Source organism: Globicephala melas, chromosome 14 (assembly GCF_963455315.2).
Source record: "Globicephala melas chromosome 14, mGloMel1.2, whole genome shotgun sequence".
NCBI classification, from domain to species: domain Eukaryota; kingdom Metazoa; phylum Chordata; class Mammalia; order Artiodactyla; family Delphinidae; genus Globicephala; species Globicephala melas.
Window position 1 is genome coordinate 80,715,898 of NC_083327.1, and position 219,551 is coordinate 80,935,448.

At 45.2% G+C, this 219,551-nt stretch overlaps 7 protein-coding genes and 2 non-coding genes across 11 annotated transcripts; 5 read left to right on the forward strand and 4 right to left on the reverse strand.

The window, feature by feature from the left end:
• Positions 1–10,946: 10,946 nt before the first annotated feature.
• Positions 10,947–19,836, reverse strand: SOD2 (superoxide dismutase 2). Its single transcript, XM_030853021.3, has 5 exons — positions 19,679–19,836; positions 19,081–19,283; positions 15,690–15,806; positions 13,617–13,796; positions 10,947–11,882 (listed from the first exon to the last, which is right to left on the reverse strand). The coding sequence occupies exons 1-5, from the start codon at positions 19,699–19,701 to the stop codon at positions 11,737–11,739; spliced, it is 669 nt and encodes a 222-aa protein (XP_030708881.1). The 5' UTR covers positions 19,702–19,836; the 3' UTR covers positions 10,947–11,736.
• A 22,845-nt stretch (positions 19,837–42,681) lies between these two features.
• On the forward strand, positions 42,682–69,191 carry WTAP (WT1 associated protein). Of its 2 annotated transcripts, none has more exons than XM_030853016.3 (8): positions 42,682–42,986; positions 49,546–49,583; positions 52,950–53,005; positions 56,245–56,303; positions 57,339–57,466; positions 61,194–61,372; positions 66,340–66,494; positions 67,910–69,191. In XM_030853016.3, the coding sequence occupies exons 2-8, from the start codon at positions 49,554–49,556 to the stop codon at positions 68,491–68,493; spliced, it is 1,191 nt and encodes a 396-aa protein (XP_030708876.1). In that variant the 5' UTR covers positions 42,682–42,986; positions 49,546–49,553; the 3' UTR covers positions 68,494–69,191. The 2 variants fall into 2 exon arrangements, with proteins under 2 accessions (XP_030708876.1, XP_030708875.1); XM_030853015.2 differs by lacking the exon at positions 42,682–42,986 and adding an exon at positions 43,116–43,280.
• A 5,374-nt stretch (positions 69,192–74,565) lies between these two features.
• Positions 74,566–88,349, forward strand: ACAT2 (acetyl-CoA acetyltransferase 2). The gene is made up of 9 exons (XM_030853013.2): positions 74,566–74,704; positions 75,389–75,523; positions 78,545–78,726; positions 80,694–80,811; positions 84,726–84,869; positions 86,023–86,145; positions 86,694–86,848; positions 87,420–87,530; positions 87,947–88,349. The coding sequence occupies exons 1-9, from the start codon at positions 74,650–74,652 to the stop codon at positions 88,115–88,117; spliced, it is 1,194 nt and encodes a 397-aa protein (XP_030708873.1). The 5' UTR covers positions 74,566–74,649; the 3' UTR covers positions 88,118–88,349.
• Positions 88,255–98,991, reverse strand: TCP1 (t-complex 1). The gene is made up of 12 exons (XM_030853012.2): positions 98,743–98,991; positions 97,517–97,602; positions 97,178–97,306; positions 95,855–95,952; positions 95,359–95,469; positions 94,870–95,051; positions 94,345–94,471; positions 90,581–90,756; positions 90,086–90,209; positions 89,582–89,774; positions 89,273–89,436; positions 88,255–88,553 (listed from the first exon to the last, which is right to left on the reverse strand). The coding sequence occupies exons 1-12, from the start codon at positions 98,804–98,806 to the stop codon at positions 88,337–88,339; spliced, it is 1,671 nt and encodes a 556-aa protein (XP_030708872.2). The 5' UTR covers positions 98,807–98,991; the 3' UTR covers positions 88,255–88,336.
• Positions 89,887–90,018, reverse strand: LOC115851574 (small nucleolar RNA SNORA20). Its single transcript, XR_004038851.1, has one exon. It is a non-coding gene; the product is annotated as a small nucleolar RNA SNORA20 (small nucleolar RNA).
• Positions 95,550–95,687, reverse strand: LOC115851575 (small nucleolar RNA SNORA29). The gene has a single exon (XR_004038852.2). It is a non-coding gene; the product is annotated as a small nucleolar RNA SNORA29 (small nucleolar RNA).
• An 823-nt stretch (positions 98,992–99,814) lies between the features above and the next one.
• On the forward strand, positions 99,815–106,977 carry MRPL18 (mitochondrial ribosomal protein L18). 2 transcript variants are annotated; one of them, XM_030853018.2, is made up of 4 exons: positions 99,815–99,974; positions 100,501–100,687; positions 105,644–105,875; positions 106,392–106,977. In XM_030853018.2, the coding sequence occupies exons 1-4, from the start codon at positions 99,923–99,925 to the stop codon at positions 106,461–106,463; spliced, it is 543 nt and encodes a 180-aa protein (XP_030708878.1). In that variant the 5' UTR covers positions 99,815–99,922; the 3' UTR covers positions 106,464–106,977. The 2 variants fall into 2 exon arrangements, with proteins under 2 accessions (XP_030708878.1, XP_030708879.1); XM_030853019.3 differs by having other exon boundaries at positions 105,644–105,726.
• An 891-nt stretch (positions 106,978–107,868) lies between these two features.
• On the forward strand, positions 107,869–129,048 carry PNLDC1 (PARN like ribonuclease domain containing exonuclease 1). The gene is made up of 18 exons (XM_030853010.2): positions 107,869–109,100; positions 109,384–109,457; positions 111,439–111,478; positions 112,228–112,351; positions 112,534–112,622; positions 113,913–114,013; positions 115,769–115,845; positions 116,037–116,180; positions 116,744–116,813; positions 118,383–118,468; positions 119,712–119,767; positions 122,684–122,748; positions 123,183–123,236; positions 123,432–123,474; positions 125,459–125,558; positions 125,861–126,036; positions 126,140–126,238; positions 127,416–129,048. The coding sequence occupies exons 1-18, from the start codon at positions 108,565–108,567 to the stop codon at positions 127,477–127,479; spliced, it is 1,998 nt and encodes a 665-aa protein (XP_030708870.2). The 5' UTR covers positions 107,869–108,564; the 3' UTR covers positions 127,480–129,048.
• A 16,320-nt stretch (positions 129,049–145,368) lies between these two features.
• On the forward strand, positions 145,369–163,020 carry MAS1 (MAS1 proto-oncogene, G protein-coupled receptor). The gene is made up of 3 exons (XM_030852848.2): positions 145,369–145,539; positions 154,662–154,757; positions 161,572–163,020. The coding sequence occupies exon 3, from the start codon at positions 161,607–161,609 to the stop codon at positions 162,582–162,584; it is 978 nt and encodes a 325-aa protein (XP_030708708.1). The 5' UTR covers positions 145,369–145,539; positions 154,662–154,757; positions 161,572–161,606; the 3' UTR covers positions 162,585–163,020.
• The last annotated feature ends 56,531 nt before the right edge of the window (positions 163,021–219,551 follow it).

Here is a 219,551-nt window from a genome sequence, read left to right on the forward strand (position 1 = left end):
TTATGTCTGAGGATGCAAGATGATTTTATTTGCCATAATGTTTATTGATCACACGGTCAACGGGTAACAGAATTTACTGTTTGGTGAGCTTAGCAGAAATGGACTTAAGAGATAAAAAAGCCTTCTTTTTTGCGGTACGCGGGCCTCTCACTGTCGTGGCCTCTCCCACTGCGGAGCACAGGCTCTGGACGCGCAGGCTCAGCAGCCATGGCTCACGGGCCCAGCCGCTCCGCGGCATGTGGGATCTTCCCGGACCGGGGCACGAACCCGTGTCCCCTGCATCGGCGGGCGGACTCTCAACCACTGCGCCACCAGGGAAGCCACCAAAAAGGCATTTTTAAGCCAGTAAAGGTAAAAGGTAAATTGCATTGCAGATGGCAGAAGGAATATATATTTTGCAATATTTTGAGAAAAGGAGAGTGTTGGGCGACACTCAGGGAATTGGATTAACTCAGAGAATGATGTGGAACCTGCCAAGCGAAAGACAGGAGCAGGGAGCAGGCAGTGAGATGTTCACAAGGGGAGGCGTGACCCAGGTTCACTGATGCTGTCCATTGGAATGGCATTGGCTTCATAATTGTGTTGGCACTAAATGATATATTTATTTGATTTTATAGTTGTATAAGATCTGCAAAAAATGAGATTTCTATATAGGTTTATATTTTTACATATTCATATTAAATATAAAAAATTTTAATATAAAAAAACTTAACTGAGGGCTTCCCTGGTGGCGCAGTGGTTGAGAGTTTGCCTGCCGATGCAGGGGACACGGGTTCATGCCCCGGTCCAGGAAGATCCCACATGCCACGCAGCAGCTGGGCACGTGAGCCATGGCTGCTGAGCCTGCGCGTCTGGACTCTGTGCTCCGCAACAGGAGGGGCCAAAACAGTGAGAGGCCCATGTACCACAAAAAAAAAAAAAAAAAATTAACTGAGTCTCCTGAATTCTTTTATTTACACACAGAAAAATGGGTTTTCTTATCAAATCTTACCATTCCTCTGAAACCTTCTTATCTGCCTTTCCAACAGATTGGCAGAGCAGGGACATTTCAGACAATTGCTAAATCATGACCAAAGCTGGGACCCCTGGCCCACATTTGCTGGCAGAAAATACAGTCTTGCAATGTATTCTTAAATATATAGATTTTTATCCAACAATATAATTGCTTATGGCTCTCTGAACAAAGGTTTCATAATGTTTGGCTCCAGCATTACAGCAGTAAAGAAAATAAAAATTATCATACTGATTTAATGTATTCATTCATTCAAGCATTATTTATTAAGTATACAGGACAGTGTAGTGGGTTCTGGAGATGCAGTGCTGAATTTTAAAGCAGCACCATGGCCTCTGCCTTCATGGAGCTTATGGTCTAGTGGAGAAAATCATTCGTAACCACACAATCACGCAGCCTACAAAGTAATAACCAACTATGGTATGAGTTCTGAAGTCACCTACTGCTGCGAGGACGTTGCACAGATAACCAAGACAGGCCATCAACCTGATGTTCTACTGCCAAAAAGGGGCCTTTGCTCTGATCAGAAAGTTGATGTAGACTAGATTTCTGGCTGTCAACACAAAGAACACAACCTGAAAAGTCACACAAGTCACACTTTCCATAGTTGTTCTGAAGACCCACCAGTTGTCCAGGGACTTAGTTGACCTGATACTGCAACTTGAACAAAAGTTTCCCATTGAGGAGGAAGAGGAAAGAGAAGGAGAAAGAGAAAAGGGAGAAGGAAGGAAGGAAGGGAGAAAGAAAGAAAGAAAGAGGCTTCCCTGGTGGCACAGTGATTGGGAGTCTGCCTGCCAATGCAGGGGACACGGGTTCAAGCCCTGGTCCGGGAAGATCCCACATGCCACAGAGCAACTAAGCCCTTGCGCCACAACTACTGAGCCTGCGTTCTAGAGCCTGTGAGCCACAACTACTGAGCCCACATGCCACAACTAGTGAAGCCCAAATGCCTAGAGCCCGTGCTCCGCAACAAGAGAAGCCACCGCAATGACAAGCCCGCGCACCGCAACGAAGAGTAGCCCCCACTCGCCACAACTAGAGAAAGCCCGCGTGCAGCAATGAAGACACAAAACGCAGCCAAAAATATAAATAAATAAATTTATTTAAAAGAAAAAAGAAAGAAAGAGGGAGGGAGGGAAGGAGAGAGAAAGAAAGGAAGGAAGGGAGGAAGGAAGAGAGAAAGAAGGAGGGAGAGAGAGGGAGGGAGGGAGAAAGAAAAAGAAAGAGAGAGAGAAAGAGGGAAGGAAGGAAAGAAGAAAGAAGGAAGGAAGGGAGGGAGGGAGGAAGAAGGAAAGGAGGAGGAGAAAACTGTGCGATGCAATGAACAGCATCTTCCACACCCACACTCTCCATCGGCTCCCATCTCAGGAAGAGTGAAAGCCAGTATCCTTCCAGAGGCCACAGGCCTAAGTGAACTACTCCCTCAGCCCCCAGCCCCTCGCTCTCCAGCCACGCTGGTCTCCTGGCTATTCCTGGAAGCCACCAGGAGCCCACACGACCCCAAGGCTTTCAGCGAGTGATCTTCCCCTGGATATCCACTCCCCCCGCAAATCCCGACTGCAACACCACAGGGGACCTCTGTCTTTTAATGTTACCCCCACGTGGGCCAATGACGGCACACCAATGTGCAGTTAATAACTATGTTAAAATAGTTTTTGAAAATATATCGAGTACTTACTAGGGGTCAGGCACTGTGCTAAATGCTGCGCATGAATTATTTGTTTAATTGGTGCCGACACCCTGTCAAGGGTATTCTCACCCTGTGCTGCAGAAGGGGAAATGGAGACTTAGAGAGATCAGGTAACTTGCCAGCGGTCACACAGGCGGCAAGGGGAATGACCAGGATTAGAGCAAGGATTCAAATCAGGAACACCTGTCTCCGAAGGTCAAGCTCTCAACCACTGTCTTATACGGCTCGCCCATTTAGGAAACACCAAACGAATGCGGTGTGTGTGGATAGCACATCAGCGGGCCACCCAGTCCAAGAATGACTGCTAGGGGATCTAGCAAAACCTAGGGAACAGGTGCATTGCGTCACCTTTATCGTAATAATAACAAGGAGGAGGAAGCAGATGAGAATGACAGTGAGAGCACAAAACCTTCCACTTATGATTTCCATGGGAGGTACCGAGCATCATGCTTCAGACATACTCCTATAAATATTACTTCTTGGTTTTTATAAATATTGGTCAGCAGAGAGTTTGGGGTTTTACTCTGAGAACTATCTGAAGTGCAGATTACATATTACAAAGTACAGGCAGGTCCACACCCCTTCACTTTGTCAGTTGGCTTGTGGGGGGTAGGTTTAGAGAATAGACTACAATGTGCACAAGCAGAAGGCCGTTCACTCTACAAGGAGGCAGCCCTGGAGGCAGCAGGAGACATGGTCTTCCCCAGAGGGCAGTGCTAGGTCTACTTCAGCCTGCAGACTAATGGACCCTTAAAGTCAAGTCGTAGGCCGTGAACACCCGCGATAATTCTCACCAGGCAAGTGTCTTTAATGAATCTTACCAAACACTGTTTGTAGCCATTTTTTAAAATCTTAGTAAAGAGCTAGAAATGTCTTGAAACATTTTAACTTTCAAGAAGTTTAAAGCAATTGAGCTATGTAGAGTAGCTAGCAACAAGCCTTGAAAATGACAGTTTAGGGACTTCCCTGGTGACACAGTGGTTAAGACTCTGCGCTCCCGATGCAGGGGGCCTGGGTTCGATCCCTGGTCAGGGAACTAGATCCCACATGCATGCCACAACTAAGAGTTCGTGAGCTGCAACTAAGAAGCCTGCCTGCTGCAACTACGACCCAGCGCACCCAAAATGAATTAATTAATTAATTAATTAAATTTAAAATAAAATTTAAAAAAATAAAATGACAGTTTAGATTTTCAAAGAGACTATCTTATGTTCTCTGACAATAATTAGATGTCTATTAAGACAGCTCCTAGTTATTGATAATAAAACCATGCCATCAGCCTATGGGATAATGCTTTCTATTCCACTTTCCACAACTAAAAACATGTGACATCTAAGTTGAGAAAAATGTTAGACTAAAATATGAGAAGAAATATCTAAAGGAAAGAGCGGTTGAAGTTGACCATTGCTAGATGTCAAGCCCTGTCGTAGGCATTAGTGATACAAAATGAATAGAGACCGATTGCCACCCTGGATAAACCCCAAGCCTTGTGGAGAGAAGAGATCTAGAAGCAAATTGTTACAATATAGACCAGCGAGTACCAGGACCGAGAGAGGGGCAGATAGAGGGCAGGGGAATGACCAATTTGGCCTAAGGTGTCAAAAGAAGGCACCATTACACTAAATCTTAGAGAATAGTGGATTTTCCCAAGAGAAATAGATGGAGGGAACAAGTGAAATATTTAAAGAAAAAAGAACTGAGACATAGAACCTGCACAAATCTGATTACCTTCTCGTAGAAAGAAACTCCTTGGCAGGAAGTAGAGGGAGTCAAATCGAAAAGCAACATCATGGTTGACACCCATGCACGGTTGTCCTCAACTGCAGTTGGTGAAAATGTCTGAAAACTGAATATGGCATCCCGGTAACCTAAATAAATCAGAACAAAGGATTTGGGGAAAAAAAAAAAAAAAAGGAAAATGAAGTCTGAGCTCTTGCCTAAAGGGAATTATTTTGTTGTGAGTAAGAAAGAGAACTGCTAACTGATTGAAATCGGCATACCTTAAAAACTCGCTGCTGGCTAATTTAGAGGCTTCCTGTCTGGAGCCTCTACAAGACTCTGCATGTAGGCTAAATACTCTATCCATATGGATCAGATTCGCGAACAAAGAAAGGAGTGTTCTTCCCTGAATCACCATTTCCACAGGCTCTGTGATGCAGGGAACTTCTAACTACACCGTGGCAGCTTCTAAGGGAGGGAACATGATTACTCAATGCAGTGGTCATTCTGGACTGGGTCCGTCTGCCGTAGAGGGCATCACCGGAACAAAAAGTGAAACTTGAACGGTATCTGAGGGTTACGCGATAGTGACGCACAATTGCCAACGTTCTGACTTTGAAGGCCATCTAGAGCATGGAGGAGGTGCCCTTGTCTGCAGGAAACACAAAGTACTCGGCGGTGCTGGCGCCTCACAACAGCAACTAACTCAAAATATTCTGAAAAAGCTAAGGGCCTTGTACTATAATTGCAACTTTTAGGTAAATTTGAGATGGTTTCAAAATAAAAAGAATTTTAAAGTTTAAAACTTTAAAAAGTGAAAGATTATCTGTTCTCAAATGAACAAAACTAACAAGGTAATGGGCTCCTTTGGGGTGGGGAGGGGAACCCTTAATACTGTTCCAACCCACTCTGCTTTCCCATAAGTCCTGTTTATAGCAGAGCATGGAGGGGAGAAAAGCATAGAAATACTGCCACCTACTGGTGTAGAGCAAATATATTTAGGGTAAAAGAAAAAAAATCCTGAGGCTTCCTCTGGACAGGGGAAGAATAAAGCTTTTTATGGGGATTGACTTTTAAAGGCTGTTGGAGACCGAGGCAAACAGGCCCTTTAACCTTGAGGCCTGCGTTAGAATTAAACCTGAGACTCAGAGCAGATGACAGATGGCTCTCTGGGTTTCAGATGTGTCCTGGGCGAATGGGGAGTTTAAGAGGAAGGGATACATTCAAGGGGTACAATAGAGACACAAAATTTTTCACTCCCCATCCCAGCAAACTTGGAGAAGATGAATTTTCTAGGAAAAAGAAGAAATGGGGGAGCTTCCCTGGTGGCGCAGTGGTTGAGAGTCCGCCTGCCGATGCAAGGGACACGGGTTCGTGCCCGGGTCTGGGAAGATCCCACATGCCGCGGAGCAGCTGGGCCCGTGAGCCATGGCCGCTGCGCGTCTGGAGCCCGTGCTCCACAACGGGAGAGGCCACAACAGTGAGAGGCCAAAATTAGAAATTAAAGCCACACATCCTTTCCCATCTGATTTTTTTTTTTTTTTTTGGTTTGGTTTGTTTTTTTGGGGTAGGGGATGGGGGGAATCTCACTTTTGGCTTCTCCCAGGCATTCTCACAGAAAGGCTTAACCAAATAAAAATAGGCTTTTTAGGAAAAAATTGCTTTGTAAGCAGTTTTATGTTTTGGTACTGGGGAGGAAATGAAAGGGTGTAATTAAAACATGTAGATGGAGAAGTAAATAAAAACATTGGTGGAATTGCTTTAACAGATCTGGGTATTTCAGCTTTTTCCTAAATGAAGACACTTCCCCCGGCCCCGACTTAGAACGTACACATCAAGGTATTCTTTCAGAATATAACGCACTGTTGTGGAAAGCACACTAAAGCAGGTAGAGGACCCCAGAACAGGCCGCTAGAGTCCCAGGTACGAATCTGTCCCTGAGTCTGTATCCCCTCTGCCTTCCCTGCAGGGTGGCTGAATCAGACAAGATAAAAATTGAGAAGCCATGTAAAACAACTTCTATGATAGCTATACTTAACAGTGCTCACTTCATGCCAGACCCCGTAAAGTCACAGAAACCCGTTATGGTCAGCTGAGAAGCTGAGGCACACAGAGAGGTCAAACAGATTGCTCAGAATCCCGGAGCAGTAGAGAGACTGGCTGTTTCTTGTCCTTTCTGGGCACAGGAGCAGAGCTAAGCTCTCTTCCCAGCCTTCCTTGTGTTTAGGTGCACTGTGGTCACCAGTAAAACAGCAGACACACAGGCGCCACCTCCAGGCCTGGCCCATAAAACTTCATACACGTGACCCGCATGCTGGTTTGCACTCCACAGGCTCAATGACGGTGACATGAGCTCCTCCGACGGCACTTACTGGGACGGCAAAGCAGTAAAAGCTAAAGAGCCTGGACCCCCGAATCACTGCGAGGAGGACAGCTCCGGCGCCAACCAGAAACACATTGCACTTTCCTGAGTGAAAAAAATCTATTGTATGTGAGCCATTATATATTTGGAGTTTGTTGTCAAAGCAGCAGTTTGTTTGTTACCCAAATTAATTCAAATACTAGGACCTTGAAGTGGGTAGTCCCAGCCAAAAAAAAAAAAAAAATTCAGGGCTTCCCTGGTGGCACAGCGGTTGAGGGTCCGCCTGCCGATGCAGGGGACGTGGGTTCGTGCCCCGGTCCGGGAGGATCCCACGTGCAGCGAAGCGGCTGGGCCCATGAGCCACGGCCGCTGGGCCTGCGCGTCCAGAGCCTGTGCTCCGCAACGGGGGTTTGGGGGGCACGGCAGTGGGAGACCCGCGTACCGAAAAATAAATAAATAAATAAATTCAAACTATGTGGCATTGGCTTAGTGGCCAGTGAGAACATTGGTATCGGGAGCTGAAAAGTTGGAAAGCCGTGTTTCCCAGTGGCAGATCATGCGGTAAACCTGCTTCCCGCGGTAATGTGAAAGGCACAGCCACTGCAGCTCTAGAATGTTCGAGAAGAACCAGACTGACCCTGTGTGTTGGCTTTTATCTCCCCCTTTAGCAAGATGTCATTGGTGCCTTCAGGAAAGAACTGGCCGATCTGCAAGCAGAAATGAAAGGAAATACAGTTCAGAAATTTGGGTCCTGAAAGCCTGGGAAAGCTGACTACTTCTAAATCCCAAACAGTAAAAGATGTTAAGACTGAAAAAGGCTTTGAGCAAATGCTCAAGTCTCAGCCCCAAAGCAAAGATGAAGGACGTGGGCTTCCCCCACGAGCTTATTGTTTTAACTACCTTTAGCTCAAGGTAGCTGCTCTTACGCTGACGGGGTAAGGAAGCAAGGATAAAAATTACTCACATCTACGTGGATGGACCTAGAGTCTGTCATAGAGTGAAGAAAGTCAGAAAGAGAAAAACAAATACCGTATGCTAACACATATATATGAAATCTTAAAAAAAAAAAATGGTTCTGAAGAACCTAGGGGCAGGACAGGAATAAAGACACAGACGTAGAGAATGGACTTAAGGACACGGGTAGGGGGAAGGGTAAGCTGGGATGAAGCGAGAGAGTGGCATGGACTTATATATACACTACCAAACGTAAAACAGATAGCTAGTGGGAAGCAGCCACATTGCACAGGGAGATCAGCTCGGTGCTTTGTGACCACCTAGAGGGGGGATAGGGAGGGTGGGAGGGAGACACAAGAGGGAGGAGATATGGGGATATATGTATATGTATAGCTGATTCACTTTGTTATAAAGCAGAAACTAACACACCACTGTAAAGCAATTATACTCCAATAAAGATGTTAGAAAAAAACTTACTCACATCTAGGATATCTAGTAAAAAATTTTCATCGTGGATGTTTATTGTGGATATTGGCACATAAAACTGGCTGCAAATGGGTTAGAAACCCACAAAGTTTTTAAGGCCAATGTATTGCCAAAGAAACAATGGAATCAAACTAAAAAAGTTTTTCGCCGTTTGAGTTTTTAAATAACCTTCAGACCTCTCAAACTTGTACTGGTAGAAATCAGGCCTTGAAAGCTATGCATTCTCCAAGTAGAGGAAACTGCCCATCACCTCCCCTAGACGAACCATGGAGACCCTCCAAATTACAGTCTCCAGAAGGTGGAGCCACAGTCATGAGAACCACGTACAAAAGAATTCCTCCCAGAGGTAGAATTCGTAAGCCTTCTGGGTTTTTAGAGTAAAATTTCAACTACCTATTATTTATTATTCCTTTCCTACAGTAAAAATGATAAAGCATTGCAAGATTATAAATGTTTTTGACACACACACTTAATACAGACCTCCTTTGATGGTTAACAGATTCTTTTATTAATAATCAAAAAGTTTCACACTTACAATATGAAAATAAATGCTTCTTTAATGAATAATTAAGTGAAAACTCTCCAGGACCTCACAGGATTTTTAGTATGTACCATGCGTACCTTAGAACAGAGGGCATTAGCTTGCTGGGATCATTAGGGTGTGACTGAAAGAGAGAGACAGTAATTTATAAAACAGTTACCGAAGAGCTTTCCCAAACAGTAGTTCCCCTGAAATTAAAACAGGAAACAAAATTTGTATTTATACCTAGTTTTAGATATGACTGACAACACACATCAATCTTAATTTTATGATTTTGATGTTACTTTTTAAAGGCACTCCACAAAAATTCAAACCTCATTGTAGAATCATGAACCTGAGGTGTGTAATAAAATTGTAACTTCTCAATATCAAAGTTTAATTATTACACAACAGTTCGAGCAACAGATACTATTTCACAGACAGTATTTGTTCTGCATCCTGTTCCCCTGCAGCACCAATCATGCTACGATTTTTGAAGCACGTCTATGACTACAGCAGGCACTGCTGATTCAGTCAAAAAATCCTTCCTGGGTGAACAGTACTTGCTCTTTCCAGAAGAAACGGTTGTTTTACCTTTTCTGTTTCTTTTCTATTATGAAAAACAGGGCTAAACAGAATCTTATAGAGTCTCATTTTCTGCTGGATGATTAAAATCTCTACTCTGTATGTTATCTTAGTCTCTTAAAATCCAAAAGTGCAGTGGAGGATAGTATGCTTTCCCTTGTTCTCACATGATACAATCAAAGCAAAAATAGAGCCCCATAGAAATTTCAACATTGATTTTTTTTTTTATCTTAAAGCTTAATGAGAGTCCAAAAGCTTTATATAAGTCAGTAGTCTCTGCATATCTTTGTTAGTTCATGATCTAGAAGACTACTTGTATTCAAAAGCTCATCTTTCAAAAAGGTCCTATTTTCTCAATGGTCTGTTTACAGAGTTCACTGCCTTGTTTATAATATATAGGCATATATATATGTGTGTATAGGATATACGTAAGCAGCGGTCACACAGCTGCCTTGTTTATATACACAGGCACATATATGTGTGTATAGGGTGTATGTAAGTAGCAGTCACACAGCTCTCAGTTGTGCCCCATTAAAGCCATTTTACTGTGGTATAGAAAGGATGGCAATCATAGTCTCTGAAGTGTTTTCAATCCACAAGCACACACACATACACAGTTAACACTAGTCTCATCAACGCTGTCGACAATTCAGAAAGCCTAAATACTTTTCTAATTGAATTCTAAAAGAAATGTGCCTTGAATTTAAATTTTTTTTAAAACTTCAGTCTTTAATATTGAAACTGCTAAGTCACTCCATTTTTCCATGAAAAAAAAACAGGATAATAAAGTTAGGGGGAAATTTTTTTAAATGAAAAAATAAACTTGAGAAAACACCCTGTTACTAAAATAGGTTTAAGAAAAAAACCTACATAGAGAAAATATTCCAATAGAAGGTAAAACCTGTGTGGGGTATCAGAATAGCATTACCTGTAATCGTCAGATTAGAAACAAATGAAATCTTCAGTGACAGAACTGTAAAATATATTAGGAAATGTCCAGTTGATAAAAAAGGAGAGAAGATGATGAAGAACACGGAACACCCGACACTGTGAAGCCAAGTACAGAAAGGACCCTGCTGCACTGAACAGCTCCATTCGCAAAAACCCAACAGGAATGGAACTTGACTGCCCTGTCACTATATTAGGGATACGGTTTTCCCTTTATTGGAAAAACCAATAAAACAATATAAAGCTTCTATAGCGATTGTACATTTTCTAGAAGAAACAAAAAACATCAAAATGGATGAAATAACTCAAAAACCAATCTTTGAAAACAAATGTTCCTCACAGAGGCGTGCTCCTGACTGCATCCTGAAATCAACGTGTCTTTCATTACTTGGCAATGCAGGCCCTGACCCAGGTCTGGTTCTCTTGAGAGGGATGCTTCACGAGCAGGCCCAAAAGAAGAGGGGCAAGCGTCTGGCTGGCAGATGTGTGGCCCATCCCTATCATTGACTTTATTAACTAGGCCCTAATTTGTCCACTTTGAGCACTTAGACAACACACATTTCTATGTTTGAGGACAAAATTTCACAAAAGTCTTTTTCTGTCCACAGAAAAATTCAGAGGCACTACTATTTCCTTCTCATAATAAAGCAATTCGCAATTAGCAATCAAGTTATATATTTTTTTTTTTTTTTTTTTGCGTTACGCGGGCCTCTCACTGCTGTGACCTCTCCCGTTGCGGAGCACAGGCTCCAGACGCGCAGGCTCAGCGGCCATGGCTCACGGGCCCAGCCGCTCCGCGGCATGTGGGATCCTCCCAGACCGGGGCACGAACCCACGTCCCCTGCATCGGCAGGCGGACTCTCAACCACTGCGCCACCAGGGAAGCCCTATATATATTTTTAATGACGAAATGGTTAGTGTTAACCCTGCAGAACCTGTGATCATAAGTAACTAAAGACCCCTGGGTGACACCCACCCGAAGTAATACTGGACAGAGGATTACCTACAAAAAGAGCAATTTTCAATAGAAAACTGAATATTTCCCTTGGGAAATAGATTTAATATTTTATTATTAAACAAATGGGGCAAAAGACCAGATTTTCTGTAACTGCAATAGAACAGGATTAGAAAGGCTTCCTTAGACACCCCAACAGTATAGGGATGAAACATCCTTCATGGTTTTATGATGAAAATTATAATCTCCTAACTATTGTAGCTCTCTGAAGAAAATGTTCAATCAAAAGATTAAATTATACAAAGCATTTAACATTTTCAAACAGTTGCCTAATAACAAGCTTTTAAAAGAGATTATTCACAGCACTAAATTATGTTTATCAACTATTTGAATAAGCCACACTCAGAAACACTACAGTGGAGCAGCTTACTGGTATACGTGGTTCTCTGCACTACTACAAACATAGTCATAAAGAGCCTGATGCACTCAGGGTAAGGCTGACGTTTCACTTTTTGCAGGCCGTGTATCTCGCAGCTACATTCTCCCAGCTGATTACATTCCAAATGGCTTTCAGATAATCAGGCCTGACATTTTTATACTGAAGGTAATAAGCATGCTCCCACACATCAATTCCCAGCAGTGGAATAAGACCTATTGGAAAGAAGGGAAAGAAACAAAAGCTATGAATTTCACTCTACAACACTGCATCTTCTCGCTTTAAACTTTAATTCTCCTATGCACACAAAACTACCCTTTACAACATTCTCATCCATTTTTCAGTTTCTTATGTAAATAGGAAATTTGCATAAGAATAAATATCCTAGAAAAAGACTTTAAACTTTACTCTTTGGAAGAAAATGTGATAACTAGTAAAAATAATTAAAACAGACTTGGGAAAATCAACTAACCACAGTATTTTAACAGCTATTCTTAAACTATCAACAGATTTATCCAAGAGCCAATTCTCAGTGGTCCTCACTAGGGGTCTCAGGAAGGGTGTGTTCTCTTTGTGGGTGTGGCTGAGGACCTTCCAAAGGTGTTGAGCATTTGGGGGAGTCTACGGAAAACCTGCTCTGCTCCCCTGGGCTGATGTTAGTCACAGAGAATACAAAGCGTTTACGATTATACACGTGTATAGCTGAGTCACTCTGCTGTAGAGCAGAAATTAACACAACACTGTAAAGCAACTCTACTGCAAATAAATAAATAAATAAAAGAGCGTTTATGAGACATAATAAAAATTAAGTTAACAAGGAAAACTGAGTAAGGCTTAAGAAAAACATACATTATTTAGTTTCTGAAAAGTGTGTGAAGAAGTAGTTAAATCTATAAAACATTCATTTAAGAAACCTCTCCAACTGAAAGCGCTCCTCTAGGAAAACAAGCACCGACCAGCATGTCTAAATCAATTGTGAGGTGCATCACTAATAACTTATAATTAAGGGAACAAAATTTATACATGATTTTCCCCCTAGACAAATCACCATAACTTTCATTTATCTTTATTCCAATGGGCTTTCTTCAAGCAGGAGAGAAGAAGGTGTTGCTAGGACTGACCTGCCAATCACAGCCTCCTCGGTCAGGTACCTGACTCTTAGAGCACTCAGGGCTCACACACCTTTGGTTGCTTTTCCAAATTCTGTGGCATCTCACTTTCCCTAAAGAGCTGTTTAGATTCTGGCTAATCTGAACACATCCAGGTTAGTGAGTCACGTAAGCAAGTCTCCGGACATGTGTAGGGGTAGAAAACATGGCTGAGACCTACGGCTGATTGATGCTAAGGTATCACCTCACATCAAAGTTCCAGCAAACTGCTGGATCCTTATGACTATTTCCTAAAGAGCTTCTACTTCCATCTGGCTCAACATAAAAAAGGATTTGGTGAACCCAGCCTGCAGCTTCTAAGCCCAATCTTTTCCTACGCCAAAAAATCCTCAGGAAGGTAGATGTCTGGAAACCTGAGCTCTGGTCCCAGTTTGACCACAGGTGCTCAGCAGAGGAGTTGAGAGTCCAAGCTCTGAAGTCAGACTCAGACTATGTGTCTTTTCCTCCTTCATGTTGTTTATCTAATTTTAGTTTTTTATTCTAGTGCATATAATTATTATGTAGGCTGATACGAATTCTCTGTCAAATGAAGCAGAGTTTATGTTTAAAACATGTTTTGTTAACATATCTGTAAAACTACACGTGCTCATTTTATAAAATATCAAGGACTTGGAAAGATTTTTGCTCCCACAAGACTCTGGGTATCATCTACTAAGATCTGTCCAATTTAGTACATGCTCAGGGTAGGTTTAAACACTGCTAGTCTTCCGTATTTCACTGTAAATGCTTTATAGTGAACCATCTCTCCCGAATAAACGTGTAATAATTCTTAAGCCTAACCTGTTGTCCCTTGCAGGGGATCCTGGTTAGAACAAGCAGCAATCTGTAAGCGGCCCTGTTCCTTACTGAAACCGAGCCAGCCCCAGCCTGAGCCTTGGACACCAACAGATACGGCGGTCAACTTCTCCTTAAAGTTCTTGAAGGAACCAAAGTCATGTTTGATGGCTTCCAGCAACTCCCCTATTAAAAAAAAAAAAACCCCAAAACCACTCACAAATGAACAGATGGCAACAATTACAATAAAATCTTTTATTATATAAAATATATCCCAATATTCTTGTCATATGGCCCCAGACACAACTAGAAACACATGGAAAACACTACATGACCCAGTGAGCCTACAAAACAGTGTTATTCCTGTCCTGACACCAGGGTCATAACATCTCACAATTTTAATTTACATGTTTGTTGCTGAAACATGTTAGAGGGATTTCTTCACTCACAGTGCTGTTTCCATAAGGAAAGAAATAATATTTTTCATTAGCTTTCTTTTTTCCCATCAACAGAAGATTTTACTTTGACTTCTACCCTACCTACTCTATGTTTCAATTTGGGAATAAAATATTATGGGTGAGATTTGCTTCTTCTCCAAGGCAGCCTAGATCTTTCCTATCTCAATTATATCATTTTAAAAAGAGTGATGTTGGGGCTTCCCTGGTGGCGCAGTGGTTGAGAGTCTGCCTGCTAATGCAGGGGACACAGGTTCGAGCCCTGGTCTGGGAGGATCCCACATGCCACGGAGCAACTGGGCCCGTGAGCCACAACTACTGAGCCTGTGCGTCTGGAGCCTGTGCTCCGCAACAAGAGAGGCCGCGATAGTGAGAGGCCCGCGCACCGCGATGCAGAGTGGCCCCCGCTTGCCACTAGAAAAAGCCCTCGCACAGAAACGAAGACCCAACACAGCCAAAATAAATTAATGAATGAATAAACTCCTACCCTCAACATCTTAAAAAAAAAAAAGAGTGATTTGCCTATTAATGAACTAAGGGTGCACTTTAAGAGTTATCACCCTTTTTATTCTGCAGCAATACAGAATACAATTCGAGACTGAGCACATCAACTAAGTCAACTAGGCCCAAAATATCACTTCTCTTACTTTACTGGCTTAAAAGTAATCATCTGTTATAAGCACAAATGATGGAATAAAGTGGTACCAGATAACACAAAATGGCAGAGCACCAAAACCTGTTGGCTGAATACAGGTGTATCTGGTATTCTGGTAACTCACACCACCTCAAAAGTATTAAGTCACGGTCTGAAGACCTAACTCAGAAAAACTGAATTGTCCAGCTTCCCATACTTATTCCCCCATTCATCTTTACTTCCAAATGAAACTGCTTATTTCAAGTGCACAAGATGCCTTCTAGAACATGATTAAAAACAAAAAAAAGCCACAGAAACTTAAGGTACTTGCCAGAAGAGCAGAAACAAAGGAGGAGAGCTATATTTACACCCCACACCTTCGCTGGGGTGGGGAGGATAATTAAAGTTCTGGGTCTCTGCGTGCTCCACAGGAGGTCAAGTAAACAAGCAGTGGACAAGATCACCGGCTCCGTACTCCCTTGTTACCTGCAGTTGTCCCGGAAAACCTGATTTTCCGGGACAACTGACTTTTTATCAGTTAGAAAGAGTAGTAAACAACAGCAAAAGGCACTATTCTATAATAACACTTAATTTTTAAAACAGCCCTATTATTATCCCCATAGCATACAGATGAAGAAGGTAAGGTACAGAATGGCTAACGTCTTGTTCCAGGGCCTAGAGCTAGTAAGTGAAAGCTCACCTTTTCTAAAAACAAAGTTTCTCAGTCTTTCCCTAATGTACAGTACGTTTCAACAGAAAGGTGACACTGTATGTGATACTGTGCGTGTGTATAAAATCTGACGATATAATTCCCTGAATGTATTCTCCACTCTTGCACGTGTCCCTTTGAAAGTTACAACTTTGTCGTACTGCTTGCTGTGAAACACATGCCATTATGACACCTCAGGGAGAATTAAAGGTAACTTAAGAAAATCAAGTCAATCCTATCGTGCACAAGACGTAGCTAACGTTGCACCAATCTAAACCAACCTTTGGGTTCTCCACCACCGTTAGGGCTCAGATTTGTCCAGAAAATGCTATGATTGATGTGGCCTCCGCCGTTGAACTTTATTGCAGGCTGTAGAGCTACCTGAGCTGTAACATCACCTGAAAGGTTAAAATAAAAACACATTTTTTTAAATTCTTACTTTTTTGACCATTCTATACACTATTTTTTTTCTTTGTAAAATATTAGATAATTGGACCATTGTAACACCCCTATTGGTCCCAAAATTTCACAATTTCAAGACTCTACCCAAAAAAAAACCTTCCCCAAAATATTTGTCCCAGTGGATTTTCAGTTCAATTAATAATGTACCAAACAACTAGTGAGAAGCCAGCAGGGGTGACAAAGCTAGTAGAAAATTCACTCCTGGGCTTCAAAGAACTCGGGTTTCTTGGGTAGAAAAGATTTCAGTAAATGAAATAAAAAGACAGAAAATAGTGGAATGCTATAAAATAGATGGTTCCGTATACAGACCACATGGAAAATGCTCAACTCCCATTTTCTAGATAGACAACCATCCACCGGGAAATACTTCAACGTTACATTAACAGAAAACTCAACTTGTTCAAAACTGAACCCCTGATCTTCAACCCCAAACTTACTCATCCAAAGGCCTTCCCCACCTGAGTGAGTGCCAGCTGTTTTCTCAGGACATCTTTGATGACGCGGTCATTCTTCACGCTAGTCCTCTCACACCCCACATCAGCCCACCAGCACACCCACCAGCAAAGCCAGCTCTGGAAAACACCCAGAACTTCACCCCTTCTTCCTGCCCATGGTGCCACCAGCAGCACCTCCGCCCCGCACTTGTGCCCCTGTCTCTCACTGGTCCCCTGCTTCCACTCCTGTCGCTACAGTCTATTCTCAACACAGTGGCCAGAGGGCTCCTCTAGACCCCCACTGATCACGGCACAGTCTGGTCAAACCCCTCTGCAGGCTGCGCTTCTCAGAGTGAACCCCAAGTCCATACGATCGGTACAGAGGTGCACGTCATCCGACCCTCTGCACCTCCTCGCTGGCCCAGCTCCGGCCACCACGGCCTCCTGGCGCTTAGGCGACAGGCCTGACATGCTCCCCACTTAGGGCTTCCACTGACCACTGAGGCCTTTGCTGGAACACTTCCTGGAAACAGTCTCATGGTTCACTCCCCCATTTCTCCTTCAAGTCTCCACTGAAACGTCAACCTCATCAGAAGGCTTCTCTAACCACAATGTAAGATGGGCAATCCCCGCCCCACGTCCAGACCACTTCCCCTACTTTGTTTTTCTCGGTAGGACTTCAGCCCCGCACGCTCCACATTGACTTGTTCACGTGTCTCCGCTAGGAGGGAGGCTCCAGCGAGGACAGGACTTTTGTGCACTGCCGTGTCCCTGAGGGCCAACGGGCTGCCTCACGTGCAGCAGGCACTCGTGGATGCCGAACGGAGCTCCACAGAAAGAAAATTCTGACCTCTATACTTAAAAAGAATGTCATATTGGAAGCTGTTTTTACTACCTTGCTAAACATGGAGGCAAAACAAAATATTTTTCTTGATGCCTTCAAGAAGCTACAGACTAACGGAACTATTAGGAAAAATGGGAATTCCTTTATTCAGTTAAGTATTAAGTTCTTATGACTCACAAGATACCAAGAGGCAAAGTGAAGGGCACAGAGAACCACTGAGATCTCTGCCCTTGGGCGGCTTACATAATAGCAATACAAGTTCCCTATTTCTGTTGTTGGGACACATGCCAAGAACACACGTAAGAAATGTCGCTTTCTAAAAAAAAAAAGAAATGTCGCTTTCTGAAACAATAAAACCTCCAGTTTTTAGCAATTCAGAAAGGCGGAGAGGACCAATGATATCTGAATACACAGATAATCTCTGAGAGTTCTGTTTAAGATGTCAACTTTTGTTGTCGTTGTTATGTTTATAAAATAACTTTCTGACAGATCAGTGTTTCCCTTACTGATTTTTCTTGGAGAATCACCCTAAAAATAAATGTAGGCTTTATATTGTTTTTTAATAAGTCAACAATAACTAAATATTTCTAATGGGAAAGAAACATGTTTCTTGAGAACTAGTTTAATCACAATCTCTTAAAGTTTACTTAATCATTTTTCAAATTTTAATAGAAATTTTGGGGGGGTTAATATCTGCTTTTAAGAACACTTTTCTGAAGCTCAACATTTTCACTGGCTTCATGGCCAGTTTTCTCTGTTGAATACAATAAAAGTTAAGTACTTTTGTTTGAAAAGTATCTACATACTTAAATGCGGTAAGATTGATGATGTTATTTTCCTTACTTAAATGCGGTAAGATTGATGATGTTATTTTCCTTACTTAAATGCGGTAAGATTGATGATGTTATTTTTCCCAAATTTTCAAACATGAAAATTTAACTCCTTAATGATTTTTAAAATTATTTTTTAAATAAAAGAAAGCTCTACAGACATTCATTAACTTATAGGCAATACAGTACAATATAATATAGTAAAGCCTTTTTTCCATTGGCTTTCATTAAACAAGCAAAGCTTTGATTGCACAAGGACTGAAATTAAGCTGTTTTTAAAATATTGAAGAGAAGGGTTCACGGATGTCAGATGTTGTCATGCAGGAAACAGTTTCACAACTGGGAATTATCCCAGCCTCTCCCCATTACCACATTCTTCCCGCATTTGTTTTGTCCTAAATCACAGAACCTCTTCCCGTACTCAGAACCTTTTCCTTTACCGTACTTGCGGTCCCTCTGATGATCACAAGTAAATCTTGGAGAATGTGGTAACTTCCTCTTCTTTTTGTTTACCTATTACCTCACACACAGACTGAAATACTACATTTTTCCACTAGATGTCCCCACTCAACAAGATGTCAGTCTAAAATTCGCTCAACAAATTTCACAGGACTGAAATTCGATAAAAACATATTTAAGAAAAAAAATACACTTTTACCTGAGCAGTTTCAGCCATACATATAGCCTGGAAACACGCCTGTCAATTATTTCCCTCGTGCAAACCACTAACATTACTAACCTTAACAGATTCGAAGTGTAATGCTATTTTGTACAGAAAAGTTAAGACTCCCATACACGCCCCCAGATGAAAAACACAAAAAAAGTCCACGCACGACTGGTTTTGTCACCTGAGCTCCTTTAAAAAACAAATACCAACTCCGTATTATACTTTCACTTAATTCCAAAGATTAGCAAACAAATACAAGCCTGTCTCAGTTCCCCCGCGAAACGGCTCTTCTCCTTGTGAATTCTGCTCCCTAAGTCAACGCGCGAACACGTGCAGCGGTCCTACTGAAAGCAGGGGTGGGGCTTTACGCAGACCCGCCTCGCCTCCACGGTTCCCTGTAACCGGTTTCTCGAAGTACGGCCGCCCGTCACCCACCCTTCTCCAGCGCCTCCCGATATTTCTCCTCGGCGATGTTCAGGTTGTTCACGTAGGCCGCGTGGTGCTTGCTGTGATGCAGCTGCATGATCTGCGCGTTGATGTGGGGCTCCAGGGCGCCATAGTCGTACGGCAGGTCGGGGAGGCTATGCTTCCGCCGGGAGCCCAGAGCCCCCAGGCCCGGCACCAGCTTCCTGCTTCCGCTGGAAAGACAGCAAACACAGCCCGATCAGCTGACGCGAGCAGCAACCGTTAAGCCGCGTGCCCGGCTCCGCAGACCCGGCTAGAAGGACCCGCACCCCTGGGGGGCCTTCCAGTCGTTGGCCCCCTCGCTGTCCAGTCTTTGCCATTAAACTAACGCTGCGGTCCAGCGCCTCGGCGGCACCTGGACGCGCTCAGCGGACACCTGCCCTCAGGCCCGGCCTCTCGCCACGCCCTGCGACGCCGGGTCCCCGAAGGTGCCCTGGACCCCGCGGGGCCGGCGCGAGAAGTTAGGCAGAGCGGGAGGCGGTGGGGGACAGCGGCGGCCACCGCCCGCGCCTCTTCGCTCGTGGGGCCGGGGCCGCGTCCCCGCTGCGCACGCCGCCCGGCGCCTCACCTGCACGCCGCCCGGCACAACATGGTGGACGCAGCCCGCAGGCCTCTTGGAGCTCGAACCGCAAAGCCGCGCTGACAGCCGAGGACGGGCTTCAGCTGCGAGCTGCGCAGCAAGTACACCGCCGCCCCCCGCGGCCCCGCCCCCTGCGCCCGCCTCGACCCCGCCCCCTGCGCTCGCCGCTTCCAACTCGGGGGCACAGGGGGCGAAGGGCCCCGAGCCCGCGCTCTGGGCCCAGGGAACGCGAGGAAGGGAGACCCGGCACTTTCCCCAGCGGCCAGACGAACCGCGGTGCCTCCCTGCGCACTTCTGGGCGTATCGCCAAAGGAAAGGCCGCCGTCCCCACGCCGTGTGAGATGGTCCGGCCCCAGGCTCCGCCCCACGAAGGTACCTCCCAGCGCTGCCCGCAGGTGGAGACTCAGCTTGCGCCTGCGTGCGAGGGAATTGTTGGGAGCAGAGTCCTCGCAGCTTCCCTGCGGTTGCCGGGTCGCAGCCTCGGGGTCCGGTGACCGCCCCCACCCCCGGAAGGAAGACTCGTGTTTCCCTGAGAGGCCTCGGAGCGCCCCAGCGGGCCTGTGAGGTCCCCCAGGAAGGCGGGCCCTGGCGCTGGTATGGTTGTAGGGCCAGTGTCCCTCCAACCACTGCCCGGAGTGACCTTTCTTTCCCAGTGAACTGACCTTGGGATCTCCGCCAGGCCTGATAATAGTGTTACCGTGCGCTCACGACGTGTCAGGGACTGCGCTGCAGGGTTTACATACATTTATCTTTATTTCACCCCAGGAGAAGTATCATTTATTCCAGGTGACGGTTAATGAGCTCAAGGAGCTTGATGAGCACGTTGCCCTGGTCACACTGTTAATAAGTGAAAGAGTCAGGGTTAGAACCCAAAGTTCATACTTTCTTGATCACCAGGCCTTAGCAGTCAAGTCTTCAGTGCTTGTTGGGAGAATATAAAAGAAGTACAACAGAGGATTCTTTCCTGCAGTGTCCTATATCTAATGAGCTGTAAGTATCAAACGCTTTCTCAACAATTAACAAAACAATCCTGAATTGTGTAAATCCTCCCTGTAAAGAAGTTAGGAAAGCTTTACACTGTTACTGGCCTGAGTTGGGCCTTTACTGAATAGAATAAAATGAAAGGAAGCATATAATAGGTGCCGAATAGAGTTTCAGTTACTTTCCTCCACCCCTTTCACAACCCTCACCCCACCCCTGCCCCAAGGATGACTAAGCTTTGGGAGGACAAGGGAGACAGAAAGGGGAACCACGGAGCAGGGCTTCACAGAAAGGGCGGGGCTTCCTGACAGGTGAATGTAAGAGCATGTCACCAGATGCAGGAGGAAATTCAAGTTGGGACCAGCTGATGGATGTCCTTAAAACTCAAACATGTGATTGGTAACAGGAAACTGAAAAGCACTTTAGCTGAAGTGAAGCACATTGAAAGCAGTTTTTCAGGCGAGCAAGTCTGGCATTGATTTGAGGGGCAGGCTACTTAGAAAACTGTTGCATGAATCCTAGCATGAGGTTCTAAGAGCCGGTTTTAGGGTAATAGCTGTGGGAACTGGAAGGAAAGCATTCTGAAGGATGGGACAACAGAATTCAGTGACAGGTCAGTCACTAATAAAAGGGCTTGTTCCAGTGAGAACAAAATATCACTATTAGGACACTGAGCCCAGTCAGGCCGCATCGATGTACTTCTTGTTTGTACTAATGATGACACCTCGAGATTTAAATTGACCACGCTCCCCCCACATGCCCTTCTGAGCATGCAACAAAGACTGGGGTGTGGGGAGGTGACATTAGCAGTCAAGTAAAAGTGTCTCTAACATCATATCTCTCATCAGCTACACCTTCCAGAAGACGACCCCAATTGCAAGAGTAACCAGGATTGTGACCAAGGGTTTGGGGGTTACAGGAGGTATTGAGAAATTTCTTACACTCAGCAAACAGGCCTCTTTTTCTTTTGTAGTTGACCACTATAAGAAGTACTCATTCAGTTGGCCCAAGGTGTTAAATTACTGTTGACTGGAGTCTGTCCCAAATTCCTCTGGCCAGCTCAGGATGTCATCTGCCACATCTGGGCATCATAATCATGGATTTCCCTTCAATAAACTTCCCAAGACTACTTCACAGCCACCTTCAGACCCACCACAGTCTGGATCAACACATTGGCTGGAGGAGGAAAAATGTGGGTTGAGAGGAATTCATTCTGAGCCAGTTATTAATTGCATTCGTATTCTAATAACAGATCCAGCTGCAGTGTCTCAAACACAGAAGAGCGTATTCCCTCGTAAAAGAGATCTGGAGTAGGTAGTCCAGGGCTGGGATGAAAGTGCCGTGAAGTCATCAAGGAACCAGTTTCCTCTGTCCTCAATTTGCCTCATGATCCATTAAAGCTCCTAGAGCACCAGCCATCTCACCTTCTTTCCATGAAGAGGGAAGGACAAAAGGTGGGCCTCCCTTTTGTCCCTGTCTCCCTTTTAAGGATCCACTCTAGTAGATTCACCCAACAAATTCCAATCAGAATTTAGGTAGAAGGCTGCACCTAACTACAGAGGAGGCTGGAAAACATAGTCATTTAGCTGTGGACATTTCCAGTCTGAAAAAATGTGGAGGACTTCCCTGGTGGCACAGTGGTTAAGAATCCGCCTCACAATGCAGGGGACACGGGTTCAAGCCCAGGTCTGGGAAGATCCCACATGCTGTGGAGCAACTAAGCCCGTGCACCACAACTACTGAGCCTGCGCTCTAGAGCCCGCGAGCCACAACTACTGAAGACCGCGAGCCTAGAGCCCGTGCTCCGCCACAAAGAGAAGCCACCGCAATGAGAAGCCCGCGCACTGCAAGGAAGAGGAGCCCCCGCTTGCCGCAACTAGAGAAAGCCCGCGCGCAGCAACAAAGACCCAAAGCAGCCAAAAAATAATCAATTTTTTTAAAAAAAAGGAAAAAAAATGTGGAATTCCTTAAAGGGAAAATGAATAGTGGATTGGAAAATAGTCTCTGCCACATATCCTTCTACAAGACATATTTTCACATGCTTGGTTATGAGCTCTGACCATTCATGGAATGACTTTAGCTACACTCTCTCTTTTTTCTCTCTTTTCCTTTTCGTCCCTTGTATCACAAATCTTACGCAGGCAGGAATCTAAGTGAGAACTGCCGGACCAACTTCCCTTTGCGTAACTGGGATTGCTAATAGTACCAAGAGTAGTACTTAAATTGCCAAAATGAACTCAGTGATCTAGGCTAAAACAGAAATTGATGGTAGAGATATAGTATCATTAGCAAAGGTTTCAAAGTGAGCTTTTCCCCCACATCATCGGGCTAATTATAATTAGATTGCATCCTCAAAGAACACATTAACTACTAGAACGGAAAGGGGAAGCTTGGCTCAGAATGGAAGTGTTTTATTGAACAAGATGGGTGGTCAGTTGATGGTATCCACAAAGGGCGAAGGGAACTGATGTAATTGAGTAGATCCTTAGTGTGTGCTGGGTACCGGTTCTAATGCTCCACATCATCTCGTAATTCACACAGCATCTCTGTAGAGTGGCTTATTATTCCTCTTTTGCACAAAGATAGTGACTTGACCAAGGTCACACACAGAGCCAGTAGGTAGTAGAGCTGGGCTTCAAATGGACTGCTCTATTAACACTGACATCACTGTGCCTTTAAACAGCTGCCACACCCTCTGCCACATCCCTTGCACCCAATAAAGTTGAACTCAACCCTGTCTTGTTTGCAGCTCAGTGTTTGAAACTTCCCCATCCTATGCTGTTTCCCAGCTTATTCCTGTCTTCTCAACTCCTGATTCATCTCCGGCCTCATCTCTTGCAAATGATTCAGGTCCTAGCTCTTGGCCCTGAGGCTTGAACTGGTCCTCTGTTCTCCCTTGGGTCATTCGCCCCTTCAATCACATTTGCTTCTTAGCCTCAGGGAAGACCCTGCTTCCTGGAGCTTCCCTTGGCACCATCCCACCTGACTGACTTTCCCACCCTTGTCTATGGAGAGAATTAGACTGGCTGGCCATGAACCTGAGAAACCAGAACAGAATGGACGAAGGGTGAAAAGAAAGGTGGTCTCCTAGTTAGAGTCCAGGAAGTGCCTCCATAAGATCCCTCCATAAAAACGAGGCAATGTCCGCCCCTTCAGGGGAATGAACAACCCACCATCATCATCACTCCAGGCGTGTCAGTCAGGGTTCTCCAGAGAAACAGAACGGCTAGGTTGGGTGTATATATCAAGAGAAAGATGTATCATAAGGAATTGGCTCATGCAATTACGGAGGCTGGCACAACCGAAATCTGTAGTGAGGCCCAGCAGGCTGGAGACTCAGGAGAGCCAGTGGTGCAGCCAGTGTGAAGGCAATCTGATGGAGAATTCCCTCTCGCTTGAGGGAGGTCAGTTTTTGTTCTATCTAGGCCTTCAACTGATTGGATGAGGCCCACCCACATTTGAGAGGACAATCTACTTTACCCAGAAATTCACTGACTTAAATGCTAATCTCATCCAAAACATCCTCCAAGTTGACACCTTAAACTAACCATCACACCAGGTAAAACACAACATGGGCAAGGCATTCTGTGTAAGGGGTGGGGAGATTTGTTAGTCATTATACCACAGAATTCCAATTAATAGCCCAGGATTTATCATGGAGTGAGGTTGAATTCACGGGCACAGTTCTAAGAATAACTCTCAAGAGCTACCCAAGATGAACTGACACTGACCACTGAGGGCAATGACCAAGCACAAGGAGCTCAGGCCAGCTACGTCTTCTGGCCAGCATACGCCAGGGGCTGCATCCCCACCCTGAGGGATGCAGAGGAGGTATGCAGGATGCACGGCCTCACATACCACAGAGGTTCGTGCCAGCACTTGGTCCATCTCAGGCACGTCCCAGCACACTCCCCATCCTGGCCTGCATCACCTAACTCTGGTGCTGGCTTTCATCTGCACTGGCCCTTTGGTGGGTAATTGGATAAAATTGCGTACAATAAGCCTGCAGGTATTTTTAACCTTAAGATATTAATTTAGTTTAAGGAACTAGTCAGCTTTTCGTTGGCATAAGGTGCTCTGGCTGACTATGAAAGGAGGCTGATCAGTTACTCTTTCATTGCGTTTGAAGAGTAGCCTCTCAGTGACGCACAAACCAGCCGATCTCCTGCTCTCCACATTCGCCCCGAACACTCCGGTCCCCCTTGAGCAGGTATCTTAGTTTTATCCCAGGCCAGTTTAGAACTTAACTCAGCTCTCGCGGGCTGTATTGTGTCCCCACCCAGATGCATGTGTGGAAGTCCTAACCTCCAGTACCTTAGAATGTGGCCGTAGTTGGAGACAGAGCGTTTTTTTTTGTATCAGGCACTTTTAAATTTTTTTTAATTTATTTTTAATTTAATTTTTATTTTATATTGGAGTATAGTTGATGTACAATGTTGTTACTTTCAGGTGTACAGCAAAGTGATTCAGTTATACATATACATTTATCCATTCTTTTTCAGATTCTTTTCCCATATAGGTTATTACAGAATATTGAGTAGAGTTCCCTGTGCTACACAGTAGGTCCTTGTCGGTTATCTATTTTATATATAGTAGTGTGTTTATGTTAACCCCAAACTCCCAGTCTATCCCTCCCCGCCCCGCCATACTAAGCAAGTCAGACAGAGAAAGACAAATATCATATGACATCACTTATATGTGGAATCTAAAAAAAATGATACAAATGAACTTACAAAACAGAAACAGACTCCCAGGCTTAGAAAACAAACGTATGGAGACAGAGCCTTTAAAAAGGTAGTTAAGGTAAAACAAGACCACTGGGGTGAGCCCTAAACTAGTGTGACTGGTGTCCTTATAAAAAGGGGTGAGGACACAGACACACACAGGCCACGTGAAGACACAGCAAGCAGCAGGCCGTCTACAAGCCAAGGCGAGAGACCTAAGAAGAAACCAACTCTGCCAGCGCCTTGATCTCAGACTCCCAGCCTCCAGAATTGGGAGGAAATAAACCTCTGCTGTTTAAGCCACCCGGTCTGTGGTGTTTTGCTACGGCAACCCAAGCAAACTAATACAGCAGGTCAGTAGTTTCTGTAAGCCAATCTGGTTATCAAAATGTCAGCCATTGTGGAGTTTATCATCGCAATCACAGAGTCTCCTTCCCACCTGGGACTCCCGCTGGCCCTCCCCTCTCCTTCAGAGGCTGGCTGCACCCACCTGCAGGGAGAGGAAGGGGAGTCTGCACTCCGGAGGGATGGCCCTTCTCGGAGGGCTCCCACCTAGGTGTCACCTGGCCCCAGGTCCTAGCGACGCCAGCTCCAGCCACAAGGGGCCGAGGGAGAAGTGCGGTCTCTCTTGGCCTGACTCAACTGCATTTTAACGGTCCCCACATATGGCGAGTTTTCGTAAAGGAGACATGTCTGTTTCAGCCTCACCCCGACTGGCTCTCAGCCACAGACCCCCCCACCCCTGCCCAGGCTGTTGGCCCCCGGCCCCTGTTCCGGGTGAATGCTCCTTTGACCAGTCATGCAGCATCCAGGGCGGCCTGGTTCATGCTTCCTCACCACGCTCCCTTTAAGACCAGCTGGTGCCCACACCTTCAGAAACGTGGTGACGAAAAGTGGGCTCTGAGGACTTCCCTGGCGGTCCAGTGGTTAGGACTCCAGGCTTCCACTGCAGGGGGCACGGTTCAATCGCTGGTCGGGGAACTAAGATCCCACGTGCCAAGCGACGTGGCCAAAAAGGAGAAGTGGGCTCTGGTGTCCAAGCTCACCCTCAATAAACAAACTGCATTCACCCCCTGACCCCCTTTCTCCAAGGGCGTGAGGGGGGAGCAAAATTGGGAAGGATCAAGCCCGACACTGTTAAAGCCCGAGGCAGCTCTAATTTCTCCTCAGTCCCTCTTCTGTATTTCCTGATGGGAAAAGCGACCAAACCTGCCCAGCGCGCCCAGAACAAGAGCCTTTCCACCTCTGCGCCAGGCTTCGGGGATTTCATAATCTTGCTTTCGGTAGCAGCTGCCACTATTAATTGAGTTGGAGGGTAGTTGAGAATGGATTTCAACGAGTGCTTTAAACTTCACATTCTACTGTTGCTCATTAAACAACCTGCACAGACTGTCCTCTGGCTGCTGAGCTTGCCGTGAGCTCGGGGTAGAACAAGCCATTGCCCTCACCCTCGGGAGCTCCGTCATAGTCCTGCGGAGCCTGTCACCCAGGAAGGGTAGTGGTGTCTAGGGGTGCTGACAGGAAGGCCTGAGGCCACTCAAAGACTGGAGACTGGGGTCAAAGGCCAGAACCTAGAGAGCAGGGGGTTCAACCTCAACCTCAGCGCTGCTGACACTTTGAACCAGATAACCCTCCCGCTGTGAGGGCTGTCCTGTATATTGTAGGCTATTCACCTGCCACCCGGCCACTCCACACTAGATGCCGGTAGCCCTCACCCACCTCCACTCGTGACAATAAAAATGCCTCAAGCGTGGCCAAATGTTTCTTGGGTGCCAAGTCATCCCAGTTGAGAACCACTGTCCTAGAGGTAAAACTGTTAACAAAAACGTCAAACCAAGTGAGTTAGTCGGCAAAGAGATGCCAGATCATGGAAAGCAAGGTTGAGGAATAGAATGAGGGACCAAGAAGGGCTCAGAAGGAGATCAGAGAGGTCCAGGCGCCAGGTGGGTGATGCTCTGGGCACAGTTGGCCCGTTGCATGTGATGCTACCCCAGCCCTTCCATGTTCAAGTCTTCTCAGCCTCAATACAGTCCTGGCCTGAAGCTTGGTCTGATGAACTTACAATTAGTAGCAAGACAAATAACTTCTAAGGGAGATTAAAGAAGTTTTTAGTAACCGTTACTAAGAAAAACATAGTTGCAGAAAACCTATAAATTGGAACAAAGTTAGGCTAAACGATGCCAACAATCTGGGAAAGAATGTGTGTACCTGCAAAAAAACACAACCATACATCATCACCCACAAGTTTCTCAATCAAAAGGGTAAACACAGTTGTGAAAAATTACTAATGTCCTTTGGGAGGCATTATTTGAGCAGCTGTGAGCAAAACATTGGGGCATTGGGCAAAGTGGGAAAACAGGACAGTGAACCAGATTTTCTTTCTCTTTCCCTTTCCTTCTTTCTTCCCTTTCTCTTTCTCTTTCTCTCTCTCTTCCTTTCTTTCTGACATCAATGGTTCAGTGGAAGCGGGAGGGAAGCAAGGTCCTGGAGCAACACCCCACGGTGCTCGGCAGGACATGGAGGCAGCCTTCACCCCCAGAAGGGGAGATGACCAGTTGTAGCGGGAATTGACTTCAGGTGGACTCATTAGTTACCAGGGAAACCAGCAGAAGGGCAGGCCCCTCACCACCCCTTTGATAAGATAATCACCAGCGGGGGCCTGGGGCTAGTAGTAGGAAGGTCAGTCATGTGAGTAGGTGTAGGTGAAGCAGGCCCTGGTAGAGCAGGGGATGGACGAGAGCAAGAGAACCGCCATCCTGAGTGGCCTGGCCACACGCTCCACCCCTACGTGCCCTGCACGGCCCTTATGATCCCGGTCCACTCCTCTTCCGCGACATCCCTGGGGTCAGGTATGTAGGGGGCCCTGCAACCAGATACCACAATACAGTCCAGACAGCGGCAGCCAAGGAGTATCAAGGTAAGATACCTAGCATGCTCACAACAGTCATCTGCCAGGATGTGGGCAAGTTTGGGAGCCAAGCACTTACTGGGTCAACGGAAAGGGAGTCAATGGCAGCAGTATCCCGTCCAGCTATAAGGAAGGCAAGGCCACCCCTGGTTTTCACAAACCCAGAGCCACCTCCACGGGGAGGGGAAGGCCTGGCTTCAAAAGAAACATTCTGCTGCATGGCACAGCCAAAAATAGCACTAAATAAATAAAAGAAACATTCTGGTGGCCTAGCCAGGGGTCAGCAGTCACAGTACAGATCTGTCACCCCACGCTATGTTGAGTGCCATTAGGGGTGGACCCATTAGGTCTTTCCAGACAAGAAACCAGTTAATCCCACTAGCTGGACTTGTGTGTCCAGAAGCCAGCCTATTCCACTCCACATAGCGTATCCTCGGGGGGCTCACGGGCAGCCAGTGGTGCAGCAACATTTACCAGCGGGGGTCCTTCTGATGTACCGGCACGCGGGACGGGAAGATGGTGAGAGTCCTTCTCCCCCACTGTCTGTAACCACCACATAGTCAGTCACAGTAGCTGAGTCATGGAAGTCCAGAGGAGGATGACAATGCCAGCTGGCTGCAGACCCAGGAATCAGACTCATTTCGCAGTGTGGCGAGCCCAGCTAGGGATGAAATGGAAGACATCTAACTGGCACAACAAAACCAGATTTTTGGTTAGGTGAAGACCAACAGGTAAACAACCACACATAATAATAAAAAAATAACAACAGCAGCTATTGTTTACTGAGCACCTACTTACCAGAATCTTTACTAATTGGTTTTGTTTATGGTTTTTTTTTTTTGCCACACCACGTGGCATGTGGGATCTTACTTCCCTGACCAGGGATCGAACCCGTGCCCCCTGCATTGGTAGGTGGATTCTTAACCACTGCGCCACTAGGCAATTCCCCTAATTGATTTTGTTGAACTCTCATGAATAGTTTACCAATTGTTACGAATAAAGGAATTGAGATTCAGAGACATTAAGTAATTTTCCTAAAGTCACTGAACTGGAAACAATACAAGATTTAAACCTAGGTCTGTTTGACCGCAAGATCCATGCTTTTTCCACTATACCATGCTGGTTCAGGCAGAAGAAATACAGTAGAAGCTTTTTAATAGACAGTCTATTTCAACAACTTTCTAGATTAACAGACATTCTCCTGTTCGTCTGTAGAGCATTGGGACGGATGCCCATGGCCCACAAATGATCAGGCCAGAGCACTCACCACTGCCCCCAACAGTTTGAGCCACTTTACCAGGAATCAGGTGTATTTGCTCCCAAAACAGATTCACTTCTAGTCTTACTTATTTACTAGTTATTGAAATTATGTAATTTAATTAAGTACTCTGTAAACTGACAAAATGAGTGTGAAAAGAAAGGAAGTTATTTTAATGAAAACTAAATTGAATGCTTTACGAAGACAATAAAGGTGAGCCACTAAAAACAATCGCTGTTCAATTAGATGTGGGCAAAACAAGTATACAACATCGGGAAAATCATGAAACAGATAAAGGATCAGATTGCTGTTTAGGTGTCTAAGTTCCCACTCTACTTCAGAGAACTGAAAATGGAAATCACAGGCCACGCATCAATTCTGTCTCTTCATTCGAAAAGTATTGAATGAATATGCATTTGCTTGTTTAAATTAAAATGCATTGTTGGGACTTCCCTGGTGGTGCAGTGGTTAAGAATCCGCCTGCCAATGCAGGGGACACGGGTTTGAGCCCTGGTCCGGGAAGATCCCACATGCCGCAGAGCAACTAAGCCCGTGCGCCACAGTTACTGAGCCTCTGCTCTAGAGCCCGCGAGCCACAACTACTGAGCCCGTGCACCACAACTACTGAAGTCCGCATGCCTAGATCCCGTGCTCCGCAACAAGAGAAGCCACCGCAATGAGAAGCCCGTGCACCACAACGAAGAGTAGCCCCCGCTCACCGCAACTAGAGAAGGCCTGCGTGCAGCAACAAAGACCCAACGCAGCCAAAAATAAATAAATTAATAAATAAAATAATAATAAATAAAATACATTGTTTAAGGTAACTGTGTGACATTTTATTCTGACTCCAACATTTTTTTAAATTAATTAATTTATTTGGCTGTGTCGGGTCTTAGTTGCGGGACACGGGATATTCATTGCAGCACGCAGGCTTCTCTCTAGTCGTGGCGCGTGGGCTCCACAGCGCATGGGCTCGGTAGTTGCGGCACACGGGCTTAGTTGCCCCGCGGCATGTGGGATCTTAGCTCCCCAAACAGGGATCGAACGCGCATCCCCTGCACTGGAAGGCGGATTCTTAACCACTGGACCACCAGGGAAGTCCCCAGAAGTATAACTGATTTACAATATTGTGTTTGTTTCAGGTATACAGCAAAGTGATTCAGTTACATATGTAAATATATATATATACACACACACACACACACACACACATATAACTTTTTTAGATTCTTTTCCATTACAGGTTATTACAAGATATTGAGTATAGTTTCCTGTGCTATACAATAGGTCCTTGTTGTTTATCTATTTTATATATAGTAGTGTGTATCTGTTCATCCCAAACTCCTAATTTATCCTCCTCACCCTTTCCCTTTAGTAACCATAAGTTTTTTTTCTATGTCTGCGTGACTCCAACTTTTCTGATCACATGGAAGAAGATTTTCATCTATTCGTGCTAAATGAAGAACAAATATCTCTGTGATCACACTTTGGAAGCTGTGTTTAAAGGTCTGGTCTTTGGGACATAATGTCCATTTTGTTAAATTTTGAGTTTCCATTGGCCTGGTTTTCTTTTAGATTCAGCCTCAACTTTTCAAGTCCAAGGCAGAGATTTGGGTTTCTTTTCTTGTGTCCCTGGAACATGATGCAGTCCCTCGGTTTTCAGACTGAACTCCAAGTGAGAAATCCTCAGCATCAGGATGGTCTCCAAAACCAGGAGATAAAGAGTCCACTTTAAACAATGGCCAGGCAAGACAGTGGTGGTCAGGTCAGACACCCCCCCCCCCCACGAATCCCCCCACTCCACCACCACGAACAGTACCAGAACCTCCACATTCCCGCAGCTCGATCCCTGGAGAAGTCTGAAGCCACAATGCGCTTGCTAGAAAAGGAGAAACGCAAGAACAAGGAGGGAAACCTAACACCCACCGGCTTCCCACCTTTCTTTCACTGCGGGCTGCTGGCTTCCTACAGGCTTGTGCTGAAGGAGGCAAAGTCCCAACTTTAAATCAGAGTTTTATGACACAGGACTGGACATTTACAATAGTGCCTATGTTCTGACTTCAAGTGATTTTATGACTTTTTATTACCTAAGAATTTTTTTTTAAATGGTCATGGGGCCAGCATTTTGGTCCAGGGGCAAGGAAAAAAACAAGTCCACCAGGCCAATATAATGACACAGTTGGGGACAAAAAGAAAGTCACTTCATGACCACATACTATGAGTCACTGTTACTCAATGTGATGGTAACACATCAATGCTACATCTACCAGAAATCCTCCCATATTTCTGGCCTTTGAGTGGCCTCCAGATTTCCAGCACTAATCTGGAGGTTTTTTCCCCATAAGTCTGTCCCATGAGTCATTTTGGTGCAATTTTAGAGGAGGAACTTTGCTCATGCCAGCATCTTGCCTAAGAGTACCCATCCCCAATCAGCCCAGACGTGACCTTTGAATTTATAAAGGAGTGTGCAAAGTTATAACTTAGATGCTTCTAGACATTTAATGGCTTCCTGAGTTATTTTCAAACATTTCTTGAAATTTCTTTAGAAGACTTTTAGTAAGAGTAGCACTAGCTGTTACAGACAGACTCCCACTTCTCCAGGGCTTACATCACACAGGCCAGCATGCATGCTCCTGCCTTCCGCTCCACCGGCGGGCAGATGGCAAAGAGAATGAGAAAGGTGGTAATGGGCCCAGCCTGGAAGTGCTATACATCCCCTCTGCCCACACACCATTCTCTGCTCAGCCACGCACCGCATCTGACTGTAAGAGAAGCAGGACCATGTAGCTGACCTCCGTGCCAAGGAAGAGGAGGAAATGGGCTTGGTGGGTATTTAACAGGTGTCTGTCACACACACAAATACATATATTAAGGATTCTATAACTGGTAATTGTAATAAGTGTTAAGATGTCGATGAATATTCACAGGATACCAAGAAATATGATGATAATTCTATTAGTCACTTTCTAAAGACTTTAGAAATGCAATCAATGCACACTGTAGTTGAATGCCTAATAGCCAATTGTTATGATCAATGCTTGGTCAACAACAAACAGCGCCATCACAGAAGGAACCTTTGAAATTCAAGAATAAATCTGAAGTTTTATTCAAAATAAATTAAACTATTCTCTTATTAAAACATTCAGCAGTTGTTCAAATTTAAATTTAAAGTAATGTTAAATACTTCACATTATAATAATTTCTCAGCATGTCAGCTGCTAGATTACTGATGAGGTCATTGCTATACCTCATGACAACTGTCATTGTCAATTGAAGTATAAGTGTGTACTTATTACTGCAAGGGTTAAATACCATAATATTTAATGGTGATTGTGAAAGTTAATTTTAATCATGCATCTTATGTACAAAGATAATTATTAAGAACTTTTAAAAGGTTAAATACATTTGAAGATAGGTTGAAAGTTATAACAATATTAAGTAGGTAACTTTAAGAAGACTGTTGTATTCTTTTGAGTCAATAAATGTTTATAAGAATTTAAATAATGATATTTAATAAGGGAGATGTATTTAGCTCCTTTAAAGTTCTTGTATAATGAATATGCATTTATACAACTAACTGATAGAATTTCAGTGAACACAGAACATAGGAAGATTGTCACCCCATGCTATATCTAGGAACTCTCTAGAGTTTCAAATTAATCTGAACAACACGCCTTGATTATATGGCTGACGTCATTACTCCAGTTGAATATGGTGGTAACCTTACCTGTTACACAATCACTTCTCCAGCACGAGGTCAGGGATGGCCCAAATGACAGTGAAGATAGCACTTGACTCCAGTTTTTCAAAGGCCAAGGCTGAAGTCAAGTACGTAGTGGAGCTTAGAAAAATGCCTTGGTCAACGCCATACCGTGGTTTATCCTTTAAAAACTTATTAAATACTTACCTCATTTTAATGCCTTCTAGTAAGATTCCTTCCCACAACAAGCACATGTGTCTGCTCGCGTTGATCCTGTATGTATTACTCATTCCCTTTTTCCAATGTCTGAGGCCTGCAAACACTTCCTGGCCCTCACCTGTCCCTTCTTCTAGCAGCTTGGTCCCTTTCTCTGCATCGGGGCTTCTGCCTGTGGTCTTACTGGGAATGTAACTAGCAGGTACCACCACATGGCTCCCCCTCAGTCCTACATCACTGCTGAGCCCTGCTCCCAGAATGGGCCTCTGAAAACACTTGTTTGCCAAGACACATCTAACTTTTCCATGCCTTCTGCATGTGGCCTTGGACAGCCTGGTTTTCCTTATTAGGAAAGACTCTGGGGACACTGCAGCCCCTCTTACCTTGCCTCCAAACCTGCCGTCATTACCGTTTGGCTATTCCTCTGTCTGGGGCAGAAGCACTACTCAAACTTATTGGATTGCTTGGCTATATTCAGCATTTATTTCCCAGGACCAAAACCAAAATCCCCTTCCTCTGTATCTAAGGTTTCTTCTGCTGAGAGGGAGACTTATTGCAGTTCAAGGGTCTGCGGGCAGAAAATAAGGATGTCCCAAATACAGGACATTTTATCTAAGTATCAGTCTGATGAAATTAAACATATTCTAGGTCACACGCTTCGCCGTAGTTGGACCATTATTTTGCCAAAGGTTTCTATTTTTGCATATGTCCCTAAGGGAAGCCTGTTGTGTACATTTGAGTGGACTCTGAAATCAGCTTAACTTCATCCGAGTTGATTACCCCTCCTTATCTGTGCTGTTATTGAATCTCTGTGCCTCAGCTGTCCCATCTGTCAAACGGGACAAATACAAGCCTTTACTCCTCTAGATGTCTGGTTGTGAGGACTAATGAAACAACGTATGGAAACATCCAGCAAAATGTTGGCCATAGTTTCCCACCTCTCTTTCTGCCTATACCTTCCCCCGTATTTTTTTTCCTCTCCAGAAACCCAGCCACACCTTGGATTTCTCTGAGCCCCACACTGGGTGACACATCTCATACAGACTTTTCCCATCCCAAGAGGGATGAGCCCAGCTTTGAACTGCAACATTCTAGCACATTCCATCTGGGCTTCATCAGTCCCTTCTCCTGACTGCACACCCCCGCCTGCCTCCCCAGGTTGGGATCGGGTAGTGATTTAACAACCCACATTGACTTGGCTTTGACCGAGGGCTTGGAAGCACAGTATTTACGTTTACATTTTTTTGCTTTTGGTTCATCACTAGGTGGTGCTCTTTCCCAGAGTACTATAAAGCACTTTCTCTTTTGCAATTTGTTGAAAAGTTGTACCAAATGACTCTGATTCCAGTGCCAAGGTTGTGGGGCAATCCAGCCCTGGTGTCTTCTCCAATTAATCACATCCAGGCTCACTGGGGTTTAGATCAAGAGCCTTTGCAGGAGTAAATGATGGAGACAGTGGTTGCTGTCTAAAGGCTGTCTTGCTGGGCTGCCCCTTCCCTGGTCCTTTGGTTACAGGCGGCAGGCTTTTGTTGGGGCAGCATGTTTTGTCAGCACCTGTTGGTTTTTCCAGCTTAAGTTGTGCTTAGACAGAGTAACATGGAAAAGTCTGTCTACTCCGTTTCTCCAGAGGTGGAACTCTCCCGGAATTGTATTAGTGAAACCGAGTCTCCCTAAAACTGAGTTCCCCTGCTGAGTTCATGATTAATCTCTCTATCCCAAACTTTATTGCCTTGCTTGTCTCCTCTGACCTCAATTCCTTTCTTGTCTCCTCCAATCTCCATCCTGTGCTAACTGAACACTAACCAACCAGAGTCAGATGCCTGAGATTGCTGTATCGATAACGTTGTTAACGTACTAAAGTTGTAGTAGATCTTATCATTAACGTACAAACTCGGGTTGTTTCTCTGGGGCAAGTTGAGCTCACAGACCCCGGAGCCACGGACCACCTGGCCAGGGAATGGTAAACCGCAGACATCCTGGCTCCTAAAACCACGATTAGGAAATGTCACAAATCCACGGCCATACCACCCTGAATGCGCCCCATCACGTCTCGTCAGAAATGTCACAAAACGATGATTAATCCCAGTTTCTTTGTTCTTCCCCTTTAAAACATCCCTAACTCAAAGTCCAAGACAGAGTGGACCTGAGGCTTGTCTCCCACTCTCTTGCCTGATACCCTGCAAATAAGCCCTTACTTTGCTGCAAACACCCACTATGAGTTGGGCTTTCTGCACTGCGGCCACGTGAGCCCTTGCTCAGTTACATTAGAAAAGGGTTTGCTTCCTGTGTGCAAGATGGTTTTGATGGGCGGCAGGGAACCAACTAGGAGAAAAGATGAAGGCCTGGACTTGGCTGGCACCACCAGACACAGATGAGTGGGACAGAGGAAAATAGTTAGGAGGTTAATAAAGGCAGGAAAGAGCAATGAAAATAAGTCTGCAATTGTTCCTAACAGACACCTGTAGCAGGTGGTCAGCACGGTCAGTATTAGAACAACTGCCCAGAGTCCAGTGCACTTCTCTGGCAGAAGCACAGATCTGCAGTTTGTCTTGGGGAATCGGACATATGGTTTCCAGATGGACCGTCTCCTGAGCTAGTAGGTCTTTAATTTGTGGGGAACATACAGCTTTCCTTTTTAAAAATTAGAAGAGGTTTCACTGAGTGTTCGACCCAACAGAATTTACCTGTTGCTCCCATAGGTTAAACACAGTTTGTGAGCATCAGAGCAAGCAGAATAGTATTTTGAAAAGTTCTGAATATAAGGTTCTCCAAGCTCCTTATATTTTTAATGTACCTAAGTCTGTGTCTTGTAAAGTCTGATTTTCTGGAAGTGAATGATGGAATTGAAATGTCTGCTTTATCGCACTGCTGAACAATGAGGGCTGTAGTCATAAAGTAATGTCAAAGCAACAATAAAGCAAAATGCTGCAGGAAGGACAATTATTTTGATGCGTGGGTTCAGTAAAGGAAACACAATTCATATCTTAAGACTTTGAACAGTTAACTCTCTGCAGGTAAATTCCTTTATTTTATACATATATATATTCCTTAGAAAAACCTAGCTTTGTTGGTAATTTTCCATTTTCTTTAAATTGTTTATCATGTAAATATGCTTTTTCTCTGTGTAAGTCACGATGTGTTTGGCAATGGGTAACAGGAATCCTATGGACAGTGGTTTCAAATATAAGAACATTTCTATTTTACTTCATAAAAAGCCCAACAGCTGGCAGTCCCTGGGTTAGTTTGGAAGCTTACCAATGTCATCTAGGACCCAGGGACTTTCCACCCTCTACTCTGCATTCTTAGCTGGCTGGCTTCTGTTTTCCCACCTGGTATGGTCATGGTCATAAGATGGTTTCTACAGATGCAAGGATCACAGCCCCTCCCAGCCAGTTAAGAGACAAGAAGGGAGGGGAAAAAGCACTTTCTCCTCATGCGCATGTCTCTTGTCATGGAGGAAACTCTTTCTCAGAAGCCCCAGGAGATATCCGCTGGTCCTGGCCAGAACCAGTCAACTGGTCAATTCTGCCTGCGAGAAGACCGGACGCCACTATTTGGTAAAGACCACAATGCCCACAATTGACTAGGGTTCTCAGCAGGGGCATCCTGCCCCTCCAGAGGTACTGGATATATAGAGGGGGCACTTTTGGTTGTCACACAAAAAGAAAGGGGCTACTGGCATTTAGTGAGTTAGTCTAGGGATGTTAAATGTCCTAAGATGCACAGTATACTTTTACACACACAAAAAGATCTGTCTTACTAAAAATACCAATAGCATTCCTACTAAGAAACACTGGCTCATGGCATCCATAACTCATCTCACGGGCTGATGACTCAAACACAATGAGGGGACCAAGGGCAAGAAGCACGAGGCTCCCAGCAGTTGTGCCATGGTACCCTGGTGGAGGTTGGAAGGGGGATGGTGTTGCTTAGTCAATGCTGGCACACTGATTCCTCTTCAGAAAGCGCTGTTATTTACAAGGAATGGAGATCAAGACACGGAAGTCATCTCCAAGGGTCACCTTTATTTTTCCTAGTGAAAGGACTTCCTAGTAATTGGACAAGCCTGTTTCCAAGAACAGGTGAGTCTGAGTTCCCTACACCTCTAGTATCTCTGCTCCGTGCTACCACCAAGGATTCAGAATGATTGAAATCCAAATATATAGCTACTATTTGGGAGATAAAATCTCTTTGAAGACTGTACTTAATACAATAATGGCAGGTATCTAGTGAATATCTCTTGGGTATATGACAATTTTTTTTTTTTTTTGCGGTACGCGGGCCTCTCACTGTTGTGGCCTCTCCCGTTGCGGAGCACAGGCTCCGGACGCGCAGGCTCAGAGGCCATGGCCCACGGGCGCAGCCGCTCCGCGGCATCTGGGATCTTCCGGAACCGGGGCACGAACCCGTGTCCTCTGCATTGGCAGGCGGATTCTCAACCACTGCGCCATCAGGGAAGCCCATATGACAAATATATTGATTCAAAACAATACAAGGAAGCAAAGCCTGGAAAAGTGTTCAGCCTTATAGTCAAAGAGATAGGTACAATGAAACAGCATTTTAAAAATAGTACTAGTGGGACTTCCCTGGTGGCACAGTGGTTAAGAATCCACCTGCCAATGCAGGGGGACACGGGTTCAATCCCTGGTCCCACGTGCCACGGTACAACTAAGCCCGTGCACCACAACTACTGAGCCCACGTGCTGCAACTACTGATGCCCGCACACCAAGAGCCCGTGCTCCACAGCAAAAGCCACGGCAATGAGAAGCCTGTGCACTGTATCGAAGTAACCCCCGCTCGCCACAACTAGAGAAAGCCCACACACAGCAACGAAGACCCAACGCAGCCAAAAATAAATAAATTGATTAAATAATAAATAAACACATAAAAATTTTTTAAATATATAAAAAATAGTACTAGTAAAAATTATGATAGAAATCTAATCATATATAATTTTTTAGAGTACCTGTGGAGTTCTTTGTGGTCTGCAAAGACAAAGAAGACTAAACACCATTAGCTTTTTCTTTTTTAGTAAATTTATTTCTTATTTATTTTTATTTTTGGCTGTGTTGGGTCTTTGTTGCTGCGCACGGGCTTCCTCTAGTTGCGGCGAGCAGGGGCTACTCTTCGTTGCGGTGCGCGGGCTTCCCATTGTGGTGGCTTCTCCTGTTGTGGAGCACGGGCTCTAGAACGCGGGCTCAGTAGCTGTGGCACGCAGGCTCAGTAGTTGTGGCTCACGGACTCTAGAGCGCAGGCTCAGTAGTTGTGGTGCATGGGCTTAGCTGCCCCGAGGCATGTGGGATCTTCCCGGACCAGGGCTGGAACCCGTGTCCCCTGCACTGACAGGCGGATTCTTAACCAGGGTGCCCCCAGGGAAGTCCCACATAAAGGTTTTAAAGTCCATTAATAATCCTTGCCTGAATCAATTCTTTCTTTAGGACTTGCATAATAATTACCTTCTAATTATATCATTTATTCTATATTTACTTGCTGGCACCCTATTGGTTTTTTGTTCGTTTGTTTTTGTGTTACGCGGGCCTCTCACTGTTGCGGCCTCTCCCGTTGCGGAGCACAGGTTCCGGACGCGAACGCGCAGGCTCAGCCGCTCCGCGGCATGTGGGATCTTCCCGGACCAGGGCACGAACCCGCGTCCCCTGCATCGGCAGGCGGACTCTCAACCACTGCGCCACCAGGGAAGCCCGCTAGCACCCTATTGTAAAGAAGAGTTTTTCCTCAACCACCCAGAGTGAACCACAGTTTTCCTTTTTTAAGGAAGGCAGAGCAAACGATATTTTTCCTTTTAATAACTAATTTTCAGAGTAAGAAGCTGGTGTGATAGCCATTTCCAGTGATGGAAAAACAGTCCCCCTTCGTCTCTCATCAAGTGTAACTGGAGAGTCACAGATTTTTAACTATTCAGTATCTATAGTCAATTGTAGTCATTTGCTTTTTGATGCTAAAATTTGCCTTAAGTTTGGCCTGTGGGAGACCCTTCAAGCTGGTTCCTGTGTCTTTTAAAAATTTACTTCTGGGGACTTCCCTGGGGGTCCAGTGGTGAAGGCTCCACGCTTCCACTGCAGGGGGCGAGGGTTCGATCCCTGGTTGGGGAGCTAAGATCCCACATGCCACGGGGCATGGCCAAAATAAATAAATAAATAAAAATTTACTTCTGAAGACTGAATATACAAAAGGACATGGCCAGACCACAAAAGGAACAAGAATTCTGACCCACAACCTGCAGCAGCGTGCCCAGGAAACCAATCCCCTCAGCTGCTATAAGGAGCCCCGGAAGCCAGCCTGCTGTAAGTCACACTTGGAGGAAGTCAGATTGCTATCACAAGTAACAATCCAGGAAGATAAACAATGAGTATAACAATCAGCTCAAAACGGCCAGGACTTGATTAAAATCTGACTGCTTCTCTAATTTTTGTCCCCACTTCCAACTTGGAATCAACGAGAGAAAGCCGAATATGCAGCCCTATCCAACCGCATAGAATGCCTTGCTTTTTGTTAGCCACCTCCAGCTCCTCTGTGCCAACAGCCTCCAACAGGGCACAGCTGAAGCCCTTATTTTTTCCACTGTGAAGCCTTCCCACTCCTCTGCTTGCCTTTGAGTCTCTGCCAAAATGCAAGTGATCATGGTTGACTCTCTTCCTATAGCAAGCTCTGAAGAAATAGCCTTTGCTTTTCTCATTGTGTTGGTCTTCACGCGTTACTGAGGTTCATTTACATACACGAGGGTAAAAGTTATATGAGGTATAACAAATCTGAGGTATAATTTACATTAAACGCACTCATTAGTGGTACGGTTTGATGAATACTGACGAATGTATATACTGGGTAACCACCATTCTAATCATGATTTACAATATTTTTGTCAACCCAAAAAGTTCCCCCGTGTTCCTTTCCAACCGATTCCTGCTGTTTTCCACTCCTAGCCAAGCCCAGATTTGACTTCTATCCCTATAGATTAGTTTTGCCTATTCTCCTAAGTCCTGTTCACCTATCTTTATTAACCTAAGCACTACCTTTACATTCAGGCACAACAAAATGTCTGATTCATCTTGCACGTTTCCTGCTCAAGAACAGGAATCAGCCAATTCTCCAAGGAGCTCTGGTTCTATTTAGTGGAAATGGAATTTAGAATCCAAGGCATGGCAAATGTGCTTATTGTTACTGTAAGGCGACCAACCATCCTGTTTGCCTGGGACACTTTCAGTTTTAACACAAAGTGCAGCATCTGGGGAAATCCCTTCAGTCCCGGGGAAACTGGGACAATTGGTCATCATCCTAGTGCTTCTAGGACCTTTCGGTGCACAGAAGCAGTAAATATACTTTTTAAATCATATGCTCAAATTGATATATCCAATTTAAATGTAGTACAGGTTTTTTCTGAACTTCCTTGATCTTATATTTGTACCTCATTTTCTCTTACACTTAAAGTCTTGTACATTAAAAATGAAAATAGGGCTTCCCTGGTGGCTCAGTGGTTGAGAGGCCGACTGCCGATGCAGGGGACACGGGTTCGTGCCCCGGTCCGGGAAGATCCTACATGCCGCGGAGCGGCTGGGCCCGTGAGCCATGGCCGCTGAGCCTGCGCGTCCGGAGCCTGTGCTCTGCTCCGCAACGTGAGAGGCCACAACAGTGAGAGGCCCGCGTACCGCAAAAAAAAAAAAAAAAAAAAAGAAAATATTTGTATTATCCTACAATATACATACTTTCAAACCACAGCAACAAAATTACCATTAATTATAAACCACTGAGCGAAGCTGAAGATTCCTTTGCAGTTCTTTCTCAACCTTAGAATATATCTCACCACAGATAATTCTTAGAGTACTATGTCCAAAAGCCCTGGGGAATTAATTCCTTTCTCTGTGTAACAAGATAGTTGCATTACCAATGTGACTTACAGTTAAGTTTATTTTAATTTGCTATCAACTTTGGGTTTGTTTCCTCTTCAATGTACTTTTTGGCTATATAAAACTTCAAAAGTTCAAAGTCAGAGAAGTCTTGCTTTTATTTCTTTCGCCTCCACCTTTCCCCACCACTCTCTATAGGTAACCATTTTTATTGTTTCTAGGATATGCTTCCAATTTTCCACATAGCCTGGGACGCATTTCAAAGCAACATATAAACAGCATCCTCATTCTTTTTTTGGGGGGGGGGGTTGCATTGTATTTCATGTTATGGATGTACGGTGTCTAACCAGTTCCCTATTAATGGACATTTGAGTTATTTCATAACTTTTGCTATGACACTACAACAAGTAACCCTGCCTACATGTTGCTTCTATAAGTGAAGGTGTATTTTCAGAATAAGGTTAGGGTTAGAAGTGAAATTGCAAGACGTAAGAATAAGTGCATATATAATTTTGGTACTCCACAGGGCCTGAATCATTTTCCCATTCCCACCAGGAAATTTACGAGCACTGTTTCTCCACTGCCGTGTAATTTCAATGTGCATTTCCATTATAAGTGAGGACGAACAGACTTTTACGTTTCGGACCATTGCTGGTCTTTTGTGTGAAATGTCTGTTCATGTCCTTGCCCATTTTTCTCTTCGGATTTTGGTCTTTGACCATCTGGAGTATAGTTTAATCTCATCCCCATAAATCACCTCATTCCAGAACACCTCCTTTGGGGATAAACGGTTTTGGTAAAATTGGATAAGGGCAGCCCAATCAAAAGATTACCTGACCCCTGTAGGAAGTATGAGACTTGTTTCACGTCTACCAGGTAACACCATCGGTCTTACGCGACGGTCCGGATGACACACAGCCTTGCGTAAGGGCGTATATTCGAATTAAAAACCTTATATTATCGGTTCCATTAAAACCTCACAAGGTTCGCCTTCCCCTCGCTTCTGCGTTAGCAAGGTGCCCCTAGAGCAAAACCTCCACGTACTAGACAATAGCTCCCCGGTTTCACCTCGAGATTTCAAGGCGGGGACGAACCAAGCGTCCAGGAAGCAGCACTTCCTGACGGAAGAAAGATCATCGGTTTCCAAATTCTCAGAACTTCAAACAGCAAGGGCTCACGAAGCCTCAATTGCTCGCACTCCCCGCCCACGGCGTCGCTCCTAAGGTTGCACCTTGCCGACAGCGCGCGGAAGCATCACAGATGGGTGCTGTACGAAAGGACAGCCAATCACACGCCGCCTTCGCCCAGATTCCTCCGCCAGAGGCAGCGCCGCAGCCGCAGGTGGCCCGGCGAGCTTGTCCGCCCGGGGAGCGCGTCCACCCGGCGCCGCCAATCGCGACCCCCGCCGCCCTTCCCGTGATGCCCCGCGGCTGACCTGCGACCTCGCGGCTCACCACTCCCTGAGGCCCGCTTCCCTCCCCGCCCCCGCCGAGGTCGCAGCGCTTCAGCGGCCGCGGGGCGTGCCACCAGGCGCAGCTCCTCCTGTAGCGACTCGAGGCCCTCAGCGGGCGCCCTCCTTTCGCCTTTCCTCCCCGCGGCTGGGCCCGGCGGGCGGAAAGCTGTGGCCGCGTCCGTGAGACAACTGGTCGGTGAGTGGGCCGGGCGCTAACATGGCGGGGCGGAGAAGCGGGCGGGCGCCGGCGGCGTCGCGGGGCGGGGCGGCGGGAGGAGCGGGAAGGGGGTGGGGCGACGGGACCTCGCTTCCTCCCTCAGCGCCATTTTGTGGCAGCGAGACCTGCAAATAAAGGGGAGAGCCGGGGCTGTGGCGGGAGGAGGAGCGCGGGGGCCGGCGGCAGCGGGGTCGGGCGGCCTGGACAGCGAGCGGGTAGCGCGGGGTCAGCCTATGTGACTGGGCGGCGCCGGCGCGGCCTCCGTCAGGAGAGGTAGGTGCGGGCCGCTCGCTGGAGCGGCGGCGAGGATCTCGGGGTCCCCAGGGCTGAGGCGCGGCCGCCCGGCCCGGGAAGGGGCGGACGGAGCACAGGGGGCGACTCGGGGTTCCCGGGCCCGCCGGCCTCCCGTTAGCCGCGCCGCCTTTCCGCCTGCAGGGACACTTCCGCCACCCCGAGGCCATTTTACCTCCGTCCTCAGGGTCCCGGGGGCTAGGTGGGCGCTCCCGCGGGGCGGGCGACAATCGGAGGCCGCCTTCTCGGTGCGCGTCTAGTCCCCGCCCCGGTGTCGCCGGCTCCCACCTCGGCCGGAGCGCGAGGACTGGCGGCACGAATGAGTTCAGCAGGGGAAGGAAAGCAGCGTTCGTTGACCAAATCGCACGTCGCGCAGTAGCTTAATATTGCAGCTGCGTTGTCTTGTGGACTTCCATTTTTAAATGATGGCATGCGTTCTGAATTAAAAAGAGAAAGATTATTTATTGAATTAGAGGTTTTCGTGAAATTTTAGAGTCTCACCTCGGATCCCTGTAAGGCTGTTATTAATTTTTTAAACCATATTTCATGGGAGCACATAGGAAAAGTCCAAGTTTGTTTTCATGAAGTCAGTTGGATATTTGATCCTAGAGGACTGTGTTAAAATCCTTAATAACCGTGTTTATAAAGCAAGAAACGATTCTTTTGTCCGAGATTTAAAAAGATAAAGAAATACTTTCATGATCATGTTACAGTCCTGAGTTGTCCATGTAGTTTTCCTTCTCAGAATTTAGTTAATTCCATTGCTGAGGAGGATACGTGGAAGTCACGCGTCTGTCACCACAAGTCCTACCGGGTTTTTGTTTTGTTTTGTTTTTGAAGTATAGTCGATTTACAATGTTGTTAGTTTCAGGTGTACAACAAAGTGATTATCGACCGGGTTTTTTATTTAAAAACTTTGACCATTAAGACTTATGTGACAGATAAACATGTTGTAGACATTTAAAACCCCGTATAAAGCTACCGTGAAAATCTTTTCAAGATGCCTAAATGTTATATATGTACACATGACATTTAGTAGCATCTGATTAGGCAAGTTGGGGAAAGAAATTGCGGTGCATTAGAAATTGGGAAAGAAATTGGGGCTCGTGATAAAGAGGAGGTTCAATTTCAAGGGTTTTGGTGGCTGTATTCCTAGAGTGCGTTCAGATTTTACGTTATCTTAAGCAGATAGCTATAGCTAAGAGATCAGTATTTTCACTTCTCAGTGGCGGAACTTAGGCAAACTACCTAAATTTCTAACTCCCAAAGGACAAAAGTACTGATAAAAGTGTATCCCAGGCACTGCTATTTTTTACTTAGCTCATGTAATTTATAGAACTTCATAATATATAGCTTTCTTGATTGAATTTTGAGTATTTGTCAGAAATGGGTTGGTATAATACAGAAAATCCGTAGCAGCCTTGTGGCATGGAGATGAGAGTTGTAATAATTGTATTTGTACAGTACGTTACAGCTTTCAGAGTCCGTTACACTCTCGTATGTATGTATCGGTGTAATATAGAATTCCCTTGAAAATATTCTTTGTTTAGAGGTCTTGATCATTTTCATTCAATTGTACATTATCTTGCTCTTGAAAAAAATATTTTTCTTGCTCTTAAAAATTTTCTGTTGCTTTGCTTTTGCAAAGCAAGATGTAGATAGTACTTGGTTTTATTCTTGTTTTTATTACCTTCTATTTTTCTGCATCTAAGTATTTTCTATTACTAAGCTTACTAGAGCAAAACTTTTCAATATTCCTATAACAGTATATCCCATTAGATATTAAGGCGGTGTATCAGGCTAGATTCAGTGCTATAAATAAACATTCTCAACTCTTGAAAATGTAGTTGGTGGAATTTACTTTAATCTTTCCTAAATACACATTAAAATTCTCTTTTATGTTAATGTTAGTATTTTATTTGAAATATCTTTTGTTTGTATAGTATTTTTATGGCACTTAAAACACTGACATTTGTAGCACTTTGTGGGGCAGGCAAAACTGGTATCCACTTTTTGCTGATTTGGAGACTGCAATCTAGAGAAAGTGACTTGCTCAAGATCACATGACTGATACATAGTCAAGAAAAATTGGTCTTCCAGTTCCTAACAAGTACACTTCTACTACAGTGCCTAGGCTAATACAGTGTCAGATTATTAGTTTCTTACGTTTAGTTGTGATGAGTTTCAGCAAGGTAGGTGATTTCTTACTGAAGTGTTGGCTGGTACTTGTTTCTCTGTTAAGGGAGAACTGAGTTGCATAACTTGGGATCATAATGCTAAGAGCCAGAGAAGTACTGAGATCTGGGATGCTAGGCTCCTAGCCTACCAAAACCGAACTCTCCATCATAAGATGTTTCTCAGTGTAAAGGCATCAGGAGTAGATGGTGGTTCTGACGGTCTAAACTTAAGAGCTATATTACCTCTGAATTATCCACATGGATAACAAAACTTTACATAAAACATAAAACCATGTTTTAGCCAGTCCTCTTAAACTTGCTAAAAGGTAGCCAAATTGGTCAATTTTTGCTTTTTTTCTATTTTGCTTTTCTGCATTCTCTAGCTAATGCTAGAGAATTCTAGCATTCTAGAATTCTAGCATTCTCTAGCTAATGCTAATTCTCTAGCATTCTCTACCCCCCCCATTTTTTAATAAGTAGCTGTTTTAATCTGAGCTAATCACCTAATGATTCATAACCCTTTTCATCATCTGGAAAATGGAAACTAACTTCGACTGTAGAAGTTGTGGTTATTAAATAAGTGATTCATAGCACTGGGTATATATTCATTTTTTCCCTTCGAGACTCAGGGTTCAACTCCAAATGATATTTCAGTCATTCTGTTTTTCTGATATGAAAATAGCTTGTTCTAAGAACCTGGAATATCCATTGTCTTTATGAATGTAGAATTAACTTTAGATGGTATTGTGCTTGTCAGTTGTGCTAAAAAAAAAAATTGCCCTGGGGAGTAATAAATTTCACAGCACATGTGCAGTGGGAGAGTCAGAATTGAGAACCAGGTTCTATTTTGATTAAATAGTTGAATGTTGATGCTTTCAAATTTTAAGCCTGTTTCTAATTTGCCTTTTGTCACACTGTCCATTTAACTGTTGTGGCATATCATGAAATCTCAAGCAAAGATTGACTTTTCATCTGCTAAAGATAAGGGAGGAATTTCTTACTAAATGCTTATGCTTTGATTTCCCAAGTCACATATTCCATAACATGTGGAGTGACTTGTGATTGAGAGTCAACATGTGAAACGCAAACATATACAAAACCTGGATTTATCCCTGACTTACATTACAAATTTAAACATCTATTTTTATAAAGAAAATGTAGGTATTCTTTAAGCAGTGTTATTAGAATCTACCCAGCGTCAAGCTTTTTAAAAGGAGAGAGAACATAAGCCAGTGTTAAAAATGTAAATAACTTGCTGTTTAGAATTCTGAGAATTGGAGGTCACCAAGAATTCTGCAGTGGGGCTTAAAGACAAAAACAGGAGACTCCCCTGATGGTACAGTGGGTAGGACTCCGGGCTCCCTATGCAGGGGGCCAGGGTTCGATCCCTGGTCGGGGGAACTAGATCCCACATGCCACAACTAAGAAGCCCGCATGCTGCATATGGCATTATTACATTCTTTTTTATGGCTGAGAAATATTCAATTGTGTATATGTACCACATGCACAGTTTTGAGATGGGAAGCCTTTAGAAGGATTTAACCAGAAGACTGACATATAGGTACCCATTTATATACTATTTAAGTATGTTAAAAGTTCAAATGGCTCAAATTTTCTTGTACCATTTTAATACGTTATTAGTACGTTATTGATATTTACCTACTATTTAGCATTGGACAAATGGGAAGTTCAAAGAAAATGTTAAACTTGAGTTGTGGATTCCAAGAGGTTGCAGTCTAGTGGAGTGAATGCCCATTAAAACCATTTTAAAATATAAGTAGTCAGGCCTCTGGAGGTGAACATGGTGAGCGTTTGTTTCCAAGTTCTTGGATTCACTCTAGAGTCACGTTAGGATAATCAGTCACTAAGCAGCTGTCTATAACTTGCAACAGAGATTATAAACTGGGTGATAAGGGGGCTAAAGTAGGCAGGGGCCAATTCAGAGAAAAAATACCGATTTTTAAATCATAGAAATATGGTCAGGTCTTCATAGGTGTTGGTTGGTCATAGAGACTTGATCAACTCCATCAGCTCAGAAACTAATGATATATGCTCAGGTTTTTGTTTTACATCCAATGATAAGATTATCAAAGAGGGAAGAATTAAGGCAGTTAATTTATGATATGATCAATATATAATTTTTTTCCTTAAAATGTACTGATTTTTTCAACTCAGTGTACCTAATCTGAAAATCAGGGTTTAGTGACAGTATGATTAGAATATTTGAATTGGGATTGTATGTAATATAAAAAATGGTATTGAAAATCATCTCCTTTTGAGGAATCTCAGATATTCATCAAGAAGTCAAGTAGCTTTTAAAACTCAGTTTTACACTGTAAATTCTTTGATTAAGTTATTTTTATTGCGTATAATTGACATGTTATTTTCAGGTGTACAACATAGGGATTTGATGTTTGTATACATTGCAAAAGGATCACCACATAAATCTAGTTACCATCTGTCACCATACGTAGTTACAAAACTTTTTTTCTTGTGATGAAGATTTTGACTCTTTCAGCAGCTTTCAAATCTACGTAATACAGTATTATTACCTATAGTCACTGTGTTGTACATTATATCTCTGTGACTTATTTACTGGCTACTTATTTAATTGTTTGGAATTTGTAGTAAGTATGGGCAGGTAAAATAAACTAAAAAGAAAGTTTAAGATGTAAGGGAACATTTATGACTTTGCTGCTAGAAAGGATACCTAGGAATAACTTTAAATTAGCTTCTCTTTGTTAAATTTGAATATTAGGAAATAGCACAAGTCTTTTCAGTAAGCATAATAAAGTTAATGAGAGTATTTCTGTCATTAATCTTTTTCAACAGGATTAAGTGAATTTTATGTAAATTTATAAAAGAAGCTAATTTTGAGATACAAATTATTCTGTGACATGAAGTTAAATAATGTAGGGATATTTTTATTAAGGTGTAAATACCTTCATACCTGCATTGTGTAGTGATGAATTATCATGAGGATGATAGATTTGACCTTACTATAACAATGTTAATTCTGTAAAAGGAAAGGCTTAGCAACTGGTCTTACCCTTCCTCTGTCCTTTCAACAAGATGCCTGAGATACTGCCTGAGGCCAGTATCGGACTTCAGCACAAACCTATTACTTCTGCTGCCAGATTTGTCTTTCACAGGGCAATTGTAAGAATGCATTGAAAAATTGTATTTCTTTGGGACGTCCGTGGTGGTCCAGTGGTTGATTATATTTCTTTCAATCCTTTGTGGCAACATTACAAAGAATGATCAACTTTTTTATAAGAGAGTTTAAAAAAAAACCTAATAACAATAGTAATGTAAGATGTTAACAAAGGAGAAACTGGGTGTAGAGTATATGGGAACCCTGTAATATCTTTGCAGCCTTTCTGTAAATCTAAAACTAGTCTAAGAGGTATATAATTTTTTTCACAACTTTATCGGAGCATAAATGCTTTACAATGTTGTTAGTTTCTGCCGTGCAACAGAGTGAATCAGCTATATGTATACATTTTATCCCCATATCCCTTCCCTTTTGAGCATCCCTTCCACCCTCCCTCTTGAGCATCCCTTCCACCCTCCCTCTTGAGCATCCCTCTAGGTGGTCACAAAGCACTGAGCTGATCTCCCTGTGCTATGCAGCAGCTTCCCACTAGCCATCCATTTTACATTTGCTAGTGTATATATATCAGTGCTACTTTCTTACTTCATCCCAGCTTCCCCCCCACCCCACCCAGTGCCCTCAAGTCCGTTCTCTACGTCTGCGTCTTTATTCCTACCCTGCCACTAGGTTCATCAGCACCGCTTTTTTAAATTCCATATATATGCGTTAGCATACGGTATTTGTTTTTCTTTCTGACTTACTTCACTCTGTATGACAGATTCTAGGTCCATCCACTTCACTGCAAGTAACTCAATTTCGTTCCTAAAAGGTTTATTTTAATTTAAAAAAATAACCGAATGATTTGGTCATAACTGAGTTCAGTAATAAATTCGTTTGAAAAAGCCAGTCTTTTTTTCTTCCTACCTTAACTGGAAGAAAATCAATTGACTTTCCTCTCTTTATTCCTTTTTTCTAGGATTCAAGATGACCAACGAGGAACCTCTTCCTAAAAAGGTTTGTTTTTTCAGCAGTTTCTAAGCACTTCTTTTGACTAATAGAGTTGAAGGCACTATCCATATTGTTTGCTTTTGTTTACTCCCTTGCCTTATATTAATAGCATCATGGGTGTATAATGTGTGGGACGTTGTATCTAATATGTAATATATTTTAGAATATTTTCAGCCTTTGGAAAACTTTTGTAATAATGACATCCCCATGGTCAACTTGTAGCCTTTATCATATGAATATTCCCAGCTATATAACTACAAATAATGTCAAAATAAGAGATTATTTTACAAGATCCTATAAGTTACTTATTTTCTTTTTTTTCCTAACTTAAATCCCTTTGGTTGTAATGCAGAACCACTTCCATATTTTTCAAAACAGTTTACAGCTAGTTGGTTCTTAGATTCTACCATTTCCTCTGAAGTTTTATTTTCTAGTCTCATTTTCCCCATTTTTTCTTCAGTTTAGTCACTATGACACACACACAAAAGAGGTTACAAAAGAATAACAGTTTCTAAGGGGTATTTATAATTCAGTTGGGAAAGTAGGGGTATGTGCTTATTAACCAGTGAATATTTAAGTGGACAATTTAAATAGTAAATGTTACGGAAATTTCTGTCCTAAGTTTTGGGGTCAAGTGCTTTAACAGTCTTGAGAATTACTGGGTGCTTTCTGTTAGGCTTTTAATATATTCTGGTATAATGATTTTCCCTTTTCTGTTTTCTGATAGTAACATGTTACTGGTAAATGCTACAATTTGAAACATTTTTATAAAGAAAAATGTTTTAATATCTTATAAGGGAAATTAATAAGACTTAATTTTATATTAAAGTAGGAGAGGTGCCTCAGCTTTACAATCTTCTTTTGGTATAGAGAAAACATTTAATATTTCTCAATTTGCAAAACAATTTCATCTCATTAGAATATTATGCCCACTTTAAAGAACTTTTTATTTTGAAAAAATTACTGATTCATAGGAAGTTGTAAAGAAATGTACAGGGAGGGGGCTTCCCTGGTGGTGCAGTGGTTAAGAATCCGCCTGCCAATGCAGGGGACACAGGTTCGAGCCCTGGTCTGGGAAGATCCCACATGCTGTGGAGCAACTAAGCCCGTGCACCACAACTACTGAGCCTGCACTCTAGAGTTCACGAGCCACAACTACTGAGCCCATGTGCCACAGCTCCTGAAGCCTGTGCACCTAGAGCCCATGCTCTGCAACAAGAGAAACCACCGCAATGAGAAGCCCATGCACCACAAGGAAGAGTAGCCCCCACTCGCCGCAACTAGAGAAAGACCGCGCTGCAATGAAAGCCAGTGCAGCAAAAAAAAAAAAGAAAGGGCTTCCCTGGTGGCCCAGTGGTTACGAATCCGTCTGTCAATGCAGAGGACATGGGTTCAAGCCCTGGTCCAGGAAGATCCCACGTGCTGCAGAGCAACTAAGCCCGTGCGCCACAACTACTGAGCCCTCGTGCCACTACTGAAGCCTGCATGCCTAGAGCCTGTGCTCTGCAACAAGAGAAGCCACCGCAATGAGAAGCCAGCACACAGAAACGAAGAGTAGCCCCTGCTCACTGCAACTAGAGAAAGCCCATGTGCAGCAACAAAGAGCCAACGCAGCCAAAAATAAATAAATTTAAAAAAAAACAAAAAACTTTAGGGCTTCCCTGGTGGCGCAGTGATTGAGAGTCTGCCTGCCGATGCAGGGGACACGGGTTCGTGCCCCGGTCCGGGAGGATCCCGCATGCCATGGAGTGGCTGGGCCTGTGAGCCATGGCCGCTGGGCTTGCGCGTCCGGAGCCTGTGCTCTGCAACAGGAAGAGGTCACAGCAGTGAGAGGCCTGCGTACCGCAAAAAAAAAAAAAAAAAAAAACTTTATAAAAAAAGAAATGTACAGGGAGGTTCTGTGCACTCTTTACCCAGCCTCCTTCAGCGTTAACATCTTGCATAACTGTCAGACATCTTGCATAAGAATATCAAAACCAGGAACTTGACATTGGTACAATCCACAGAGCATATTCAGACTTCCCTGGTTGTGCGTGCATTCTGTGTGTGGCTCTATGCAGTGTTATCACTTGTAACTTAATGTAAACAGCACCACAACCAAAATAGTTACCTGAACCATTACCACAAGTCTCTCTTACGCCATTTTTTATAGCCACATCCATCCTCTCCCACTCCATTCTTAACTTAACCCCTGGCAACAACTAATCAGTTCTTCATTTCTAAAATTATGCTATTTCACAAATGTCGTATATGTGAAATTATGCTGTATTACATATCCTTTGAGTTTTTTCACACTGCATAATATCCTTCAGCTTTATCCAAGTTGTTGCATATGTCAGTTGTCTGTTTCTTGTATTGCTGTATTTCATGGTATCATAGTTTACTATTCACCTGTTGAAAGACATCTGGGTAGTTTCCAATTTTTGGCTATTACAAATAAAGCTGCTGTGAGCATTTGTGTACAAGTTTCTGTGTGAAAATAAATTTTCATTTCTTTGGAATATGTGCTTAAGAGTGCAACTGTTGAGTTGCATGGAACATCCATTTTTAGTTTTAAAAGGATTCGCCACACTATTTTCCAGAGCAGCTGTACCATTTTACTTTCTCACTAGCAATGTATGAAGGCTCAGTTTCTCTGCATCTTCACTCAGTATTTGGTGTTACCACTATTTTTTTATTTAGCCATTCTAATAGGGTGTAATGATAGCTTATTGGGTTTTAATTTGCATTTTCCTAATAACGATACCTGTTTTAAAGATAACAAATAGTCCACCTTTTAAAAACTTCGTTCCAAAAAATAAGACTTTTTTTTTTTTTTTTTTTTAGATGTTGGTAGGAGTTTATTAATTAATTTATTTTTGCTGTGTTGGGTCTTCGTTTCTGTGCGAGGGCATTCTCTAGTTCTGGCAAGTGGGGGCCACTCTTCATCGCGGTGCGCGGGCCTCTCACTATCGTGGCCTCTCATTGTGTAGCACAGGCTCCAGATGCACAGGCTCAGTAGTTGTGGCTCACGGGCCTAGTTGCTCCGCGGCATGTGGGATCTTCCCAGACCGGGGCTGGAACCTGTGTACCCTGCATTAGCAGGCAGATTCTCAACCACTGCGCCACCAGGGAAGCCCAAGACTTTTTTTTAAAAAACGTCGTAGTATGTACTGAGCCATTTAAGTTTCAGACATTTCAGTACAGGCTTCCTTTTGGGAGGAGCTTTGTGTGTCTTTGGTAAAAAGGGGATTCCTAATAACAGAAACCAGCAGTTGAGGGATTAAAAGTATGATCCTGTCTTCATAAAAATAAGAATATAAGTGCCAGTGGTATTTAATATTTAAAACCTTAAGAAAGAGCACTTAGTTTGTATCATAATTCTCTTTATAGGTTCGACTGAGTGAAACAGACTTCAAAGTTATGGCACGAGATGAATTAATTCTCAGGTAAAATGTTCTTTTACCAAATAAAAATCTTTCTATAGAACATTATGTTGTGATTCTGTACTATAGTGTTTATGTGAGGTATTGTTTTGTTTTTAATGTTAATACATCCTCAAATCATTTAATATATTTTTTGAACCTCTTTCCTACGGCCTATTTCTTCATTATATAAACATTGGGGAAAGCATAACACTTCAAAGAACTAAAGCACTAGCTTGGGTAACTTCTAGACTGATAGGTAACTTGACTTTTTTTCTTGTAGAGGGCAAATATTCAGAACTTTAACTTGAAAAGCATTTGTACTTCATGTGTATAACTTGCTATGGGGAAAGACCCTGTTCTCAGGAAGCTTTCAGTTTACCAAATGAATAGACTTGTTTTGATGTAGTTAATTTTTTTACTTTTCTGCGTAACATGGAAAAGTTGTACTCCTTAAGGATATTCTTCTCGTTGTGGAAGAAATATATTATTTACTGGTGAAGCAGAGTTACTCTTTCTCATAACTGTGACCTTGGTCAACTCATTTAACTTTATATATCTTTCATTTTATTATCTGCAAGTTAAAGCAGTTGGATTAAATTACTTTTAAAGATGACTTCCAGCTCTGAATTTCTGTGGTTATCTTAAAATGTCTTACTAAAGCAGATTGTCAAGTACAGCATTATATTATTCGTTTTTCAAATGTAAGAAATCAGAAAATGGGATCACGCATGTTTTGTATTTTATAACTTAAATATATTCTTTTTGCATTTTATCACTATGGTAAGTTTTTTACGAGGTAACTTTTAGATAAAAATAAAATGAATATTTCAGAGCAACCTGCAAGTTCATTGAACTTTTTCCTCTAGAAATTTCAAGGAATTTTTACTTGAGGAACTGAGTAAATTTAACAGAGTGGAAGTTGGGGAGAGAAAAGGTGGTTTTATAAGATAGGGAAACACAGATGACATGCTCCATTGTTTCCTAGAGCCCGATAATTTCCCACCCTTGTTTACTTAACTAGCTACACTCTATTGCAGACATGCTCTTTATTTTCCTTTACCGTAATCTCATGCATAGAAGTTTTTCTATTGCATACCTTCATTTTCCTGCACATAAAATTTAAATACTTAGTATTTTAAAATACTTTTGCCCTTTCCTGCTGATGTAGACGCTTGTGATATACTGTTGATGTTCTCTTTGTACCTCTGATATGGTACACTCCTTGCCTTTTATCCTTTCTTAGATAATTCCTCTGGTTAGTATGTGCCGTCTCTTGATTTAACTGTTGGGGGAGAAATCGGTACTATAATCTTAATTTAAAAATCAGGAACAATTTTTTATGTTAAATTACCTTTAAGGTTTTAAAAATCATGTGCAATTTATATTCTTGAGGTAGTTTAATTTATTTAGGGACTTCTCATTTATGACTTTTAAGTAGGTTTTTTCCTCATTAATTCTCTTTGTGATTTTAAATTAACTGCTACTTAGTCTCTTTTTTCTACTTGATGAGGATGTTTGTGGTTTGAGCTTTTATATATATATTTTTTGTTTGTTTTTAGTTAAGGCTGCATTGGGTCTTCGTTGCTGCACGTGGGCTTTCTCTAGTTGCGGCGAGCAGGGGCTGCTCTTCATTGTGGTGCGCGGGCTTCTCATTGCAGTGGCTTCTCTTGTTGTGGAGCATGGGCTTTAGGCACTCGGGCTTCAGTAGTTGTGGCTCGCGGGCTCTAGAGCGCAGGCTCAGTAGTTGTGGCACACAGGCTTAGTTGCTCTGCTGCATGTGGGATCTTCCTGGACCAGCGCTCGAACCCGTGTCCCCTGTATCGGCAGGCGGATTCTTAACCACTGCGCCACCAGGGAAGTCCCTGAGCTTTTATATTTCTCGTTTCCTCTAAAATAAATAGTTCTTATATAACCTCCACAAAACATCTTTATTCATCCCAAAATGTTGAATGAACTCCTCTTTGTGTCCTAGGTTGTAGAGGCCGTAAAAATGAGCATGCCCTTGGCCTAGTCTTTATGTAGAATGGATTAGCTTGATATTATGGAATATTTTTGTTCATTGTGTTGTAATGTTAATAAATCTCACAGCAAACTTGTCAGAGGTTTTAAGATTATAAAAATATTTTCTAAAATCAAAGTAAATTTTAATTAGCTGTAACTGAAGAGCACCTTGAAAACAGCTCTTAAGTAAGCAAGGTGGCAGACAGCTTACTTTCCAGGAGCAGTTGCTTAAATGTAAGACTGGGGAAAGTTTGTTAACTGCAGTAATTGCCAAGAGCGGCTAATATGGCCTATATTTTGAGGGTAGAGGAATATAATGAAGAAAGGTCCTGATGGCATATGGCATGTATGGAAGTTGTTTCTGCTAATTAGATATGCTTTTGAAAAATAGTATGTTCTCTCCCCCCCACACTTTTTTGTTGTTGTTGTTACTTTGAGAGAATCACGTGGTATTTTCACGTAAGAGCCGAGATAACCTTCAGTCCCTTATAATCAGGCACTTAAAAATTTTTTTTTAATGTTTTTTAAATTTTATTTAACTTTATTGATTTTTGGCTGCGTTGGGTCTTCGTTGCTGCGCACGGGCTTTCTTCTAGTTGTGGCGAGCAGCGGCTGCTCTTTTTTGCGGTGGGCAGGCTTCTCATTGCAGTGGCTTCTCTTGTTGCAGAGCACAGGCTCTAGGCACGCAGGCTTCGGTAATTGCGGCATGCGGGCTCTGGAGCGTGGGCTCAGTAGTTGTGGCACACGGGCTTAGTTGCTCCACAGCATGTGGGATCTTCCCGGAGCAGGGCTCGAACCGATGTCCCCTGCATTCGGATTCTTAACCACTGCACCACCAGGGAAGTCCCTAGGCATGTTTTTTAAATGCCTTTTGTTTGAGGTGGAGAGCATATCTGAAAAGTACGGTTAAGTTTTTCAGTCAGCTTCCATAATCCAGGCAACATGCTGAACATCAGTGATACAAAGTCCTGTATGGTGTGTGATCTGACCCACGGGAACACTGCTTGGTGTATTTTCAGCAGGGAACACTTTTCTCTGTATTTCCATTTACCTAACTCCTGTAAGTTGAGAAGGAATAATTTTGAAGTGACTCATTTATTATGGGTTAAACTAGATTTCTGGTTATCTCAAAATGGAAGAGACATTAAAATTCATGCAGTGGAATTCTCAGTATTATTTAAAGCTTATGGATGTGGTTTTCTAGTATATTTAATAAAAGCAATTTAAACATAACTAATATGGATTTATTTTTGTACTAGGTGGAAACAATATGAAGCATATGTACAAGCTTTGGAGGGCAAGTACACAGATCTTAACTGTAAGTTTGAGTTTTAGCTTTCTAAAGACTATGTGACTATTGCCTTTTAGATTGTTGTTATAAGCACAGGATAACTGGTTTTACTAAGTAATTTTTATTCAAGCATTTTATTGAGGAACTCTGTCCAGGCACTATGCTGGGTGCTAAGAAATAGGTGAATGAGACATGCTGTCTCTTCTTGAAGAGTTCGCAGTCATTGGAGAAGACCAACATGCAATAATCTTAGAATAGCACTTCTCTTTTAACTGAAGGTTCCGAGAGAGCATAGATAGGGAAATTCACAACTACTTGAAACTTTCCTTGATGTGTCCCTTCCACAGAGAAATTTCAAGTGAAGCATGAGTTATTACTCTAGAAGAGAGAAGCAACCAGTATTAAATTTATGATAGCTTAAATTGTAACAATAGGATACAGCTATGTATTTATGGATTTTTCAACATCTGCTAAAAATAATACAATTTAGTCTTCAGACCAATTTAGTCTTTGTCACTTTTCACTGAGTTAGAGTAACATAATATTTGTGAGTATAAAAACCAGTACACTTTTCCAAGTTCAGAAAGCTTAATATCCTAAAATCTCAATTATTTTATGATTATAGTATAATCCATAGAAGTTGTGAACATTATGAAAACTTAAAGTAATAATTGTCTCTGCAGTTATGGGCATGTTTATATTGAATAGGTTAAAAACGGTACTAATCAGGACTTTCTGAATACTTCATAGTATAAACAAATGCAAATAACGAAGTTTCCTGGTGTTTGTTGGCAACAGATTAGACCATAACAACGTAATCCCGTCTAGCATTAAGTGGCTGTGGACCCGTATAACAGCACTAACTCCTAAAAGAGCACTCATGATCAGGAACAGATTTCATTGTTACAGAAGCATTGGTAGAATAGAAAGTAAAGATTTAAACTTGTTACCGTGGTTTTTATCATCTGTTCAAAGGCAATCAGAACTTTCTTTTGGTTAGTTCAGTTTGATCTTGAAAATTATATTTCATGATGTTGGGGTTTTTTTTCCTTTAATCATCAGCTAATGATGTAACTGGCTTAAGGGAATCTGAAGAAAAACTAAAGCAACAACAACAAGAGTCTGCACGCAGGGAAAACATTCTTGTAATGCGACTAGCAACCAAGGAGCAAGAGATGCAGGAGTGTACTGTAAGTATTTCAAATGTTTTAAAGTCTTTTTGAGGAACTGGGTTTTGGGTCACATGATGACATGTATTAATTCACATTAAGCTAATTTTGTTACTTAATAGGAATTATAGATGCACATTTTGTTAAGGTAGAAATACTTTGAGCTTAAATGTGCTAAATGTAAAATTTTGATAGATAACCTTTCATTATTGGATTTAAAGTAATTTTTCTGTGGCCAAGAAGTCAAAAATCTTAAATTATTCTCTGAAATCTCCATGATTTATAAGAATTAGTATATTGGTTCAGATATCTTTAAGTAACTGATATCTGAGGGTATAAGCAGCATTTAGTCTTTACTAAGCAAGCCGTCTGATTAGTTTCTCCTCTGCTGTCTTTACCCCTTTCTGCATAAAGTTATTTTTCTTAGTATCATCAACTTCTACCATGTCTTTTAATTGTTAATCTTTCATTCGTACTATTTGCCATGTGTACATAGATCTGAAATCTAATGATATATTTGATCCTTTAGCTCTGGGGTTGAATTTAGAGTCAGTTTTATGCTGTCTTTGACAGTCTTAGCCCTTTCTTTTAGTGTTTGTATATGTCAGTTATATAAGATAGGGGCAGCTCTATTCCTGTTGTTCCTAATAGTTTTTTTTTTCTTTCTTTCTTTCTTTGGTTTTTTTGTTTTTGGACTGCACTGCGCGGCTTGCGAGATCTTAGTTCCCTGACCAGGGATCAAACCCAGGCCCCTGCAGTGAAAGTGCTGAGTTCTAACCTCTGGACCGCCAGGGAATTCCCTGTTGTTTCTCATCTTAAAAGCTGAAATTTTCCTGAATTTTTTTGTGTAATCTCCATTTGATAGTTATTAAAATCTAATGCATAAGGCAATATTCTGGTCACTGGAAACTAATAATCTGTGGGTCACAGTTCTGTTTTTTCTCTCACCAATAAAATGTTCTTTAGGGCTTAATCACAATCCTTATTCTTCTTGTGCAGACGCTGTCTGTTGTCCACATTTCCACAAAAGTCTTTAGTCCCTTTTCCTTCTTTTTTTTTTTTTGCTGTGCTGTGCGGCATGTGGGATCTTAGTTCCCCGACCAGGGATTGATCCCATGCCCCCTGTGCCCTGCGTTGGAAGTGCAGAGTCTTAATCACTGGACTTCCAGGGAAGTCCCATTCACTTCTTCAAAATGACTTCTTTACCTGTTAAAGAGTAGCCTCTGTTATTTTCTCTATCTTCTCACCATTCCTTTTGTTTCTACCAATTTAGTTTCCATCTGCACTGCCACTGATATTTTTTCTGTAAAGTCACTAATGAACGTATTAAGAAATTTCTCTTTCTCAGCACTCATATGCCTTTACTTTCCCTAACTTCAACTATTGACCATTCCCACCTTTGGCTTTTTTTTTTTTTTAACCTAGATACCTGGTTCCAAGAAGTCTTACCAACATTTTGAATATAGGGTTTTTGTTTTTGTTTCTTTTCTGTAACACCCACCCATCCCATTCAATTTTTTTTTTGCTTAGGATTTTCACGTCTAATGGCATGAGTACTACTTCTCAAGTGCCTAGTCTCAAAACCATTTAATTCTTTCTTTTTGTGATATTTAGGACTCTAGGTTCTACCATTTACTCATTAATAGTTTTAGGTTTCCCTGTTAACATGGCACTGTGCCAGATGCTTACACATGCAAAGGATGAATCTTACCTTCAGAGTGCTAGCACCTGGTAGGTAGAGTGTGAATGGATGGTGCTGATGATAATGTCTCATAAAACCAATGCATCTTGATTTCTTTTTATCTCTTGAATCCTATTCTTGACATTCTAGTCCAGATACTTGTTAACACTTGCCTAGATAGTATGTGCTGTTGACTCATCTCAGTGATTCTGCAGCCATTCCATATACACTGGCAGTTTTGATGATATTATGCCTAATCAGGGCCTTTGGTGATGCCTCATCACCCTTTTTGTCATCTCAACCTATATTTAAGAGTGTTTTCAAGTAGAACCTAACTTTTTCCAGCCACATTTTTTTACAGCTCTTCTCTGCACAGGCCAGCCGAAGAACTCACTGCTCTTTCAGTTAGAACACAGAGAAGTTTTGCAGAGAGGGCAGCAGGAGCAAACACAAGGAAATGGCAAGCTTATGTGTAGCAGATGAGGGCCGTTCACTGTGTAATCTAAATACTAGTAACTATGTTCGTGTAAGAGAGGCAGTGTTTTCTTTAGTGATAGTGGTACATGCTATATGTTACATGGCATGCTTTATTCCTGTTAGATTACCTCAGCAGCTTGCATTATATTGAATAAATAGGTGTACTTTTTGGTTTAAAATGAGTTACTTTTAAAATTCCTTAAGCTAAAAGAGGAAAAAATAGTTCTGTTTGCTCAGTGAAATACTAACTAAATGTATCCTACTATATTTGTATGTTTTATGGTAGAAATTAGCTGCTTAGGAAATGTTAGTTTCAGTCCTTTTTTTTTTTTTTTTTTGCGGTACGTGGACCTCTCACTGTTGTGGCCTCTCCCGTTGTGGAGCACAGGCTCCGGACGCGCAGGCTCAGCGGCCACAGCTCCCGGGCCCAGCCGCTGCGTGGCATGTGGGATCTTCCCGGACTGGGGCACGAACCCGTGTCCCCTGCATTGGCAGGCGGACTCTTAACCACTGCACCACCAGGGAAGCCCTAGTTTCAGTCCTGTTTAAGGTTTAGTGTGGAGCAGGATCTTGAACCAGATCTACTTTGGGTGTGAAGAAAGTGATGCATTTAATGATGATACACTGTATCTCATATTTTAGAAATGTATTTTTAGTGTGCTAGTAAATAGTACAACCAAAGTTGAAGTTGAAGGTTTCATATGTAAGCAGAGGGTTTTGGTATGGTGGGAAAAGCCCTAGATTGGGAGTCAGGAGGCTTGAGAACAAGAATTCTGGTTTTAGTACTGGCACTGAACTAACTATCCTTGGACAGTTGGCTTATTTAATCTCTCAAAAATAAGCAGTTTGGACCAGGTCAGTCACCTTCCAGCCTTACAATGCTGTGATTCAAATTTACTTGGAGGGGGAAAAAATGCTTAATTTTGGGTTAAGGTGCTGTTTATAAAGCTGTAATGCCAACTCATGTAAATATGTAAGTACTATACATTTTTAAATTTAGAAATGCAAATATGTTTTAAATTATAACCTTGTAACCTGGTGTATTTTTAGGGAACTTGTGTATAGACTAATTTCCCATAAGCACAGATTTACTTACATAAGTAATATTTTAAACTTTGCTTTTTTTCCCCAGTGGGCATCAGCATTTTTAGTAAATATAACAGTGATTGATTGATTGATTTTTGTACTGTTTTGGTTGCCAACGTGTTAGTCTCCTTATATTTGAAGTTTCTAAATACGGAGTGCAATCAAATGGCCTTTATTTCTACATGGATAACCTTAAATAGTTTCGTGGGGGGGGGGGGTTCTTCTTTTTTGGCTGCAGAGCGTGCGGGATCTTAGTTCCCTGACCAGGGATCGAAGCCAGGCCCCAGCAGTGAGAGTACTGACTCTTAACCACTAGACCCTCCTAACCAAGGAATTCCCAAATAGTTGTTTTTAATTTGTACTTTTTTTAGAGGATTTTATGATCAAGGGGGGAAAGGACTTAACAAACAAGTTGGTAAATCCAGTGAATGAAAGGGATTTTATCTCTTCTTAAGTATGTTTCCTTGGATTTGGTAGTAATTGGTGTTTTTTTGCTTTGCACAGACTCAAATCCAGTACCTCAAGCAAGTCCAGCAGCCTAGCGTTGCCCAACTGAGATCAACAATGGTAGACCCAGCGATCAACTTGTTTTTCCTAAAAATGAAAGGTGAACTGGAACAGACTAAAGACAAACTGGAACAAGCCCAAAATGAACTGAGTGCCTGGAAGTTTACGCCTGATAGGTAAACAAATCATACTCCCCAGTCAAGACTTCCCTGACAGTCCCACTACGAGAAAGCTGTGGTGGGACAGCCAAGTACTCGTTTCCACACCAAGACTCAGACTTTTTGAGCCAAAAAGCCACATTCTTATACTATCCAGCTTGTAATGGGTAATGTAAAACTTACCAGATGAACCTTGTGTTTCAGCTTTTTTCTCTTCCCCCTCCCCTTGCTTCAGAGGCCTGATGGCGTCGGACTATTCCGAAGAAGTGGCCACCTCCGAAAAATTCCCCTTCTAGAACATGTAGACACTTGAGAAGTGTTTCTGTTTGAAGAAAATAGAGGGAGAAACAGAAGTCTTAAGTCTGTGGCACACTGTGTCTTCAGACAGTTTGGAGGAATGAAAACCTAGAGATTTAAAATCATGAATTGAACATGTAAAATTCCAGTAAATGTAAAGATGGAATATGCATCGCTCTTAACCTTGAGCATAGTGACTTAGAGACACTGTATATCAGTTTTGCCAATAAGACTGTGGACTTCGTGATTGTTGTTGAACTTCTGGGTCAAACTCAAATGAGGTGAATTTTGCCTTTAAAGGGTTTATTTGCTAAGAACCAACTTAATAGTCATGAGAGAATCAAATAATAGATGTCAGTACAAGTAGTTCATATATTTAACCATTTAGTTTGGGGCTCCATATTACTTGATTGAGCCTTAATCAATGTGGTTTTACTCAATGGTTTGTTCTTTGAATGGTTGCTAATACTGTAGATAATCTTATTGAGGACTGTACAAATAATGAAGGTGTGGTATCAAACTTCAGGTCTAAACTGTTTGAAGCATTATAAACATTCATTTCACAACTAGATTGTATAAGGATATTAGCTGTGATGAGACTCACTGCGTTATTTTTTTCAGTAGTGAAATTTATTAAATCCCCATTCCATTCAACAGGCACATGTTGAAAGAGCATTGTCGTTGGTGTTAATGGGGGAATGTGTTCCTTCATTGTATTTGGGCCTTTTGTATTGCACTCTTGATATTAAATTAAATGTGCCTTGAAATAGTTGGGTTTTTTTTTTGTTTTGTTTTTGGTTTTGTTTTGTTTTTTAAGTTCAAGGATTACTATGATGATTTTGTTGTACTTTTAACATTTTGGTTTTGGGGGGGCTGTGAGAGCAGATTGATTTCGAAAAAATTGTTGCTGTGCTCTTCAAAGTGAAGGAAAAGGCTCTGTGTCTCATTTTTTAAAGACCTACTTTTTTCCAGCTGGTATCATAAAAGACAAGGAGACTTGACACTTGTTGCTTTTTGACACCTTGTCCCAGGATATTGCAGTAGACATTAATGTGGGACAGCTTCACAGGGTGCCTGCCAGAAGATTGGGGACAGAATGTATTGGAACTGTGGGCTGGCCTAAGTGAGACATTTTGTGAATTGGAAAAAAAAAAAAAAAAAACAAGGTATAGTGATCATTTCTAGCAAATTCATTTGATCATTTAGATAAATGAGGCATTATTTTCTTCATGCTTCCATCCAATCCTGGAGGTGAATTTTTTCGTCAGATCATTCTATAAGTCACCAATTCGAATTTTCACTTGGTGATAATGGAGTCTAAGATGAGTGGAAGATAAATGTTCCAGATTGCCCCAACGTTTAAGTGCAGTTTTAACAAGGGTGACTTAAGTTCTCTCTTAATCATTCAAATAAATTGTAAGTATCTTGTATGTGTGTGCTTTAGGGAACTGGTTGTGGGGCAGAGGGTGGGCTGGAGAAGTGGTTTGTGTGACTTCACGGTAAGAAATCGCTTCTAAAATTCTCACTGCTTGTGGGGGTTGGAGGGTAAGTAACCAAATCTGTTTGAAATTGGCTTCTTGTGCCCGATTTAAGGCTTTTGTGTATATGTTATGCCATTTAAGATCACAGTAGAGAAGACCTATGTATTCTCAGTAGGTCAGGAAATAATTCATAAAAGGTATCATTAACATGTACTCAAATTTAGCCAAGCATCTTTCTTTGCCACTTAGGTAACAGTCACCTTGAAGTGGGTTTTTTCTTCTTACTGTTAAAAACTTTTTTTTAATTAATAAGGTAACACATGCTAATGTATAAAATTGAAACAGTGTAAAGAAAAGTGGAGGTGAAAAGTGAGTTTTACTCCTGGGTGTGACCTTGCCCTTCCCTGTTCAATTCCGCAGGAGTAGTAAGCACTTTTAAATTTCTTGGGTATCATTAAGATAATTTGTGTGCATATACAGTAATTATATATATATATATATATATATATAGATTTTAAACAAATGTGACATGTATACATACATACAGATGATTTGTGCCAGGGCTTTCCCCACCCCACTTTATCCTTGGGCATTTTCCCATTTTTTACTATATTTAAATTACTTACCATTTTTAATGGTTATATAATATTTTCATTGTATGAGTAAATCATAATTTACTTTAATTACCTATAAATGGGTTTTTATTTTGTAAAAAGTAGGCTATAAGCCAGGGTTCATCAGGTGGTATAAATACATCATTAATTTGAAACAAATAGTCCTCAATCAATACTCTGTCTGGAATAATTCAAATAGAATGGGTTATGTGGGTTTTGTTTTGTTTTCCACTTTTTTATTCTGTTTTAAGAAAGATCTCATGAATTATGTTGTCCACTTTAGTTAAAATATTTCATACATGTGACAGTGCATATATTTTAGAGTAGTTAGGGGGATATATTGCAGTGTTTTGACAGTTTTCAGTTTGCATTTAAACATTTAGGTACTTGTGTGTACACCTCTTCAGAATACCCTGTCTCCCTTCCCCTTGATGACAAAGCAGTGTACAGTGTCCGTTCTTTTTTATAAATCATTCTCTTAAATTATTTCCTATTGTATTTTCTTTGTGGGTTATTTGATTTTTAGGAATGAGTTAGATTTTTTTTTTTTTTTTGGTAAAATGATTCCAAAGACAAGTTACTTGTAATTGGATTCTTATCATCTTTTGTGATATGATGAACACAACACAAATTTTACATGACATAGTAAAATTACAGAATGTTTAAAGAACAGCAGTTTTTTGAAGATTTGTTTTAAAGTGATCACTAAGTTTAGAAGTGGTAGGATTATTTTAGAACAGGCATTTATAAAAAGGCATGACTTCATAAATGAATTTTTTTTGCATTAGAATTTGTGATACTTTATATGAGGTTAAGTCAGGTCACAATGTATTGATTTTACTATTGTCTGTGTTTTAAAAATTCATATAAAAGATTTCTCAGGTTGGTAAACACTGATGCTATATACTTTGCAAGAAAGCAGTGTTGTGGGAGCATAGGCAGTAAAGTGGAAGGAATGCCCCTGTCTTAGATGATGGTGCGTGTTTCTTATTCCTCATTTGATTTGTAAACTCTTGTTCCCTAGAGACTAAAGTCTGAGGGTGCTTATAGGAAATGGGGGATATCTGGAGCTGTAATAACAATGAACAGAAATATCAGCTAATAAAGTTGCCATGTAGAGAAAAAACCCTTACCACATGCTAACTCATGGTTTTCATCTGAGGCTCCTTTGCACAGTGGTACCCCAGGTTTTACCAGAGATTTGTGTAAGGAAAATGTATTAAAAACTTTTGCTTGAATCATATTGGGTTAGAACATGTGCTCTTGATAAAAGAACCTTGCAACACTGAGCCAAAGAATGAGAAACATTTACAAAGTGCTCCTATCTTAAAACATTTAAAAAGTGTGTGTACAGCAATTGCAAAAATGCAACCAAAAGCCCCAGTAACAGTGTCTCAATAAAACTTCACTGCTTTTCTTTAGCCTCATTAATAAGAATAGAAAGAATCACTTTTAAAGAGTTCTAATTTAAGTATATAATTGTGATGTTACCTTTGAAACTTGGATAGGGACAGTTTGATATTCTTGTGATGGAGTAAAGTTCAGAATGACCTTACTGGTTAAAGAATTTTTTTGCTGACACTTTCTATTGTTTTCTTCTTTTAACTCCTTTAATAGGGCTTTCATTTGCCTGATATACTACTTCAAATTCATCTCATCCTTAATAGTAATATAGGGGATGAACATTGATTGCATTTTTGCAATTATTGTGTATATGCACAGAGGTCTATAGTACATTGCACTAGCACTTGGTAACTAATTTGTTGAAAGTATGGCACTCCTAATTTGGCACACACTTACATATTTGCATTATTTATGATAAGTAACTCCAACCTTATTTTTGTGTCCTAAGAGTAATCTTTTCAACATGGATAAAATCTTCACCACATACCAATATTAAAATTTCAAAAACTTTCATCCCAGTTTAAGACAGCTCAAAAGTATATATATCATATGAAATTAAATGAGGGATTGGTGAATAGGAATAGTCTGAAGGCTTTTTAAAAACAGTAACTGAACAGGCCTCACTTAATGCAGTAAATATTCTTGTGAGAACTGCCTATTAAGAGGCATCCTTAAAAATGCTGATCTAGCAGGAATAAATATACTCTCATTCATTTATATATTTATAGGTGCTGATTTTTATATATTAGGTATTTTAAAGAAGTTTACATTTGAGGTTGATGTTACATTTACCCTTTCAAGAACTTTTCTGTTCCATAAAGCTAAGTACCTTAGTGCTTTACTAATACTGTATATCTAAAATGTGTGTTAATTAACTGGCCTGTTTCTATTTCAAATTATAATTTGGGATAAAAATAGATTTCAGAATCAGTTATTAATAGAAACAAAAAGTGGCCATTTAGGTACTTCTTCTTTAGGTTTTTAAAATTTTTGCTGCTGTATTGGCAAAATACTGAAATGTACAAGATGGATGTATTCCAAAAAGAAGATGGTAATTGTAGGGAGGCATCTGCTGTGACATAGTGTTATGTTCTGTACGTGTTACATCTATCGTTGTAATAATTGCAAGCAAAGAAGGTTGTAGAGAGTTTTGTCTTCATTTTGTGATGAATGGCTCTTTCCTTTACAGCCAAACAGGCAAAAAGTTAATGGCGAAGTGTCGAATGCTTATCCAGGAGAATCAAGAGCTTGGAAGGCAGCTGTCCCAGGGACGTATTGCACAACTTGAAGCAGAATTGGCTTTACAGAAGAAATATAGTGAGGAGCTTAAAAGCAGTCAGGATGGTAAGGGGTTTTTTGAAAAGTTTGGTTAAGTTTGCACTGGCTTTAAAATACTGCCAGGCATGAGTATTATAGATTAGAGTGTATATGCTCATCTCTGCCAATGGTTCTATAAAATTATAAGTGAAATATTTCCAATTGAGTCAGCAAACAAAGCCATTTAATCTTAGCGGTCCCCTCAGCCTCCCCCCCCAGCCCCTGAATTGTTTATTGTGCAAATTTCGTAAGAAGTTTTTGTTTTTTAGGGGTGGGATTTGGCAAAAGATAGAAAGGCTGTTGTATTATGTAGCTATATAAATTTATATTCAGTGCTTAAAAGAGGGAATATCTTCATTCAACCAGTTTCTGTAAGTGTAAATCTTGGAAGTATTTGGCTATTTCCAGGGATCTGAAAATATATATAATTGATTGTGGAAATTCCCTGGTGGTCCAGTGGTTAGGACTCGGTGCTTTCATTGCCGGGTCCGGGTTCCATCCCTGGTCAGGGAACTTAAGTCCCTGCAAGCCGCACGGCACGGCAAAAAATAGAAAATAATAAATAAATAAAAGTATATAGTTGATTTTACCTTTTAAGATCCTATTTAGTGAATAAGATGTAATAGTTCTTTGCTAAGACAAACGCAACTTGTCAGCCGCCATCTCTTTTTTCGCTGGGCAAGTATAGTTTCATCCATGCTATTTCTCCTTTGTGAGGAAGATTAGTAGTAAGAAAAATACCCAAGCTCTGGAGATTAGATTAATTGCAAACTGTAGTTAATTGCAAAGAAGGTCGCTAGTCAAGCAATATCTTTAAAACTGCCTTTTCAAAGTGATGGTTCTTAGCTCTCACTATTTATAAATATAGTAAATAGGAGGTTTTGTATAGTAGTAAATGAACTCCCCCTCCACCCCCAAGGACTTTTTAGAACTTAATAGACATCTGTATTTTTATCAGTTTTCAAGAGTTATTTTCTCTGAATTTTGTTCTTGGATGGGGGATAATCCTTGATGACTGCATAGGCTTCTTTGGAGTATTAGAGTAGAGGACCGCACTTCCCCAGGGGCTAACCTGCTGTGGAGCTGAGACATTGGCTCGGAAGATGAGGAGTAAGGGGCTGGACATGAGGCCCCAGCTCAGCAGACGTGGAGCAGCTTCTGTGGGCTGTGACCAGTTTTATGTGGCTAGGTAGTTTGAATAAATTTAAATTTAGTTGCTTTAATATATTTATTTTAAGCTTCTGCCTTCCTCCCCAAAACAAACTCATTGTTGAATGGCTATTTTAACATTCCAAGCAAAATTTTAAAGTACTCTTGTGATTTTATAATTGTATTTGTTTACTTAAACATTTACTGATTGCCTGGCTTTGTGCAGGCACTAAGAAATATTTTTAAATATGTTAAAAGAGATATTAAAGTAGGTTTGACTCTCCTTTGCACAGAACTGAATGACTTCATCATTCAACTTGACGAAGAAGTAGAGGGTATGCAGAGTACCATTCTAGTTCTTCAGCAACAACTGAAGGAGACGCGCCAGCAGTTGGCTCAGTACCAACAGCAGCAGTCTCAAGCCCCAGGCCCGAGTACCAGCAGGACTACATCTTCTGAGCCTGTAGGACAGGCAGAGGCCACAGGTAAAGACTGCAGTCGTCTGGCCAACGGACCAAGTAATGGCAGTTCCTCCCGGCAGAGGACGTCTGGGTCTGGATTTCACAGGGAGGGGGACACAGCCGAAGATGACTTCCCTTCTTCACCAGGGAATGGTAATAAGGCCTCCAACAGCTCGGAGGAGAGAACTGGCAGAGGAGGTAGTAGTTACGTAAACCAACTCAGTGCGGGGTATGAAAGTGTAGACTCTCCCACGGGCAGTGAAAACTCTGTCACACACCACTCAAATGACACAGACTCCAATCATGACCCTCAAGAGGAGAAAACAGTGAGTGGGAAAGGTAACCGAACTGCGGGTTCCCGCCACGTTCAGAATGGCTTGGACTCAAGTGTAAATGTACAGGGTTCAGTTTTGTAAAAATTTTTCCAGCAAATTTTTATACAGTGTCATTTAATTTGGGAGAGGATACTGTCCAGAAAATTAACGCATACTTTTGTCACAATTTGCCTTTTTTGTGGGTGTTTTTTTTTTTTCCTTTCCCTTTTTCTTTTTTTCCTTTTTTTTCCTTTTTTTTTTTCTTTTTGCTTCAATACCTCTGCCACTTTGGAAACTGTAACAGTTAATTACTTTGAATGTTGCTAAAAGGACATTTTGTGTAGGGTCAGGTTATTTTTATATGAGTTAATGTGAAGTTGTAAATGGAAACCTTTCCTTAAAGTGTAACACAATGATGTCTGTTTAAATCTGTGTCTATCCTAGAACCTGTGCTGTGTAAGGGCATTCTTATTCATGCTGTTATTGTACTTACGCACCGTTCAGACTTGTTAGCATAGCTGTGGGTTTATGACTGCCAGGTCTGCCCAGTACAGTAGTTTTATCACTGAAAGTTGGACTTGTTGAAGGAGTCCTATAGTAGTTTCAGTGTTAGATACAGTTTTTTCCACCATACATCTGTGCATTTTCTCTTTAGGTGACTGAATGTTTAAGAAACTGTGTGCATAGTTACTCAGTTTTTATGAATTGTTGTATCCTGTTAATGCATATTGCTCTGTGACTCCAGTATATCTCACCTGTACTGACCAAACTTAAATAAAGATTTTTATTGTAACTCCTTACATTAGTTGTTTTTTGTTTCTTTATGTGTGTTTAGCATTTGTCATTTCTTTTCATTGGCTTGCTGAATGTCTACTCATTATTCAACATACCACAAAGGTGAAACTTAAGTCCATGCATAAATTTAATCGTGAACTTAATTTTTTTTTAATTTATCCCTTGTTTTGGAAAATGAACTTGGAGTTTAGGACTACACTTTAATGTTTTTTCCTGACTTGTAAAAATAATTGTTAAAATACTTGAAAATACAAAAAATATAAAGAAGAAAATAGTCACCTAAGTATTCGTTAGGTTTTAATTGGAAAAGTAGACTTTGTTTTTGTGAAATGATTTCAGGTAATTAGGTATCTGTCTAGTCAGTGATGTTTGTGTTAAAATATTGGCCACTTCTGATTTGTACTAATAATATCTGCTAATGTTACATAGTAAGGGTGTAGGGTGTTAGAATGAAGGTGAAATGTTCTAAACAGATAAGACAAAATTTGCTTCTTTTCCTGTCATGTTAAACATTAAGTATCAAGGTCTATGGAATTGAACGGCTTTAGAATAACTTTTCACATATGTGGTTGAGATGAAATACAATTTTTGCTGAAAGCAAAATATTTTCTCATTTTAGATATTACTTGTAATATAACCAGGGAACCTCAAAAGTGGAGATAATGACATTTGAAACTGAGTCACAACTTACTTGAAAATAACTCCTATGTTTCTGCTTGTTTAACTGGCATACAAGTGTATCCGGTCTTCATGGTGTATGTAAAATACTGCACTTCTTACCTTTTGATTAACCTTTTGTGCAGTCTTCAAATAAAAAGATGCTACACAATTTTAACTAAATTTGCTTATAAACATTTTGGTGTGTAATAAAATACTAAATATTCCCTTGGTTTTATTAAGTACCATGGGCTTTAGCTTTAGTTTTTGTTATGTATATCCTTTTAACTTGCTCAATTTAAACAAAGATGGAATTTCTCTTCCTTTTGGTGTTATGTAATCGTTGGTGTGTGCAAAAAAACTATTCAACTGGTGATAAAATTTTATGACTAAATTTAATAGGCCTGTTATGTGTCATTACCAATTTTCAGATTTCTGTTGAATCTGCATTAATGGATGAATGACTTGGGCAGTGAGGACAAGACTGTGCAGAGTCAGTATTCTTCATTTCTGGAATTGGATGCTTTATTTGCTGGTATGACTATGATAAGAGATGGTAAATCATAATCTAGGTTGAGAGAGTGACCTAGATTTGAATGGGTTTGGATCCTGGCGTTACTGTGTGTCTACTTCATGGCTTGGGCAAACTACTTTCTCTCTCTCTGGCTCAAGTTTTGCACTGTAAAGAGCAATAAGTTAATACGTGTGAAGCCTCTCAACGGTGCCAAGCATGTAGTGACTGCTAGTAGATGTTCGCCAGTACTATTGTCTTGAAGTTCCAGTCCTGATAACAAACTGTCTGCCTAGGTCACACTACTCCAAATATAAATTTTTATTGTTTGGGTAGTTCCCACCGAAGGATGAAAGACAGGAGCTTTAATTGAATGGATTGTAATACCCTTGATGGAAGAGTGAAAAGCTGCCTGTATTTACTTCAATTCGAGTTACAAGTGTGTCTGTTACTCCTTACGCTGGACAAGTGCAAGTGCCTAAGCATTCTTTTGATGAATCCTGGAAATGGAGAAATGCAGCTTTTGGCGGAAAGCTTGCTGAGTACTGCGGAAGGGGTAATTTTATGGGCGTCAACTTGGATAAAGCCCAAGATTATAAGAAAGTTCCAATGTCTCTACTGGAGCATTAGTTCAGAGTTTACTGTGAAGGTAGCAAAAAAATGCCTTAACGTTTTTTGACGTCTATTGAGTACTTACATGCTGGAAACTGACAGGTATTTTATATGCATAATCATTTTTATCATCACCCCATGAAACAGGCACTTGTTATCCCCACATACAGAATAGGAAATGCACTTAAAAGGGTTACATAAAAAGCAAACGGTTGGTAAACGTTGGAGCTGCCCTCCAGGGTGCTGTCATTAAAGCTCCCTGGACAATACCAACCTCAAAGCTGGCAGCTGAACCAGGCCAGGTGCCAAGAGCTGACTTGGACACTGCGCCATTCTGCCTCCCTTCATCTTGAGGAGGAGGGAAAAATGTACGTGAGCTTCTAAGGATGACATCTCACAAGCCGTCTGGACGGTTGCTGTGCTAAATTAAACGGTAAGAATCACGAAATCGCAATGCAGTGATGGAAAAAATGCAGATTACAAAGATTCCAAGTACGGAGCTCAAGATGCTAGCTTGCTAAGGTAAGAGGGTTTAGGTAAGCATAATCTCTCAGAAGTGGTTAGTTTAGCCCTTGAAGGAAATGATACCAGTTTGTGGACAAAAGGATTGAGACTATTTCTAATAATGTCTGGCACTATTAGAGGAGGTACCAGTTCCCATCTCTTCACATAAGATTCAGTGGATACTTACTGCTGGGACCATTTTAACGAGAAAAATATGTACAAGTGCTTGTTACATAGGGCTCACTAGACTTTAGTTATCCTGGCCTCTCAGCTGTATTGGATGCAACTGAGCACTCTAGTTTCTGGGACACTTTTGCAAACATAATGCAAAGCCATTCTTTCTGACAATTTTCTCTCAGATGTTCCTTATTTCTCACTAATAGTGGTTTGTCCCCTGTACCCACTCATTGCCTACTGCTCTTCTCTGATGACGCTTCCTTGGGAGTTCACTTATTCCTTGATTATAGTGAACACTTCTTACAACGCTGGGTAATGTCATTTCATTCCCTTTGAAGCTGGATCATGAGGGAGATGTAGTTTTTAAAAGGACTGTCCCCCTCTTTCACCTCTTCTTTATTCTGAGTCCCTATCTGGCCCATATGTAGCTTGGAATAGGCACGAGGACTCCCTCGAGGCCAGGTGTTGAGCAGCCAGTCACCAAAAGCAAGCAATTGTCTTTGCAGTTTTTGCTGTTAGGTTGGTTCTGAATGGAGCCTCCAGGTAAGAAGTGAGTACATTCCTTGCATCCAGAAGAATACAGTCATAGTCATTCAGATGTGTAAGGCATTGGGCATAAAGAATATATTAGTATTCATTCCTATGTAATTATAATGTGCTAGGAGCTCTGCATAAGGCAGTAGAACAAGATCACTTTGCAAAGCTTATAGAGTCTAGTAGACGAGACAGATGAAACTAGGAATTTTAACATGGTAAGTAAAAGATATGTAGAACATGCTAATAAGAGGCATCAAATGCAGGAGATAGGAAGGCTTCCACAAAGGAGACTGAAAAGTGGCCAGAGATGTAAGGGGACACTGAGATACAGCATGAAGTTGAGTGACAAGTTCCTTAAGTTCCTTGGAGGCTCATGTTCCGGAACAGGGAACACATCCCAGACAGAAGACTACTGATTCTATTACTACTCCAGACCCTAAGGATTTCTCCTGACCACCATTATCCAAGCATTTCCTTCACCACAGGGGCTATGCTCTAGTTATCTTCTCTGGTTTATCTGGCCCGTCCGCGTGTCTCTGCAAAGTCTTAATGGGGGTTCCCTGGCCCTAAGGAGTTTTCAATCTACTTGAAAGCTCTTCAGAAGGATTCCCCACTCTTGTCAACAGTCTTCCCTCCACAACCCTGTAAGTAAGTTCTCTTGCTCCAGTGTTCTCAACAAGCTGCACTGCCCGCCCAGAAACTCTTTCCTAGCATATTAGGCTATTCTCTTTGATTCACCAAACATCTGAAAATCTCAGCTTTCTACCGGGAAGTCAGCCTGGATGAATGACGATGATTTCAGTTACATTTAACAGAACAATACCTAACTCAGGCTGGCTTAAGCAATAAGGAAAACCTGTCTCACATAGTTGGAAGATCAGAGGTTGAGTGGATTCTAGATTGGTCTCGAAGATGTCCTCAGAAGGCCAGAGTTCTTCCCATCTCTGTTCTGCTGTCCTCAGTGTGTTGGCCTTGCAATCATGCTGGCTCAAAAGGTGGGTGCAGCAGTTCCAGGTATCACACCCAGACACCACAATGTCCAGAGGGAAAAAGGATCCATCTTTGTATCTCTTAGAAGTAAGAATACCTTTCCTAGAGCCACCCAGCAAATTTCCATTTTTGTGGCCAAGATTAGGTCATGTGGACATTCTGAAACCACTGGCCAGGGCTAAGACTAATTATTTGGAGTAAAATGAATGTTAGGAATCAATCACTATAACTGGGTTTATGGAGAGGTGAAAAATATCAAGTCTATTTTAATGGTTTAAACAGAATAAGTCTATTCAGCTTTGAAATTCCAGCCATCACTGATTACCCCACCCAAGTACTTACCCTTTACTCAAATACATCTTGTCAATATTGACAATTAATGATTATTCAATCTTAATTATTACTGAAATATTTGTAAAACTCCGTATCTATGGCAAACTCCAACCTCTCTATATGCAGCCCTTGGGGATGGTTAAAGCTCTTGGATAATATCATGAAAATGCATTAACATCTATTTGATAAGTATTAAGTCCCTACTGTGTGTCCAACACTGTCCCAGGGCCTAGAGAGAATCAGACAAAGCAAGACCTCTCTCTGGAAGACTAGATCGTGGGGTGTGTCCGGGGGAAACAGCCAGAGCTGAGGCTGCCAAGTGGGCCAGGTATTGAGGTTCCTATAGAGAACTCTGAAAGATTTTGAACTTTGCCCAGTAGGGGATATGAAGTTGGAAAAGGTTTTAAGCAGAAGAGTCATCCAACCTGTGATTACTTGCTCCTCGCCTTCCAGATTGTCCGCAGTCAACCAGAGGAAATCCTTTTGATCTGTGAGACACTGAGACTCTCTGGCTCTCACACACTCGTCGCTACAGCTGATCTTCCGGTACAAGAACTTGGCAAGTGTGGCCAGCCCCACGGAAGGGTACGGACTCCTCCCACTGTTTGCACAGAGAACCAAGTTAACCCCCAAGTAAACGAATGACTGATTATTGGCGCCCAGGCAAAACAAAGGGGAACTTTAAAAAGCCACGAGAGCAAAAGCGCACAAAGAGAATGGCCCGCGGGCCTGCAGTTGGGAGGATTCGCACCAAATTCTCGCTGCCGAGATCGAGAGCCCGGGCTGAACGCGGTATACTCTGGTCACCCCACTTTTCACTGACTCCAAAAACATTAAATTCAAAAAAGACAACCTTATCCCCCCAAAACAAAAACGCCAAGACAGAAACGACAACACCGGGGGTTTCAGATAAACGTCTGAACGGCTGGCGGGCTGCGCGCCTGTGAGTCCCAACTCCACAGTCCCGCCCCCTGCCCGGCCCAGCTCCGCCCTCGCGTCTGCGCACCGGCGCCCGCGGAGGCGGTGGGTGGGGCGCTCTGAGGCTCCGCCCCCAGAGCGGCATGTCAGAGGCGGGGCTGGATCTTGCTCACTAGCCGGCTGCACTGGGCCAACCGTAGCTCGAGAGGCAGTAGTGCGGCAGGATGAGTGCAGACTCAGACCCCGTGGTTATCGTCTCGGCGGCGCGGACCATCATAGGTGAGCGGTCGGCGGACCCGGCATGGGGTTTGAGGCGCGAGCTCGGCCCGTCCCGGCCCGGTCGCGGGGACCCCCGGGACCTCCGGGACCCTCGGCACCCGGCACCTCGCGCCTTCCTTGGCCCGCCTGCCTTCCCCGCCCCCTCGTCGCGCGGTGAGGTCCACTCCACTCCGAGTGTTCTGATTGGATTCTTGGGTAGGGCCACTGCCCCTCCCGGCTCTCCCATTGGCTGGGGAGACCCCTGATTGGCCAGCCTCAGGAGACGCCACCTCGGCCCTGTGGCCTCAGGGGCGGGGCCACTGGGCGGTGGGTGCCGGGGCGTTGGGCAGAGGTCGCGTTAGTCAAAGGAGGATTACAGAGAATTGCCCAAATGTCCTTAGTGTTGTATAGATTTCAAAGGCCCTGGACTCGCGGGAGTGTGGACCCCTCTTGTTAGGAAAGCGTGGGCCGCGCCCATCCGCTCGGATTTGGGGAGTGGATGTGTAGGTTTCTCGCGGGTCCGCGGCTTCCCCGCACGGCCTGGGGGCCGCCTCCCCGGGGTTCGGCTGCTACAAGGCACCCACGCTCCTCTCTGTGCCCAGACGAGATGCGGTGGGCGCCTGCGCAGAGGGAAAGCACCGGGCCGCCGGTCCCCCGCCGCCCTGGGCGCGCTCTCCATCGCCCTCGCCTTCCCTTCTATTCTAGGCTCCTTCAATGGTGCCTTATCCACCGTTCCTGTCTATGACCTGGGCTCAACTGTCATCAGAGAGGTCCTGAAAAGGGCCGCTGTGGCTCCCGAAGAGGTATCAGAGGTCATATTTGGACACGTTTTGGCAGCAGGTAACTCCACAGTGACCCCAGCAGAGAGGTCAGGTTGTTGGAAGCAGCCCATTAACACTCCCCTCCCCCGACCCCCCACCAACACTCAGAAGCTTGTTTTCTTGCCTTACGGAGTTCCCTCTGTTGGAATACCTCCTGTCGCCCCTCTGTCAAGCCCCAACAGTAGCTTCTCTCCAGCTTAACACTAAGCGTCTTTAATATACTTTTCCTACATTATCCTAGATCACCGTCCTCCACTGCCTTTTCTTTCTTTAGAAGCAGGGTCAGCCTGACACATGGGAGAGTATGCAGGGCCTTCCGTATTTCCCTAAAGTGTCACACATTCAATAACAATGTATTGAGTTCCTCTGTGCCCTGCACTGTGCTAGGTGCTGGGGATAGAGCTCCAACACAGGTTAGTCCTTGCCCGCATAGGGCTCACTTTGGAGCCGGCAAGGTGTGTTGCTGCCAGACTGCCAGACGGGCGCATCACCCCTGGAGGGCTGGCGGAGGTGAATCGCCAGTGTCCCAGCTCACTCCTCATTCCCACTAGGTTCACAGACCCACGACCACTGACAATTCCTAATTAGTTATTCTTAACTAGTATCACGCTCACTCAGTAGCATAAATTCTAATTACCCCTAGTGATAGTTGGTCACGCTCAACTTACGGCCACCTTTTGTCCTTACCTTATCTGAGACCAGGCCCATTTTTCTGTGCATTTACTTCGTAGTTTTGTAGTTCCTCTTCCTAATTCTCCTTTCTCACCTTGTCCTTTTGGGCAGCCTTAAAGTCGAAGCACGCCACTTTCTCCTGACTCTCCAGGGCTTTAAAGCATATGAGTAACTTTACTGGTGGCCTAAAGGTGGCTGCCTTTGGGCCACTCCCTCCTTTCTTCTTCCCAGACCCACGACTTAGACTTACTCTGTTGCCATAGGGTCCTCCACTCCTGGTTTCTGTTTTCTCTTCCATATCTCACCTCACCTCACCTCTCACCTGTGTGGTATCTCCATACAATTGGAATAAAAATAACAGCTGTGTTTATTGAGGGCCTGCTAAGTGCTGGGCCTTTAAAAACCCCGTGTTTAGTGCTTTCATTAATCCTCTCAGGAAGTCTATTGGATCATATTCTCTCCATTTTACGAACGAGTAAATGAAAGTTTGAGAGATTGAGTAATTATCCAGGATCACAACCCACATCTGTCCTACCTCCTACGCAGGTACCCTCCAGGGTCATGTAACTAATGTTTACTGAGCACCTGCTGCACTCCAGGCACTGTTCTATCAGCGGGGATAAACAGTGTTCATATCAGATAGGAATCCTCAGTTTCATGGACCTCACTTTCTGCTAAATGCTAGACCATTAGTTAATTATGTTCAGCACTACTCTAAGTACCTGAAGATGGGGATTATGAATAAATACATAAAATTTTTATAAAGGAGTTATTTACTTAAATACAGATGTAATTCACTGTGGCTTAAAAAGCAGGAACCTTAAATAATATTAATGTCTTCTTTATTAACTAGTATCCTATGAATTTAATTCAGAGAACATTTATTTATTCATTTATTTATTTTTGGCTGCGTTGGGTCTTCGTTGCTGCGCGCGGACTTTCTCTAGTCACGGCGAGCGGGGGCTGCTCTTCGTTGCGGTGCGCGGGCTTCTCATTGCGATGCTTTCTCTTGTTGCGGAGCATGGGCTTAGTTGCTCCGTGGCATGTGGGATCTTCCCAGACCAGGGCTCAAACCCGTGTCCCCTGCACTGGCAGGCGGATTCTTAACCACTGCGCCACCAGGGAAGTCCCCGAGAACATTTTGATACTGTTTTTTAAATAACTTTTCCTGGGACTTCCCTGGTGGTCCAGTGGCTGAGACTCTGCACTCCCAATGCAGGGGGCCTGGGTTTGATCCCTGGTCAGGGAACTAGATCCCACATGCCGCAACTAAAGATCCCGCATACCATAACGAAGATCCCGCGTGCTGCAACTAAGACCCGGCACAGCCAAATAAATAAATAAATAAATATTTAAAAATAATAATAAGTTTTCCTGCGTCTATTTTCAATCTCAAACTTTAGGCTCCCAGCCTAATCCCAGATTAATAACACCGTGATGAATATAATCCCTAAATTTTTCTCAGTGACCCATCTGCTAGTTCTTTTCCAACAAACTCACTGAGGAGAGGTGTTCGGTATGGGTATACCTGAAATTTGCAATAGAGCGGCCACTGTATAAACACTGACCTGTTGATAACAGATAATGGTGACTGAAGATATTTGAAACTTTCCATTCCACCCGCTTCTCTGCCAACTTAAGTATGTGATGTATTTCTTCCCATTCCCTGAAGGAAGGGCCCACAGCTGAATTATAGAAAGGTATTGTTAGTTCTGATTTTGTACATATCTCGTTACGTAACCAGTTAATCATGGTGTGATGGATATTAAGCAAGGAAAGAAGTGCTTCTTAGCAGAGGTTTCCTCTTTTAAGTAACCCTCTTATCTGCCCAGGTGTCTTAAGCCATGATCAAGGAAGCAAATAACCGTAGTTAGAAACAGGAATAATGCCCAAGTCCTGCCCTCTGTTTATAAGGGAGTGTGTGCTTATTCAAGCCCTAGAGAAAGATCAGGAAGACAGTTCCTTCTTACAGTATTAATAACTTCTTTGTGGAGAAGAAAGCCTATGTTCATAAATTTTTTAATTTTTGGCACATGGCACGTGGGATCTTAGTTCCCCGACCAGGGATCGAACCTGCGCCCCCTGCATTGGAAGCGTGGAGTCTTAACCACTGGACCTCCAGGGAAGCCCCGAAAGCTTATATTAATAAAATATCTGTAGAACAGCACAAGATAATATGTATTGAAGGGTCAGACTGGGATGGGTGTGAGGTCCACACAGGTCTTTGCCTCTGCCGGGCACTTGGCTTGGCTTGGCTGGGAAGTGGCAAGAGACCCAGCTGTGGCAATCTCCTGATTTTGCATTCACTTCCATCCCAACATTTTATCCCTCTTTGATGGCTGGGAGGCCTCTCTGTTCCTTCCTCCAGGTTGTGGGCAGAATCCTGTTCGAAAAGCCAGTGTGGGTGCCGGAATCCCCTACTCTGTTCCAGCATGGAGCTGCCAAATGATCTGTGGGTCAGGCCTAAAAGCCGTGTGCCTTGCAGCCCAGTCCATAGTGGTAGGAGACTCCAGCATTGTGGTCGCAGGAGGCATGGAAAACATGAGCAAGGTAAGGCCTCTGAAGAGATGGCTCTCGCTGACCTCTCACTGATAAACTCTCGTCCACTGCCATAGCAGGGTAGACCAATGGTATCAGAGCTGGAACCAAACAGGGAACAAGTAGAAAACGCATTGAACCTTGATTCCTGCCTGATTATTAATTATTCTTCAAATTGGATGGGAAATCCAGGTTGAAGAAAAAGCCTATCAACCAGTGTGACTGGAACAGAATATATTTTTTTCTAAAATGTTACTAGGGCTTCCCTGGTGGCGCAGTGGTTGAGAATCTGCCTGCCAATGCAGGGGACACGGGTTCGAGCCCTGGTCCAGGAAGATCCCACATGCCACGGAGCAGCTAAGCCCGTGCACCACAACTACCAAGCCTGTGCTCTAGAGCCCGTGAGCCACAACTACAGAGCCCACGAGCCACAACTCCAGAGCCCGTGCGCCACAACTACTGAAGTCCACGCACTGCAACGGAGAGTAGCCCCCCACTCGCCGCAACTAGAGAAAGCCCGCACACAGCAGTGAAGACCCAATGTGGCCAAAAGTAAATAAATAAATTAAATAAATAAAATTAAGTGTTACTGAAGCGTATTTTCTGAATTAAACCTGTAACATTAGTCAGTTGATATACTTCGCTTTAAATTTCTTTCTCATTGTGAGTAAAAGTTGAAAACAGATGATGCCACTTACCTTCCTGCACAGGACGAGGAATATTCCAGGGACCACATTTCGTTGACCTTTGGTAAGTATAGAATATGGAAAAGAGGACCACTGAGTAGTGCCTTTCTCCAGCAGGCTTGCCAGGTGGGACTGGTTTCACCAAGTTCCATCCCTCAAATCGGCACAGTGGTGAAAAGGAAAAAATATATCCCCTAGCTTCCTGCAGGAGTTCAGGGTCTCACCTGGGGATCCCGCAGGCAGAGGTCGACTCAGCCCCACATTTGCGGAGGCTCTGGAGGAGGCAGGGTGAAAGTAGCAAACATAATCGGAGTGATTCTGATGGGACCGTAGTAATAGCTGTGCTTTTAAACACGCAGACGTAACAGCCCTTAGTCTTGGTATTATTCCCAGTTTACAGGTAAGGAAACTGAGGCCCAGAGCCTGGACTCCAATAGAGATCTTCTGACTCTTAAGTCTTTCCATTCTATGATAGCTGCTATCGAGTTGGTAGGAGTTAAGAGGATCCCCTACTGAGAAATCTCCCCCTATCAGTTAATTAAGCAACCTGATTATTCTCACTGTAGGCATTATGTGTCCCATCAAAATAAGTAACACATCGTTCCCATCACTTAAGCCCTTTGATGAGCTCTTCATTTAATAGGCAACTAGTTGCTTCTTTGGAAAGAATAAAGAGCTTTTTAAGGAAACAGGACACAGAATGCGTAGGTTTGTTTGACAGAAGACTGGAAATAGGTGGGGAGGAGAGCAATGGGTCTCCAGGAGTAGGAAGGGTGGAGTAGCCTGTTGATTCCAGGGGTCTTCAGGCCCTGGGCCCTGGGTGGGGAGGAACATGGACTGGAACAGGGGAGAAGGGTCACAAGGGGGACTAGGTGAAGACTGAGGAATCACTGGATAGCTGTTTTGGGTTTTTTTAAACATATTTATTTTTGGCTGCATTGGGTCTTCGTTGCTGTGCGCGGGCTTTCTCTAGTTGTGGCGAGCAGGGGCTACTTTTCGTTGAAGTGCATGGGCTTCTCATTGCAGTGGCTTCTCTTGTTGCAGAGCACGGGCTCTAGGCGTGCAGGCTTCAGTAGTTGGCACGCGGCCTCAGTAGTTGTGGCGCACGGGCTTAGTTGCTCCGTGGCATGTGGGATCTTCCTGGACCAGGGCTCGCACCTGTGTCCCCTGCATTGGCAGGTGGATTCTCAACCACTGCGCCACCAGGGAAGTCCCACTGGATAGTTCTGAGTGGGATCCTAAGGAGAGGACTAGTTACAGCCAAGCCTAATCTATTGTATTTGTTGTTTCCAGGCTCCTCACTTGGTTCACTTGAGGACAGGAGTCCGGATGGGGGATACACCACTAACTGACAGTATGCTCTGTGATGGGCTTATAGATGCATTTCACAACTATCATATGGGCATTACAGGTAAGGCAAACATGGCTGAAAACATACTAACCGTAAAAAGTTTAAAACGGATCCTATAATAATCGGCTTTGCAGGTGCTTTCCTCTTTCAGGGCAGGGACTGTGTCCTCAATCACTTTGTATCCCTGATGACAGGGATAGTTCCCATTTGATGAACCGAAGTGGGGACGTATTCCCTCTGTCCTTTGTGACTCCTTGATTGTCAGGGAACGTTAGTAGTGGGAGGGGCCTCAGAGTTCTTCTGGATCAAACTCTCACTTTACCATATGACAGAACAGAGCTCACAAATAGTGGCTTTGTGGCAAAGGCAACATCAGAGATAAACTAGTACTTCTGGTACCTAACTCTGTCCTTGTTGCACTACGCAGTCAGGTCTTCATCCGTCTAGAAGGCTCCTGTGGTCTAGGTGTACTGGCAAAGCAACTGGAAGATCAAAAGAACTCCTGTCTTTACTGCATATAAATGTAAAACTTAAGAACATTTTAAGTTTTGAGTTAAAGAAACCAACCCTGAGAGGTTAAGCATCTTGCTCAGATGCCTGGCAGCGGCTCTGGTTCTGTGAAAAGAATTCTTGTGAAAAAGATAAGGAGGGGAAGGGCGAGGTTCCAGGCAGAGGGAACAGTGTGTGTGAGTGCCTGGAAGGGAGGGAGGGCTTGGAGAGGCGGGGACAGTGAGAAGTTCAGGGCGTCTCTGCCCTGTGGGACTGACAGCCGCAGCAGGGATGGCTGGGCATTGCGGGCAACGTGTGCTGTACTAAGGCCTAACGCGTCAGTTTTTCGAAGTGCCACAGTCCAAGCTAACTGCCTCAACGTCACCGGAGATGGTCACGAAACATTTAGCTCCCCAGCCCTTTCCGAGGTGTCATGGACTGAATTGTGTTCTTCCAAAATTCCTATTCCCTAACCCCCAGGACCTCAGAATGTGACCTGTACTTGGAGGTGGGGCCTTTTAAGGGGTAATTAAGTTGAAATGAGGCTTTTAGCCTGGGCCCTAATTCAATCTGACTCGTATCCTTATCAAAAGAGGAAGAAATACCAGGGATGTGGGCACAGAAGACCATGTGAAGATATAGTGAGAAGGTTTCCAAGGAGAGGGCCCTCAGGAGAAAACAAGGCTGCCGGTGCCTTGATTTTGGGCGCCTACCCTCCTGAATTGTGGGAAAATAAATTTCTGTTGCTTAAAAAGAAAAGATAATGGCTCAGGCCATGATGTAGTAATTAGTAAAGACTAGACCTCCTACTATAAACAAGTATAAGACTAGTCAGAATATATCAACCGTTTTCAAACGGCCAACAATCATGCAAAACTGAACTTCTTGAAAGAAGGGAAAGACCCACTATAACTAGATTTCTACCCGGGGCTGCTTTCCTAACTTTTTATCTGGGGAAAAGTGGCTTCAAAGAACTGGAGAGGTAGAGATCAGAGTCTGGGGCTGCTCAGATGGCTAGGTTTGTGGGGCAGAGCACTGGAGAGAAGAGGAGGAGCTCCAGAAATCTGCTAAGGGTCCCCTTAAGGCTTTGGCCAAATGTTTAGCTATGGATGTTCAGGGCAACGCTCTACAAGGCCTAGTAGAAGCAGCTTCTAGGAAAATGAATGGAGATTTTTTTTTTTTTGGCTGCTCAATGTGGCATGCAGGATCTTAGTTCACCGACCAGGGATTGAACCCATGCCCCCTGCAGTGGAAGCCTGGAGTCTTAACCACTGGACCACCAGGGAAGTCCCTGAATGGAGATTTTAGATTGCTGGGGGACACAGAAGTTTTGACCAACAACAGTAGAGACTTTACTGAACCCACTGGACACTCCACTGACATCTAAGAAAGGCCACAGTTTAGGGTAGGGCCCAGGGTAAGGGCTACTCTAGACCCAAACTAATTATCTTAGAAACAAATTTCAAACAAGTTTCTGTTGCGCTTCACAGATACTGTGTTTTTACAGATTGAACGTCTGTGGCCACCCTGTGTCAAGCAATTCTGTCAGTGCCATTTTTCCAACAGCATTTGCTCACCGCAGGTCTCTGGGTCACATTTTGGTAATTTTTGCAATATTTCAACTTTTTCATTTTTATATTTGTTATGGTGATATGAAAAGCCTGGACCTAGAATACCCAAAACAATTTTGACAAAGCAGGAAACAGAAAGATCTTTGATCTTTGATGTTACTGCTAGAACTTGCTGAAGGCTCAGATGATGGTTAGCATTTTTTAGCAATAAGGTATTTTTTAATTAAGTTACGTACACTGTTTTTGAAGATATAGTGCTATTGCACACATAATGCACTACACTAACTTTACAGTGTAGAAATATGGTGGATGCTACTCTAATCAAGTGAGCAAAGCTAGCATCACCTGAGATAAACTCCCACTTGCATCCTGATAAGATTTAGTGAGGGACTTCCCTCGTGGTGCAGTGGTTAAGAATCCCCCTGCCAATGCAGGGGACATGGGTTCGAGCCCTGGTCCGGGAAGATCCCACATGCCACGGAGCAACTAAGCCCGTGCGCCACAACTACTGAGCTTGTGCTCTAGAACCCGTGAGCCACAACTACTGAGCCCTCATGCCATAACTACTGAAGCCCGTGTGCCTAGCCTGTGCGCTGCAACAAAGAGAGGCCACCACAGTTAGAAGCCCGTGGATCCCAATGAAGAGTAGCCCCCGCTCGCCGCAACTAGAGAAAGCCCGCGCGCAGCAACGAAGACCCAACACAGCCATAAATAAATAAATAAATGATTCAGTGAGAAGATAGTATATAATCATCATTCAGTGCTTTCACACATAATCTAATCTTGAGGAAACATGAGTCAAACAAACCCAAATTGATGACATCTGACAAAAGAACTGGCCCCTGCCCTTCAGAAATATCAAGGTTAAGAAACACAGAGACAGGGACTTCCCTGGTGGTCCAGTGGTTGGGACTCCTCGCTTCCAGTGCGGGGTGCGGGTTCCATCCCTGGTGGGGGAACTAAGATTCCCACATGCTGCGTGGCCAAAAAAAATAATAATAAAAATAAAAACATGGTTTCCTAGAACTACTGAGCCTCACATAGCACATCATAAACTTTAAAAAAAAAAACACACAGGGCTTCCCTGGTGGCGCAGTGGTTGGGAGTCCACCTGCCGATGCAGGGGACGCGGGTTCGTGCCCTGGTCCGGGAGGATCCCACATGCCGTGGAGCGGCTGGGCCCGTGAGCCATGGCCGCTGAGCCTGCGCGTCCGGAGCCTGTGCTCCTCAACGGGAGAGGCCACGGCAGTGAGAGACCCACATACCACACACACACACACACAAAAAAAATCACAAAGATAGTCTAAGGTGTTCCAAATAAAAAGAAACTAAGAGATGGACAGTGAAATGCAGTGCGTGATCCTGGATTGGATGTTACTGGACTGAACAAATAAATTAGCTCTAAAGGGCATCATTGGGTCAATAGGTGAAACTTGAATATGGACTAAGAATTAGATAATAGTATTTTATCACTGTTAAATTTCCTCATTTTGGTAGCTGTGGTTGTGTAAGAAAATGGCCTTTGTGGGGGGAAAATATACAGTGAAATTAAAATTTAGAGATATAGGGGCATGGTGTCTACAACTTTCCATCAAATGGTTCAGAGAGAATGATAAAGCAAATGGGGCAAAAAATATGAACAATTGGTGAAGCCACATAAATGAAATTTCCGAAAGTTATTTTATAGAAAGGAAAAGAGAAGGAAGGAAGCAAAGAAAGGAAATGGCTTCTTAAGAATCACTGCAACGTTTCCACATTCAGTGGGAGGCAAGACTGCCGCAGAGCACTGTCTCAGTCCACCAGCGAGCCTGCCATTGTTGGGCCTCAGTGCTTGTTTAAAGGTGAAAAACTTGAGCTACCAAAAGCCAGTTCCTAAAAATGTTTGGTTTTTGCTTTATTTTTTTTCTTTCACAGCTGAAAATGTAGCCAACAAATGGCAAGTGAGTAGAGAAGATCAGGACAAGGTTGCAGTTGTGTCCCAGAACAGGACAGAAAGCGCACAGAAAGCTGGCCATTTTGACAAAGAGATTGTACCGGTTTTTGTATCTTCTAAAAAAGGTGGGTGTGTAAGTCATAAAGGTGTTTTTATATATATAAATTTACTTACTTATATTTTTGGCTATGTTGGGTCTTTGTTGCTGTGCACGGGCTTTCTCTAGTTGCGGCGATCGGGGGCTACTCTTTGTTGCGGTGCGCAGGCTTCTCATTGTGGTGGCTTCTCTCATTGTGGAGCACGGGCTCTAGGCACGCGGGCTTCAGTAGTTGTGGCTCGCAGTCTCTAGACCACAGCCTCAGTAGTTGCGGCAGGCGAACTTCAGTAGTTGTGGCACATGGGCTCAGTAGTCATCGCTCACGGGCTCTAGAGCTCGGGCTCAGTAGTTGTGGCGCACAGGTTTAGTTGCTCCGTGGCATGTGGGATCTTCCCGGACCAGGGCTCGAACCCGTGTTTCCTGCATTGGCAGGGGGATTCTTAACCACTGCGCCACCAGGGAAGCCCAGTCATAATGGTTTAAACATCAACGGGGCTATTTATAAGTAAATTATTAATATTCAAAAGAATAACATATAGGAATGTTTATACATCGTGTCTCAGTTGTCTTTCAGGTTGCAAAGATATATTCAGGATAGATCTGAATGTGAGGTAGGGAAGGAGACATGGGAGGCTGTGGCAGCATCCAGACACTTTTCGCCCAGGGTCTCCACATGGCTGTGTAGATGGAGCGTTTTAGGAGAAATTGGAGAAAGCAGCCGACCTTTCTATGCCTACAGGCTCAATCTCCTCCGAAGCAAATGTCCATTACTTCCTGTTGCTTCTGTGTTTCATATTTGAGGGTGGATCTTCTGGGGTCACTTAGCTATTCTCTAATATGGAACGCTCTAGTCAAGTTCTGTTACTGATGACTGACATCGATTATGCCCAGCCTTTATGAGACTGGCTTTGACAACCTAGATCCAGTCAGTTGTAACCAGCCAAGACCTATATACCCCAAATCTTAGCAACCTTTTAAGCAAAGAAGTCCCTGTAACTGCCTTCCTCAGAAAGGGCTGTCTGGATATGGAAAACATGTCTTTACAGTAATTTGTACTAGTGTGTACTTTCCTATTGGAATAAAAGTATTTTATAATAAACCTTTTCTTCCAAATGTGAATCCTTCTGTATCATGTCTGAGGAACTGTACTGATCTTGGGTAACGATTTTCCCTTTTCTCAGGTCTTACTGAAGTTAAAACAGATGAGTTTCCTCGCCATGGGAGCAACATGGAAGCCATGTCTAAGCTAAAGCCTTGCTTCCTTACAGATGGAACAGGAACCGTCACCCCAGCTAATGCTTCAGGTTAGATTTTCTGAAGGGCAGTTGTGGGAGTATTATCTTCTGCTACGTCTACTAAGTTAATACCTTTTTAATTTCATTTCATCAATTATTTATATACAAATTACTCTAAAACCTTGTTTTCGTTGCTTTAGGAGAAATTGTAGTTTTGATCATCTGTTTCTTCATATTTAGATTTATGACTTAACCTGTACGACATACTGAAAAATGGATTTGGTTTCCTTGCAGTATCCTAACGAGACACACCAAGTGAAAAAGCAAATTAGGGAACTCCCGATTTTATCTACCACCTCTGTCCTTTTCCAAAACCCGGAACTCCCATTACCTCCTATGAGGTCTGGGCTATTTCTTCCATTTCTTTTCATTAATCTCCCCTCCCCCACTGCTTTAATCTTTCTGCTCTTTATCCCACTGGAATGTTCTGTGGTCTGTTATATCATCTTGTCAAAAGGTATTAACTTAACCCATGTCTTCAGGTGTTGGAGAAAGTAGACACAGGTATGTAACTTAGTGAGCACTGTTTTGGAAATTAAGACATTCATATTTTACAGGAATAAATGATGGTGCTGCAGCTGTGGTTCTTATGAGGAAGTCAGAAGCTGATAACCGTGGGCTTACATCCCTAGCACAGATAGTTTCCTGGTCACAAGCAGGTGTGGAGCCTTCCATTATGGGAATAGGACCAATTCCAGCAATAAAGCAAGCTGTGAGTTTAATTTCCAATGTTAGCACCTGTCCTTTTTGTTGCTAAAGCCTCTTTGGGACCAGACCAGTAACTTGTAAATGCTTATTAACTTCTACCTCCTTCAAACCTTCGCTCAGATCCTTCCCACTCCAAAATGCCGAGACTGAGCTTGATTTTATTTTCATATTTATTCCTATCAGGCTTCACTTGCATTGTCTCAAAAGGAGACCTCCTTCCATTAGCCTTAACTGAGCTTATTCACTTAATTACATCTATAGTGTTCTTTCCCTTCCGCGAAGAGCAGCCCGCATTTGGCTCATCTGCTTTATAGGGCAACTAGTTCTGCTCTATGACCTGACGGCCACGTGTTAAGCGGTTCAAATTTGAAGACAGTATAGAATTTCCAAGGGGTTTTATCCTTAAACCTTTTAGAATTGGTGTCACCAAGGCAAAATGTGTTATCACCTTGAACTCAAAGTGGCATTTTCAAGAGATCCTTCAATATCATACAGTATGTTCTGCTTCTACACCTACAACGAAGAATGGTTCCACTTGAGATTTTAGCTCTCTCTTCCATTAACCTTTCCTTTAGGTTGCAAAAGCAGGTTGGTCGCTGGAGGATGTTGACGTATTTGAAATCAATGAAGCCTTTGCAGCCGTGTCTGTTGCAATAGCTAAAGAACTTGGATTAAACCCAGAGAAGGTAAACCTGAGCACGCAGTCCTGACGAGAGCTTGCAAATGAACATTCACAATGCGATCTTAACACTGTAAACAGCAAAACACAGGATGTGTCCCAGGTACTGGCCATACAGTAAGGGGTGGGTGCTAGGTAAGTTCCTGATGGACTTGGGAGTTCACTTATTTTATTGCTTCCTAAGGCAAAAAAACTTGTGTGCATTAGTTCACTTCCCACAGGAAGAGGGTATTTTCAGTCTTAAACTAAGGTAGTCAGAATGGATGTCACAAGGGTACAAATCACTTCCTAAGCAACTTGAACTAAAAACTGAATTTGAAAGGGTAGTTAACTGGTATGACATTAAGAGGAAAAAGACAAGTCTGGGATTCTAACTTTATGTCCAGAGAAAAATAAATGATACAAATCTTATGTACCCCTTAGGTCAACACTGAAGGAGGAGCTATAGCCCTGGGCCATCCTCTTGGAGCATCTGGCTGCCGGATTCTCGTTACCCTGTTGCACACGATGGAGCGCAAGGGTGGACATCGTGGGGTTGCTGCCCTGTGCATTGGGGGTGGGATGGGAATAGCAATGTGTGTTCTGAGAGGATGAAACTGCTTAACCATTAATTATGCTTAAACTAAACGTGAACCTCGTTTCTTTTTAAACTAATAAAATACTAAGTTAGTGAAATCAGAGGACCAAAGTGAGGATGGAAACTATCTCCCACTTCATAAGAATCCCAAGACTTGACAGCTTTTTGCACTTTAATGTGTAATACTCGAGGTACAACAAGATAAATGCATCTAACATTGTCATAAATAAAAGACATCAGTCATCAAGGGCTCCAGAGTGAACAGCATCTTCGTAACCTCCATGCTTATCATCTTTGCTTTCTGGGTGTAATTTAATAAGATCATCAATTCGAAGAATGGTAATTGCAGCTTCAGTTGCAAATTTCAAACTTTTAACTTTAACTATGGTTGGTTCAAACACCCCTGCTTGTTTGTTGTCTCGGGGTTTACCATTGACCAAGTCAAGACCAATCCTGCAATTTAGAAAAAAACCTATTAAATGGCCTCTTTCATAGTTCACACCCATCCTATTCCACTCCTTTAAAAGTTGACTAGGAGGACTTCCCTGGTGGTCCAGTGGTTAAGACTCCACATTCCCAATGCAGTGGGCCTGGGTTCAATCCCTGGCCAGGGAACTAGATCCCACACGCCACAAATAAGAGCCCGCCTGCTGCAACTGAAGATCCTATACGTCGCAACTAAGCGCAGCCAAATAAATATTTAATATTTACTAGGCGCAGCCAAATAAATATTTAAAAAGTTGACTAGGTGGTAGTCTCATTAGTGCCAGCTATTCCATTCAAATGTTAACCTTGGGAAACGCTGGGACCTTACAGTAGATCCCTATAAGTCTAAAGTAATTGATTATGGATAAACAAATTCAGCACTGAAAGAGGTGTAGAAAGCCTCGATGGTAGTAAAGAAATTGTTTCTAAACATCATTTAATATCTTAAAAGGAGGTTGCTTAAAAACAGGTATGGACCACCCAAAAATAATTTCCTCTCTGGAACCTTCCTACTGTAGGTAAATGACTCTACCCACAGCAGCAGGGAAAGGTGAGGAATCCGATCTGATAACTAAGACACACCAATGCTAATAATCACTAGTCATCATCCTTCGTGAGTTTAAAACAAAAACCAAACTACCATATGTGATATACAGATGACAATGAAAAATGTCAAGTATGCTTACCATTTGAGATTTTTGCGTTCTGGGTTAACTTGAGCCTCATTATGAAAAGCTCTTAATTTTGCAACCAGATCTATGGAGTCTTGGGCAGCATTAACGGCCAGAGTGTTGGGAATAACAAGAAGAGACCTTGCGAACTCGGCAATAGCGAGCTGCTCCCGGGAGCCCTGAGAACAAAGACAATGAGGTGTCTTCACAGAAGGAAGAAAATTAACACCCACAGCGGCAGCTAAGGTCGCAGAAGAGACGTATTCATGTGCACAAAGTGCCATGCCCTTCCAGAAATGAAAACGGGCTTCCAGATGCTCTTACCATGCTGGTTGCGTAGTTTTCGAGGTATATGGACAGGGCCGCCTCTACGGCGCCGCCACCAGGAACCACGGATTTCGACTCCAAAACTCTCTTCACCACACAAAGCGCATCATGTAAAGAGCGCTCCATCTCGTCACACATGAAATCGTTTGCGCCGCGTAAGATGACCGACGCAGAGGTACGAGCCTTAGTGCTATTTCAAAAACAGGGAAATTCTCAAATCAATGCTTTAATAAATCCGTGCAGAAATTCAATCTAAGTGCCTTCATTAAATCCTGCTTACACAGGACATTTAGACACAGAAGCAATGTCTAGACCATGGAGAAGAGATGAAATGGTTACTTCACCTCAATTTACAATGGCCCAACATTATTTTATCCCATGCGTATAACTGCTTATATCACTGACAGACTATATAGCAGCAAATAAATGGGAAGGTGACCTATTTTCACTCATTAATAAATAAAATCTGTAGAGCTTTATAATTTAGGAAGTAGCTCTTACTTTTTAATCAAGATCAGTTCATCATCGCAAATTCTCTCCTGTACCACCTCTTCTGCTTGTCCCAACATTGAAGCTTCAAAAGTTTCTTCACCTTCCAAATTGGCCAGGGTCGACAGAATAGTTGCTATTAAAGTAATTACAAAGATCTGTAAACACTGTTCTTTCATGAGTATTTTCAAATCCTGCCTTAGATTCAGACACATGTATTTATGATAGAGGTGTCATATAAAGGTAAGGTTAAGGTTTACAGTTAAGCATCAGGCAACCAACTGTCCTTTTATCCTAAGATGGAACCATGTCACTGAGGTGGAGCAAGTAAAAGAACTTGCCCAGTTACATAAAAACACGCCTCTATACACATATCTGTAGCACAAAGCATTAAAGGAGTAAAAAGTAAAAACTGTTACGTTTCTGGAGCTGCTTATTGTTAACATCCAATGTAAAGGGACACGGTCCTGGGTAGTAACAGTATCCGAGAGCCGGCAGGAGACTCACCGCCGGAAGCTTTAGCAACGCGTTTAAGGTCCCTTTTTAAAACTCTGCGAACTGCCATAGCACCAGTCTCCACAAAATACTTCAGACACATGTCGTCAATTCCACCAGTGGTTAGAATAACATTGGCACCAGTTGCCAGGATCTTCTGGATTCGCTCCTTGGTGATATCTGACTCTCTACAAAGACAAGTATTTGAGTAGTAACCTAAAGTTATCTGCTGTGTTTGTTATGTTAAATACAGCTCGAACTTCCATTAAGTATTTTTCACAAAATAATTGCAGATTAAATTATATTAACTAGGGACTTCCCTGGTGGCACAGTGGTTAAGAATCCACTTGCCAATGCAGGGGACACGGGTTCGAGCCCTGGTCTGGGAAGATCCCATATGCTGTGGAGCAACTAAGCCTGTGCGCCACAACTACTGAGCCTGCGCTCTAGAGCCCGCAAGCCGCAACTACTGAAGCCTGTGCACCTAGAGCCCGCGCTCTGCAACAAGAGAAGCCACCACAATAAGAAGCCCCCGCTTGCCGCAACTAGAGAAAGCCCGCGCACAGCAACAAAGACCCAATGCAGCCAAAAAAAAAAAATTTATTCTCTCCCTTCTATGACCAGAATTTAAATCGGTCCAATTTACAGAAAAGGGATTAAAAACTACCAGTTAGCTCTCCCCCACCCCAATTTGAGCTCTTAACCAAGAACTGTGGTTAGAAAGGAAGCAGCATCCCTGCCTTCAAAGATCTGGGACAACCAAACTCCAGGGCTAATGTTACTCAGTGCAGTACAGAGACTACAAGTGCATGAGAGCCATGCATCCAGCCTGGCGGGTGGGACAAGGAAAGCTAAAGGTCTGGAGTTAATACAGGGGTCCAGAGTTGAAACTGCAGGTGGGATCAAAAAGTGAAGAACCTTGTAGGTTCTTGTTAGTCTTGTAGGGATGTTAGTGTGAACTGAGAAGGTGTTTAATATTTTTAAGTGAAAGTAACGTTATCAATCTGTGTTTTCAAAAGATGAAGGAATGACGACAACAAGGTGATAACTGGAGGTGAATCTATCTGAGAATAGATGGCCTGAGCAGATAAGTCAAAGTTTATGGCTTGGGTAACTGGGAGGTTCAGCCACTGACTCCTGGAGTGAAATAAATGCTAAAAGGTTGGGCTGCAAGATGACAGAGTTCCTGTTTCAACAAGATGAGTCTGAAGCCCCTGGGATACTCAGGTGAAACTGGCAGAAGGAAATGGAAATCCCAAACTATGGGAAACATACACAGATTTGAAAAATAGCCAATACAGAGACAGCTGAGGCCATTTTACTCATTCAAAGAATAGTAGATGAGATCAAAGGATCTTAATGAAATGAGTTAAAGGTGAACCTCAAAATAAAACTCTGTATATACACTAAACAAATACTGCACGTCAAACATGATACTAAGGATGGGGGCTACAAAGCAAAGGAAATGATTCAGCCTCTACCTTCACAGAGCTTACAATTGCAGACACAGAAATATAGTTAGAAACTGTGCTTAAGCCCCAGGAAGACAAAGTATAGGAGCTCACAGCAGAGAATAATTCAGATTGAGGGGGAAAGAAAAGCTTCTTTGAGAGATTTATCAACTAAAAAATAAACTAAAAAATTAACCAGTCAAAACAAGTAGGCACGGGCTTCCCTGGTGGCGCAGTGGTTGAGAGTCCGCCTGCCGATGCAGGGGACACGGGTTCGTGCCCCAGTCCGGGAAGATCCCACATGTTGCGGAGCGGCTGGGCCCGTGAACCATGGCCGCTGAGCCTGCACATCCGGAGCCTGTGCTCCACAACGGGAGAGGCCACAACAGTGAGGCCCGCGTACCACAAAAACGAAAACAAAAACAAAAACAAGTAGGCACAGAATATATTTTGGGCAGACGAAGGAAAACTCTTAGGGGCCTGCGGAAGTAGAACTTTGGTGGATTCTAGTTTCAGCCGTGCTAGAGCACAATAAAAAGAGTTATATAAGGAATTTAAAAACCTATCCTAGAGCTTCCTTGGTGGCGCAGTGGTGAGTCCGCCTGCCGATGCAGGGCACACAGGTTCGTGCCCTGGTCCGGGAAGATCCCACATGCCGCGGAGCGGCTGGGCCCGTGAGCCATGGCCGCTGAGCCTGCGCGTCTGGAGCCTGTGCTCTGCAGCAGGAGAGGCCACAACAGTGAGAGGCCCGCGTACCGCCAAAAAAAAAAAAAAAAAAAACACAAAACCTATCCTAGAGTGAAGGGGAAGCCTCCAAAAGGTTCTGGCCTTGCAAGCAATGAGATCCACTTGGCTGCTGTGAGAAGAATAGCCTGGGCGGGAACAAGACTGAAACCAAGATGACCAGCTTGGGTGCCTCTCCAATAGTCTGGGCAAGAAAATGGAAATGGAAAAGTAGGTGAATTTGAGATTTAATTTATAGATAGAAATCAAGTGGTCTTGATGACAGATTAGAAAGAGAAAGAGTATTAAGTAAAAAGGAGTTACAGACATTTCTCAGTCTTCTGCCTGAATAGAGGGGTCCCTAACGAAAATGGCAAAGAGCAGATTTGGGGGTATCATCACAAGTTCAATTTTAGACATAATGACTTTGAGATGCTTAAGAAGCATTGAATCAATTAAAGCTCAGAGAAATAGATTTGGGAGTCTCCAGCACAGAGACGCTGGCCACGCAGGCACAGGAATAGATGAGGTAGTATCACAAAACTGCTCTATCCTCGTAAAGTCTTTCAAGCAGTCAAAGGCTTGATAAAGGTCAAGTGGAAATTGAACATGTCTAATGAATTTCACAGCCGTGATCACTAGTGACCTGAGCAAGCGGTCCTCCAGTGGAGAACACAGTTGAAAAGGGTATGAGAAATAGAACACCAGGAAGGTTTTTGTGTAAATCACTCGTGACATCTGGCTGTGAAGAACTGAGGAAGGACAGAGTAATTGGAACACGTGGGGGCACAAGAGGCTTTTATTTAGGGATAAGAGAGGTACAAGTGGAATCCAGAAAGGAACGAACAGTAGAATTAGCAGTTGAAGATGCAGTTGAGAAAGAATAATAGAGGAAGCAAGACTCTAAAAGCAGAAGGCAACAGGCTCTGAATACTTATTCTGGAGGGTCTGACCTCTGATGGAAAGAATACACATGCAGATAGTTAAGAGTACATCTTGGGACTTCCCTGGTGGTCCAGCAATTAAGACTTCATGCTTCCACAGCAGGGGATGCGATCCCTGGTTGGGGAACTAAGATCCCGTGTGCCGCATGGTTCGGCCAAAAAACAAAGGAAAAAAAAGGGAGTACCTCTTCCCGACTAGCTCTCTAGCATGCCAGTCAATAGATATGGACGTATGAACTACCTGGTACCTGGCAGAATCAACACTATACTGTTTGGTTCTTGTACCACTTGAGGAAACACATTCCTGGATGTGTCTTCAAGCCTTAATATCAATATACTCATAAAACCAAAATTCCACAGAATGTTGACTTTCATGTATCACTCAAATCTCTCTTAAATCATCACCATGTTTTCTAATTCTCCAAGCAGTTTGGGTAAAATATAGTTTGACTTCAGTTAAAACTTTGGTTAAAAACGTTAATATTTAAAGTCCTCCAAGACACTCACTTGAAAACAAAAAAACTACTCGCCTAATCATCATACCCTGCTACCTATTAAACCCACCACTCATTCTTTTTAGTTTACTGTCACCTGCTCTAAAAAAGGGTACTTTACAAACATCCCCTGTCCAAGGTCAAAAATGAATCTCTCAACATACCTCTGTCTAATCTGGTCCAGTTTTTCAGGGTCTGTAATAACCACTTGTACACCAAGCTTCATTTTTGTTTTCTGCAGGCTGAAGTCAAGGCAAGCAATTTTTGCATTCACTATTCTCTTGGGCATGCCTAAAATTGAACATTAACGTTAAGTACCTTTACAGTAACTATAACATTGTTATCTTTTATAAAACACACCTATCCTTAGAGATCTGCAGAGATTTTAAATTGTTGTATGTAAACGAATTTAGCTTTTATTACTTTTACCCTTAGAAACAAACACTTAAATGGCATTAAACACACGTGTTTTCTTTTAATTTGCATTTTTCTTAAGTTATATGTAATTAAATTACAAAAGAGGAATTGGCAACATTATGGACCATTTCCTTTTTCTCTGGGCTTCACTAAAGAACAGTAAATGCACATCCTGGATAGTTCACCTGAAAATGTAGTTACACAGTCCACAAACAGCTAACTTTATCCTTTAGTATTCTCGTTACACGACCAAATCAAACCATAGCCCTTACCCTGGGATCCCACCACACAGTTGAGTGCATAGCCATTGATGAGCATACTCTCCATCTGACTTCTCCCATGGGCTTTCAGAATATTAATGGAATTGACTGGATAGCGAGGCTGGCCTCTGACATCCGTGTATTTAACAGCAAGTACAGCGTCTACCACCATATTAGCAAAGAAATCTCCACTTCTAAGCCAACAGTTAAGGAGAACAACAGACTCGGGATGGACAGCGGGTGCACATGAAAATCAAGGGTAATTCAAAGGCACTTCCTTTTAGCAATCTCATCAAAGAAACAACCATTATATACGCCACCAAAATGTTAGAGTACTATTTATCACTATCTGCATACTACTTTTACACATACTTTGTATTACTTTTCCCCCTAGAAAAGGAGGGAACAGGCAATTTCCATACAGCACCATCTGGCAGAAAAACTAACACAGCGCCTTACTTTTAAAAAAGCCTACACTTTACTGGACCATCACAAGGATACATTCCAATGATTTTGGAAGACATCGATGTCTTAGCAGCATTGATCAGGCAATCCTTTCCAAGTTCATCAGTGTTAATAATTAGATTCTCACTGATATAACGCACTGCTTCCCTGTTTGAAGTGTGGGGAAGAAAACAAATTCACTACTCAAAATTTTTGCTTTATCATTGTGTCAGGATGTCAGAGGCATCAATTTTCTGTTCAGCCATTTCATATAGGAGGAGGACACAAATAATCCTCCCTCTTCAGATCACGGCAATTTTAATCTATCCCATAAGCATAGCCACTAAATCTATTATTAGAAGATAACGTGGTAGTCAAATGGGAAGAAAAGGATACTGGCCCAACTTCCTACTTCAAATATTTACTTAAATGCTAAAATACGACTTTTTCAAAGTAAGATTTAGTCATTAATTGAAACATTTAAAGAACAGACTGTTGGCAACTATTACATTAAATAATATATAAAATTTTCTCTGAATGTAAACAATCTTACTTGCAAGCAAGTCGATAGCCACTAATAACTGACGTGGGATGAATTTTCTGTTTGACAAGTTCATCTGCATTTTTTAGAAGTTCTGCTGCAATAATAACCTGCAGAGAAAACATCCATTACTCTCACAATAGCCTGACATTCATTACGTGCAACACATATGTACAAACAACACTAACACGCATCAGATATTAAGAACCAGAATGGTAACAGTGGTGAAATACATAACTGCTTATTAGAAACCAGAAAAAGACACCCCTACACGGTATTGTATACGCAAATAGCTAAAGCCAGGTAAAAGTCAGTACAACAATAGGAGACACATCCATTACTCTTCAAGATGAAGTGCTCAACATAAGCTAAATGAAGAGCCTGACCACTCAGATTATCTGTACTATTTATTTATTTATTTGGCTGTGCACGGCTTGCAGGATATTAGTTCCCCAACCAGGGATTGAACCCAGGCCCTCGGCAGTGAAAGTGCGGAGTCCTAACCACTGAACCGCCAGGGAATTCTTGATCTGTACTATTTTACGTTATTATTTTAAAAATCATCCTTCTAAGTACACCAAAAATTATTTTTTAATTTAAAAAAACTTTGAAAAAATTTAGTCTGCATCTTTTGGGGGAAATTATAGTTATACTTTAAAAACTATGTTATCATAAACAAGTTACTTAACAAAGACCATTACCATTATTTTAGAAGAGATAGATTTCATTCTTCCATGGCTTAAAGTTTAATCTAGAAACAACCATCTTCTACCACAAACCACTGCTTGTTTCTTTACAGCAAATTATTATTTGCTCCTCACCAAATAATAGTGTTTCTACTACATCAGGGTGCTGGGTGATCTTCAAGGAATTTAAATCATGTTACTGATCGTGTTTACAAACTTTCTCAAACTCCCATTTGAACTTATGAGATCACTTGTTAGCCTTTAAAATATAAAAACATGTTGTTTTTAAAAAACTGGTAAGGTTTTAGGAATTCCTGGGCCTCAGGCTGTGAGGGGAGGAGAAAAAAAAGACACTTTTTTTTCCTTTAAAAAGAAACCATTAAAAAAAATTCTGCGTGATGCATGAATAATAGCTAAGAAAAAATTCGTAAAACTCGCAAAAACATTTAAAGTGAGGATTATATTAAATTATCTCTTAAGTTTCTTTTCTACTTGAATTGTACAAACTAGCTATAACCACAAGTCTTCAAATTTTGTTTCTGAACCACTACCCCCAAAACAAATGACTTACCTCTGGCTTCACTTTCTCAAAGTTTGATTTTAAAAGGTATACTAGTATTTAGCCATTAGTCCATTAGTCTTTACCTACCACGGAGGTAGTTCCGTCTCCCACTTCTTTGTCTTGCAGGTCAGCAAGCTCGCAAAGAACTCTGGCTGCAGGGTGTTCCACCTCCAGTAACTTCAGGATGGTCGCACCATCATTAGTAATGGTTACATCCTAAGAAATTTCCCGGGAAAGAAAAACTGACATAATCACCCACAGAAACAGAATATCCCCTAAGTTAGAACAACCCCATTATGATACATTCACCTTCGGTATACCTTTCAACACTAGCATCCTGATAAAAACAAAGAATTTACAAAGCAAGGTGTTTATGAACCGTTTTTTTCCCTTAAAGTCACTAACACGATGTTTAGATATACTTACACCAATATCATCCACTAACATTTTATCCAAGCCAACTGGACCAAGAGAACTTTTCACAATATTGGCAATCGAAGCTGCAGCCATGACTGCAGAAATGAAAGAAAGAAATTAGAAAATCCTTGATTCCAAGGACAATCATTTCAGCCTAAAAGAAGTAAGTGACATGCAACAGCCTCTGAATTTTTCAAATCTACAAATCCGTCCCAATTTGAAAATTAGCTATTAAAAGTCTAATATGGGGAGGGGAGTGGCTAGTAACACAGAGTCTGAATTCAACAGCCAAGGGGACGCCAAGTGTTGTAGAGAGTACCCACTTTATTGTCTCATAAAATTAAAACATAATCTACTCTTCGACATTTCAGATTCTGCCACTCCACACAGAACAGAAATAGATACGTATCAGCCTTTTCCTTCAGACTCTGGCAGGTTTAAGAAAAAAAAAGTTCTATTAAAATTAACAAGACTTTGTGAATCAAAAAAGCGGTAATCCAAAGGTTCTGACTATACTTCAAATTTGTTCATGACAAAAATAGGAATCTATCAAATGACAGTACGAGGGACTGGCATTCGTGACTTCTGAAGTGTAAACCATCTCAACAATGCTTTAAGCGGTTAAAATCTACTAGATAAAATGTGTTTATCATTTAACATTCAACAAAAACTTCGTCAGCTAGCTTTGTTACAAAAAGTGGTCAGCGACAGGTGGGGTACGGACTGAATTGGCAGGGGGACCACGGGCAAGTCGTCTTGAAGAGTGGCTGATGGCCATTCGCCCCTCAGTAAAACGAGCCGTTAAAGCCAGTTCTTCCTGGTGAATGGCCCTAAAAGGAGACCCAGAGATTGCGGTGGACACCCTTCCTGATTAGCATCAAGACAAAAGGGCGCAGAGGCACCCGGCCCTCTGGGACTCGAGGCACGGCGGCACGTGTCGGTGCGCGGAGCCCGCCCTCCAGGTCGGGGCGCGCCTCGCCAGCCTCACGACCGCAGCATCCGGGCAGCTCTAGTTAAAACCGCGCTGCGCCCTCGGGAATGCCGCGCTCCGGGAAGAGGGCGCTGCCGCCCCGAAGCGCCGAGACCCGCCGCGGGTCGGAGACGCCGCCCGTGCCACCCGGGGGGCTCTTTCTGGGGAGAGAAGGGAAGGCGTGAGCACGGCAGCCACGGCCCCAGCGAGGCAGGGGAGGGTGGCGCACCGCCGCGGGCCCGCCGCAGGCCTCGCCCGCCCTTACCGTTCTGGGAGCGGATCGCCTCCCCAGTGCTGCGGTCCCCGAACACGGACAAGGGCCCCTCCATCTTCGCGGCAGGGCACACGTCGAGTTTCACTCACACCGCGGGCAGCAAGCGTCTTGTTCCTGGGCCGGGCGGCGGCCACAGCAGCGGCGACTGCGTGGAGCTGGCCTGCGCTACGCCGCGAGAGCTACTGGGAATTCCACTCCTCCCAGCTCCCTGGCCGGGCCGCGGGGCAGGGCGGGAAAGAAAAATGGGGAGGAGGGTGGAGAATCGTGAACGCGCAGGAAGTGAGGACCCTGAAGGGGGCGGATCCAGCACTTTCGCTCAATTAGAGTGCGAATGAGAAGGGCGCGAAGGTAGGAGGGCGGAAGTCAGTATCTCGGACCGCTGGAGGAAGAGGGCGCCGGGCCGAAGTTTTCCCTACTACGCACAAATTGCGCGTGCGCGTTTGCACATTCTAGTGCCTTCTAGAAAAGGTGGTCGGTAGGGCGGAGTTCTGTGACGGAACGGGGGGGGGCGGGGTAGAGCCGTGTAAGGTAGAGCCGGGGTTCTGAGCGAGTCTTACTTGGGGGTGTATAAATCGGCGTTCTTGTTTTACTTAAATGTATGAGCTAGCTAGGAGAGCACGCGACAAGTAGCAGGCTTTGTTCCCAGGCTCACGGGTATAAGCTTCATGGGTCATGTGGGAAAGCGACAACCACCCTTTCTGAAAACTGCATCTCGCGCTGCCCCGTCCTCCCAGAGCCCAAATGGCCTGTCCGTGTGTGTCTCCATGTGTGTGTGTGTGTCCGACAATGATCGGTCTATGCATTGCGACCCCAGGGCCCAAATGACGCAACGAAATGCAGGCAGTGTGTTGGACGCGGGACGCCCCCGATGAGCTCGGCCCGACTTAACGGACCGTGAACCAACCACCAAGCGCGTTGCTGCGAGGTGGTTGATTGAATCCGGCGCCTGCGTGCGCCCCAGCGTAAGCGCTGATTGGAAGAGCGGAGATGACGGATTGCCCTATCCGCCATTCAGCGGCGGGGGCTTGTTCGGGTTCGAGGCGTCGATGCCCTTACGTTTGCCTAAGGTCTTTTCCTAAGTTAATATGGCTGCGGCCGGCGAGCCGCTGGGACGTCGGTGAGGAGAGGAGGCGAGGTCTTTCCGAGGTTTTGGCTACGATTCCCCTCAGCAATGGCGCTTCGGTCGGGGTTCTGGGAGCTGTTGTCGGTTCGCAGGAACCCCGGTAATTTCATCTTCCCACGTCTCTCAGATTACTCCCCCGGGTCAGCACAATGTGCACATGCAGGTCGTCTTTTGCATTCAACATATACCATCGAAAAGTAAACGAGCTAACAGCATCGTGATGACACTAGTAGAAAATTAAGGACCAGGGTCTGTGATGACTACACCCCGTGACCGAACATACCTTTTGTCCCCCTTCCAGGGCGCGAAGACTGAGGGGGAGAGGATGGAGACAAGTTAGATCATATTTTTGTTTTGTCCGTTTCGTCACTTTTTTTTTTTTTTTTTTGCGGTACGCGGGCCTCTCACTGTTGTGGCCTCTCCCGTTGCGGAGCACAGGCTCCGGACGCGCAGGCTCAGCGGCCATGGCTCACGGGCCCAGCCGCTCCGCGGCATGTGGGATCTTCCCTGACCGGGGCACGAACCCGCGTCCCCTGCATCGGCAGGCGGATTCTCAACTACTGCGCCGCCTGGGAAGCCCCGTTTCGTCATTTTTTAAAGATACGTATGGTTGTTTACGTTCTTAGGGTGTCGGGTGGCAGTGCTGTCGACCAGTTCCAAGCCAGCGGTGAAGCCTGAAGCGGACCCCGAAGGAAATGAAGCTGTTGCCCCGGAGTTCACCAACCGGAACCCCCGGAATCTGGAGCTCTTAGCTGTAGCCAGAAAAGAGCGGGGCTGGGGGACAGTGTGGCCCTCCCGCGAGTTCTGGCACAGGTAATTAACTCTGCTAGGTATTGACCACAGAGCATGCATGCTGCTCTGCAAATTGTTTTCATCAGTTCATTTGAGGAACGTGCCCGGTAACTGCTGGCGACTCTCCTCTCAGGAAGCTGCCTTGCGGTGGGTCTAGGAGGGGTTAGTGGAGGGGGGCGGCAAACAATAAATACGTAGGTGTCATGGAGGAAACTGAAAGAGGATAAAGTTAGAATGGGGAACTGGTTGACTAAGACCCCTCAGAAAATAGGAAGAAGCCGAACTATCTGCCAGGAAGAGCGTTCCCAGCAAGGGAAACAGCTAGGGTGGGAATGAGCTTGGCGCGTTTGGGGCACCGAAAGGCCTGTGGACCTGGAGCTCAGAGGGCCGAGAGGTGGGTAGGAGACACATCATTAGCTCTGTAAATCAAGTAAGCGCTTTAGACGCTATTCTCACTACGGTGGGAAACTATGAGGGCATTTAAAATTTGAGCCCGAATGGAAGATCATTCTGGTTCCTTTGAGGAGAACAAATTTTTAAGGGGGCCGGTGGTAGAGACAGGAAGAACGTTAGGAGTCTCTTCTTTGTTATAAAGATGGCCAGTTACTGAATGCTTTGTCTTTGCCAGGAACTATGCTAGGTGCTTTATGTGCATTTTCTCATTTAATCCTTAAAAGTACTTTTTGAAGCAGGTGCAGTAATTTCCTCCGTTTTACAGGAGCAGGGGAATTGAGCCTTAGGGAGACAGGAGGGGGTCAAAGAAAGGGGGCAGGCAGTTCATCGTCGAAATAATCTGAATCTTGAATCCTGAATTTTTTTTTGAAATACCCAAATTATCACTTTTACTTAATATTTGGATTATTTAAATAATTGGAGATCTGTTTCCCCCCTTTTTTCCCTATCTCTCCATTCACAGTATTATCAGTATAAAATTGGAAGTGACCTTGGAGATAATGAGTCCTACTCCTTTGTTGCGCTAATGGTTTAAGACAAGGATCAGCAAACTATGGCTCCTGGGCCAAAGCTGGCTTGCAGGCTAAATATTGTTACATTTTTTTAAAAGATTTTAAAAAATGCAAAGAATATTTTGTAATGTGAAAATTGTGTAAAATTTAAAGTTCATTATCCACAAAGAAAGTTTTATGGGCACCCAGCCACCACTCATTCTTACCTGGCTGTTCTGGAATTACTGTGGCTGAGTTGAGCAGTTGGACCCATGTTGTTACCTGAAAACTAGGTTCACCTCTCGGTGGATGTCAAGCCAGAAGACGCAAGCAAGCCAAAGATCAGGAGAAAGAAGGATTTATTACTTGCAGCAAGTAAGGAGAACCCCGGGGATCTTCCCCAAAGCAGGGTCACGCGGAACAGCAAAACTGCGGGAGCTTTAAGCTAAGGGTACAAGCATATTCATGAAGGGGCTTGAACAGAGGAGAATTCAGCATAGAATTGGGGCCAGGGTCGACAGGGTCCTAGCGTTAGTTGATTGAAGTCACAGGTGTCAACATAGTCATTTCCATCCTCCACCTGAGGATGGAGAAACTTAAAGACGGTATCAGATTGTTATATATTTCCCTTGAGGAGGAACTAGGACTCTGTTTTACCACTAGACTATTGTTTCTTGACTGCTTTTCCTTTGTTCCTGCATTCCCTTACTTCCCTTAAGATCATTAATTACTGAGACCTGTTCAAGAGCAGGCACTGTGGCCAAGCTTAGAGCACAAAATGGCTTAGGCCAAAAATGGCTTCTCTTATGTGGAGAAAGACATGCTAGTTCTCTTTCTCCAGGGACCCTCTACCCTCTCTGCTTACAATATGGCCTGCAAACCATAAAATATTTACTATCCGATCCCTTACAGAAAGAGTGTGTTGACCCCTGGATTAAGAGATTGTGATTGTTAGTAGGGCTACCAGCGAAACTAGGAGTAGAACCCACATTTCTAAATCTAGTGCTTTTTATGCTATTTCACACTAAGAATCTTAGTATAATGTTTGATTTCAGTGTTTCCTTTATCATGAACTTAATTTCTAAATGTGTAATGTATACAAATGTTGTAAAATCCAAAAGGGACTATAGTTTCTGTGTATCCTTCTAGAGCTAGTCTATGCAGATAAGTATGAACTTGTATTTTTTTCATTATAAATCTTACCACATCATATATATTGTTCTGCATTCCCCCACCCACCTCCTTCACCCCCCCCAACACACACACACACACACACACACACACACACACTTAAAAATACATCTTGGAAATATTTTGTGTTGGTGGGAACATTGGCTCTGGAGCCAGACCCCTGGACTTAAATCCTACCTAGCTTCATTACTTACCATTCATTAGTTGTAACCTTGCTAAGTTACTTAACCTTTCTGTGTCAGTTTCTGCAGCCCAAAAAAGAAAAAAAATAAGAAAGAAAGAATAATGGAATTAGTTTGAGACATGAGCTATACCTGTAAACAATTAGGACTCCCTGGCACAGTAAGTGTTCAGTAAATGTTAGCAACAGCAGCATCATAAATTGCTACTTTGTTCTTAATTATGTAAAATAACTGTTTGAAGTAACTGTGTAAAATACCGTAGCCTTACGTTTAGGTCTTTAATCCATTTAGAGTTTATTTTTGTGTACTGTGTTAGGAAGTGTTCTGATTTCATTCTTTTACATGTAGCTGTCCAGTTTTCCCAGCACCATGTATTGAAGAGTCTGTCTTTTCTCCATTGTATATTCTTGCCTCCTTTATCAAAGATAAGGTGACCATATGTGCGTGAACACTCTATGACATAAATCACAGTAAGATCCTTTTTGACCCATCTCCTAGGGAAATGGAAATAAAAACAAAATGGGACCTAATGAAACTTAAAAGCTTTTGCACAGCAAAGGAAACCGTAAACAAGAAAAAAAGACAGCCCTCAGAATGGGAGAAAATATTTGCAAACGAAGCAACTGACAAAGGATTAATCTCCAAAATGTACAAGCAGCTCATGCAGCTCAATATCAAAAAAAGCAAGCCAATCCAAAAATGGGCAGGAGACCTAAACAGACATTTCTCCAAAGAAGATATACAGATATACAGACTGCCAACAAACACATGAAAGAATGCTCAACATCACTAATCATTAGAGAAATGCAAATCAAAACTACAATGAGGTATCACCTCACACGGATGGCCAGAATGGCCATCATCAAAAAATCTACAAACAATAAATGCTGGAGAGAGTGTGGAGAAAAGGGAACCCTCTTGCACTGTTGGTGGGAATGTAAATTGATACAGCCACTATGGAGAACAGTATGGAGGTTCCTTAAAAAACTAAAAATAGAACTACCATATGACCCAGCATTCCCACTACTGGGCATATACCTGAGAAAACCATAATTCAAAGAGTCATGTACCACAGTGTTCATTGCAGCACTATTTACAATACCCAGGACATGGAAGCAACCTAAGTGTCCATCAACAGATGAATGGATAAAGAAGATGTGGCACATATATATACAATGGAATATTACTCAGCCATAAAAAGAAACGAAATTGAGTTATTTGTAGTGAGGTGGATGGACCTAGAGTCTGTCATACAGAGTGAAGTAAGTCAGAAAGAGAAAAAAAATATCATATGCTAACACATATATATGAAATCTAAAAAAAGAAGGTTCTGATGAACCTAGGGGCAGGACAGGAATAAAGATGCAGACATAGAGAATGGACTTGAGGACATGGGGAGGGGGAAGGGTAAGCTGGGACGAAGTGAGAGAGTAGCATTGACATATACACTACCAAATGTGAAATAGATAGCTAGTGGGAAGCAGCTGCATAGCACAGGGAGATCAGCTCGGTGCTTTGTGACCACCTAGAGGGGTGGGATAGGGAGGGTGGGAGGGAGATACGTATAGCTCATTCGCTTTGTTATACAGCAGAAACTAACACAACATTACAAAGCAATTATACTCCAATAAAGATTTTAAAAATAAAATACCGTTGCATGGCTGTTTTAATTAACTGACTGCCTATTGATGATTATCTTCTATGATTTCAAACAGTGTTGAAATGAATTGTCTTGTCCATGCAATTTAGCAGTGAGATTGGGCATATTTTCATGGGTTTAAGAGTTATTAATATTTTTCTTTTCTGTGAACAGTCTGTCCATCCTTTGCCTATTAAGTTACTGGTTATTTCCTTATTGATTATAGGAGGCTTTTTACATATTATGGAAATTAGCACAATATATGATTTAAAAGTATTTTTTGTTTAATTGCTTGCCTTTTGACTTTACTGTTTTGTTTTTTGTTTTTCTTAGCATGCAGAAAACTTTGTTAATTTTTTTTTAAACAAAAGCCATATGATGTAGTTTGAGGTCATGTTAAATAGCTTGATATAGTTAAATAGGTTTATCTTACTTTGACATTACTTAAAACTTCTCCCATGTTGTCTTATAGTACACTTATGATTTCTGTTTTTATATTTAAATCGTTAGCTAGAAAATAAAAGCATATAGTAAGGGGACTTCTCTGGGGGTCCAGTGGTTAAGACTCCACACTCCCAATGCAGAGGGCACGGGTTCGATCCCTGGTCAGGGAACTAAGATCCCACATGCCACATGGCGTGGCCAAAAAATAAATAAAATATTTCCTTCCTTTAAAAAAAAAAAAAAGCATGTAGTAAGTATATTTTTATCCAGTGTAGGGTCAGCAACTTAGCTTTGCCTCTTCAAATCCTTTTTTGAAGTAGATGCTGTGTAAATCTCAGCAGTCAGAAATACCAAATTTCTCCTGGATATTTGAGGCTAAGTAGAAATGTTTGGTTTATTGCTGATGATATTCTCATAAAAGCAAGGGGAAAACACCTTTCCCGAGTAAAAGCCAGGTTAAGTATGCTGAAGTAAATGAACCAGACATTACATTCTTGAGAACTATTTCGGCATTTATTCACCTGAAGTCATTTATCTTTAGAATTCTTTTATGATTTTATTCTCTCACCTCATTTAGGTTGCGAGTTATAAGGAGTCAGCATCACATAGACGCACTTGTTGAGCATCGCAATGGCCAGACTGTGGTTTCGGCATCCACTCGTGAATGGGCCATTAAAAAACACCTTTATAGCACCAGAAATGTGGTGGCTTGTGAGAGTGTAGGACGAGTGCTGGCAGAGCGGTGCTTGGAAGCAGGAATCAACTTCATGGTCTACCAACCAACTCCTTGGGAGGCAGCCTCAGACTCGGTATTTTTGTTTTCATGTACTTAGTTAAAAGGTATTGTGTTAATTCTTGACACTAGATATGTACATAATAATAGTTCCATTTATTAAGTTCTTTCCAAGTGTCAGAGCCTGAGGTGAGTGTCCTGATGTGCATTACCTCACAGCAGCCTATAGCATGTCAGGACTCATGTTCTGTAGGTCAGCTGAGGCTGGCTGGCCCAGTCCTTGTGGCACGGGGCAGGGTTCAAACCCACGTGACCGATTTCATAGCCATAATGTTGACCACTCTGCTTCCCTATTCATATAGTAACATCTTGTCTATAGAATATTTTAAAATGCTGCTAATCCTTGACATCTCTACATCCTCTTTTTTCTTATCTGTGTCATTATTAAGGTCACTTTCTGAAAAACCATTGTAGGCTGGGAAGTTAGCAAGGATAAATCAGTTGTTTATTTCTCTTTCTCTTGGGAAGTGAACTATTGTTAGCTTGTGGTGTTGACTTAATCTTTTCCTTTTTTCCTGATCTTCAAAACCAGATGAAACGACTGCAGAGTGCCATGACAGAAGGTGGTGTGGTGCTGCAGGAGCCTCGGAGAATCTATGAATGAAGCAGAAGTGTTGCTTGATACTTGTAAATGTAAAGCTGTCAGCTGTTCGTTCATCAGAAGAGAGTCTCTAGACGAACCGCCAGCTTGGACGTCCTGTACAGTAACCTAACAGTGGAATGTTATTAGTAGTTAAGGTTGTCCTCTTCTCCCCTTGTGTGTGTTTGTTTTAAATCCAGGGCTAAATTCTTCTCCTCTCTGTGATGTGAGAGAAGTATTTGAGAAGAGCTGTTGCCAATTATAATTAACTATTTTTTTTTTTTGCCGTACGCGGGCCTCTCACTGTTGTGGCCCCTCCCGTTGCGGAGCACAGGCTCCGGACGCGCAGGCTCAGCGGCCATGGCTCACGGGCCCAGCTGCTCCGTGGCATGTGGGATCTTCCTGGACCGAGGCACGAACCTGTGTCCCTTGCATCGGCAGGCGGACTCGACCACTGCGCCACCAGGGAAGCCTATAATTAACTTTTGAGGAACAAATGTTTATAAGTTAAAGAATAAAGGTATATTGTGAACTCTTATTTTCTGGTTATATGACATTTTCTCTGCCTTTGAGCTCACTGTGGCATGGGTACACATAGGTTTATGCATTTGTCACCGTGGCTGGGTTGCCGCTCAGGGTGTGGAGGTGTTTTTTTAATAAGAGATGTCAATATCAGTCAATTTATTATAAACAGTCATGTGAAGATAAAAGGGGCAAATCCTAACCTCAGTTGGGCTCCTGGATCCTAACAGAACCAGGTTTGAAAGAAGAAAGCAATGCAGTGAGGAAAGGAAATGGACAGGGTTAGTGTATGCTAAGTTTGCCATCAAGTGAAAATTTGTTAGGTAGGAGATGAAGCTTGAAGTACATTCAGGTTAATTTAAAATTGAAGTGGGGTAGATGGGAATCACGGCGGGTCTCTTAAATGAGTGGCTAAATCAAAGTAAGGTGTTAACTGATTTTGGCTATTTAAGACAAATGCGAAGAGGAAGAACCAGTAAGCAGTTAAAGTGGCTTCTAGAGCATTTCCCCCCCACATTTGAAATGTGTACTCTCAATTGTATATTTATACAGAAGTGAAATAACATCAATACTGTTAATCTGAGTATTCAGTGTATTATTATTTTAACAAGAAATACGTATGCACCAACATTTTTTAAAAGTTTGATTCACTCTGAGAGGCCTTCAGAGCGCAATGGCTTAGTAGTCCCCTTTTGATCAACAGATACCCCAGTGGACACATTTACAAATACATAGTGTAGTTCTAATATTTCCTTCCCTCTTCTTAAAGATTGGAGCATCTCACTTTGAAGACCACAGTCCTAGAAGGCTGTTCAGACAAGTCTAGAATTCAGGGGAGGATGCAAAGGAGACCACGGACTGGAGTAGTGTGGCTTCGGAAATTGACAGTGACAAAAATAGGGTTCACCTGTAAGGGACGCCATAGGTAGGGATTTTTTCTAGGCGTGTGATGTAGATCATCTCTGTACCAAGAACTTCAGTTTGATGGGCAATTTTTGAGGCTTTGTGTGGCAAGTTTGATGCAAGGTATTACAAAGGCAGCAGTGATGCAAAATAGAGAGGGAGAAGGCGGGTTGTTGGGGAGGAGATGGGACAGACCCATGTTGGCGGCGATGGCCAAGTTGGGAAGAAGTGCGGATTTGGAAAACCGACAAGATGCGGTCCCTCTATCCCTGCACCGTAGCTGCAGTACCTGATCTACTGCAGTTACTTCAGGTGCTGTTTACTGGTCCATTCCTACTGTCTCAGGCTCTTCTTTTTCCTACCATTCCTCTTCACATTCTACCTAAATGATATTCTCCCCTTGTAGGGATTGCGAAGAAATTGCTGCGGAGCAAGGTAAATGGCCTTTGAGCGCCAGGGCGGAGTCTAACTAAGCTTCCCTTCACCGTAGGGGCCCGAGTGTAAGATCAAACGCCCGTGGGTGGGCAGGTGGCCGGCGCCGCCCTCCGCCTGTCAGAGGCCCCCGGGGCTGGTGGCGGGGCTGGTGGCGGTGTGCTGGGGCAGCGGTTTTCCCCGCTGCGAGCCCTTTAAGACGGCGGCGCGGCGGAAGCGCGTGGCAGCACGTGGCCGCACTGGGCGCCCTCGGCGGAGCTGCGTGGCCATGGACGTGGGCGCCGATGAGTTCGAGCAGAGCCTCCCTCTGTTGCAGGAGCTCGTCCTGGGCGCGGACTTCGTGGGTAAGGCGCCGGGATTCCGGGCCTCGTCGCCGCAGCCCCCTGGCCGGCGGGAGGGTGTGGTTCGGGCGGCAGAGGGCGGAGAGGTGAGGCCCGGCTGGGTGGTTGCCAGGCTGCAGGAGGCTCAAACAGGGCCCCTCCGAAGGACAGGGTGTGTGCCTTCTCGGGCCTGGGGGGGCATGTTAGGCAGCAGGTACAGCCTTGGCCCCAGTTTGGTCCAGGTGGAACGGGGTGGCCTGGCTTGTCCTTGCTTTGGCTTCCTCTGTTCTCCCTTCTTGACCTCTCCTGGCCTCTTGAGCAGCAAGAAGGTGAGCCAGAACTTTTACCACCAGCAGCGTTTACAGCACAAAGAGCCTTGCGATGGCCTGCGCCTGGGGACTCTTGTCTTTCTTGCCTCCCCTGCAGGTCTAGACATAGAGTTCACTGGCCTTCGTTCTAACCCGTCCGGGCCCCAGCAGATCAGGTAAAGCTAAAACTGCCTTAGAGCTGAGCTGGAGAGGTGGTCGGCCGCGCGCTCCTGGACAACACCCTGGCCGGCCAGCATTGTTTCCCGACAGGCACCCTGTTGGCATTGGGCGGGCAGGACAGCATTTTGTGTGGGGTTTGGGGACCTGGCCCTTGTCCACGAAACGCTGGTTCTCTAGTTGTAACAAGGAAAGTGCTGCGCCTGGTTGAGACGTGGTGATCCAGCATGGAGGCTGTGCTGCCTTGCTGGCCTCTGCGCTGAGATGCCTGTTTTTTCACAGTCTGTTTGACTTGCCATCAGAGTGGTATCTCAAGACCCGTCAGAGTGTTCAGCAGTTCACCGTCTGTCAGATTGGTGAGTCTAATCTTCCGCTGTTTCTTATAAGTTACTGAAATAGAGACTTTCTTCCTTTTTTTTTTTTTTTGCCGTGCCCGGGCCTCTCACCGCTGCGGCCTCTCCCGCCGCGGAGCACGGGCCCCAGATGCACAGGCCCAGCGGCCACGGCTCACGGGCCCAGCCGCTCCGCAGCACGTGGGATCCTCCCGGACCGGGGCACGAACCCGCACCCCCTGAGGTGGACCCCCAACCACTGCGCCACCAGGGAAGCCCTCTTACTTTTTTAAAATTGTCTTTGTGTTTCCTACTGGGAAAACAGTTTTGGCGCCTTTGTGAGATACTGGCTATCGTTTTGCGTGCTCATTTGGTTTTTGGCCATGTCATGCCTGCGAGACCTAACACTTCAGAATAAGCAGAAACGTGATCTCCATGCCTAAATCAACATTAAGGATCTTGTACCATCTTTCAGGGAAAAATTTGTATGTTTTCTTTAAAGAAAAATCATATACAAGATCATACTATAAACATGTTGTTCTGCATCGTTTTTTTTCTTCCCCACGACTGGGGTTTAGAGATCTTTCTATATCAGCTTATACAGATTTCCTGTTCGTTTTTTTTTTTTTTTTTGCGGTATGCGGGCCTCTCACTGTTGTGGCCTCTCCCGTTGCGAGCACAGGCTCCGGACGCTCAGGCTCAGCAGCCATGGCTCACGGGCCCAGCCGCTCCGCGGCATGTGGGATCTTCCCGGACCGGGGCATGAACCCATGTCCCCTGCATCGGCAGGCGGACTCTCAACCACTGCGCCACCAGAGAAGCCCTCCTGTTCGTTTCTAACGGATGCATAGCACTCCAAACTGAATGTATCTGTTGGCTCCCTCTCCTAATGATGAGTACTTTAGTTACCATTTGTATGTGATGAAACAGGGCTGCATTGACTGTCTTAGTGTTTATATGTTACTGTGTATTTGTGAATGTATGTGTTTGGTATACTTGTAGCAGTGGAGTATGTGCATTAAAGTATTGATTTGTTGTCTAACTATTGCTTTTCCTACCAACCATCTGAGAAGTTTACAGAGACTTACACTAACAGGGAATGTGTCTGTTTCCCTCACTCACACTGAGTATTACCAGTCTTAATTTTTTGCCCACCTGGTAGAGGAAAAATGATCTAAAATTACCGTTCTGATTTACATTTTTAATACAGGATCAACAAACTGTTTCTGTAAAGGGCTAAACTAAATATTTTAGGTTTTGCGGGCCATACTGTCTCTGTTACAACTACTCAGTGCTGCCCTTGTTAATGAGAAATCAGCTGTAGTTAATACACAAATGAATGAGCATAGCTGTATTTCAATAAAACTTTATTTAAAAAACAGGTCATGAGACATTTTACTGATTCTTTTCCTGTGAATGATGGTGAACACCCGTGTGTGTGTGTGTGTGTGTGTGTATGTGTGTGTGTGTGTTTTGCTCTGTGTCCTTGTCCTTTGCTATTATTCTGTTGTGATTGTTTTTCTTAATTGTGAGACCTCTTTGAAAGTATGGGAAACAGCACTTAGATGCGTTTGTTTTGTTTTTCCCCACTTCAAAGTGTTTTTCACTTTGTGTGTGGTCTTTTTAGCGGTACAGACATTCTAAAGCAATTAAATGTATACATCTTCATAGATCTTAGTGTTTTCTCTTTTTTTTTTTTTATTATCCCTTTTTTCTCTTTTTTTTCCTTAGTGTTTCCTCTTACTGGTTTTAAAACCATAGAAGTGTCATTTTAACATTCTGTGTTTGAACAGCCATTCACGATTATATTTCAGTAATCTCCGTGTGAATGACAATTTGACAGTTCTCATGTTTTGACTCTTCTCTTCATTTCTTTCTTTTTTAGAAGTTATCCTAAAGCTCGTACAATAACTTTGGGTGCAAAGTACTGTTCAGAAGTTTTTCTGTAGTTAACTTCTGGTAGCTTTTCTTTTGGTATTCATTCTTTCTACCATCATTCTTCTAGGATTGTCTATGTTTTCCAGTATTGAAGGCGAGTCAAACAAGTATGTATAAAGACCTTTGGCAAAACACATGGCTCTTGCCCACTTACCTTCTCCACCTGCTCCCCCTTCAAATTCTGCGTCAGGCTCTGAAGCGCTTTGGCCCCGGGTGCTCTGTAGACCCTCCGGCTTCTGTGCCCGCCACCCCCCTCCCCTGCCGATGCCCGCTGGTCCTTCAGGTCGCTCAAAGCAGCACCATCTCTGGGGGCCTTTCCCAGCACCCCTGTACCTTTGGTGCTCCTTTCCCCATTTCCTTGTCTCCTGTGTGTGCCTTCAGGATTGCAATTAACAGTGTTATAATGAAGGTGATGTACCTCCCAGGCGGCAGCAGTCAGAAAGGATGCTGAATGGCAGCCCCACTGTCTCAAATAGGGCGTCAGACTTTGTTCCCCAGGGGCAGGATCTCTGCCTTTTTTCATTGGCCACCCCCATGCCAGTCATAGTGCTTGAGATATAGCTGACATTCAAGTACAGTGGACCCTTGAACAACACGGGGTTTGAGCTGCATGGGTCCACTTATACTCAGATTTTTTTCACTAAAATGACGGTACCCATGTGTAGACACAGGGCAGGCTGTAAATTATACACGGATTTTGACTGCATGAACGGTGGGCGCCCCTAACCGCCGTGTTGTTCAGGGGTCAACTGTACTTCTCAAGTGGAGGGAAGAGCCCACTCCGAAGCCTGTGGTGTGAGCCAGAATTCTAAAACTGGTTTTCGTCTTTTTCTCCTTATGTGTATTTTTTTTCTAGGTATGAAGCCCATTCGTGTAACTTCTTTCTCTTCCCTACAACGTTTGGGATTTTGGATTCAGAGTTCTCTTTCCAGGCTTCTAGTGTTCAGTTTTTGAATGAGCATGGCTTCGATTATAACAAGGTACAGCACTGGAGGAGGGGACCAGGAAGGGTTGAAAGGCTATCTAGCCCACCTGGTCTGAATCCATTTCCTGTCCCCTTTCTGACTTGTCCTCAAAACGCGGACAAGGAAGGTTTCTTTCCACTCTGCTGCCAGCACAGAGGATGCCTCTGACTAGTTTCCTTGTCTGTTCCTTTCTTCAGTTTCTCAAGAATGGAATCCCGTATATGAACGAAGAACAGGAGAAGAAAATTAAACACAGCATCCTGACTGGGAACTGGAGAGTTCGCAGGTAAGGCCTGCTTCTCCGGGTGCTTTGTGGGTTTCTTTGCTGCTGGTGTGTTTCTGGCTTTCCTGTGCGTAGACGTGCTGTCTCCAGGACAGGCTGACCTCACACCATCACCTTTAGCTGGCATAGCTTCCTAGACTCACGCTCAGTCAAACGCAACAGCCTGAAGTGCTGGTGATACGGTTCTCAGGCCTGAGATAAGAAATCTCTCGCTGTGTCGCGTGTGATTTTAGTGTTTAACAATGAAGGGGAGAAAGAACTGACTGTTAATTTGGTACTCAAAGAGGCAGGCACCCCATTCCAGGGCTGGAGGGGAAGATGGCTCTGTTGGCCTCCCTGTGAGATGTTATGTTGGCCTCCCACGTGATCTTAGGGATTTTTCAAGGTAAATCACAGGTAGCCTTGACCAGGTAGTCACATGCCTTGGCTTGGGCACGTTGCCCCACGTGCCTGACGCTGCTGTGTTCCCCAGGGCAGGATCTCTGCCTTTTTTCTTTGGCCTCCAGTGCCTCTTGTTGTACTTGAAACGCAGTTGTACTGTAGGGCTGGGGCCAGGCCTGCACAGCCGCGTGGTGTGCTAGAAGGAGCAGGCCGCCCGGGCCCACACAGGCCCTGCTGTCCGCTAGCTTTCTGGTTTTGAACCAGTCCTCTAAGCTCTTTGAGCTTGAGACTCTTTGCCTGTCTCAAGAAGGGGTTAAATTAGACAGCTTTTAGTTCTGGAATATTACGATTATCTGGTCCAGATAATTATGTAATGCGGGAATTTTTTTTTTAATGTCTGTTTGTGGTTTTATATAAAAATACCTTTTGGAAGGGAAAAACAAATTGAATTTTTAATCTTCTGTTATCTTCAAGTGTTGGAGAAAAGTCTTTCCTTTTCTCAACATAACATCATGTCCTTATATTTCTAACGCAGGAGAAGGTGTACTTACCAAAGTTGCTGTCTTTTCCATGCTTCAGCAGATGGTGCTTTTTCACTTCTGAGAGCAGAATTGAGAAGATAGGGCTGATGGTGTTGTTCAGTGTGGGCTGCATCCCAGCGTCCTCCTGCCCATAGGCCCGTCCGAGCGAGGGGCAGAAGGGCTCCTGAGGACAGACCAGAGGGTAGAGGCCAAGTGATTGGCTTCCTGTCGCAAAACAAGACTCAGAAAAGAAGTGGTCTCTTTGGGGTCCATTTTCTTGCCGAGATCACAGTGTTAAAACGGGAGCCTTCAGAAGCCTCTCCCCCGTTAGCGCTGGCTCATGGTTCTGTGGTCTTCCCCAGCATTCCCGCTTCACTGTGCCCATTTTCAGTTCTCTGGATAAAGACCAAATCAAGGTGGTGATTGACGAGGTGACGCGCTGGCTGGACCTGGCAGAGGAAGGCGACTGGATGACCCTCCCTGGTATCACCGGTAGGCAGGAGGTAGCTCCCCGGCCTGGGAGCTGTGGAACCGGCCGCTGTCACGTGCTGGAGGGTGGGGGAGCATCCCTTCTCCCCTGGTGGGTCCTGGGCGGCAGCTCAGCAGACACATGGTCCTTGTGGTTAGATAGAGCCCTGACCTCAATTCGGAGGTTGAAGGGTTTTCAACCGATTCTGAATTTTAAGGTTGAGGGAGTGAAGTTCCATTCAGAGCCATCCTTGGTGCCAATCCTTGGTGCCCTGTGGACTCTTGCTTTACTGTTGTTAATCTCTGAATTTCTCTGAATTTCCCCCAACGGGACAATGTGGGATCACAATGAACCTGCCCTAGAATAGCGGTTCTCAGCCCTGGTCGGTGGACCCCAGGGGTCTCTGAGACCCTTTGCAAGGGGTTCACAAGGTCAAAACTCTTGTCAGAATATCACTCGGCTATCACTTGCCATTACCACTGTGCCGTTTGCACTGATGGTCCTGCAGCTGCGGTGGGTAGAGCGGCTGGCGCTCCAGCACAGGCGAAGGGAGGCGCGTCCGACCACGCTGGCAGTCGTATTCTTTGTTACTGCTTCCAGTTTTTAAAAATTCCAGTTTTACTTGGAATTCAGTGAAATAATTCTTTTTAGTGAAATAATAATTATTAATTTTATTAAATCTCAACATTTGATTGCTCATCTTTTAAAATATTCTGTGTATCAAAATAAGTACAGAAAAAATAAATGTTCATGAAACATTGCTGCTGCTACCGAAGTACAGTGGTTGTCTTGAGCAAAAGCACTTGTGCAGGTTTTTGTGTTGAGAGCTGAATTAGCTCCCTTTTATTTACTTATTTATTTAAAGGCATATATATGTGTGTGTGTGTGTATGTGTGTATATATATATATAAATATATATATGTATATATAAATATATATATATCTTTTTTTTCTTTTTTTTGGGCCATGCCGCATGGCTTGTGGGATCTTAGTTCCCCGACCAGGGATTGAACGCCAGGCCCTCCCTCGCCAGTGAAAACGCTGAGTCCTAACCACTGAACTGCCAGGGAATTCCCTTAAGGAATATAATTTTTACTTGAAGGAACTGACTGGTTGTTTCAATGTGGGTATTTTCAATCACTTTCTCAAGTGAAAAAAGTAAGCCTTGTCTTCAGGGAGACTCACTCACAGTATTTGCTAGAGATGAAATTTGAGCTTTCAATAAAAGACTAGAATTTTGGAAAGCTTGCATCTGTCACCATAAGCTTGACAACTTTATGAGACCTTTCTAATGAGCTCAGTGGCCATACGTACAAGTGCCTTTTGATGGTATTGTATGATATGTGAACACTTGGACGATGTGTATAACTCAGGAAGCCAGTGCTCTCCAAATAATCACCACATGATGTTACAAAATCATGGGCAAAAGTGTAATGGGTTTATTATTTTTAAAACTTGGCGATTTTGAATTTCATGTATAGTTTTAATTTCTAACATGATGAATATCAAGACCCGTACCCCCCCACACACAAAGACTCTTTGGGGTCCTCAATTTAAGAGTGGCCCCGAGATCAGAAACTTCAAGAAAGCTGCCCTAGATCGTGCCGTGCCATCCCTGTCGCTTGGCCTTGTGGGCTTGCGCATACCTAAGAGCTGTCTTTCCACTTGATCCGTCCATCTCTCAGACGCTTTTCCTCTCGGGCTTCTCTTGAGGGGAGGGTGGACTGCCGTTCCAGGGTCTGCAGTGGTTCTGTGCAAGTCTTGTTTCCTTGCTGCAGGCTTCCAGGCCTTCGAGGTCCAGCTTGTGCTGAGGAAGGCCCTCCCCGACATCTGGACGGTGATGAGAGGCCAGGGGGTGAGTTCCCACCTGGAGGGGGGCAGCCTCGGTGGCTCTATCATTTCTCTCTCGTTTGGCCAAATCTGGCCTCTGTGAAAGGCTTCTTCTCCCCCCCTCCCTCTCCTCCCTTTTGAGATGAAGGACCACTTTTTTGGCCCCATTCCCAGGAACCCAGGATACGGGGACCTTGTCTCTACTTCTCCTTTCAGGTGACAGTGAAGAAAGTGAGTAAACGGCATCGCTGGTATCTTGAGAACACGTCTTGCGATCGAGAAAGCTGTTGGCAGGAGAAGATTCTTCTCTCTGCGAGGGGTTTTTCTGTGTTTTTCCAGATGCTGGTGAAAGCCCAGAAGGTAGGGAAAAAATATCTCTTTCCTTGGTCTTTAGCAGTCTTTTGTAATTTTGGCTGTAGGTACTAATGGGTCCTTCAACTAAAGGGTCCTTCAACTGAAAGGGTCCTTCAATGGGTCCTTAAGATTCCTTAAGATAAGTGACTTCCTTTTTGTTAACCGGCTTTATGGATCTAACCTTGCTTTCACAAAATCATGACAGATTAATTTGGGGAAAGACTGTCCCTATGAAATATTACTAGTTCTTTGCTCCTTTCAGACACATGGGCATTTCAATACTAATTGACCTAAAACTACTTGGGGACTGCACATGTCTGCTTCACAGCTTAGATTCCCAGTGCAGCCCAGGCCTCGAGTCCCTCTGACTCGCTGCTTTGCTTTTCTGGCCTTTAAGCAGTCAGGCTACCTTTCATGGGAGTGGAATGCAGGTGGGGATGGGATTACCATGTCGTCAGAATGCAGTGGGTTCTACAGCTACACCCTTTGCCGGAGACAGCAGTTAGTCTATGGCGTCTGTTTTATTTTTAAAATTTCATTTCTCTCACCTGTCGATTTCTTCCAAGTAGCCCTTAGTGGGACATAATATGATGATGGATCTGCTGCATCTCCATGAGAAGTTCTTCAGACCTCTCCCAGGTAGGGACAGACCATCCTTCTCCTTCCTCTGATCTTAGCTTGCCATCTGGCAAGGGGATTGGCCCAGAATTGTGCCCCTGAGGGAGCCCCTACACACACAGCCATCCCCAGGGCCTCACAGGTTTCCGGAGAGGTCGCATACATCTGTGCCTGTTACCATTTTCCTGGAGCTGGGGGACTTTCTCCAGGAGAAAAACTTACGTTTGAATTGATACTCTTCCCCTCTGTTACGGAAGTTGTTCGGTCTTATTGCATAAGACTTAGCAAAATCAGAGACGGGCAGGGGACGTGTAATCACAGCTATAATCCTGACACTTTTTGCTTTTCCCTCTGTTGTGGCTTTTGACCACACAAGCTTTTTTTCACTTGCCAAAAGCATTTATTTATGTCATTAACCTAAAATCATTTAATGGCCACGTTGTACTGACTTATGCCTGTCCCAGTCTTTTCCATGACTGATGCCATTGGACACACAGAAGTGTGACACAGCAGTTAAAAGCACGCATTCAGATGTCATGTTGAGGCCTCATCCCACCATTGTTATGTGCAATCTCAAGCAAGTTACTTAAACGTGCCTGTTCTGTTTCCATGTCTGTAAAACGGGGGAAATGATATCAACAGTATGGATATCAGAGTTGTTTGGGGATTAAGTGAACTAACGATGTACTGAGAACACCAGTGTAGATTGAAAGGGGTGAGAAGGTTCTAGGAGAGAGTTCTTTAGGAAATGAATTGATAAAAAAAAAAACACCTCAGTTTGAGCATCTTGAGAGAACTTGGGGAGAATTAAGGGTAAGATAATCACTCACCAAAAGACTAAGCAAACAACCAAACAAAAAAATTGCTGGAACAAAAGCTGTGCCAGAAAGGAAGTCATTGGAGGAGACCACCTGGCCCCTTGGTGAGTAATGCACAGGTGCTCTCAACGGTGAGGCGTACGAGGTAGAAGGGGTGATTATTTTCTTACCTCATGGGAGTCAACAGTTAGTGAGGGCCCCAAACCGGGAAATCACCGAGCAGCGTAAGCATGTTATTTAGAGATGTGGGAATAAACTCCAAAAGAAAAAATTGAAGGTCGTTGCCTTTGGGCAATAGGAAATGGGAGGGCAGTGAGAAGAGGGCTAGCAGAGGGGTTTGGGTTGGTTTGTTTTGCAGACAACTATATGCAGGTATAATTTTGATAAATACGTGAATTAATAGGTAATTTTTATCAAGGCACTTATAATTTTTAACTTACTGGATTTTTCTTTGAACAGTTATTTACAGACTTCACATCTGCCTTTCCAGTCATACCTCGTTCTCCCTTTTCCATTGGCTAGAACTTCGCAAATTGCGTTAACTAATGTTGGCCTGAATTTAGGAAAACCGTTTAGCTTTTGCTGTTACAAATGGTGATGTCAGGTTGGTTTGAGATTCAGAAATCCTTGATGATGAGGAGTAAGGATGTTTTCAATTCCTATTTTGTTTCATTTGCTTTATTAGCCAGTGTTGGTGATGAGCTAGATTGGAGAATTTCTTCCCATTTTTACCAATGAACTCACTTCTGACTGTCTGGGTCTTTCCCTTCAGAAAGCTATGAAGAATTTAAGGTGAATATCCACAACCTATTTCCTGTTCTCATTGACACCAAAAGTGTGGCCAAGGATGTCTGGAAGGTAATAAACTAAACTGCTCTGGGGAAAGGAAAGCTTCGTTTGTCCCACTAACACTTAGCTTTCTCGTTCTTTTCAGAAGATCGAGAGCGTGCGTCCCTTGGACGTTTCCTTGAACCCTTTGCTCGTATTTTGCAGCCAGTATTGGTTTTCTTTTTTTATTCTGCCACCTCTGAGTGATGCTGGCTTATGTGTGATTTTTTTTTTTCTTTCCTTCATTCAAGTTCTCACGTTTTGACTTACTGGTGGGTAGTTCACGGGCTTATTTAGATAGCACAGCAGAACAACTTGTTCTAGAGCTTGGTGTATACACAGTGAGTGTTTGCAACGTGCTTAAAGAGCGTCAGTGTTGGGGGCAGGGATCCCACTTGAAAAATTTTATCTTTACTGAGCATTAGGGCCGTGGGATTTCAACCCAGACACATTAGAATCACCTGGGAGGGTAAACACTGACACCCAGACCCCACCTTCAGCTTCTCTGGTGTAGAGGGGCCGGGAGTGGCATTTCTACAGCTGCCGGGTGACTTCTGTTCTGCAGCTGAGGTGGTGTGGAGGACGGAAGCACCCAGCTGGTTTAGAAGTTAAAACTGAGGAACCAAGCAAGGGGAGGCAGATCAGTGTTGTAGATAAAGCTTTAAGCTGATCAGAATGAACTGTTCGGTAAGGAAACCACAAAAGCGGCATTGGGCTCCTTGGTACATCTTTGCCCAGAGACACACGTATTACTCATACCTCATGTATTTCTAGCTGACGGTGTTCTGTGACGCTGCCCATCTCCACAGAACGGAGTTCTAGGGCGAAGCGGGAAGGACGCGGGGGCTGATCTGAGGCAACTAGTGCAAACCAGTCTCCACTGCACGTGAGATGAGGTGAACTCCAGGCCTTGGTGACCTGGCAGTCCCTTAGAGTACCTAGTGCCCTGCGTAATGTGTCCTTGGCCGCGGTCTTGTGCCTTGGAGTCCTGTGTTTCTCAAACCCCTAAAACACTTGTCTTTGAAGGAAGTTGCTGTGTTGTGTTTGTGGCAGTTTTCTTAGGCTGGGTTGCCGGGTCCCTTATAGAAAACCCAAGGACCCTAGGTACCCTGACATCCGAATTAAGGAATAAATATAGGTGTATGTAAAGAGAGGAGTTTATAGGAGTTTGCATTTTCCAGGTCATTTTAATGGCCATGTGGTAATACCTGAAGCAGATAGTAAACATAACCACAAATGTCTTATTCTCCCTAATTTGTTTTTCATATTATAGGAGCTGAATTTCCCAAGGGTTTCAAGTCTTTTAGAAGTTTATGAAGTCCTAAACAGGTAAGAAAGCTGTTTTTCGGAGCTGCTTATAGATCAGGGGTTCTCACTTGGGGCGATTTTGCTCCCCAGGGCACATCTGGCAACAGTGAGATGTTTTTGGTCGTTAGAGTTCAGGGGTACCTAGTGAGTAGACGCCAGGATGCACAGGACAGCCCCCAACCCAAAGAATTCTCCAGCCCCAAACGTTACTGGTGCTGAGATTGCGAAACCCCCTTCTGGAGGGGAAGGGGCCTGGTCAGATACCTACAGCTGTTTAATTATCTGGTGTTTTCTGTTGGCCAGGGTTTTATTTTTCCTGTGATCTGTTTGATTATTGGAGTGATTAGCTCCAGGGGAACAGATTTTGTTCTTCTTTTGGACCTTGATGTTCCTCTCAGGCCTACAGCAGTGAGAGGCATAGTACGTGCACATTAAACACTGGAATGAGTGAACGGTCCTAGTACCGGGTGAGTTCCTGCCCTTCCTACAGGAACAGCGACCCTGTCTTCCCTCATGTCCCAGCCACGCTGCGGGCATGTGCTGGCAGGAGCGTGTTGCCTGGAAGGCCTGGAGTGAATGGGGGCTTCTCTGCCCACTCCTTTGTCCCCAACTGGGGGGACCAGCAAACCAGAGCGGGGAGAGGGTGGCGTCGGGAGCAGTTGAAGGTGAGACCTTTTTGGAAAGAAGCTGTGTCTCTGTGGCTCACTGTCATCCGGCCACTGGCACAGGGGCCCCTGAAGATGCCTGGCCGGAGCCGCACTGGCCTCTTGAGTCTCCCATAGATGCTCTTTTCGGCTCATGGCATCAGTGATTTCCGACATGATCGTCTCCTCTGGCCCCTTAGGCTTCATCTCTTCCTTTGTCACACGGCCCTCCTGGCCTTCATTTCTAAGAAAACAAGAAGCTAGAGGCGGGAGTGTCTCAGCCCCCTGCAGACACTTGCGCGGTGTTAACCTCTTCGCCACTGTCTCTCCCGTCAGCCCGCACACGGGAACGCCTACTGTGTATGGGGCCAAGGCACGAAGCGCTGCCCTCCCACGGCCTGTCCGTCCTCCTGGCCCTGCACCTTCCCAACGCTCAGCAGCCTCCCTGCCCTTCGTGCCCCCCTGACCCCCACCGTGTCCTCAGCCTCTCCCTCAGCGTCAGCATTTTTCTTCTAACTCAGAAAACGTGAAGCTCCCCTCAGTCTCCCCTCTTGCCACCACTGTCCTTGTTCTGTCTACAACAGGCCTCTTCAGAGGCCTCGCCTTCTCCTGGGCCCACTGAGGTCAGGTTGCCTCCCCTCCATGGAACTCGATCTGGGTATCGGGGCCCAGCTGATGGGAAGATGCGCACAGGCGTTTGGAACAGGGCGTGGCAGGCGCTCGTGCTCAGTGTTAACTTCTGTCTGGCGTCTGACACTCTGGGCCCCTCGGCCCCCTTCCCTGCCGTTGCGCCCTCTCCCGGCTTTCTCTTATTTTCTGGTGAGTGTTTTAATCTCTTCCTCGCGGGCTCTCGTTCTTCCACTCGGTCCCTTACATCTTTCCAGGGTCCCCACTGTCCTCTTCTTCCTCGTTACCGTGCCCCTGGGTGACCGAATCCACCCACCCCCAGCCTCGACGACCACCACGTCTGTGCCACCGCGGCTCCAGACTCCTCGCGTCCTGACCACCTTCTGGTTGTTCCTGCACCACGTGGCCACAGGCACCTTCTGCTTGGCCCGCCTCTCTGCCCGTCAAACCCGCTCCCGTGTCTGGAGCAACTTCTGCCACATCCCGATGGCGCCAGGCGCTGTGCCGATGGCTCGTGTGCAGGTGTGAGAGAGAATCTTGTTTTCAGCACGCAGGCTCTGCATCGAGACTTGCTGGGTGTAAATCCCAGCTTTGCTTCTCACGAGCTTCGTGAGTCACCTTGAGAGCAGGCCCCCAGAGCGATGGCCACCTTGCGGCTTAGGAGCACATGAGGAAATCAGGGTTCAGAGATATGAAGCATATAGAGAGGTACCGATAGATTCTGTTGGAAAACAGACGAAGGGACGGTTTCCCTGTCGAATGCCAGCCGCGTTCACCCACGTGCCAGAGCTGAGACCTGGAAGGAGACCCAGAGCTGGGCCACCAGCGTCTTCTAGTCAAGGCCTGTAGGTTTTACTCCCTAAATGTCCTGGAAACCGGTTCCTTTTTCTGCATCCCCAGGATCATTGCCCTCCCTGGGGCCTTTATTTTTTATTCCAATGGTGGTAGTAGCTCCTCCCCGGGTAGCTTGGTGGCCTGACCTACTTTATCTGCCGGGCTGCCACTTGAGTGATCTTTTAAAATGTGAACTTGACCGTTTTTCTGGTCAGAGTCTTCCTCCGGTTCCTGAAGCCCCCCCGTAACGTTCGAGCTCTTTCCCGGCCCCTGCCCTTCACTGCGGGCTTCGCCCTCTCCCTCGCTGTCTCTGCGTGCTCTTCTCTTGGCTTGAAGTGTCTGGCGCTGCCCCATTTCCTCAACCAGGTGAGTCCCTGGGGTTCAGGACTCTCCTGTAGGACCACCGACTTCAGGAAGCCTTCCCTCCCGAAGGCCTGTCCCTCGATAGCCAGGCGTGCACTGCTCACGCCTCGGGCGTCGCATTTCTAGGATGCGCTGAACAGCAAGCTCCCGGGGGCAGAGCCAGCATAGGGTTGATCCTGGTGCCCGGGCTGGGGTCCTGCGTCTGGTAAATGCTCAGAATGACGCGGTTGGAGCCTCTGGCTCTGCTGTTCTTTCATCTGTCCCGTTGCCTGGTTACCAAGACCTGTCTGCCCATGCCTGGATCCGTGCTTTGTTTTGTTTGTTTGTCTTATTTTATATTAGAGCTGTGTTTCGTTGTGATTTTCAAGGAGTCCCAGTACTGAGGACATTTTTATTTGTTAAGAGGATGAGGGGAGAACGAGAAAGGATTGTCAGCGAACGTTTTCTATCGATCTTTCTTCTCTAATAGTGACTTGAATCCCACCAAGAATTCTGGGCCAGTGATTATTCACGCAAGCAAATGTGAAAAATACGGTACGTATGTTTGCCTGAGCTGTGCTCCTCCGAGGTTGGCACGGCTTTGAGGTGCTGCAGCTCAAGCCGGGTCTCCACGTGGCAGGTGTGGGAGGGCCGGGTGGGGCTTTTCCCGTGCCGTATCCATATTATAACCGCCCGATCGAAAGGAGCCGTCCCAGAAGGCGTCGGAGGTCCCGGGGGCGCCCGTCTGTCCAGAAGCCCCATGCTTCCACCTCCCGTGGGCGCTCTTGCTGCCGTGGGGAGGTCCTAGGTCACAGTGGGGTGTGGCTGAGAGAGGGGTGCGTGGTCTCTGCAGGAACAACCGCTAGTTGGCTGTGTGTGCACAGCCGACGTGGGTGTGGAACTGGGGCGGGGTTGGGGGAGAGTCCTTTCCCGGGCTGTGTTCTAATCGCTGCTTAACCGTCTCTCCTGCTTCTGGAAAAACACTTCAGTTGAGACAAAGTATCCCCATGAAGCAGCATACGATGCCTTCCTGTGCGGATCCGGTGAGAGTTGCTGCCCTTTTAAAGGGAGACCCCTGTCTTATTTTCAGTCATCCCCCGCCATCCCTATCCCCCCGCCCCCGCCTTTACTTCCAGGTGGGTGGCACATGTGGAAATAAGGCCTGAGTTTGCATATTTTGAAAAAGCGATCAGATTGCGCCTTGATGCCTGTCACATTTCTAGCTTCTTTTTTTCCAGTTCTTTTGAAGGTGGCCCACTTGCTCCTATGGAGAGCGCACGGGTGAGTGTTCCCTTCATCCTGTGATCTCATCAGTGGTCAGGATTTGTTGAGCCCTCACTGTAAACCAAGACCTCGGGGCTCCCACACTCTCCCGAAGAAGGAGGATGCGAGTGTCATTGTGTAAATGACACATTTATGGAAGCAGCCCTCCTCCATAGGCAGCCTTTCCCAGCCTTCCTCCCACTCTGGGGCTGGTCCTGGCCCCCCGCCTCTTGTGTCAGCCTGGGGAAAAGTCACTGTCAGGACGCCAAGACAGTGGGTGAGGCTCGGGCTCCGCCCCCGCCCCAGTGTTCCCGGGGCGGTATGCTTGCTCCGTCTGTTACCCTCCTCTTTCCTCGTGTCTAGTAAGCTGCAGTGAGGTGGGAGGGCAAAGCATATAGGCCAACAAGTGATCCATCCTCGGGGTTCACACAGTCAGGCTGGGGAGGAGGGCAGTGACTTGGAATAAGGCACACAGGGGAAAGGTTCTTAAAACCTCAACTTGCAATCTTAAATGCACTTTCTCAGGGCGTCGCCATCCTGGATGCCTGCGGTGCTGGGCTCGTAGGCAACAGCTCCACACGTGAACAGTACATTCTGTGGCACATCCTTGCTGCGTACATGTGTTAAGTAGGATTTAGGGACTTCCCTGGCGGTCCAGTGGTTGAGACTCTGTGCTTCCAATGCAGGGGGCACGGGTTCGATCCCTGGTTGGGGAACTAAGATCCCACATGCTGTGCAGCACGGCCAAAATCAAGTAACAGAAACAAACAAAAAAAAATCCAACATGAGACACCTCGTGCCATAAATTCAAGGGGGTATTTTTTTTTTTAAATAAAAGTAGGATTTAGCAGGCCAGGGGAAGGAGCTGATCAAAACTGTGTTCTTTGGGACTGACTTAAACATTTTCAGACTCTACCCTGTTAATGTGGGTACTGCCTAATTTGTCTCTCTTGGTAAAGGGTATTATACACAGAAATAGCCTATGACACATTGATGTAAGGCGTATAGCTTCAGCAAGAAACCCCCGCCCCGTCTCCTTCTTCCCTGTGCTCTGACTGTGAGGGCAGCTGAGACAGTGGAGCCTTAGTACCTGGACCTTGTGTCCTTAATTTCTTTTTTTTTAATTAAAAAATTTTTTAAATTAATTAATTTATTTATTTTTGGCTGCGTTGGGTCTTCATTGCTGTGCACGCGCTTTCTTTAGTTGCGGCGAGCAGGGGCTACTCTTCGTTGTGGTGCGTGGGCTTCTCATTGCGGTGGCTTCTCTTGTTGTGGAGCACGGGCTCTAGGTGCACGGGCTCAGTAGTTGTGGCATGTGGACTCAGTAGTTGTGGCTCGTGGGCTCTAGAGCGCAGGCTCAGTAGTTGTGGCGCACGGGCTTAGTTGCTCCGCAGCATGTGGCATCTTCCCGGACCAGGTCTTGAACACCTGTCCCCTGCATTGGCAGGCAGATTCTTAACCACTGCGCCACCAGGGAAGCCCCAATTTCTTTTAATCCTCAAAACCTAGAAACCATCCTAGGTTTAGAGAAGCTCCGTAGCAGCCAGGCCTGCCTGGTGCCAAGGGCTGTGCTTTCTCGCGGGCCTGTGCTCAGGTACGTGGTGGTGTCTGGGTGGAGGCGAGGCTGAGTCAGGACAAGGCTGTGGGGCGAGGGACGGCCATTTGCAGTCTCGTCGAGGGGCGATGGAGTGGACCTTCCTCTGAACAGGGGCCTCGCTCATCCCCTGAGCCTGTGGCTGTTGTTGATGAGCCTAGGGGCCTTTACCAGACGGCCACCAACAGGTGGTGACCCCTGGAAGTTCTCCCTTGGCTCGGGCCGTGGTGAGAGCTCGCTGGTCGTGTGGGGGAGGCCCGTCAACAGAAGTCCCAGAGCCTGTGAGGGGAGGAGGGAGGGGGGGTCTCGGGCAGCACCTTGCCCGTTGTCACCAGAGCCTCAGCTGCGGCCGAGGACGTGGGACACCCCCCGTGGGCCTGAAGGCTTTGGGGTTTTCTGTCCTCGTAGGGTTCTTCCCATCCCCAAGCCCTCCTTCCCGCTGTACCTCGACGTGCTGGCTCCCTATGTGAACCAGGTGAATCTTATCCGAGCCGGGGTCCCCAAGATCGTAAGTAGACTTCATTTTGCTCCCCCCATTCGGAGGCTGGAGGCAGCTTGGGGCTCTGGGGGCTATCAGGGGCTTCTGACGGCCACCAAACGCGGCCAGAGAGGGCGCTCACGCCCCACTAAGCCTGTGACTGTCTCCTGTGTTTTCCCGCCTGAGCCAAAGGTGAGCTCGCTCGTTCCTTCCTCCTCTCCTCTCCTCCCCACTGCTTGCAGGGCCTGTCCTAGTTTCTCGCGCAGGATTTTCCAGCTGGGTAGGTAGTCAGTAGGAACTGTGGAAAATCTGTTCTCCTCCCTGTCTTCTAGAATTTTTCGGGTCCAGATTACCCCAGTATCCGCCCTCCCATCCTCATTGTCACCGTCAGGAGGTGGCCCGGGGTCAGCGAGCAGCAAGTCTACCGCGAGTTTCAGAACCTCTGCAAGTTTGACGTCAGGAGACTGGTGGGGAGCCACTTCCTGCTTCTGACCAATAAGTTTAAGGAGTAGGTGCCTCGGCTCTCAGCCCCCGCCCTCCAACCACAGCCACTCCAGCCGCTCGGAGCAGCTGTGGTGCTTGCGCGCCTGACCGAGCCCTTCTTTCGGCAGCACCCGGAGCATCCTGAAGGAGTACAGGTGCCACCCCACCCTGCAGGTCTCCGTGTACCGCTACTGGAGACACTCCCCAAACGTCAGCTGCCTGTTACAGTAAGTGACCGGGACTGATGCTGCTTCGGACTTGCCGGTGGTCCCAGCTGGGTGTGAGTCGAGCACAGCTCGCTAGCCGGCGTGCGCTGGGCAAGGGGTCGTTGACCAGCACGCTGGACCAAACGTCGTTCAGTGACGCTCAGCAGACATTGATCGAGCACGTGCTGTCTTCGGCACTGTCCTAGGTTCCAGGGCTTCATCCGTGGGTGAAACAAAACCCCCTGTTCTCGTGGAGCTCGCACTGGAGTGGGGGTAATAAACGAGTGACCTGCACGGTCTGTTAGGTGATAAGTGTTAGAAACGAGCAGGGTGAGGGCTGGCCTGGGGGCAGGTTGCTCTTTAAAGGAGAAGATCAGGGCCCTCATAGAAGGCCCAGGGCGGGGGTGGGGGGGTGTCGCTGTGGGGAGTGAGCCAGGCACGGCGACGCGGGGCGGGGGACGGTGTCCAGGCAGAGGAGGCAGCGGGGAGGGGCCCTCTTGGGGGCGCGGTGCTCCTGGCGTGTGGAGGGGCAGTGACAAAGCTACCAGACGAAACAAGGAGCAGCAGGCAAGGCTACGGAAGCCGGCGGGTTGCGGCCAGCAGAGGGCGCGGCTGGGGACTGCGGGAGAAGCTGGGTCGGCCGCCGGAGGTTCCGTGGCGCAGGGCTCTGCGTGGAGACGTTGGGGGACACAGGGCAGGGGGACGTCAGGAAGCCAGGTCACCTGGTCACACTGTGCGGCTGCGGCTTGGACCGCTTGGTGGCAGGTCGGGGGAGTCGGGGGTGCCGAAGGTGGGATCAGACAGACGGGAGCAGGGTCAAGTTTAAACCCGGCGTTTTTGGTCTGAGCCGCTGGGAAGACAGAGCTGCTGTTAAATGAGCTTGAAGGATTTTGGTTTCCTGTTAGGAGCCAGACCCGTCGAAAACCACATCGTTGAAGAAGAAAGCTTGGCTGCTAGGCAGTCTTCACCCCCTCAACTTCCAACGTAAATCACTGGGAAAGGTGCCCTCTGTGTCCCAGAGCCATTGTAGCCTCGAGAGGATGTTGGCGCCGGGAGAGGGATGGAAAGGAAATAACACCCGGGCGAACGTAGCCGGGAAGGAAGAGGGGCCGGCCTGCGCTGGTGCTCTCACACCTGCTGGGCGCACGCGGGGCCTCCCGCGCCATCCAGGCCGCTGACCGGTGTCATTGTCTTGCAGGGTCTGTGGCGTAGTCACCACCTGGGCCTTTATCGCGTTTCTCCTGGGAGGTGCTCGCCCCTGAGCGCAACAAGGCCGCCTGCAGTCCCGTCCTGTCTCCGTGCGATCCCGGGGCTGCCGTCCTGGCTTCTTTTGTTCAAATCACATCCTACTTGCATGTGGATCTGCGCGGTCCTTACGAGGAGTTTTGTTATGTGTTGAATGTGAAATTCTGTAAATATTATCAATGATAAATCCTTTGTGTGTGGCCAAAACTTTTCTTTCTATAAATGACCGGGGAGAAGCCACACCTCTGGGAATTTGAGCTAATGTTCCAGAGTGTCTTCTGAACGGACAACTGGGACGATAAGAGCTGGACACCAGGTGGGCAGAAGACTCCGTTATTGCTGAGAGAGAAAGCAATAGCTGATAGGCAGGGGTTTAGGCCTGAGAAACGGCCAAAGCTTTAGTAAAGGGAAAAATAAAACCAGGTGTCATGGGCGCCAGTGTTGGTCCATGTTTTGGGTAACTGCCATAAACCATGAAGCAGCTCACCTTAGAAACAAAGTGGCTTGTACCGCAGGTATGAACCCTGAGATCGAGGTAGAAGCGGATGGTTTTCTTTCCTGGGCAGTGCGGGCCCTTCACTCGGCTTCGTCAGGAGCTCTTCTCTGTGAGGGGTTGAACTTGGCTGGGCTGTGTGTTCAGCCTTGAACTTAAGGATTCAGCAGAGCCTTCTTAAATTCCTTGTGGAAGAAGTTTTTTCTGTATAAAACAGAAGTGTTAGTACTGGCAGCTGCCCAGAAGGAGAGTTTGGGAGCCACCCCAGACGTCACACGCCTGTCCTGGGGTGTGAGTGACACGGCAACCGATGGGCTGCTGTCCCTGCGATGCTCGGGGCAGCTCTTGTGGTCAGACCAGTGAAACCCTGCTCTCGGTGAGGGGAGGGAGGTCTTACCCGTTGGTCCAAACAGCCTCCTAGTGGGATTGTTGTTTTGTCTGTCTTCCCATTGGATGTTCCTTTGTGTACGCTAAGGAAAAGTTTTTTTTTTTGGGGGGGGGTACTTTTTGGTGGGCTTTTGGGGCCCCATCTCATGGATGTGAGCCCTGCATTAAGTAAGCAAACCTGAAAAGTGAAAACGGGCTTCTCAGCTGAGCGTATACAGTGACCATTTTGACTTCCCGGGGTTGGGGCAGGGCCTGAACACTGAGCTGTCTTCGTTCTGGGGCGAGAGACCCTATTGTAATTTTATCAGACATTATTCATTTATTCATTAAACTCTTAAACTGTTCATAGGTTGTTCTCGAGTCCCTGCTACGTGCACGCTCAGCGGGGCCTCCGTGCTGTTGGTAGCATCCTGCCGTCCACCCACAGGGACTCTGGCTGACCGCACCGTCCACTGTCCCTCCCCGAGGAGGCGGGTGGGGGTGACATCTGAGCTGCTGAAAGCCCATGACTGGGATCGGATTCTGTCTACTGACTTCCCCTGAGGTTCCCCGCGTGCGCATGTCGGAGGTGCTGAGTAGCAGAGCGCCCAGCTCGTACCAGCTCCCACCCCGTGGGCCCGGGTCCCTCACCCTGCTCTCTCCTCATCTCCTCTAGTTCTTCGTGTCGGTGCCTCTCGTGCAGCCCTTTCTCCATCATTAAATGAACCAAAGCAAGGAACAGACACCAGCCTCCCGTCCTCCGCTCTGTGCCCCTCTCCCTGCGGCTCTGGCTGTCCCCCCGCCTTGCAGCCACGTTTCCCTTCGCTGCCGAGTTGCTCACAGCCACACAGCTCGGCCCGCCCTCTGCCGTCCGTGGTCCCCGCAGCTATTCGGTGCCGAGGGACTGGGTGCTGTCCGTGTGTCCTGCTGTGACTGAAGCTTGTGCCCCGGCTGGTGTCTCTCTGGGCCCAGTGCATCCGGGCCGGAGTGGAGCGGAGCTGTGTTTCTTCCCTGACGGCCTCGTTTGAGGAAGGTGGTGGCCATCCCTCTGGTCCCCCACTGTTAGCTCCAGGGCAGGGCTGGGGCACTCTTCCCAGACCCTGCCCTGTCTCCACCGGGTGTCCCCCCTTCAGCCTCTCTCTTCCTTGCCATCCCGCCACTGCTGGCCTCGTCTGGGCCCCCTTCACACCACCTCCGTCTGGGACAAGCTCAGAGCCTCCTGGGACCCTGCCCACCTCCTTCCTATGGCCTCACAGACATAAGAGGGATCTGAGGGCAGATCTGGTCCCCTCTCCTGCCTGAAGCCCTTCCGTGGGTTCTGCACCCAAGTCCCGGAGCCCTTGGCCTCCCCAGCTGCTCCACGCCTGCAGGCCGTGCTGAGCACCGTCCCTCAGCCCCTTCCCTCCGCGCGGCTCACGGCCCTCGCCCCTCTCGACTCAGTTCAACTGGCGTCTCCTCCAGGTTCTGGAGCTTTGCCGCCCCGATGCCCCGTCAGAAGTTGGGCTCCTTCTGCCCCATGACGACTCTTAGCACTGTGGGAACGAGTTCAGATTCTTCAGTGCTGCTCGGAGGCACGTGGCAAGTGGCACAGGCCTCATCGTTTTGCGTAATCGACGTGGCTCTGCCTCAGTGGTACAGAAAAGGGACACGTGGCAGCCCCCAGACTTCGCCCCCGGGAACTTTTGCGGTCCTCTGCGTCCTGATCATATACAAGTGATGTGACTCTAGTCCTTGCTCCCAGAATTTTGAATCTCGTTTGTCTGTAGTTTAAACCGTTTCCCTGAACCGAGGCCTCAGAGACACGTGGGGGGCGCTCCCTGGGCCAGGCGTGCTGTCCTCCTGCCGCGCCACCTGTGGGGGTCGGGAGCCCGTTCCATACCCTCCGTGCTTTAATGCCCCACTCGTCCGCCGTGAATATACATGGTGGGTTTAGGCAGGTTCTAAAAACAAGACCGCGTGGCCGACATCTGAAGAACTGGCTCAGCACCGGTTCTTGGACCTTGGCCGGAGCCCCCGGGTGGAGTACAAGTCTGTTGGGCACCCTCGGCCGCTCCCCCTGCCTCTCCCCCAGCTCCTGCGGCCCCAGTGCCGTGGGAGGACCCCCGGCTCCCTGCATGGATGGGTACCTTCTATCCCAAGGCTCTTTCTTTTCTCCATGAGAGCAGAGCTATCTGGTATCATATGATGTCTTTTTTTTTTTTTTTTGCGGTACGCGGGCCTCTCACTGTCGTGGCTTCTCCCGCTGCGGAACACAAGCTCCGGACATGCAGGCTTAGCGGCCATGGCTCACGGGCCCAGCCGCTCCGCGGCATGTGGGATCTTCCCGGACCGGGGTATGAACCCGTGTCCCCTGCATATGCAGGCGGACTCTCAACCACTGCGCCACCAGGGAAGCCCATGATGTCTATTTTTATGGCCAGAGAACTGGGGTAATGGTTTTCTAAAGCCTTAAAACTTTAATAAATAACTCGGACCGTTTTGTGGTGAAGTTTGGGGCCATGGTGGTGGTTGGCCTGAGTCACTAGTAAAGCTGGAGGCAGACGTAATCGATGATCTCTGTGCCCTCTTCCATCTAAAGCCTGTGACTGTCCGTGTGCGGGCAAAACGGTGTATGTGCATCACATTCTGTGATCCTGTGAAGACTGAGGAAATACATTAAAATGATCTCTGTAGGGGCGATTGGGGGTGATTTTAACGTTCTATCTCATACTTTCCTGTATTCTGAAAATTTTGTATAACATCGTGTATCCTTTCTAAATGGAAATGTACTTTAAAAAAAGAAAAGAAAAGCAAAGAAGGAGTTCCCTGACAGTCCAGTGGTTAGGATTCGTCGCTGTCACTGCTGGGGCCCCGGTTCAGTCCCTGGTTGGGGAACTAAGATCCTGCAAGCTGTACAGCGCACCATAAAAAAAAAAAAAAAAAAAGGAAATGTACTATTAAAAAGTCAGTACCTATAACTGAGCATATGAGTGATCACAGTTAATTAAAGAGGTGAACTTGGGCTTCCCTGGTGGCGCAGTGGTTGAGAGTCCGCCTGCCGATGCAGGGGACACAGGTTCGTGCCCCGGTCCGGGAAGATCCCACATGCCACGGAGCGGCTGGGCCCATGAGCCATGGCTGCTGAGCCTGCGCGTCAGAAGCCTGTGCTCTGCAACGGGAGAGGCCACAACAGTGAGAAGCCCGCGTACCGCAAAAAAAAAAAAAAAAAAAAAAATCCCTTTTGAGTGCTGCCTCTTAGAAATTCAGAATATCTCAGTCACCGACTTTTAAAAATAGCCTATTTAACTAATTTTGGGTTTGCCAAGGTAAAGGGACCTTCCCTTGTCTTTTGGGAAAATTTTCCCTTAAGTAACCGTTGAAGAGATAAAAATCCAATGTCCTATAGAAGCAGGGAAACAGAAGAATGAAAATATTCATTAGATGACGTCCATTCTGTAAAAACCTCAACCACCACTTGATGGTACCAAAAGCTAAGGAACCCCAAAGGGCTCCTTCCTGCCCGCCCGTAGAGCCATTTAGAGCTCCATTTCTCCCTAGTGTGAGATGCTATTCTTTGAAATATGATTTGATGTATTTTTGTTCTCGGAAGAGCTTATCACCTGTGACTCTCTCTTCCCCTGCCTGGGATGGACATCACTGCCCAGGCTGGAGTTTAAAACAGTTTAGAAAATGATGGCTCAGACAGCGAGGAGGAGGTTTCCTGGGTACTTGAAGGCGGGGCTTGCGAATGTCAGTAGGTCTGGGCTGGAGGACTACAGCCTGGAGTGTCGATCTGAAGACAGACTGCAGACACTCAGGGGCTAGTGCTGGTCAGGAAGTCCTAGCAGAGCTGGCACGGGGCCTGGGAAGGCGAGGGGCACCAGACAGGGGGATGCCTGAGACGGACCCCAAGGGGAGGGTAGCCCAGAGGGTGTGGGACCTGCAGGAGAGGTGGTCCCACGCTGCTGCTTCCTCCTGGCTGCAGGGGCCCTTGGGCGTCCTGCACAGACCCGGGGGTGACCATGGTGGGCCGGGTGTCCCGTAGCAGCCTGGATGAGCCCCTGCTTCGTTGTGCAGGGTGAGAACAAGCGCTTAAATTTCCGCTGGGGCTAGAGGTGGGATGCGGCAGGGAGGCACTCCAGAGCCAGGCCAGGAGGGCGCTGCGGAGGCTCCCAGACCAGCAGCTCAGGTGACAGCTGCGAGGAGCGCTGTGTGCAGCGCAGGGACTCCCCCTACATGTGCGCCCGAGGCCTCACTTCCCTGGGCCCGCTCCCAGCCAAGGCTGATCTGCAGGATGCTGGGGCAAATGGGACTCCCCTGACAGCCAGCTTGGGCTCAGGGATGCCCCACTGGCCCTGCTGAGCCTTCTGCAGGAGGTCAGGACATGTCCACCAACTTCCCGTCCCTTCACTCAGGGTCAGACTTGCCTTGATTGTGGTCTGGCAACTCTCCCAGCCGTTGCTCCCTTCCCGTTTCCTCTACACAGGCATTTCCCCCCATGCTGTCCTTGTACGTTAATCCTACCTTCTGGTTTGCCTCTCAGAGGCCCTGGGCTCACACAGCCCCCTGACACCACGAGGTCCCAAAGCTGCCCTTACGTGCAGTGCTGTCTTTACTCTGCAGAGGGGAAGGGAGAGAAAGACTGGGTGGGACTTTGAAGTGACTGAACTGAAAATCTTAATTGCCTGCTTACCTGAAAGAAACAGTTTAAGCTAGAAGAGATGAGTAACATTGGGGTGCCAAGATTAAGGATTTTTCCAGAACAAAGTGGTTACGAGAGTTTAAGCTTTGTTCTAGAAAGTTAAAGACGGATGTATTTCTCAGTACCGGAGGCAGAGTGACTCTACCTCTGCCTGATTCACTGCACACGGAGCCTGTCTGGGCTGCTCTTGACTGTGGACTTGGGGTCACCTGAGCTACCTCTCACCTCTGTGGCACCATCGTGATGGGCTGGCTCCGTGTTGCTAGTGGAATGGAACACTGGGAAGGGAATTACCTCTTACAGTGGATTGAACAGTGTCCCTCCCAAATTCACAACCACCCAGAACCTCAGGATGAGAACTTATTTGGAAATAAGGTCTTTGCAGATGTAACTGAGGGTCGAGCTGAGGTTATACTAGATTAAAGCATAACAATAAATCCATGGGGGTGTCCTTATAAGAGACAGAAAAGGACACACAGACATAGGGAAGGAGGCCGTGAAGACAGAGGCAGAGAGTGGAGTGAAGCTGCCACAAGCCAAGGGGTGCTAGCAGCCACCAGAAGCTGGAAGAGGCCAGGAAGCTTCCTCCCTTAGAGCCTGAGGAGGGAGCAGGCCCTGCTGACACCTTGATTTCAAACTTCTGGCCTCCAAAACGATGAGAAAATAAATTTCTGTTGTTTAAGTCACCCATATTGTGATAATTTGTTATGGCAGCCCCAGGAAACTAGTACACCTCTCTAATAAATTTATACTGTTAAGAACAGGCCCAGCCCTAGTAATTTTGAGGCTCAGATAAAAGTACCAATGGAAGCCCACACCCTCTACATCTAAATATTTAAATGTTATAAAACAAGCTACCCTCCATACCCACTAGGATAGCGTTCATTTACTTACTTATTTATTTATTTTATTTTTGGCTGCGTTAAGTCTTCGTTGCTGCGTGCGAGCTTTCTCTAGTTGCGGCAAGCGGGGGCTACTCTTTGTTGCGGTGCGCAGGCTTCTCGTTGCCGTGGCTTCTCTTGTTGCGGAGCACGGGCTCCAGGTGCTTGGGCTTCAGCAGTTGTGGCACGTGGGCTCAGTAGTTGTGGCTTGCAGGCTCTAGAGCGCAGGCTCAGTAGTTGTGGCGCACAGGCTTTGTTGCTCCGCGCCATGTGGGATCTTCCCGGACCAGGGCTCAAACCCGTGTCCCTTGCATTGGCAGGCAGATTCTTAACCACTGCGCCACCAGGGAAGCCCCCAGGATAGCGATTATTAAAAAGAGAAAACTACAAAATAACAAGTGCTGGTGAGGGTGTGGAGAAACTGAAGTCTCGTACATTGCTGGTAGGAATGTAAAATGGTGCAGTTGCTGTGGAGAACAAATGGGCAGGTCCCCAAATACTTAAATATGGGATTCCCATTTGATCCAGCCATCCCACGCCTAGGTATATACCCCCCAAATTGAAAGCAGGGACTCTGCACCCATGTTTGCAGTATTATTCACAGTAGCCAAAAGGTGGGAACAACCAAGTGTCCATCAACTGCCACATGGATAAACACCATGAGGTCTGTCCATACGTGAATATGATTCAGCCTTGAAAAGGACATTCTGACACGTGGTACAACCCGGATGGACCTTGAAAACATCATGGTAAGTGAAATAAGCCAGACATGGACGAATACTGTATGACTTCACTTACAGAAGGTACCCAGGGCAGTGAAACTCAGAGAGAGAGCAGATTAGAGGTCACAGGGCACGGAGGACGGAGGGATGGAGTTAGTGTTTAATGGGTACAGAGTTTCAGTCTGGGAAGGTGAAAGAGTTCTGGAACTAGATAGTGGTGATGGTTGCACGGTATGGTGATTGTAGTTAATGCCATCGGTGCCCTGGTGCTCCAGGGTCCTGGGTACCCAGAGGATGACCTCCGGCTGCAGGCGGACCCAGGGACCGGGTCTGTGAACGTTGGTGGGTGGGACTGGATAGGGAAGGGTCGCTGGGGGCCTTTGGGTGCGGGGCTCAGGGCAGGGGCCCCACTTCATCAGGCCTAAGGCAGTATAGGACAGTCTGGGACACCCGCTCCCTGTGATGAGGATACAGTTCAGACTGGAGAGGCCATTAAGCCTGACCTGGATCTTTGCTTCTCTTTTTGGACCTGCAGAATCCAGACCCCTGCCCACCCTGGGGGCGTTCCCCACCTCATGAGAGTCTCACTTTCCCAGGCTCCCTTCCTGTGAATCGAGGCAGTTGACCTTGGCACAGTTGACCAGATTTTTCTGGTCTTGGCTTTGCCTGGCAGCTGGTGACAAGAAGAAGGAACACTGAGGACCCTCTCTGGTGGGGGTGGTGTTCAGGGGGCCCCAGGGCAGCGGGACTGGGCGCCTGCAGGGCTGAGGCAGCAACCGGATCGCCCGTGGCTTTAGCGAAGGATGCGGCGGTGTCTTGATGGACTCATTCTGCTGCACGATTTGAGCATCACACAGTTGTTTTGGGTGTCCTTACTTAGCCTGGATTTTTCTGTCCTCCTGGAGATTCTGTGAGCTAGCAAATGTGCTTTTAATAAATCCCCTTTCTACTCAAATTAGCTGGAGTCTAGTTCTGTGGTTTGCAGTTAAGAGCCCTGATACAGGTCTCTCGGCACGTGTGGAGTCCAGGGCCGGAAGTATATGCAAAGTACCTCCCGTGTAGTTTTAAGTGAAGTATACCAAGCTATTGATTGCAGAAACGTTCCTGAAAACTAGATGGAAAGAAGGGTATCTGGGCATTGATCTGTAACGTAGCACTCTTAAAAAAGGACGTCCTCCAAAAACCCAAGTGTCCACCATTGGATGGATGGAGAAACAAAATGGGCTCCATACACCTTCCATACCATACAATAGACTATTAGCCAGCCTTTAAAAGGAATGAAGTTCTGGGACTTCCCTGGTGGTCCAGTGGCTAAGACTCTGTGCTCCCAATGCAGGGGGCCCGGGTTCGATCCCTGGTCAGGGAACTAGATCCCACATGATGCAACTAAAAGATCCCACGTGCTGCAACTAAGACCTGGGGCAGCCAAATAGATAAATAAATATTTTAAAAAATAATAAAAGGAATGAAGTTCTGACACATGGTACAACATGGATGACCCTTGAAGACGTCGTGCTAAGGTGGACATTGTGTGGGCACAGAAGGACAAATACTCTATGATTCCACTTATATGAGGCCCCTAGAGCAGTTAAACCCATAGAGACAGAAAGTAGAAGGGTGGTTGCCAGCGCCTGGGGAAAAGGGCAAGTGGGGAGTCTTTGTGTAATGGGCAGAATTTCAGTTTGGGAAGATGGAAAACGTCCTGGAGATGGAACGTGGTGATGGTTGCACAACAACATGAATGTACTTAATGTCAGTGACCTGTGCACTTAAAGATGGTTAAAATGGTAAATTTCATGTTATCTGTATTTTAACACAAAAAATACAAGAAAAGATGTCCTCCACAGGGAAGGTTTTGTGTATCAGAGTCTGTCTGATAATGAGACTTGAACCCTACATCAAATTAGATTTCCTAAGTCAAGTTGGCCCTTAGAAACTGGTTGCAGGAGGATGTGTATGGGGCCATCTTTGTGGTAAGGACCCGCCGTGGTCCCCTCACGTAACTGCTCACTGGAACCAAAACGGACGCAGACAGTCTGAGATGCGGTTGTCTTAGCTATTATTTCAGGATTCAGTGTGGACTGAGCTGCAGCACCGAAGCTATGGCTGCCCATTCCTACAGATCTCATGTGTAGATCGCTGACTGTCCTCCTCAGGAAAGGCTTGAGAACATTTGGGACTCAAAGAGGTCAGCAGATATTCCTGCTGGAAGTCTGGTAAGGATTCATGGCTGAGAGCCCCCATCCCCAAAGCTGAGAACTCTGTGGAACTAGGCAGCTCTGTCCCACTTCAGCCAGGGCAGGAGATGGGGGCGGATGCAGGGGGGATGGTCCTGAGCCGAGGGTGTTAGTAAAGCTTTTGTCTCCGGGGACCTCAACATTTTACCGCGAACTAGAGTAGAATAGAAGGGCTTCAGAGCCGTGTTCCAGGGTGGTTTTTCCTCCTGATAAATGTTTACGGTTCTGGAGGCATCAAACTATGATTGTGGACTTCCGGAAGGCACATTCCTGGTTCAAGATGGCAGGATGTGGTGATTGTATTTGAGCACCTTGAGCTTGCTGTATCCAGAGGGGGACAATTGACCCCAGGGACATTTGGGTGTAGACTCTTCAAGACAGCACGTCACAGGTATTAATGTGTCCAAACCTCTTCTCCTAGGAACTCCAGAGCACAAGCCTGGGTATGCATTGGTACGTCTGCCCCGGTCACGCATCATGCACAAGTCGGATCCCCCCTGGGCCAGGATCCCAACATTTCATGGTAAGAATCCTCCTGCTAGAAACTTCTCACATGGGGGTGATGCACACGGCATGGACCTCAGCTGGGGACGGGCAGAAATCCAGAACTGTCCAGCAACCACTCCCAAGGGGGCCTCAACTAGGGAGATTCAAGTAAACTTCCTAAAGATGTTGGACTATTGCTTGTCCATAACATCTGTAGCAGTGATGCCACAGACGTCTCAGGTTGGGGGATGGGGGGAACCTAGGCTGCCCGTCTCCGCCTGGAAAGAGTCAAGACGCAGGAAACCTCATCCAGTGGCAGCTAATTTTAGGGACAAGAACTGCGTGAGTGGCTGCTGCCGCGTCCTGGAGCTGCTCAGATGGGAATAGGCAATAGCTGGGGGCTGGAGGGAGGGCTTGGGGGCTGTCGGGGGACAGAGTGCTGCTGGGGACCCAGGGGCTACAGTATAGGAGCAAGACGGTTAACTGCTGAAGCCCCTCTGTGTCCTGTCCTGGGACAGTTTAGGGCCTTATCCTAATTGGTTACTGTTGTGAGCTGAATTATGTCGCTCCCAATTCAGGTGTTGAAGCCCTACCCCCAGCACTTCAGGATGTGACTGTATTTGGAGACAAGTTCTTTAAAGAGGTGGTTAAGTTAGAATGAGGTCCTTGGGGTGTGCCCTAATCCAAGATGACTGGTGTTCTTATAAGAAGAGGAGATTAGGACACAGACACACACAGAGGGACGTGAGGACACAGAGAGAAGACGGCCGTCTACACGCCAAGGAGAGAGGTCTCAGGAGGAACCGACCCTGCCGACACCTTGACCTCAGACCTCCAGCCTCCAAGACTGTGAGAAATAAGTTTCTGTTGTCCCAGCCCCCCAGTCTGTCGTATTTTGTTATGGCTGCCCTAGCAAATGAATATACCCATAAGTAGGGAAGGAGGATGAAAGAGGGCAAGACGTCATAATCCACAGAAAAACCTGCTGCCCTTAGGGAGCATCCTACCCTTGCTTCAGGACGTAGAGTCAGAGCACCTGCGGGCAGGAGGTAGGGCTAAGGGCCCTTCGGGGGGCAGGGGGGCGTGCAATAAGCCATCGTGCACCTTGGCTTATCTGCTGCCGCTGGGGAGTCAAGTGGAAGGGCCACAAGCAGCCCCTTGCTGGTCCATTTCTGGAGGCAGAGACTGGAGATAGAGTCCCAGCCCCTCTCTTGGGGGAACCCTGGGACCACAGGTTTTCTGATAATCCAACTTCTCACCATTGTGCCCTGAAGGCTCCTCCCCAGCCCCCAGCCCGCATTGCTCAGTGCAATCATTGACTGAAGTTACGGGGGGAAACAAGAGGCTGCAGTCTGCCCAAGACAGAAAGATCAGGTGCCTATTTGCAGAGCAATTTTTCCGCTGACAGTGACTAGATAGACGGTAACAGGCTGGGAGGAAGAAGGACCATGCGGACCAAAGAGGTGGGGGCAGGCGCCGGATTACAGCCGGGGAGGGGAAAGCCACCTGGGCAGGACTCAGCCCTGAGCCGTCCCTCTCGGCTTCTTGTCCCCGAGCTCAGCTGTCGTCCATGGCACAGCGAGGCGCTTGTCCATCTGTGCCTGGGACGCTGCCCTGCTCTGCCAGCCCCTTGCCGCGTGGACAGCCTTCGGTTCCGCAATCCTCCAGAGCAGAGTGGGACACTTGACATCTTTGGACTGATAAAGGCACGCAGGGAAAACCCTGATCCCAGCTTGGGGGGGACAAAATAGAGCCTCTCTGTGGCTGGTCAGGTGATACACGGACCACATATTTGCTATTACAAAGCCATCCACCAAAAATGCCCAGTGGGTAATATGCCTGAGTTTCCTACCCTCTCCCTCTTTCTCTTTTCAGGAAAGGCTCTTGAGCCTAGAATGTTCCTGTTCTAGAACTTTCTAGAACTTTCACCTCAGGTTACTCCTTTTACAATTCCAGGGTATCAGAACTATTTAAGGGATTGGAACGCAACTCAGATTAATGATAAAATTAACCTAGGTTGTGCTTGGCTTGACCTGTATCGATAGGTCTCTGCCCATCACCCCGACCTCTCCCCAGGGGTTTCAGGGATTCTCTGAGGGGTGGAAGTGCACGTCCCAGGGGTCACTCATTTTTGCCTTGTGCACGGAGGCCTCTGCTTTCTCCATCACCCACTGCTTTCCTCTCATCTCTTAGGGACCACTTCTGCGCCACCCATCTCGGGACTCGGAGGGCGTCTGAAAGCCCACCTCTCTGACTCAGGGATGGTGACCAGAGGTGACCTAACACATCCTTGTCAGCAGAGCACAGGAAGAATGTTCAAAGGAAAATGTTGAAAATCCCTAATCTCATTTTGGCCAATAGCACAACCTCCTTCTCCTTCAGCACATTCTGCTAAGAACATGAGTTCAGTGGGCGTCCCCCCCACCTTGTTTCCCTGGCTCACCCTGGCATGGTGATCGGTCTGCGGAAATGAGGAAGGAGCAAACACTGAAAGCACAAGGTCAAGGTCTTGGAGAACCACACACCTAGCGGTCAAGTCGGAAGGAATGGGAGTTGACTGTACTTTCGTCTTTACCCAGAACGGTGATTAAAGTTGGGACAAATTAAGGTTGGTTTTAGTTATTTGCCTAATTTACACTGTTGTAGGCTGGACGTTTTCATTTTTGTCTGATACGATTTTTATAACCAAGCATAGGGCCGCTGGGTAGGTCTAAAGGAGCCATGGCTGCCAGAAATATTTAACTATTGTTTTCTCGGCCGCGGACGCTGAGCGTCCTTCATTAGGGCAACGTATGGAGGTCGACCTACCGGTAATGAGCCTGTCGCACGTGTTATTTTCAGACAACTGGAGCAAAGCTAGTGGGATGCACTTTCACCTGTGTTACTTGCCACCTAAATCACCTAGCAAGGACACAGTAGGCCACGATAGGGCACTCTGGTTTTAAAAAGAGAGTAGCAAGTCCCTCTAAAACACGGCAGGAGTGATGACCGAGGACCCTCTCATACCCTAAACAGATGGAAGTCAGCAGCATGATATCGTGATATAGTCCGAAGGGTTTGCTAGGTGCTAGTTGTGATGAACGGAGACAGATGAGTCCAGCAAAGTGTCACCCGAGGGCTTAGGAGTTTCACTCTCAGTTACGTGAAGCCGGGTATTTGTCAAGCCATCTAGCAGCGTTCAGCCCCTCAGGAAGTGTACATGTGGTTCCTCCCCCAGATGACGTGCTGTCCAGCCGGGGAAATTAGACTAATACTCAAGAAACAACTAATAAACCACCAATACGTAAAATTGTGGTCCCAACTTTACACATAATTGGTTTATTCAAGTAACTCTTTTTCTCAAATGAGAAAGGCGTGGCCTCTGCCTTGAGGAGCTAAGTGTTTGGGGGAAAACAGACACATAAACAAGTGCCTCTAATAAAGTAATTGAGTAGGTGCTGTCACAGAAGTTAGAGAACTCTTCTGCGTGCGTCCAGAGTCACAGCTATTTAGGTTCGCTACTTGTGGTAGTCCCAATATTTAAGTTTCTGTCATTTGAAGGTGACTGATTTTTCCAGTCTCCTTGAGGAAACTGTAGGTAGAAAAACATTGTTTGCCAAAATCCACAGTCATTGGCAGAAAAAGGACAATGAACACAAGTTTAATGTGCCCAAATCTGACCTTTGACTACATTTGTTATTTCTAACATTCTTCTTTTAAGCCGTGTGGGGCATTTGCAAAGGCAGATCAAAGATGTGTCTTCAGGCTTCCTAGCAGGGACAGAAAGCCCCCCAGTTATACTCTTTATTGTGTTCTATTGACATAAACAAAGTGGCTGCTTCTCAGAAGAAACTCAGCTGCTCCTGACGCGGGAATCTCCAACAGGAGGCTCTGGAGGTACGGCGGGAAGGGTGCTCGCCAGTTCCTACACGAACACGGTTTTGATCCTTTTATGTCTCTTTTCTTATAGAGCCTCTAAATGCTGGCTGATGAATATCTCCAAAGGGTAATTTAGAAATTGCAGTTTTATGAAGGGCCGAGACAATGCTGGCCAAGAATGCAGGGCTGAACCCAGGGTAATATTTAGAACATCCTGAGTGATGGACAGATTCCATGTCCCAAGGCAATGCTCCAGAAATACTCTTTCTCACAAGTGGATTTTTTCATGATGTTTGGACAAGAGAGAGCACACGATTACGATCTAGGTAAGGAGTCTAGAGGGCAAAGTGTCTGTGCTGCCGATTTGGTGCTGACTCAGAGCAGGAGACGGTCCATCTATTACCGTTAAGGAAACTGCCCGGTGCTGGGTCTACACGGGTGACCACCGCACCGTGAGTGTCCCCGCTGCCCCTCGGTGCTGAGAGCCAACTTGATGGAGGACTGCTCACCCCATTGTGGGTCACTTTACATTCTCCCTGCAAAGGTGCTGGGCAGGAAGAGTCTTTCTGGAACATTCCAAATACCGAGGGAAGGTCCGGGGAGGCTCAGGGCTGGGGACCTAGCCTCCCGCAGCTGGGTCCAATCTGGGTTCAGGCTCCTTCCACAGTCCACCCGGGAGGGCTGCTTCCACAGATTCCTGTGGGGCTGCTTCCCCCCATGCAGCACCTGCTATAGACTCTGCTCCACGGTGTTCTCACGGGCCCTGCCACGCTGTCCTGTCTAGTTGGAGGAAAACAAAGGGCAGGGAGTAGAAAATGCATTTCTCTTTAAGATTTGACGTTTTAGAAACGCGCCCTGAAAGTAAAGATCCTTACTTGGGAGAGACCCAACCGATGCCGGGCCAGGGTAGGTGAGGAGATGCAGGGCGAAGCGTCCCCGAGGCTGATGGGATTCAGATCAGAGCTCTGTTCTCAGGGCTTTATCTTGGACTTTTATCTGGCCAGTGAGATCTGAAGTCCCTTTTGCAGGACTGCAGGACAGAGGGCGGGGCCAGCCCTGCTCTGAGACCCTGTCAATCAAATGGATGGGATAAAGCTTCACTCACCACTCCAGTCAAGCTCGCTCCAAATTTCTAGCAGACCTGAAGCTGTTCTGAGGCCAAATGGTGAACCAAGACAATTGCTGCTAAGTGACTTGCCCACCGTTTCGAGGACCTGCCGTCTCCAGCCCTGACTCTGAGTTCTGTCCTTTTCCTACGGGCCTGAGCGCCCGCAACTGCCCCACCGTTGCCCTTCTCTCAGTCTGAGCGGCCTACCCCCTTGCTATGCTAACTCTCCGTTTTTCTAACACTGAGGGGAGCGCTGGGCTTTTGGGAAGCACTTGATGGCTGTCTCCTCATAACCAAGGGCTCAATACCTAGGGTAGAGGTCCTTCCACATGAGGAGAACATTCTAGGATGTGACTGGAATTCACTGGGTGTCCGTGGGGTTAACCCTGAGCAAAGCATACGTGGCCTTGAGAGGGTTTAAAACGTAAGAGTAAACTCTTGATGGAAGAAAGGAATTCTCCCACGTGGGGGTCAACTTATGGGTTCCACCACCTAATGGGTCTACCGCTCATGGGTTCTCCCACACATAGATCCACTCTGCGGCCTCCTTGGTTACCAAGCTTCCTCCTTCCTTGGTCCCATAAGGTCCTTCCCCAGGCCTCCTCCACCATGTTTCCCTGTTGTTTGATGGGAGAAAGAGGGATCTTGTTTCTGTAGGGAACTTGTGGAGGCGAAAGATGGAACCTCTTTCCACCCTGGACGTTTGGGACTCTTCATTTTCCGGGGCTCCGTGGACTCCATCACCCCTTCTCTCTACACCTCCCTCAGCCCAAGCTTTCCCTACCTCTCAAGAGGAGGATGTTTACTCACAAAGACAAGCCAGCACAGAAATAGACAACCTATTTGTGGCTTAAATGCAAAAGCAGTTTTATTTTTACAGAGTTGCCGTATTTTCTCTAAGTATAAATCATTAGCTCCCACAGTGAAATTCCGGCTCCATCTGCAAGAGTTCCTGCTTTCGTTAGTGGTGCCAATTACTCACAAAACAATCAGTGCCTTCCACTGCCCACTCGATCTGGGGGCAGACAGCGCCACCTCTTCCGGGCTCCCCCCGAGCGGCCGCCCGCCACCCTGGGTCCTCTCCCCCTGCCTGGACCCCGCCCGACCTCTCCAGGCATCACTTCCTGCTGCCTCGCTCCAGCAGGTTTACCTGCTGACCGTTACCAGTTTCCAAATGGGGAGACCTGTTGTCCTCTGCAGGATGGACAGACTCCTCTGTTCTGTTAGGAGCTGGGAGAAGCAGATCGGTGAGGCCCTCTATTCTGTTGACTTAAATCATGACGTTGGAGGCTTCCTTCCCGTTGGTCCCTCGGCTCAGGGTTTCAGAGCCCCCGAAGGGACAGGGTGAAACGCTCATAAGATCTGGACGGTCCCTGAGCTTCTGAGAAGCAGCCGACTGCTTCCCTCTCTCCTTCCCTCACTCCTCCTTCCCTTCCGGGCTCTTCCTTCCTGCCCGTGACCTTGGCACTCTCTCAGCCAGCCTGTTCCTTCTCTCCCGATCTGTGTTTGCTTCCCCGTGTCTGATCCCCTCTCCTCTGGCTGCTTCTCCCCCTGGGCCTGGCCATTTGCCTTAGGCTGTCCTGGTTTTCCTGGCAGGTTCGATGATCCCCTGGGAAATTAAAGGTCTTCAGGGGGCTGACCTTGCCTCCCTTGGAACATCAAATCCAGGTAATGAAAACGCACTGAGTTCACCCGATTTTGATTTGCTGCTCAGCACCTGCTGACCTAGTAAATGCCCAGACCTCACCTTGTTTTGCCTGTGGCTTGAAGGTCTTCAGGGACGTGCCCTGGTCACCCCTCTCCTCTTCCCAACGGAGGACAGAGCCCCAGGTCAGGTTTCCCACAGGACCCGTTTGGCTCGCCTTTCGTCTTCCTGCTTATGAAAATAGTCCGAGGAAAGCTTCATCTGTGGGTTCCTAAGTCGGCTTTCCCACAGAATCTGAAATTGCATCCTTGCCCTCTTTTGATTTTAGTCAGTCCCGGGAGTCCATGACTACTTTGCCACAATAACCATGAAGGAATACGTTTGAAAAAAGAAGAAATAAATGCTGCCATGAAGCGGGGAAGGGTCTTGACCACAGGGCTTGGCTACTCAGACCATCCAGAAGCCTCCGGCTTGCCTTTGCGCCTTCACCTCGGGTCTGTGGACAAAGGGAACGTGGGTGGCGGCAGGGAAGTAACTTAACTGCGAATCTGCACCTAACAGAAACAGCTGCTCCCAGGAATTGTCTTTGAACCAGGCTGAGAAGCAAGCTGGGCGTTGATGCTCGTCCACGCCTGGGACGTAGCTTCTGGGCTCGCTCTCTCTCTGTCCTCCATTGCATCACACTTACAGTCTCATGTGGGCATGAGACGCTCTGCAAATGGGTTGTAGGAAGGGAACGGATATTTAATTATTTAACAAAATGTCCCTCACTGTGCAGGTGTCTACCTATGCCTCATTTAACCATTGCAACTTTTTTTTTTAAGTTTCTTTTGATGTGGACCATTTTTAAAGTCTTTATTGAATTTGTTACAATATGGCTTCTGTTTTATTTTTTTGGCCGTGAGGCATGTGGGATCTTAGCTGTGTGTGGGATCTTAGCTCCCCGACCAGGGACCGAACCTGCACCCCCTGCATTGGAAGGCAAAGTCTTAGCCACTGGACCGCCAGGGAGGTCCCTAACCATCGCAACTTTGGGTGGTCATGATTAGCTCCATTTTACAGGGGACAAAACTGAGTCTTCGAGAGCTTGGCAGACATCACTTGGTTAGTTACAGGCTGAGTCAGGAATTCGAGCTGGGTCTGTCTTTCTGCTGCACTCGCGATTCTGCCCTTCCATGCAGCGTGTCTCTGGGCCATCTGCCTCCTCAGCCCTGGCCGGCACTGGTGGTTCAAGGGGGTCAACCACCTCACGTGGTCACCAGCTTCTTCCCATTGCGGATCAGCGCGAAGATTTTCACTTGCGTGTGTCACCGAACGATGCCGTTTGAAGCACAGCTTCTGCTGATAAGCGTGGGACCATCTGCTTGGTACTTCGCAAATACTTTCAGCAGTGGGAGAGCAGCTCTGATTTCTTCAGAGAAGGGAGGCTGCAGCCATCCTGGGAAGACATGCTGGGACCGGAGACCCTGCAGGCTGGTGGGGCAGCAGTGCCCCAGGATGTGAATGACAAGCCTTCCTGCTGCCACCTCTGACTCTCCCTGAGCAAGTGGACCTAGTGAGTCAGCACCCCAGTTTCTAATGGTGCAGCTTGACAACCAGAGTAAGATTTTCCCTCTTCAAAAAGCTATTGCCCGGGCCACTCTTTCTGTGCTGGTTGTTTTCATAGTGTGTTAGATGTTTGGTGTTTGTTGGCAAAAACCTCTGTCTCCTCCTGCCTTCGTTTTGGAAAATTTGCTTCTTTGCTGCGTTAGCTGTCCCCAGACGTCGTTTTTCAGCTTCGGGGTTGAAACTTCTGTGTTAACTTTTTCTCTTTGACTCGCGACAGGGGACAAGAATCTTAGAATCCATTCACGAATCTGATGGTGGACTTGAAGGTGCTCAAGGTTGTCTAATGGGATGTGATAAACGATAAAGGTGTTGGGGTGTGAAGGGATTGTTAGTGCATTTGATTCCTCTGGGGAAATCTCTTGGCTGGAGGCTGCATTGATGTTCCTCTGCCTTTCCTCAGGGGGCACCGGCATTAGTATTGGTTTCTGTGGCTTCTAAAGACAGGTGTATGGCCCACGGGTGGCAAGGTTCCGTTGAAAAGAATCTCCTGCTCTTTGATGTATCTTGGCAATATTGCCCAGGCAGGGTGGGGAGGGGAAACTGGGAGAGAACGTGCAGGATTTTGTCGGATCGCTATGTAGGCAGCAGTGAGAGGGTGGAAACAAGCCTGCCTCTAGCTGCCTCAGCCTTGGCACCGCGACATGTGAGGCCAGAAATGCTTTGCTGGGGGAAGCTCTTCTGTGCACTGTGGGACGTTTAGTAGTATCACTGGCCTCGGCCCACTAGATGCCACTAGCCTCCCCCTCTCAGTGGGACCATCAAGATGCCCAATGTCCCCCAGGAGAGAAAGTTACCCCCAGTCCCCCCACTTCTGAGACGAGTGGAAAGGGAGCAAGGAGTTCCTGCTTCTCTGTGCAGATGGCTCCAGGGTTAGGAAGCTGGGAATGAGGTGTTTAAAATCAGGACAGATGTTCCTGCTGGCACATTCCCATCAGGTCCCGTACCTGCCATGGAAATTCCATCTCACAGATGGGTTTCTGTTTGTCCAGGTTACTGCACACACACAGAGGGGAGAATTTCCTTTTCCTCTAGAGGTGCACACCTGGAAGGTCCAGCCTAGGGTCAGGCCTCCCCTTCTTGTTGCCTAGGAACATACAAGGTTTCAGATGGCCAACCCCGGACACTCATTTGGTTGGCTTTTCTCTCCTTTCCTTTCCTTTCCTTTTCTTTCCCCCTCCTCCCTCCCTCCTTCCTTCCTTCTTTCCTTCCTTCCTTTTAAGACTGACGTGGTAGACTGGGAACTCAGGATCATGGGAGCACTGTGGGCAACTGAATGGGAATGTGGAAGAGGATGCCTGCTTCTCAGGTCTTTAGAGAAAACTTCAGCAAGCATGTACGTAGAGCATTTAAGACTCCACCTTATACCTCATTCAAGCTGAAACTCCCCACAACTCTGCCTTCTTTCATTCTTCTTGTTTGTACATCACCTCCGCTGCTCGTCTGTTCCTCTCACTTTCGTTGAGAAGTAAATGCAGGGAGCAATTTCGAGTAGACCTGCCAGCCACAGCCTTAAACATCTGTGGAAACCACCATTCTTGTCTCCCTGCTTGTTGATTTATGATCTCAGTTTGGCGTTTCCATGAGACTCGTATTGGCAAAATGCTTTTCAGTCTCTAGCTTTTTGTACACCCCAGGCTTCCAGAAATACAGTAAACTGTGTGCCGACCATGTGAAGGACCTGAGGTTCAGAGGGGCTAAGCTGCTTTGTGTAGGACTCACATCTATGGTCAGTTTGAGTGAAAGCATGGCTCAGAGACAAAGCAGGCTAAGTACAGGCAGAATAGACAGTCACCCCTGCAATGTAGTTTGAACAACGTGCAACCTCTTTTCTCAAACATCTCTTTTGCATTCAGATGCCTTACTGCCCACAATTCTTTAGATGTTTGAGGGGGGGAGATGGGTGTTAAGTACACCCTCTCTCATAGCCTGGGGCTTGTGTGAGGTGGTGGAGCCTGTGCAGCCCAGCTGGGGTGAGAGAGGTAGCAGTGACGTGGCAGGACGAGGAGGGCACCTGCACGGCGGGGGAGGGGACCTGGAACCAAGTTCAGAGCTTCTGCTGGGGGAGGAGTATGTCCCAGGGCAGGAGACAGCGGCATGAGGTGAAAGGCCCAACAAAATGAGGAGGACATCTGGGTGGGGGTGGAGGATGGGCAGTGGTGGACAGAGGAGATTGTTTCCCTATTCGTGGATTGATCAAACAGGTAAATGCCTTGAGGATAATGGGAGTCAGGTTTCTTACCATCAGAGATGGGAACTGCAGATGCGGAGCGGAAGAAAACTAAACTGGACTCAGTGATGCTGGATCAGAATTGGAGATACTGGTATGAAGTCATTGGTAATCAGTACATATGTAGAGAGTTATGGAAATATGGATGTCAGTGCATATATGTATGCCTGTACATATATATTTATATACATATACTCCTTAGCTCTGTCCCCTGAGAGGGCCTGGGAGCAGTGACACCTCAATAGCAACAGGTACACCCCACATCCAGATCTTGGCTTCTATATACTCTACTCAAAGGACCAGGGCTCCTTGGAGAAATGGCTGATTCTAGGGACTGGTGCAGGGAACATACAAGATGAGTGGTGCCTCGTAAAACCTCCAGTGTTTTGGCTTGGCGGACTGAAAATACCAGAGGAAGAACGGAACAGCAGCGAAGGGCTGATTGCTGTTTTGGATCAGCTGAGGTTGGTGTGCTGTTAAGTGAGGCCCAGTTAGAGATATCCAGGGCTATTCGTTATAGGGTCTGATATTCCGGAGAGATGTCTGACTTAGAACTGTAGATTTGCGTTTCATTAGTATGTGGTAACAGTTGAAATGAGGGGATTGGATGAAGCCACCCAGGGAGGGTGAGAAGGGAGGAGGGCCAGGAATGGAGCCTGGTGGCCCAAAGGGAGGGTGAGAACAGACCCAGGAAAGGAGACAGAGAAGAAACTACAAAGAGACAAGAGAGCCAGAGGGGAGAAAGCGTGTCTAGGCAATGGTGTCGTCTCTGAGACCATAGCGAGGAGATGGAGTAGAATCTCATAACACACTTTGTATTGTGTGTGGGCAGGGCTGCGAGAATGAGATTACATCTTACTCCCTTTTGGGGGACTTGTCTAAAAGCATGATGCTGCTGTCTGGACCGTCTCACTTTTATTGTTTTCTAATGGAGGTGTTTGTTGATAGTGGAGATGACTACTATCACCAAAGTGGTCACTCCACTTGGCAGAAGAAAGTCGGATGAGAAGAAACTGAAAACAGCTCATCCCTGTCTGTTTTTATTGTTGTTCAGTGTTTGGCATTGGGTAGATGAGATGGTGCTTTAATAAATAAAAATCCATCTTCTAATAAATAATAGCATTCTTTAATAAACAAAGAGTCCAATCCTTGAGGCTTTTAATAAAAATCTTTACTAACAGTCAAATTGATTGTGGGGACATTAAGGCCATTGTTAAATGTCCCCAAAGTTCTACTAGCCACATGCATGGGTGAGTGAACTTCACACATAGATGAACAGTTGACAAAAGGCTGCAGTGGGGAGGAGAAATAGTGCCCACTTGGACCTGGGCAATCTAAACTCTGGTTCTGGCTTGGCTGCTAAGTAAATATGTAATCTCGAGCTAGTTATGAGCTAGCTTCCTCACATGTAAAACAAAGAGTGGATTGCAGTATCTACATGATTCCTTCAACTTCTAAACCTTAATTATCAACAGAGGACAGGCAGACTTGTAACAGTCAGGAAGTGTTTTTATGAAAACTGCAAGCTGTATCCTCTTACATCTTCTATCAAATACCCCGGTTTCTGGGGAAAAGAATTTCCAACATATTTGACAAAGTATTATATTTACGAAGAATTCTTGCAACTCAGTAAAAGAAATAAAAAATAACATGAAAAAATAATGTTGAAGAAGAAATTCAAAGGACTGTTATCATGAAAAATATTCAAACTCATGAGAGAGCAAATAAATGCAAATTAAGTCAAGATACCTTTTTAATCACCTATCAAAGTTGGGAATTTTTTTAAATGGAGACGTTATGGGGACAAAAAAGTATATATGCTGTGAAAAAAGCATTCTCATACCGTGATGTCAGTATAATTGATACAGTTTTTGGAAGACAACTTGTTAAAATGTTTTAAAATCTTGAAAAATATTTATACCCTTTGATCCAGCAATTCCACTTTTAGACATATGTCCTGGGGAGATGATGAGAGATGTGCACAAGATTTGCATCCAAGAGAGTTCATTACAGTGTTTCGTTATTTTGAAAAAATAATGGTGAAACATCAGAAGCAACTGGTATGTCCAAAGTTAGAGGATTATTAACAATAAATTATGGTACATCCAAATAGCGATGAGTGAAGTCATGTTTTTTAAAGTAAAGGCTGACAGAGAAAATGCTTACAGTATGATATTGAGCGAAACAAAAAAGCAGGCAATCAAAACAGATGATAAAATGCAATCTCAGTTTTAAAAGAGAGTGTGTGTGAGACGGAGAAAAAAAGAAACATCCCAAAACGTTAGATCAGGTTAATTTTGAGTAGTGGTTTTATGTGATTTATTTTTCCTATTGAATTTTTCAAATTTTCTTCAATGAACACAAATATTGTTTTATAATTAGAAAAAAGGCAATGATAAAAGTTAAATCCCTCATTTTGTGTTAAGATTAAACAGACTATAGGACTTCCCTGGTGGCGCAGTGGTTAAGAATCCTCCTGCCAATGCAGGGGACACGGGTTCGAGCCCTGGTCCGGGAAGATCTTACACACCACAGAGCAACTAAGCCTGTGTGCCACAGCTACCGAGCCCGCGTGCCACAACTACTGAAGCCCGTGTGCCTAGAGCCTGTGCTCCACAGCAAGAGAAGCCACCGCATAAAGAAGCCCACGCAATGCACCGAAGAGTAGCCCCCCTTGCTGCAACTAGAGAAAGCCTGTGCACAGCAACAAAGACCCAATGCAGCCAAAAATGAATAAATAATAAATAGATAAATAAATAAACAAAGATTAAACAGACTGTAAAATGAGCCTGTTGGGGTGATCCCTTGGGTACTGGGGGGCCATTTAAACAGTACTGGTGGCTACTTTACTTCACAGTGGACTTTGAATGTAGAGACAACACAGTGATTTCAGTCTTACGTTGTCTAAGTCATAAACAGAAATTAAACGAGTCTTTGGAGAAAAAAGAAATCCTATAACATTAGGAAATGTGATGTTTTCAACTCCTTAAGTAGGAAGCATTAGAGGCAGATTAGATTAGATTTATAACAGAGAGGCTATAGGGGGCTTCCCTGGTGGCACAGTGGTTGAGAGTCCACCTGCCGATGCAGGGGACACGGGTTCGTGCCCCGGTCCGGGAGGATCCCACATGCCGCGGAGCGGCTGGGCCCGTGAGCCATGGCCGCTGAGCCTGCGCGTCCGGAGACAGGTCTTAAAAAGAGGATTCGGCCCCAGGGCAGAGTGGGAAGAGCTCGGAGAAAGAAGCCTCAAATTAGTGGAGAATGTGTGTATCTCACAGTCGCTCGGGGCTCACTGAAATCTTTCCTTTGTGCGCACCTCAGCTGTCTGAGGCCAGTGCCCTGCGCTTTCTCATCCGGAGTCTCCTCAGGGTGCATCACTTTGGGTCTGGCTGCTTGTTGGCGGGGTGGAGGGGGTGGGGGTGGGTGGGGTGGGGTGTGGTTGGGGGTGGGGGATGGGGTGGGGGGTGGGGGGGTGGGGTGGGGGTGGGGGGTGTGGGGTGGGGATGGGGTGGGGGGGTGGGGTGGGGGGGGTGGGGGGATGGGGGTGGGGGGTGGGGTGGGGGGGGTGGGGGGTTGGGGGTGGGGGGTGGGGGGGGGGGGGTGGGGTGGTTGGGGGTGGGGTGGGGGTGGGGGGGGGGTGGGGGGATGGGGGTGGGGGGGATGGGGTGGGGGGTGGGGGGGATGGGGGTGGGGGTGGGGGGGTGGGGGGGATGGGGGTGGGGTGGGGGTGGGGTGGGGTGGGGGTGGGGGTGGGGGTGGGGTGGGGGGTGCGTCCTGCCTCCAGCCTCCATCCTGAGTTCCCTCAGGGCTCACCGTCAAGGCGGCTGTAATGTGATGACTTGACGGCTTCAACATGCTTTGTTTACTGATAAGGCAGGCGATATTTTTCATTCATACTTAACAGCCTCCCAAGCTGACTGAAGTATCCAACGCTAACACAAAGGGAAGATGCCCGGAACCCTGAAGTCCTAGGCAATGGCATTCTCACGCTCCACCTTTCTGCTGTCTCGCTAGGACTTGTAGGGAATGAGAGGGCAGAGAGGCTGGGAAGATGCTTCTCTGATGCTGCCAATAGTGCTTCCCAGAATGATGCCATTTCCTACATAGTGGGGTTTCTACTGCTGTGTTGCTGTGTTACCAACCACGTCAGGGACGCAGAGTGCTGTCAGGATACTCTCCTTCCATCTGGGACAGTCATGGTTGGATAAACGTGCATCACTGCAAAGATGATTGCTGCCTAGAAAGAGAGCTGCACAAAGAAGACGCTGCATGTGCCTGGACAGAGAGCCCATGGAAACAGAACTGGGGTGACATGGAGACAGGTTGCCCATAGCAGTTAATCCTGCAGTGCAATTGCTTCCCCTCATCTTCACTGCTTTCTGAGCTAGACGGTCTTTTCAGCTGGCAGCACTCACCCTTCTACTCTCCTTACCCTTCCCGACCTCAAACATCTTTGTCATCCACCCATGGAGGTGAATAGTCTGCAAAGTGACCCGGGGGCCTGGAGGAAGGAAGGGTCTGGGGGTGGTGAGCAGGTAGGGCCAGCTGTGTTCAGGGTACTTCTTGCCACCTGCTATCTCACCTGAGGGACTGAAATTCAGTTTGCTCTGGTAAGACTGGGAATGTAACTTTTAGCAATGTGTTCATTTAAATAAAACCACGCTATAACAGATCTATTTGGAGGGTTATTGTTAGGTTTTTTTTTTTAATATTTATTTATTTATTTGGTAGCACCGGGTCTTAGTTGCGGCAGGCAGGCTCCTTAGTTGAGGCGTGCGAACTCTTAGTTGCGGCACGTGGGATCTACTTCCCTGATCAGGGCTTGAACCCGGGCCCCCTGCATTGGGAGTGTGAGGTCTTAACCACTGCGCCACCAGGGAAGTCCCCAGGGTTATTGTTAGTTTTTAATGAGAATTAGTTTTAATGGGGTTTTTATTTGCTTTCCAACCACATCATGATCAAGACACATGTGATGGCCTGGGCTCAAGATGGCGGTTTTCTTTCATGGGTAACCAGGGTGCATTCTCAGGGCCATGGTGACGGCCTTTGTCCCTTGGAATAATTCAGTATGTATTTATTGAATGGCTGTGTCAAGTCCTAGAGATTCAGACATGAATAATAAAGTTTTGCCTTGGAAGAGTTTGCAGTTTAATGCAAAGATATAATTTTAACTCTATAAGGAGGAATGTCATGGCTATAGAGGTAATTAATGAGTAACACCAGAGTGGTGGAGGGAGTATTAGAAAAGGAAGGAATGGCAATGTGAGGGTCTGGGAAGGATAGATTGGTGCAGGGAGCAAGAACAGGAAATGAGGAGACTGATCCCAGGAGTCCAGGCCAAAGACATGGGAATAAAAGAGGAGCATGTGATCTTAGGTGACTTCTGCCTTTGAAATTTTTTTTTTTTTTTTGGGGTACGCGGGCCTCTCACTGTTGTGGCCTATCCTGTTGTGGAGCACAGGCTCCGGACGCACAGGCTCAGCAACCATGGCTCACGGGCTCTGCTGCTCCACAGCATGTGGGATCTTCCCGGACCGGGGCACGAACCCGTGTCCCCTGCATTGGCAGGTGGACTCTCAACCACTGCGCCACCAGGGAAGCCCAGAAATTTATTTTTTTATTTATATTTTTAAAAATATTTGTTGGAATTTAGTTGATTTACAATGTTGTGTTAGTTTCAGGTGTACAGCAAAGTGAATCAGTTATGCATATAACATACTACATTTGAAGTTTATAATCAGGCAAATGCACAGTAATGAATAATGTTCTAAAGATCTCGTGTGTCTATTATTCTTTGTTTTGTGAAGTTCTGCTTATTAAAAGATGTAGGCCCTTGGGAGCAGAGAACACACAGGCTAGCACATCTGGAATCCACCCTTATGCGTGTCCTCCTGATGCTTCATTCTCAACACACAACGAAACGAGTTCTTTGTTCTCCCGGCCGCTGCCCTTCCCGTCCCTGATCTCAGTCAACAGGAGTTGTCTACACAGCCTCCTCAGATGGGAAGCTCAGTCCGCTGATGCCTCCATTTCTCTTCCCCTTCATGGTCACTGGGGCCTTACCAGTCTTCTCTGAAATGTCTCTGGAATCCGTTCTTTCCTTCAGTCATTATCCTAGCTCTGATTTCTCACTGGGACTATTCCAACAATTCCCTACTGGTTTCTCTGATCCATCCACTATTCCCTTCCATTCAGCCTGTAGACAATGACCAGGGTAACCTTTCTAAAGCACAGTTCAGGTCACATCCCAGCCTTGCACTGAAACTTTAATGGCTCCCTAGTACAAAAAGTAGTATTTTTCATTTTTTTAAAATTAATTTTAATTGGAGTCTAGTTGATTTACGATGTTGTCTTAGTTTCTGCTGTACAGCAAAGTGAATCAATTTTATATATATATATATATATATATATACATATATATATATACCTCCACTCTTTTTCAGATTCTATTCCCATATAGGTCATTGCAGAGTATTAAGTAGAGTTCCCTGTGCTATACAGTAAGGTAGTGTTTTTCAAACCATGGCCCAGGACCCATCTGCATCAGAATGCCCTGGGTTATGAAAGATCAGATTCCAGGGTCCCACCCCAGGCTTCCTGAAACAGTGGGGCCCTGGAATTTGCATTTTTAATAAACAACCCCATATAATTTTTAAGCACTAATGTTGAATAAGCATAACCTATAAAATAAGCCTGATATTTAAAGAAGCATCATAGCCAGGCCTTCATGCTCAGTCCAGTTGTTTTTTTCTTCTTGTTAAGTCGTACCTCCACCTTGGGTCCACCAGTCTCCTCAAACTCCACCACCAACATTCTGTGCCCTCCTGCCTCCATGCCTTTGTCCATCTGTTCTTTTTTCTTAAAATGCCTTTCTTTTCCTTCCTCAGCTAACAAACTCCTACTGACCCTTCAAGGCCCAGCCCTGTGAAGCCCACCTTGAAACCCTGAGACAAGGCTTCCTGGTGCGTGTTTGCTCTGATGCGGTCAGTCTCCTTTATTCCATTTCCCATATTGAATTAGATTTAGTTCTGTCTGCCTCCCCTGTAAAACTGTGCAGATGTCTGTGTCTTATTTATTTCTGTATCCTTAACTCCTAGTGCAGTGACTGAAACCTATGTGTTGGTTAAACAACGGAAACAAGATGATCTCTCTTTAGAAAGAGAATTTGGTTACTTGAGTTTGACTGTCATAGAAAAATACAATTTGGTCTTATGTGTTGAAACAACTTTCCTAACGGATTTTCTTTTAATATTTAATGTGAGTGCATTTAATTTATTTTTTTAACATCTTTATTGGAGTATAATTGCTTTACAATGTTGTGTTATTTTCTGCTGTATAAGAAAGTGAATCAGTGATATGTATACATATATCCCCATATCCTCTCCCTCCGGCGTCTGTCTCCCACCCTCCCTATCCAACCCCTCTAGGTGGTCACAAAGCAACGAGCTGATCTCCCTGTGCTATGCGGCTGCTTCCCACTAGCTACCTATTTTACATTTGGTAGTATATATAAGTCCATGCCACTCTCTCACTTCGTCCCAGCTTACCCTTCCCCCTCCCCGTGTCCTCAAGTCCATTCTCTACGTCTGTGTCTTTATTCTTCTCCTACCCCTAGGTTCATCAGAACCTTCTTTTTTTTTTTTTTTTTAGATTCCATATACATGTGTTAGCATACAGTATTTGTTTTTCTCTTTCTGACTTACTTCACTCTGTATGACAGACTCTAGGTCCATCCACCTCACTACAAATAACTCAGTTTCGTTTCTTTTTATGGCTGAGTAATATTCCATTGTATATATGTGCCCCGTCTTCTTTATCCATTCATCTGTTGATAGACACTTAGGTTGCTTCCATGTCCTGACTATTGTAAATAGTGCTGCAACGAATATCGTAGTATCTGTCTGTTTTTTTGTTTTGTTTTGTTTTGTTTTTGCGGTACGCGGGCCTCTCACTGTTGTGGCCTCTCCCGTTGCGGAGCACAGGCTCTGGACGCGCAGGCTCAGCAGCCATGGCTCACGGGCCTAGCTGCTCTGCGGCATGTGGGATCTTCCTGGACCGGGGCATGAACCCATGTCCCCTGCATCGGCAGGCAGACTCTCAACCACTGTGCTACCAGGGAAGCCCACCTGTCTGTTTTTGAAGTATGGTTTTCTCAGGGTATATGTCCAGTAGTGGGATTGCTGGGTCATATGGTAGTTCTATTTTTAGTTTTTTAAGGAAACTCCATACTGTTCTCCATAGTGGCTGTATCAATTTACATTCCCACCAACAGTGCAAGAGAGTTCCCTTTTCTCCACACCCTCTCCAGCATTTATTGTTTGTAGATTCTTTGATGATGGCCATTCTGACCGGTGTGAGGTGATACCTCATTGTAGTTTTGATTTGCATTTCTCTAATGATTAATGATGTTGAGCATTCTTTAATGTGTTTGTTGGCAGTCTGTATATCTTCTTTGGAGAAATGTCTATTTAGGTCTTCTGCCCATTTTTGGATTGGATTATTTGTTTTTTTGATATTGAGCTGCATGAGCTGCTTGTATATTTTGGAGATTAATCCTTTGTCAGTTGCTTCATTTGCAAATATTTCCTCACATTCTAAGGGTTGTTTTTTCGTCTTGTTTATAGTTTCCTTTGCTGTGCAAAAGCTTTTGTTTCATTAGGTCCCAATTGTTTAGTTTTGTTTTTATTTCCATTTCTCTAGGAGGTGGGTTAAAAAGGATCTTGCTGTGATTTATGTCATAGAGTGTTCTGCCTATGTTTTCCTCTAAGAGTTTTATAGTGTCTGGCCTTACATTTAAGTCTCTAATCCATTTTGAGTTTATTTTTGTGTGTGGTGTTAGGGAGTGTTCTAATTTCATTCTTTTACCTGTAGCTGTCCAGTTTTCCCAGCACCACTTATTGAAGAGGCTGTCTTTTCTCCATCATATGTTCTTGCCTCCTTTATCAAAGATAAGGTGACCATATGTACATAGGTTTATCTCTGGGCTTTCTGTCCTGTTCCATTGATCTATATTTCTGTTTTTGTGTCAGTACCATACTGTCTTGATTACTGTAGCTTTTGTAGTATAGTCTGATGTCCGGGAGACTGATTCCTTCAGCTCCGTTTTTCTTTCTCAAGATTGCTTTGGCTATTCGGGGTCTTTTGTGTTTCCATACAAATTGTGAAATTTTTTTGTTCTAGTTCTGTGAAAAATGCCATTGGTAGTTTGGTAGGGATTGCATTGAATGTGTACATTGCTTTGGGTAGTATAATCATTTTCACAATGTTGATTCTTCCAATCCAAGAACATGGTATATCTCTCCATCTGTTTGTATTGTCTTTAATTTCTTTCATCAGTGTCTTATAGTTTTCTGCATACAGGTCTTTTGTCTCCTTACGTAGGTTTATTCCTAGGTATTTTATTCTTTTTCTTGCAGTGGTAAATGGGAGTGTTTCCTTAATTTCTCTTTCATATTTTTCATCATTAGTGTATAAGAATGCAAGAGATTCCTGTGTATTAATTCCTGACTGATTTTTTTGAGGAGTACACGAGAGCTCTCTTACATATAATGAGAAACTAAAAGCTGAATGACGCTATGGTCCATGAGAGATTCCAGACTGTGAACTGAGTCAGAAAGATGTTCTTGTCTCTTTTCTTAAAAATTCTTATTAGGTCCTGATTTTACATTTCTCGTCTTTGATTTAGGTTTGTTATTAAAAGATGAAAACATTTGACTCCCTCATGTAAGCTATTTTGATTTGGTGATGGCCCTAGATCTGTGCCATCCAATATGGTAGCCACTGGCCATGTGTGGCCAGTGCACATGTGAAGTGTTGCTGGTCTGAAACATGATGCTCTATGAGAGTAAAATGCACACTGCATTTTGAAGACTTACTGTGAAAAAAAGAAGCTAAAGTAGCTCATTAATATTTTTGTATCGATTACACATTGAAATGATATTTTGAACACATCGAATTAAATAAAATATGCTATTAAAATTCATTTCACATATTTCTTTTTACGTTTTTGTGTGTGGCTCCCAGAAAACCTTAAATTACACACATGGCTCACATTACATTTCTGTTGGACAACACTGATCTAGACCCTTCATACCCTCTACCGTTTTTGTGTTTCAGGTTTTTCTGTTTGCTTCTTCTCTCCCCTGAAACACCATCACCACCACCACCAGCAAAACACCCAGCTCTAAAGTGCACACCATCCAACTATGTTACTTACCACCCTCCTTGCTGTGACTGTCTACAGACCTCTGGGCCGCTCTTCCAAATTCCTTAAGGATTTTACACCTGGCTCACAGCCAGTTTTTTCTAATGCTATTCCTGTATTCTAGCCTATTTCCCAGTGATTTCAATGTCCATGTAGACAATTCTTCCAACACCCTGGCTCCAGGTCCTGATCAAAGGATCTCGTCCTCCACTCTCCCTCAGCCATTCATTCCCATGGTCATGCACTACATTTATCAATGCCAGTAACCCCCAAACCACACCACTGCAATCTCAGCTTCAAGCATCCGACTGTTCAACCTCCGCCTCCTATTTTCCAGTTCTCTACCTTTAGTACTCGGACTTCAGCAGTTAGTTCTCTGACACTGCTGGGATCTACAGTCGAGGGCTCCTGTTTCCTGTTCACCCTCTGTCACCTCTCTCCTGGCCTCACTTTTCTCATAACTCTACTGAATTCCATAGTCTATGTGCTGTAGTGTGTCCCCCGCTTTGTATGTGCTATAATGTGTCTCCCACTTTCCATTGCACCAGCCTGGTAGAACCCCAATCCTGGTTAAATCCATCTCTCCTCTTTCTGCACACTCACACCTGGACAGCTGAGCCATAGCTGGAGAAAAGCACATGTCATGCCAATCATCTCTCTTTAAATTCATGAGCACTAATCCAGGCAATCTCTAAGGTTTGCCCGGAAATCTTGCTTTTTGTATATTTACCCAGTCCTTTCCCTCTTTCTCCTAATTACTTCACTTCTTGCCCTCTCTCCTTAAACCCTTAACATCTCCTCACTCTCAGCGGATGACCTTGCTCCTGACTTTGCTGAAAAAAGAGATACTGCACATTCAGAAGAGAACTTCTTCCAACTTGTAACACTCCCTCGTCACTCGACCCACCTGGCTGCATCTTAAGCCACACACTCTGCCTTCCCTCCTGTTCCCATGAATAAATTATGCTCCCAGCTTCTCAGTTTCTTTTGCTTCCTTCTCTTCATTCCCCCAAGCTCTAAACTTTGAAACGCTCCAAGGCTCAGTCCTTGGACCTCTTCTCCTTTTTAATGACCCACATTTCATAGGTTATCTCATCTAGCCTCATGATTTTACGTTTCACCTCGTTTTTGTGTGTGTGCGTGTCTGTGCATGATGATCTTTATTTATTTGTAACATCTTTATTGGAGTATAGTTGCTTTACAATGTTGTGTTAGTTTCCGCTGTACAGCAAAGTGAATCAGCTACACATATATGTATATCCCCTCATTTTTGGATTTCCTTCCCATTTAGGTCACCACAGAGCATCGAGTTCCCTGTGCTATACAGTAGGTTCTCATTAGTTATCTATTTTATACATAGTAGTGTATATATGTCAATCCCAGTCTCCCAGTTCATCCCACCCCCCTCCCCCCTTGGTACCCATACGTTTGTTCCCTACATGTGTCTCTATTTCTCCTTTGCAAATAAGGTCACCTGTACCATTTTTCTAGATTCCACATATAAGCGATATTATACGGTATTTGTCTTTCTCTTTCTGACTTACTTCACTCTGTATGACTGTCTCTAGGTCCATCCGCGTCTCTGCAAATGGCACCGTTTCGTTCCTTTTTATGGCTGAGTAACATTTCACCTGTTTGCACACAGCCTACATCTGCTCCCACACCCCAGCTCCCGACATGCTTTGAGACAGCTCCGTCTGGCTGTTGCATGAGCTTCCCAAGCTCCGTATGGCCCCTCCCAAACTGCTCTCCCTGCACATTGTCCATTCAGCAAGTGGCTACAAACTCTTCTCTTTTCCTTCAGTAACTCATATCTCACCTGTTAGCAATTCAAATTGCATCCAGAATCCAACCATGTCTCACTGTCTCCAAAACCACACTCTGGTCTGCGCCATGGTCTGTGCTTTACTTTTCTCTGTGGTGCTTATTACGATCTGACCTCTATTTGTTTGTTGCTGTTGTTATTAGTTATTGGTTACTGGCTGCCTCCCCACTGGAATATAAACTCCAAGAGGTTGATGCTTTGTCTCATTCACGGCTGTAGCCCAGTGCCTGAAACGGTGCCTGGCCTGAAGTTGGCACTGAAAAATACTTGGTGGATGAACTTGGGGAATATGGCTATCTTACCTACAAACTTCACATAAAGTCTGGTCTGTACAGCTGCTCTTTGTTCAGCCATGCCATGGAATTGTGAATTCCGGTCCTTGTGTTTGGCTCCTAAGGGTACTGGGGTCTATATCTTATCTAATTATGAAACAAAAGGAGAATCTGCTCCAGTAAAAATAATTTCCAGGATGTCATCAGAACAGCTGAGGGAAGGGTTAGTGGGGAGAGGGGTCTCAGGACCATGAAGCCAGGACCTCTGTGGGCTCCTGGATCAAACACTGGAGAGGAAACTAGCCTTTTCACCAGCCCACCTGCTCACACAATATTGCGTCTATGTACTGTTCTGCCTCAGGTGAGCTCGTTCAGAAGAGGCATCTATCTACAAATTAACTTTCTAGAGGTTAATTATTTTGCACATATAGGACTCTGTTTTGGAAGGACCAAAAGCAAAGAAAAATGTTTTACCACCACCACCAAAAAACAAAAGCCAAGGACGTCATGAGTTGGAACAAAGGAGATGATCTCTGTGGGCGCCTCCCTGTTCCATTCCCCAGTGGTGGAAGTGGCTAATGTATATTTGTCATATAACAGGAAGAGGGTAGGAGCCCTGCATATGTTTATTTAGCAATTCCTAAAGTGTGACGGAAAGTGGCTGATAATCTTCGCTTTGCAGTCTCAAATATTTAGCATTTTTATTGGTTTTGGGTTAGTGCTTTGTTTAGTATCTGTCAATAGTGTTTTGCCGCATGGTCTGGCCTATGGAGCACGAGGATATGAATACACCTTGTTGAAAAGCACCATCTGTTCCCCAGCGATGGTTTGCAGGGCATACCTGGTCTGAGTAGGTGCACAGCTTCGTCACAGATATTGAGACCACATGAAACACATACCTTCTAATTGTTCACATTTTGAAAATATTGGTACCCTACTGAACATACCTTTTCCATATTGAATATTGGTCGCCTATTGAACCACATAAAACACGTACCTTCTAATTGTTCACACTTTTTGCAAGTACTGGTACCCTCTCAGTCACCCATCACTTACGGTACTTTATGCATTAAAAAGCGACAACAACAGCATTGCCCAAAGATGTATTTTGTCATTGCATTTTAATGTGATGAACCTGGTCTCTCAGGCCAGGAAATGAAGGCACAGAAGATGAGATGGTTTTCAAAACACCGTTCAGAAAGCTCGGGCCAGACCAGATACGGACACCAGGAATTTGACCCTCTTGCTTTGGCGGATCCCCTTTGGTGCTGAACCACAAGCAAGTAGTAATACAGAAACAAAGGCTATTGGGGGCATCAAAAAAGATTATTCAATCAGTTCCCTCTCAGTAAAATGTGTAATTTTATCTTCGTTGGAAAGAGAATTGTACAGTCTAGTAAACACTTTTTGTATAACTTGAAGGTTATAATCCGTAGCTGAAGTCTCCCTTTTACTGCAATTCATCAACCTTGATTTTTTCTTAAACTTATTTACAGAAAAATACCTGAAGAGCCCAGGCTGAGGTCCCCTCATGGATGAGGCAAACAGGACATCATTTGTCGCTGAGGAGTCCTCGAACGCCTCAACCAGAGGGAACACCTCAGTAGCAGAGCCGCGTCGGGAAATTCCCATCGTGCACTGGGTGATCATGAGCATTTCCCCACTGGGCTTTGTTGAGAATGGAATTCTCCTCTGGTTCCTCTGCTTCCGGATGAGAAGAAACCCCTTCACCGTCTACGTCACCCACTTGTCTATTGCGGACATCTCGTTACTCTTTTGCATTTTTATTCTGTCTGTCGACTACGCTTTAGATTACGAGCTCTCTTCCGGCTATTACTACACAATCGTCACATTGTCGGTGACCTTTCTCTTTGGCTACAACACGGGTCTGTATCTGCTGACAGCCATCAGTGTGGAGAGGTGCCTGTCCGTCCTGTACCCCATCTGGTACCGCTGCCATCGCCCCAAGCACCAGTCAGCATTCGTCTGTGCCCTCCTGTGGGCACTTTCCTGCTTAGTGACCACCATGGAATACGTCATGTGCATTGACGGTGAAGGACAGACTCAATCCCGAAGTGACTGCAGGGCGGTGATCGTCTTCATAGTCGTTCTGAGCTTCCTGGTCTTCACTCCACTCATGGTGGTGTCCAGCACCATCTTGGTAGTGAAGATTCGGAAGAATACGTGGGCATCCCACTCCTCGAAGCTGTACCTTGTCATCACGGTCTCCATCATCATATTCTTCATCTTCGCCGTGCCCATGAGGCTCCTCTACCTGCTCTATTATGAGTATTGGTCGACGTTCAGGAACTTGCACCACATTTCTCTTCTCTTCTCTACAATCAATAGCAGCGCCAACCCTTTTATTTACTTCTTCGTGGGCAGCAGCAGGAAGAAGCGGTTCAAGGAGTCCTTAAAAGTGGTTCTGACCAGGGCTCTCAAAGATGAGATGCAACCCAGGCGCCCAGAAGACCACACCACCACCACTGAAACTGAGACTGTCGTCTGACAGGTGGAGGAAATTGTGGACAAAAACAGTGGGACGCAGACGAGCTATAGTTTGTGCTTGGGATGCAACTGAATATCTCCTAAATACGGTATAGGACACCTTACCCCATATGCATGAGATGCTAATTAATGCTGAGACTGTACTCTTGCGTTGTACCTTCTGGAAATGCCCAAATACATGTTGGAACTCTATCCTTTCTGTAGCTTTCAAAAATCTCCTTCTGTTCCTCTTCAGCTCTCCTGGTAGCACTTTCCCACAAACTATAAAAATTACTCCAGCAGAAACATTTACATGTGTGTACAGGAAAGGGTACAAGCATTTGATGGACCTTGAGGAGGTGAAGCCATATAGTGGGAAGAACATGGGTTTTGGAGTCAGGCTGACTCTGTCCTTTGCTGCTGGTGTGACCTCAGGTTTAACCACCAGGGACCTCATTTCCTCAGTATAAAATGGTAACAGCAATAGTCCGTACCTCCCGGGCTTGTGGTGAGGATGAAACGAGAACATGAGGTATGCATGCAAAGCATCTGGCACACCTCAGTGTTAAGAAACCTCAGTCTTTCTGATACCTTTAAGTGGAAGAAGAAACACACATTTCTGTTCTGTAAAGCACAGACACACACAAACACAGACATGCGTACACACACGTGTACACACAACTCTAGGGTGTACAAACACTGTTACATGTTTTTAAATGTTGAATGTTCTTTCTGTTTGCTACACGAGAACTTTTCATGGGACAACACTTCTATAGAAAACATCTGCAGATGTTATAACCCCTCAACCGTCATGTGTTAGAGCATCATTTCCTGTTGTGAGGGAAAACGTTTGGCTACCAGTAGAGGAATTTCTCATGGCTTCCCTTCCCTCTGTGGGAATGCTTGATGTAAAGAAAGTCTGTTTTGAAATCTTTTGCTGGATATAAATGTTTATGAATGAAACTTACTTCACCAGTTCATGAGGGTGATTGTGCTTTTGGAAGCTCACCACTCCCCCTGCCCCGCCCTGCCCCCATGAAGTGGGTGATGTATTTATAGCCACAAAGTTCCAGCCCGCAGGCAGGTACAGGGTCCTGAACATATTCTTCTGTCGTTCCTGGAAGGAGGCTCAGCAGCAGGGGCTGAGGAGAGTGTGGCCATATCTCGGAGGGAACCCGGACATTTCTCCCAAGACAGATCTTTGCAGGGTTTCATTGGCATCTCAGTGCCCTGCTGCTTGCCTGCCGTGACTTGTGTCTGTACGTTCAGGCACGATGTCCCAGGTTTTAGCTGGGAAACCCATCGTAGCTTATAGACTACGTTGCCGTGTTTGGTTTCCTGCTGCCTCTTCGGGACGTCCCACGAAAATGGCAATGCTTCATGTAACTCTGGGGGAGTAAAATGTTCACACCCATAAATCAGCTCAGTAATATTTATATAATAAATATATAATAATTTATATCATAAATATATAATATATATATTATATATAGTCATTTATATATAGTTATATATATATAGTAATTTATATATATATAGCAATAAATATATAATATATATATAGTAATTTATATAATAAATTACTGTGGGTCTCCGAAGGTTCAGAGAAGCCGTGATGAAATGGTTCTCTGTTACCACCTGTTTCTGCTCCATCCTCTTCCTTTGCAGGAAACGGTCGCCTGTAACCATGGGGCCAGCCTCGCTGGGAGCGATGCGCAAGGCTTTCCCACCCAGCCAAACTTGGAGGCAGGAGGCTTTTCAGTGGGTGATGACATCTGATTCAGAAACAAGGCAGCTTGCTTTCGGGAGCCCAGATGGGTGTGGAGCAGTGACATTTAGGATGATCTTATTTTTGATTGAAAACAGAGCATCTTCGCTGGGAAAGAACAGAATATGGAGATCAGAGTCACTCTCCTCTGTTCACCATCGTCTGCCCTGATGCCGCGCTGCCTCTGGGTTAGTGAAAAAGGGGTCAACCTCATCTCATCTCAAAGGGATCTTGGTCTCAAGAGGAACTTAAATACCCTTAGAAACCAGGCAATTTCTACACCGCTGAGACCACTTGTCTCTGGCCGTGGCATCTGCCCTGTCTGTGAGCCCCCGCTGCGTCATCTCTCACCCCGTCTGGGAGACCCCTGGTGGCCCTGGTCCAGTCACTCTCACCGTGTCCCCCTCATTCTCTGTCTCGCCCAGGCTGTTGAGCAGGCAAAGAACCCTCCCCATGGTGTGATCAGGGCTCCAGCCAAGGTGCGGTCCTAGCAGGCTGGCCTCTTGTCAGGGCCCCGTGAAGTCTTCCTCCATAACCTGGGCAGCTCTCCCAAACCCCCTCTCTCTCTGAAATCTCTCTGTCTGGAACCTTTCCCCTCACTGTCACTCTCTCTTCCCTACCTTCAGTCATAGGTGACTGAAAAAAAAGAGTCAAGCCATTAGGCAATGACTCTCAGATCCCCCTCCATCTAGAAGGACCCCAAGCTTCACCATTCCTTTCCTCTTCATCTCCACTAGGAAGATTTTTCTTCTCTTCCAAACTTTCCTGTCCACCAGCCTCCCAGACAATAATTCTACGCTTATATTAGCAACCAAAGTGACATAGGGGGTCTTAGCTCCCCGATCAGGGATTGAACCCATGTCCCCTGCAGTGGAAGCGCGGAGTCCCAACCACTGGACCACCAGGGAAGTCCCAAAGTGGGGTTTTATTTTTTAAGTGAAAAACCAAGTCTTTGAAGTGGTCCACAAGGCTCTCCATGACCTGGCCCCCGTGTGACTCTCCGGGGCTCGAGTGGCTCGCTTCTCCCGCCCCTCCTACCCTCCTCGAGATCCTTTGGAAATGCCAAGTGCCCTCCTACTCCTGGGCTTTCCTCTTCGATGTTCCTTCTGCCTGGGATGCTTCCCCACAGGTCTCTGCTCCCCCTCTCCCCTCAGCATCTGGTCAGATGTCACCTCAGCAGGGGGCTCTCTGCCACCGGACAACAGCCCCTGCCCCCTCTCTTCTCCTCCCCGGTTCTCCTCAGCACTCATGATCGTCACTGTGTCACACGTCGATTGGCTCGTCTGTGCCTCTAGAAGGTCAGCTCCCTTGTCTGTGCCTCTAGAGGGTTCAGCTCCCTTGTCTGTGCACCTAGAAGGTCAGCTCCCTTGTCTGTGCACCTAGGTCAGCTCCCTTGTCTGTGCCTCTAGAAGGTCAGCTCCCTTGTCTGTGCACCTAGAGGGCTCAGCTCCCTTGTCTGTGCACCCAGAGGGCTCAGCTCCCTGGAAGCACACCTGGAATCCACTGCTCCCCTCTCTGGGCTCCTTTTCTCCTGCAAACACGCGGGCTCCATTGCTTGCATCTTCACACAAACCAATAGTTCAAACAGGGAAGCCGTTCTGCACACTCCTGCTCAGCTCCTCCGCCACCTCTCCTTCCTTTCCTTCTGGAAAGGCCCTTGCACGCTCATGCTCTGCATTTTCTCCTTACCAACCCCCTCCACCCGCTGCAGGCTGACTCCAGACCTCCCCACCACATTGTAATTGGCCCAGCGAGGAACACGGGCGCCTTCCACGTTGCTCAGCTGATGGGTTCTCTTCTACTCACACCGTTTGTGGCATCTGACACGCTGACCATCCCCTTCCTGAGAGTCTCTCTTTTCTCGGATTCTAGTTCGCCACTCTCCCTTCCAGCTCTCATCTTAATCCAATCCTTCCTATTCTGAGTCATCTCGTCTCTGTCATTGCTCTTTCTCTGCTCCTCCTTTATTTAGTTATTTTTTATTGGAGTCTAGTTGACGTACAATGTTGTGTTCGTTTCTGCCATACAGCAAAGTGATTCAGTTATACACACATACGTATATGTATTCTTTTTCGTATTCTCTTCCATTATGGTTTATTATTAGGACATTGAATATAGTTCCGTGTGCTGTGCAGTAGGTCCTTGCTCTTTATCCTGCTCCTCCCTTAAATGTGTCTGTGTTTCCCAGGACTCAGTACCTGGGCCTCTGCCCTTCCCCCTCTGCACGATCTCCCTGGATCCTGATCCACAGTCGCTCACATAGTCATGACCCTCAGCTCTGCACTGACTGGCAACACGCTTCGCCGGGCTCCAGTCCTGTACATTCAGCCACCTAAAGGACACGTGAACTTGACGCCCTGCAACACCTCAAATGCAGCCTGCTCAGTCCCCACCATTCCTCCTGTACTCCTCTCTCAGGGTGACACCCTAGTCACCCTGTCTCCCAAGCGATGCTATTCCCTTTGCTGAGATGGCCCTCCCCCACCCTTTAATGTGGCAAACTCCACTTATTCATCCACGTCCGGCTCCCGCATCAGCCACTTAGCTGCGCCTGCCTGGAACCTGACTTCCTGGGTGACCATATCACACCTTCTCTTTCCTAGTCTTTCTTCCTGCATCTTCTTCCTGGCCTCACTCTCAGCGGATGCCTTGCTTCCCTTTACCAAGAATAGAAGCTTTCCACATCTTACCAGCATGACATCTTCCGATCCAGCTGCATCTCTCTGCACACAGGTTTCTCCTCGTCTCGCTCTGGGGGTGCTCACCGAGCTCCTGGCTGAGGTGAACCCGCACACCTGTGCTCTGGCCCCCCTCCCTTGTTGCCTGCCCAGGGACATTTCTCCAGCAGTTCTGTCCTCATTGTCCTGTATCATCAGTTTCAGTCCAGGCCAAGAGAAGACAGATGTTCAGGAAGCAGGAAGGGGGCGAGTCGGTGCAGCACCCACCTGGACTAGCTGGTCCCCAACCACGCGTGACAGTCGTTTCTCTGCAGATAACACTCGTGCACTGAGTTAGCGAGCAGAGGGCCCGGTGGTCCCCTGTCCTCTTCCCCTGCCCTGTGCCTGGTGGAGATGGACTCGGGACAGAGCTGTATGGGGAGCACCCGGCAGATGCCTCATGAGATTCCTACAATTTCACCGCTAGTGCAATAATTCCCCTGAGGTTAAATTTTGACTTTTCACTCAATCCTTTGTGAAATTACAAATCATCTGTGGAAGGGACAACATACCAAGTCATATATAATTCTTTCTGTGCTTTTTCTCACGGAGAGGAGTATTACAAGACTAGACACCCCGGTGTTAAGGCTGCTGAATCAGTAAGTGGGGAGTTGGGGGCAGGGGTGCAGAAAGCAGGAGGAGGAGCCATAACGTACCTGATCTCCTGATAGCACGTGTACAGGGAGCTTCTTTCCTTTTTCTTTCACATTTGACTCCCTAGCGTTACAAAGTCGCGTTGAGAGTGAAAATCCTCAAAACAGGAAAACACTGATAACCAAATGTGTCACTTATAAAACTGGTTCCCACCAAGCCTCCCTCTCCGCGCAGAAGGCGGCTCTCTCTCCCACTGCCTCATCAACGTTTTTGTGACTCAGTCTCGCGACAGTTGACAGTCAATGCAAACACCACGCAAACTGACTGCAAAGTTAAATTGGCGATCCTGCAAGATACTTGGGATTCTGTGGAGCTGGTAAGAGAAGTAGGGGTAATAATACTGCAAACTATTGTCAAGAGAGCAGGGGGCAGAGTTAGACGTGATGCAGTTGAATCAGAGGGAAATAAATAAGGGCAGTGATGACAGGAGAGCTTCCCAAAAGAAGGGTTTTAATGTGAAACATTTAAGGAAGGGTCTTGGGAAACCTGATGAAGCCCTCAGGTATTTTTGCAAAAATTAGCCATTTCTCAACACTCAGCAAAAGTAACCATGAAGTAAAGGACATCACATCACGGTATCGCGTCATTAGCACTTTTTTGCAGCTGACAACAAGAAGATATGGTCATTTCTCAAGGTTCTGTGGGATCGTTGAGCTCAGCTGGGTGCTTCTCATTTGGGGTCTCTTGTAGCTGCCGTCAGATGTTGGCTGAGGCCACAGGGGTCTGAAGGCTGGACTGGGAAGGAATCCAAGATGGCGCAACACTCACGTGGTTGATGGCGGGCCACTGTGGGCTCAGCTGCTCAGGCCACACGTGGCCTCTTGACGTGGCTAGAGTTTCTTACAACATGGCAACTGTGTTCTGAGGGAAAAAGCTCCTGAGAATGAGCTTTTCCAAAGGCCCCAAATCAACATGTGGTTGACATTACAGATATTCCCCCTGTTTTATTGAGATATAATTGACCTAAGACATTGTATTAGTTTTAGATGTACAACATTACAATAAGTTTTGATAAAAAACAAAATAAAAATTGTTTTCATAATTTTAATTTTACTTTTCAAAATAATGTACTCGGCTTTTTCTTTTCTTCAGGATTTACTGTGAGGTTTTGGTCTTCATTTTAACAAGTTTCCTTTTTAAGAAACTTTTTAAAGAACGTTTTTAAAACTAGTCATTCTTGGATAAGGAGATCCTCTTCACTAATTATTATTTTAAAATGTGTACATATGCATGGAACACAAAGGTTTAAATTGTCAAAGCAGATTCAATGTGAATTATAGATCTTACCCAACAGAAAACTAATGATTCAAGGAATACAGGCAAGGGCAGGCACCAATGAAACATTCTGTCCTGGAGGAGCCCAGAACTGAGATGCAGTTCTCCAAACGTCCCCTTTTCCTACACCAGAACATATCTTAGTGTCCAACTGACTGACCAGTTTTGAGTGATGAAGACAGACATATGGTTCTCGAAGGAAGACATTTAGGTTTGGGGCCCCTCTGCTTTATACTCTGTTACTTACACAGATAGAAAATGTGTATGTGACCACTTCCCCTTCTCTGCCCCATAAACCTGTATATTCCAAATTTTTTAAAAAATTTTATTTTATATTGGAGTATAGGTGAATAATAATATTGTGTTAGTTTCAGGTGTACAGCAAAGTGATTCATATTATATATATACACGTATCTATTCTTTTTCAAATTCTTTTCCCATTTAGGTCATTACAGAGTATCAAGCAGAGTTCCCTGTGCTCTACAGGAGGTCCTTACTGGTCTATACATTCCAAATTTATTCACAATAGTCAATCTTGACAGATCAGGTATACCCTGCTGAAAATAGGACCATTTCCCTGAGTACAACATGTTTACAAGGCAGTCTAACCGAGGTTAGATTCTCTTCAAGGAGCCCCAGTTGAGGTCATTCGTTCCCCAGGGCACTCCCTGTAGGGAAGAGAGTTCCAGGCAAACACTGCCTTTCTAATCTCTTAGCCAACACCAGACTAAATGCTTGAGGCAGAGACCTTGTCTTACAAGTAGGGGAGCGGCGAGAGGACACTGCACGTGTGGTGAGGAGACAGGACTAAAGCCTGACTCTCTATTTCCTAACTGTGCAAGAGTCAACACATTAACCTCTCTGACTCCGTTATCTATACTCAGTGATTTAGTTGGAATTCCCCCCAAAGCAGAGCCTGAGGCAAGGATTTTGTGCCTATAATCGAAATATGTAGAAGCTCATCCCAGGGAGCACGAGAGGGAGTGAGGAATCCAGACGGAAGCAAGGACGTCAAAATAGGGTGACTCAGTGAGTACAGGGGCCCAGGACAGTGGGGACCCTCTGAGGGACCACGGGTAACTCACCTCAGAACTGCCCTCCTTGGGGGTGAAGGTGGTGCCGAGCCACCACCTCCTGCCCCTCATAGGCGAGGGTCACTTTCAGAGTGATAACATCCAGCTCTTCTGGGCCTGCCCTGTGCCAGGCATAGTGTGGCACACTGCTTGTAGGTGACCTCAGGTGGCCCTGTAGCTGCCTGACAGCATCTGCGCTAATGGGATAAAAATAACCTGCCTCACAAAGTAATTGTGCCAAGGAAGTGAGATAATGTGTGTGAAACTCTGTGTAAACTGGGGAGCAGCCATTAAAAGTTAGCTGTTCCTTGAAGACATCACGCTAAGTGATGGACCAATCACAGAAGCACAAATACCATACAATCCCGCATATGAGAGGCGCCTAGAGGAATCAAATTCCCAGAGACAGAAAGCGGAGGGGTGGGTGCCAGGGGCTGGGAGAGGGGGACAGGGAGCTATTGCTTAGTGAGGACAGAGCTTTAGTCAGGGAAGATGAATAAGTTCTGGTGACGGTGAGGATGAGTGCACGACAATGTGTATATATTTCATGCCACTAAAATGTACGCTTAAAAATCGTTAACGCGGTAAATTTCACGTGATGTATATTTTAGCGAAATAAAAACAATCCGTGCTCACACTTTCGAGGCAGTAGGTGTGATTCTCAGCTCGCTCTATGGTATCTGGCCCTGTGATGAGAGCCAAGCCCATGGTGCTGATGACAAAGAATGAAGACAGACTTCCTCTGTTACCCCGGGGGGCGTGGCCCTGGCACTGCCTCCAGGGACAGCACAGAGACAGGAGGCTAATTAACAGTACAGCTCAGAATCAGTTTTTTTTTTTTTTTTTTTGAGGTACGCGGGCCTGTCACTGTTGTGGCCTCTCCCATTGCGGAGCACAGGCTCCGGAGGCGCAGGCCTAGCGGCCATGGCTCACTGGCCCAGCCGCTCCACGGCATGTGGGATCTTCCCGGACCGGGGCACGAACCCGTGTCCCCTGCATCTGCAGGCGGAGTCTCAACCACTGCGCCACCAGGGAAGCCCAGACATCCTGTAATTATATGTCATGAAAATTCTTTTTTCCTTCAACCATTAAAAAATGTCAAAAATTACTCTTAGTTTGTAGGAAAGCAAGTGGTGGGCAGCTCTGGTGTCAGCTGTGCTTTGCCCCCCTGGCCTAGGTATGCTGGGATCTCTCTTCTGGAGTGGCCTTCAGTGTGGCAGCAGCACACCCATTTGGACTCCTGACCTCGCTGGTGGCAAATCTTCATTGCTTCCTGGAGACTGGACTTTGCAAAAGGACCAGCAGACATCCTGACCCAAACCTGGTGGATGAGGCTGGTGTAAAGCTGAGAAATTTCATTTTTGGAAAATCATAAGGTGACACTAGAAAACGAAGGAGAAATTTTCTATGGTAGAAATATTCTCGGTTGTAAATAGAATTCCGATGCTATGCTCAGAGACCATTTTACTCAGCCATACCAAGCTACACTCTCTGGATTCAGAGGGACTTATCGGAGTTTTTCAGAAACCAGGAATGAAATATTCGTGCTTAAGAATTCTTGTTGGGGTTTCAGAAGGATAAAGATCTCGCATATGCCTCTTGGGTACAGCATGAATAAACTCTAATTGCTAACAAATTAAAAAACCAGAACATTTCTAATACTGGGTTGATTAGCACTTGTAAGCTTTGTACCATCACCGTCTTAATTTAGGAACATAAGCCTTGTCCCGAGTTGTGGGATAAATATTACAGGATATTTTTTATGCAAAGGTCACGATCACACTGATGTATTGATGTGTGCTTTGGATCAAAGTGTGCCCTTTAGAATGATTTGCTCTTAGTCAAACACAGAAAAAGCTAAAAATATTCCTTAAAGCACAAACAAAATAACGGCACAATGAACCGTCTTTAAAAATCCTTCAGCCTGGGCTTCCCTGGTGGCGCAGTGGTTAAGAATCTGCCTGCCAGTGCAGGGGACACGGGTTCAAGCCCTGGTCCAGGAAGATCCCACGTGCTGCGGAGCAACTAAGACCAAGCGCCACAACTACTGAGCCTCTGCTCTAGAGCCCACGAGCCACAGCTACTGAGCCCACATGCCACAACTACTGAAGCCCGCGCGCTTAGAGCCTGTGCCCCGCAACAAGAGAAGCCACCGCAATGAGAAGCCCGCGCACCGCAACGGAGAGTAGCCCCCGCTCTCTGCAACTAGAGAAAGCCCGCACGCAGCAACGAAGACCCAACGCAGCCAAAAATAAATAAATAAATAAATTAAAAAAAAATCCTTCAAAGAGGGAAGACATATGGGAACATATATATAACTGATTCACTTTGTTATAAAGCAGAAACTAACACACCATTGTAAAGCAATTATACCCCAATAAAGATGTCAAAAAAAAAATCCTTCAGTCTCATTACTGGTTGAGTGTGCACAAATGTTTATGGGAAAACGAAGTGGGCTCCCGTGTCTTCCTTCCTTCCTTCTTCCAGGAAGAGAGGAAATCAATGGGGCCGGAGGGGCCGACAGGCCTGTTCCCCCACTGCATTTGAGTCAGGGACTCACTAACCCAGTGAGGGCACGACAGCTCAGATTGTGTTTTTGGAGGGCTTAACACCCAACTCTTGCCTTTTATCTCTATAGACCAGAACAAGGGTGTTTTCAGTGTCAGGTTTGAAGGGCCTTCGGTTAGACACATGAAGTAGGAAGATCAACGTTAGTTTCACATGGATGGAGTGTGTCCATCAGGTGGGTGGCCCGGCTCAGTCCTCCCCATCCAGCCGTGTTCTCTGGGCCCGTCCATGGGGAAGGGGTGCAGCGCCCTCTCCCCAGGGTCCTGCGGGTGTTAATCATCACTCTTAGATCATTCCTGCTCACTTTGGCTTTTCCTCACACACTTTATTATTCCCCACTTTTTATCATTTTCCTTACTCGTCTTAAAGTCTGATGAACTGAGATGAGAGAAGACGATGCCAGTGAGGGCCCAGCATCGTTGAGGTTACAGACGTCGGAGAGAACCCCTGGGTCCCCAGGCCCTCCCGGCACAGATGACAGCGCCGAGGAGAACAGAATGAAATGATAACGCTGCGCAAGTGGCCTGGGAGATGGGGTGAACCTGTGCCCTCTCCTCGGGTTACAGAGAGGCCCTGAATGACCGGGGGTGCTCATCAAAGCCGGTCTGAGTTCAGTGAGGGAGCGTTGGGAGGACGAGGCAGGACACCTTTTTTTTTTTTTTTTTGCAGTACGCGGGCCTCTCACTGCTGTGGCCTCTCCCGTTGCGGAGCACAGGCTCCGCACGCGCAGGCTCAGCGGCCATGGCTCACGGGCCCAGCCGCTCCGTGGCATGTGGGATCTTCCCGGACCGGGGCACGAACCCATGTCCCCTGCATTGACAGGTGGACTCTCAACCACTGCGCCACCAGGGAAGCCCAGGACACCTTTGTCTTAGGAGTTGAACGGTATCTGTTGGATGATAGACTAACTCTGCAAGTTAGGGTTTCTCAGGAGGTGTCCCCAGAAAGGTCCCAGCTCCCGCCTCGGTCCACAGCCTGGGATGAGACCAGGGGACTCCTCAGAGAAAGAGTCCAGGCCCAAGTGGCTTCTGGAAGGGTTCCTGGCCACACAGTTACACTCTCATCGCGTGTGGGCAGAGTCCTGGGCGAGTTTACACACTCAGGACTTGGCCACCAGAGGGCAGGTGGAGGGGGTACCTGCCCTCGTGACACCTGGGCCTCTACAGTCCACAGAAGCTCCACATCATGGGACCCTCCGAGACGGCAAATGCCTGCTCCACGCCTTTCCTGCCCACACGTCCCTCCCCCATTTCTAAGCTTTTCTAAGCGCTCCCACCTCCCTCTCCAGCTCAAAGCATCTCCAGTCATTGCATCAGCTCCGACTCTAGGATGTCTTGGGGATGACTTTTCTCTTCTTTTTTCTTGCCCTGGAATCCTCTTCTGGGTTTAGAGAGAAGCAACGAAATAGGAAACCCTAAGAAGAAAATCACAGGGTAGCGAATAGTCATCATTTTGGTAATTAGCCTCTGAAAAGTTATTTTTCATTCAATTTACATTCTGTCAAGCTTCAATCTGCACACCTAGATGGTGCATCCTATGGTACAGCTCTAGCATGATCTACATGTGAAGGAGTGGATGATAGTAAAAAATTATATAATGACCAGCCGTGAGAGCTTTTTTTCGATTCCATGATTTTTCATAAGAAGCTAAGGGACAAACTTCCTTATCGTTTCAAGAACCTTGGGCAGCTTTAAGTTTGGGTATGTGTGGGACTTGTGTTTTAAACAAAAGGGGGACAGTTGATTTTGCACAGTGAATTTTTCACATCTTTTAAAGCAATATTCTTTTTTAAAAATTCATTTTATTGAAGTATAGTTGATTTACAATGATGTGTTAATTTCTGCTGTACAGCAAAGTGATTCAGTTATACATATGTATATTCTTTTTCATATTCTTTTCCACTACGGTTTATTACAGGATATTGAATGTAGTCCTCTGTGCTATATGTGTTGTTTACCCATTCTGTGTATAATAGTTTGCCTCTGCTAATCCCAGACTCCCAATCCAACCCTCCCCATCCCCCATCCCTTAGCAACCACAGGTCTGCTCTCTATGTCTGTGAGTCTGCTTTTGTTTCGGAGATAAGTTCATTTGTGTCATATTTTAGATTCCACATATAAGTGATACTATATGGTATTTGTCTTTCTCTTTCTGACTTACTTCACATGGTATGATCATCTCTAGGTCCATCCATATTGCTGCAAATATCTCACTTTTTTATGGCTGAGTAGTATTCCATTGTATGTATGTACCACATCTTCTTTATCCATTCATCTGTTGATGGACATTTAGGTTGTTTTCATGTCTTGGTTATTGTGAACAGTGCTGCTATGAACATAGGGGTGCATGTGTATTTTTGAATCATAGTTTTATCCAGATGTATGCCCAAGAGCAGGATTTAGAGCAATATTCTTTTCTGGAGTGCACATGAGTTCACAAGTAAGACCAACTGGCCATTGTTATGAGACTTCATTTGCATAAAGAATGATACCTACCTTGTGAGAAGTAGAAACTAATACTACCAACTCACATCGATATCTACTGTTTGCCAGGCACTTTTCTTAGGGCTCCAGTTGTGTATCTCACTTAATACAACCCTATAAAGACATACTATTATTATCTCTACTTTTCAGACCAACGTCCTCACACTAGTTAACGGTAGATGAAGAATCCAAGCTGTGATGGTCTGACTCCGGAACTTCTGCTCTTCGTCTTGCTCCTATATTAGAATCTTTCCCATGTTGACCAAAGATCACTTCCACTGTGGATTCTGAAAAGGAAGTTGAGAAATCTATGTCATGTAGATGACATGAGGAATCGCTGGGGAAAGATGAAGATGTTCCTTCAAGCTTAATATCTTTCGCAGAGACGAGCGGTGCAGAGTTTAGCTGTTAGGAAGACAAAGTCTTGATGTTCTGGCTCCTCAGTTGTTGCCCTGTCTTCCTCCCCCAGCCCAGCTGCTGCGGTTTGCTGATATAACTGTTAAATCTACGGAAAAAGCAGAACTGGGGCTGCTCCAAGATTCTCATCTCAGGTTTTAAAGGGAGGTTCTGCAGGACACTGGGCTGCCATTGCCCACCAAGAAGACCACAATAACCCAGGGGATGGAGAATTAGGGCTGCCTCTAGGGAGTGTCTGCAAATTCCTGCTTCATGGGCCATTTTTACCTTGTGGTGGTTCCTCCTGGGAACGGATCCTGTGGACCTGTGCCTTGTAGACGTTCCAGTGCAGAACCTGGCAAGTTGAAGGGTACAGAATGAGAATGTAAGACAGACAGGGCTGGAAACACGAAGGGCTCTAAAGCATCTTGAGAAGAATCGGAAAGAAATCAGTCAATACAACATAAGGCTAAAGACATGACGAAACACTTGATAAATGAACTAAGAAGGCTGAAATTAGTTTGAGAAAGATAAGAATGAACAGTACACAAACTTATGAATGAAGCATGAATTGTGTCATGATGAGCAGGAATCTATTCCTTCTTTCATCAAGGAGCTTACATGTTTAAAAATACATTTTAAACTCTTTATGTACCCTATCCCCCTCCCCATTTTGGGAGCCCCTTCCTTTTCCAGAATGATCCAGGGCAGTGGATCAATGACCCACCCTTTTAGCCTCAAGCCTCCAGAGAGGCCTCATCTCTGACAGCTTTCATCTCTCAATTAACTGTTGAATGAATGAGTGAAAAAAACTTTCATATGAAAAGCTAATAATGAGTAAATGAATTTCCTCTTTCCCCTTCTGTGTGCCAGGCTCAGATTCTGCTTTTGGAAATTCCTTCAAGGCAGCCGTTATGTCCTTGTTTAATCTACTCACACCTACATCAACGGCTGCCTTACATTTTCTCATTATCACTGTCTTTCAATTAACATTTTGTCACACATGCTACATAACATATCCTTTTTGTGTGTGTGTTTTTATAAAAATGGTATCATATTCTATGTAGTTTTCTGAAAAATTCTTTTTCCACCTAACGTTATGTTGAGGAGTTCACCTGTGCTGTTGTGTGTGGTTTAGTTCACTTACTTTTCTGAAATACCACAGTTTATTTATTCTCCTGTCAGTGAACTGTTTCCAGTTTTTTTGTTTGTTTGTTTTTAAACTGGAAATGGGGGCTTCCCTGGTGGCGCAGTGGTTGAGAGTCCGCCTGCGGATGCAGGGGACGCGGGTTCGTGCCCGCGGCCCACGTGCCGCGGAGCGGCTGGGCGCGTGAGCCATGGCCTCTGAGCCTGCGCGACCGGAGCCTGTGCTCCGCAACGGCAGAGGCCACGGCAGTGAGAGGTCCGCGTTCTGCAAAAATAAATAAATAAATAAATAAATAAAATAAACTGGAAATGGTTCTGTCTGGGAGTTTTTCTATACATGTCTCTTTGTACACTTGTGCAAGAATTTCTCTTGGGCACATACCTGGAAGTAACATTTCTGGGTCAGATTTATGATACCACAGCAGAGTGTTTTCTGAAGTGCAGTAGGTCAGATGGTGTGAACCAGTTCACACTCCCCCACAGTACACAAGTCCAGCTGACCCCCCAGTGGGTGCAGAGGATCCGGCTGGTCCTCTGTACGTGACTCAGCGTTTGCCAGTCTAGAGGGTATAAAACAGTATACTGTTGTAGACTTAATTTGCACTTACCAGAGTCCAAAAGAGTTGAGCATCTTTTTATGGTTATCAGCCATTTATGCTGGACTGAAGTGAATAGTGTCCCCTCCGCCCCCAAAATTCATGTCCACTCCAAAAAAAAGAAAAAAGAAATGAATTAAAACTAAATAAATAAATACGAAAGAAAAACAAACAAGCCAAAAAATTCATGTCTACTCGGAACCTCAGAATGTAACCTTACTTGGAAATAGAGTCTTTGTATATGGAATTAATTAATTTAGGATGGGGTCATTCTGGATGAGGGTAAGCCTTGAATCCAATGACGTGTGCGCTAATAAGAGTGCCGTGTGAAGACAGACTCAGAGGGAGGACAGCCATGTGAAAACAGAAGAGGAAACTGGAGTCGCATCTACAAGCCAAGGAATGCCCAAAACGGCCAGCGACCACCAGATGGAGACAAAGGAGTATTCCTCTCCCGAACCTTCAGAGGGCGCACGCCCCTGCCGGCACCGTGCATCTTTTCCCCCGGTCAAATTTTTAAAAGTCTCTCTGGCAAGACCATACTGCCTTAATTACTATAGCTTTAGTAATTAAGTCTTGATATCCGGTAGGGAAATTTCCTCACCCGATTTACTTTTTTAGGAGTAATGTAGCAAATGCTGCCAGTGTATCCCTTGGATTCCTTTACAAGGTCCATTTCACTACTAGTTTCCCAGGAACATTTCCTAATAAATTACTTTCCTATGTACCCCTGTCTCAGGGTCTTCTGGAGAACTATTTAAAAATTTTGATATTCCACATACATTTTAGAGTATCTTTTCAGGTTACATAAAAATCCTGTTGCGATTTTGTTTGGAACTGTGTATATAGATCAGTTTAGGTGGAGAATTATGCCCTTATGTTACGAAATATTTTTTACATGTGAATATAAAATATTTTTCTGTTTATAAGTCTTTAGTAACTTTCAACAAATGTTTCATAATTTTCTGAGTAATGATCTTGCACATATTTTATCAGATTTATTTCTGTAGTTTTTACTGCTGTTGTAAATGGTGAGGGTTTTGTTTTAATTTTGCTTCCTAACTGTTGCTACTGTATAGAAAGGCGATAGACTTACTCCTCTTGGTCCTAATGCTTGGTATGCCTGGTAATTTTTGGTTGAATTCTGGACGTTGTATATGAGAACTCTATGTCAGGATCTCTTTGTCAGTCGAGTGAAGCCCACAGACTCCTTCTTAGAAGAATCTTTTTAAATGCAGAAAATAAAATGCATGAGATTACAAAGAAACCAGTGATATTGAATTGTAGCCCAAATGATCTGGGGGGTCCATAGATCCTAGTTGAAGAACAGTGTAGAAGTTCTGGGCGATGTTATCTTCCACCAGAGAAGGTTCACGGCAAACTGTGGTGAAGTAGAGAGAGTGGAGTTTGAGGACCTCAATCCAGTCATGAGCTGAGCTGATCTGAGGCTGACCTGCAGTTTTGGAAGGCTTTGTCTGTTTCTGGTTGGCACTCCCCCGCTAGGGTGCCACCCCTCCAGGAGTTCCAAATAGGGGCTTATTTTAGTGTTTGATACCTCCCAACAAAGAGAAAATCTCAACCACCCAGGGTTTTAGGGAGTAATATATTTAGCAGAAGCAGGTCTATTTCTGCAGATAACAGCCTCTGACAGAGTGTAGATATCAGGACTTGATCACAGGGTTCTGACATTTAAGAACTCAGGGGTTTGGAGTTTTGTTGGCTTTTAAAGATAGGCAGAGCTTAATAAGCCAAATAAATTATCATTTCGTTTTCTGCTTAAAATGCTATAAATAGCATTTTACAAGTTCTGTCTGTCATCTCTTTATGAGGAACATTATTCCTCTAGTATAATATTTTTGTGAAGGACAGGACATTTCTAAATATATTTATTAATTATAAGACAAATGAAAGGTCAGAGGTCACTTGTCTTCCATCTTTTCTTTCAGTGATCCAAAAAATTGTTTAAGATATTCTTAATGTACAGTTCTGAACTTATAGTTAATTTACATTGGGTTTTGGCAACAGAAAGGGTTATATAATTGTGCAACCTCCTTCTATCAAATAGAGATCTGAGTTTTAAAAAAACCTCACTATTTAAATTTAGAAAATATTGACTCTGGTTACGAAGTAAAATTTTTTAAGACCTTTTTTTTTTAGAGTCTTTTTAGCTTCACCACAAAATTGACAGGAAGATACAGAGATTTCTTATAAGCCCCGCCCCCGCATATGCACAGCCTCCTCCATTATCAACAACCTCCACTAGAGGGTATATTGGGTACCACTGATGGACCTACACTGACACATCGTAGACACAGTCCATGGTTTACATTACAGTTCAGTTCTTATGTTGTACATGCTGTGGACTTGAATGAAAGCATGACGGTATGCATCCATCATTATCATATCATACAGGGTGGTTTCACTGCCTTAAAAATCCTCTGTGCTCTGCCTATTCATCTCTCCCCCAAACGCCTGGCAGCCACTGATTTCTGTTTTTACTGTCTTTATAGTTTTGCCTTTTCCAGAATGTTATATAGTTGAAATCATACAATATATAGCCTATTCAGATTGGCTTCTTACACTTAGTAATTAATTTGTATTTAAGGTTTCTCCATGTCTTTTCATGGCTTGAAAGCTCATTTTTTTTTTAGCTCAGAATAATATTCTATTGTCTGTATGTACCATAGTTTATTTATCCATTCACCTATTAAACGATACCTTGTTGCTTCCAAGTTTTGGCAATTATGAATAAAGCCACTGTAAACACACATGTGCAGCTTTTTGTGTGGACATAAATTTTCAACTCCTTTGGGTAAATACCAAGGAGCATGGTTGCTGGATCGTATGTTTAGTATGATCAGTTTTGTAAGAAACTGTCCAACTGTCTTCCAAAGTGAGTGTAACTTCTTGCGTTCCCATCAGCAGTAAATGAGCGTTCCTGTAGCTCCACAGCCTCACTAGCATTTGGTGTTGTCGGATTTCTGGATTCTGGCCATTCTACTAGGTGTGTAGTGGTATCCCCCTGTTGTTTTAGTTTGTATTTCTCTGATGACATATGATGTGGAGCATCATTTCATATGCTTATATGCCATCTGCGTATCTTTTTTGGTGAAGTATCTGTTAAGGTCTTTGGCTATTTTCATATCAGGTTGTTTGTTTTCTTATTGTTGAGTTTTAAGTGTTCTTTGTATATTTTAAATAACAGTTCTTGATCAGATGTGTCTTTTGCAAATATTTTTTACCTAGTCAGTGCCCTGTCTTCTCATTCTGTTGACATTGTCTTTTACATGGCAGAAGTTTTTAATTTTAATGAAGTTCAGCTTCTCAGTTTATCAACTATTTTTTCATGGATTGTGCAAGAAGAATTTTTTCCCTTTGGATTTTTTACATATTTTTTCTTTTTAATAAAGATACAACAATAAATATAGTATAATACTCTCCACATCACATTATTTCAATGACTTGAGGTCAGCTGGAAGAAAAATACAGTCCTCCATAGTGGCTTTAAAATTGTTATTATAATTCTCCACCTTATCTGTTTAAATCAGTTCAACGTTTATTGAGCATCTTCTACATGCTGTGCCCTATGCTAAGCATCAGTATTGTGGTCCTGGCTCAAAGAGTCTATACGTTACACCATGCCTGAGTGTCAGCAGTACAGGATTGCTCCATAGGCTAAGTGTACCAACAAGTCAGGGATCAAAAACAAAGCAAAACAAAATATTTTTTGAATGCAATATTTATTTTCCATGAATTTATTTAGCCTTTTGCATTCAGAAAAAGCTAGAAGTTATTTTTAATTTCAGCACACATGTAAGTTTGGAGTTTTATAGTTTAGTGTTCTTATTTTGAAGTTCCTTGAGGGCAGGTGGTGGGCATCATACCCTTTTCAGTGCTGGGGGACACTAAAGGTCTCGGTGTAGTTTGAGTTTAAGTTCTGAATTTGCAAACTCAGTTGAGAGAAGCTTAGAAGATAGAGGAAGGATACTTCTTCATTCACCCTGCCTGCTTCTCCTCCCCAGCAAACCCTCTAGAATTCTTTGGGCTAGGGGCAAGAAATTCAAGGAGGGTGGGGGAAATTTTGATGCAGAGAACGTGGGAATTTCAAGGTTATCTCTCACCTCCCAAGAGTTTGAAGGGGGGGCAGGAAGGGTCATACAAAAGTTCTTCCATGAGACGCGACTCTTGTGGTCAGTCAAGAATTTCAAGGCTGATCAAGGAAGAGACAGGACCACGAGGTGGCAGTGTTGCACAATAAGAATTATTGGGTTGTCTATGGGGAAGTCCCTCTCAGCAGGCGCCCCTCCAGGGACAGCGGGCACTGGGCCACCACCAAACTGGGGAAGAGGGTGGGAAACTCCCAGGGTGTCCAGGTGATGTCACTCAGCAGCAGGGTGGGTTGGAGAGCTCCCAAGGGCAGCAGGGATCTAGGGTGGTTAATTTTATGTATCAACTTGACTGGACCATGGGGCGCTCAGATTTTTGGTTAAACCTGATTCTGGGTGTTTCTGGATGAGACTGACATTTGAATTGATAGACGGAGTGAAGCAAATTGCCCTCCGCAACATGGGTGGGTCTCATTCAACCCACTGGAGACCTGAATAGAACAAAAAAGCCTGAGTAAGGGAGAATGTGCTCCCTCTGCCTGCCTGTCTCCAGGTTGGGACCTTGTCTTTGGACTTGGACTTGGAGTTGAACTGGAATCTACACCATCAGCTCTCCTGGATATCCAGCTGCCAACTGCAAATCTAAGGAAGTCTCAGCCTCAAGAACCACATGAGCCAATTCCTTGTAACAAATCATTTATATGTATATATATATATGTGTGTGTGTGTATCTCTATATCTATATCTATATATCTTTCCATCTATCCATCTCTCCTATCGATTCTGTTTCTCTGAAGAATCTAATAAGGGGTCTTCTAGAGCTACAGGGTTTGTCTTATCCATGGCTAGTGGATGTGTTAAGTGCAGTTTCATGCGGTATGTAAAGTAGGCAGTCTCCAAATGGCTGAAAATACATTTATTTGGACTATATTCAAAACAACTGAATGTGTGAGAAATTGAGTTTGGGTGCCAATGGGCTCTGAGCTAACAGTCCTAGCCTACTGTGAAGAAGAAAATGACATGGGGACCATTTTAGGCCAATGTACAGGAGCCCTCTCTGGACCATTTATACAACAACTCTGGAGGGAAAAGAGGAGGATCCTTAATTAGTGAAAGTCTTGATAGCTAATTGTGCTTTCCCTAATTCTGGAGTCCTCTCTGTTACGGGATGGCAGTGAGCTGAGGGGATCTTATCTTTCATGTGAACTCTCTATCACCCTTGTTTGTCCACACCACACCATCCTGGAGAGGGGAGTGAGGACTCAGGTAACCATAGCAACAGTAACAAGAATAGCTGCATCCTCTCAGCCACTATCTATGCCTTTACCTTTCCCTGGCAGAGTTCCAGGCAGTTCTACGTACTTCCGTGCGTCTACTGCCGTCACTGTGTTTGCTTAATAGCGTTAATTTTGTTTTAATAATTTAAAGATATTAAAAGCTTATCACAGAGGATCTGGGAAGTAGAAGAACATTGAGAATTAAAAGTGACCCATACTAGAGATAACTACTAACATTTTTATATACTTCCTCTTAGTATTTTTAAAGGTATGTTTGTAAATATTGAACATCATTAATGTTTTGTATTCAGCTTTTTGCACTTTACATTAAATCATACGCTTTTCCTGTGTCATTAAGTATGCTTTAGAAGGAGAATTTTAATGTCAGCATAAAATTACACTCTACAGTTTTAGCATAATTTGTCCAATTGTTGGATGTTCAATTTGGTTCCCAGTTTTCCCATTGATAACCAATGGCCAATCACTGCAGGGCCCTGGATGCATGCACTGCTGTTGGTCCAGAGGAGGTCGGGAAGGGCTCTCTCTGCCCTGTCAGTGTTAACGCTTCTAGGCATCTAAGAAGATGAAAGCACTTCTCAGTCTCTCTCTGCATCTCTGATCTTACAACATTTCTTTAATGTCGTCCTATTAAGTGGGTCCAAGCTCTCTTCTGAGAAAGGCTGAAGCCGCCAAAGCAAATAAACCCAACTGGCTGGAAAAGGAGAGAAGAGCTGGCTGACCGGAAGCTTCCTGGGTGATAATTGAGGCATTATGCCAAAAAGAACACTACACAAACGTGGTGTTTTCACACTGAATTCATGTTAAAACCCATAATGAGCCACCTCGTACCCATTAAGATGGCTGCTATCCAAAAAATGGAAACTAGCCAGAGTTGGCAAGGGTGTGGAGAATAGGAGCCCTTACGTGCTGTCGGTAAGAATGCAAGTGGTGCAGCAGCTATGGAAAACAGCATGATGGGTCCTCAGAAAGTTAACGCAGAACTACCATACCATCCAGCAGTTCCTCTCCTAGTATGTGCCCAAATTGAATTTGGGCATAATTGAAAGCAGGGACTTGAACAGGTATTGGTCTACCCTGTTCATAGCAGCATTACGCACAAAAGCCAAAAAGTGGAAATAGTCCAAATGTTTACCAACAGATGGACAGAAAAACAAAATGTGGTATATCCATACAGTGGAATATTATTTAGCCTTAAAAAAGGGTGAAATTCTGATACACGCTGCAACATGGATGAACCCAGAAGACAACCTGCTAACTGAAGTAAGCCAGACAGAAGAGGATTCCACTTATGTGAGGTACTAGGGTAATGAGATTCATGGGACAGAAAGTAAAGTGGTAGTTGCTGGGGGCTGGGGAGCAGGGCCAATGGGGGATCCTTGTTTACTGGATATAGTTTCAGTTTTACAAGATAAAAAAGTTCTGGAGATGGATGGTGGTAGTGATTGTACAAGACTGTAAATGTACTTAGTACCACTGAACTGTACACTTAAACATGATTAAAATGGTAAATTTTTTGTTATGTATATTTTCCACAAAGAATAAACATGCACACGATGGTTGCAGAGCCACAGGAGTAGAGCCTGACGCTGAAACCTAGCAGAAGAGTGAAAGACTATTTTCTTTAACCTTTAAATTTTATTAATTTTTTTATATTTAGGAGTTTACAACCTTCTTGATATTTTCCTTAATGATTCCATTCTTTTAAAAAATTTTTTAGTTTATATTGGAGTAGAGTTGATTTACAATGTTGTGTTAGTTTCTGGTGTACAGCAAAGTGATTTAGTTATACATATACATATATATATTCTTTTTCAGATTCTTTTCCCTTATAGGTTATTACAGAGTATTGAGTAGAGTTCCCTGTGCTATACAATAGGTCCTTGTTGGTTATCTATTTCATATATAGTAGTGTGTATATGTTACTCCCAACCTCTTAATTTATACCCCCCTGCCCCTTTGCCCTTTGGTAACCCTAAATTTGTATTCTAAGTCTGTGAGTCTGTTTCTGTTTTATAAATAAATTCATTTGTATAATTTTTTGGATTCCACATATAAGTGATATCATGTGATATTTCTCTGTCTGACTTACTTCGCTTAGTATGATCATCTCTAGGTCCATCCGTATTGCTGCAAATGGCATTATTTCCTTCTTTTTTATGGCTGAGCAATATTCCACTGTATATATGTGCCGCATCTCCTTTATCCATTCATCTGTCGATGGTCATTTAGGTTGTTTCCGTGTCTTGGCTGTGGTCGCACAGCAGCAGAGGCGGAGCCCTATGCTAGAACCTAGTAGAAGAGTGAAAGACCTAAAAAAAAAAAGAGTTCAGGTTGATTGCCAGGTCCACCAGGGCAGGAATGGTGTGTCTACCTTGCAGATACTATACTCTCTGCATATAGAACAGGGGGTGCTCAAGGTTTGTTGAACGGATGCACCTAAGTTGGAAAGGCTCCCAGGGAGCCCGCTGAGCCGGTCATCAAGTTATTGTCTCTCAACAAGCAGCCTCTGCACTCAGCTGTGTGATGCTGGGGCTGGGGCTCTGCAAACAAAGGGCTGCTTTGCTAATGGCTCCTCCAAGTTACTGCCAACTGGGGGCCCAAGAGGGAGGTCGAAGGGGAGGCCGCTCCTTCTTGCTTGCTTCCTATGGGCTCCGTGTCCGCTTGTGTGCTGAGAAGCCAGAGCTGGTGTACTGAACGAAGAATATACAGATTTGGGGGGTGGGGGACAAGACAGCCACTCGGGGACCGCAGGGAGCTCCTTCGGCATCCGAGCTTCCACTTTGAGGAAGTGAAAAGCCTGGGGTCACTTTGATTGAAGGTGCAGTTTCAATAGACCCACACAAAGGAAGCAGAGTCACAGGATTTATTATTACTTACAGATCCTAAAAATGAGCGGGGTGCAGAGAGCCGAGGGGCGGGCAGTCTCCCATCCCAGGTCACCTGGGAGTAGGAGACAGAGAGCAGGGCAGCGAACAGCCAGTACTTGTTAGATGGTTGGGGCGAAGGTCGAGGACTTTTCCCAGGCTTCACTCTAAGTGGTTATTGTAAAAGATGTCCCAGGAAAAGTAAAGCAGGAACTGTGGCGGGCGTCCTAAACCCAAGTCTCCAGACCCTGGGTGTGAGAAGTTATCAGACTATAAAATGCCTAAGCAGTAACTCAGAAAAACAGGGCTGTTTTCCTCAAAAGTTGTTTTTCTCAGAAGTTGTTTTTCTCATCACAGCTTATGATCCTGTGATCCTCAACTCTGCCGGTATCACTGAGCCCACTTCAGAGACCCCAGCACCAGCTGCCGGTACCCCCTCCTCAGAGGCCGGGATTCCAGGGCCACGCCCCGCCAAGAGCCGCAGGCTTAGTAATACCAACCTCGTCTCCGTTCTCCAGCCCCGGGGTATGTCTCCTGCAGTTCCTTTAGTGTATCCTTAAAGATGCCTTAAAGGTACTATAGGAAACTCCATACCGTTCTCCATAGTGGTTGTATCAATTTACATTCCCACCAACAAGGGAGACGCAAGAGGGAAGAGATATGGGAACATACGTATATGTATAACTGATTCACTTTGTTGTAAAGCAGAAACTAACACACCATTCATTGTAAAGCAATTATACTCCAATAAAGATGTTAAAAAAAAAAAGGTATTATAGGGTCTCCTCTTGCCCTTTCAGTTACCTAATTAACAACTTTATATGTAAGTGACAGTCTTTTATATTAAATTATTTCTGCTCCAATAGATGAGGTGGGCCCTGTCTCCTGCCCAGGAGCTGACTGGGGAGCCTTGCAGGAGGAAGGGTGTACAAGGGTTCCCTGGTGGACGGGGAATTGGATCTGGTGGGGAAAGCCCAGCCATCCTCATTATCTTTAACCTTCATATGGTGCTTGCATGTGGCTACTCCCACCCTTAGGTGCTTCCTACAGCTTCTGTCAGGTCCAGCCGCAGGGCCAGTACAGGAAGCTGTACAACCGGCCGTCCCTCCCTCAGGACCAAACTCAAATACCTACAGGAACCGGGCAGCGGATAGAAAAGACAGGTGGCCGGGAGTACAGCGGGAGCGCTGGCAAGGAGATGAAAGGCCAGCGCAAGGGGGGCGACACTGTCAGTCCATCAGCGCCACGAGAGAGGCAGGCTCCGTGGCGCCTGATCTTCTCATGTTTTTTTTTTTTTTTTGCGGTACGCGGGCCTCTCACTGTTGTGGCCTCCCCCGTTGCGGAGCACAGGTTCCGGACGCGCAGGCTCAGCGGCCATGGCTCACGGGCCCAGCCGCTCCGCGGCATGTGGGATCTTCCCGGACCGGGGCACGAACCCGTGTCCCTTGCATCGGCAGGCGGACTCTCAACCACTGCGCCACCAGGGAAGCCCTGGGATCTCTTTTTATTTTGCACAAAATAAAGATAATAAGCACCATGGGGTATGAGGGTACACAGCAGAGCTTGGCGTTAAAGGGACACTAAGAGCAAAATAAGGGTGCCCCGCGCCTCCCAGAGGCTCTATCGCCGTGGCCTCAGCTCGGAGCTCACTCACGAGCCCCAGTGAGGCCAGGTTCACCGCCTACCACACTTGGAGGAGAGCGGTCCTCAGTGCAGGGCTGTGCCGGGTCCTCGGTCTGGCACCCAGTCGTGAATACTGCTCTCCCTGTTTCCGGGCAGGCGGCTGACCGGGGAGATCTGGCTCTCCAGCCTGAAAGTTGGACAAAAGGCTGTGTAAGGTCGTGAGCTTGGTGAGGGCCCCGCACGACTTCCCTCCCTTCTGAAGACTCAGTGTCCAACCACTCGAAGTATTTTTCTGTCTGAACTGCCCCCGGGGGACCAGTCCCTCCGCAGGGACAGAGTTAATCACAGCAGTGGACTCTAACATTTAAACTTTTTTTTTGCAGTGCGCATTTTTTCAAACAATAAGCAGATAAAAATCGAGCTGTTCGCTTGGACGCAGGGCAGACCTGAGACCTGCTTGCCCACCAGCCCCTTGACGGCAGCTCCAGCCCTGCGGTTGGCCCGGGTCCTCCGTGACCCCTGGTTCTCTGGGGTCGCACGTCCAACGTGGCAGCAAATCCTCTTCCCTCTACCTCCGAGATCTATCCAGAATTCTTCTCCTTCTCACGTCCCCGCTCTGCCACCTGCTCCAGGCCACCTTCATCTCTGACTTGGATCAGTGCAGGGGACTTAACTGGTCTCTCTGCTTCTTCTCTTGTCTTCTTGCAGGAACTCAAGTGCCCTTTTCAGGTAACAGCCACATCATGTCATTTTTCTGCTCAAAGTCTGCAGTGGCTCCCATCCCGCTCAGAGTAAAACCGAAGACCCCACAGCAGCTTATGGGACCCGACCTGCCCTAGCCCTTTTAGTTCTCTGGCTCACCTCCTACCTCTCTGCCTCTCATTCTGCTCCAGGCACACTGACCTCCTAGGTATTAACCCCAGCACACCAGGCAGGCTTCGACCTCAGGGCCTTTGCACCTGCTCTGCCCTGGCCATGAATGCTCTTCACGGCTCTCTGACTCCTTTCACTGCTCTGGAGCACAGGTCACTGCTGCCCTCTGGGTGAGGTCTTCCCAGGCCACCACGTGCAGAGTATAACCTTTTCCCTCGGTGAACCCATTCCCCTCCCTGCTTTGTTTTCTCCACATCACCATGAACATAGGTATCTATTTTGTCTATTTCCCAGCCCTCCCCCAGCATAAACTCCACGAGGACAAGGATGTGTGTGTTTCCTTCTGAAGCATCTCCTCACAGAGCAAGGGTTGAAAAAATACCAGGTCGGAGGGCCATGTATGGCCCATTTCTGTACTATATGACCATATCAGACTATGAACACGAATGCTTATTTCAAACAACTGACCTATTCAGGTAAAAATAAGTCATCACGCCCCACGGTGTGAGGGTAACACTCACCCCAATATTCTCCTCATGTCAGAAAACCACTGGCGGGCTTCCCTGGTGGCTCAGTGGTTAAGAATCCTCCTGCCAATGCAGGGGACATGGGTTGGAGCCCTGGTCCGGGAAGATCCCACATGTCACCAAGCAACTAAGCCCGCGTGCCACAACTACTGAGCCCGTGTGCCACAACTACTGAAGCCGGTGAGCCTAAAGCCTGTGCTCTGCAACAAGAGAAGCCACCGCAATGAGAAGCCCGTGCACCGCAACGAAGAGTAGCCCCCGCTCACCTCAACTAGAGAAAGCCCACGTGCAGCAACGAAGACCCAACGCAGCCAAAAATAAATAAATAAAATAAATAAATTTATTTAAAAAAAAAAAGAAAATTACTGGCTCCCGGTCTCTTGGAGGTGTCTATGTCCTTCTACACCAAGTTGAGACCATGACACCTACTCCTTTAAAAAAAATGCTTTCTTATGGTAAATTTCAAATATAGACAAACATTGAGAAAACACTGGTTCCCATGAACTCATGGCTCCGCTTCAACAGTTGTCAACATTCTGCAGGCTGTTTTCCTTTACCCCACCCTGTTTGGTGGCGGTGTTTGTAGTGATTGCTGCTGACGTATTTTAAAGCAAATCCAGATAGTGTGTCTCCCATAAATAATTCCAGATGTATCTCTGGAGGTTATTCTCGATCTAAGAAGGGCTCCTCTCTGTCTGAGAAGGTCATGTCCTTCAGTCAAGGGAATATCTTTGCAGAGAGGCACATGGGCCTGGAGGAGAAAGGGAGACCCAGGCCAGCCAGGCTGGAAGCCAGTAGCACACGGTGCAATGGTGGCTCCTCCAGGCGGTGTCCCAGGCGGCTAAGTCTGGGGTTCAAGGACCCCAGTCCCCCATCATCCGGGAAGAGGTAGCTGCCCTACTTGCTAAGGCAGATCACACGGATCTTCTCTTGCCTCTTCTGGCCTCATGTCATCAGACACAACCCAAACTCAACACACCCACGGCACCTCAGCAGCTAATTGGTTAGAAATGACAAGCGTCTGCATGGCCGGCCCATGAGGACTCATCCTGGTCAGCATCTCCAGGTGGGACAACGCTGAAAGCTGCTACTACTGTATCATCAGATGCGGTTTTCCGAGCATCACTACAAGGAACAGAGTTTTCCATTTGTGAAATGTATCGGACAGCGATCAGAAACGCACCAGCTCTTTATCAGATTGAAAATTATGGGGGGGAAAAGAGATTTTCATGAACGTAAAAGACCTTTTTGACAAAACGAAAAAATCGTTCGCCTAAGTGTGACTTGGAGGGAGTCCATATGGCTCTATGACACGTCCCACAGCTTGGCCTGATGCTAAAGACTCTGGTTCCACAGATGCTGGAAAGGGGATCCTCAGCCCCTCAGCTCCTTCTCCCCAAGGGCTCGTTAGAACATTTACAGAACCTGTGTGGAAGCACATCCGAACCCAGGTGTGATCTCCTTCTGGAGCCATGTCTCTTTCCTCCTGGGGCTTACCTGAAAGGAAACTCACCACCAGGCTGTCAGATCTGTTGATGATTGGCCGGCATCGTTGCTACATTAGCATGGTCGGGCATGTTATGTCTGATCATTCTATATTGGTTTCAGTGGGCCACCAAGAAGCCTTTGCCAATCAACAATGGCAGTCTTCCTACTTCCTCATTTTCGGGCCCTGGGCCAGGTGGACCATCCCCAGGCTGCAGAGAAAGCCACAGGTCTCAGTGGATACCAACGGGGCAGGTGACCCAGTGGAGGCTGTAATGTGGAGGGGTCCAGAGAGGGTCAAAAGCTAGGGATCTTGGAGTGAGACAGAGGAATCCCAGACCCAAAGAGCATTGAAGAAGAGGGTGGTGGAGAATGGGAGGAAATAAGGTGAGGAGGTTGGGCCCCTGGGCTGCTTGGTCCCTTCTGGGGGGGGTATTGCATTTATCTAAGAGGCGACAGAACGTGGTAATGAGGAACCTGACATTGGGGCCCCTTTGCCTGGGTCTGTGTTCTGGCCGTGGCAGCACCCTAGCTGGTTGTTCCAAACCTCACCCTCCCCGTGACCCAGTTTCCTTATCTGTACAACGGGGATGAGTATAACAGTGTTCATCTCACCTGTGGTTGTGAGGATTGAACGCCATTATACGAGCAGCACTTAGAATGTGGGGTGCAGTAAACTGCAGGGCGTCAGTCATGATGATTTCTCAGCCCTCGGGCCTCAGCTGTGGCTGAGATGTGGTTACGGAGGCGGAATCGGCTCCCACTGGCTGGGTATTTATTAAACACCTTGGGCACGGCTCTCACCCATGTCAGTTCACTTGCTCCCCATGGAGAGGTTGTAGGGCAACAGACATCACCTTTATTCTACACGGGAGAAGCTGAGGCTCAGAGAGGGTGCCTTGCTCTGAGTCACACAGCAGGATGTGGCTTCATACTTACCTTCTCTCCTCTATCGGCCACCTCCCTCCTCCCCCGCCCCTCGGCCTTGGGGGAACTGTGGCCATCCCTAAGAGCATGCCTACTGAAATAATAGTAGGAAACAATGCAGGAGGCAGGGGCCAGAAGCTATTTTCCGAGGGCCTGTCCAGGGACATGCTGCTCCTAAGGGATCCGGTCCACGACGCAGCCGCTCTGGGGATACCAGGGCCACTGCGGGGCAGTGAGCAGCTGTGTTCCGGTCTCAGGAAGCCTCTTTCACATCTACTGCTGCCTTTGGAAGCTCCCGGTGCTCTTGCATCTCAGGTGGGCTTGACGGAAATCACGTGGTGAGGGAAGGAAGCCCGCAGGGGACCTCGGCCACCGAGCCTACCATGCTCAGCACTGAACTGGCCCTGCAGCTACTCGTTCATTTACGTAGACTGGAGGGCATTTGACTCTGGGAGCTCAAAGCTTTCTTCCAGTGAGAGAGCCTACATTTCCACCTCTTTATATGAAAAGACCCCCAAGAGTTTTGCGTGTAAGGAAAGAGAGAGAGAAATAGAAGCCCAAAGCTTAGTTCTCTCTTCTCTCTTTCTTTAACAGGTTCGTGTTGGCTCTTCCGTTGTTCTTGATTGTGGGAGTAATTCAAAGTCCCAAGTATGCAAAACCCAGTTGGAAATGTTTTAAAAGGGCAGCCAGATAGGTGTTTCTCTTCCAAATAACAAGTCTGATTCCACTGTTGGATTTTTTAAACTTTTCACGAATAATTTAACTTTGATTTTAATGTTTTCTCACTGAATAAATATGCCTAAATAGGTTAAAGGAACAGAGAAATAAGATCATCCAAAAACATGAGTCATACAATGTGCTCTAGTGATAAGAGTCCTGGACTGGGGATGAGAAAACGTGGTTTTGCTTCTGACCCTGTCACGGGGTGTGGACTCTGGAAGCCATTTACCTCTTGGGGTCTATTTCTTCCTCTGTCAAATTAAGTGGGTTGGACTCTCAGGGGGGCAATTGTTATTTGGGGGATATTCACTTTCTGTTTCCTTTTTCTTCTGGTCATGGGACCCTGGCTTTCCTTTGGAGCACCACCCTTCTTCCACTGTCATGTTTTTCAGATGGGGCTCCAACACAAGCCTGGATTTGGGGATCCCTTCTGTGGCAGGAAGGGATCAGAAAGGATGCTTCTCATAGCACGAAGGGACCTCCTAGGAACGAAATTTTTATGTTAAAGTAAAAATGGCTAGGCACAAAAGTATATTTCATCCCCTGTATCAGTCAGCAATGCTGCATAACAAACTGCCACAAATTTAGCAACTTAAAATAACATACATTCATCATCACAGGGTTTCTGTGGCTTAGCTGGGTCCTTAGCCTGGGCTGTGGTCAAGGTGTCGGCCAGGGCTGAGTAAGGCTTGTTCCCACACTCCTTCAGGTGGTTGGCAGAATTCATTTACTTCTTGTCACCGGGCTAAGCCTTTGGCTTCTTGCTGGAAGCTGCTCTTTGAAAATAGAGGCACCCATGATTCTCTGTCTCGTGGGCTGCTCACTGTGGCCCTTGACTTCACAGCAACTTCTTCAAGGCCAGTGATGAAGTGTCCAGCATGTTTGTTAGCAAGATGGAACTTATCAATATGTGGTAAACTGATCAAGGAGCGACATCCCATCACCTCTGCCATGTTCTCTTGGTTACAAGCAAGTCACAGGTCTTGCCCACACTCAGGGGGAGGGGATCACACAAAGGTATGAATCCCAGGAGGTGGGCTTCCTTGGGGGTCACCTAAGGGCCGCTCACACATTCTTACACAGAGCTCACACAGGGAAGGATTGACTTGACCTGTGAATGAGTATCTAACACCTTCTGTGTTCTGTTGGTAAGCACCTAAAGTCTCAGATTGATGCTGCCCTTGTACATACTATGCAGTGGTCAGTATGAACCTGAACTCCTCCTTGTGATTTTTTTTTTTTAAGTAATAACTGTGTTGAGGTTCAAGGTATACCTGCCTTTCATGGAATTCCACTCAGTAGTGTGTATTGTCAGAGTCAGATTCCAGGGACTCTGTTTTCATTTAGACACTAGTGTTTACTGGATGGGCTTCCTCCCAGGCAAACCTGTAACCAGGAGACAGGTTGGTGTTAGTGGGTGATAGACCCTGTGTTTTTGTCTTTACCCATTTATGTGATTATCCCATTAGTGGGATACTCTTCAGTATCAGCCTTGCCACCCCTGCTTCCCAGCACAGAGAATGGATGTTTTTAAGTCCTCCATCTTTATTACACAAGAACAGTGGTGACCATGACAACAGCCTGAAGTTCTCATGTTTAAATTCCATGCTTTCATACCTTCTGTGAGCCCTGAACATCTCCAGACTCTCCTTTGAGGAGGCTTTCAATATCTGTTCTACTTATCTCTGATTAAACCAGGAAAAATGACACAATCAGTGCTGGGGAGAGGGAGTAACAGATGGGTGGGTGTCTTCACCCAGAAGGGTGGGGGTGAAACAAAAACACACTCAGGCTTCTGCTTCCTGCAGCATCTAAGGACCATCTTACAGCTTGAAGAAATACATACCCAATCAGAGAGAAGCATCTGGAAGATGAACGGTCAATTTTCAGTTGGGAAGATGAAAAGAAAGAGGATGGTTACTTTTTAGAACGGTAGTGTTATTTTTCAGCAATTTTAGTAGATCTTCCCTTTCCCTAACTTCCCTTTCAAATGGCTCTGTTGACTTTTTAAAAATAATGTTTTAATTTTAAAATAGTTTTATATTTACAGACAGTTTGTGAAGATAGTACGGAGAGATTCCAGAGACACTTCTTCCCTTTTGGCTCAAAGCTTTGCAGCGTGCAGTCGTGAAGTTGACACAGAGAGTCAGTACCGTGCCCAGAGGGTGTGGGGAGACGAAAGACAGCCTCTTTTTTCTATTTCCTTTTTAGTACATAACTAGCTCACAATTTTCAAAGCAGAGGGATTGGGAGTGATGTTGGAAGAGGGACAGGGAAGGAAAGGAGATAGGGCCACAGATTCTTTCACATTCTCAAATTGTATTTTAATGGCTAATTTCAGTCTCCTACCATCTGCACATCTCTAGAGAAACTGCTAGCAAGTGTCCAGTTGGGTGACCCCGTGCTGGGAACACCAGCAAGGCTCGTTCCTGAAGGACGATGTTCCTCCCTGCCTGAGGGAGGGACTGCGCCAGGTCACTGGGTTTGCTCTTAGTTTGGCTCAGGTGCTGGTTTAGGGAGCAAGGAGCAAATGACGGGGCAATTTTCTGCAGTTTCCCACACTGATATTCTCCACAGAAGCCCAGAATATTCTCTGCTGCAACTCGTGTGGCAACTGTTCTAAGACCATTTAAGCAAAAGGTGGACCCTGCTGCCCTCTGGGAGGAGAACACAGGCTTTTCATCGTCCTGGGAAAGAAAGAGGAACCTGCAGACTCTCCTGCATGGAATGGACCTCAGGGGCATTTTTAAATCATTTTCTCATCCCACCTTAAATTCTACTACTGTAATCAAAACAGTGTGGCATTGATAGAAAGATAGATGAATAGATCAATGGAACAGAACAGAGAGACCAGGTGAATGGATAAACAAACGGTGGTATAATAGACTATTACTCAACCAGAGAAAGGAACGAACCATTGATACATGTAACACTGTGGATGAATCCCAAAATAATTATTTTGAGCGAAAACCTCCAGTCAAAAGGAGTCCATATTATACGAATCCATTCATGTAAAGTCGAGAAAATGCAAACTGATCTGGGGTGCCAGAAAGCAGGTCAACAGTTGCTTGAGGGGAGCAGTGAGGGAGGGAGGGTTTACAGACGAGAGACACAAGGAAGCTTTCAGAGGGGGGGTGGATATTTTCACCATCCCGACTGTGCTGACGGTTTCACAAGCGTGTACATATAGCAGAACTTACCAAGTTGTCTGCTTCAAATGGACAGTTTATTGTCTGTCAATGCGCAAATTATTGCATGCCAATGATACCTCAATAAAGCTATTGAAGTTTTCAAAATTCCTCTACTGAACCACTGCCAGGAGCTTTTCAGCAGAGTTCCCTTTATCAGAATCAGAGATAAGCCAGTGCCAGAAACTGCAAACCAGGAATCACTCCTACGGAATGAGAAGAGAATCTTCTGTGTTCAGTCAGAGCGATGGAGTGAGAGGATGGAGAAGAACCAGCTGGCTGGCATGTCCAAGAGCCTTCCCTTCATCCTTCACCTGTGAGACAGCTGCCTCGGATGGGCTGACCTCTAATAGCAAGGCTTCCTGGCACGGTGCAAATGCCCTGCAATTTTCCGCTGGACGAATCTGAACTTGAATCCTGGCTCCACCTCGCACTCGTCTCAGCCTTGTAAACTTGTTCTCTTAGATCCTGGCTCAGTCAACGTGGAGAGGTCATCAGCCCCTCGAGGGCTGTGGGGAGGATTAAGGTATTGATGATAAAGAGTGCCTGGCTTGAGCAGTTATTCAGCATGGGCTTCAGTTCTTCCCTCCCCTTATTCTACTGGGCATGAGTCTCGATCTACCAAGCCAGATGTGCAAGAAATTGGATAATCGGAAATTTTCTTTACTTTTCTGATAACTGAATTTTTTTTCTTTAACTGTTTTCTAATTGAAGTATAGTTAATTTACAATGTATGTTAGCTTCAGGTGTACAGCCACGTGATTCAGTGATACATATATATCTATTCTTTTTCAGATTCTTTTCCCTTATAGGTTATTACAAGACATTGAATATAATTCCCTGTGCTGTACAGTAGGTCCTTGTTGTTTATTTTATACAGAGTAGTGTATATATGTTAATTCCAAACTCCTAACTTATCTCTCCACCCCCGGCCCGCCATCCTTTCTGGTAACCGTAAGTTTGCTTCCTATGTCTGTGAGTCTGTTTCTGTTTTATAAATACTTTTTTTTAATTCATTCTTTTTTTTTAATTGGAGTTTGACACTGAATTTAATTTCTATGTGGAGACATCAACCCGCTGGAGAGTAGAAATCAACTTGGTCAGTGCCTTTCCCCAGACTAACTTCCAAATTTTGGAGGGTTAAGTGGGGGCCGTGGTGGAGGTGGAGGTCTGATCAGATGTCTTGCCTGGCCTTTCAGGGACAAGTGGTACGGCTCATGGTTGAGTCATACCTCCTGCGACCTCAGCCCCCTGCAGGCTCTGCTCCTTTCCTTCCTTATGCCCCAATCACGGAAGCAATTGGCACAGAATTTAGAGGCACGGGCCTAGAGACTGCTTGGATGTGAAGACCTGCCCCGCCATTTCCTAGCAAGGCAAAAGCTTCATTTTCACATCCGAAAACAATAGGGCTTAAAATAATTTCGAAAACAATAGGGATTAAAATAATTTAACTCATATGGTGGTTGTGAAAATCAAATGAGTCAGAACTAAAATAGTGCCCAGAACTTGGCGAGTCTTTGATAAACGACATTTATTTTGTCGTGCTGGAGTGTGCAGGGCCCTGTCTGTCCTTCTGCCTGGGCTCTTGGCCCCTCTAGGCTCTAACAGGAAAGGTGGCACTTTGCCCTTTTGGTCTTATCTTCCCCCAGATGATCTGGGGCTTCTCTGGGAGGGAGAGGTCAGGGCCCAGGTTTCCAGCATAATCGACTGGAAGGCTCTTCTCTCCAGAGAGGCCCTATCTGGGAATCTTTATCCAGTCTGGGGGAGAAAGGGGAAGAGCAGAACACCTTGTTGCATTCTCCCCCAAAATCCATTCAAAAAGTACCTACAACCAGGCTCTCAAATCTCAAAGCCAAGTACTGACTCTTTTGCTTCTGCATCCTGTGTGATGCAGGACACCAATGACGAGCCATGTGGGCGGGCACCCTGTGACTGAATGTGGACACAGGGACATGCAGGGGGCACCCTGTGTTAACATCTCCAAAGGTTATCCTTTGCCTGGCTCGCTGGGGTCTGAGAGGAGGTGCCTGGTACAGAGGGAGAATTGCCAGCAGAAGCCTCCTGGTGCCCTGACCCCACAGGTATTGCAGCCGAGATGACTGCATTAGACGTCTCCATGCAGAGACCAGACCTGCCGGGTCAGAACCTCCCGCAGCACGGGCTCAGGAGAGCGGCATTACCTGGGACCTGCTGCCCTTTGCAAAGGTCAGGGCTCAACAGAAAGGGGTGAGGATGACCCAGGAGTAGAATGAACTCCAACTCCACTTTCTTCTGGGGACACGTGATGTGCTCTAAGGTAGCTTAACGGGTAGGCTAATGATGTTTTGGAAGAGAACTCAAGTCGAAAAATACAAATTGAAGAGCACTGTCATCCTGCCACCTGGTGGTAATATCATTCTGTGAATTTGTTTCTGTGGCCAGTAACCTAACGACTGTCAGTGAGCACTAACTTTTCCTGAAAAGGATGACTGTTTAATCCTACACAGTGTCTTATTAACTACCATTATGCTTTCTATGAAAGATAGGTTATTTAAATGTAAAACATATCATTAAGATCAGTCTTTGAGGTGTATGATACTTAAAATATTCATTCAACAAACATCGATCTTCCTATATGCGAGGCTCTGGGGAAAAATATACAGTCTCTGTCCTCAACGAGGTCAAAATCTACCAGAGAATAACAACATTTTATGTCAATTTCTATATTACAAGGCAAAACCCCAAAATGTATGTGTCATATGAGGATCTCTGGATAAATGAGGAAGGAAGTTGATGATGTGGGAAACTGGGGGAGGTCTAGTGAGGAGGTGACATCTGAGTCCAGGGAGTCACCAAATACAGGAGGGACATAAGAGGATCTGTGAGGTAGAAAGGTCACTGGATTAGTGGCGAGCAGTGACCTGCAAACTTTTTTGATCATGTACCACTAAAAATCAAACAAACAAAAAAGTGAGCATGCATTCCACTAAAATATTTTATTTATAAAAGATAAAAGCTTATGGATTTATGGATATAACATGTAAATTATAAGGCATATATTAAGAGGAACAGACTAAAATAATAGAGTAGCCCTTGCATTTCTTGCTTCCTACTGGACCGTTAGACCTAGATACGTTGGATGTTGCTGGTGTGGACCAGTGTGGGCAGGAAGATGGAGAGAAAAGAATCAGAGAGCCTCTTGGAGGCATTAAGACAGTGCAGGCAAAAGCTATTATGGACCTAAGTAAGGTGGAGACAGAATGTGAGAAAAGGGACAGACTTTGAGAGAGAAAACTAGAGGATCGCCAAGAGTTAGGGAGAAAGAACTGTTAAAGATACTTCTGAGTTTTTTGTTTTATTTTGTTTTGAAATTATATGCCTTTGAGAAGATGTTGAATCCTTTGCTGAAAGAGAATGTAGAAGAAAAGGCAGATTTCGGGAGAAGATAATGAGCTTGTACGTTTCGAGTTCTAAGCCGCAGCGAAATCTGTTTGACTTCCATAGGGATCTGGAAATTTCTTTCCTGAAGTCCAGAGTGGAGCAGTGTCATCTGATTCAGAGGTGATGGCTAGCGGTAGGAGGGTATGGAGTTGCCCAGGGAAAGATTACAGAGTGAGGAGAAAATAAGCCAAGGACAGACTCCCAAGGACACAGAGTCCCAGGGGCAGTTACAGGGCGGGTTCCCCAGGAATAGACTCTGCGATGGAGGATCGTGAGCTTGTGAGAGAGTCTCAGGACCATCGCCTGTAAGGACTGAAGAAGCAGAGCTGAGTGGAGGAGATGCCGAGATGTGATGTGGTTTCAGCGGGTCTCAGCCGATGCCACGGGAGCTCTGAGTCTGACATGGCCCTTCACGAGGTACGCGGAGGTGTGGCTGGCAGGTTCCTACCGGCTCGCGGAGGGTGACTGTGTGCGTCTCCCTGCAGCTCCTCATTCAGTGATGAGCTTCATCTGGAAATCGGCCGCAGTGGGTGGGAGTATTTACACCATGGAAATCGCCCAACAAACCAGGGCTTTTCTTCCCAGAGAACTGGTTGCTAAATACGTACCAGGATACACAGCGATGTCTCTAATGAGGTAAGGGGACGGAATCTTCTTAACTTTGCATTAACTAGTCGTTGGCTGGGGGCTGCCCCTGGAGAGGGGATGTCCCTCAGGTGGGGCATCTCCCTTCAGTTGAGGACCACACCCGGAAAAGAACACAGCTGTGAGCCTTCAGCAGTAGACATCCCCTGCATCTGGAGAAACTAGTGTCCTGAATGTGAAGGGGGAAAGTGGGCAGGGCACCGTCATCCACTACAGCCCACGTTTTGCACAACTGTTTCATATATTAAGTTCACCTCATCTGGAAATAGCTACTCCAGGATTCTGGTCAGTCTCTTTCCCTGGGAAACGTACAGGAGGAAGATTGGTCTGCTCAAGGTCACATGCTATTCATCGTTCTCCACCCCCTCCTTTTCCATCCATTCTAGATTCCCCTGCCACTCAGCCAGTACCTCTGCTGGTCTAGGCAGCCTTCCAGGTAGGATGACCCAAGTATTCATCTCCAGGGGTTGAAAGTCCTGGTCATCATGCCCTTCCCAGGCTGTGGCTGTCACATGATGACTATTTACCATCAGAATTGAGCAGGGAAACATCAAGACCACCAGTGGGTAAATGTGCTCTTCGACACCCCCGTGTGGAAGGGCAGACTCTCCTGATGACCAGAGCCAATTCCCCCCACTGACATGAAGAATCCTTTTTTTTTTTTTTTTTCCTGCCAGCTCATCTCTTGGCACAGGGAGATCTGGTGGCCTCTGTGGCCCCAAGGGAAGCATTCCTTCTCTGGAAACCAGGGCCTCTCACCCTCCCCCCGACCCCAGATCCAGGATCCTTCTAGAGATTCATCTGTCCAACTTTTACCAAGTATGTTCCACGTGCAATGTTCTTCAGAATGAGTCCGGTTTCCTGTCTGAGAGGAGTTGAACCATTATTAGCCTGTGGTTTGGACTCAGAACAGGGATACAGCTGTGCTTCCTTTTTTTTTTTTTTTTTTTTTTTGCGGTACGTGGGCCTCTCACTGTTGTGACCTCTCCCACTGCGGAGCACAGGCTCCGGACGCGCAGGCTCAGCGGCCATGGCTCACGGGCCCAGCCGCTCCGTGGCACGTGGGATCTTCCCGGACCGGGGCACGAACCCGCATCCCCTGCATCGGCAGGCGGACTCTCAAACCACTGCACCACCAGGGAAGCCCCTAGGTCTTACTCTTTAATTGCTCGGGGGGTGTTATTTTTGCCTCTCCCACTAGGTTGTTGATTCTTTGATGCTTCTGGCTTTCCATGCTGTTTACCACAGCTGAGGAAAAGTCAAGGGCTGGTAACAGCAAACAGGGGGGTTGAATCATTTGATTCTTGCCAGAGAAAAGTTCACTGAGCCCTTCCTGGACTGAACTGATTTTCAACTTTATAATGAATAGGCCACGACAGATTCTTCTTCTATATGGTCCAAGCCTTCACGTTAGGCCATTTTTGCCAAATGCCTAATCTAAAGCTTCCTCCTGGCATTTATCCCTCTTACTCAGTCTTCTTAGGAAAAACAGAAAATACTCACTCATAAGTATGTTACTTTTCTGCTCATTTATTTATCAGCAATTTTACTGAATTCTTCTTATGTGCACAGCATTGCATTGGTCACTTAGAGGCCACTGTGTTGAATGTGTTCCTGGTTTAAAAAGGTGATGAATAAACCCACGTACATACGGTCACCTCATCTTTGATAAAGGAGGCAAGAGTATACAATGGAGAAAAGACAGCCTCTTCAATAAGTGGTGCTGGGAAAACTGGACAGCTACATGTAAAAGAATGAAATTAGAACACTCCCTAACACCATGCACAAAAATAAACTCAGAATGGATTAGAGACCTAAGTGTAATGCCAGACACTATAAAACTCTTAGAGGAAAACATAGGCAGAACACTCTGACATCAATCACAGCAAGATCCTTTTTGACCCACCTCCTGAAGAAATGGAAATAAAAACAAAAATAAACAAATGGGACCTAATGAAACTTAAAAGCTTTTGCACAGCAAAGGAAACCATAAACAAGATGAAAAGACAGCCCCAGAATGGGGGAAAATATTTGCAAACGAAGCAACTGACAAAGGATTAATCTCCAAAATATACAAGCAGCTCATGCAGCTCAATAACAAAAAAACAAACAACGCAACCCAGAAATGGTCAGAAGTCCTAAATAGACATTTCTCCAGAGAAGATATACAGACTGCCAAAAAAACACATGAAAGAATGTGCAACATCACTAATGATTAGAGAAATGCAAATCAAAACTACAATGAGGTATCACCTCACACGGGTCAGAATGGCCATCATCAAAAAGTCTACAAACAATAAATGCTGGAGAGGGTGTGGAGAGAAGGGAGCCCTCTTGCACTGTTGGTGGGAATGTAAATTGATAGAGCCACTGTGGAGAAAAGTATGGAGGTTCCTTAAAAAACTAAAAATAGAACTACCATATGATCCAGCAGTCCCACTACTGGGCATATACCCTGAGAAAACCATAATTCAAAAAGTGTCATGTATCACAGTGTTCATTGCAGCACTATTTACAATACCCAGGATATGGAAGCAACCTAAGTGTCCATCAACAGATGAATGGATAAAGAAGACGGGGCACATATATACAATGGAATATTACTCAGCCATATAAAGAAACAAAATTGAGTTATTTGTAGTGAGGTGGATGGACCTAGAGTCTGTCATACAGAGTGAAGTAAGTCAGAAAGAGAAAAACAAATACTGTATGCTAACACATATGTATGGAATCTAAAAGAAAAAAAGGTTCTGAAGAACCTAGGGGCAGGAAAGGAATAAAGACGCAGACATAGAGAATGGACTTGAGGACACAGGGAGGAGGAAGGGTAAGCTGGGACGAAGTGAGAGAGTGGCATGGACATATATACACTACCAAATGTAAAATCAGTAGCTAGTGGGAAGCTGCTGCATAGCACAGGGAGATCAGCTCGGTGCTTTGTGACCACCTAGAGGGGTGGGATAGGGAGGGTGGGAGGGAGACGCAAGAGGCGGGGGGATATGGGGATAGATGTATACGTATAGCTGATTCACTTTCTTATACAGCAGAAACTAACACACCATTGTAAAGCAATTATACTCCAATAAAGATGTTAAAAAAAAATAAAGAACAGACATGGCAAAAAAAAAAAAAGATGATTTATCCGGAATATGTGTGTTGGAAAACCTCTCTAACTCCATTCCATAGCCTGCCTGGTCTTTTAAAAAATTATTATTTAAACAGGTTTATTGAGATATAATTCACATACCATAGAATTTTGCCTATTTAAAGTATATAATTCATGAACTTATTTGTAGGACAGGAATAGAGACAGACATAGAGAACAGACATGTACACACAGAGGGGGAAGGGGAGAGTGGGACGAATTGGGAGATTAAGTTTGACATAAATACACTACCATGTGTAGAATAGATAGCTAGTGGGAACCTGCTGTATAGCACAGGGAGATCAGCTCAGTGCTCTGTGATGACCTAAATGGGTGGGATGGGGTGGGGAGGAGGTCCAAGAGAGAGGAGATATAGGCATACATATAGCTGATTCACTTCACTGTACAGCAGAAACTAACACAACCTTCTAGAGCAAGTTTACTCCAGTAAAAATTAAAATAATTCAAAAAAAGTAAAGTATATAACTGAATTGTATTTAAGTATATTCACAGATATGTGCAGTCATCACCACAGTCAATTTTAGAACATTTTCATCACCTCAAAAAGAAACCCCATACTCTCTAGCTACCTGTCCCCCCGCCATCCCTCACCCCAACCCAAGCAACCACTCATCTACTTTCTCTATAGATTTCCCTTTCCTGGACATTTCATATCAATGGAATTATATAATATGTGCTATTTTGTGTCCTTGTCAACACTTGTTATCTCATCTTTTTGATTTTAGCCATCCTAGTGAATGTGAAGTGGTATCTTGTGGTTTTGATTTGCATTTCCCTAATAACTAATGTCACTGAGCATCTTTTCATGTGATTATTGGCCATTTGTATATCTTTCTTGGAGAAATGCCTATTTCATTCCTCTGTCCTTTTTTTTTTTTTTTTTTTTTTTTTGCGGTACGCGGACCTCTCACTGTTGTGGCCTCTCCCATTGCGGAGCACAGGCTCCGGATGCGCAGGCTCAGCGGCCATGGCTCACGGACCCAGCCGCTCCACAGCATATGGAATCTTCCTGGACTGGGGCATGAACCTGTGTCCCCTGCATCGGCAGGTGGACTCTCAACCACTGCGCCACCAGGGAAGCCCTCCTCTGTCCATTTTAAAATTAGGTTATTTGTCTTTTTATAATTGAGTTGTAAGAAGGTGCCTGGTCTTTAAGCGGGGGTGGGGGGCGGGTTAATATTTGAAGCAGCATATCCCAGTCTGGGGACACATGGTCCTTAGGAGTTTCATATATGTATTATAATTTTGAAAAACATTTCCAAAATGTATACATATACCAGTCACGAGTTCTCACAGAATAATTACACTCTCAGATTTCTTTCCTTGAGTCAAGAATTATAGCAACCCAGAATGGTCACACGAGTTATGTCAGGCTCGTCAGGAGTTGATGACACAGAGTTCTCTGGAATGAGACTGACACGTTGGACAGAGCTCCAACACATTGTACAGAGCCATGTCTCAGGCAGCCACAGTTCCTGACACATCCAGCATGCACTCAGCCTCAGATAAGAATGAATATAAAGTGACACACCAAATCTTAGCAGTGTTTAAGGTCATTTATTCATTCAGCAAACAGTAGACATTTTTGTTGGTGGTGAAACTAAAAGAATAATTTGTAAGGAAATAATTGACTTCATTTATCTCTTCCCTAAATACGAAATTTCTTCTTTAAAAAGAGACCACCTGTATCATCATTATTTTTCAGCATTCTTCTGGCTGTGCAATAAGTGACAATAAAGTATGAAATGCTTTGTATGGAGCGAAAAAGAAAAGAAAAGAGTGCTGAGATAGAGAAGAAGATGTGGCGAGAACAACTGTTTGGCACGGTTGCAGCTGGCCTCTCCGAATTTGAGAAGGCGCCAGTTTCCTCTGCTGGTGTGGGAAAGAGTGTTCCTAGAGGAAGAAACTGTAGAAACATAAGCCTGAGTCAGGAAAGAAGGAGCCGTCACGCTGTTCACAAAGGGGGCCAGTGGGACAAAAGGTTAGTGAGGGGGAGAGGTGGAGCCAGAGGAGGAAGAACAGGTTCATGGTCTTGGAGGCCACAAGCCAGGGCTTGGATTAATTTACAAGTGCAATGGGAAACAATACTCTTTTAGCAGGATATTGCTGTGACCTCATAATAGGCATAAATTTCTCTATCCACAAACTGAGGTGCGCAGAAATGTGACTTCTCTAAAATGGACTTCAACTTAGCTGACAACGTTTCATTTCTTCTGAAGGAGGAGAACTTCACCTTGCCATAATCCGGTTGCCTCTGGTTTACAACAGATTCTTTTGGGAAACTGCTTGGTTAATTGGTGATCCTCTCCAACCTCTCTTCCTTGTCCTTTCTCCCTGGGTGGTGTCAGGGTTCGGGGGAGGGTCCCCTACCGTTCTGGGTCAGGGAGGTGCTCGATGATCCTTGGTCATCTTGTTCTCGCTACCTTCCAAGGAGGTACACTGTCCTGCAAGGCCGCCCTCACCGGGCCATCTTAGTTGGTCTCTGTCCCAATCGGGAGAGCCCAGGACCCCTGGCCACTCTGGCCATTTCCTTGTTGCCTTGTCTCCTGTGAAGCTTCTCAAAGGCTCCCCTGCCTGAGCACCTCAGCACTGCTGCCCAACCACTCAGGGGCCCCGCGGGCGCAGAAACTGTCTCGGGGGTTTGCAGCCTCTAGGATGAGTTCCTGGGAGCCAGGCATCCTTCAACTTACCTGGGATTTCTACCACGCTTGCTGTACTCTCCCATTGCAGCAGTCAGCCCAGGAGATGGGATGCTGGACCCCTTCCCAGGGACCCCTCCCAGCATCTAAATTAGGGATGACTCACAACTGCCTTTTTCTCAATTGCAGGCTGAGCTCAGCCTTCTGGGTGAGAAATGGCTCTTGTGTTTCCACGTGCTTCCACTGTGAAGGCAGAGTTACCCCAGTCCTGGGAAGTGTAACAGGGTCACGATATTCCACCTGGTTGGGGAGGGTTAAAAAGTGGTTCCACTTAAGCCCTTGGTCAATGGTCAGATTTCCCTTCATCCCACCAGCCCCACTTTCAGGATGCTCACATCCGCGAGCACCTCCGTCCTCCACATCAGGGGACTCGGGAGTGACCTGGGCCCTCAGACAATAGACAGGGTGCTGCTCATCAACAAAGGGCACCGGGGGCTGGTCTCTCCAACTCTTTCAGGCTCAAGGCTGCCGGAGGCCCACACCCGGCGTTCCCGCTTCCTCTCTGCTTCCTCAGCTCCTGGCATATTTTATCTCAGCTCTGGGAGCTTAAACCAGCTCTGTAACTCTGCATCTGAGTCTTCACATCCTCAGGGCCCCCAGGCAACAGCTCCTGAGCCCAACAGATAAGTATTTGCAAACGTTGCTGTTCCTGGTCTGGGTCAAGTGGGTGACTCAGGCCCACTGCTAAGGAGGAGGGACTGTGTTACCAGAGGACAGCTTTCAGGTGGAGTGGGGATGAATTGCTGAGAGAGAAATTCACCAGCGAGTGCGTTGAAATCTGATTCTAGAGCATTCTAAACATCTAAAACTTCCCAGTGGCTGCCGCCTAGCAGCAGAGGATGAGGCTGCAGTAGGCTAGCGCAGATGGTGGCTGGGCCTGGGGTGACCCTAGGGAGGGGGACACACAGAACTGTACTGATTTGTCTTGTATTTTGTATTTGTAGGCCTACTATATTGTGTGTGCCTCTAAGTAAGGGACCTTCTTTCAATATATGAAGGACACTTGGAGACTAGCTCTGCGTATGAGTGGAATTTATGAATTCTATTTCAGTCTATTAACCTTTCTCAACCTTTCAGGGTCATCTTGATTACATTCTTGTTCTGGCAAAGACTAGCCATTCCATATAAATTTTGATTAATGGCAACAACTAGCCAAAGAAAGCAGCTGTCTTTTGTAAACACGTTCAGGATCTACTTCGTCTACTGAACAGTCATCTCCGGAGGGGGCTATATTCAGGAAGGGTCCTGTTTGTAGGCGATTAGACAGTATAATTAAAAGGGAATGTGCATTTGCTGTTTGTTCTTGAAAGGTGTCTAATTTCTCTTTTTAGCCGAAAGCCAGCAGGTTCCAAAGTGCGGGCAAATTAGAGCTCGATTAGCCTTGGTGGAGCCCACACAAGCGGTCTGTCTCATTGTCCAAAAAGGAAAGTTTTGCTGGCGGGATGCCCAGGTCAATGAGCGACACACCCCTGGTACTTGGGTGCCTCCCGCCGAGATTTCCTGTCCCTTTGGTGGCAAATCTGTCCCTGCTGTGTGAACAATCACACCATCTGCCTTGAGTCTGCAGGACAGGAAAGCGTGGAGCAACAGTCCCCAGGTATAATCAGCCCACCCCGCCGGCCCATTCTAACTTCTGTAACCACGGTGCCTATAGCATACGCTTGGGAAACAGAAAATCATTATAAGAACTGCTCAGTGGAGCTATTTCACAAACTCTGGAGCAGAATTGCTTAAAGCAAAGCACAGCGTTCAAGGTGGAAAATCAAATGCAGAACAAAGGGACACTTAGAACAGCTGGTTTGCCGGGACCATTTTCTGGAGCAGCAGCCTGTAATGGTGTGCGCTTTTCTTAAGCTACAAGGAAGATTGATTATTCCATGAGAACATCTGTAGGCCTGGAGCTGAAGAGGGTGTTGCTTCTTTTGCAGCTGTAATTGTAAACAAGAATGCTGGCAGGTCCTCTTTAAACAGACCAGAAATATGTATTCTAAAATCAAAGGGAATCTTCACCCCCGCTCCTGTGGCTTTATAACAGAGGCAATGAAGACTGTAAGGTGGCGGATGCAGGAATGTGGGTGAGGTGACGTCACACACACTGCACTTGGAAACTAGTGCAAAAGCATCTAATTCTGGGGTTCCTGAGCCTTTCGCTCTCAGGATTCCTTGGCACTCTTAAAAATTATTGAGGAACTCAAAGTACTTTTTTTAAAGTGTGGGTTATATCTACTGATATTTACCATATTCAATATTAAAACTGAGAAATTTTTAAAACACAGGAATAGTGAAACCCTTAAGCCATTAGCTGAGCAATCTGACATCACCACACCACAGGGAGCCTCTGGAAAACACCAGTGTACATGCGTGAAAGAGTGAAAAAAGCAAAATACATCCTAGTATTATTATAAAAGGAGCTTTAACCTCATGGACACCTTAAAAAGGTCTCAGGACCCCTCAGGGGTCCCTGGACCACACTTTGAGGACCACTGTTATAGAGAAATATAAATAATTCCTGGGTCCCTGATGAATACCACTGAAGAACTGAATTCTGTGCACAGAGGGACACTCCATTAGTACTGTTTAGTTTACAATCTACAGTCCAAAGAAAGAGTCACAGCACAGTGTGGAACAGAAGAGGATTCCCATTTTATAGAAATTAAAGGTACATCTCCAGAGCAGGTGTACAGCAAGAGAGCAGCACAGTTGAATGTCAAGTTCCTTTCTATTCATTCTTAGTCTACCTTTTCATGTGCATTCAACACATGATTTTGTCACTGATATTTAAAAACCGTCACCACACTTATATTATTTATCAAGCACTGAATGTGTATGGAGCACATGGAAGTTCTCTGTCAAGACAGTGGTGGGCACTTTCCAGCCACTAATTGCTATTTGTATTTTGCAGATTCGGAAATTAAAGTGGAGGGAGGTTAAGTTAGTCACCCAGATGGCCCAGCTAGAAGGTAAGAGGAGAACAAATTTTCAGACCCGGGATGCCTTTTGAAAGCCCAGATGCTTAACCACAAAACCATAGTACATCCCATAAACACCCCTGTGCCTTCAAGAGCCTACAGAAAAAGGTCCAGACATGTAGACCTATGTCACCGGTCAGTCTCTCTCACCAGGTCGATTCAACATCAAATAAGGGAATGTTATTACATGCTTCTTGTTGTCGGGAAGAAAAACTTTTCCCTTCCTCCTTTCGAGGTTCTTTGATTAAATTGATCTAATAATTAATACGTAAATTGACTGGTCTAATAACTAAATTAATAGAAGACAGATTAACAGGAGAAAATTTTAATTACGTACATATGGGAGCTCAATGACGTGAGACGCAGGACAAATTGGGCAGTTGGGGCTTATATGCCATCCTGAGCTAAGGAATGGGATGGGGTCTGGGGCTTCCAAGGGGAGGAGGGGGATTCACAGGCCAAGAGAAGAGCAGGTGTTTGGTAATTAGATGTTTGTCCTGCCACAGGTAGGTCCTTCAGATAAAAAATCATCTCTGATCATAGCTCTCTTTTTGGCCAGGCCCCCTAACTAAATTTTTTCAGGTCGTTACGGGAAGAGTAAACGGTTTTCTTGAATCTGCTGGGTCTTGTTTGCCTTCAGCTCAAAACAATCCACGTGCCAAAGCGGCACATTTTGGGGCGGCCGATTCTGCTCCCTTTCAGCGTTGTATTAGATCCTGTGGAGGACACAAAAAATAACATGTGGGCACAAAAAATCAATCAAATACAGCCCCTGCCTTTGAGTTTACCGAAGCAAATGCCTCCACATGGGGAGTTAACTAACGACATGAGTGAGTTAGTACATGGCCAACGCCAAGGAAGAGGCGTGTCCTTGGCATTCAGAGCGGAGGCGCCACTGGGCTGGAGGGAACCGCCACGCCATCATAGAGAAGGAGGGTTTGTGCTGGGCTGCAAGGCAAGACGGAAGGTTTCCAGGAAGATAGACTGGAATTGGGATCAGAAACTAGACTTCAGCTGAGCCCCAGTTCCATCATCACTCAGAGCCCAGTCCAGGCGTCCTGGGGGTGAGGGCAGCCGCGCAGCCGTGACGTGTCCAGGGACTGGCCCGGGTCTCACTACCTCTGGGCAGCTTGTTGTCCCCTTTCCTTGCTTGTGCGCAATGGGCATGTCCTGAGCCCTGCCACCTCGATGTGGCTTGTGCACTCTGGAGCTGACCCTCAGCCAGCAGCGCCCCGGAAACATGAGCTCTTCTCATACTTCTCATAGTTTCCCACCCGACCTCTTCTCCCTGAACCTCCTCTAAAATCTGACAGACCCGTATTCCACTCGAGGTCCCTCCGCTCCCTTGTTCTACAACCTTAGGCAGTCGCTTTATTCTCTTAGGAACTGCAATTTTCTCATGTGTAAAATGAAGAAAATGATGCCTTACAGAGTTGTTGTGAAGGTGAATGATTGTCAACCACCCTGTACGTGTATAACACTTGGTACACTGTAAGTTCTTGAACAATTAGAATGTCTATTTATTACCCATCTCTCATATACTGTACCTATGACATAGTTGTCAGCAATATAAGTTATGAAATGTTGTATTGGATTACTTCATTACTTTGTTTCAAATTTCAAATCGTCATGGAACTGGGTCATCATGGATAGATAAAAAAAGAAACAGAAAAAAAATACTGCTAGTTGAGAGAACCGTCTCCAGGGGGAGTGGAGAGAGAGGGAGGGAAAATGAGACTGGGAGCATTTTAACTTTATAATGTTCTCAGCACTTTTTGATCTTCATAAATAACCACAAGTCCCCATTAATACCCTTTTGATACTAGAGAATATTATTTATGAGGGCTAGTCAGATCTAGTATGTAACTATTTACTCAGGGGCAGAAGTCGGACGGTCAAAGATGATGATTTTTGACTCTAGTCCCACATTCCTCAAACTTAACTTTCCCCATTGCTGTTTTCCAGAAAATGAAGGAAGAAAGAAAGAAAGGAAGGAAGGAAGGAAGGAAGGAAGGAAGGAAGGAAGGAAGAAAGAAAGAAAGAAAGAAAGAAAGAAAGAAAGAAGAAAGAAAGAAAGGAAGAAAGAAAAAAGAAAGAAGGAAAGAAAGAAAGAAAGGAAGAAAGAAAGAAAGAAAGAAAGAAAAAAAAAACAAACAAACTGCTTTATAAGAACCTTCACCCACTCTTGCAGATGCCACTACTTCATCACTTTGACAGGCTAATAATCACTGTTGGTTTCTTTCCACCAAGTCTTCCTTATGTTGGTTGGGTATCTCAAGCTATGAGAAGTGATAGTTCGCAATTAAAAAAAATTATTCAAGAGAGACGATGATGTTCATTTTTAATGAAATAAGGGTGTCAAAGGCATGTGTAGACAGTCAATGTGACTGAGACCCAGTGATGATCTGCGGGAGGATTTGGATTATTTCAATCTTACCAATACCCATATTGGCAGAGATCTATATTGGAAAATTTGCATGCCACGTCACACACACTGCTATCATATTTAGATCTCATAACTACTCTTTGAATGGGGTTTTCACTTAGGATGCCTTTAGCTGAAATAACAGATGACCCAACTTAGAGTTAATAAAGAGAAGTTGGACATTTTTTTTTTTAGCTCACATGCAAAGAAGTCTAGAGAAAGGCTTCTCTCTGCCATCTGCATTGTCAAATATTCTCTAAGGCTGGTAGGATGGCTGATGGTGGTGACTAGACCTATAAGATTCCCCATTCATGCCTTGGAGAGAGAGAGAGAGGCTAGTTTGTGCAGCAGCATTTTCTTAAGAGCAGGGATGCTGCTTTCCCAGAAGCCTTCAATAACCCTCTCCTTGTGTATCACTGGCATGGAATGGCTTAGGCACACCCATTTCTGAACTAATACGGCCCAGGAGATAGACATCTTCGATTGGCTCAGACTAATCAGCTGCGATGTAATAGATATCAAGCAGTCAACCACAACATCCTCTACATGTGTCCATTTTCTAGATCTGGGTTGGCAGACTATATAGCCCTTGGACCAAATCTGGCTGACGGCCGGTCCTTGTAAATAAAGTTTTATTGGAACGCAACCGTGCTCATTTGCTTACAAAGATTCATAGCTGCTTTCATGCTACAATAGTAGAGCTGAATAGTTGTGACAGAGACCACAAAGCCTAAAATATTTACCATCTGGTCTTAAGAGAGTGTTTTTGACCCTGGTTCTAGATGAAGAAAGTGTGGTTGAGGTTAAATGACCTCCAAGGTCAAAGAGGCGGAGACTGGATTATAACTCAGATGCCCGAGGCTCTCTCTGCTACCAGTTCTACTGGGAGAGTCTCTTGGGATAGGCTTGCATTTTCTGTGAGGTGTGCCAATGCAGCCTTTTGCATACAGCATCACTGACATAGGCCTGCTGAAATAAATATGTCCATAATGACAAATTCAATTCTTAGGAACAATAAGTTCACACGCTACTATAAATAGAGAAATAGGTTGGGGTATGAGAACACTGAATTCTATAATTCATCATGATAAGCTTGACATGCCATTCAAAAAAACACAAACAACTGGGACAGGAATAAAATTTGTCATTAACCATGGGGAATAAAATTAAAGATTTTCAGAAAATAACTTCACATAGATGAAAGGTTGATTCATGTTATCTTGATGAAGTTTATTCACAAAAAAATTAGTTTTAAGAATGAAGGAGAGTGGAATCTAGAAAAAATGGTCTGCATGAACTGGTTTGCAAGGCAGAAATAGAGACACAGATGTAGAGAACAAACATATGGACACCAAGGGGAGAAAGGGGGATGGGATGAATTGGGAGATTGGGACTGACATATATACACTAATATGTATAAAATAGATAACTAATGAGAACCTGCTGTATAGCACAGGGAACTCCACTTCGGTGTACAGTAGAAACTAACACAGCATTGTAAAACAACTATATCCCAATTGAAAAAAATTTTTTAAATGAAGGAGAAAACAGTGGAATGAATGAATACTGTATTCACAAAAAAGACTTACCTCTGATATCTGCTTTTCCTTAATTATGCATTCACTATGCCTTCCACCTTTCCTTCTTCAGCCCCTCACCTTCCCCTCTGCCTTTCTGTAGCAGCCAGTCTCCAAGATGACTTTCAGTTACCCTCAGCTTTTGGCATTCATGCTTTTGTGTAGTTCCCTCCCACATTATATAAGTGTTGGTCTACGTGGCCAATAGAATATGGGCAAACTGATGGTATGTAACTCAAGGCTTTGCCTTATAAGGCATTGCAACTCCTATCTTGGTTTCCTGGATTGCTTGCTCTGAGGGAAATCCAGTCACTATGCTGTGAGGATGCTCAAGCAGCCCTGTGGAGAGGCCCCACGGAGAGGAACTGAAGCCTCTCACCAACAGCATCACCAACTTGCTAGCCACATGAGTGAGCACCATGGAAGCAGATCCAGCCCATCAAACCTTCAGGTGATGGCAACCTTGGTTAACATTCAACTGCAACCTTAAGAGAGACACTGAGCCCGAACTTCTCTGCCAACCCACAGAAAGTGGGAGATAATAAATGCTTATTGCTATTTAAATCATCAAGTTTGGGGGTAATTTGTTAAGCGGCAGTAGATAACACATACATTTCTTCCATCTTAGGTCAAAATATTCATGGTAGAGTAGCAGGCAGGTCAGAAAGAAGGGTTAGCAATGAAACAAAGGACAAAGAAGGAGACTTAGTAAGAAGTCAGATGACCTGAGGAGGAGGGAAATAAAAGGGGGAATGTATGATAGCTATATGGCCCAGATTTTTAAGAGCAGTACAAGCTCACTATTCTGATAACAATAACAATAGTAGCTTTTATTGAGCACTTACTATGTGTGGTGGTATCTCTAAGTGTACTTTCTTTAAGGGACCACGGTTCTGATTTCTTGGATTAGAAAATATGCACCTTAGAATAAGGGAAGAGGAAAAGGGAGGGAACAGTAAGTACGCGGGAGAAAATCTGGACAGTAGGGAACTTTGAAAATAAGGCTAAACAAAAAATATATATTTATATGGAACTTTTAAAACTGGATGAGGGGCTTCCCTGGTGGTGCAGTGGTTAAGAATCCACCTGCCAATGCAGGGGACACAAGTTCGAGCCCTGGTCCGGGAAGATCCCACATGCTGCGGAGCAACTAAGCCCATGGGCCACAACCACTGAGCCTGCGCTCTAGAGCCTGCGAGCCACAACTACTGAAGCCTGCACACCTAGAGCCTGTACTCCGCAGCAAGAGAAGCCACCGCAATGAGAAGCCCACGCACCGCAATGAAGAGTAGCCCCCACTCGCCGCAACTAGAGAAAGCCCGCGCGCAGCAACAAAGACCCCACTCAGCCAAAACAAATAAATAAATAAAAAACAAAAACAAACAAAAACTTGATGAGGTAAGGGGAAATGTTGAAAATATCTATGTGTGTATTATAGATATAAGACACTCTTCCTCTTTTCCCTATTTCATTTCATTTTTCCATTGATTCAATAAATATCTAGGTACTGAGCGATCACCGTTCTGGCCCTGGGATCCAGCACGAGCAAACACAGTCACAGAGCTTGCATTTTAGGAGGATTTTCTCTTTCTCAGTGGACGGCATCACCAAATACCGAGGCATCCTACCAGAAACCTGGGACTCATCCTAATTCCTCTCTCTTCCAACCTCCACAGCTGGTCCCCGACATGCTGATGAGTTTGCACTTCTTTCTGTTCTCTGTTCCCACTGCTGCAGCCTTCACGTGAACATTCATCATTCTATCCTGGTGGATTAGTTTCCTGGGGCTGCTCTAACCAGTACCACAAACTGGGTGGCTTAGAGCAACTGAAATTTATTGTCTCATAGTTCTGGAGGCCGGAAGTCCGAGATCAAAGTATTGGCAGGGCCGTGCTCCGTCTGAAGGCTCTAGGGAAGGGACTGTTCCAGGCGTCTCTCCTAACTTCCGGTAGTTCCTTGGTTCATGGTGGCGTAACTCCAACCTTCACTTGGTGTTCTCCTGGTGTGTGTGTCTGCCTCTTCACATGATGTTCTTTTTATTGTTTTTTTTTTTTTGCGTACCGCAAAAAAGAAAAAAAAAAAGGTTAAGATGGTAAATTTTAAGTTATGTGTATTTTACCACAATTAAAAGTATTTTAAAAAATACAAACCCCAATTTTTTTTTTTTGCGGTACGCGGGGCCCTCACTGTTGTGGCCTCTCCCGTTGCGGAGCACAGGCTCCGGACGCGCAGGCTCAGTGGCTATGGCTCACGGGCACAGCCGCTCTGCGGCATGTGGGATCTTCCCGGACCGGGGCATGAACCCGTGTCCCCTGCATCGGCAGGCGTACTCTCAACCACTGCGCCACCAGGGAAGCCCGTGATGTTCTTTTTATGGACACCTGTCATATTGGATCGGGGCCCACCCTACTCCAGAATGACTTCATCTTAACTAATTGCATCTGCAACAACTCTGTTTCCAAATAAGGTCACATTCTGGGTTACTGAGGATTGGGACTTTAGCATCTTTCTGAGGGATACAATTCAACCCATAACACCTGGGTTAAGTTACCAGCCTCCTTTTCAACCAGCCTCCCTGCCTCTAGTAAGTCCCTCTCACATGAGCCCTACACCTATCCTTCACAGGGTGGTCAGTGTGATCTGGCTATAATAAAAATCTGATTACGTGGCTACTCAGCTAAAAATCCTCCCGAGTTTCTCTTCTCTTTATTATTATTATTATTTTTTTAATTGAAGTATAGTAGATTTACAATGTTGTGTTAATTTCTGCTGTACAGCAGGGACTCAGTTATACATATGTATATATTCTTTTTCACATTCTTTTCCGTTATGGCTTATTACAGGATATTGAATATAATTCCCTGTGCTCTGTGATAGGACTTCATTGTTTATCCATTCTATATATAATAGTTTGCATCTGCTGACCCCAAACTCTCAATCCTCCCCTCTGCTACCCCTCTCCCCCTTGGGAACCACAAGTCTGTTCTCTACGTCTGTGTATCTGTTTCTCTTTCATAGATATGTTCATTTGTGTCATATTTTAAATTCCATATGTAAGTGATATCATATGGTATTTGTCTTTCTCTTTCTGACTTACCTCTCTTTAGCAAAGCACAAAGTTCCTCAAAATCTGGCTTGAGCTACCCTCACTAGCACCTCCCGTCCCCAATCCCCCGCCCCATCCCCAATCCTTTACTCTGACTTGTGTTCTGGCTAAACCAGCTCAAATCTTCTCCTTCGGGAATCCCTCTTAGAGGAAATTCTGTCTCCCTTAGCTCCCTGTAAGTAATTGCCTACCTCCTTATGACACTAAGTAGTAAATTGTTGGTTTCTCATCTTTCTTCTTAAATCTCTGAGTCCCTTGAGGCAGGGACTGTGCCTTCCTTGCACTCCTAGTGTTGAGTATAGTATCAATTAGAAAATAAATATTCAATATGTGTTTGTTGAATTAACTTTACTCTCTTCTCATGGAATTACGCATTTTGTGGAGAGTGAGTAGAGAAGAGAAAGATGGTGGTCCAATGGTCCTATTATAGTTTTTTGAGAGCCCTCACTCGTAGAAGTCTTGCTAATACAAATCAAATGCTTGTATTTATTCATGAGCTCCTGACTCTCCTTGTAGAGAATGTTACAAACTAAGGAAACCACAGCACATATCCTGAGTCACATGATGGTTTGTTTGAAGGACATTATTTCCCATCTTCTCACTTACTTCAGGAGAACTTAAAGAATGAATGTTGTAATTAATCTGAGGACATTCCCTTCCAGCCACCAACCTAAAGTGAGATTCTTGCTGAAGTTGCCACAATGCAGCTGCCACCGTTCATTCTCACATGTGCGTCTCATAATGAGCTCCACACAGTTTTCAAGGGGAATTTCACAGGAACTTTCTCTTCCCCCTCAGCTCCTATGAGTCCCCTCAGTTTGCTTTCCATGTCTCTGCTTCTTTTCTGGCCTGTTCTCTCTTCCCCATAAGCATGGTGCTCCCCAAAGGGGCACTTTGCATTTTCCAAACATGGCCACACCTTAATACCTGTCCCCTTCCACTTGCTCATTGAAAACTGGGGTCCAGGGCTCCTCCCCCTGGATCTGGGCAGGGCCTAGTGACTGCCCTGACCAAGAGTGCACACCCAAACCAGTGTTCTGGGACTTTCAAGCTGAGTCCCCCTCTCTCCCCCTTCTCTCTGTCTCTCTCTGTCTCTCTCTCTGCTTGACTTGGAGCCCAGCCACCATGTTTGAAGGAGCTCGGGCCATGTGTCGAGGCCACATGCAAGGCATTCCAGCTGAGGTCTCAGCCGACAGCCAGCACCAACCATCAGACATTGGAGCGAATGAACCTTCAGATGATTCCAGCTCTGAGCCATCAAATCTTCCAGCTCAGAGCCAAAAGTCATGGAGCAGAAAGGAGACCTCCCTACTGGGCCCTGTCTGAATTCCTGACCCACGGAAACTTGTGAGAATTAATAACTGATGATTGTCACTGTAAGGTAATTTGTCATACTCCAGTAGATCACGAATACACCAAGAATCCATTTTGTTCTCTCCCTGGGCTCTTTCGTTCACTCTGCTGTTGTCCAGTTACCCCTCCCATCACCAATGCTCCTGTCTTTGCAACTGTCTCCCCTGTAATTACTCCCAGCTCTGTTTCATGTTGTATTACCAGTGCCTGCAGGGCACCTTCCCCTGGCTATTCCTGACTAGTTATTGCACAGAAAAACATAGCATCTTTCTTTTCAAATCCATTTTTCTTCTTCTGTTCCCTTTTTCTGTTCTTGGCATCACTCTTTCCAATCTAGAAACTTTATTATTATTATTTTTTTGCGGTACGTGGGCCTCTCACTGCTGTGGCCTCTCCCGTTGCGGAGCGCAGGCTCCGGACGCGCAGGCTCAGTGGCCATGGCTCACGGGCGCAGCCGCTCCGCGGCATGTGGGATCCTCCCAGACTGGGACACAAACCCGTGTCCCCTGCATCGGCAGGCGGACTCTCAACCACTGCGCCACCAGGGAAGCCCTAGAAACTTTAATTTTCACTGACGCCTTCTGTCTGTCCTGTCCAACCAGTTGCCAAGCGTTGCACTGTGTTGTCAGTTGGTATGCTTTGGGCTGCAAGGAATACAAAAGCCAGAAAAACATGGTGTAGCGGTCTGGGTCCAATCAGAGGATAGAAACAGGGGTTATTCAATATGGAAAATTATTAACTATGACAAAAGAGAAACTATAAGATTTAAAGGAACTCTATATGGTACCCTAGGGCTGGTGCCAAGGGAGGACAAGCTTGGAAGGGGTTTAGATCTCATTGGAGAAGGTGTGGTTCAGCTCACTGAATAGCAGAGTAGTTCCCTAGTATAGCCAGGCTGGTCTGTAGTTGCATTAGGTCACCCTCTGGCATGCAGGTAGAGGGGCAGGCAGTCAGCAACCAGTGGTGTGGATGTCCTGGAAACAGCAGGAAACTCTCTTCGCTTGAGATTTCCCTCCAGAGCGTGTTCTACGGTCAGAAAGCTTAACATCATGCTCATTGTAAAGAGAACTACTTACAAGAATCCCTTTGTTCATAAAATAGCACATATTGAAGGGTGCGCTTGGAGCTGAGAGGCAATAAATTATTAACTAACACACACGGCTTAAGGAAATTTATCATGTCATAAAGTGAATGATCAGATACTGGCCAGTTCTAGGCTTTTGGTGAAGTGGTCGGCAACGTCACCAATGATCCTGACGTTTTCCATCTTTCTCCCACTGTGTCGGCCATATCTTCCCTTGGAGTTACAAGGGGCTGTAGCAGCTACAAGTGCCTTATACAGACAGTACTGCTTCCAGGAAAAAAAAAAAAAAGTGGGGTTGGGGGGGAGAGGATTTCCTTTGCATCACTTATTGGAGAGAAAAACATTTTGCAGAAAAATCTCAGGAGACTTCCCGTCAATTTCCACAGTCAGGATTGGGGCATATGCTCTCCCTCTGTTGTAAGAAAGGCTGTGTTGCAAGGGTCTCACATCTTTAGCCTCTTTAGTGGGAGGTGGGCTTTGCCAGCAAACAAGGGCATGGGCAATGCCTGCGGGAAGGCAGCCAACCGCATCCATCTCTATTCCCATGCCCCCTCTGTTCCCACTGCCGCTGTTCCAGGTGGTCACTGGGCACCTAAGTGCCCTGCAGAGTCACAAGACCTGAGTTCTACTTTTGGCCGGGTGTTAACCAAATGGGAACTGGGTGTTCCTGGGGAAGGGCAAAAGCCTTTCCACTGTCTCTTTTGTCACCTTAATTCTGGTGCTTTTATTAAAGTGGCTTTCAGTCCATCCTGCAGCTAGATGGATTTTCCTGAAGTATAACTGTGAACTAACTCTCCCTCTCTCTCTCTCATGTTCCAAATCTTTCAATGAGAAGGAAGTTTATGAGTTAAAATCTTGGACTTTCATACTAGATCATATCATTCACATTGAAGCTCTTACTAATTGCATGACCCCAGGGAAGGTATTTAATTTTATACCTGAATTTCTCATGTTTTAAGCGTGGATAGGATTCCTATGCTCAGAGGATTCTATAAAGGGTAAACCATGAAATACAGGAATGGTTTTTGACACAGTGACTTTTTAATACGTAGTATTTTATCAGCCATTATTGTTCCTCACTTTATATCCAATTAAATCTAAATTTCTTAGGTCCCCATTTAAGATCCTGTAGGAGCTGACCCCAATACAATTTTTCCAAACTTATATTAAAATTGACTATCTCCCCTACTAAATCATAAACTACTTGAGGGAAGGATCACATTCTATAAGCCCAGGATTTAGCGCAATCTTTGGCCAGAGTTGTTTCTCTGTGTTCCCATGTGGTTTTCATTCAAGCATTCCTTGGCCTGCAGATATCTCACTCCTCCATCCTCATAAGGCCTTCTTCTCTGTGTGTGTCTCGGTGTCTCTACACCATTTCTTACAAGGGCACCAGTCATATTGGACTGAGCCCACCCTCCTGTAGTACGAGCTAACAAAAATTACCCTGCAACGACCGTATTTTCAAATAAGGTCACATTCCAAGGTAGTGGGGGTTAGGACTTCAGCATATCTTTTTAGGGGACATAATACAACCCATAACACGGGGTCTTGAGCTACATCTCCAAGTCTCTGTTTTCTCAAAGGTTTGCTGCAAAATTTAAATGAAATACAGGAGAGTTATGTCCTCTACCATTTGACTTTAGAGTATCTAATATGCAATTTACATTCAAGTTTTCCCAGTTATCCCCAAGTGTCCCTTACACCTTCCTTTTTAGGGATCTGGGCTCCAGTTAAGGGTCATGCATCACATTTTCTTGTCTTGCCTCTTTATTTTCCTTTAATTTAAGACAGTGGCGAGACAAGAGGGAAGGGGGTAGGGCACAACCATTAAAATAATGACACAGCCCTTGAGGATACAACAAAAACTGGTTAGAACCAATTATGTCCAAGATGGCAGAAGATCTGACTTCCAGTAGACCTTGAGCCTCATTATACCCTCACTGTAATACACTAGCATGTGCCAAAGGACACACCCACAGGCGCCATGACAATTTCTAGGCTGACCGTAATAGGCCAAAAAGTGGGTGGTAGTCCAATTCCTGGAAATCTCCACCCCTTCCCCCAAAATGGTTGGATTAATCCTCCCACTTGTTAGGCTATGAAATTACCCAGCCCATAAAAGCTAACCACCTCCACACCCCCGGGCCTCTCACCTTCTGAGACGACTGCACTCTGACTAGGGGACGCGCGTCTCTCTAAATAAACTTGCTTTCACTTTACTATGGCTCCGTCTTGAATTCTTTCCTGATTGGAGC

Bases quoted from the DNA above. Each gene is read 5' to 3' on its own strand.
- ACAT2 (XM_030853013.2), top strand. From the start codon at position 74,650: ATGAGTGCAGACTCAGACCCCGTGGTTATCGTCTCGGCGGCGCGGACC. The intron at 78,727-80,693 runs GTAAGGCCTCTG...TGTTGTTTCCAG, and splicing joins GCATGGAAAACATGAGCAAG to GCTCCTCACTTGGTTCACTT. The intron at 87,531-87,946 runs GTAAACCTGAGC...TGTACCCCTTAG, and splicing joins TTGGATTAAACCCAGAGAAG to GTCAACACTGAAGGAGGAGC.
- MAS1 (XM_030852848.2), top strand. From the start codon at position 161,607: ATGGATGAGGCAAACAGGACATCATTTGTCGCTGAGGAGTCCTCGAAC.
- MRPL18 (XM_030853018.2), top strand. From the start codon at position 99,923: ATGGCGCTTCGGTCGGGGTTCTGGGAGCTGTTGTCGGTTCGCAGGAAC. The intron at 99,975-100,500 runs GTAATTTCATCT...TTACGTTCTTAG, and splicing joins GTCGGTTCGCAGGAACCCCG to GGTGTCGGGTGGCAGTGCTG. The intron at 105,876-106,391 runs GTATTTTTGTTT...CTTCAAAACCAG, and splicing joins GGGAGGCAGCCTCAGACTCG to ATGAAACGACTGCAGAGTGC.
- PNLDC1 (XM_030853010.2), top strand. From the start codon at position 108,565: ATGGACGTGGGCGCCGATGAGTTCGAGCAGAGCCTCCCTCTGTTGCAG. The intron at 112,623-113,912 runs GTAAGGCCTGCT...GCCCATTTTCAG, and splicing joins GGGAACTGGAGAGTTCGCAG to TTCTCTGGATAAAGACCAAA. The intron at 115,846-116,036 runs GTGAGTTCCCAC...TTCTCCTTTCAG, and splicing joins CGGTGATGAGAGGCCAGGGG to GTGACAGTGAAGAAAGTGAG.
- WTAP (XM_030853016.3), top strand. From the start codon at position 49,554: ATGACCAACGAGGAACCTCTTCCTAAAAAG. The intron at 49,584-52,949 runs GTTTGTTTTTTC...TTCTCTTTATAG, and splicing joins AGGAACCTCTTCCTAAAAAG to GTTCGACTGAGTGAAACAGA. The intron at 56,304-57,338 runs GTAAGTTTGAGT...TTTAATCATCAG, and splicing joins CAAGTACACAGATCTTAACT to CTAATGATGTAACTGGCTTA.
- TCP1 (XM_030853012.2), bottom strand. From the start codon at position 98,806: ATGGAGGGGCCCTTGTCCGTGTTCGGGGACCGCAGCACTGGGGAGGCG. The intron at 97,307-97,516 runs GTAAGTATATCT...GAAATTTCTTAG, and splicing joins TGTTAGTGGATGATATTGGT to GATGTAACCATTACTAATGA. The intron at 94,472-94,869 runs GTAAGGGCTATG...GTTCAATTTTAG, and splicing joins CTGTGTGGTGGGATCCCAGG to GCATGCCCAAGAGAATAGTG.
- SOD2 (XM_030853021.3), bottom strand. From the start codon at position 19,701: ATGTTGTGCCGGGCGGCGTGCAG. The intron at 15,807-19,080 runs GTGGGTGACGGG...TTAACCTTTCAG, and splicing joins TCGGGAGGCGCTGGAGAAGG to GTGATGTTACAGCTCAGGTA. The intron at 13,797-15,689 runs GTTGGTTTAGAT...TTTTTTTAATAG, and splicing joins CGGTGGTGGAGAACCCAAAG to GGGAGTTGCTGGAAGCCATC.